This window comes from Prionailurus bengalensis, chromosome D1, assembly GCF_016509475.1.
Source record: "Prionailurus bengalensis isolate Pbe53 chromosome D1, Fcat_Pben_1.1_paternal_pri, whole genome shotgun sequence".
In the NCBI taxonomy this organism is placed as follows: Eukaryota; Metazoa; Chordata; class Mammalia; order Carnivora; family Felidae; genus Prionailurus; species Prionailurus bengalensis.
The window spans coordinates 18,341,832-18,630,189 of NC_057346.1; the positions used below are offsets into that span (position 1 = coordinate 18,341,832).

The following is a 288,358-nucleotide window of genomic DNA, read 5'->3' on the forward strand; positions in this document are numbered from 1 at the left end:
GAAAACCAGGAATAAGTAATGTCCCAGAAGCCAAAAAGAAGGAAGATCTTGAGGGAACCAAATGCTATTGTGAATTTTAAATGAAAACAGAAGCATCCATTGGTCAACCTCACAAGAATGGTCAGTGAAGAGCATGCAAAGAGAATCCAGATTGGAGTCAACCCAGGAGGGAGTGGTGAGAGAAGCAGCAGAGACAACAAATAAAGCAACTAATTTGAAGACACTTTCCTGGGACGGGAGCCGAAAAATAAGGCAGTAGATGAAAGGGTATAGAATGTGAAGTCAAGAAGATGGGAAATACTGGAGCATGGTTATGTTGTCATGGGAATGATCCAATGGACAAAGAGATTGGGGAAGCATGAAAAGAAAGGGGAAACCAGAAGGTAGAAGACTCTAGGTGGATCCAGAACACAGTGGGAAGAACTGGCCTTTGATAGGTGGAAGGATACACCTTGCATGTTAACAGAGGAGGCAACAGGGGCAAGTGCTGGTCTTTGGGGAGAGGTGTAGAAAGACAAGTAAATCCCCACTGCTGTTATTCATATTTACTAATGAAATCTGAAGTGAGGTCATCTGCTTAGCAGAAAGGAAGGCCAGGGATATAGGAGGTCTGAGGAAAGAGAAAGTCATTTTAAGGAGTGGGAAGCTAGAAAAAGTAAGATAGGTGAGCGGTAGTGAATGCCCACTTGCAGTTAGAGATGAAATTAAAGTGCATCCGGTGAGCTCAGTTGCGTGATATTCTCTTGCAGCACTCAACTCCTCTAGTCCTGGCACAGTTAGGTTCATCCTTGGGCACTGCAGTTGTGGGTATTTGCAAGGAGGTACATATTTTGATGGACCATGGAGTCTAAGCAGTATAGCACCCACTGCTGTGGCTGGTACACAGTGGACAATTATGAACTAATGAAGAATGTACATTTCCCCTTACATGGCTTTCACAATTCATTTATATATCCTCAAAAAAGTGGGAAAATTTAAGTCTTGTGAGTGGAGAGAGTTCCCTGGCAGGGACCCAAATTCTAGAAATTCTTGAGTCTTGTCCTATAGTCATGTATTTATTCTTCACTTTCCTTTCCTCATTATGGTATTTGATGTACATATATATCAAATACACACACACATACACACATACACTTACACAAGACACAAGGATTTTCTTTATTTTTGTGAGGTCTTTGCCTTAAACATTTCCCTTGAGGAATGTGGAGTCTAAGGTGGGGGGTCACATATACAATAAGTTACTTGTCAAAGTCAAAATAGAAGAATGTGAAGAGTACTGGGAAGCATAATGGAAGGAGCAATTTAGTTTTTTTCTGGTAAATGGGGATGTCTTTACAGAGGAATTGACATACGAGCTCAGACTTAAAAGACAAAAGTTTCATTTAAGCCTTAACTGTTCAATAGAAAACGCACTTAACAAGAATAGGAAGAACGTATAATAAGAGCTAACACTGAGTGTTTACTATGTATCAGGAACTAAGCACTTTATATACCATTTAGCCATTTAATCTATAAATAGGTTCTATTTTGATTCCTATTTTTCTGATAAAGGTTAGAGGGATTGATTACTCTGCTATTAAGAAGCCCAAATGGGACTTGAACCAGGTCTTAGTAGTGCTGAAGCCCAGGGAGGGGAAACAGCATTAGCAAAACCCTGGGGAAGGTGAAAGCGCGTGAGATGGCCTTGTAAAGAAGAGCAGACCGGGCAGGGGCAGAGTGAGGAGAGAATAAAAGACTATGGTACAGGTGAGGATAGGAAGAACAATGGAAGATGAGCCAGGAAAAGTAGGCGGTGCCCGGTTTCTAGTCCTCAACTATGAGTGAGTTCTACTTATCTATTGCTGTACAGCCCACTTCCCCAAACGTAGTGGCATAAAACAATCATTTTATTATAGTCACAGATTTGGCAGGTCTGGAATCCAGAGAGAACACAGTGGGATGGCTTGTGTCTGCTCCATAACGTCTGGGGCCTCTGCTAGGAATACTCAAAGCTGAGGGCTGGAAATATATGAAGGCTCACTTACTCACATGTCTGGTTGTTGATGTGAGCTGTCGGCTGAGAGCTTAACCAAGGTTGTTGGCTGGGGTTGTTGCAACACCTTCCATGACCTCTCCATGTGGCTACATTGGCTTCCTCACAACATGGTGGCTGAGTTCTAAGCACCATTGCCCCAAGAGAACGAGAGCAGTAGTACATGGCATTTTGCTCCACTGATGGAGGCGGTCCAAAGGCCCACCCAGGTTCAAGGAGAGAAGACACAGACTGCACCACTCAGTGGAAGGAGTGTCCAAGAACTTGTGACATGCTTTAAAATTACCACAGAGTCAGTAAATGAGGTCATTAAATAGAGATCTTTAATTTTATGAAAAGCTAGTCTGATCCCACCAAGGTGATGTCTATTGCTATATAACTTTTTTTATGTATAATGTATGGAAGAGTGCACACTGTTCTTCCAAAGTCCCTCCTGAACCTTTCTTTTTCTCATTTTCTTTTTTTCTCCTTTCCCCTTTCTGTAGTCTGCCATACTTCCCTCATTTACAACTTTACATGAGAAGAGACACATTTAAAAGAGTCCTATGGGAGTACCTTGAAGATTTTTAGAGAAAAATAGCTACAAAATTCTAACAAAAAATAATGAAATAACATATAACAGGAGAATTTTATGTTGGAGAGGATTATCTTCCCAATACCTCAGCAGTTGGCTGAATCTTTTGGACTAAAATTATGTATATTTTTAATTGCACACAGTGTTATTTCAAAATTGGGACAGTTTTTAAAATGACATATTCACATTGCTCCCTGGAACCTCCTGAGGTAGGTGAACAGCTAACCCTTCCAAGACAGATGGATACTTATGACCAATATTTAATCTTAATTGCAAGCCAGGTTTATGTGTGACAAGTTCCTGGCTTAGAAGCAATGCTTACTGTGACACAACTTTGCTGAGCTAAATGGTTACAGAGAATAGAGAATAAACAGCTGCATTATTGTGAGCCAGCATTTAAATCATGCCTAAGAACACCCCTGATTAGATGCTTCTATGCATCTTCAATTGTGCCTACAAATGCTTCTTTAAAGTGTAACTCAATAATAGTTCAATAGTTCAATTACATTCCAACGTTCTTTATTAATTCATTTATTCCACAAATTTTGTGGCCTAACTACCATGACCAAGTCTTGAGCTAGTTACTGAATGCGATCAACAAACTATAGATCAAGAACTGTGCCATTTTTAGAGAGATTCCCCCTTCAATGATTACTCTTTACTGGAGAAAATACCTTGGCTTTGCATAAAATTTCTCTCTAGAAGCTGAAGGCATAAGTGCATGAAAAACAAAGAATAATATCTGGTTCTAGCAAGAGCTCAATGCATGTTTAACTGCTTTTATTATTAAGCCTTAAATGCGCACTAAAATTCTCCCCAGTTCCCATATCCATTCTCACTATACTTCTTGAATAAGGTCAGAGATTAGCAACAATTGCAAAAAAAAAAAAAAATGTTGTGGTAGAAATGAATTGGCAACTTCCATTTCTAGCATGAACTAGAAACTAGTCTCCCTTTGAAAGTAAGTCTCCTTTTGAAGACAACTAGAAAAACTGGACACAAATTTTTGTTTGTAGGCATCAGATAGCTAGGAAAGAGGCAAGGAAAGAGGTCAAGATTCAAGGGAAGACAAAAACCAGAGAGGCACAGAGGCTGTTTTCTCCTGGTAGTGTCTGCTGATTCAGGAAGAGACAACTGAGAGGCTTCTAAGCTGAGCAGTGTTTTTGACAGCCTCACAAGACCAGGAATACAAAACTGAAGACAACAATTCTTCCAAGACCTGATAAGGAAGGTCTTGATAATCCACCATGTTTTGATTAGGTCTCCAAAGGACTACTTCTTATGAACTGGAAGTAGACTGACTTACAGATATTTTGAAGCCTAAATTCAACTAATGTCTGAAATTCGATTAGAGTGTTCAGAGATTACTGGGACCCTGGTTTCCTGCCCAAAGCTAGTCTAAATTCTTTCTGGAGAAATACAGTCATTTTCTGAGGCCCTAAATTATTGCTACAATGTTTAACCTACATATATATCCTGTAATTCAAATTAATCAGGCATGTGAGGAGACAAAAAAAAACGTGAAAGAAAACCAATGTGCAGTTGAATCACACCCACAAGGGCTTCAAATAATAAGCTGTGAGACACAGACTTTAAAATAGCTATGATATATTCAAAATAGATAAAAGATTGAGAATTTGTGCAGAGAACTTATAAACTATAAAACTAAAAAATTAAGAACTCAATAGACAGATTATATATCTGATTGCAGAAAACTGAAGAGAGAGTTAATGAACTAGAAGATAGGTTAGAAGAAAATATCCGTATTAGAGTGTAGAGAGATAAATGAACAGAAAATTCCTAAGTGAGCATAAAAGACATAGAAGATAGATCAAGAAAGTACAACATACATGTAACCAGAGTCTCAGATGGAAAGAACAAATGTGTCAGATGGACTATCTGAAAAAACAGTTGGTAAAGTTTTTCCAAAATAGACGACCTTTCAAAAGAAACAATGGAAGCTAGAAGAAAATGGAATGATATTTTCCAATGCTGGTTGAAAATATCTGCCAATCCTCAAGTCGAAACTAACAAAATATCTTTTTGGAATACAAATGTTAAATGAAGACCTTTACTTAAGAGAAAAGTGAGAGGGGCACCTGAGTGGATCAGTTGGTTTAAGCATCTGACTTCGGTTCAGGTCATGATCTCGCAGTGTGTGAGTTCAAGCCTCGCGTCGGGTTCTGTGCTGACAGCTCAGAGCCTGGAGCCTGCTTTGGATTCTGTGTCTCCCTCTCTCTCTGCTCCTCCCCCACTCACACTCTGTCTCAGTCTCTGTCTCTCTCTCAAAAATAAAAATAAAACGTGTAAAAAAAAAGACAAAGGTGAGAGAATTAATAACCTCTGGTCCGTTGCAGTAAGAAATACTAAAAGGCATTTGTCACACACACACACACACACACACAAAATGATTCCAGAAAGAAGGCTGTAGATCACAAGAGGAATAAAAACCAATAAAATTGGAGTTATGTCAGAAAAACAGAAGACTTGGAAGCTCCGTGATTTTGTTTCTCCACAAACCACAAAAAAAAAAAAAGCTATTTGAATAAACTTTGTAGGAGCTTTGAAAACAATTAAACCAAGCATGCCTAATCAAGAAAAAAATCTTCAAAACTATAGGAAAGCACTGTGGTACTTTTGTGGTATCTTTGTCCTACCACCTCCCTGATGCAATGATGACAGTCTGGGTTTTCAGCACTCAGAAACCTAGTTCACCATCTTGAACCAAAGGGAGCAGAACAAACCTTACCTGAAAATTATTATGTATTCAGTTCTGATATGACTGACACACTCCTTTCTGTCTTATATACTTTGGACTGTGGTTGGAGAAACTGGTGAGCCCTGCTAGTAAAGGTTATAAAGGGACTTTAAGCCCACAGACACCCCTCCCCACCCTGCCCATCCCCAACCCCAGCCTGGGCAAGCGATTCTAGGTGGAGACATACAATACAGCATCGAAAGCCCTGAGAACAAACTGAGGTGAGACCCTGGAAAATGAGGACATTCAAAAGCAACCATATATACGGAGGAATTTAGAAGTCACCTGTATGCCCAGAAAAATCCGTTCTCAGAAAAGTCTTGACAAGACTTTAAATTTTCACCATAGGCTGATCCCTCGGCTCAGAGCAAGTATAGCTCATCTGTAAAAACTGCCTCAGTACAGATCCAGTCTTCAAAGAGTGGGAAACATGGCTGTTGTCTCCCTGTCGATCTCTCTATCTCTGTCTCTGTCTCTTCTTATTTCTCTCTCTGAGTGTGTGTGTATTTGTGTGTGTATATGTGTGTGTTGTTTATTTGTTGGTACCTGGCTTTCAAGGGAACCTCCATCAAAACATTAGCCAAACATGAATTTTAAAAACAGAGACTTAAATGAACTCATCCTTCCAAAAATAGTCTGTAAAAGTCTCAAAACAAATAAGCTATTATAGCTTTCAACAATTACAAAACAACAAAATAGAATGTGAATCCTGGGGAAGTAAACAGTGAATCCTGGGAAAGGGAATCTGAAACACCATTTCCAGAGTTACCAGATTATAATAATCAAATATCCAATTTTCAACAACAAAAATTCACAAGGCACACAAAGAAACAGAGAAATATGACTCATTCAAAGGAATAAAAAAAATTGACAGAAACCATCCCCATGGAAGCCCAGACATCAGGCTTCCCAAACAAAGACTTTAAAACATCTGTTTTAAATATGCTCAAAGGCCCAGGGGAAAAAACGGACAAAGAACTAAAGGAAATCAGGAAAACAATATATGAACAAAATGAGAATATCAACAAAGAGATAGAAAATATAAAAAGGAACCAAACAGAAATTCTAGAGCTGAATAGTACAATAGCTGATATTTAAAAAAAAATTCACTACAGGGGTTCAACAGCGGATATGAATCAATAGAAGAAAACAGAAAACTTGAATTTAGAACAACTGAGACTCTTATGATGAGCAGAAAGAAAAAAAGAATGAAGAAAAATGAACAGGGCTTAAGGGACTTGTGAGGCAACATCAGTGTACCAACGTATGTATGATGAGAGTCCCAGAAAAAGAAGAAAGGAAGGAGAAGAAAGATTTTTTGAAGAAAAACCTTGGGACAAAACTCCCCTAATATGATAAAAGATATGAACTTACAAACCCAACAATCTCAACAAACTCCAAGTAAGAGAAACACAAATATGCCACCCTGAAACACATTATAATCAAACTTTTGAGATCAAAGACAAAGAGAGAATCTTGAAAGCAGAGAGAAACAACACATCACATATAAGGAATCCTCAGTAAGATTATCAACCAATTTTTCTTCAGAAACCTTGAAGGCCAGAAGGTGGTAGGAATATATTAAGGGTATGTGCTGAAAGGAAAAAAAAACATGTCAGCCAAGAATTCTATATCTGCGAAACCGTCCTTCAAAAATGAGGGAGGAAGTAGGGTGGTTGAGTGTCTGACTTAGGCTCAGGTCATGATCCAGCTCATGGTTCAAGAGCTCAAGCCCCATGTCAGGCTAGCTGCTGTCAGCACAAAGCCTGCTTCGGATCCTCTGTCTCCCTCTCTCTCTTCCCCCCGCCCCCACTTGTGGTCACTCTCTCTAAAATAAACAATTTAAGAAAATGAGGGAGGAAGTAACACATTCCCAGATAAACAAAAGCTGAGAGAGTTCATTACTACCAGATCTGGCCTAAAAGAAATGCTAAGGGGAGTTCTTCGGTATGAAATGAAATACTGTAACTTGAAGCTGTATGAATATATAAATTCATGGGCAGATATAAAAGTTAGCATTATTGTTATCTTAGTTTGTAACTTCAATTTTCATTTTGTACAAGATTTGAAAGACAAATGCATAAAATAATTATAATTCTATGTTAATTAATACACAGTATATAGAGATGTCATTTGTGACACTGATAACATCAAATGGGGAGGAAGAGCTATAAAAGAATACAGCCTTTGTATGCAATTAAAGTTGAGTATCAGTTTAAAATAGATTGTTATAACTTTAAGATGTTATATGTAAGCCCACAGTAACCACAAAGCAAATATCTATAGAATATACACAAAAGGACATGATAAGGGAATCAAAACATGTTGCTACAAAAAAAAAATCAACTAAACACAAAAGAAAGCAGTAATGGAGGAAATGACGGACAAAAATTCAAAAGGCATATAGAAAACAAAGAATATCATGGCGAACTTAAGTCCTTTCTTGTCAGGAAGTACTTTAAATATAAGTGGACTAAACTCCCCAAGAAAAGGACATAGTTTGGAAGAATGGATAAAAAAAAAAAAACAAAGCAGAATTCAAGGACAGTCTCTAAAGAGACTCTCTTTATATCTAAAGACACACTTAGGTTGAAAGTGAAATGATGGAAAAAGGTATTCTGAGCAAATAGTCAAAAAGAGAGCAGGGGTGGCTAGACTAATATCAGACAAAGTAGACTTTCAGTCAAAAACTGTTATAAGGGACAAGGGCATTATATATTGAGAAAAGGGTCAATTCACCAAGAAGATATAACAATTATAAATAAGCACAAGACAACAGAGTTCCCAAACACATGAATCAAATATTGACAGCATTGAAGGGAGAAACAGATAGCTCTACAAGAATACCAGGAGACCTTAATACCCTAGTGTCAAGACTGAACAAACAGAAAAGCAGTAAGGAAACTGTCTCCATCCATTTGGGCTGGTATAACAGAGTACCATAGACTGGATGGCTTATAAACAATAGAAATTTATTTCTCACAGTTCTAAAGGCTGAAAGTTCAAGATCAAGGTACTGACAGATTTAGTGTCTGGGGAGCATGCTTCTTGGCCATCTTCTCACAACATCCAAGGTAGAAAGAGAAGGGAGCTCTCTGAGGTTTCTTTTATAAGGATACTAATCCCATTCTTGAGGACTCCAACCTCATGACCTAATCACATCCCTAAGGCCCCACCTCCTAATACCATCACATTGGGATTAGGACTTCAATATATGAATTTGAGGGGGTCATAAATATTCTATTGCAGAAACAGAGGACTTAACACTGTGGACCTAATAGACATATAAAGAATATTCCACCCAACAATATCAGAATACACAATTTTCTCAAGCACACATGGAACATTCTCCAGGTTAGATCAATTGTTAGGCCATAAAACAATTTTTAATAAATTTTAAAAGACTGAAATTGTACAAAGTAATCTTTCCTTATCATAATGGAATGAAATGAAACCAATGACAGAAGGAAAATTTACAAATATGTAGAAATTAAACAACACACTGACACAATCAAATGGGTCAAGGAAGAAGTGACAAGGTAAATCAGAAAATATGTTGAGATAAATTAAAATGAAAATACAACAGACAAAAAATTGAAGTGTAGTCAAATAGTGCCAAGAAGAAAACATATAGCTGTAGATGCTTCCATTAAAAAGATTCCAAATCACCAACCTAACTTTATACCTTAGAGAACTAGAGAAAGAAGAATAAACTATACCTAAATCTATTAGATGGAAGGAAATGATAAAGATTAGAGCAAAGATAAATAAAAGAGAGTATCAAAAAATAATAGAGAAAATCAAGTGAAAGCAAGAGTTGTTTCTTGGAAAAGATTGACAACTTTGACAAACCTTTAGCTAGTTTGGTGAAGAAAAAAATGAGTGAAGGCTCAAAAAACTAAATTCAGAAATGAAAGTGGGGATATTTATACTGATTTTACAGAACTAAGAAGGATTATAAAAGAGTATGAGAAACTATGGTATGGCAACAGTGGATAGCCTGGGTAGAATGAACAAACTCATAGAAACAACAGCCTACAAAGACTAAACCTTCATTAAAGAAATAGAAAATCTGTATAGGCTTCTAACTAGCAAGGGGTGGAATCGGCAATCAAAAACCTGACAGCAAAGAAAAGTCCAGACAAAATAGTCTTTAAGGTAATAAGCATTACTAGAAATAAGTGGGATATTTCACAGTGAGGAAGTTTAACTTACCAGCAAGAGAATCCATTTTAAACTGGTTATTTATCCTACAACATGTTGTCAAAAGACCCAGATCAAAAATGTTCAGAACTACAAGGAAAAACAAATTCATCCATAGTCATAGTCGGAAATTTAACATACCTCTGTGGCAACTGATGAAACAAGCAATGAATCTGCTTTAACAATTGTTACAAAAATCAATTTCTAACAAAAAGTCAATAAGAATACAAGTGTGAGTAACACAATTAACAAGCTTGATCTAATTGCTTATGTAGAACACCGAACTCCACAACTGTTGTATAGCATATTTTCAGGCCCTCAAAAAAATTTCTCTCACATTTATCACATGCTTAGCCACAAAGCAAAGCTTGATAATTTCCAAAAGATTGAAATCCTGTGACATGTGTTCTCTGACCACAGTTTCATTGGACTAGAAATTGATTTAAATATCCCTTAAACATCTCCATACGTTTAGAAGTTAAGAAATATACTTCTAAATAACACAGAGGTCAAAAGAAGAAATCACAAGGGTAACGGACTGCCTATCTGTGTCCCACCAAAATTCATATGTTGAAATCCTAACCGCCAAAAGAATGGTATTAGGTGGGCCTTTGGGAGGTTTGGGAGGTAAAGTTTAAATGAGGTCTTGAGGCCGGAGACCACATGATAGGATTAATTTACTAACAAGAAGATAAAGAGACTACCTTTTGTGGGAGCGAAGTGGTAGCTGGGCTGCTCCTGGAACTGTCGCCGCTTCGGGTCCTCTGTCAGGCTTCCTAGCAGTGGCCTAACGGAAAACTAAGAAAAGATGTCTGAATGTATTCGGGGAACCAAAGATGAGAATGACAAGCCCATTGAAACACCATCAGAAGACGATGGGACAGTGCCGCTGTCCACAATTACAGCCCAGTTTCTGGGGGCCTGTGGATTGAGCTGGAGGAGTCCAGTGTCTCAGTGTATGAGAGGTGTCTGGCTGGTACAAGGAATTCTGCATGCCCCCGAAGCTGGCTGGGGAAATCTGGTATAGGTTGTCAACGATCACAAACTATCTTTTTGTCAACAGAAGAAAAATGGATGAGACGGATGCTTCTTCACCAGTGAAAGTGAAAAGAGCTGTCCAGAAAACATCGGATTTAATAGTGTTGGGTCTCCCGTGGAAAATGACTGAACAGGATCTAAGAGAATATTTTAGTACCTTTGGAGAGGTTCTGATGGTTCAGGTCAAGAAAGATCTTAAAAACTGGTCATTCAGAGGGGTTTGGTTTTGTTCGTTTTACGGAATACGAAACCCAGGTGAAGGTAATGTCGCGGCGACATATGATAGACGCACCACGGTGGGACCGTAAACTTCCTAATTCTAAGCAAAGCCCAGATGAGCCTTTGAGAGGCAGGGAGGTGTCTGTTGGGCGCTGTACGGAGGACGTGACCGCCGATGAGCGGCGGCAGGTTTTTTTTTGCCAGTACGGAGAAGTGGCAGACGTCTTCATTCCCAAACGTTCAGGGCGTTTGCCTTTGTTACATTTGCAGGTGATCAGGTGGCCCAGTCTCTTTGTGGAGAGGACTTGATCATTAAAGGAATCAGCGTCCATATAGCCAATGCTGAACCTAAGCACAATAGCAATAGACAGAAAGAAGTGGAAGATTTGGTGGTAATCCAGGTGGCTTTGGGAATCGGGGTGGATTTGGTAACAGCAGAGGGGGTGGAGCTGGTGTGGGAAACAATCAAGGTGGTAATACGGGTGGGGGGATGAACTTTGGCGCTTTTAGCATTAATCGGCAATGATGGCAGCTGCCCAGGGGGCACTGCAGAGCAGCTGGGGCATGGTGGGCATGTTAGCCAGTCAGCAGAACCAGTCAGGCCCATCGGGTAATAACCAAAGCCAAGGCAACATGCAGAGGGAGCCAAATCAGGCCTTTGGTTCTGGAAATAACTCCTATAGTGGTTCTGATTCAGGTGCGGCGACTGGTTGGGGATCCGCATCAGATGCAGGGTCAGGCAGCGGTTTTAATGGAGGCTTTGGCTCCAGCACGGATTCTAAATCTTCTGGCTGGGGAATGTAGACGGTGGGGTTGGTATAGACTGGTGGGAATTCAGATTTTTCTAAACACGTGGTAAGTATGTTGTAAAATACATACGTACCGAGAATTTTCAGAATTGGTCTGTTCAGTGTGGAGTATATTCAGCAGTATTTTTGACATTTTTCTTTAGAAAAAGAGGACAAGCTAAAGGAATTTTGTAAGTTTTGTTACATAAAGGGTTGAAATATTGAGTGTTTGAAAGTGAACTGCTGTTTGCCTGATTGGTAAAAAACCCAACACACTACAATTGATATCAAAAGGTTTCTCCTGGAATATTTTATCCCTGGACTTGTCAAGTGAATTCTTTGCACGTTCAAAATAGAAACCATTGATTAGAACTACACTGTTTTCTCCTTGTTTTAATTTGAACCCCACCATAGGAATTTTTTTCCATAGGAAAATCTCCTCTTTTGGAGATCATGGTGTCACAGTGTTTGGTTCTTTCGTTTTCATTTTTGTTTTTTGTTAACATTTGTCTCCCTTCATGTGCAAAAGTACAATACGAAGGCTTCATTTAATCTCTGTAGTTCAGCTCATTTCAAATGTTTATGGAAGAAGCAACTTCATTGAACGTAGTGCTGTAAATATTCTGCCATACGAATACTTCCGTCTACAGGCTCTCTCGTTCAAGACTTCGTCATCACGCTGCACAGGCTGCGTCTTTGATGGCGGGTGTCCCATTTTTATCCACTACTCTTTATTTCATGGAGTCGTATCAACGCTATGAACGCAAGGCTGTGATATGGAACCAGAAGGCTGTTTGAACTTTTGAAACTTTGTGTGGGATTGATGGTGGTGCCGAGGCATGAGAGGCTAGCGTGAGCGAGAAAAGGAGAGAGCGCGTGCAGAGACTTGGTGGTGCATAATGGATATTTTTTAACTTGGCGAGATGTGACTCTCAATCCTGTGGCTTTGGTGTGAGAGTGTGCAGAGAGCAGCAATAGCAGATAACGTATGAATGTGTTTCGCATTCAAAGGACATCCACATCTGTTGGAAGACTTTAAGTGAGTTTTGTTCTTAGATAACCCCGTTAGTTGGATGTGTTAAGTGAAACGATACTTGTATTTCCCCTCCCCTTTTGTCAACTGCTGTGAATGCTGTATGGTGTGTGTTCTCTTCTGTTCCTGATCTGTAAGTGTGGTCCTGTGAACGGAAGCTGGTGGGTTGAGAAGATGGACTGAGCTTGTGGTGTGCTTTGCAGGAGTACTGGGAAGCAGAGTTCACCAGTGAGCTTGGGGTGTCGCCAAGAAGGGTGGAAGTTCTAATGTCTGTCAGCTACCCATAAGAATGCTGTTTGATGCAGTTCTGTGTCCTGTGCTTGGATGCTTTTTATAAGAGTTGTCAACGTTGGAAATTCTTATATAAAACTGATTTAAATTAACAAAAGAGTGTGAGTGTACAAAAGAGTAAAAAATTGCAAAAGAGTGTAAATTAACAAAAGATAAAGAGACTATAGTTTGCTCTCTGTCATGAGGATACAGGGAAGGAAGATATCTATAAGCCAGGACGTGAGTCCTTACCAAACACCAATCTACTAGTGCCTTGATCTCTTGACTTCTTAGCCTCCAGAGCTGCAAGAAATAAATGTTTGTTGTTTACGCCCCTCAGTGCATGGTATTTTGTTACAGCAGCTTGAAGTGACTGAGACCACAAGTGAAATGTGAACTCGGTGGGAAAAAAAAATACAACGTATCAAATTTTATGGGATGCAGTAAAATAGTGCTTAGTGGGAAATTTATAGCATTGAACGCCTGTATTAGACAAAGAAGTAAGAGGTAAAATCAGTCATCCAAGCTTCCACCATAGGAAACTAGAAAAAAGAAGTACAAATCAAATCCAAACTAAGCAAAAGAAAAAAACAAATTAAAACAGAAATCAATGCAATTATTGAAAACAGAGAATTAATAGAGAAAATCAATAAAATCAAAAGATGTTTCTTTTAAAAGATCAATATAACTGATAAGCCCTTAACCAGTCTATCTAAATAGAAAAGAAAGGCAAAACAAATTACAATGATCAAAAATGAAAGAGAGGGCATCACTATGGACCCCATGGCATGAAAAGGATAATAAGAGAATGCAATGAACAACCCTACACCCAGAAATGTGATGACCCAGATGAAATGGACCAATTCAGTGAGACACAATTTGTCAAAACTCTTATAGGAAGAAAGAGTCTGAACAGCCCTATGTCTAAAAAAGAGACTGATTCAAGAATTCATAAACTTTCGGGGCACCTGTGTGGCTCAGCTGGATGAGCATCCGACTTTGGCTGAGGTCATGATCTCCAGGTTTGAGAGTTCAGGCCCCACGTGGCTCTGTGTTGACAGCTCAGAGCCTGGAGCCCGCTTTGGATTCTGTGCCCCCCTTTCTCTCTGCTCCTCCCCTGCTCACACTCTCTCTCTCCTTCAAAAATAAATAAACATTAAAAAAAAAAGAATTAATAAACTTTCAAAACATAAAACACCAGGCCCAGAATTCACTAGTTAATTCTACCAAACATTTAAGGAAGAAATTATATAAATCCTCTATAATCTTTTCCAGAAGATAGAAGCAAGAGTACTTCCTAGTCTATGAGGCCAGGATTACCCTAATACCAAAACTGAACAATGAGATTACAAAACAAGCAAACTAAAGACCAATATCTCTCATGAACATAGATGCAAAAATCCTCAAAAAAAAAAAAAAATCACAATAAATTGAATCCAACAATGTATAAAAATAATTCTACACCATGACCACTAGGGGTTTATTCCAAGTAGGCAGGGCTGGCTCACTATTCAAAAATCAATTAAGGTAATGCACGCTACCAATAGACCAAAGAAATGAGGAAATATTTAAAACTGAATGATAACAAAAATGCTATATATCAGAACTAGGAGACACAACTAAAGCTCTACTTAGAGGCAGAAATGTAGTTCCAAATGTATATTTTAGAAAAGAAGAAAGTTTGGGGCGCCTGGGTGGCTCAATCGGTTAAGCATCTGACTTCAGCTCAGGTCATGATCTCACAGCTTGTGGGTTCGAGCCCCACATTGGGCTCTGTATTGACAGCTCAGAGCCTGGAGCCTGCTTCGGATTCTGTGTCCCTCTCTTGCTCTGCCCCTCCCTCACTCATGCTCTCTCTCTCTCTCTCTCTCCCACTCTCTCAAGAATGAATAAACATTAAAAAAAATAAAAAAAAGAAGAAAGTTAGAAAAAGTATTGTAAATTATATTTAATAAGAAAGAGCAGAAGGAAGGAAGCAATAAGTAGAAAATAATGAAACAAGAAAAAATAAAATAGATTTCACAGAACTGATCATTGATTCTTTCAGAAGACCAACAAAATTTGGAGACTAATAAAGGAAAAAAACATGGAGTAATTAACCAGTATCTAAAATAAAAATGAAAAAATGAACTATTGGGACCTCATCAACATAAAAATCTTCTGCACAGCGAAGGAAATAATCAGCAAAACTAAAAGGCAACTGACAGAATGGGAGAAGATATTTGCAAATGACATATCAGATAAAGGGTTAGTATGCAAAATCTATAAAGTACTTGTCAAACTCAACACCCGAAAAACAAATAATCCAGTGAAGAAATGGGCAAAAGACATGAATAGACACTTCTCCAAAGAAGACATCCAGATGGCCAAACGACACATGAAAAAATGCTCAACATCACTCAGCATCAGGGAAATAGAAATCAAAACCACAATGAGATACCACCTCACACCTGTCAGAATGAGTAAAATTAAGAACTCAGGAAACAAGAGAAGTTGGCAAGGATGTGGAGAAAGAGGATCTCTTTTGTACTGCTGGTGGGAATGCAAACTGGTGCAGCCACTCTGGAAAACAGTATGGAGGTTCCTCAAAAAATTAAAAATAGAACTACCCTATGACCCAGCAATTGCACTACTAGGTATTTATCCAAGGGATACAGGTGTGCTGTTTCAAAGGGACACATGGACCCCAATGTTTCTAACAGCACTATCAACAATAGCCAAAGTATGGAAAGAGCCCAAATGTCCATTGATGGATGAATGGAGAAAGAAGATGTGGTATGTATGTATGTATATATATATATATATATGTGTGTGTGTGTGTGTGTGTGTGTATACACACACACACACACACACACACACACCAGAGTATTACTTGGCAACCAAAAAGAATGAAATCCTGCCATTTGCAACTATGTGGATGGAACTGAAGGTATTATGCTAAGTGAAATTAGTCAGAGAAAGACAAATATCATATGACTTCACTCATATGAGGACTTTAAGAGACAAAGCAGATGAACATAAGGGCAGGGAAGCAAAAATAATATAAAAACAGGGAGGGGACAAAACACAAGAGACTCTTTAAATATGGAGAACAAACAGAGGGTTACTGGAGGGGTTGTGGGAGCAGGGATGGGCTAAATCGGTAGGGGGCATTGGGGAATCTACTCCTGAAATCATTGTTGCACTAGATGCTAACTAACTGGTATGTAAATAAAAAAAATAAATTAAATAAAAATGAGTTATCACTGCAGACACTGCAGCTCTGATAAATATAATAGGATATATTATAAACATCTCTATACTAATACACTTGAAAATTTATATGGAGTGGACAAATTCCTAGAAAAATACAACTTACTGAAACTGATACAAGAAGAAATAGGAAAACTTGAATAGTGCTATAATTAAAAAATAAATTGACAAAAAAAGAGAAAGAAATTGAATCTATAATTTAACACGTTCCATATAGAAAAACATCTAGGTCAAACAGCTTTGTTGGAGAACTTTAACAATCAGCTAAGGAGTTAATAATGCTAATATTACACAAGATTTTCCAGAGAATAAAAAAAAGAGAATAACTTTCAATTAATCTTATGAGACCAATAAGAAAAAGACCAATTCAATAGAAAAAAGGACCCAGACTCTTCATGAAAGAGAATATCAATTTGCCAATAAACAGAGAAAAAGAGACTCAACCTCTTTGTCATTAAGGAACCACAAATTAATCCAAAATAAGATACCATTAGAGAATCATCAGAATGGCTAAAATTAAAAAGGCTTCCAGTACCAACTTTGATGAAGATGTGGAACAACTGTAACTTTCTTTTCTTTTCTTTTTTATTTTTTTTTTAACATTTATTTATTTTTGAGGGAGAGAGAGAGAGAGAGAGAGAGCATGAGCAGGGGAGGGGGAGAGAGAGAGGGAGACACAGAATCCGAAGCAGGCTCCAGGCTCTGAGGTGTCAGCACAGAGCCTGACGCGGGGCTGGAACTCACAAACCGTGAGATCACGACCTGAGCCAAAGTCGGACACTCTACCGACTGAGCCACCCAGGCACCCCCCCCTTTTTTTTTTAATGTTTATCTATTTTTGAGAGAGAGAAAGACACACACACAGAGTGTGAGCAGGGCAGGAGCAGAGAGAGAGGGAGACACAGAATCCCATGCAAGCTCCAGGCTCTGAGCTGTCAGCACAGAGCCTGATGTGGGGCTCGAACTCGGGAGCTGTGAGATCATGAGCTGAGCCAAAGTCAGAGGCCCAACTGACTGAGCCACCCAGGCACCCCAACAATTGTCTAACTTTCATAACACTGTTTGTCAGGAAGGTAACCTGGCACAACCACTTTGGAATACTGTTTGTTAGTATTACCTAGAGCTGCACTGGCCAGTGTAGCAGTTCATAACCACATTAGCTATTGGACACTTGAAATGTGGCTGGTCCAATTGCTATAAATGTAAAATACACATTGAACTTTGAAGATTTAATATGTAAAAAACAATGTAAAATATCTGATTAATAACTTTCATACTGAGGACATGCTGAAATGATAATATTTTGGATGTGCTGGATTAATAAAAGGCACGCTTAATATTAATTTAACTTTTGAAAAACCTTTTTAATGTGGCTACTAGAAAATTCTAAATTACATATATGACTTGACTTGTACTATATTTCTAGGATGGTGCTGATCTACAGCTAAGATTCATTCATTTTTTATTTCTGGGTATATTCCCAACAGAGATGTGTATATACACGCAGTGAAAGTGAAGCACAAGAATGTTTATAGCAGCATTATGCGCAATAACTAAAAACCGGAAATAACCCAAATGCCCTTCAACAGTGGAATGGATAAATAAATAAGGGGTAATTACAATAATGAAATACTATTTAGCAACAAAAATCAGTAAACTATAAGTGTATTCAACCACCTGGATGACTCTCACAGTGTGAAATATTAAATCGTCTCATTTGATTCCATGTATAAAGTTTAAATGGGAAATTAAGCTACCGTATTAGAAGTCGGGATACTAGTTTGGGGAGAATACCAGCGGTAGTGACTGGGAGGAGGCTTTGGGAAACTGGCAAAGTTCTGTGACTTGGTAGGGTGGTGTTATGTGGGTTTTTGCTTTGTGATAATTCATTGTGCTGTACATTTATGTACATTCGTATGTGCAGTAATCTGTATGTTGTTATCCCTTCATAATAAAAGAAAAAACTGGGGCGCCTGGGTGGCGCAGTCGGTTAAGCGTCCGACTTCAGCCAGGTCATGATCTCGCGGTCCGTGTGTTCGAGCCCCGCATCAGGCTCTGGGCTGATGGCTCAGAGCCTGGAGCCTGTTTCCGATTCTGTGTCTCCCTCTCTCTCTGCCCCTCCCCCGTTCATGCTCTGTCTCTCTCTGTCCCAAAATAAATAAAAAATAAATAAAAAATAAATAAATAAATAAATAAAAGAAAAGAAAAAACTAAGAGGGGTTAGTGAGGCTCATATCAATTTGTTGCAAATATTTTTAATAAATGCAAGGCCTCTTTGAAAATAAAGGTCTTCATGACTGATCCATTTATGTAAATTGCAGAAAAGCAAATTAAGAGTTGTTTTTTGAAGACCATATTTTGCCCAGTAAGGAAATCTGGATACTTTCTAAATAAATCGTTCTAGGTATGACTCTCTAGTTTAAAATAAAAATATCTCTGCCCTTTGCTTGGTCAGGAAGCTTGGCATGACAGTCCATTTCCTGACAGATATGTCAATAGTGTTGACAAAAATAAAATAAAGAATCTCAGAATTGCAGAATTTAAGGGGACATTGAAGCCTAACCTTTTTTTCTGAGTTGTGATTTCTTTGTGAAATCGATGGAATCGAGGGCACTTCCTCTTGAAAATGCATATGTGTACAATACAGGTATATATATAATATTTTACACATAATTTCAGTTGGCTCACCATGGTAGTTTGTCCAGTCCAGGTTATTTGGTAGATAAAGCTCTAAAGCAGAAAGAGATCAAGTGACATGGCTGGTTAGTGGAAAAAACCAGTACGAATATTGCAGACACTTAATTTCCAAACCAGTCATTATTCTTTCAAGTAAAGCAGTTTCCTTCTCCTGTGTACCCATATATGTATTATATGTAATATATATGTATGTAATATATATATATATGTTGTATATAACGTTGCATATAATAGATATATATGTATTATATGTAATATATATATAACATATATATGTTGTTCTCATATGATTCTCATATATGATTGAATTCTCATGTAATTCTGTCCTTATCCCTTTGCTTACTTGAGAGATGCTTTCACCTAAGAAGATGACTCCCCTTTTTAAAATAATATCCTAGGGACGCCTGGGTGGCGCAGTCGGTAAAGCGTCCGACTTCAGCCAGGTCACAATCTCGTGGTCCGTGAGTTCGAGCCCCGCGTCAGGCTCTGGGCTGATGGCTCGGAGCCTGGAGCCTATTTCAGATTCTGTGTCTCCCTCTCTCTCTGCCCCTCCCCCGTTCATGCTCTGTCTCTCTCTGTCCCAAAAATAAATTAAAAACAAATCCTATAAATTGTTCTCTATCACTGTATTTGAGGCTATGCATTGTCTTCCCGACCACACTACAGGAACCATGCCTTATCTGTCTTTGTTTTCCCCAAACCACCTAGCTAAGTGCAAGAAATATATCCATTATAAAACCAATGTGTGTTGCATTGAAAGGACATGCAAATATATGACCGAAACTTCATGATAGAATGATATCCTGTAATTACAGTGTTATTAGGAGCTTAGATTCTGGTGTCAGACTGACCTAAATATGAATTCAGCCTCTGCTATTTACTAGCTCTATGTTTTGGGTGTATTACTTGACCTGGGTCTCACTTGGTAAATCCGATGGTACCAAACTGAATTTATACGATCATTGTGAGGATTAAGGAGATAATCTACGTGAAATCTCTTGAGCAGTATCTGGTACATAGATTTTAGTTAGCTGTGATTGTTGTTATGACATACTCAACCCTTGAATTAAAGACTCAGTTGGAGCACAACAGATTTAGATTCTTAGAATTATACTGGTCAACCAGTCTACCCAATCCTGGAATTATTCACAGATGGTTCTAACAGATTCTGCTTTTGCTTAATACATTCCAGCGGCAGGGAACTCATTAGAACCAACTGAAGCAGCTCCAATTCTTCCAAAGTTCTTCCTTACTATTAGGTTGAGTCATATGAAATTGCTATTTCTGGGTCAAAACAATTAAATTATCAACAATGTATTTAAAAAGACCAGAAATTTGTCTTTCTATCCTTGCCTCTTGCTTTGACATCTTCTCTCTCCTTCTACAGGACAATCCTTTAGAGACAATGGAGAGTCAATGGGGAACAAGACAGACCTAGCTCCTGCCTTCACTGAGGTTTACATGCTTATTAAGGAGACAACAAAATAAGCAATTGTGTATCATTTTCAGATTCAAGGAGCTGGAAGAATAACGTTGCAAGCAAAGGGCTTAACTGAGCGAATTCCCACGGAATGTATCACACATGAGGAATTGAGAGTATAGAGCAGCACTGCCGGAAGACTTTTCTGTGATGATAAAAATACTCTGTATCGGCACAGTCCCTTATGATAGCCACCAGTCACCTAGGGCTACTGAGCACTTGAAATGTGGCTAGTGTCATGTCACTCAGGAAATGCAATTTTAATTTAACTTAATTTTAATTAATTTAAATTTAAATAGCCATATGTGGCTAGCGGCTACCAGGCTGAACAGAGAGTATAAAGGAAGAGGATAAAAGGACAAAAAGATGAGACTGGAGAAGTCAGCAGGGTTCCAGACCATGAAAAGCCTTGAGGAGCATGTTAATAACTATGATTTTAACCTCAGAAGGATTTTACATTCCAGGGTATAACATGATGAGATAGGAGTTTAAAAAAAATTTTTTTTTAATGTTTATTTATTTTTGAGACAGAGACAGAGCATGAACGGGGGAGGGTCAGAGAGAGGGAGACACAGAATCTGAAACAGGCTCCAGGCTCTGAGCCATCAGCCCAGAGCCCGACGCGGGGCTCGAACTCACGGACCGCAAGATCGTGACCTGAGCTGAAGTCGGCCGCTTAACCGACTGAGCCACCCAGGCGCCCCGAGATAGGAGTTTTAGAAACATAATATTGGCTGCCTTATGGAGATAGACAGGAGAAGGGTAGAGAAATGGATCTTGTCTTTAGGAGTTGGCTCTATAAGGGGAGAGATGGGAACAAAGGCAAAATGACTCAAAGATACCTCGAAGAGACAAAGACATATATAACGAACCACACCCAGTCAAAGGCATCACTCATGTATATGTTTATATACATTGTGCACTCATGATCCACATTTCTTGCCTTTTTCTAGTTGCTCACAGGACATCTACCCTCCCAAGTATTTCTGTGTGTCCCCAGTGGTACCTGAGCTCACAAGGAAGTCTATTAACAAAATATCCACGCAGCATTCACCTTGTTCTTCCTCCTCTGTGCATTTATCACTTTGTTCTTCTCTGGTCCTTGCCACTGACGGTACTTTGAGGTACTCTGAGGGCACTGCTCTGTTCTCTGCAGAAGGAGGAGGAATGTCCCCATCTCAGCAACCTAAGCCACACTGCTGGGCTCACCCTCCCCTTGATCCTCAAAGCATTTTCTTTAACCAGCTCTTTTGGGCTCCCTCCCCCAACTTCTCTAAGCTCTACATATGGGGTAAGACAAAACAAAACAAAACGAGAGAAGTACCTAATTGCTGATGGTAATAAGCCGCCATTGGGTCCTTACCCCCCACTCTAGGAACCAATATACATATATATACACATACATACATATAGACATATCACAACTCCTCCCCAGCTCCCTGACACACGCCACATAAAAGCACACACATCTTATGTGTGTAGCACATAGAACTTTGCAACTCCTAGCACGTCAGCTGACATATCCATACAAGGCTGAATTCTCTTCAAGATCAGCGAACACCATCCCTATTCCATATACGCCCTTGCAAAAGAAAGGGACAAAAAAGTACATAAGCAATCACAGTCCAACAGCCACAGATAAGGTGTATGGGGCTGGAGCAATAGCATGTCATTATGTGAAGTGCATGGACTTTTACTCTGGCACCAGACTGACCTGGATTCAAATCTCAGCCGGATCACTTTTCCTAACTGGGTGGTCTTGGGCAGATCGCTTAACCTCTGCGAACTTCAGTTCTCGGTTCTACAAAATGCCTACGTTTGCGAGTTGTGAACATTAGAAACAGCCCATGTACAGTGCCTAGAAGGTGCCCAATGAATGGAAAGCGGGGGTCTCTCCATCGGTGCTGGGAGCGTTGGAAAACTCAGGATGCCAGAGGCCCTTGCAAAGGGGACGCAGAATCCAGGCCAGAGTGAGTGCGACCACATCCTTATGCAAAAGCATCCTGGGACTTTATTAGATTACAGCCTTGAACTCGCCTAGTGAGGAAACTGAAGCCAGAGGCAGGAAGTGAGTTAATCAGGGTCACGTAGCAAACCGGTGCCAAAGCCGGGACAAAATCCCAGGTCAGTCCGGAAAGGTTCGGCCCAAGGCTCCTTTCTGCAAGGCAGCAGCCTCCCAGCTGCCCAGGTTCTGCTCTGACCCGCCCCTACCTCACTCTGATGTGACAATTCACTCTCCCTTGGCACCTGAGGTGTCTCCTCACGAGGGCCAAGAGAAAGAGCAGGTGCAGTGTGTTTGTAGAGACTACCAGGCCCTTAAAGGCCTCCCCGTCGCCATGGCAACCCGAGCTCGGTCGCGGAGGACCCGCTCCGCCGGCGCCCCCTCCCCTTCACGCAGCGGACGTGACACGTGCGGCGGGGTCACGTGTTGTTGTTGGGCCGCGAAAGCTGCTTCCGGGTCAATGCAGGACACTGGGCTCCGGCGGCCAGAGTGGGGGACGAGGTGAAGCGGAGCCGGGCCGGGGCCGGCCGGGACCAGGCCGGAGGCCGAGCGGCGGCGGCGACGGCGGTGGCCGGGAGGGGGGAGGAGAGGCGCAGCCCGAGGAGCCGCCGCAGCAGCTCCCCCGCCTCCCGGGCTGAGGGGTGAGTGGAGCCCGGGCCCGCCGGCACTGCCGGCTTCTCGAGGCCCCGGGAGCTCCCCTCCGGAGCCGAGGCGCGGAGGGCCGTTCCTGCTGGGGCTCAGTATGGGGGGGGGGGGACACCGGGAAGAACTCGGAGCGGGACGAGGCCTGCCTGGGAGGAGGGGAGGGCTGGGCCACCTGCCCGCGGCTGGAGGGAGGACGGGGCCAGGCCTGGCTGGGGAGGCGCGGGGAGGGCCCTGGGCTGGGAGGAGGCGGAGGGCTGGGTTGGGGGGGAGCCTGAGTTCCTGGGAGGCTCCGGGCTTCTTGCCGTGCCCTAGGGGCGTGGGGGTTGGAAAGATGCCCTCTGGCTGGTAGGAGATGGAGACGGGTCTGGGGCTGCTGGGGAAATAGGAAACTTTGTCTTCGAACCAGTGTATGGGGTGGGGGGTGGGAGGGAGTAGAGGACGTGTCCCCTGGGAGGTTCGGCGGGGAACGGGGCTGGCGGGCATTTCCAGGCCGCTGGGACACTAGGCCTGCTCCTTCAGGGGCTGATGAAAGGACGCGGTAGTTTAACAAGGGCTCTGGGGAGAATCGTTTTGCCCTCACATTGGGAGACTTTGAGAAGGAGGGAATTGGAGGAAGATGGGGCCTGAGAGGAGGGTACCCGGCCCTGGGATCTGGGAGGGGGCCAATGTAAGGATCTCCGTGGAGCTTCATTCTTTGTTGGGGATGGGGAGCATAGAGTTCTAGATCCTCGCCTAGGAGGACATTCTGGGAATTGGTGAAACGAGAAGATTTCATCCCGTCTTCTCTTGGCACAGTGATCCTAGAAGTTGCAGTTGAGGAAAGTTGGTTGGAAGAGTTGAACGGTTGACAGCTAGTGGAAGGAGGAGGAGCTGTCGTCTGAAGGTTGCTAAGTTACTGGGAGTTTGTAGGCAACCGCCTAGGGTTGTTGTTCGGGCAAGTTAGCAGTCCTTTCAGGTCCAGATGCTGGCTTAGCTGGGGCTGTCCCCGTTCTATGTATGCTTCCCTGGAGCTCTGAAATTGGTTTCCAAGAGTCCCTTTGGAGCGAAGAGATTATATGTAGGTGCTGAGGACTAATGAAAACACTCAGCCTTTGGGTCCTGAGGCATTAGAGCTAGATCTCTAGGGTAAGAGCTTGCAAACTTTTTTTTTTTTTTTTTTTTACACATCATGCCCCATATGAAGAAGCACTTCTTACATTATGATCTAGTACATACCTCTATAATGAGTGAAAAGTTTCGCAGAGCACTGTTTACCCTTAGGACATGTGTTACATTCTGATAAGTTCTATTCCGTTCCATTCACTTTTATTAAAAAATGCTGACTGAAATCCACCAAATTGATTTGTGGGTCACAAGCTGCTGCTTGAAAAACACTGTCCCAAGGCACAGTTCTTTGGCTTCAGTTAGGGTCCTCATGTTGTATGGTTCTACAGAGCTAGGATGATTATAAGGAGACGAGATTATAAGTAGATGCGGGTGGGGGGGGAGTCAAGCCAGCCAGGTGCAACTGACCGCTTCATTTGTTTACATATTTATAACATGTAGCATATTTGGTGTTTTGGACCATAATCTTAACCTTTGGTATCTTAATGTGGCCTGATCATTTTATAAAATTTCTGAAGTACGTGTATGTTTTAATTTTCTCCATCCTTTGCTGTGTCAAAGAAAATGAGAGGCCTAATCCCGTTGAGTTGATTTATCCCTACAACATACTTAAGGTAATGTTAATGTTATAGTGTTGTAAATATACATTGGTTTGCTTTTCTGCCATATTTAGAAAAAAATCTCAAGCTGAAACCTAAACTCTTCTTACTCCAATAATACATGGTAAAAGAGTTATACATAATTAAAGATACAGGTACATGGTTTTAGTATATACTTTAAATTTAAATCGTAAGTCTGAGTATAACTTTGAATGAGTTAACATCTTAATTCCCCCCACGAAAATGTTTTTATCTGTTTGTAAAATAGATGAGGTCTTCATATGAACAGTATTATAATGAATATTGGTGAGTATTGGTGAACAGAGAGACCTTCATGTGTTGCTATGTTTAAGTCTTTTTAAAGGTTGTCACCCAGCCTGTTGTTACATGATGTTGAGTGTCAAATAATGTTGCCTGATTTCGGGAGGTAAATGTATAGGGTTTGTATTTAAGACCAGTTTATTGGTGTTAATTTTTGTTGAGGATGCCTTCATATTATTTGGAACTTGGAATTTCAAGCCATAGCCATCAGAAAAGAATTGCCCAAATTAAACTTCATCACTGGGGCCATATTCTTGATGAGAAGCCTTATGAAAGCATTCTTAATCATCTTCAAACTTCGTGTGTTGTAAATTATATCTTTATTGATTGATTGATTGATTGATTATATCCTGGGTACTGGTGAGAGGGTCTGTGTTGGCATGTATCAGTCATCCTTTAAAAATGATCTTTTTTTTAATCAGGTAAATATTTGTTTTTGAAATCCTTGGCTTTAAAGAATGTTTAAAAGCTTTCTTTTTGTGGTAGTTGCTTGAAACATGAAGGAAGAGTCTCATTAATTTCGTTTTCCTGGGAATCATGTGCACCTGTCAATAAACAGTTGTGGAGAATTTACCCTGAGTGATTGTGTGTGCTTTTTTTTTTTATAGTTTTCATTTTTTTCTCTTGAACCTCAGACTCTTAGGTCTGTCTACCTATAGTAGGCTCTCTTCCCCTTCCCCTTTTTGCTTCCAAACTTCTCTGGGTTTGGAAATTAGATGCTTATATTTGTTAGAACTTTGTGTAAAATAAGATTGTGCAGCTCTGAATAATGTTCTTTCAATTATATATGTATGTATATTATATGTATACTAATACTAATACTTTTTTTTAGCATATGAACTATGTGACATGTATTTTGGCTAGTCAGAGGCCTATTTATTGACCTCTTAATTGTGGGCTATCTTTAAAGTAAGTGAACTCTTTATATATTTAGTCTAGTTAGGCATATAAGAAGAATTTCTAAAAAGAAACCGGAAACTGACAGTGATAAAGGACCCAAGGAGTGAAGCGATCAGCCGTGATCGTTGCCTTTGCCCTACATGCAATGAGTCATTAAGAGTTGCCATTCCTCCCTTTTTAATCTTTTTCGTTACCCTCTCTTGACTTGGATTTCTTTGCAATTAGAATGCTAACAGCCTCACTGTTCCCATTGTCTGTTACTCTCATTCTACTTGATCTCACACAGCTTCATCAGAGTACTCTTCCAAAGAACAATGCCCTAATTTATCGTTTCTCTTCTCCAAAACCATTAACTTCCTAGTGCCGGCACTGAATAAAGTCTACACTGTTGAAGTTGACATTGACGGTGTTCTGGAGCGCCTACTTTTATCCTGACCCTGTTTTTCCATTCCTAAATGCAGATCCTCTGTTCCCGCCAAGCTGTCTACTCATTGTACTTTCTTTTTTAACTTGATTCCTAAAAATCTGGGAAATGTGTTCTTCATGAATTCCTACTCATCATTTTATTACATCATTTTATCATCTTCTTCCTTGAAGTCTTTCTTGCCTGTATTGTCAATACTACTTTTCCTACATTGCTTTGTGATATTTGTGTGTGTTTTTTCTTTCTTTTTTTTTTTTTTTTTACCCCTTTTGGATTATAAATTCATAGAGCACAGGAGGCCCAAATGTCCTCGAATCTCTAGGACACCTAGCACAGGGTTTATCAGAGTTCATGGACCAAGTGAATCAGAATTGACTGAATTTATGGTTAAAATTGCAGGTCTCCAAAAATTCCACCTTAGACTTACTGAATCAGAATCTTAGAATTTGCCTAGGTGAGTCTTCTGTACAGTAAAATTTGAGAATCACTTACCTAGCATGATGCTTTAAATTACAGTAGGTACACACATAATTTTGGTGCAAATGATGTAAATGAACTGAGTAATACCAGTTCAGCAGATTGGTTTAATTTTAGGGCTTAGCAGTCAGGCAGCCTAGATTTGAATTCTGTTACCTTTACTCATTAGCCATCTGACATTAACTTTGCTTTTCTGATACATAAAGTGGCAGTAATAATAGTATCATTCATAAGGGAAAGTGACAGTTGAATGAGGTAATATGTGTAAAACAACAGAGTGCAAAGCACGTAGTAAGCTCAATAAATTTTATCTGCTGTGGTCATAATGATCAGCATGATAGCAGTGGTTATGGAAGTGATGAAAAGTGGTGAGAATAGGTTTCACGTCAGTCATTGTTAATAAGCAAATTGCTCAGGGTTTCAAGGATTCAGGCTTAACATTTATTTTCCATTTTAGACTAACAGTGGACCTGTGTGGTGCTTAAATTCAATTGGCATGTTAAAATTTCCCCCTTTAACCTCCCCTCTGCCTAAAGAAAACTGCAAACTTTTAAACGGAGGGCCTTCGCCTCATTCCATCTGGTCCTGCCCGCCCAACATCAACTTCTAGCCCTGCTTACACACACCACACCAGCGCAGTTTCTCACTTTGACTTACTTGGGCCTTTGCACGTGCTTTCCCCCTTTTTCATCTAGGGGATTCCTGTGACTCTTTTAAGACTCAGTTTCATGTGTGGCCAAGCTCGGTGAAGGGAGTCACTCCTTTGGTGTTCTCGGAGTGCTTTTCCCATCCTTACGTACTACCTGTGTGTACATTGGACTTCTTTTTGGCAGGGAACGGATTTAGTCCTGGCATGTGTTCTAGGTACATAGTTAGTCCACCTCTGCTAGAGGCAGAGGGTGTCTGGTGGTTGACTCTTCTAAGCTGTCCCATTTGTCTGGACTTTCCTCAGCATGATCTGTTGACCACTTACGACATGCCAGACACAACCAAATGCTTTAAAAAACTTCCATTTAATCTTCACGGTGACTCTAATGACTACGAAATAGCTATTAATAGTTCCATTTTACAAATGAGAAAGCAGGCGTAAAGAGGTAAGTAACTTGCTCGAATTCCAGTGCAGATTCGTGATTTCACTCAGGCTGAACTGAAGCCCCGAGCTCTTAATCACAGGGCTCTTCTAGAAACAGAGGTAAACAAGATGACACATTTCCAAAACCGGCTATGTGAAATTTTTACTAATAACTCATTCATGGTCCTTAGGAATGTGATCTATTACTAGCACTGTTAAGAAAAGATTATTTAAAGTAAAGGTCATCTGAGGTTAGTGCTTTTCTAGTGATTTTCAAAATTTCTCTTTTGATTCTGTCATGCTCATCACTGGTATACTTGATTTTCATCTCATTGCTAGAAGATATTACATCATGTTTAATCAAAGTAAAATTCACTTTTTTATTCATTCAACAAATATTTGTTGCCCTCTGCCAGATACTCCTCTCCATAACACTGAGCCGGACTGACAAATCTCAGCTTTTGTGGGACTTAGGAGAGGGACTCAAGCACTAAACATGTAGTAGTAAGTGGTTTAAAGAACGAAAGTGGCTGGAGTAATGGTGATTAATGGTGGTAATGGGGCTCTTTTTGATGGGTTGGCCAGAGGCAGCTCATCGAGAAGGTAACATCTGTGTTTGAATTTGTTTGAGGCTTGGATGCTGAGATGAAGCCAGCAAAACCAAGAGCCAGGTAAAAGGCATTCCTGGGAATGCCTTAAGAGGGAATCAGCTTGGCAGTTCTGAGAAGTAGAAAGCCAGGCTGGCTGAAATCTAGTGGGTGGGAGGAGGTTCGGTGAGCAAGGTGAGCAGAGAACAGATTCAAGGAAGCCCTAAAGACCATGATAAAGAGATTGGATTTCATTCTAAGTGTGAAGGGAAGCCTTTGGTGAATTTAAGGGACATGATTTGACTTGAATTTTGAAAAGATCACTTGGCTTCTGTTGTGGAGAAGGGATTGTATAGTCATGAGAGATCAGGAAGGAAGCTATTGGAGCAGTCCCAGTGAGCGGTTGATGAAGGCTGAAACCAGAGTAAAGTAATGGGGACAGAAAGAATTGAGTGGAATCAGGGTGTTTGGACTGTCGATAGACCTTGCTGATTAATTACATGGGACTGTGAGAGGAAGAGAGAAAGAGGGGACTGGTAGAGGAAGAGAAGGTTTGAAAGAGACACCTGAGAGTTCTGTTTTTGCCCCCTTTGTGCCCCTCGCTGATGATACATCCCCACCCTCCAAGGATGCCACAACCCTGAATTTTGTGTTTATTATTCTTTAACTTCTTTACAGTTTTTACTACATATATATATGTGACCGTAAACAATATGATTAATTCTGTTTTTGAATTTTGTAGAAGTGGAATTTACTGTAAATATTTTTACAATTATTTTATCCTTTCAACAGTGTTTTTTTTTTTATTGAATATCTTTTAATTAATTTATTTTTTTTTTAATTTACATCCAAGTTAGTTAGCATATAGTGCAACAGTGATTTCAGGGGTAGATTCCTTAATGCCACTTAACCCATTTGGCCCATCTCCCCTCCTACAACCCCTCCCATAACCCTCTGTTTGTTCTCCATATTTAAGACTCTCATATGTTTTGTCCCCCTCCCTGTTTTTATATTATTTTTGCTTCCCTTCCCTTAGGTTCATCTGTTCTGTGTCTTAAAGTCCTCATATGAGTGAAGTCATATGATATGTATCTTTCTCTGACATTTCGCTTAGCATAATACCGTCTAGTTCCATCCACGTAGTTGCAAATGGCAAGATTTCATTCTTTTTGATTGCCAAGTAATACTGCATTGTGTATATATACCACATCTTCTTTATCCATTCATCTGTTGATGGACATTTGGGCTCTTTCCATGCTTTGGCTATTGTTGATAGTATTGCTATAAACATGGGGGTGCATGTGTCCCTTCGAAATAGCACACCTGTATCCCTTGGATAAATACCTAGTGGTGTAATTGCTGGGTCGTAGGGCAGTTCTATTTTTAATTTTTTGAGGACCCTCCATACTGTTTTCCAGAGTGGCTGCACCAGTTTGCATTCCCACCAGCAGTACAAAAGAGATCCTCTTTCTCCACATCCTTGCCAGTATCTGTTGTTGCCTGGGTTGTTAATATTAGCCATTCTGACAGGTGTGAGGTGGTATCTCATTGTGGTTTTGATTTGTATTTCCCTGATGATGAATGATGTTGAGCTTGTTACCATGTGTCGGTTGGCCATCTGGATGTCTTCCTTGGAGAAGTGTCTATTCGTGTCTTTTGCCCATCTCTTCATTGGATTATTTGTTTTTTGGGTGTTGAGTTTGATAGTTCTTTATAGATTTTGGATACTAATTCTGTATCTGATATGTGGTTTGTAAATATCTTCTCCCATTCTGTCAGTTGCCTTTTAGTTTTGCTGATGGCTTCCTTTGCTGTGCAATTTTGATGAGGTCCCAATAGTTCATTTTTGCTTTTGTTTCCTTTGCCTCTGGAGGTGTGTTGAGTAAGAAGTTGCTGTGACCAAGGTCAAAGAGGTTTTTGCCTGCTTTCTCTTTGAGGATTTTGATGGCTTCCTGTCTTACATTTAGGTCTTTCATCCATTTTGAGTTTCTTTTTGTGTATGGTGTAAGAAACTGGTCCAGGCTCATTTCTCTGCATGTCGCTGTCCAGTTTTCCCAGCACCATTTGCTGAAGAGACTGTCTTGATTCCATTGAATGTTCTTTCCTGCTTTGTCAAAGATTAGCTGGCCATATGTTTGTGGGTCCATTTCTGGGTTCTCTATTCTGTTCCATTGATCTGAGTGTCTGTTTTTGTGCCAGAACCATACTGTTGATGATTACAGCTTTGTAATACAGCTTGAAATACAGTGGTTTTTTTTTTTTTTTAATATAAATTTCCGGTATACAGCTTTGTAATTCATATCTGCATACGCTACAGAGTGGTTACTACCACAGGTCTAGTTACCATCCATCACCAATCATTTGACCCCCTTCACCCATTTCCCACCCCCGTAACCACAATCCTCTATATCTATGAGTTTATTTTTGTTTTGTTTGTGCATTTGTTTTGTTTTTTAGATTCCACATTTGAGTGACATCATGCAGTGTTTGATTTATTTCACTTAGTGTAATACCCTGAAGTCTATCCATGTTGTCCCAGATGGCAAGATTTCATTCTTTTTTATGCTAAATAGTATTCCATTGTATAAATATACTACATCTTATTTATCCATTTATCTATCAGTGGACGCTTAGGTTGTTCCCATATATTGGATATTGTAAATAATGCTGCAGTGAACATAAGGGTGCATATATTTTTGAATTAGTATATTTGTATTCTTTGGATAAATATCCAAAAGTAGGATCGCTGGATCATATGGTGGTTCTTTTCTTAATATTTTGAGGAATCTCCATATTGTTTTCCATGTGGCTGCCCTAATTTACAATCCCACCAACAGCGTTATGAGGGTTCCCTCGTCTCCATATCCTCTCCAACACTTGCTGTTTCTTTTCGTTTTGATAATAGTCATTGTAACAGGTGTTAAATGATATCTCATTGTGGTTTTGAATTGTTTACATTTGTCTAATAGTAATGATGAGAATTCATGTGCCTATTGGCCATATGGTGTGTCTTTGGAGAAATGTTTATTTAGATCCTCTGCCCATTTTTTAATTGGGTTGTTTGGATTTTTTTGTTGTTGTTGTTGAATTGTGTGAGTTCTTTGTATATTTTGGGTATTAACCCCTCGTCACATACATGTTTGCAAATCTCTTCGCCCATTCCGTAGGCTGCCTTTTCGTTTTGATGATGATATCCTTGACTGTGCATAAGCTTCTTAGTTTGACATAGTCCCATTTGTTTATTTTTACTTTTGTTTCCCTTGCCTTTGGAGTCAGATCCACAAAGACATTGCTAAGACTGAGTCAAGGAGCTTACCATCTATGTTTTCTTCCAGGAATTTTGTGGTTTCAGGTCTTACATTCAAGCCTTTAATCCATTTTGAGTTGTAAAATAGTGATATAGTTTCATGCTTTTGCATGTAGCTGTCCAGTTTTCCCAGCACTATTTATTGAAGACTGTCCTCCATTGTATACTTCTTTGTCAGAGATTAATTATCCATATATTGTGTGAGTTTATTTCTGGGCTCTCAGTTCTGTCCCACTGATCTGTGTTATCTGTTTTTATACCAAATTCAAGTCACTTGTTTAAAAATTGAAGTATAATTAACATACAGTGTTATGATAGTTTCAGATGTACGATATAACGATTCTACAATTCTGTACATTTCTCAGTGCTCATTAGGATACGTGTACTCTTAATCCCCTTTGCCTATACCATACCGTTTTGATTGTTGTAGCTTTATAGTCTAGTTTGAAATCAGGTAGCATGATATTTCCAGCTTTCTTCTTCTTTCTCAAGATTGCTTTGGCTATTCCAGGTCTTTTGTAGTTTTACACAAATTTTAGAATTATTTGTTCTAGTTCTGTAAAGCATGCCTTTGGAATTTGATAGGTAGTGCATTGAATCTGTATTACTTTGCGTAGCATGAACATTTAACTATTCTTTTAATCCATGAGCATGGAATATGTTTCCATTTATTTGTGTCTTAGACTTCTTGATTTTAAAAGTCATTTATGTTGATGAGAAAACCAGAGAACTATCAATTGTTAGTTTCCATTGCTGTGTAACATTGCATTTTATGAATATAGCATAATGTATTCAAGCCTGTTCTTGGATGTAAAGGCCTTTATTTGGTCAGGATTTTCATAATTTAACACAGTATTGTTGTTGTGAACATTCTTATGCTTGTCTCCTTGTACACTTGTGCAAGTTCCTACAGAGTTTACACTGAGAAGTAGAATTGCCATATCACAGGATATGTGCATCTTCAACTTAACTAGACAGTGATAAAGTGTTTTCCAAGGTATTTGTACCAGTTTTTATTAAGGTATTTGTACTCCCAGTATCAGTGGAAGAGTTTGTGTTCTTCCACATTTTCTCCAGTACTTTGGTAGTGTCAGAGTTTTTAAGTTTTGCTAATTTATATAAAATAATATTCCATTGATATTTTAATTTTTGTTTCTGAATATTATTAAGCTTGAACATCTTTTACATGTATGTATTAGTCGTTGGAATTTTATCTTCTGTTAAATAATGTGTTCATATCTTTGGTCATTTTCTGTTGGATTGTTTTTCTTTTTCTCACTATTTTTAGGAATTCTCCATATTAGTTACATGTGTTGGAAGCATCTTTTTCCAGTTTCTGTCTTATGTGTTTTCATGTTTAATGTCTTTTGATCAAAAGTTGTTTTTTTTTTTTTATTTTACTGGCCAACCTTTCCTTTATGGTTCTTTATGTTTATGAAATATTTCCCTAAATCAAGATTTTAAAGTTCTTCTCCTATTAGAAAAAAATAACCGTTTTCTTTTCATAAGGATAAGGCTTGAGTTGAGTTTTTCTATGTTGTGAGGGAAGTATTCACTTTTCCCTTTCTCATGTTGATACTCACTTGTCCCAGGATCAGTTACTCAAGTTTCATGTTTTCCTACTGATCTCTTTGCCATTTCCTGCCATATTTACATGGGCCTGTTACTGGACGTCTTTTCTATTCCATTGATCTCCACCCCCCTCTTCCCAGCCACTCCCAACCCCCCGGGGTTGTTTTCTTTAACAAAGTGCCCGTGAACACTGAATGAGTGAATGTGTAACCATTGCTCCTGTGGGAGATAACAAGGTTAGGTTCCTGCCAGTTCTGGTCACATTTTTGTCAACTGATCAATACATAACCTTGTTTTATATGTGTGTCTGTTTAAAGACATTTTATTCAACATATATTGTTGATCTCTTAACTTTGAGTTCAGAGTGCATAGCAGTACAGTTCATGTTTGAGTAAATCGTGTCTAACAGTCTTTTCTCCATAAGGCACATCACAGGCTTCTTGTGTGTAGGAACACTAGACAGCACTTCTGCAGGACACTTCAGAGCCATCGTAATAATGAAAACAGAAGAATATGAAAAACCTGGTGCTAAATCGCAAAAAGGGTGCTTGCTTACAGTGTGAGAGCTGAAGCAGGATGGCAGAGGGCTGCCTTGTTCTATCTCAGCTGGATACGTGCGCGGTGGGCGATTCAACTTAATATCTGCACATGCCTGTGAGCTGCAAGTATGGATTTGGGGGCCACAAACAAACTTTATTGAATAGGTGAATTTGCAAATAATGAATTCTATAATAATGACACTCGACTATGCTATGAAATCTGGTGAGAGACGCAGTGTTTCAGGAAACCCTTGTCTTCAGTACTTTTTCTTTTCTCCCATGCTTGCACATGTCTTCATAACATTTTAAGAGAATAAGTTAATACCAAGGATGTCTCAGATGCTAAGTTCTGATTGTCAGATGCCATCATCTCAGTAAAAACACTTCTTATTTGAGAAGGTTTTTACTTATTATCACAGTATTGTTACTTAGTTCATAGTTAAATAGGCAAAGAATTTTAGGAAAGAATTATAACTCTTCAAATGTTGAAAACAAATGTAAATTATTAAATCCTTACTCTTGTGACTCTTGTGTGACGAACACAGTTTCTCATAGGTACTATTAGTAATTTAAGGCATGAGTTTTGTAAAGTCAAGTGCCCGTTGGAAGTTTTTTTTTTTTTTTTCTTCTTTTCCTTTTCTTCTGGAAGTTTTAAAAATGCTGACTCTGTTAGCCCCTTATCCGTTAGTGCTGTTTGTCCACATGAACATTGTTAGTAAAGGAGTCCAAGAAAGTGATTAGTGAAGATTGTATACTTTATAAATCAAACCTCTCGCAAAATGGATTTATTGAGACTTGGCTAGTTTATCCTTTACTCACTGTTTCACATTCTTAAGTGAATTGTTGGCACTAATTTGGTAAGTGTGCTGGAGGAGTAATAACCAGAAATTTGAGACTTGCTCTATGTTCATCTTATTTATATATATATATAAATACACATATATATAAATATAAATTTATAATATATAAATATAAATTTATAGTATATAAATATAAATTTATAATATATAAATATATAAAAATATATTTATACATATTATAAATATATAATACATATATAATACATATATATTAATAATATGTAATGTGTAAATATATAAAAATATATATATAAATATATATACACACTGTGTGTGTGTATGGCATATGTTCCATAATTTTTTGAAATATTTTATATTGTGGTAAAATGTAAGGTAAAATGCAGTTTTAGCCATTTAAAAAAATTTTTTAAACATTTATTTATCTTTGAGAGACAGAGCAAGACAGACCATGAGTGGGGGAGGGGCAGAGAGAGGTGGGTACACAGAATCCAAAGCAGGCTCCAGGCTCTGATCTGTCGGCACAGAGCCTGACGCGGGGCTCGAACCCACGAACCGTGAGATCATGATCTGAGCCAAAGTCGGATGCTCAACCCACTGAGCCACCCAGGCGCCCCATTAACCATTTTAAAGTATATGGTTCAGTGGCATTAAGTATATTCACATTATTCTACAACTATCAACACCATCCATCTCCAGGACTTTTTCACGTTCCTAAACTGAAACTCTGTCCCCATGAATCAGGAATCTTCATGCTTCACTCTCCCCAGTCCCTGGCGACCATCATGCTACTTTCTTTCTCTGTGAATTTGGCTACTATATAGATCCCTCATATAAGTGTAATCGTATGGTATGTGTCCTTTTATATCTGGTTTCTTTCACTTAACATTATGTCTTCAGAGTTCACCCATGTTGTAGCACGTGTCAGAATTTCCTTTCTTTTCAAAGCTGAGTAATATTTCATTATCCGTATACACACCACGTCTTGCTTATCCATTCATCCATCCACGGATATTGGGGTCATTTCCATCTTTTGGCTATTGTGAATAATGCTGCTATGAACACTGATATACAAATATCTTTTCAAGTCCAAGCTTCCAGTCCTTTTTTTATGTATCCACAAGTAGGATTGCTGGGTCATATGGTAAATTATAAGTTTAATGTTTTGAGGAACTGCCATACTGTTTTCCGCAGCAGCTATACCATTTTACATTCTCACCAGAAAGGCACATATATTCATCTTTCGTTACTAAACAGTGCCTGTTCTCAAGTATGGCATAAATCACTAGCTTTTGCATATAAAATGTGAAGTATTAATATGGATACTAAAATAATCAGTATTAAATTTGTTGTGACTATAGTTTTTGCAGAAGAATTTAACTTGTGCTAGGTAGCAAATATTTCTGACTGCTCCTGATTCATTGCTGTATCATTTCATCTCTTATTTTTGGAATCTCCATGGAGAGGTAGACATAATTATGCGTTTCAGTAGCTATGAAGCATTTTTGTTCACAAGGACTCTGGTCTCAGTTTATTAATAAAACTGCTTTTTTTTTGTTTTGTAAAATACATTTGATATCCACAATCAAAAGTGATTAGAAAACTCATTGATTAGCACATTTATAGAGTGCTGATTATGTGTAAAGGTCCGGTCCTTGATAGATACAAAGAAACATTATGATATGGTCCTTACCCTCAAGAGCTATACAATCGAAGGCCATGAGACATAAACACATGAAAATCACATTACTGGGTCAAAGTTAAATAATAATGGCATGTAGGACAAAAATGATACCATGCTAACATGTGACTGATTAATCGCCCGCTGAAAATTTTAGGCAGTAGATACCCTGAGCTCAGCTCAAAGGAAAAGGACCGTTATGGCAGGAGGTATCTGTGAAGTTTATTCTGAGCAAGATATTGAAGAATACATAAAATTTAGGGAAGAAGGGGAAAGACCTTCTAGTTAAGGAGGAATGACATTAGAAGTGTCAGACATTTTTATTGCCTGAGTCACTAATTGGCATTAATTGGCATGGTCCTGGGACCAAAAACAGTTAGATCAAATCTATTTAACAAAGTTACAAGTAAGTCCCCCCAGCTGTACATTAATGCTACCATGCTCCCTGGGTGGTGATGGGAGTAGTAATAGCGGTGGCAGTAGAAACTATAGTAAATGGATATTTATTAAGTGCTTTCTAGGTGCCAGGCACTGTGCTAAACACTTATTACCCATATTGTCTCCATTCTTTAGCAACCGTATGAGCTGGGAGCTGGGGGCTCTCTGTTACTCTTTTTTATGGATGAGGCAATGGAGACTCCGAGAACCGAAGTAACTTGCCCACAGTCACACAGAGCAGTAGAGTCAGTTCTGATTTACCTCCAGGCAGTTTGGTTTTTAGAAACAGCACATGTTACCTACCACTGGGCAAACCACCATAGCACTAAATGTGGAAGAGGCTAGTGATCTGGAAACTTTGCAACTTTTCTGTGTAGCTGCTGTTTAACATCCTGGCAATCCCTGGTTATGTGCTGGAATGGTGTATAAATTCTGCTATAAGGCTGCTTGCAGAGTGATGGACTAGTAGTTTGTTCCTAGTGAGGCCTTGCTTTAACTTAATAGTTTTTGTAGGTGTTCAGGAGGAGAGATAATGGGGGTAATCTCTTCTGTATTCAGCCGAGTAATGACCTTAAACTTGTGTATTCACAGTTGAAAGATAGCATGCATATATGATTTTCTTCTGATGAAAACTACTCTGTTCAAGAGACTAATATCCATTGCTCTTTGGTGGGAAGGAGAAGTTAAAAATAATTTTTGCCCCTTTGGTGACGAGACTAGCCCTGCTGCTTAGTTTTGTGGTTCAGTTCCCCTGATGTGCTTACAAGGCATGTTTTGGCTATGATCGTTTTCGATTATTTTATTTTATTTTATTATTTTATTTTTTTAAATTTTTTTTTCAACGTTTATTTATTTTTGGGACAGAGAGAGACAGAGCATGAACGGGGGAGGGGCAGAGAGAGAGGGAGACACAGAATCGGAAACAGGCTCCAGGCTCTGAGCCATCAGCCCAGAGCCTGACGCGGGGCTCGAACTCACGGACCGCGAGATCGTGACCTGGCTGAAGTCGGACGCTTAACCGACTGCGCCACCCAGGCGCCCCTCGATTATTTTAATAAGTTGTGTTTCTATGATTTGTGCGTGGTGTCATATACTGTTGACATGAAATACACCTTCTTTTTTTTTTTTGAGTAAAGATAGCATGACTCAACAGATTAGGGGTACCGAAAGTATGACTTAGCATGCTGGTTGGGCCGTGGAAACTCAAGCAAGTCAGCTCAGTTTCGTGTCCTGTAAACAGAGATAAGTGTCAGTTTGTCTATTTCAGAGGGTGGTTATGGAAATTACTAGCCTTTAAAAGATTGTTAATCTCGGTGTGGGGAGACTTGGCTTTTGGAGAACATTGACTCAAGAGCAAATGTATCTACCTCCTTAATTTTGAGTGAGTGAGACATTAAAGCCTTGAGATTTTCCCAAATGGAATCTTGCCATATGGAAAGGTAGGGTTGGATGCAAATTTGTTTGTGAAGGGGTTGAGACGGGGAGTAAGAGTGGAACTCGTGAATGTTGAGCGTTTTTCACTGTTCTTGTGATGGCTGAAAGTGTATGGAAAGTGATTTTTTTTTTTTTTAATTTCAGAATGCATGATTTCATAGGATATAGACAACTGGCTTAAGCCAACATTTCTGGACAGTAAGAAACTGCAAATCAAGGAAGAAGTGCTTAGAAATATTTTCACATAAAGAGGTACTTAAGTCTAAATAGCAGTGTTTTCTTTTTATGTATGTGTGTATGTATGTTTGCATTTTATTTTTTTTTAATAGCGGTATGTTCTTAATTTTTTAACTACTTTTTCATCAAAATCGTAACCTTCTTGGGCTAGAGCATTTAGATAAGACCTGTCAAGTGCTGTGTTTATGTCCAGTAGACCATGCCCAGGAGGGGCAGTCCTGTTTGCTACTGTGTGGCTGTAGATGAGAAAACGGACTTTTTGTCCAACATTAAACATGCCTCATATGCAATATAGTTCTTTCGTAGACAACATAGACAGCTCTGAAGCCATACTCACTGGTAACACGGAGTCACAGTTTTAGACATCTTTGGCGTCACTACTATAATGAAGTAAAGAATTTGGGTTAGATATTTTAAGGTCTGTCATGCTCTTAAGGTGAAGCAAAGTGATGTGGTACATGAAGGGGGAAGCAGTGCCCCTCTAAAAGCATAACCCAAGGACTGACCAGGAGTCTGAATTCACATTTCATTTGGCAGTGTTGGATTTTTTTTTTTTAATCTGCTACCAAAAAGAGTTGATATGCCACATTATTACACTTGGGTGTAGTTTAGTGTGCAGTTGAGAGACTGAGAAACAGGGTGGTTCTTAGTAGGCTGTGAAACTGTGGCATGGTGTATTATGATAATGGATTTATCAGCTGCGGTCAAGTTTTGCACTTGGAATGCTTAGAGTAAATTTATGAATTGGGGAACTATAATTCTACAGACTCATTCTGAAACTTTAATTAGCTTATTTTCCTTACTTTTCATCCCAAGAAGGCATCCACTAAGGTATAGTACATAATGGTCAGAGGAGGTTAAGTGAGATAAAATTACAGGTATGCATACTTTGTGATAAATGAAATTAGATACGTCATACAGGATGAGACTGTCTAGCTTAATTGTACTGCCTTGGACAATGTCCCTGAAGTGTTTTTATGGGCAAGATAGCTGTCATTCATGACTTCAGCGGCAAAAGATTGTTTAATGGAATACTTTACAAACCTGAAAAATGATTATTATGTAGATATGTATTTATTGGTATAGAAAGTTTTTCATGAGCTATTTAGGAAAAAGGCAGGTTATGCAACTACCTAAAAGTAATTGAATTTCGTTAAAAAGTTGTGTATCTACATAGCATGGGAAAATGGCCCAGAAAAAATACACACCATTAGGTGCATCCTCAGGCTTAACCTACTTGCTACATCTGTTGACCACAGCTTCCTGCTCTGGCTGTGGCTCTAATATGATATGATGTGCTTCTGATATCAATAGCTTTTGGTAACACCTATTTACATGCTAGCTTACCTAATAAAACAAGAAACTACATCTACATGGAAACTACATGGGATTACAGGTCTCTCACTGATTTTCAACTGGAAATTTTTAAAAATTTGGAATGTCTATCACTTACATTTTTAAATTTTTTTTTTCAACGTTTATTTATTTTGGGGACAGAGAGAGACAGAGCATAAACGGGGGAGGGGCAGAGAGAGAGGGAGACACAGAATCGGAAACAGGCTCCAGGCTCTGAGCCATCAGCCCAGAGCCTGACGCGGGGCTCGAACTCCCGGACCGTGAGATCGTGACCTGGCTGAAGTCGGACGCTTAACTGACTGCGCCACCCAGGCGCCCCTATCACTTACATTTTTAAAAAACAATTATTTAGAAAGAAGCTTATTAATAGACCTTCATCTATTCATTAATTTAATCATTCCTGGAGGGAAAAATATATCCCACAGGGTAATTATGTTTTATTGGGGTACATTTATGCTAAAGATGAGAGAGATTTAGAAAACAAAACAAACTAAAGTCCCAGGTACCTGAAATGTCTGAGAATCTGGCAAGATTTGGGTGTAGTGGGGGTTTTTCTAAAAAGGAAGCTTTCTGGTGATGGTGTTAGGAATCCACAATGCAGAAGTTAAATGGGCTTTAATAAACAAATAAACACTGGTGTCTGCGTGGCTTAGTTAAGCGTCCGACTCTTGATTTCGGCTCAGGTCATAACCTCACGGTTGTAAGATCCAGCCCTGCATCAATCTCTGAGCTGGGCGTGGAGCCTGCTTAAGATTTTCTGTCTGTCTGTCTGTCTCTGTCTGTCTCTCTCCTCCTCTGCTCCTTCTTGCTCTCTCTCTGCCCCTCCCCTGCTCTTTTTAAAAACAAACACACAAACAATAAAAAATAAACTTGTAAAAATTGAGAAAGCTAGTAATCCTAAGAGGAATGTTCACGAGCTTTTCCTCTTTAGACTTGTTTCGTTGGTATGTTGTTAACCTCCTCCACCTGCCTCACCCCCAAATTCAGCCTACACATTTCTCTTTTGTCCTTTTTAAGAAAGACCAAGATCTAAAACTGTTCTTTCTGAACACTTGGTGTTTCTTCATCACCTGTCCTATCTTTTCTGCTTTCATCTGAGCTTCTCAAAGGCATGGTCTATACTCAGTCTTCACTTATTTCCTTCATTCCCTATGCTATGGTTTCTATGCCCTCTCTGTACTGAAACTGCTTCCCTTAAGGTAACAAACTCCTAATTGCCCAGTCCTTTAAGGATTAAAAAATTCTCATCATTTTTCACCTTTTGTATTCGCAGTGATCTATCAAGTTTTCTTTTATCCATATAAGAGGAGGCTGACCTGAGCAAGGTCAGTCATGAGCTAACCATTGTCCCCCGCCTGCAGTCAAGCCTCCTGCCTCACGTGCTCTCCCCACGTCTTTTCTGTTTTAGCAGTATCACTTCATAGCCATGTTTCATGTCTCTTGTGCCTGTTCACGTTCTGTTTCCTGTGCCTGGAATGCTCTTCTCCATCCCGTTAACCTAGTCTTCATTGTCTTTCAAAATGGCTCACGATTTACCTTCAGCCTCCTTGATCATGCTTCCAAAAGTGAATCACTTCTGTTTGAATTCACTATTTCTGTGTGGCGTATTTCAGGTTTGTGTTATCTCTGTGAATTTCCTTCTAGATTGTGGATGCTCTGAGGGCAGAGTTTGGATTTTACTCATTCTCACTTTCTTTCAGCGTTTAGTCCAGCATTTGACATAGATCTGGTGTCTGGTTCATCTTTGTTTTTGTTTTCAGGATTTTTTTATTTTTTGGTTTTTGTTCATCTTTGTTGAATGAAACTAAATGAGGCTGTAAGCTTTGTGAGGGCACACATTTCATGAACGAACGGACGGGCAAATAAGCCTAATGGGAACCACTTGATAAAGTGCAAAAAAAGAGCAGAGAAAACTAAGTATATTTGTTGTCCCCAATTTTATTAAACAAGTGATAAAGAGATTCTTATTCTCAGATTGTCTTGTAAGGGAAATAGGCACCTAAGTGCAGAAAGATGAAGGGAACAAGGTGTCATCTGACCAAAGGAAACTAAAAGTGAATTGGTAGAGCCTCTCCCAAAATGTTTAGTTTAAGCTTTGTTTTCAAGTATTTGGTAACAAAATACCAGCAGGTAGCTTTTAGAGTGTGGTTTTGCTGCCTTTCTCCGATGAATAGATAAGATGGGTTAGCTGTACATAAGTCGGTCCCATGTCAGATGGCTGAAAATAATTTAAAACTACCTAGGAGTGTTTCCCTCTTCTCCATTAGTTTAATGCTATGAAAACTCTTCCTTGATATTTAGGCTCATCCTAAATTAATGCATATTTCGAATTATTATGATTTATTTTTTAGAACTGTGAATCTGGGGGCACCTGGGTGGCTCAGTCGTTAAGCATCCGATTTCGCCTCAGATCATGATCTAACGGTTCCTGAGTTCGAGCCCCACGTCGGGCTCTGGGCTGACCACTCGGAGCCCGGAGCCTGCTTTGGATTCTGTGTCTCCCTCTCTCTCTGCCCCTCCACTGCTCACACTCTGTCTCTGTCTCTGTCTCTGTCTCTCTCTCAAAAATAAGTAAACATTAAAAACAACAACTATGAATCTGTTCCCAACCATTTACCCTTGCAGTAATGTGCATCCTGCACACGAAGCACCTTCCTGCTTCAGGAAGCACCGCTCTTTTTGGTTGTCTCCACAGTGACAGGTGCCTGGGAAGCCCAGAGCTCCCGGAGCATCCCTGGGCTTACGGCTTTGTAAGCTCTGCCTCCTGGAGTCCTTGTGGTTCCAAAGTCACAGTAGTTTTGATACAGCTTGGGTAATTTGTATAAAATATTTACTTAACTTTTATTAACCCATTTAACTTGGCTAGCAAAGGAAGTGACCCTGCAGGCCTGAGGGTATTCTTCCAACCCCTCTGTACACGTCACGGTGGACTTTTGCTTCACCTTTGTTAAGGCCCTGGGGAGCCTGTGTGCTCTGGCTCTGTCTTACCCTCCCCTCGTTTAGGCTCGTTCTGCGGCTCAGGTGGGTTTCATTCTTTCTTTTTCTTTGCCAGTTGCTGTGTTACAAAAGTATTTATTTCCTTTTGGCCACCATGCTATTTCTCTTTTCTTCCTCCTTCCCTAATTCCTTTAAAAATTATTACTAATATTCTATATTCCACATGGAATTCCAAATTCCAGTTTGGAACTTTTTTCACAGGCAGTTGATAACAATGAGGAATTAAAAAGCCATTTGGTAGATTATTAGCTCATTCCCAGATAGATCACTTAAAAATGTTTATGTTTCAAAAAGATAACAGTATATGAAAGGAAAAGACGATGTATACATGCAGTGAGCTCAGGTGGTTCAAATGGGTGCGGTGAAAAAGCGACTCTCCTTTGCACCCTTATTCTTCATTTCCTCCCTCTGGATTTTTTTTTTTTTTTTTTGAAGTTGTGAGTGAGGCTAGTGGTATTGGTATTCACACTTCATGAAGTATGGTACTCCACCATAAAGTATTTTTGTGAAGTACATATTGATCTTGCGTACCGGTATGAAGATTTGTCTTGTGTATCTTCCAGTGTTAGTGGTCAGAAGTGTTCTGTTTTCAGTTGTGTTGAGTTTCATACCGACTTTGTCCTGACCCTTTGCCGGGAACATCAAGTGTGAATGGTTTGACAGTGATGAGGAGTTTTAAGTGACTGGACATTCTTTTCTTATACTAATCTATTTGGCAAAAATGTACTGAGCACTTTATCCTCCAATTTGCACTTCATCCTGACTTTCTCCAAGCACTTTTACAAGAGCACATTATGGTTCAGATTTGAGGCACAATGCAGTTGAGATTTTCACAGGCACACTCCACAACTTGGTAATGGAACCAACATCACCCAAGACTCCTGGCTCCCTGGCTTTCAGAACCAATTCAGAATACTTTTACAAATGCATTAGAACTCTGCCAACTACAGAGGTAGTGAGATGTAATTTGACACCTGTTCTTTCCAGAAAGTCATAGATTACCCCCTCCACCCCCCCCCAAACCTTTTAAAAGGCTCCAGTTAAAGATCTTTTTCCATCCTGTATTTCCTCATTTTTCAGTCTGTTTGGTTTTCAGTTTTCCTTTCCCACCTACTGTTCCTCCTAAAACTGCCCCAACAGATTTTGAGTAGATTTATGTTACTGATCCATTTTGCAATCTTAATGTTCTAATTCAAAGCCCATGTATTCTTGTGTACACTATCTACATTCCTGGAAGGCTATTCCAATAGCGTATCCTGGAAAATGACCAATGAAGGCGCCTGGCTTTGCTTTTAAGTCTTTAGGAAAAAAAGAATATGAAACAAACCTCTAGACTATTTGGAAGAGTTTTTAAAGCATGGGGCCATGAGGAATAACTTGTTAAGTTCCCGTGATGGCTGGCTTACTAGGACTTATTTTAACGTGAGTATGCCTCTAGTGTTGCCATCCCTCCGTTTGCCTGTATTTAAGTTGTGTATTAGATTATTGCCCTTGAATTGGCTTGAGTTTAAGTGGTTCTAAAGCTTCCAGTTTAAAGATGCTATTTAAACTTGGCGAACATTATTTTGACACACGGTGAGTTGAGTACCCTCCCTACACACTTTTTATTCTTTTTAAAAAAAAATGTTTATTTATTTATTTTTGAGAGAGAGAGTGTGTGCGAGCAGGGGAGGGGCAGAGAGAAAGACGGAGAGAGAGAATCCCAAGCAGGCTCCATGCTGTCAGCACAGAGCCTGATGTGGGGCTTGAACTCACTAAGGAACTCACTGACAGTGAGATAAGATCAAGACCTGAGCTGAAATTAAGAGTCAAACACCCAACTGAATCATCCTGATGCCCCATTGAACTGCCAAGTATATAAAAGATAACAATGTAACCTCTTTGACTTTTGTTAAACACTTCCAAAAATCCTGTTGGCATTCTGCTTGAGACCGGTCTTTGATAAGAACCGTGGTGTCTGTCCCTAGTGGCATAGCACCTGCCCTGTGTTGTCTGCTGTTGGTGATAAGTTTACATTGTAAAAGAACCTTCCACCTGAAGATTCCTGAAGTCTTTGATGAACACATACACTTCAGTTTTGTGACAACCATCAGCACTGAGATGGAGGACAGCAGCATTTATCACTCCGTGTGGATGGAAAGAACAAACTGCCTTGTACTAACAGGTTCTGTCTTTAAGCTCACGAATGAGGATCCTGACAGAGGGCAGTCCTGAATTTTCAAGATGTCGTGTGATATCCTCATTGTGAAATGTACTTCATAGTCTAGACCTTGATAAATGAAACTTTTGTTCAGTAGATGGCCATGTGCTTAGTGAGTATCTACTCTGTGTTCTAGGCATTTGTGAGTTGATTTTACAAAGTGCAGTAGACTTGGCCCTGGTAGTAATTTAGGGAATGGGCCAAGTTTAAAGACCACTTTTATATTCATGTTTTTTTTTTCAAATTCTTATTACAAACCTGAGAGGAACATTTTAGCCCATCTATAGGTGAGAAAATTAAAGTAGAGAGAGGTTACATAGCTAGCTTATGTTCTACCCAGCTAGTAAATGATCAAACCTGAGTTTTCTATGTTCATGTGCTTTCTACCATACTACAACTTCCTGTAATATGTAATTAATAATGTGTGTATTTTAGAGCTTTACAACAGCCCTGTAATCCCAATAATGCATTTGTGTATTTTAGAGCTCTATAGCAGCCCTGAAGCCCATTAGTCTAGATGTTCCTATGGTATCTTACAGACAAAGACATTTGAGTCCTAGAGAAATAGTGTCTTGCCTGATGACACAAAACTATTAAGTGGTAGTACTGAGTGGGGCTTACACCTACTCCCCATCCTGAATTCTCTGCTCCTCCTGCTTGGCACACTGGAAGCTAGTGGTTTTTGGACTCCACAACATTTATTGAGTTCTGTATAGTGCACTGTGCCAGATGCTGGGAATTAATATTGGAGAAATAAAATGACCCTGTGGTGTTACCCTTTATACTGTAATGGTGGAGTTAGTATCGTCACATGAGAAAATACCTACCACTCAGCATAATTAAACCATATAAGCAAAAGTAAACCAGTGTAACATAGTGAAGTAAATATGTCACTTCCAATGACGAATAGTTTGGAGCATTATCTGGCGCATATCACACAGCCTTCTGAGAAGTTTTTTAATGCTCATACCTGCTGGTTTCTTTTAGGACCATATACAAGTAGTCATTTTCAGCCTCTTCAGCTTTACTTGCTGCTTCTCTGTAATCTATAATCATATGTTCATCCCTCTTCTATTTTAAGAGGAAGAATCTTGACAGTTGCCCCCAATTCTCTACTCTGTCCTGTTCCTGCCTAATTTATCAGCCCATTTCATCCTCCCCTTCTTGTCAGCTGCCCTTCTAATTAAAACTTCTCAAAATGTCGGGGCGCCTGGGTGGCTCAGTCGGTTGAGCATCTGACTTCGGTTCAGGTCATGATCTCACAGTCTGTGGGTTTGAGACCCGCGTCGGGCTCTTTGCTGACAGCTCGGAGCCTGGAGCCTGCTTCGGATTCTGTGTCTCCCTCTTTCTCTGTCCCTCCCCTGCTTGTGCTCTGTCTCTCTCTCTGTCAAAAATAAATAAACATTAAAAATTTTTTAAAAAAAAAAAAACTTCTCAAAATGTTGACTGTACACTCTACTCTGTGGTTGTTCCATTCCTTCATGACTCTGCTCCCTCTGCCTGTCCTTTAAACAGCAGTGTCCCTGAGAGTTCGATTGTCCTGCTGTTCTTCTTAGAAATATTGCCTGTATCCTGATGATGTAGAAATCTTCATCTCTAGCTCACATTTCTCACCCAACTGCAGACTGTTTCCTTGGATAGCCCACAGATGCCTCAGACTGGAAGTGGATAAAGTGGATTTCATCATTTTCTTCTGCAAAACGAAATCTCTTCATATTTTCTTTTTACTTAATGGTATCATCAGTCACCTGGTCACTGGTGCTAGAAACCTGGGGATCAGTCTTGACTCTATCTTCTTCTCAGCCCCTATAATTCCTGAAAAGCTTGCTTTAACATACATACATATACATACATATATATATGTGTGTGTGTGTGTGTATATATATATATATATATTTTTTTTTTTAACTTGGAGACTGGACTGAAAAGCTTGCTTTTCTAAATTGACCTTGAATCTACCCCAGCTTTCTCTTTATACTAACACTGTATTAGGTCAGGCCCTTGTCATCTCTCTCCTGGTTTTGTTTTGTTTTGTTTTGTTTTTAACATTTTAAGAACATTGCACTTTATTTTTTATTGAGGTGTAACTAGCACACAATGTTATATTAGTTCCAGGTGTGCAGCATACTGATGCAACAATCCTGTACATCACTCAGTACTTGCCACAATAAATGTAGTCAGCATTGTCACCATACAACATTATTATAATATTTTGTTGAATATATACCCTATCCATGACTTTTTTTTTTTAATAACTGAAAGTTTGTATTTCTTAATCCTTTTTATATGTTTTTTTTAAATGTTTATTTTTGAGAGAGAGAATGTGAGCTGGGGAGGGGCAGAGAGAGAGGGAGACACAGAATCCGAAGCAGGCTCCAGGGTCTGAGCTGTCAGCACAGAGCCCCACGCGGGGCTCGAACTCACAAGCTGCAAGATCGTGACCTGAGCCGAAGTCGGACGCTTAACTGACTGAGCCATCCAGGCGCATCCCCATTCTTACCTATTTTGCCCATCTCCCAACCTGTCTCCCCTCTGTCAACCATCAGTTTTTCTTTGTATTTAAAGGTCTGTCTTTTTGTTTGTTTTGTTTTTTAGATTCCATATATAGGTGAAATCATATGGTATTTGTTTTTCTCTCTCTGGCTCGTTTCATTTAGCATAATGCCCTCTAGGTTCATCCATGTTGTCCCAGATGGCAAGATCTCGTTCTTTTTTATGGCTGAGTAATATTCCATTGTATGTCTGTCTGTCTGTCTGTATACATACCTACACACATGCCACATCTTTATCCATTCATCTGTCTGGGCACTTGGATTGCTTCCATATCTTGGCTATTGTAAGTAATGCTGCAGTGAACATAGGGGTGCATATACCTTTTCGAGTTAGTGTTTTCACTTTCTTTGGGTAAATACTCAGTAGTGGAAAAACTGATTATATGGTATCTCTATTTTGAACTTTGGGGGGAAGCTCAATACTGTTTTTCACAGTGGTTGCACCAATTTACATTCCCACCGGTAGTGCATGAGGGTTCCCTTTATTCCACATCCTCTTCCAACACTCGTTTCTTGTCTTTTTGATAGCAGCCATTCTGACTGATGTGAGGTGTTACCTCATTATGGTTTTGATTTGTATTTTCCTGATGATTAGTGATGCTTGAGCTTTTCATGGGCCAATTGGCGATCTGTACATCTTCTTTGGAAAAGTGTCTATTCAGGTCCTCTGCCCATATCTTAATTGGGTTTTTTTTAGTGTTGAGTTGGATAAGTTCTTTATATGTTTTGAATATTAACCCCTTATCAGATACATCATTTATAAATATCTTTTCCTGTTTAGTAGGTTGCCTTTTGTTCTGTTGATGGTTTCCTTTGCTGTGCAAAAGCTTTTTATTTTGATGTAGTCCCAATAATGTATTTTTGCTTTTATTTTCCTTGCCTGAGGTCTCTCCTATATTTTTGTGGTATCCTTCTAGCTCTTCTCCCTGCCTTTGATATGTATTTCCTCTTATTCATCAGCTACTTGATTGCCAAAAAGAGCTTCCTACAAATTTTAATTGTTGTATTCCCGTTCTTAAAACCTGTTAGTTTCTTCTTGTTTTCTACAGGATAAAGTCCAGCTTCTTAATGTAGCACATACGATCTCCTCTGAGGTTCCTGATTAGTTACTCCTTATGCTATTTTCTGTTAGGCCATTGTGCATTCTGATTGCTATACCTTTTTACATGTTATCCCTTCTTCTTAGAGTACTCTTAACTCACCTTCCTTTTTATGATTATTTTAGTAAAAAGCTTAGCATCTGATAGTTGGAACTATGGAGGTCAATTAGTTGCCTACATTTTGATTTATATTCAATATAGCTCATAGGCCAGCCCCTCAAGATAATGGGTTAGCAGGCTGTCAGAAGTTAGCATTTTACTTTGTTTTGTTTGCTTGTTTATTTATTTATTTTAGAGAGAGGGCACGAGCATGGGAGGGGGCAGAGGGAGAGAGAAAGAGACTCTCAAGCAGGCTCCATGTTCAGCACGGAGCCCAACTCAGGGCTCAATGCCACGACCCTGGGTTCATGACCAGAGCCAAAATCAAGAGTCAAACACTCAACTGAATGAGCCATCTAGGGGCCCCTAGCATATTTTTAACATTACCTGTTTTAACCTCTGCGTGAGTACTGAGAGGATGCTAGAGTTACTGTATATTTGGACCCTAAGCTGAGGTTAGACACTGAAGACGCTACCCAAACTCAAAACCAAAAGAAATGACATTCTGTGTTAGTTAGGATTAGGTCCATTTGTAAGTAATTGAAAAGCTGAACACTGGCTTAAATAAAACAGAAGGTTATATATCTTTCACAGAAATTTCCAGAGGTATGCAATCCAGCACCATTATGGCAGCCCAGTTCCATGAAGTCCTCAGGGACTTAGGTTCCTTTCAGCTCTTTGTTTTCCTTCCTCGGGGTGTGTTTTTTGGGCCCATAGTGCAAGGTGGTATTTGTTTTCTAGGCAATAGAATTGAGCCAGAGACCAGGAAGGAGGCAAAGGCATTACTCTGGCTATCTGCCATAGACCATTTCTATCCCGTCAACTAGAACCTAGTCATATACTCATCCCTAAGTCCGATGTATACAGTTAAAAATTCTCTTAGGGTGGAAGAAGAGGAGAATGGATTTTGAGGGATAAATATCAACGGATTCATCTAAGCTCTTTAATCTGATGTTGAGTCTATACCTTTCTTTTTAGTCCTTTTTCCTCTAACTTACCACATAAACCCCATGTTCCAGCCCAAAGTCTTTCTATTTCCGTTGGCTGGAAATGACTGTCTCCTCATCAACATCTTGTGGCACTGTTATTCTGGATTGCAGTTATCATATACTGGACTGCATTGCTGTCATTTGTCTACATATGTAGCCTCCCTATATCGTAAGGTCTCACCACAGTGTATATTCCTGGGAGCGTTGACTGTGTCTCATATGTCTGTACTGCCTGGGCTGGTGCATTCTAAATAATTGGTTTGCGATACAAATTTCTTCTATGCTAAATGAGTAACTTGGATGATTTCTTGGTTTCTTGTAGAATTTTAGGAAAGGAAGATGGATCAACCTAGTGGAAGGAGTTTTATGCAAGTATTATGTGAAAAATATAGTCCTGAAAACTTTCCTTACCGTCGTGGTCCTGGGATGGGAGTCCACGTCCCAGCCACACCTCAGGGCTCTCCTATGAAAGGTAAGATAGACGTGACCTAAAACATTTATTTACTGGAGCTTAGTACTTAGGACATCAAACCAGATATTGCCTTGTTTGTAAGTTATTTCCTTTATTTTGGAATTCGAGTTGCATAGTCTTTCTTTCTTGTTAGGACTTCAGTTTTTTGAAAAACCCAAAAGGATCTCTTTTCCTACAGACTGGCTGGAAGCTGGCTTACTTGCGCTCATGAGGGGCGAACAATATCTGAGTGGTGATGTTTCAAATATGTGTTCTGACGAGGAACTTCAGAGGATGTGAGATAGTCCAAGACTGGCCTGTGCCCTCAGTGACCTTACAACCTAATTGGATTACAAGATACTCACATTTACAAGCATCTAACACAGTTATGTGCAGTTCACGTTGAGCCAAGTGATTGGCACAGTGATTGGGAAAGAAACTTAGGAGAGAGTTAATAAATATGACCAGGAAAGGGTTCAAAGCTATGAGACTTGAACGGACTCTTTAAGAATGTAGAATTTGGTTAGGGAGGAGATAAAGACATAGATCTAGGAGAGGGGGTATGGTGTGAGCAGAGATCTACAGCATTTAGAAATGTGCAAGATGTGTCTCTCACTTACGTGTTAGGCTCATGCGTATTGAACAGCTCTTGGATGTAGTTCTTGGTGAGTGTGGAGATCAATATTGACAGTGTTTTAGTTCCTGTGTTCCTCAATACAACTGTCTTATCACTCCATATAAATTGGAATGGCAGAAAGAGGTGGCTTTCTTAGTCATTTTTTTTCAAGCTTCATTTCCATGCTGAAAAATTTGATACTGGAAAGTGCTGAGTTGAAAAATTATATGATTTGAGGCCTCCGTGAGTCAAATGTTTCCTTTGTGAGTCCTTATTTCATACCAGATAGGGAAAGAGTGGCTGAATTCTCATGTCTGTCCTTTTTCCTAGGGCAAGAAGCATGGTTTTATTGACACGTATTTTTGAATCAGGCAGTAGTTGGACCAAATTCATTAAATAGTTTAAGACCCTGCAATACTTTCTCCCATTACAATGATGCATTTTTAAATGTCTAATTTTCATAAAGGACACATTCTACGTGGATATGAAACAGAAATGATTGGCAGAGAAGTATGAGAGAAAGAGATGTAGATTTTTAATGAATCCACTTAAGTGAGGAGGATTTCCTCAATGATAGGAATTTGAAAATAGGAGTGATTTCACAGTAGACTAACTAACGGTTTGAAATAATTTTCAAGGGCAGCAATTGGTGGAGATACACATCAGACAGAGAGAAAAGAGCTATCCAGAATGATACTTTTGAACTAAATTTTAAAAAAGAAAGAATTGAGGCCAATTAGAAGGCAGTGGTAGTCCAGATGAATCACAGTTTCTAGTGTTCAGATGATAAGATCATAGCAAGGATGATAGCTGTGTTGTTTGTAGTTGAGACCAGCAATCCTGCCCTGGGGGGAAGCCTGCAACCTTTTTGGGTTGTACTAGTCCAGTACTTTTGTTCTCCTCCTGGTCCATATTTGACTGCTTCCCGTTAAATTCAGTACCCTTTGATCCCATCATATTCTGTATTTTCCAGGTCCTCGTGTTATTTTGTGCTGTTTGGTTTTGATTCCTGGGGGCTGAATGTATGTAGACCAGAATCAGGCTGATTTAGAAAGTGTTGTGTTCCCCACCCCACCCCCCCCCCGCCCCCGATTCAGATCGCCTCAACCTCCCAAGTGTACTGGTGTTGAACAGCTGTGGAATAACATGTGCAGGAGATGAAAAAGAAATTGCTGCCTTCTGTGCTCATGTGTCGGAACTAGATCTTTCTGACAACAAACTCGAAGACTGGCATGAGGTAAAGTTTTTATATTGCTGCATTTTGGTGAATTCTACTGAATTCTGGTTCTCACTGGAGATTCTTGGCTCTGTGTCTCAAGATAAATAACTGACTACTTCGGCTGTTCTGTTGGTTTTTTTTTTTTTTCAATTAACATTGTTACTGCTAATTTTTCATTAATGTGAAAAGCACCAAGGAACTTTATTCCAGGCATCTAGAGGTTAATAAGGCTGCAGAGGTGTAGACTGCCAACAATGCACTGGAGTTTCTACTGTTTCACTAGTTTACCCGTCCTGTGTTCATTGTACCACTCGTTCACCATTTATTACTATAAATTCACATAAAAATTGCTTGAGCTCAAAACTAAGATTGTAAAAATATTAATTTTTATTACTGAAATTTACTCCAAATTTTAAGAACTTTTCTAAAACGAATATTTTAAAACTTTTCCTTATTCTATTAAGTCTCATAGGTGATTTGACAGACCCGATGTCTTTTGACCTCAGAGTAAGTCAAACCAACTACACAAATAAAAGTATTAACAACATAACATTGCCTACCTGATGATAAAATTACCTCGTGGAAGCTACTGTTAAGAATTAGGGAAGAAGGGGTGCCTGGGTGGCTCAGTTGAGCATCTGACTCTTGATTTTGGCTCAGGTCATGGTCCCAGGGTGATGGGATTGAGCCCTATGTCAGGCTTAGTGCTGAGCATGGAGTCTGCTTAAGGTTCTCTCTCTCTCTCTCTCTCTCTCTCTCTCTCCTCCCTCCCTCCCTCCCTCCCTCCCTCTCTCCCTCTCTCCCTCTCTCCCTCTCTCCCTCTCTCCCTCTCTCCCTCTCTCTCCCTCTCTCCCTCTCTCTCCCTCTCTCTCCCTCTCCAATAAAAAAATAAAAAAGAATTAGGGAAAAATAGTTCTGCCTACTTCATTCATTCTCCTGCCTTAATTTAGGATCTTCTTTCTTGCTTAAACTGTGGAGAAAGTTTCCTGATGGATTTTCCGGCTTCCCATAAGCTGTCTTCTATAGTGCAACCAGACTCCTTTTAATAAATGGAATAAGATTATGACACTCTCCTGCTTAAAGTCCTTTAGTTGCTAAGATCTGAACTCTCTAAATGTAGCCTTCCACCATATGGCCCTTGGCTACTTTTAGAGCTTTATCTCCATCTTTAGCCATATGCTTTTTCTTGCAGCTCATGATAAACTCTTGACATGAAAAGCTTCCTTGCTTTTATTCATTCTCAGTCCACTGCTGCTTTTCCTTGTCTCCCTGGCCTCTTCCTTCCCATGTATCTTGGCCCAAGTCACTATTCCTCTATGAAACTTTCCCTGGCTCTCATTCAGGCAGAAGTACATTATCCCAGCACCTGTATCATGCTGCTATGATACATGTGATCATTTATCACAATGTAGTACAGTCACTTGTATTCTTGATAGTTTTCCTGCTGGACCCTGAGCTTATTAAAAGTCGAGATTTTTGTCTCTATTATCATCAGCACCCAGAGTGTCGTACTAGGTATTCAAATGTTTGTTGAATGCATTAATGAACAAATGATTGTATCTTAAGGATTGATCAAGACCTCTTGCTCCAACTTTTCCTGCGATCTTAAGAAGCTCACTTAATCCTTTGGTGTTTTGCTTTGCTCATCTCTAAGACGGGGCTGCAGATGAAACTAATCATTGAGGTGCTTTGTGGGTATTAAATGCCATACAGATTCGAAGACAGCTTTTTTGTTTAAAAAAAACCTGTCGGTGACCTAGTTTTCTTCAGCTTTTCTTATTATTTGTCTGTTTCATTGTCTTGTTTACTCTGATAACTGTGCTTCTGGTTACATTTCCTATTTTTATTAAGATGTTTACCAAATTCTTTGAGATGCATGTCCTTTGATTTTTAAGTGACTTGTTAATATATATGCAGATTTGTGTTCCAAGAAATAATCTCTATTTGTACATGGATTTATTTACTAATTCATTTATCTAAACAACTAGTATAGTTCACTGTTCAACAAATTACAGTCTTTGTCTTCTTGGTCCTTTGAGATGCTTAGTTGACATGCATGCTGTGTCCATGCTGCACAGAGGCAACAAGAACTGCCTGGTTCACCCCTCCCCGTCTCCCGGATTCCCACAGTGGTCGCTGCTGAACCTCCTGGGAGAGTCTTTAACCTGCACGGGTGACAAGTCAGACCACATTTTCCTCTGAATCATTTCACATCCTATGTTCGCAGGCTGATTCCCTTAAATGTGTTTCTTTGGGAGTGTAAAATTTCACCAAGGTTTTGTGCTTTGAGCACATACATAAGCTAAGCTTTTGCCAAGTGGTGAGAACAGTTTAACAGTGATCGAGCTGGTGCCTCGGAAGAACAATCTATGTCAGCGTGGATCAGAACACAGAGTTTACACTAGGCAGTTCAGCCTTTTCTCTGCTTAGAGAAAGGTCTACACGAAATATTTTCCATCCATTAACATGTGGCCAGAGGGTCATATGTTCATTTGTGCTCTGTATGTATATTCTTACATGTCCTCTATAAGTGTATATCCAGGCAGTTTTCAAATAAATCTTTGTTGCTGCTACCATTCGGGTTTCCGTTTTCCAATTTATTTTTGTTTTCATCATTCCTTTATATTTTGTCCTTTGCTTTAACTGTAGTTGATGCCAATCTTCTAGAATATCTATCAGAGAGCACAGAGAGATGGGAGAAACACTGACAGCAGAAGAATATTGATTTTTAGGATAGATTAAACTCTGCCAGGCTACAAATGCCTCATAGGTCACAGTTTTAAGACATTACATTTCGACCTCATTACAACCTGTGTGTGTACCTGATCACCGAAACGATAAATTCATCCCTGGCCATTAAGTCAGTTTATTTTGGCCAGTTTTTGATATAGCAATGTGGGACAAAATAAGATAGTTTGTTCTTTTCGTGTTTTGAATGGTCACTAATGTTATAAGTAACTTCTTTTGTAGTTTAAACTACTGGCTACTGTATGTATATTCAGGGACAAAGATAAATATGAGTGAGAAGTGTAATACTGTGAGGGGAGGCAAAGATTTGTCTCCATCCTTTGAAAATTGGGCATCTGTGTGTGAAAAAAGATGCATTTTTTAGCTTTTGACTTGAATTTCCCAAGGCATCTCCTTTTTCCTCCCTTTCTTATCAAAACCATTTTATAGGAGAAATTAACCCAAGTAGTTGAGAGGAGGGAGGAATTAGCCCCTCAGGTGAGGCAGAGAATAGCTTGGGTATAAGTTACAGATTGTTATCTTACAACCCTTTCCCCATTTTTCTTAAAACTTTAGTTTCTTCATTTTTACAAGCAGAGTAGAGGCTCCTCTATTAAATCATAGAACTGTAGAGACCTAGAAGGTCGTGTAAGTTCACTCCATGTTTCGGCACATGAACAATGCAGGTTTGAACTGTGTGGGTCCACTTACATGCAGGCTTCTTGCAGGACAGTACTGTAAATATATTTTCTCTTCCTTACGGTTTTCTTAATAACATTTTCTCTAGGTGGGTGGAGGATGGGCTAAACAAATGATGGGTACTAAGGAGGGCACTTGTGATGAGCACCGGCTGTTGTCTGAAAGTGACGAATCACTAAATTCTTCTCCCGAAACTAATATTACACTATATGTTAACTAACTAGGATTTAAATAAAAGCTTGAAACATATAGAAAAAAGAAAAAGAGAAGAAAAAAGGTCAGGTGTAAAAGAGAGGATCTCTTTTGTAAAAATTCTTAAAATATCTACAGATGTAAGTGTATATGTTGGAATATGCATGCATTTTTTTTTTCTGGGAAGAATCGCAAGAATTTGTTCTGTTCAAATTTCATAACTGTGAACATTTTGTTACTGTTCTGTTTTGACTTCATTAAGGATTACCGGGCTGTTGAATTGGGGCCTTTTTTAGTTTTCTTTATATTTCTCTATATGAAAACAAAACACATTACTAAAACAACAAGACGAAACAAAAACATATTTTCTCTAGCTCACTTTATTGTAAGAATACAGTCCATAATACATACAACATACAGATAAGTTAATTGACTGTTTACATTATCATTAAGGCTTCCTGTCAACAGTAGGCTATCAGTAAAGTTTCAGGGGAGTTAAAACTTGTAGGCAGATTTTCAACTTTGTGGGATGTTGGTGCCCCTAACCTGTGCGTTGTTCAAGGGTCAGCTGTATCACTCTAACTAAAGGAGTCTTTTCTTTTCTTTTTCTTTTTTTTTTTTTTTTAGAGTTTAAAAAAGGTAAGTCAGTATACTGCCCTAGAAACTCGCTCAATGTTTGTTTGTAGGACATTTTTAGAAGTACATTTGCCTGTGTAATTAATATATTTTCTAAAATCTTATCATTAGTGTAAGGTTACCCCCAAATCCTTTTTAGCCTTAACCTTTTAAAGAATATTTTTATTTGTAACATGTATTATTTTTTCCTGCTTGAATTATTAGACTATAGTCCAATTTTATCTTTCTAGGATATTCCATACGATATAACATACAGCCAGGGTTGACAGATTGGTTCATACTATACTTACTATGTTAGGAATAGTTACATTTATTGAATGATGTTGTGCCATTAATTTATTCAGCAGACATTAAGTACCCACTGTGCAGTAGTGAACTATCCCCTGCTTTCATGGAATTTACATCCTATTGGGGAATAGGTAAGGAAATCAGTTTCTACACTGGGTTCAGTGCTTTACACTGTATCTCATTTATTCCCACCAACAGTCCTGTGAAACAGGTGGGTCCTATTGTCTCTAAGTTACAAATGAGGAAATGGAGAGTTGGGGAGGTAAAGTAACTTGTCAGACCACACAGCTAGGAAGTGTTGGAACCTGGTTTGAACCTAGCTTTTTTTGACTCTGAAAACAGTCCTATTTCTCATAACGTTTAATCACCACATTTCCTATTTGCTGCTTACTACATTTACTGGGCTTTGAACATTTACTTCATACTTGTTTAAGCTCGTTCTTTTTTTCTGGTTGTATTTATAATCTAGTTGTGGTATGTTGGAAGAACCATGGCTCTGATTTTTAAATCCTAGGTTGGGTTCTTGTGATGCTGAGACCTTAGTCAAATTATTTAACATTCCTGAGCCTGACTTTCTTCATTTGTTAAAATGAAAATAGTTTATCTTGCAAGTTGTTTTGAGAACTGAGTGAAATAAGCTTTATCAAAAGAGACTAGGGGCGCCTGGGTGGCGCAGTCGGTTAAGCGTCCGACTTCAGCCAGGTCACGATCTCACGGTCCCGGAGTTCGAGCCCCGCGTCAGGCTCTGGGCTGATGGCTCAGAGCCTGGAGCCTGTTTCCGATTCTGTGTCTCCCTCTGTCTCTCTGCCCCTCCCCCGTTCATGCTCTGTCTCTCTCTGTCCCCAAAATAAATAAACGTTGAAAAAAAAAAAAAAAGAGACTAGTACTATGTAGAGCTAATAGTTAAGGTGAGTAATGCTGATTTCCTTTTTTTAAAAAAATCTTCTTTCCTACCAAGTTTCTAGCTAAATCGTTAAATTGATGATCATGTTTTCTCTTTTGTTATGGATGCTTTTTGTTTTTGAGTGTATATAAAGTTTGGTCATCTTATTTTATCTTATTTTTTTGAGAGAGAGCCAAGTGGGGGAGGGGCAGAGAGAGAGGGACAGAGGATCTGAAGTGGGCTCTGCCCTGACAGCAGACAGCCCCATGTGGGGCTTGAACTCACAAACCACGAGATCGTGAAACCACAGGATCATGACCTGAGCTGAAGTCAGACGCTCAACCAACTGAGCCACCCAGGTGCCCCCAATTTGGTCATCTTTGAGCCAAATTGAAACTTTCTTTTTAAAAAAAAAAAATTTTAAATGTTTTATTTATTTTTGAGACGTAGAGCATGAGTGGAGGAGGGGCAGAGAGAGAGGGAGGCACAGAGCCTGACTCGGGGCTTGATCTCACGAACCACAAGATCATGACCTCAGTGGAAGTCAGACGCCCAACTGACTGAGCTGCCCAGGCACCCCAAGTTGAAACTGTTTCTAAGTGATTGTGGTTATGTCAGTTTTGAGCACCTGAGCTGTTACCGTGTGTTCTTCAATAAATCTTTAATTAGCCTTAATATTGTACTGAGGACAAAAGGCAGGAGAAATTCAAAGAGAATTACATGACCCAGTCTCAGGTCTCTAGAAACTTGCAGCCTAAAACGTCATCAAAATTATCTTTTCTCCATTTATCAAAGAGAGTATCATCCAGAACAGAATCAAAAACCTTGCCAAAGGCAACGTGTAAAGTCTTTCTTTTGTACCATTAATTTTCAGTTATGTCACTCTTTCATAGAAAGATTAAATTCTTTGCCAAGATTTGTTGAAATTACTTACGCCCCTCTGTAGGTATCGTCACTAACACGACTCCCTAATGTGAATGGCCTTTTGCCTGGAGCCCCACTCACTTAAGCTTTATGAGCATGATTGCGATTTAAAAACTCTGATTACTGCCTGATATGCATTTCTTTTTTTCTCCCCAGGTCAGTAAAATTGTGTCAAATGTTCCCCAGTTGGAGTTTCTAAACCTGAGTTCCAACCCTCTGAATTTGTCGGTTTTAGAAAGAACATGTGCTGGGTCCTTCTCTGGGGTTCGCAAACTTGTCCTCAACAACAGCAAAGCTTCTTGGGAGACGGTCCACACGATACTGCAGGAGTTACCCGAGTAAGCTCAGAGAGCATGATGGGAGGGGGCTGTGTTGCCATCTTTGTTAGTACATAGAATCACTGCTGATCTCCCATCTCAGAAACACTAGAACAGCAGATTGGGTGGAGAACGAAGTTAGAAAAATGAAGTACTTAGAAGGAGGGTAATTTAGTAGCATTTTCTTTGGAATACTTGTTTAGTGTTGAGTAGCACCGAGACATAAGATATGTCATCCTTTGGCGAGAAAATATCCCTGAGAAGCACTTATCATTTCTAGATCAACCCACCCTTTCTCCATTTTAATCTTCTGATTACCTGATTTCAGAATTTTGCGTCAGCGCTTTTCTTTGGGACGAAAAGAAAAAATCATACGATCTATAAATATATTAACACTCAGATGATTAAGTGCCTCGCTGGCCTGATGGGAAAATGGAACTCTTTTCGATAATTTAAACAAGAAATTATGCTTTTGTTTGTCAGTTTAGAAATGCTTTCTTACATTTGTTTGTATGTAGCTTTGAATAAACACATGAGTATTCAAAGGAAGCAGCTTAAAGAAATATGTGAAACTGTAGTTTCTTTGTCTAAATATGGAACTTATCAAAGCCTTTTGAATCTGGTCTCACCCCATTTACTCCATCTGAGTTTCTCACCATCCCTCTAATGAGACTGGTTGCCACTCACTTCACACAACCCCTGGCATGGCAGAGAATGAGCTTGGAAAGCCTGCTTCCCCCTACTGGCCATATGACCGTGGAGAAGCGAATGAACTCCGTTTCCTTGTCTGTGAAATGGGTGTAACTACATCTACCTGGCAGAAATAGTACAGTCTATAAAGCACTTGGAACAGGGCCTGGCTCAGGGTAGGAATTTAGTAAATGATAGTTAATATTTCTGTTTCCACACATTGCGTTCACATTGTTTCTGGGATTTTCCTCCATCTCCTCTCAACTTTTGCAAGTCTGCCCTTCCTTCAAGGCCATGCAGTCTTCCCTGACTATTCTAACTACAATTTCAATTCCACTCCTATGTGAACTGCTATCTTAGAGTGAGTACTGCCTTATTTAGCATTTAGTTATTTAAGCACAAAATTAATTTAGTGGGTTATCATCCTGGGTTATATCGTTCTCTGCTGTTTTATGTGTTTTGGCTTCTGTGTCTCCAGCTATATTTTAAGGTTTAGAAAGACATCTTTATGTCTTGCCCGCAGTACCTACCAGAGCCTCACACACAGTAGGCACTTATTTATTTATGGAATAAATGAAAGTAGGTGCAAAGTAGAAACATAACTGCTTTCAACAATGAAATATTTCCTTTTTTCTCTGCAGTTTGGAGGAGCTCTTCCTGTGCCTTAACGACTATGAAACAGTGTCTTGTCCTTCTATTTGCTGTCATTCTCTTAAGCTCCTACATATAACAGACAATAACCTCCAAGACTGGACTGAAATACGAAAGTTAGGAGTTATGTTTCCTTCACTGGATACTCTCGTCCTGGCGAACAATCATTTGAATGCTATTGAGGAGCCTGATGATTCACTGGCCAGGTTGTTTCCGAATCTACGATCCATCAGCCTCCACAAGTCAGGTGAGGTACATGCAAATTGATCTGAGCTTACACATGAGATCAATGATAGTGTATTTCTTTCAGTCACGGCTCTGCCTCCTTGTAGGATGCGTTTTCAAGAGTGACATGCAGGTGCCAGTTGATTAGCTAAATTTAGGGCGTCCGTGTTCGTAAATGATAAATACCAAGTGGCATAGCATCTTATTAGCTGTTTATGTTTTATATGCTGAAGAGGTCATACCATGAAAGGAGTGAGACAGATTGATGAGTTGGACAGTAAAAGGCAGAGTCAGAGTACAAGGAATGACAAACTAGCCCATTTTGTCTGGATTCAGGTTAAGGAATTTCAACCTACCGTACCCTGTAAGTGTTTACTTTTCTCTTCTAGTAGCCAGTTTGCTGCCATTTGATTCTGTGTCTCCCAGAAATGAGTATTTTTAGCCTATTTTTTTTTAACTAATAAATTTTATGTTTTAGAGCAGTTTTAAATTCATAGCAGAATTGAGCAGGAAGTACCGAGTTCCCGCATACTCTGCACCCCCCCCCCCCCCCCATGCACAACCTCCCCACTCTCAACATTCCAGCACCAAAGTGATACATCTGTTAATCAAGCCTACATTTTCACATCATCACCCAAAGTCCGTATCTCACATGAGGGCTCACTCTTGGTGTTCTGTGCTTGGGACAAACGTGGAATGACATGTATCTGTCACTATAGTATCATACATAAAAGTTTCACTGCCCTAACAATCCACTGGGTTCTGCCTGTTCGTCTCTCCATACGCCCAATCCCTGGCAAACAGCAGAGACCTTTTGACTGTCTCCGTAGTTTTGCCTTTTCCATAATGTCATATAGTTGGACTCATACAGTATGTGGCCTTTTCAGATAAGCTTCTTTCACTTCATAATACGCATTTAAGTGTCCTCTATATCTTCTCATGGCTTGATAGCTCATTTCTTTTCAGCGCTGAGTAACTTTCCATTGTGTGGCTCTGCCACAGTTTGTTTATCCATTCACAAGCTGAAGGACATCTTGGTTGCCTCGAAGTTTTGGCACTTATTAATAAAGCTGCTGTAAACCTCTGTGTGCGGGGTTTTGTGTGGACAATAAGTTTTCATTTCATCTGGGTAAATGCCAAGGCACGCGGTTGCCGGATCATACAGTGAGAATATGTGTAGTTTTATGAGACACTGCCTGCTGCCTTCCAAAGTGGCCGCCCCACTTGGCGTGCCACCAGCCACGAATGAGACTTGCTGCCGCTCCTCATCTTTGTCAGCATTATGTGCTGTGGATGTGTTGGATTTCGGCCATTCTAGGTGTGTGCTGGTGGAATCTTGTTTTAATTTGCAATTCTGTAATGACCTATGACGTCAGGCATCTTTTCCCATGCTTATTTGCCATCTTGGGGAGGTGTCTGTCTGGGTCATTTGCTCATTTTTTAGTTCAGGTTGTTTATTTCCTTACTGTTGAGTTTTAAGAGTTCTTTGTGTATTTTGGACAACAATCCCTTATCAGATGTGTTTTTAACCAATCTCTTCTTCCAGTCGGTGACTTTTCTTCTCATTCTCTTGACATTGTCTTTCGGCCCATTTCTTAAAACCTATGTAGCTAAAAACAACTCTAATCTACAATTGAAAAAACGCACAGCTTAATTTGCCATGGAAGTCATAAGGGTGGGAATGAGGTTTTAAAAACCAGTGTTTTGCATAAGGAAGCTGCTTATGACACAACTGAAAGGAAGAGAACAGTGGTGGCTTGGGACAGTACACACCAGAGCCCTCATATATCACTCCTCTGCTTACCCTTGCTTCAGGTTGATGGAGAGAGGAAGGGGCTGTGTTGTTCTCTGAAATAGACTGAGCCTGTTATAAAATTGACCACGTTCATTATTACAGGCATGTTTTTCCTGGGAGTGCCAACTATTGACTTGGATGATATATTTGCTCACGGGCCATAGGAAGACTTTTCTTTTAGCACTAAGTAATCTTAATCTATTGCATGTTCTCATGACCCAGTGGTTCAGGTTGTCTGTTTTTGCTTTTGTTTGTTTGTTTTGCTTTTAAAATCTGTTTTCCCTGTCCCCAAAATGAGGGCAGTATGTAAGAAAGATATTATTTATTTTCTGGCTCTATTGAACTTGCCCCATTTTAGAATTTGTTAGGTAAAAATTTGAGTTTGACAGTATTAACTCTGATCAGTAATTATGTTCTGTGAGTCTGTATCTGGTGAAAAAGTTGACCACGTCCCCCTTTTAATGTAATCATGGCATACATCGTGCTTATAGAAACCGGCAGTGACCCTCTTTACAAGGCCATTTGGATGGACAATCAGTACCTTAGTAGGATGTTGGAGAATGAAGCTCTCTTCTCCTTGACCACTGGAATCATAGGGAGAGGAGCGGCTCTAGGGAAGTTTTTATGGTGTTTGACTGTATTCTGTTCTGTCGTTGCATGTAAGAAGATTTTCAGGATCTCTAACTAGTTTACGATCATTTTTAACATTTCAGAAATTAATTGAAGCAGTTTTTTCTATGTTAATCTTCTTTTTTGTGTGCTTTTCTGGATTTACTTAAATGATATATTTCTCAAATCAGGTTTGCAGTCCTGGGAAGACATTGACAAACTAAATTCATTCCCCAAACTTGAAGAAGTGAGATTATTAGGAATTCCTCTTCTGCAGCCCTATACCACCGAGGAGCGGAGGAAATTGGTAATAGCCAGGTCTGTTGTCTGATGACTCTCCTTGCTTCTCTCGGGCCTTGTTTCATTAAAGGGATGGTGCACTAATGAGCCGGAGTGCACCATACGTTTCCCCGTCTCTTGAACAGACAGCACTTGAAGGGGCTGCGTCTGTAGCTCCAAATCCCAGAAGAAAGAGAACACAGTGTGATGAGAAAAATGTGAAAAGTAATTGGCCTGCCAAGAGCACTGAAACATTCCCTCACAAATCTATCCTATTTTTACACTTTTTAATACTTAACAATATTTGAAGCCCTGTTTTGGATTATGGAGAAAAAGTAGGTATAATAGGGAATGAGTTCTGTTTTAGTTGTATTTATTTTCTCTGTTAACATAGTGTCATTTAAAGCGTAAATACCTAAAAATTGGACGGTGTCAGTTCTATGAAACTTAAGAGAGCAGCATCTGTGTTTTCTCCTTGAATATAGATTGACTTAAACATGACTACCACACGGCTGTGTTCTTCCTCTGGCTCCCCTGCCTCTCGTGTCTCCATCTCTGCCTCTCCCAGACTGCTGAAATGAGTGTTTATTTTTGTATAAGCCTTTAGCAGCAGTAAGATTTTGGCTGAGATGTAAAGGGCCGTGAAGCTTTCATTTGTTCTCTTTGCGTGCCATACATAGCGGTTTTGAAAGGGGCTTTAAGTTCCCTAAAGAAGAGTGGTTCTTCAAAACAGATGAACACAGGGGAAAAAAAGAGAAGAGAGGGGCCAACCAGAAAACACTCTTAACTGTAGAGAACACACTGAGGTTTGCTGGAGGTGAAGGTGATGGGTATTAAGGAGGGCACTTGCGGTGAGCACCAGGTATTGTATGTAAGTGGGGAATCACCAGATTCTCGTGCAGCTAATATTACATCCATGTTAACTAACTGGAATTTAAATAAAAACTTGAAAAACGAAAAAATTTAAAAAAGCAGAGTATTCTTTAAACAGGGTATTGCTCTTTCTACCCAGCTAACACCTAACAGATCCTTACTGCTTTGTAACATACACGTTAATATCTCACTGAAGAATTACATTTCAGCGTAGTTTCCTTCTAAAAAGAATAAGTCTTGTAGTAGGCCTTATACTTTATTTTCTTCACGTGATTCTGTTGTAAATATAGTAAATTGATTCCTGTACTGTCTACTCTGTAGACCTCTGCTGTCCACTATGGTACCATTAGCTATGTGTGACTTTTGAACACTTGAATTATGGCTAGTCTGAATCGAGATGTGCTCTAAGTGTAAAAATATACACGGGATTTCAAATACTTTATATGAAAAAGAGAACATTAAGTATCCTATTAGTTATTTGTCAGTATTGATCGCAGGTTGAAATGATTAAATCCTGGATATAGTGGGTTAAATAAAAATATATCCTTAAAATTAATTTCACCTGTTGTATTTTAATTTTTTTAAATATGGCTACTAGAGGGGCGCCCAGTGGCTCAGTCAGTTAAGTGTTCGACTCTTGATTTTGGCTCAGGTCATGATCTCACAGTTCATGGGATCAAGCCCCATGTCGAGCTCTGTGCTGACAGCACAGAGCCTACTTGGGATTCTCTCTCTCTCACACTCTGACCCTCGCCTCCTCGTGTTCTCTCTCTCTGTCTCTTTTCTCTCTTCTCTCTTTCTTGCTCTCTCTGTTTCTCCCAGAAAATAAATGAATATTTTTAAATAAATAAGGCTACTAGAAAATTTAAAATTACATACGTGGCTTGGATTATATTTAAGTTGGACAGTGCTGGCTAGAATCTTATTTTGAAAGGTAAGGTATAATTATAAAAGGTCAGTGTCACATCTAAAAATGAAACTTTAGGGGAACCTGGGTGGCTCAGTTGGTTAAGCATCCAACTCTTGGTTTCAGCTCAGGTCATGATCTCACAGTTCTCAGTTGGAGCCCTGTGTCAGTCTCTGTGCTGACAGTGCATAGCCTGCTTGGGATTCTCTCTCCCTCTCTGCCCCTTCCCTGCTCACTCTCTCTGTCTCTGTCTCTCTGTCTCTCTCTCAAAATAAATAAATAAATAAATAAATAAATAAATAAATAAATAAATAAATAAATAAATAAATTTTTAACGAGACTTTAGACATTTTGGATCCTTTTATTCTATACCACTTTAGTTCATGTAGGTAGTTGTACATAAGCAGAGTTACATCAAATGTGTCCTTTCAAGAGAATAAGACTGGGCCTCAAACCAATGATTTTATTTCGAAAGCTGAATATTCTTAGTATCTTAACATGTCTTTATTTTGGTTTTTACTTACAGATTGCCGTCCGTCTCCAAACTTAATGGCAGTGTTGTTACTGATGGTGAGCGAGAAGATTCGGAGAGATTTTTTATCCGTTACTATGTGGATGTTCCACAGGAAGAAGTGCCATTCAGGTAAAAACTACTCATCAGTTTAGCTACATTTTAGCAAGTATTGAGGCAATTTAAGAACTGTTGCTTTAGAGCAAATGTAATAATTTGTTACGCGACCCTTTTAGAGGACTTTGGTGATAGGTTAAAAAAAAAAAAAAGGAAGAAACACAAAGCAAACCCATTTTATCTCGTTTTCCACAGTGTGTTTCTTCTAACCTTGCACTTGTATTAAGAATGGTCGGGTAAGTATTTGACCACTTCCACCCCCATGCTCCATGTCATTGATTCCTGTTTGATTCTCTTCTCCAGGGACACATCTTCACCTACCCAAAAACTGGTCTCTTCTTTCACATTGACCTGCTTTCAGGATATACTAGGTTCTGCAGTTTGGAAGATTTGGCAAATAGGCATTAGGTTTCGAGAATACGGGGAAAGGACTAGAAAACAGACGCTTAAGGAGATACTAAAGGAATTAGGATGGTTGAGTATGAAGAGAAATGCGGAGGGCTGAATTAGTAATCACCTTTAAGTATACGAAGAGTTACTACACATAGTTTGAGGAGCAACTACCTTTTTTTTATGTTTGCTTATTAAATAAAAATAAATAAATATTTGAGTATAGTTGGCACACAATGTCACATTAGTTACAAGTGTGCAACAGAGAGATTCAACAAGTGTGTGTGTTGTGCTACACTCACCACCAGTGTGGCTACCGTCTGGGACCATACAACACGATCACAATACCATTCATTACATTCTACGTCCTGTACCTTTCACTCATGGCATCATTGGGAGCCTGTCTCCTCCTGTCCCCTTTGCCCGTTTTGCCCATTCCCCTTCCCCCTTCCTCCGGCAACCACCAGTTTGTTCTCTGTGTTTACAGGTCAGATTCTGCTTTTTGCTTTGTTGGTTTTGGTTTTTAGATTCCACATGCAAGTGAAATCACATGGCATTTGTCTTTATCTTATTTATTTCACTTAGTTTAATATCCTCTAGGTACATCCATGTTGTCACAAATGGCAAAAAAAATGTCATTCTTTTTTATGGCTGAGTAATATTTCAGCGCGTGTGTGTGTGTGTGTGTGTGTGTGTGTGTGTGTGCGCGCGCGCGCGCGTGTGCTTGTGCACGTGCCACATCTTTATCCACTCATCTATCGATGGACACTTGAGTTGCTTCCGTATTTTGGCTATTGTAAATAATGCTGCGGTGAACATAGAGGTGCACATATCTTTTCAAATTAATGTTTTTTTAATTCTTTGGATAAGTACCCAAAAGTGGGATAGCTGGATCATATGGTATTTCGAGTCTTAACTCTTTGAGGGACCTCCATACTGTTTTCCACAATGGCTACACCAATTTACATTCCCACCATAGTGTATGAAGGTTGGGAAGGAGCTACATTTAATACTCTGTCAATGTAAAAGGAAATGTAACAGGTATGATATAGGTAAACATACAAGGAAAAAATAGCCCCCCAAACTGGTTTTTAGGTGTTGGCAACTAGAACCACTAAGCAAAAATGTTCTATGCTTTCCTTAATGACTTTAACAAATAACACGAATCACATTAGACAAGCAGGATGCAAGTTAGGACTGAATGGGAGTCTAGTCAGTTGATCTTCTGGTTATAAATTTCTGTGATTCCAATTCATCCTTACTAAATATATCTAATTTTCCCCAGAGTTTTCTATTACTTACCGCTTTGAGGGGGTTAACATTCTATAATGCTTAACTAGTACTTATATAAAAAGATTCTGTGGTTTTGTTAGTAGTATTTTAAAGCATAAACATTTTAAAAATATGAGACAAATTAAAATTTTTGAAGATTGCCTTTTAAAATCAGCTAAGGACAGCCAAATAGGGAGAAATAAATATTACCATGCCTTTTAATACAACCTAGAAATAATAGGTTAAGCACCATGACCTTTTTTTTTTTTTTTTTTTTTTTTTGTAAAACATGACCTAACATCTATAGTTTTACTTGATTCACTCTAACTTATTAACGGGAGAAGTAAATATTTGGGCTTTGAGCATAAGCCCATCATTCTAGTTTATTTAATTTCCAGCCTGCTGCAAGAAGTAGTGCACATATAGGCAGTACGTTGTTTTCTGTCCTGACGGCATAATTTTCCTAAAGTGCGTATATACCTCTGCACTAGTCCGTGTTCTTGAATTCGGGTCACGGCCATCATCTTCAACCACAGGAGGAATTTACTGGAAGGATATTGAGAAACTGCGAGAATTGTTAGGCAAGCTGCAGAACGAGGCATAGACAGGAGCCAGGGACAGCAAGAGCAGCCAAGGTGTCGCTTGGTGTTTGGCCTCACGTGCCTCTGCTGGCACCGTCCTCCCTAGTCACCACAGTGCTGGACTTCACCGCCGAACGCTTGCGGTTGTGCATGGGCTGTGCTGGAAATAATCTCTCGCTGACCTTTGCCTCTGTGTCTGACCAATTGATTGGCTGTGTTTAGGGTACGTGCTCACATTTTTGTCTTCAGAGAGATAGGGAGAGGGATTACCTGTTCCACTTTGGCTTCTGCAGTGAGAGGTAGAATCCTGCTTTGCCTGATCTTGGGACTTTTCCCCAAACAGGAGCAATTCAGCAAAAAGAACCTCTATTACAGTCTGCCATTTTGACTATCCAACATCTATGAGGATACCTTTTCCGCATAGTTCTACATATAAAAAATTATTCTTACCTGTCCTAATGTAGTCCTTGTACAAATGAAAACACATTTCTTTCTCCCTGAAATGAGACAACCTGTTTATTCTAATCCTAAAGACTGTGACCAATTAGCTACTGTAAAAGATTCAAGCTATTTTAATTACCACTCTGGCCTTGCTGTCTGTTTATGGAATTATGCCTCCTTTCCCACTCACTAGTGGTTAAATGTCACTGCTTAGTGTCTTCCACTTTTCTTGAAATTGAAATGAGCAAACTGTCAGTGCCTTACTGGTCTGTAAAATATTTTTCACAGGTGTGAGTGTTCTACTCATGAATGTATTTTTCAAGGCCTTGGAAAAGGAAGTGTCTTCTAGGTCCTTTGGTTCATAGATGGAGAATGAGTGAAGGAATAACATGGGTGGCAATAATTTCCATCATTCCTGTGTCCTGAAGTGTTTTATTTTCTCCTTCCACATTATCCCCCAAATGGGTGGCATCTCAACTTTGTTTAGCATAGACCACCATGAGTCCAATTTCTAATCATCCAACTAGACAAAATTTTAGAACCACTTCCAGCCACTAAAGCTACCTTTTTGAACTCAGAACCTCTGGTACTGTACTTACATCAACAAAATCAGCTAGATCTAACATTGCTTCTCTTTCCTGGGTCAGCACACTCGGAATCTATTCCTGTACTTATTTCCTGCATTTTGTCCACGTAAATGACCGAATTCTTGCAATTCCTTTGATGTTTTTGTAATCAACCCCACAGAGCACACTGTGATCTGATGGTAGTGGAGCAGAGTGTGTGTGTGTGTGTGTAAGGATGAGGCAAATAGGGATTCGTTCACTCTTGCAAGGTAATTCCCTTAGGCAGGGGTTTCTCCCGCCTTCTCAAGCAAGAGAGGAACAGTCTCTTTAGGCCTGCTAGCCAGGGGCCTGAGTGAGGATTAGGGATTCAGGATGTTCCCGAGCCCTCATAGTCTTCCTATGTACCTCTACTCCGGTTCGTTCTCCTCCCCGTCCCCACTCTTTCCGGTCCGTGCTTCAGCTTTCGTAGAACAGTCCCGATATGGATACAGATTTAACTGGCCTGTAATTCAGCAACCTGGGGCATCAAACTGTGTGCATTTGTTTTTAATAGCTACCTCAGCTTTATTGTTGTAAGAGAAAAGACCCTTTTCTTTAAAGTACCTGGGTTTCAGTCTGCTTTGAGCCTAGTTCCTAGGGATTTGACCTTAATATTCTCTTGATTCAGGTTGTCTTATGCCCTTAGAGTAGCAGATGCTCTGCCTCATAGTCTTGAATTCTTCCTACCATTCACATTGTTTTATTCTTGGCAGCACTCTCTGAATCACCTAGAGCTTTCCATGGGGCCACAAGTGGTCATGAGTTACTTCACTACACCATGTCAAGGCCTTTGCACAATTCCTTCCGTGAACACTAAGACGACGTTCGCTGGGCCTGCTAGGCCAAAAACCAATTTCAAATTGCCTATAATTACCTGCGGGGCTCTTGCTGGTAATCTCCCTGGTGCCAGTTTCTGAGTGCACACAACAGAAATCAACTCTGGCCAACTTCAGTAGGGTATGAATTTAGTAAAAGAACAGTGAATACTATGTAGCTCACAGAATTGACAGGAAGATTAGAAAATCAGGCTTAGGCAGGATTGTTGGAAAGCCAGGCACAGCCAAGATTTCTACATCTCTCTCTACAGACTCTGGTCACTGGTCAGTCATCAACACGCTGCTAGACTTCATTGCCCCCACACATTTACAGTCATGCCTTTGAATTCTTGATTTTTCTGTATCTGCTATGAATAATCGCTGTTAGACCTTGTGTCTTTGCATTTCCAGTTACAGTTAGGTAAGTTTGTTACCTTCCTGTGTTTTGGCTTTCAGGGAAAGAAGAAAGAGTATTTACTCCTCTTTAGTTTTGTAGTGGAAAATAGTTCCTACTTCTGATCTGTCTGGGGTTTCCCTCCAGTCAGATGCTGGACAGCTAAAGTTGACATATATCCACTATAGTACCTGTTCCCTAATAGTTTTTTTGTTTTTGTGTTTGTTTGTTTGTTTTCATAAATCCTCCAGTAGAATGATCTGCTCCGGTAGAGCAAATATTTTTTGAGCCATTGTAATGCGCTAGGAACTGTGTTAGGCAATTGAAAAAGAACTGTAATACCATTCATCCTGATATCAAGATGGAATGATGGATAAGCATGGAGGAATTTGTATTAAAATGCATTTATTATGAATTAAGAATACTGATCTATAAAGGTGTTTACTATGGCTATCATTTTTTTAATTGTCTTCCAAATTATATGCATAATCTCTCCCTAAAATACCGATGAACAGTGAATAACACAGTGTCTAGGTAGTAAAAGGTGAAAATTTGACTCTGGATAATTCAACGTTTATTTATTTTTGGGACAGAGAGAGACAGAGCATGAACGGGGGAGGGGCAGAGAGAGAGGGAGACACAGAATCGGAAACAGGCTCCAGGCTCCGAGCCATCAGCCCAGAGCCTGACGCGGGGCTCGAACTCACGGACCGCGAGATCGTGACCTGGCTGAAGTCAGACGCTTAACCGACTGCGCCACCCAGGCGCCCCATGACTCTGGATAATTCAATAATTCATACAGAACCACATTTGAACTTTAGTTTCCAGGTAGGATGGAAGTATCCATTTATTTTGGAGAAATAAAATCCATTTGACCATGGATTTTTTAAAAACCAGTGCTTGACTTGATTTTCCCATAAATTCTGACTTCTACCAACATCTTTTTCCAATTGTTAGGTTCCCTGAGCTTTTCCTTCTCCTTCCATTAAACATGTAATACTTGTATTCAACTTAGACGTAAGAAAAGGTAGCCAGCATGTCTTTCAAGGGCATGAATAAAAAGCCATTATGATCAGTTGAATGTGCTTTATGGTAGCAAAGTTATTCTGTGAGTCAGTTGTATTACTCACACACATCTGTTTCCATGTGATTAGTCGTTTTAGCAACAGAAGACTTTATAAAGATGATCCATAAATTTACATATTCTGTTTTTCTCCCTCAGACTACAACACTAGCTCCAGTTACCTGAACGATTTCAATTTTTTTATGATGAACAGAATAAAATGTTTAGAGGACAAAAGGGAGATACGCTTAATTAAGAGTTTTGTAATTTCTTACAGATGCTCAGCTATCCTTTTTATTGTTTTCTGTTGATAGGTGGAGCTGGAAGTCTGTCGTTTACTGTAGATGTTCATGGTAATGGACTAACACAGAAAAACGAGCAGTTGCTTATATGTTTCATGTGGATTTACTTTGTGAGATAATAGAAGGCAAAAACTTTCTGTTCCTGATTCTTGACCTTCAAACATCATAGTGTTTGCTTTTCCAATCAATGGACTCTTTCTTTTGAAGCCTTCATCTGTGCCTTGTCTTTTCGTGGCTTGTGTAGCAGTGGTGTGCTATTTCCAAATAAGTTCCGTGTATGCTGCAGGTGGCTGAAAAGATGTCCTCACTGGGCTGGTTGTATTTCATTTATTGGACTCTCAGATTTTACCAGAGGAACTTCTAGGAAGTAACTCTGGATTCTAGCTGGGTTTCAAAGGGCAGTTAGTTTAACTTATTTACTGAACACTTGCTGTGAACCAAGAGGCTGTGGGCCAGAAGTGGGAGGCAAAGAGACAAAAAAGTACTGTCTGCTCTCAAGAAGCTTGCCATCTGGGCTAAGCTAAAGACGTATCTCCTTTGCTGGCTCCTGTTCATGTTCTCCACCTCTAAAAATAAAGATACCATAGGATTTGGTCCTCGGACCTCTTCTCTTTCGTACTCATCCTTAGGTACTTTTTTCCAGTCCTGCGTCTTTACGTGCCTCCTCTGTTCTGATAACTGCCAGATTCATTCCTCCAGCTCTGATCTGCCCCTGAGTTTCCGCCTAGTATCTCCAAAGGCCTACCTGACATCTCCACCTGAATGTTTAAACCTGTTGTGTCCCAAACCAAACTTCTGATACCCTCCCTTACCTTTCTCTGGCCCCTGCCTCTACTGCCACGTCTGTTCCTCTGCAAGTTTCCCATCGCTCGTTTTTCCAGTTGCCAGGGACAAAACCTCAGAGTTGTCCCTGATTTCCTTCTCCCGTACTCACATCTAGTTGATTAGGTTTTTTTCTTTCAGTGCCACTTCCAAAAATACATAGGCAATCTGTCTATTTCTTACCATTCATTTTAGGTCAAGCCTCCATCGTGTCCTACCTGTATTATTCTAGCACCCTCCTATATGGTCTCCCTCAATTCACCTTGCCCCTGTGGCTTATTCTCCACCTGGGAGCCAGTTTATCAGAGCTCAAGTTTATTTAAAAAACAAAAAACGAAAAAGCCTTCCCGTGCTGTTCCTGAAACCCATCAAGCACACTCCCACCTCAGGCCTTTGTACTTTTTCCTTCTGTGGAATGCACAAGGTTAACTGCATGGCTTTCTCTCTTTGGGATACCTTATCAGAGACTCCTCCCTGACCAGCTGATCTTAAACAGTGCGACTCTGTCTCCTGCAATTCTCTTAACCTACTTTTATTTTTCTTGTTTAGCAACACCTGACTTGCATTTTTTATACACTCCTGGCCTCCCCACACTCTACTGTAAGTTCTGTAAAGGCAGGGACTTCTGTTTTGTACTTGGCCCTACCCTCAACGCCTAGGGTGGTGCCTGACAAAACAGCCAAAATAGCTCAGTAAAATGACTGAATCTCCGCATATGCTCAGGGAGCACGAAGCAGGGTTACTCTGCTCTGCTGGAAAAGGTGGTACTTCCTAGGCAATGAATGAGTCAACCTGGTGAAGGGGAGGGGAGAATGTTCCAGACAGAAGGGCAAAAAAGGAAATAACTCCTGATGTGTAGTGATCTGCAGTGGTTTGAAATGCTTCGTGGAAAGTAGCCACCGTGGAAAGTAGCTCCACCTTGCCCTGGGCGGGAAGGTAGGAGCCAGGGCAGGCCCTTGAAGACCTTGGTATGCCATGCCAGGACACTAGGACTTTTTCTTGCATGCAGTGGAAAATCATTGAGACATTTCAAGTGGGGAAGTTCCTCGGGCAGATTGTGGTTTCTATTTCGAGGGAGAAGCTTAGAGAGAACTAGTTAATAACTGAAACTTTGGTAAAGCAAATGTGCACTGGGGGTGGCTTATGTCCTTATGCAGAGGAGCACGTGAGGACTGACTTCCATTGTGGAATTTGAAATAGTCCTTAGAAAACGCACGGGGAAGTTCTTGTTTTCTGATATGTATAGCCCTGATTTATCTAGGGGTATAAGAGTATCATTTTTAGAGAAAAAGAAACCTACACGTTTGTGAATCTGTGCAAGTTAAAGCGTACTATCGTTTTTGCCTCGCCATTTATCAAATGTCTGTCTGCATTGCCTATATTTATCAGTTTTTCCTTTATGTTGTTTGCTTTATCTCAATTTCCTCTGCGTGCATTTAAATTGCTTATTTAGTACTGAACTAATACCGGTCTTCCTCTGTTAAGTTTTAAAGAGAAACAAAAAGAAAAACCATGTAACTTTTAGAAATCAACATATCATGTGAACATAAGGGAAAGGAAGCAAAAATAATATAAAAACAAGGAGGGGGACAAAACATAAGAGATTCTTATTAAATATAGAGAACAAACTGAGGGGTGCTGGAGGGATTGTGGGTGGGCGGATGGGCTAAATGGGTAAGAGGCATTAAGGAAGACAACTTGTTGGGATGAGCACTGGGTGTTCTACGTAGGGGATGAATCACTGGAATCTACTCCTGAAATCATTATTGAACTATGTGCTAACTAACTTGGATGTAAATAATAAAAAAAAAAAAAAAAATCAACATATCATGTATCTTTTACGGTTCAACTGTTTCTTTGGGGGAGGCGGTTGGTGGTTTTTTGTCTTTTTGTTGTTTGTTACGTTTTTATTTTAATCACCTGGTGCTCATCACACATGTGCCCTCCTTAATCCCCGTCACCTCTTTCACTCATCCCCACCCCTTCCGTCTGGTAACGATCAGTTTTGTTCTCTATGGGTAAGAGTCTGTTTATTGGTTTGTGTCCCTCTTTTTTCTTCTTTGCTCCTTTGTTTTGTTTCTTAAATTCCACATTTGAATGAAATCATATAGTATTTGTCTTTCTCTGACTGACTTATTTCACTAGCATTATACTGTCTAGCTCCATCCATGTCATTGCAATTAGCAAAATTTCATTCTTTTTTATGGCTGAATAATATTCTTTTGTATGTATATACCACATCTTTTTTACCCTTCATCAGTCACTGGACATTTGGGCTGCTTCTGTATCTTGGCTATTGTAAATAATGCTGCTGTGAACATAGGAGTGTATGTGTCCCTTTGATACAGTATTTTTGATTAGTATTTTTGTATTCTTTGGGTAGATACCAGTAGTGTGATTGCTGGATCGTAGGGCACTTCTATTTTTCACTTTCTGAGGAACCTCCATATGTTTTCCAGAGTATCTGGACTAGGTTGCGTTCCCACCAGCAGTATACCCAAGGTTCCTTTTTCTCCAGATCCTTGCCCAAACCTGTTGTTTCTTCTGGTTTGGAGTTTAGCCATTCTGACAGGTGTGAGGTGTTGTCTCATTGTAGTTTTGATTTGTATTTCTCTGACAATAAGTGATGATGAGCATCTTTTCATGTGTCTGTTGGGCATCTGGATGTCTTCTTTGGAGAAATGTCTGTTCATGCCTTCTGCCCATTTTTAACCGGATGATTTGCTTTTTGGGTGATGCATTTTAGAAGTTCTTTATATATTTTGGAACTAATCCTTTGTCGGATATGTCATTTGCAAATATCTTCTCCTACTCAGTAGGTTGTCTTTTAGTTTTGTTGACTGTTTCCTTCACTGTACAGAAGCTTTTTATTTTAATGTAGTCCCAGTAGTTTATTTTTGCTTTTGTTTCCCTTGCCTCAGGGGACCTATCTACTGCTGATGTCACAGACATACTGCCTGTGCTCTCTTCAAGGATTTTTATGGTTTCAGGTCTCACATTGAGGTCTTTCATCCATTTTGAATTTATCTTTGTGTCTGGTGTAAGAAAGTGGTCCAGTTTCATTCTTTTGCATGTTGCTGTCCAGTTTTCTCAACGTCATTTGTTGAAGATGTTTCTTTTTGTTTTTGATGATAGTGGGGAGGAAGCAAATTCACTGATTTGGGGGATCTCTTTTTTTCAGGCTTTGAATTTTGTTTTTCGTGAAGAGTTAGAAGAGGCATAGCTCCAGTGAACGATTATCTGCTGGGAAGAGACACTGTTGTCAGAGAGAGCAGCAAAGCCAGAAATAGGTTTTCTTAAAGGCTTTGCTTCAGTTTTACTCTCCTTCGATACCTCACTTTCTGTTTGTCCTAAGGGGTCCCTAAACTATGCCCCGGGAAGTCCTTAATTATGATGTCAAGGATTATATTAGGCATTCCTCAAATGCTTATTGGCTTGTCATTAGTGGCATGCTTTTTAAAATATGGAGAGGATGTTTTTTTCCTCCTTAAGACTAATGGCTTTTCTAAATACAGCTGATTGTATCTTCACGTTATTGTGAGAGCAGGGCAGCAGCTTGTATTCAGACACCACCTCAGTGAAGGCTTGCTTTGTCTTGGATGCTGGAGAAATCCTAGTGTGCTGCATCTGTTACCTCATATTCCTTCCAGACAGAGGACCTGCTGTTGTGAAGGAACATTCCTACATTGGACAGGAGTCTCTTGGGCTTCTCCATAGTGCCAGGCTCCATCATCCTCTGACAAGGGCCGTGACACAGCACTCCTCCCATTCAGCTTCCAGTCTGATGAGAAACAAAAGGGGCTTTCTCCTTGGCGCACCACGGAGAGCCCCTGAAATGGTAGCTTTCCCTGTCGCTCACAGCCTTTGTCATTCCAATTACTTTGGACTTGATTTTGACTTCTTGCCACTTTCCCAGCCCAGCAGAAGATAGGCTACCTTCCTCATCTTGATTGGAGTTATATATGAGAATTTGCATATACCTGTAAAGGAAAGAGAGCATGAGAATCGGCCCGCCCACATCATGGTCTTGGGGGAAATGATCTTTGGCGTCTCGACTTTTGTTTTGGCCAGGGCAGGGGCCAGTTTTGATCTTTGTTTTGCTTCTGTTTGCTTTTTAGGATTAAAAAAAAAAAAATTCTGAGAACAATAAAATAAAATACTCATGTTCACGTTATTCAGAACTGGTGATTACTAACATTTTACTATTCACTACCAGTTTATTTTTTAAATTGAAAGTAACAGTATCACAGGTGAAATTAGAGGAGGTTTTTGCCCCTGTTCTCAGTCCTGTTTATGCCAAGAAGTAATCCCTGGCAAGAATTTGATGTGTATCCCTTCTGTCTACTTACTATATTGTATATATCCATAAAAATATAAAATGGGATTTTATAACTCTTTGTTAATATGCACTGCACTTTCTTCTCTCCGTCTATAACTTTTCAGTCTCCTCTTTTCACTTTGTATTTTGTTGAAAAGAAGTTTCAAAAGTTTACCATTAACTGTGTCAGTCTTTCACTCTGTGGTTTATTCTTACTCCCATCTTTTTTAACAAAATCTTTTCTTTTCCAGAGATCACTTAAGATAATCTCCTGGCTTTTTTTCTGAATGTGTTTTCACATTTGTGTCTTTGATCCACCTGGAATCTGTTTTTGCAGATGGTGTCAAATAGAGATCTGAGGGTTTGCTTTTTCCCCCATATGGATGATTGGTGTTCACCACTGATCTTTAATGCCGCCTCTGTCATATATCTCATTTTTTATGTGCATGCGTGGTTCTGCCTCCACCCTGGTCTTTTCCACTGGTGTATGTGTCCTTTCCTATACCGCTACAAAATCATGAAATCACATTGCAAAGTCTGAATTCCCATTAAGGGCAGGTGTCTACACCTAATTGTTTCTCAGATTACCTTTGAGATTGTAGCCTCATTTCCCTAGTAAATTTTAGGGTTGACTTACCAAGAACCACAAAAATCCTGCTGCAGTTTGGATTCTGATTGTAGTGAATTCACTGACTAATTTGGGAGAATTGACAGCTTGATACTATTTTGTCTTCTCATCTGTGAACATAGGAGATCTTCCCATTTAATTCAGAGCATCTTTTATGTCCTTCAGCATTGTTTCTAATTCTCTCTCAAAGGCCTCGTGCATGTTTGTTCAGTTCTGTTTCTAGGCGTCTTATGCATTTTGTTGCTATTTTAAATGAAATCATTTTTTCTGTTACTGCTTTCTAATTGCCTGTTGTTGGTGTAGAAGAATGCTGTGTATTTGTGTGTGCTGGTCATGTATCCATCAGTCTCGCTGTCGATGTCTGTCGATGTCGTATAAGATAGTTAATCTCTACTTCCTTCTGGGTTTCTAGGTAGACAGTCCTGCAGTGTAGTATTATCAGTAAAAGAGGGCATCATCATCTTGTTTCTCACCGTTTCTCACTTTGCTTCCAAAGTTTCGGTGTGAAGTATTTTGATGTGAAATACGACTTTTGCTGTCGGTTTTTCATAGTTGTTTTTCATATCAGGTCAAGGTACTTACTGCCTCTGTTTTTCTAAGAGTTTCTTTTAATATGAACAACTATTGTTTTTTTACAGAATGTTCTTTCTGTAGTGAGGTGAACATGTTGTTTTGATAATCTGAATTTTAGTGATACATTTTTCAGATAGTGAACCATCTTTGCATTCCTGGAATATTCAACCTGGTTGTAAAATATTAAGTGTTCTTTTACAACACTGCAGAATCTAATTTTATGATTTTATTTAGGATGTTTCCATCCATTTTCATATTTAAATATTTGGTATTGGTTTGTAATGTTGTTTTCTACTGTTCTTTTCTGGTTTTGTTATTGAAGGTTATATTATTAGCTTCATAAAATGAATTGGATTGGTAATTTTATGTTTTTCTATTAAAGTAACTTTTTCATTTAGTTTTAACTTTTTATAGTCATTCATAATATTCTTAGGATTTGGGAATAGGTGTTTATGTTTTTAAATTATTTTATTCTATTTAATTCTCATTTGGACTGGGTGATGCTTCCACATGGAACCCAACTGAAAATTTCTGAAACCGTATAGACCATAAACCAAGTCTTCCCACTTTTTTTTAAAAATGTTTATTTATTTATTTATTTTGAGAGAGAGAGAGAGAGAGAGAGAGAGAGCGCGCACGCACATGAGCAGGGGAGGGAAAGAGAGAATCCCAAGCAGGCTCCGTGCTGTTGACACAGAGCCTGATGCAGGGCTCAGTTTCACAAATTGTGAGATCATGACCTGAGGCAAAATCAAGAGTCACATGCTTAACCGACTGAGGTGCCCCTCTTCCCACTTTTATCCTTAGAAGCAGCTATTCAGATATGTGGTCCCCAGGTAACTACTGACACTGTTTTCTTATTACAATTACCATTGCTGTTTAGTGCATAATTTTTGTACATAACCTTGCTTTTTTTTACTTAACAGTAGATCTTCAACAACATTCTTTAATGCCCTTATTACATATTTGTACACACACACACACACACGCCCCCTCTATATAGTTGATCTTTTGTGATCAAAGAAAAGTGCTGCATCAATAGTCATCTCCTTTTTCATTCTGAATGTTTATTTCTGCCTTTCTCTCTCTTTTTTTAATTGGTCCTCCTAAATGATTATATTTTTAGTAGTATCCTTTTTTTAAAGTTGCATTTATTGAGGTATAACTGACAGAGTAAGTTCTACTATTTTTAAGTATACATTTCTGAGTTTTGACAAAACTACAATTATGTAACTACCAACACAATCAGAACATACAACTGTTCTATCGCCCAAAAAAGTCTTTCCCTGACCTCATCCTCTGGCATCCACTGATCTGTTTTCTGACCCTATAGTTTTCACTTTTCCAGAATGTCACACAAATAGAATCACATAGTATGTAACCTTTTCTTTCAATTGAAATTTTTATCGAGATAATTGTAGATTTACATGTAGTTGTAAGAAATAGTACAGGGGCGCCTGGGTGGCTCAGCCAATTAACCATCTGACATCAGCTCAGGTCATGATCTCACAGCCCGGGAGTTCGAGCCCAGTGGTGGGCTTTGTGCTGACAGCTCAGAGCCTGGAGCCTGCTTCAGATTCTGTGTCTACCTCGCTCTCTGCCCCTCCCCAGCTTGTGCTCTGTCTCTCTCTGTCAAAAATGAATAAACATTAAGAAAAAATTAAAAATATATATACAGCCAGGTCCCATTGTACCCTTTATCTATTTACTCCCAATGGTAAAATTTTGCAGAATTGTGGTACGGTATCACAACCAGGATTTTAGCGTTGATACAGTTCACTGATTTTATTCAGATTTCTCCAGTTTTACTTCTACATGTGTATGTGTGTCTGTGTGTATTTTAGTTCTCTACGTTTTATTGCATGTGTAAGTTTATGTATCCACTGCCATTGTCAAGATGAACAGTTCCATCACCAATGACCTTTCACATTGCCTTTTTATAACCACACTCCACTCCCTGCCAGCTCCCCTATTCCCATCTCTGTCCCTTAGCAACCACTAATCTTATCTTCATTTATAAAATTTTGCCATCTCAAAAATGTTAGAAAAATAGAATCATACAGTATATAACCTTTTGGGATTTTTTTTTTTTTCACTTAGCTTGATTCCCTGGAGAGTTATCTAAATTGTTAGATATCTAAATGTATTTGTGAGATCATGACCTGAGGCATGTTAGTTATCTAAATGTATCAGTACTTTGTGCCCTTTTTATTGCTACGTAGTACTCTTTTATTCTTTTTAATTAATACCTACTCAAAGCGTCACCGATCCGTCTATTTTTACTAACCTCTTTTTTTTTTAAGTTTATTTATTTTGAGAGAGAGAGTGTGTGTGCGAGTTGGGGAGGGGCAGAGAGAAGGGGAGACCGAGAATCCCAAGCCAGCTCTGCACTGTCAGCGCAGACCCTGTCTCCGAGCTCTGTCTCGCAAGCTGTGAGATGGTGACCTGAGCCAAAACTGAGAGTCAGACACTTAACCAACTGAGCCACCCAGGGGCCCCCGCTTTGTAGTAGTCTATGCTATATATGTACTAAAGTTTATTTAACCCTTCATTTATTGAAGAACATCTGGATTGATTCCAGTTTGGGGTTATTACAAATAATATATGAATATTCTTGTATAGGTTTTTTTTATGAACATAAGTTTTCATTCCTTGGGATAAATGCCAAGGAGTGCAATTGCCGAACAGCACGGTAGTTGCATATATAGTTGTTTTGTTTTTTTTAACTTGTTTTATTCTTTATTTTTTTTAATTTACATCCATAGTTTTATAAGGAGCTACCATACTGTTTTCTAGAATGACTGTATCATTTTACATTCCCACCTGCGATAAATGGGTGATCAAATTTCTCTGCAGCGTTTTCTTGCTAGCATTTGATGTTGTCACTTTTTTCATATTTTAGCCATTCTGGTCAGTGCATAACATCTCCTGATGGCTGATGACTTAATCCCCTGGAATTCGCTGATGGCTAAAGATCTTGAATACCTTTTCATGTGCTTATTTGCCATCTGTAAAGCCTCCAGTGACATATCTTTGTGGTTTTTGCCCAATTTTTGATTGGATTGTTTCTTACCTTACTGTTGAGTTTGAGAGCTATTTATGTACTTGAGATACTACTTCTTTGTCAGATATGTGGTTTGCAAATTTTTTCTATTAGTATGTAGCTTTGTCTTTTTGTTTTTTTCCTGTGAGCTTTCATAGCGCAAAAATTTTTAATTTTGATGCGACCCAATTTACCAGTTTTTCCTTTTATGAATTGTGCTGTTAGTGTTAATAACTCTGCCTAGGCATAGATATTGAAGTTTTTCTTGTTTTTTCCTAAAAGTTTTATCGTTTTACATTGTACATTCGAATCTGTCATCCATTTCGAGTTAATTTCAGTGTAAGGTGGGAAGTTTAAGCTGAGGCTCTTTTTTTTTTTTTTTAACCTTTAGTTGTCCAGTTTTCTAGCACTATTTGTTGAAAAGGCTGCTTGACCCAATGCATTGTTTTGCAGCTTTTTAAAAAAATCGTGAGAGTGTGTTTGTGTGGGTATATATCTGGGTTTTCTGTTCTATTCCACTGATTTATGTCTCTATTATTTCACAATTACCACACTGTCTTGTAGCTATATAATTAGCTTTCATATCATATACAATGATTCTTCCCACTTTATTCTTCAAGAGTATTTTAGTTATTCTAGGACCTTTGCCTTTCTATATAAATTTTAGACTAAGTTTGTCTCTGTCTACAAAAAATCTTGCTGAGATTTTGATGGGAATTTTATTAAACCTGTAGATCAGTTTGGGGAAGATTGACACATTTACTATATCGGATCTTCCAATGCATGAACACAGTATGTCTCTTCATTTATTTAGGCCTTTTTAATTTCTTCCATTGGCATTTTATAATTTTCAACATACAAGACTTACAAATCTTTTGTTAGATTTACACCTGAGTATTTCATGTCATTTGCAAATATAAAAATTTTATTTATGCCTTTCCAATCTGTATGACCTTTTTCTTTTTCTTGCCTTATTGCAGTGGCTAGAACTTCCAGTACTGTGTTGCATACGAGTGGTAAGAGTGGACATCCTTGCTTTGATCCCAATCTTAGGGAAAAGCATTCAGTCTTTTACCACTAAGTATAATGTTAGCCATGGGATTTTTCATAGATGCTCTTTATCAAGTTGAAGTAGTTTCCCTTTATTTCTAACATGCTGAAAGTTTTTATCATAAATGGATATCAGTTCTTTTCAAATGCTGTTTCTGTGTCAATCTGATTTCTCTCGGTCAGCTTATTGATATGAGAGCTATATTGATTGATTTTCAAATGTTGAACTGGCATTAGATACCTAGAATAAATTCCTCTTTATCATAGTGTATGTTTCTTTTTTTACATTTTTGGATTTGGTTTGCTAATACTTTGTTGAGGATTTTTGTGTTTAAGGTCATAAGAGATATTAGTATGTAGTATTCGTCTTTTAAAAAAATGTATTTTATGTGCTTTTGGTATCAGGGTAACACTGGCTTCATAAAATGAGTTGGTAAGTGTTCCCTTCCCTTCTTTTTTCTGGAAAAGTTGTCTACAATTGGTGTTAATTTTTTTTTTGTCATTTAAAAATTTTTTTAAATTTTCACTGTAGTAAAATACATATAACAAAATTTGCCATCTTAACTATTTTTTTAATTGTGGTAAAATGTACATAACATAAAATTTACTACCTTAACCACTTTAAAGTGCAGTTTGGTTGTGTTAAATACATTTCTATTGTTGTACAGCAAATCTCCAGAACATTTTTCATCTCGTAAAACTGAAACTCTATAGCCATTAAACATCATCTTCTCATTACCCACTCCTTCTAACCCCTTGCAGTCACCTGTCAATTACTGTTCTTTCTGTCCCTGTGAATTTGACTATTCTAGATACCTTCTATAAATGAAATCATACAGTATGTTTTTTGTGACTGACTTATTTCACTTAGCCTAATGTCCTCAAGGTTCATCCATGTTGTAGCATGTGACAGGATTTCCTTTTTTTTTTCTTAAGGCTGTATAATATTTTATTGTTTGTATATCCACATTTTATTTAACCATTCGTCCATCAATAGACATTTGAGTTGCTTCTACCTCATGGCTATTATGAATCATGCTGCTGTGAACATAGATGTGCAGATTTCTCTTTAAGACCCAGCTTTATAATTCTTTGAATCCCAGAAATTGGATTGCTGGATCCTATGGTAAATCTGTTTTTAAATTTTTGAAGAACCACCATACTGTTTATTTTCATAGTGATTGTATCATTTTACAGTGACACCAACAGTACACAACAGTTCCAATTTCTCCACTGACCAACACTGATTATTTTGTGTATATGTGTGTAGGTTTTTTCATTTTTGTTTTGTTTTGTTTTGTTTTTTTGGAAATAGCCATCCTCATGGGTGTGAGGTGGTATTTCACTGTTGTTTTGATTTGTATTTCTTTAATTACTAGTGATGTTGAACATCTTTTCATATGCTTGTTGGCCATTTGTATGCCATCTTTGGGAAAATGTCTATTCAAGTCCTTTGCCTATTTTTAAATCATTTTTCTTTCTTTTTTGTTATTGAGCTGAAGGAATTCTTTATATATTTTGGATATTAACCCCTTGTCAGATATATGATTTGCAAATATCTTCTCCAATTATGTAAGTTAGCTTTTTCTCTGCTCATTGTATCCCTTGATGCACACAAGTTTTTAAGTTTGAAGTAATCCCATTTGTCTATTTTTGCTTTTGTTGCCTGTACTTTTGGTATAATATCCAAGAAATCATTGCCAAATCCAATGTCAGTGAGACTTTTCCCCTATGTTTTCTTCCTAGCAGTTTTATAGTTTTGGGTTGTACATTTAGGTCTTTGATACATTTTGACTTAATTTTTGTATGTAGTTAAGATGAGGATCCACTCTAACTTTTTTGCATGTGGATATTCGATTTTCCCAGCACTGTTTGTCCTTTATATATTGAGTGGTCTTGACAGCTTTATTGGAGATCATTTGACCACATACATGTTGTTTTATTTCTGGCCTGTTTATTCTCTTGCATTGGTCTATATGTCTGTCTTTATGCCAGTAACAAACTGTTTTGATTACTGTAGCTTTGTAATATTTTGAAGTAAGGAAGTGTGAGTCCTCCAAGTTCATTCTTCCTTTTCAAAATTATTTTGGCTATTCAGGGTCCTTTGATATTCCATATGAATTTGAGGATGATTTTTTTCTTTTTCTGCAAAAAAAAAATGCTGTTGGAATTTTGATGGAGATTGCATTGAATCTGTATATTACCTTGATTAGTATAACATCTTAATAATATTAAATATTTTAATCTGTGAACATGGAATTTTTCCCATTTATTTGTATTTATTTCAGCAATGTTTTGTAGTTTTCAGTGTTATTTTCCTTTTTTTTCCTTTAAACATTTTTCTCTTTTTTTAATGTTTATTGATTTTTGAGAGAGCACAAGTGGGGGAGGGACAAAAAGAGAAGGGGGGACAGAGGATCTGAAGCAGGCTCCGCACTGACAGCAGAGAGCCTGATGTAGGGCTTGAACTCACGAACCATGAGATCGTGACCTGAGCCGAAGTCAGATGCTCAACCGACTGAGCCACCCAGGTACCCTTGTTGTTTTCCTTTTCTTAAAAATGCTATTTGGGGGTGCCTGGTGGCTCAGTTGGTGAAGTGCCTGACTTCAGCTCGGGTCATGATCTCATGGTTCATGGGTTCGAGCCCCGTGTCGGGCTCTGTGCTGATGGTTCAGAGCCTGGAGCCTGCTTTGGATTCTGTGTCTCCCTCTCTCTCTGCCCCTCCCCTGCTCATACTCTGTCTCTCTCAAAAATAAATAATAACATTTTTTATAAAGTGCCATTTTGATTTCTACTACCTTTATTATTTCCTTCCCTTTGCTTGATTTGCTCTTCTTTTTCTAGCTTTTGAGGTAGGTAGGAATGTAGATTATTGATTTGAGGTCTTTCCTAATAAACATTTAGTGCTTGAACTTACACTCACAGCACTGTTGGCATCCCATGTTTTGATGTGTTATGTTTTAATTTTCATTCAGCTCTTTGTTTTTAAAAAATTATTTGAGCCTTTCTGTCTGATCTCTAGATTATTTAAAAGTTGAATTTCCAAGTATTTAGGACTTTTCCTAAATTGTTATCTTTCTGTTATCGATTTCTACTTTGGTTCTCTTATGGTCAGAGAACATACACTAGGTAATACTAATTCTTTTAAATTTGTTAAAGTTAATTTTATGTCCTATCTTGGTGATTATTTCATGTACTTCAAAAAATGTGTATTCTGCTATTGTTGGGCATAAAATTCTATATATGTCAATTGGATACTGATGATTGATTGTTCTGTGCAAATCTCTGTTCTTGCTTATTTTCTGCCTAGTAGTTCTATCATTTCCTGAAAAGAGATGTAGGCACCCCTTTAAGTCTCCTTTCTTTTACTAAACATGATGCATTTGATATTCATCTATCTTGTGTATATCACTAATGAGATCCTTTTTACTGCCCAGTAGTAGTCTTTTATATAGATGTAACAGTTCAGTGATTCGTCAACTGAAGTACATTTGGAGCGTTTCCTTTTTTTTTTTTTTTTTTTTTTAGCAATTTATTAAGAAAGCTGTGATAAATAGCTACAGGTTTCTGTGTGTGAATACACTTCTTCTTTCTCTTGCATAAATACCCAGAAGTGGAATTGCTGAGTCACATGGAAAGTATATGTTTAACTTGCTAAGCTGTTTTCTAAAGTGGTACACCATTTTGCTTTCCCACTAACTACATGTGAGAGTTCCTATTGTTCCACATCCTTATCATCACTCAGTATTTTCAATTTCTTATTTCTGTTTTGTTTTTGTTCTGTTTTTTGTTTTATTTAATTTTAGCCATTCTAATAGATGTATAGTGGTATCTCATTGTAGTTTTAATTTGCATTTCCCTAATGAACAATGATGTTGAGCATATTCTTAGGAGCTTCTTTGCCATCCAGATACCTTCTTTGGTGAAGTGTCTGTTAAAATCTTTTGCCCATTTTCGTAGTAGGTTTTTTGTTTTCTTATTGGATTTTGAGAGTTCTTTATATACACCAGATATACATCCCTTGCCAGATGTGTGTTTGGTACATTTTTTTCTCTCAATCTGGCTTCTCATTGCATTCCTCAAATACTTTTTTCAAAAGCAGTAAAGAAAATTTTGAAGACATTCAACTCACTGTTCTTTTTTCCTTTTATTGATCATGCTTTTGGTGTGATATCTAAGAAATTTTTGACTAACCCAAGATCACAGAGATTATCATGTGTGTTTTCTAGACATGTTACAGTTTTAAGTTTTACATTTAAGCTTTTGATTCATTTGAGCTAATTTTTGTATATGGTGTAGAATATGAATTTTTTTGTTTTGTTGAAACTTTGGCATATGAGTGTCAATTGTTCTAGCAGTGTTTATTGATAAGACTATCCCTTCTCTATTGAATTGATTTTATACTTGTATTGAAAATCAGTCAACCATATAGGTAGACTCTACTCCTGGATTCTGTGTTCTTTTCTATTAATCTATGTGTCTATCCTTTTTGCTAGTATCACATTGTCTTGATTCCTGTCACTTTATAGTCTTGAAATTCAGGTCATGTTGGTCCTCCAACTTTGATCTTTTTTTTCAAAGTATTGTGGCTATGTTAGTTCCTTTGCTTTTTCATATAAATATTAGGATAAGCTTGTTGAATTCTAGGGGGAAAAAATTCTTCTGGGATTTTGATTGTGGTTGTGTGGAATCTTGCAGGACAATTTGAATAGGATTGACATCTTAATAATATTGAGTCTTCCTGTTCATGAACCAGTATATTTCTCCGTGTATGTAAGTCTTATTTGATTTCTTTTAGAAATTGGTGTTTTGTATTTTTCCACATATAGATCCTGCTCATATTTTGTTACATTTATACATAAGGATTTCATGTGTTTTAGTCCTGTTAAAAATAGTATTTTTTATGTTCAGTTTTCAATTGTTCATTGCTAGATGTAGAAATACGTGTGATTTTTGTATATTGACTTTGTATTCTACAACCTTGCTAAACTTATTAGTTCTAGTAGTTCTTTTATTTAGAATTATTGTAGTAGATTTATTGTAGACAATCATGTTATCTATGAAGTACAGTGTGTATTTTCTTTTCCAATCTATATAACTTTTTAAAATTTCCTTTTTCTATTTTTCTTATTCTTTTTCTGCATCTGCTGAAAAATGTATACAGTTTTTCTCAGTCTGTCCATATAGTGACTTATATTGGCTGATTTTTTTTAAATGTTTAGCCTTAAATTCCCAGGATAAATCTCACTTGGTTATAATGATTATCTCCTTTTTATGTTGGTGGATTTCATTTGCTAATATTTTGTTGATGATTTTTTGCATCTGTTCATGAGGGATATTGATTTTTAATTGTCTTTTCTTATCATGTCTTTGTCTCATTTAATATTGGGATAGCACTTGCCTCATAAAATGAACTTGTGAGTTATCTCTCCTCTTCTCTAAAAGAGTTTGTGTGGCATTAGTATTATTTCTTTCTTAAATATTTTGTAGAATTTTGTCAGTGAAGCCATCTGTGCCTGGTGTTCTTTGCTGGAAGCTTTAACTATGATTTAATTTATTTAAGAGATATAACTTGATTCAAGTTATGTCCTTCTTGAATGAGCTTTGGTAGTTTGTGTCTTTGAAGAAATTAACCCGTTTCATCTTAGTTATTGAATTTATGGGCATAAAGCTGTTCATAATACTCACTTATTATAAACCTTTAAGGTCTGTAGTGTCTGTAGTGATGTTCCTTTGTTCAATCCTGATACTGATACCTTCTTTTCTTGATCAATTTGGCTAGACGTTTCTCAAATTTGCTCCCCATAAGATCCAGATTTGAGTTTTATTGGTTTTCTTTTTTCCCCCCTGCATTCTATTTCACTGATTTCTGCTCATATCTTTATAATAATTCCTTTCTTCTAGCTTTGGGCTTAATTTGATCATCTTTTTCTAGCTTCGTAAGGTAAAAGCTTATGTCATTGATTTGAGACCTTTCTTTTTTCTCTTATAAACATTTAATTATATAAATTTTCTTCTAAGCACTGTGTTAACTACATTCTATACATTTTCATATATTGTATTTTCATTTTCATTGAAGTCAGATATTTTCTAATTTCTCTTGTGACTTTCCCTTTCTTACACATAGGTTATTTACTGGTGTGTTGTGTATCTTCCAAATACTTGGGGATTTTTCAGCTATCTTTCTGTTAATGATTTCTGGTTTAATTTCATTGCAGTAAGATAACATACTTTGTATTATTCTGATTCTTTTTAATTAATTGAGATATATTTTTGGCGTAGAATATGGTCTGTTTTGGTCAGTACTCCACATGTACTAGAAAAAAATGTGTGTTCTAATGTTGGGAAGTATGTTTTATAAATGTCAGGTCAAGTTTTTAGTAGTATTCATGTCTTTTATGTTTTTAATGATATTCTGTCTGCTTATTCTATCAATTATTGAGAAAGGAGTGTTGTAGTCTCCAACTGTAATTGTGGATTTGTTTTTTTGTACCTTCACTTCTATCCGTTTTTGCTTCATTATCTTGAAGCTGCATTGTTAGGTACATACACACTGAAGATTGTTATGTCTCCCTGTTTGAGTTTACCTCTCCCTGTCTAATGGTTTTGCAGTTGTCTCTAACTAGCTTCCCAGCCTCCGGTCCCACGGTAATTGTAGTTAATACCTGTCTAGTCACCTAGGCAGCAGGTGATTTGATTCAATTCCTGATGCCAGAGCTGTCTTTTTCATTCTTTTATCTAGACCCTTTGCTCTAAAGAGCATTGGATCTGTAGCAGTTTTTTGCATTCTTATTTTCTGTTCAGCCTTACATCCCTCCAACTCTACCCCTGCTTCATGCAGTGAACCTGGCTTGAGTTCCTCTCTCTCCCATAGAGTACTTTTACTCTCCTTTGACTAACAGGACTTTAGCTCCTGACCGCCACCACCTGCTTTGGGTTTGGGATCCAGTGGTTCTGTGGTTTACTTGTGTGCTTTGCATTTCTTTTCTGTGTCTGGTCCATAGAAATGTCTATTATTTCTGAGGCTAGGCTGCCTTCTTGGAATTCAACCTTTCATATTTTATCCATTTTAAATCTCTATGTTTGGGGCAGAAGTATATTAAAATGTGAATTTATGGAGTCATTTTGATCAAAGTCCTAATCATATTGATAAATGTAGATCAAAATAATTCTTTTAACTGCTGTATCATATTCTATTGTATGGATAGGCCACACTCTGTTTATCCAATCACTAGGTTATTTGACAGCACTTGAGTTTAATAGTGAGTTGAAACAAATTCTATGACTTAAGCCTTGATGAAATATACTTAGTATGAAAAATACTAAGTTCAGTTCAAGTACTTTGCCATGTGTGAGAGGTGAGGGTAAATAATCCTAGAGGTAGGTAGAATACAGAAGCTTGAAGAAGACCAGTGAGAAAACTTCTGTGGCTTACACTAAGTAAGAGAATGGGATCTGACATGGAAGATCATAAAGAGAAAAGGGAAGAGCTTCCAGGAAGGAATCTTGAGAACTACCTGAGTGTAGATGGTCGAAAGGAACGAGAACCCCTAAAAAGAGATTGAAAAGCGGCATTTGAAATATGGAAAGGAGAAGAGAATTTCCAGAGCAGTATTATCCTAGCAAACCATAAAAGTGGTGAGAATTAAGACAGAATGACAGTCCGAGAACAAGACCTGAGCGCTGTCTTCCACCCTTCCGTCAGAGCTATTAGACCTTGGGTTCACAAACTGCCCCAATTACTGTATCTGTAAAATGCATACTAGAAGATCTCTGAGATCCTTTCTGTGTCTAACATGTGATGTTTGTGTGTTTAATAAATAGAATATCAGTGACCTTGAGAAGACTGTTTTAGTGGTGTGTGAAAGCCCAGATGTAGAATTGAGATTTCTACATATGCCATGATGTGATACCATATCAAAATGAGAGACAGCATAGTATAGCAAGAGAGATTAAATGCCAGCAATCAGATGTTTGGAATTTATTTTGAGTCCATAATGCCTTAGGAAACAGAGTAAACTAAATTAATGTATTTCTTCTAGTTATTAAGTGATTTGGTTAAACCAAGCAAACCATCAGATTTTTCATGTATTATATGTCACACTTCCTTAAAGAGAGGATTACGGATTTATTTTAGAGTAAGATAGCTTTATTGAAAATAAAGATTCCAGGGGCACCTGGGTGGCTCAGTCGATTAAGCGTCTGACTCTTGATTTCGGCTCAGGTCATGATCTCACACGTTTGTAGGATCAAGCCCCGCTTTGGGCTCTCCACTGATGGCCTGGGGCCTGCTTGGGATTCTCTCTCTCCCTTTCTCTCTGACCTTCCCCAACATCTCTCTTTCTTTCTCTCTCTCTCTCTCTCTCTCTCTTTCTCTCTCTCTCTCTCTCTCAAAATAAATAAACATTTTTAAAAAAGAACTCCTGAACAGAAGTATAGTATATATTACATTTTAGCATTTGATTATTACAGTACACCCTTGTCAATAATATCTTTCAAGGTGGGTTTGTGGCATTTTGCCCACTTCAGAAGTGAGACTTATAAAGTACTGATTGATTGAGAATATTAATATAAATTGAGATTATTTGTTTTGAAGAATACTTAGTCATCAGAAACCATTTACCTTTTAAGACTATAGCTGTGGGGCCAATGCTGAGAAAAGCTCAGATAATACCAAGTTCGCAGCTGTAGGTCAGTTTGGATGGACTGTTGAATAGTGAATAAAATACCTGAACTGGAAGACTAGGAAGCAACTGGGATCTGAAATTTACTGGGCATTTTGTAAGATCACGATTTTTTTTATATTTACTGATTTTCCCTGCTTAAAGAGAATCCAAAATAAGAAAATGGGGATTAAACATATTCTCTTAAAATCATACTTGTTACATATGTAACCTTTAGGGGAGCATATTTAGGATGTGTACTGAGTCACAACTCTGATACTTTTCCTTCATTTTTATAGAATAAAGAGTGAATATGTGTTAGAGCCCATATCAAATCTTCCATCCATGTGCAAAAGTCTAAATTTTAAGAGTTAAAGAAGTGGGAAGGCAGGTGCAGAAGTGGTAACGTTGATGGCAAAAAATAAGTTTGGAAGGTTATAAAGCAACCAAATAATGAAGGGCCTTTTATAGTCACTCAGTTTTCTATTGCTGCTGTAACAATTTACCCTAAACTTAGTGGCGTGAAACAACATCTGTTTGTTATGTCACAGTGTCTGTGCGTCAGAGGTGTGGGCATGGTGTGGCCTAACCGGCTTCTCTGCTTAGCATCTCACAGGCCAAAATCAAGGGGTTAGCAGGGCTGTGTTTGTTGTTGGAAGCTCTGGAGAAGAATCCCCTTTCAGGCTCATTCAGGATGGTGGTGGAATTATGTTCCTTCTCATCCTTTCCACGTGGCCACCTTCATCTTCAAGCCAGCCGTGGTATATCAGGTTCTCTCATGCTTGGAATCTCTCTTGATTTCCTCTTCTGCTGCTGCCTGGAGAAAGTTTGCTGCTTTTAACAGCTCATATGATTAGTTTAGGTCCAGTGAGTGAATCTCTGTCTTACGGTCAACAGTGCCATATGACATAATATAATCTTGAGAATAGCACTCAAGGGGATGAAGATTGTGGGGACCAAAATTGTGCCTTACACAATCACGATAAAGAGTTCAGGCTTTTTTCTTAAGGGCTTTATGTGATTTTCAGTAGAGGAGTGATGTGGTCACGTTTGTGTTTTATAACAATCGCTTTGGCTGTAATGTAGACAAGAGTCAGTTTGGGGCCACCGTGAAGTTATGGGAAACCATTTGAAGGAGTGTCATTTAAGATTCAGTTATAGATAACAGAAATCATGCTAGCTATGTTCAGAAGAAAGGGACTTAAAACAGGGAATAAAGTGAGCTTACAAACATTTTGGAGATGGCTGTGTCCCTAGGATGACCTTTAGAATGTTGCCACAGACTGGCCCCCCAATGGCACTGCTGCCTCTGGTGGAGTCAGACCAGGAGAAGCTCACGAAACTGCTGTCCTTGGTGGTGGATCACAGCACCTTAGCTAATCTGGGGATCAGCAAACTGCTGCCAGGGATGTTGACCCTGGGAATGCAGGGAATGCAGGGAACTGCCATTTGGTAATAGGGAGCCTGTGCCCCAGCTGTTCTCATAGCATCTGCTAGATCCATGATCTGTGTCCCCAGGACTGTTGAGTGTAACTGATAGAAACTGAAGCTCACCTGCAAAGATATGTGGGAAATGTAGTTTTTAGCTTTCCAGTCTTGGCAATCCAGGAGGAAGGCATTCCAGAGGAGGTTGAAGCAGATGCTGAGAAAGCTCGTCCACAGAAAGCTCTAGCAATCCAGGTTATTAATGATAATGGCTTGAATTTACAAGGCAAGTGGGCAAGAGAGATGCAGATAGGTTCGTGAAACGTTTAGGAATAGGATTGATAGATCATGGCAATTGATGGGATGGGGTTTGGGGGGGGGGCGGGGAGGGATAGGAAGGAATCAGGATGACTGTCCAGTTACTGGCTAGGATGAATAGGTAGTTTCTGGTGCCATTTACTGACATAAGAAAGACCGAAAGAAAGATGGTTAGGAGTGACAATGGATTATTTCTGGATTTTGAGAAAACTGTAGGACCTTAGAATGTCCTAATTTATAGGTCATTTAATTTGTAGATAAGACTTGGCCTGTTGTGGCAACTGGGCTAGTTTCTGCCTGTGGGTCATACTTTTGTGTACAAATATGTTTATGGGTGAGTTTAACTCAGTTGGCTCCAGTGTCAGGTATAAATAACTCTAAGATTATATAATTATTATTTTAAGTTTTAGTTTTAATATTTAAATATGTTTAGAGCTTACTGCTAGCTATTTAATTTCATTGTTGAGCAGTGTTTTTCAGAAGAACTCATGGGTGCCCTATTCCCTGAGTTGTTCTTGTTATAGAATAATTGCCTCTTTTTTTTTAATGTTATTTATTTATTTTTCAGAGAGGGAGAGAAAGAGAGAACAGGGGAGGGGCAGAGAGAGAATCCCAAGTAGGCTCTGTGCTGTCAGCGCAGAGCCCAACATGAGGCTTGAACTCGCAAACTGTGAGATCATGACCTGAACCGAAATCAAGAGTCAGATGCTTAACTGACTGAGCCACCCAGGCGCCCCCAGAATAATTGCCTTTTAAGTGTATTTCTGAACAAAACTTGGCAAGGTATAATATCCCTGGGTCCTGCTTTCTAATACATTTATTTGGTGAGCTTTGGCATTGTTTTGCTCCTCCATTTGTGTCATTGGCTCTGCAATTTTTCTTTTCAGCTCATTCTGCTGTCCATCATTTGTCTTTGAGCTCGTGTTTTATCATATTCATGCATTTATTAAGTTCTAAGCCACTTTCCTTTGATTATGTTTTCTTTCGGATTGAGTTCTGCCTCTGCCTTTTACTTTGTGTTTCCTTCTTTTCTACCTTTTGCTATGGGATGCGTTTAGTTGCCATTTTGTGTCTTCTCACTTAGGCTTAAAAGTGGGCACCTCTCTCCAGACCATCTCTTTACTGAAACATAGTAATAAGTAAACTCTCCTTGACCCCTTCACCATTGTTCTGTCCCTCCTAGGCAGAGTTTGAGAGTGAGAGTGAGGTATTACGATTCTACTTTTCTGTAGTCTGAAGGGAAAACATCTCTGGAGTTGGGTTTACCTTTATTTGGCCTCTTGGGTTCTGCTATCTTTTCTGAGATTTTGCTCAATTATCATAGCCTTGTTTCACTTGTTTGAAGTCATATATGAAGAGATGGGGGTCGGGAAAGATAACCTTGGAGTTTGAATCATTTCACTTTTTCAGTTTGGAGCCTGGGAAAATTTCAGGTCCTGGTAGTTTCGCTTTTTGTTTGAGCTTGTTTTGTTCTGTTCTGTCCTGTTTTCCTTTGCTAGGATCTTGACATCCTGGCAGTGGGGTGTAGAGGCTTCTGGTCCCCGCGGTGTTTCCTCAGTCTTTCTCCTGGCTGGCTCCTCATCCCTTCAGCCCAATTTTCTGTAAATTGGGAAGTGTTAGCTCAGGATTTTCCTCTTTACTTTCTTTCTCTGTAATGGACTCTGAGGGTTGGGTTAGAATCTTTGCTAGCAGAACCACATAGTCCACGGCTGTGGTTCCTTTTCTAAAAGGCTATTCCGGTAAGGTTACTCCCTCTCTTCTTTTGTTAGTTGTTGCTGGCGATATTCTTACCCTTTAAAAAAAAATACCGTTTTTGACACAAGTTCTAGGAGAGAAGATTCTGTAAACTGTTTCATCATACCACCATCTTTTCCAAGAAGTTCTACCTGGATTTCAAGTATTTATTTTCTAAAGGGTGTGTATGGTTTGACACTGTAAATTCCAGAATAGGAATGTAATGTTGACATTTTTTATTTGTATATAAACTTAGGATTCACAAAGTACTCACTCATCTATTATTTTATATAATTCTCTTGACTGTTTTATAAGGTAGGAAGGGCAGACTTTTTATCCCAGCTTTACTAGTACAGAAACTGAGATCCAAAGGGATTGAGTCGATAAGTCACATAGCTAATTATAAGATGGAGTCAGGACTCTGAAGTTAGATCTTCTGACTGCAAAGCAAGTACTATTTTACCATAACCTGTTACTCCCTTTGATGAAAATGATTACCTCCATCCCTAATCACAGGCATCTGCCTCTCTCTTTAATGTTCCTACCAACCTATAACATTGATGTAACTGAGTTAAAGCCAGAAGGAGGAACGGGGAGGTGGGGGAATAATCTTACGTGACCATTGTACTCTGATCACGAATTAACGTCAGTGTCTCAGTTATAATAAAGCCGATATCAGGTTTTTCATCATTTTTTCCTTCTCTGATTTGTAGGAACTGCTCAGCTTCCTCAGTAAAATCAGACCCAGATCCTCTAAGGCTGGCAGTAGAGACAGGATCTTCCACATAGGAAACTTGACTTTGTGGGCCCTGCTCTCACCTCTGTAACTCACCTTCCTCGTAGCATCTTTTGCCATTTCTTCCCACCTTGATCAAGGAACTTCTATTCCTCATTTGCCATTTGCCACTTTTTCACGAGAATGTATTCTGGAGTCTTCCACAAGTTCCTTGTACTGCAGCCAACGAGACCAGGCTGGAACATTCAAACAAGGCATCACTGAAAAAGCTAGATTAATAGCTCACATACAACTAGACTGTTGTTGTTGTTGTTGTTTGTAAGTCATCTTCTCTGGTGGCGAGAAGCCAGCCTGCTTCCACCTTCCCATCTGTTACCAAGGAACATGTGCTTAGATGTCTGCCCTTTTTGATGATGCGTCCAAGTAAGCAAGTTTTACAGAGTGGTTAGACATCGCTCTGAAATTCCGGGAGTGTCTACTTTTCTCGGTTCTCCCTTCCTCTCTAAGTCTATCCGTAAATAATGATTAACAGCAGGCATGCTGACCATCTTTAGGACAGACTCTTCTATCCACAACAATGTGGTTTTACTGTAGCCTCAAGAGGGCAACCGTATCAGATCACAGATGACACAAATAACTTGTCAGGTAGCTCCATGGAGATCATGTTGGAATAGGGTGGTGGCAGTGCAGTTTACCCGTAGTTCTGAAAAAGTCCGTGGTCCATATGCTAGTGGCTTAAGCCGACACTGTCTTTTTATCCTTCTAGGTATCATGAACTGATTACAAAATACGGGAAGTTGGAGCCTTTGGCAGAAGTGGACCTAAGACCCCAGAGCAGCGCGAAAGTAGAAGTCCACTTCAACGATCAGGTGGAAGAAATGAGCATTCGTCTGGACCAAACAGTTGCAGAACTAAAGAAACAATTAAAAACTCTGGTGCAGTTACCCACGAGCAACATGCTTCTCTACTATTTTGACCACGAAGCACCCTTTGGCCCAGAGGAAATGAAGTACAGCTCTCGCGCATTGCATTCTTTTGGCATTAGGGATGGAGATAAAATTTATGTGGAATCCAAAACAAAATAACCTCTACCAGCCTTGTAAAAACACATACATAAGGACTTCTTGCAGGGCATTTGTTCCCAATGGTTTTCTTTAGGAGGGAGAAGGTTGTTTTCGTTTCGTTTTGTTTTGTTTCAGTTTCAGGGGGGTTTTGTATATTTTTCCCCCTAGGACGGGTAGGGGACTGTTTTTGGTATTTTCTACCACAGATTTCTTCAGCTCAGCCAGCAGAATTGGCCACATCTCCAGTCCACCCGCCCTCCCTCCCTCACGAAAGATGACCAGGAAGCCGCCGTGTCCGTACCGTGTTCACTGGGACGTGCCTGCCGCGTGGTCGTCCTGACCGCTTCAGGATACTTGTGGAAAGAGCACGAACAATGTGTCCCCCGCAGGAGGGTAACTTGACTATTTAAATCCGGAGCAGGGATCTTTCCAGGAAGGGCCAGCATTTCTCTCCCCCCGTTCTTCCGCGTTCCCTCGTTCTCCCTCCTTTCCTGTTGTGGTTCAGTTTTTCACTTTGACTAGCGTCAGCCCCTGTTTACCTAGTAGCTTCATTCTGTCTATAAGTAACTTCTCATTTCTCAGTGTGGGCGGGGTTTTTTCTTCATTTCTCCCTTTTGAAACAATTTCGTGTTTTAAGCATTTTTCAACCTGATCCTGATCTCAGGTACTCAGTTAGCACCTATAACTCTGTTAGGATCTGGAAGAGGAGCAGACGGAGAGTTAAAACTCCAGGAAAACTTCCTGTTCGGCAGCACAGGCAGAGCAGCCTGGTCTCTGTACGTAACAGTGTCCACATGGCTGTTCGCACACACTGTATCAACCCTCACGTCCATAGTATGAAATATGTCGCATTCCCGAGTTCGAATGTATTTCCTCATATCTAGCTGTCTTTTTCCTGACCTTAAACTCCTGGGACCAGAGGCCTGACTTTAGGAAGGACCCAAAAAAGTAATGGATGTCCGTGCCAGGAGAGTTGAGAATTAGCTAACAGACGGTCTGTGGCGTGTGTGAGGGAGCACATAGGAGAAAAGTCGGGTCGTACAGGAGAAAGAGAGTGTCGTGGCTTCCCTGCCTGTGTCGTCATTTGAAGTCCTTGCTCTTGCACTTCGCGTCAAAAGTGGGAAATTTTAATCGAAGGGAGTTTTGATTCCCAGTTCTTCCCTGGGATTTTGTGATGTCGTAACTGAACAGTTCTTTTTGTTTTACGTTTCCACTTAGCCGCCCCTCCTGAAGAACAACTCTGCCTAATCTATGAGTAAAGTCTAAGTGTCAAAACTCCAGAATTGCCTCCACGTCATATTTTTTGCAGAAGCATATTTAAAGCACTTTTCTTTAAAAGCTGGTTCCTCACCTGCTCTGAAATCTTCGTGTTTGTTCTTGTAGTCCTTTGTTAATCAGTGTACTCCCTTTCTTTAATGTATGTCTTTCTTGGTCCACCATGTTTACACTTGGGAGACTTGAGGAAGGCTTAGCATAACTAAGGGCAGGAGACGTGCACATAAAAAAGAAGGTATGTTCTTTTTCGAAGAATGTAATCATTATCTGATTGCATTTGACTTTTTGACCTTCGTTACAGGATTCTACCGCTCCTACAAATTGTTTAATTTCGTAAGAAATTTTTAGGTGACTCTTATAAAATCCTTCACATCTGCAGAGTTGTGATTGCTAGTTTAAATTTTTTTCCTATGCCATAACAGCAGATGTTTATTCTCTTAATGCACTTCAGGTTCAGTGTCTGTAAAGCCTCTGACCCAGGCCTACTGAGTCAAATCTACGTTCACTGTAACATTAAAGGTGGAAACCAAAGGGTTTGAGAAAGATGAATGAAGCCCATCCTCCTGCTGCAAGACTCTATCTTTCAAAATCAGAAGAATGAGCAATGGAGATCGGGGCTGGGTATAAACAAGAATAATTATTTTGCAGTCACATTTTCCTGACAGATTTTTGGAAGTGGGGAAAAAAGCGTGGCAACAGTGTCATGAAGACAAAAACCGTGGGTGCTTTGTGTACGTGTGCATGAGTGACGACGAGTTTGAAAGAGAAACCGTGTAATGGAGCCCATTGCTTTCGTCAGCCTGGGAGACAGATGCACTTATTTTTTGAGGTTATATGACCCCTGACTGTCCCGCAGCAGAAGGCAGAGCAAACACTTCTGTTATGCTTTAATCATAAGTGGAATGGTCACAACTAATGAGCTATTTTATATATGACAAAGTTTTATGAAATGCTTTTTTACTATTAGAGACCTGTTCCTTCTGTTACGACAGAACACAGCGTCCATCAACTGCAGGCATAATTCCCCTATTATACAGTTGCATGTCAGGGGAACTTCTCATCTAATGCAGTGGATGTGGGTATTTTAGGGCATTGTAATTGATGGTTTTAATAACTGCTGAATACTTTTTGATTGAGATGAAATCTATCACAATTACTGGGCTTTTAGAGCTACAGAACAGAAGTAAAAGAAAGAAGCTATTTGAGCATGTGTACCTGCAGATTTATTTGGGTGGCTGAGTAAAGATGCTGCTTTTGAAATAAAATCGGTGCTGTGTAGACACTTGTAACCAAAATTATTTTTGTAACAGGCCGGAAAGGAGACAAGAGACCGTGGACCTTTGAGCCTAAATGTTATACATAATTGATTGCTGCAGCTTATGTATTTTAATATTGACTTCCTCCATCCACATGCGGTGAGAGCATATTATTGGCATTTATGAGGCAAAATGCTGTCAGAGCCAGTGTTACAGATATTTCGCTGCCGGCGCAGTGTATAGGACATACCTGTCCTCAACTAGAAATTCTTTTCAGTTACGAAAAGGGAAAGGAATGATAGAAGAAAAAGCCAGATCAAAACCGAGGGGTCCTCCGTGCTCACAAGTAGCTGCTGAGGCCACAACAGAGATCAGTTTTCTTTTTAATTGAATTGTTGAAATATCCCAGACTGCTTTAAAGGAGAAAAAAAAAAGCTGAGCCCAGTGTCTTTCATTATTATTACATTTCCTATTGTTTCTGCCACCATATCCGTAAACACACAAGAAAGCAACGGAAATCCCACACCTTGTTTCTTTTAAGAGCTTTTGGTGGAAATAAGCCCGAAACATGAGCTACGCCTAACAGAGCCGAGTGTCACAATGCTATGTCTTAAAATGTGGTTCGCTTAACAAAATGAAACGTCACCAGATGTTTCAGCCGTGTTGCTGAGTAAGGAGTGCGCCAGCCAGAGGACCTTTGTTGCACGGGGATCTGACCCCCACTCAGGGCTCGCTGGTGATAGCTTTTACCAGTGCACGCGCGTGTGTGTGTGAGTGTGTGTGTGTGTGTGAGACTTGCCCTCTGCGAAGTGCTAGGCTCTAGGGCACATAAAACAGGAGTACAAAATAATAGATTGTTCTCAGCGATGCCACTGCTGTTTATGAATTTGATTTTTCCCTCCGTTTCATGTTAGCTTGAAGACACAAACTGCGGTCAAGTACACCCAGAAGCTGTGTGTGTTACCAGATGTGTTGTGAACACTCTCTTTCCCATAGGTGCTTCCATAATATAACATGTCCATTGTAGTGACGGAGAGGGACGGGGCTCTCCCAGGCTCCTTCCTCACTTGCCAGTTGTCTCCTGCAGCTAATGGAAATATATATTTTATTTTAGAATATAATTTAAACATGAAGGTCTATTCTTTGCACTTTTTATTAATACATATATATAGAGATAATCTTTAAAAAAATTAAAAATCCAAGTCTACTTTCTCTTTGTGTTCTGATTTTTTTTCTGGAGTTCGGGGTCAAGATACGTGTTCATTTTTATACAGCCAAAAATTGACATCACTGCTGTGGTTGAGTCCTCTGGGGGAACTGGTCGAAGCTGGGAAGAATTTGACCATTTCAACAGATTTCATTGGGATTTTGCCAGTCGTAAATGGAAACCGCAAAAGAGAGATTCATAGGAAGTGTGTTTATACTTCTAACATGTTCTTGACACTCCCTCTTTATCCTTTTAAGGATAAAGACCTCCCTTGGAGATACTTGGCATCCTCTAAGAATGAAAACCTCATTTTGGTGCCCTAAAAATTTACGACATTTTTTCAAGTGATGCTCTTTGCCTTTAGAAAATAATTTTCTGTAAGAATTAGGGTTTTGGACACTTGAACCCCTACCCACTTACCACTAACTTCTGGGTGAGCTGTAATGAGTTAACCTTATATCAAGAATGAAGGTGCAAGAAGTGTGCTATATTTCTGTATTGAGAAGACGGAGTCCATTCGCTTCTCTCTCAGTGCCCCAGAAGCATGTGAGTATCGTGATCCGTTTAAATATTTCTACCTCTTATTCAAATTTCAAAGAATATAATTTTACCTTCTTTGCTAAATGCTTTTTAAGGCAGTATTTATTGTGAGCTTCTCTGAGTACACTGGCAAAGGAGACATATTTCAAGGCATCCAGTACCCATTGGACTGAAAGATAGTGTGACTCCCACCAGTTCCCAGTTAGATGCACGTAAAACAAGAAGGTTAACCTTTGAAGTCAACGTTTCTCTTTCCAACTCTCCTCTGGAAAGGAAGTTAGTTGTCTGTGGTCTCCAACTTAGAAGTTCAGAGCCCAAATTCGTCCAGATAACTTTTGAAACCTATATATCATTTCAGCTACTTTTAACCTTTTAATGTAACCAAGATTTAGGAACTGAGCTAATCCATGAACATATCATATTGTATCTCCTCAAGATACCATGAATTTCTGATTCCTTTCCTTCAAAAATTGGAGAACAACACTGGAAATCTTTAGCATTTTTTGTTTAACACACATCTATTAAAATGCTCAAATACATGTATTTGCCTATATGTGTGAATATAATACACTTTGGGGATTCCTGTGCTAGCCTCCCACCTTGCTCTGAACTAAAGACAGCAACACAACTGAGGTTTTTCTTACTGATACTATTTAGCATTATTCTGAGTCAGTGGCATTTTTACAACTTTTTATTTCTTTATTAGGTCACTGAAGCAGTGACCTAAACAATAATTGGTCCTAACAGAGCCAACTAAAGAAAGGAAACCCATTTTTCAAATAGGTCAAACAAGAATTGCCACTAGTTGAATGTTTTGTCTTACCCTTTTCTTCAATGTGGTTTAGACACCTGCATAATTTGCTTGCACTCTATTTGAAGGCTCGGATATTACGAGGGGAGTAACAAACTCCTAACCCAGGAGGAAGGAGAGCCATACCTGGATAGAGTTGCGGGTTGTATGAATCATTGCCAGGGGTCCGGGCTTAGAATGTTTGTTTCTCACATTTCTTCTAAACACTATGAATGAGCCATGATTATCAACCAGAACCCATTCTAGATGCACTACCGTATTAAGCCCCTTTGGTCTTCATGGCATCCCTATGAGTTTAGCCCTGTTGCTGTCTCTATCTTCTCTTACTAGTGAAGAGGTTGAGGCACAGATAGGTTGAGTAACTTGCCAAAGGTCACACCGTTGGCTAATGGCAGCAAAGCCAGGATGCAAACCCGGGGAATTTGGCTGTGGAATCCAGGCATTTGACAGCTGTTATGTAGTACTTGATGTTAAAGTTCTCCATAACCCTCCCCCACTCCCCACCATGACGCACACACACACACACACACACCCCTCTTCACTGTTGTTCTTTATGTGTCATTAAAACGGTATGTTCCTCAACATCCATTTGCTAAATTGATTTGCTCTATAACAAAATCACTGATGTGGCTGATGGCTCTAAATCCAAATTGGTATTTGTCCTCATGCCATTTCCAGAATCATGAGACTGCAGTTGATGTGTATCTATTGTCCTCCCTGCTCCTCTGAAATGCCACTTGGACGCTTGTGATGGGTGCTGTTGACAAGAACAAATGAACCAAATAATATGATGCAAGAAAACAGATATTCTGGCTTTTAACCCGAGAACATTCTAGAGCCTCAGAACTTTCAGTAAACAGTCAAAGGTGAGAGAGGTCACTCAGTTCAATCTCAGACTTTTTTCAGAGTCATCAGTGTTTAAGGGAACTTAAAATGGATATTTATAGAGGAAAAAAGTTTTATAATTGCAGCCTGTTTCAAAGGTTTCGTTGCAGGAAAGGATGAGGCTGTCACTGCTGTTGTTCCTCTTTAAAATTTAAGTGAGAGCCTTGTGAAGAATATAAATATTGCTGGCAAAATAGAGGAGAAAGTTCATCTATTACGGTCTGCAAGATCTAGATGTACCAAAAAGTTACAAACTGCAATTTCAGTTTGTCAAGTCTTTCTTACACAGACTCTCCATCCTTGAATGGTTCTTAGTCACTGTAAGTAATACAATTAAGGTGTTAAGTGAGAATATAATGAGGCAGACATTAAAAAAAAATACGTATTAAAGAGGAAAAAAAATGTTTTCCGAGATATCTGATATATTTGAAGGTACATGTAAGCCTTACTCCACTGTTAAAGAGTATAAATAGGACATTACGAATTGCTTTGATTGTGTTCAACTTTGGTTCAAATTTCAATTTGTTTACAAAAAAGTCTTTTCAAAAACCATTTAGATTTACTAAATAGAAAACATTCACATGGTTTAAAAATCAAGCAATGTAGATGGTATCCATTGGAAAAACCCTACTCTAAACCCCCTGTACTTCATCATTTATCAGTTTCTTACGCATCTTTCCAGAGTTTACATAAATAATAGCCAAAAAGAAGATACTTTTTGTTCCCCTCTTATACAGCAAGTTAGCATATTACACACTGTCATGCACCTTGCTTTTTTTCACTTAAAATGTATCTTGGAGATCTCGGATCTCTATAGCAGTACATAGGGAATCACCTTGTCCTTTGTTTTCAGTTTAATAATATTTATATGGACACACTTTATCCTTGTTTGACTCATACCTTATTGATAGACATTTTTTCCTCTCTCTCTCTCTCTTTCTCTCTCTCTCTCTGTCTCTGTGTCTCTCCATCCCAATCTCTCTTTTATTTACTATTTTCAATTTGCTGCAGTAAACAGCATATGTTCTTTCACATATTTGAAATAAATCCATAGAATACATTTTTAGAAGAGGGATTGCTGGATCAAAAGGTCAAAGTGTTTGTACTTTTGGTAGATATTGCCAAATTGTTCTGCATTAGAGATACATAAAAACAACTTCCCCCCCTGGTTTTATTGTGTGTCCCAGCCCTGCAAAGTCAAAGACTTTACTGATCTTGTTCTTGATATATGATTACTGGTTTGTGCAACTAAGATAGGGTTCTTCCCAATTAGGCGTGCAAAGCTAGGCACTTGAATTCAACACATTACAGACTTGAATTTGCCATGCACCTCGCCTATTTTCTGAGCCATCTTTCCTCTGGAATCTAATGTTTAATCTTTGGTGAGATTTCACCTCTGCAGGAGAAGGTATATGTATTATTTATTCTTAACAACGTATGAGTATTTGTTTCATCTGAGTGCTCTTGAAAAGTGATGGATTAATAGCCCTAAAACCCTTTGCTTATTGTCTACAGGAAGCTTTGATTGGAACTGCTGCTTACCTGAGAAATTCTTCTAGAGGAACTACTTGGTACTATGTGGCGAATAGGGAATATAGTGTGTCCGCCCCCTACCCTTTTTCCAGCTTTATGCTAATGTGCTGGCAAGGATGTATTTAGAATAAGGCCAGTTGTGAGCTTTTTTTGGGTTCTATTGGTCTCCTTAGAATTAGCTGTTCCAAACTCCTTGGCTAGATACAGATGCTAAAGTTGCTTTCAGAAAATATCTTTGAGTCCTTATTTAAATTTCAGAGATGAACATCTTTTATTAGATCTTAGGTCTAGAAAGTCTTCCTGATTAGTTAATAAACATTAATAAGTGTCATTCAATGTGGTTTTCGAAGAGCCAATGCCATTTTTCTCGTAATTAAGCCATATTTATTAGCTTAGTTCAAGCTCAGTGTCTAGAGTGAGTAAGGCCTGCATAAAAAAGAAATGTAACTTAAAGGCAACTAATATTAATTCTTTAAAAAAACAGGTTCCAGATCATTTGTGCTACAATTTGAACTGATGGTTTCAGTTTGCCATGATACTAATACATATGAACAAATTTAGAAGTAAGTTTTACATCAGGTTTTTTTAAAAATTTTGCATTTAAGAAATAAAACTTAAGAAATAAGACAAGAAATAACAAGTGGTGATGAGGATGTGGAGAAAAGGGAACCCTCCTGTGCACGGTTGGTGGGAAAGTAACTTGATGCAGCTACTGTGGAAAATATTATGGAAGTTCCTCAGAAAACGAAATACAGAAGTACCATAGGATCCACTAATTCCACTTCTGGCTATTTACCCAAAGAAAACCAAAACACTAATTCGAAAAGATATATGAACCCCTATGTTTATTGAAGCGTGATTTACAATAGCCAAGATATGGCAGCAACCTAAATGCCCACCGATAGATGAATGAATAAAGAACATGTGGTATGTGTACACAGTGGAATATTACTGAACCCCAAAAAGGGGACACTTGCCATTTGTGACAACATGGCCTGACTTAGAGGGTGTTATGCTAAGTGAAATAAGGCAGAGAAGAGACAAATACGATAGGATTTCCCTTATATTAAGTGGAATCTAAGCAAACAAGCAACAACAGAGAGACTCATAAACACAGAGAACAAACTGGTGGTTGGTTGCCAAAGGGGAGGGGGGTGGGTGAAATGGGTGAAAGTGACTAAGAGGTACATACTTTCAATTATTTTTTTAAATGTTTATTGATTTTGAGAGAGAGAGAGAGTATGCATGAGCAGGGGGAGGAGCAGAGAGAGGGGAGAGAGAGAGAGGGAGAGAGAGAATCCCAAGCAGACTTACATGCTGACTGCACAGAGCTTGATGTGGGGCTCGATCTCACAAGCTGTGAGCTCATGACCTGAGCCGAGATCAAGAGACACTTAACAAACTGAGCCACCCAGGCGCCCCTCCCCCCACTTTCAGTTATAAAATAAATAAGTCACAGAGATTAAAAGTACAGCCTAGGGAATATAATCAAGAATATTGTAATGCACTTATGGTGAGCGTTTTGTAATGTATATGAGTTGAATCACAGTGCTGTGCACCTGAAACTAACTTAATATTGTATGTTAACTATACTTCAATTAAGTTAAAAAATTTAATTAAAAAAAAATGAGGGGCGTCTGGGTGGCTCAGTCGGTTGAGCGTCCGACTTCGGCTCAGGTCATGATCTCGTGGTCCGTGGGTTCGAGCCCTGCGTCGGGCTCTGTGCTGACCGCTCAGAGCCTGGAGCCTGTTTCCGATTCTGTGTCTCCCTCTCTCTCTGACCCTCCCCCGTTCATGCTCTGTCTCTCTCTGTCTCAAAAATAAATAAACGTTTAAAAAAAAATGAAAAAAAAAAGAAAACCAACAGACCACGAGTATCCCATCTTATAAAAGTTAATCTAGATGTCCAAGAATGAGGATCGTGAGGCAGTGAGAGAAGGAAACATCCAGATGTAATGCTCTTCAGAATCACTTCATTCTGAATGTCTTTGCTGTTTAGGAGAAGTCTTCAGGAGCATAACTGCTTCTTCTACATCATCCATTTCAAGGATTCTGCTCTGGATAACCGCCATTTTTCAGGGAGAACGTAAGTATGGCCTTAGATGCAATCACCTTATTGAACTGGATCTAGGAGGTCGAACATCGCTAAATCCGTGGCTAAGTGGTAGACACAAGTGCACTACAGATGCATCCGGAACCTCCATGGCAGATTATACAACAAGGCAGAACATTCAGTTGTAAAGGGCTCGTAAAGGTATTCAAGACCTCGGTGTCCCAGATCCAGTTATCTGGGAAGCAGACACTCATAGAAGTTCAAAAGGCTTACTGGGGAATAACCCCTGTGAAAGCAAAGGGGGAGAAGGAGGATTGGACAGGAGGGGCCACAGACCAGGCTGTAGACCTAACAGTCTGCCAGCCCAGTAAGATGCCCTGGAGCCAAGAGGAGTCCCGCCTGGGGCCTTTGACCAATGCTTTTCTCGGCCAACACAATAAGGACACAATAAGGACATAACCTCAGCTTGAACCCTGATGTGAATACTGAAGGAGCCAACAACTGGAAGATGTCAGCTAACCACACTCCTCGTAGCAGGAAAGTATTCCTTGCGGGAAGGTGGATCTGAGTGGGGCACCTTCGTATCTACCACGGAGCATCCCGTGCGATTTGTAGATCCAGTTTTCTATAACGAGGGCCAGCTCCTCTCAGGCTCCAGTGGCCCCCTCTTCCCGGAGGGGATGCTGAGAATAGGGAGGTTAGGGAATGAACTGTAGCCCCTGTCATGGCAGTTGATTTCAGGGTCACAACTGTTAGACACTGTCTCCCTCTTCCACTGTCCATCTTATCACCTTAGCTATCACGTCTGGTGGTCTCAGCGTTTATCTACTGGTTTCTCCCAAGCCCTGATTCCCAAACAGTCTGAGACCCTCGTAACCATATGCTGCTCAGACCTGGGTTGCTACACTTGCCTGTCGCAGTCACAGTTGGGCAAGGGAGCACCAAGAGCCACCAAAATGTGTCACCTGAGTTCCACGCACATTATCCCTTGAATCCATCATGTAACAGCAGCCCTACCTCGTCCCGCTCATCAGGGTCAATGACTCCTAACAGGATGGTAGCTCATCTTCTTTCCTTCTGCTCTCTGAACACAGAGCCCAAGTGCCCAGGCAACGCCACAGCCATAGTTTATGGTTCAGTGGGACTCTCGCTGTGTTCCCCCTGGTGAGAGTGTACCCTCTTGGGGACCAGGATGTCAAACTGCACGACCCAGAGATGAGGGGCTGGGAAGCCCAAAACCTCTCAGTAATCATTGGGAGTAATGGCATGTGGGGCCACCTCTGCTTCCACACGTTGGTTCCCAGATCCATGTATTCTTCCTACTGGGGACTGCCTCATACTGTCCCCTACTGGGGACTACTTCCTACTGCCTCATATACAGGTCTCTGACCCAATGCCTGTGCAGTATCCTTGAGGGTACCACCCATACCCCTTCCTCTTGGTATTATCTCCAAGGTGGTGCTTACCCTGCTCTTTCAGCAATTCATTAGGTGCTTGATCAGGCCGGCATCTTTTGTGTCATGGCATTTGTGCTCCAGCCAGTGGATCCTATAGTCATGGCCCACTCCCACATCTCCTTTTTATGAAGTGGCTTCCCTAGTCACATGTTATTTTGCATGCGATTCTAGGCCTCTGGCTCAGGCATTCTGTAAGCCCGTCATTAACGGTACTGACTGAGTACCCACAGTAGAGGTCTACTCCTGTGAGAAGGAACCACTGGCCCCTCCAACAGAGTCATCTTGCCTCCAAGTGGCCAGTTGGTCTCTCCAAGGAGCAGGGATACACTGGGGGCTTAGCTTTAGTCTCTGTTAGTAGCAGATTGAATGTTCACAGGCAATGGAAGCCTGGTCAGCCTTGCTAAAGGGGAGTTCAGGCTACTGGGTCTATTCATTACTTTCATCCCTGCTGTTGTGGCCACTTCATACATGTACCCATTGTCCCAAAACACTGACAAAATCTCTCTCACATCAATTGACGAAGTCTTTTTGTCTACTTGGTTGTTTAGTCCCTCTTCTGTAGTGGATGCTTTTTTTGTGGATGTTAACATATGATATGAAGATCTTCATACTTGGTGTACATTCCCATCTGTCTATCCACATGTCTCTACTCCAGGCCTCCTTGGGGCTGATTTTCCAAGCTTTTTTTGCTTCCAGGTCGTTGTCTAGCTGGCTATGTGATTCACTACTGCCTACAAGTTTGTACATGTTCTAACTTCAGAACGCTTTTCCTTTGACACAAGGTACATGACAAAATATATTGCCTAAAGTTCCACATGTTGGAAAGATGTCCCCTTATGATTGTATTTCAAAATCTACCCCTGAGTGAGGCAATAATAGCTACTATCTGCTTTAGGCTTGCATACACACACCAAGCTGAATCATCCACACCTCAAGCTTAGGCTTTTTTGTCTTCTTTCAGCTTATTGTAGGCACCCCCACCCCACATGTAGCCATATGTGTAATTTGGGTTAAGGGGGTGCTGGTGCAACCATAGCATGTGACACGGAGTCTGAGCTACCTGGCCAGGCAGCTCGCCATTGCCAGTCTTAGATACACTGTTTCCAACTTATGATACATTGTTACTGGGTCCACCTGACTTTCTGACTCCCAGGTCATGATGGGAGTTGTGGACACATGGTCACTTGGATCTTGGTCAAATGTGCCATCACAGGGCCCAGTAACATGCCAGGAGCTGGTTTTCAGGAGGTGTGGTTATTCTCTACTGCAGATGGTATGACCTTGCTCTAAAACTCCAGGGACCCATGTTGTGATTCTCCCACTAGGGTTTGCAACAAACTCCACATTTTATCTTTTTTCCACCACTGACACCTCCAACAAAGGGTCTACTGAATATATGACCCAAGTGTCAAGGTTCCTTGCATTTCAGCCTAGAGTTATTCCAAAGTTCTTTTGCTCTCAGCCCAAGTCAAAGATGGTTGAATTCCATATCACTTGGAATAGGGGAGCTGTTTTCCTAGGTATGGGATGTGTGGCCTCCAGAACTGAAAGAAAACAGCAAAGAAGGAAAAATTTCTTTGTAGAGACGTCGCAAAATGCAGAATTTGTCTTTTCCTTTGGAGGGGAGGTCCCGGCATGCCCCTGACTACTGGATTTCTAAAAATTTTACTGAGGTATTAGCCCTGAATCTTTGAAGGATTTAGCTCCCATCTTTTGGAGCACATGTGTCTTCCTAAGGCCTGGAGGCTTCTAGTCACCTCGTGCTCATCATGCCCAGTCAGTTTGATGTTATCGAAGTAATGAAGTAGGTCTTTGGGAGAAGGAGTGGGAGAATCATTACCATACATATTTGTCATGGTGTTTCAGGGTCCTTCTCTTTGGGGACCTGGTTACCTTTTTTAGTCTACAGGATCCAAATTTGAAAACTGACTCCGAGCCACAAACTGAGCAAGTGATCAAGAATTTGGCAGGGGGGGGGGGGGGGGGGGGGCGGCAACTGCCTTCAGCCTCTTGATCAACCAATTTTGCCCTTATAAAATTATATATAGTAAGCAATCCCCCTTGTCAGCTGCTCATCTACTTGGCCCTGTAATGCCATGCTCTGTTAATCATCTCCTTAATTCTCTATGGATCAGGCCCCCTTGGCTGCCACTCTGATCTGTTTGGTCATTATGAAGATTGTGGCTCCCTCGGCTTCAGGCAGCAGAGTGCTGCTACCCGGTCTCTATCGTTTCGGGGGCCCATCTTCTCCACCGGTATCAGGTAACCAAGTTCTATGACCCCCTCTCCTGCTCTCTGGCCTGCAGAGGGAAACCACCACCGAGTCTCTTAGTGACGCTGGTGCTTTCCTCACCAGCAGATTCCTGCTGGCTTTGGTGGAGGATGTGTCTGTCCTCTGGGCCTTCCCATGGAACATGGCCATTTAGTGGGTCTTCCAGACTCTCGTAATATATCTGATCCCGCATGTTCACTTCCCTGAGCCTTTAATCCCTTCTACCATCTGCCACAGTAATTCAGGCATTTCAGCATCACTCAGTGTGGGCTCTCACTCTTTTCCAAGCTTCCAGGAGCTGCCCTAGCAGTGAGTTTGCACCACTCCTTGGGGTCCTTGCATGTTAAGGCCTGTATCCTTAGAGAGTGCCCCCAAGTGCATGAACCTTCTCTTATTCCGTGTCGTGGCCCAGTCTCCTTGACTGAGCACTCTCGCAATCCAATCCCATGCCAGGATACACCAGGATGCCCTGCAGCTCCTTTGGGGGTGGTCCCTTTCCTCCTTCATGAGGCCCGGTGAGCTGCCACTTGACCTTGATTATAGGCCTAGCAGTCAGGAGATGGGAACAGCTTCTGAAGGGGAGGGAATCCTCTCTACTGTCTTCCTGTGCTGGGAGAAATGTTAGCTCTTAATGAGGTGGAGTGGGATGTGTCTGAGGGCTCAAAAACTTTGAGAAATCCAGAGAGTCAAAATCTTTGGGGGTATCTACCAGATAATGCCATCACACATGCATACACACACACGTATATATGTATGTACCTATCTGTATGTATGGATATAGATGTGTATGTGTATGTATGTATATATAACGTTAAATATACATATAAGCTTTTTCCAATTAGGCCCTGATTTTGGCATAATAGAGCTGTCGGCTGAGCACGTGACATAGTCTTTGTCAGCTCAACTAGGCTCTCCAGAGCAAAACTGCCCATTATAGAAGGCTTGCTTTCGGTGGAAAGTGCTGGACTCTTGTCCCACCACCTGCCCAGTCGCTGGCTGGGGGCCGCCCCAGGAAGAGCCTGCCCTTGGCTCCTACGCTGAGGCTGAGCCTGCAGGAGGTACCAGCTGGAGGCTGATGGCCAAGTATACTTCTCACTGCATCCATCCCCACTGGTTCCAATCTGACCATCTCTGTCACAGAAACGGTACAGGCAACCTGAGACAATCAAGCAGACCAAAAACAGCACGTAAAGGCCCTTCCGCTTGTTTTCAGGGAATTGCATTTTCTGGGTGTGTTGGGGGCGTCTCGCCTCCTGCCTGAAGCGCAGCACCTTCACAAAGCGCACGCGTCTTGAGTTACTGGCTCCAAGCCGCCCCCACGCCACCTTTGGTCTAAATCTTGTCAAAAATCTTTGCTCACTTCACGCCTTCAACAAAATGAGCCCTCCTGCCGACACGGCATAAAAAGGGATTTTTTTGTCCTTGCCCCATCTGTGACCACGGGGCGGACGCCCAGAGTACGCGCACACACACGGACCGGCTTCCCGGCCCAACCGGTGATAAGCCAGGGCCAGCCTCTCCTCGAGCACTGGCACTAGCTGGCACCCAGATTCCCAAAGTCATTCTGACTCATTTACGCCACCGTCTTGTATATCCGGTTATGCCCAGACGGCACATTGCCCCGGTCCTGCCTCAAGAAGGATGCATTTAATAGGGGTCGGAAGGGCTGAGATATAAATATCCTTGAGTGCGCGAAGAAAGAAAACCAAAGCAATTATTATGCCGCTGGCAGTTTTTCAAATAGAGGCAACCATTTTGCTTTAAGACATTTAGGTTGAGCATAGGAGTAAAGACTTAATAAAGACTGGGCAAGGAGAAAGCTTTTCTAGGAGGTCTTGGATTTGCGTTTAATCTTACTTTAAATCGACACCCCCAAGAGTTAGATTTTCTCTTATATAGACGTGTGCCTCTCAGACGCAAATATTCCTTTGACACCTGTAAGTAAATCGATGTGGAAGACTCATAATAGTGGTGAGAGAGTTGGTTTAACGTGCAAAATGTACTAAATTATGTCCCAGCTTTGGGGGAAAATACTGAATAAAGTAGACTAAAAACATTCCCCAAGAGCTCCCATTCATTTTAGGACAACTTGCTCAACTGGAATTATGTTTTTCTGTACAGTGGGGCATTTAAATGTCTGGTCAGAGAGAAATTGGGAGGAATTTTGAAGTATTTTGACCGACTTTATGCCTCAGGCAACTTTTCCCATTCTGCATCGAATGTAGTGTGTTTTTACTTTGCTCACCATGCCTTTTAAATTATTTGCTTTACTGCACATTTTTGTCGGGAGGGATCGGTCCCTCCCCTCTCTTCCTCCGAGGACCCTCAGCAGGCCTCAGGGGAGGTTTTCAGGACATGGTGTGGTTTTGCCCTGGTGAAAAGGGATGGTTTGCACTGCTTACCTCCTTTGGTTTTGTGAGGAAAGCACCCTGGCCCATCAAGCTGTGCAGCGGCATATCAGGGAGAAAAGGGAAGGAATAAAAACCTAGAAAAGTTTGAGAAAGTTCCTTTAAATACTTCGTGCATACCTGCAGGGGGTGGGGGGTGGGGAGAGGGGTAGAAAAACAGAGTAGAGCCTATCTGTGGCAACTGGGGTGGGGGAAAGACTTTAGTAGAAAACCAACTTCATTTAAACGTTAGAGGCAGCAGCTTTGTTTGGAGTTTTAATCCCATGCTGGTGGATGCTAATTCTGTAACATTATACAGTTGCCTTTTTTTTTGGGTACAAAGGTGGAAGGGGGGTTTTCTTTTGTGTTTTTCAGTGCAAAGTGATTCTGATCAGAAAGGACCAAGGTTTCAGCTCCTACCTGACATTTCCATCTGAATCTACTTTTTTTTTTTTTTTTTTAAGAGGGGGAAAGAAAGGTCTAGTTTTTCAGGAAAAGAACCTCTCTACGCAATCCTGAAACTGATCTTTAGATTTGCTTTTCCTTAATCAATAGAAAAAACCTTTGATTGCAACTCAACACTTATCTGACTCTAACACAGGACTAACTGAATTTTTGGTTTTACGAGGAGGGGATTCAGACATCATTTCAGGAATCAGAAATAATCGGCAGCAAGTAGGGGAGAACTGACATGAATTCTTGTCTTACCTAATTTTTGCCTGGTTTCCCAAGATCTGGCTTAATATTTCTGACAGTTCCTCCAGTCTCTACAGAACAGGTTAGTGACATTTTTCATAAATACAAATACTTAAAAACGAATCCTCCTTACTGCTCTCTGAACTGTTTCCCTAAAGGCTCAAGTCTTAAACTCGCATGGCAGCTCCCTCTGCTAAAGCCTCGTGTGATCTCTGTTAGTCTTACTACCTTTTCAGCAAACGGACTAATATTTATTGTGTGCTTGAGACTTCAATGTATATACCTGACATTGAAGATTTACAATAAAACTCTCCCAGGGTAAATTCACTGATTTTCCATGAAAATGTGGCTGAAAAATTGCAGTGGTTTCCAATAATAAGAGGAGGGGTTTTTTCAGTTTTTGAGAATTCTATCGGAGCAGACTCCAGGGTCTACCTGTGTACTTGGTTCTCAAGCAGGTATATGCGTAACTTGGATCTTTGCATTCTGTGTGCGCATCTCAGCTTTGTGGAGCGGCACAGACCATCCACGCTCCTCACGGAGGACAAAGCCGCCAGTTCAATGATTGTAACTAAGATGCAAACAAGTTCACTTTTGTGATGTTCCTGCTTTAATTAATTTGCTGGAACTAATTACTTGCTTGCTACGTACTGGATTCTATTTTTATTGTAATGCCAAGGAGCAATCCTGGCGTGGTTCCTCTCTATTACCAACGTGTCTGTCGTTCCTTTCACTAAGGAAAGTCAGTGGGCAGAGTCTTCTATTGCCTGTGAATCTGGTCCGTACTTCAAAATGATGGATTGGCTCTGTCCTAGAGGGAAGGCGATGCCAAAACTCTAAATCCTCCTCTCCTACCTGCAGAAATACATTGTGCTTTAATCAACTTTTTATTTGCCCCTGATCAAAAGCTATTTTAAAAATGAGGAGAGCCAGGTCTCACAGAGGACGGATGCTCGTTCTAGAGACACAACGCAGGACCTGCCTCTTTAGAGTCTGGTCCTATTTCTCGTCCTTGGTAGCTACAGCATAGACGCCTTTCCTTTACTCGTTGCCACCTTCATTGATTCCATAGAATTTCCTGCAATTTGAATGATCTTATTGTACTTACAAACTGGCATCTCATGGGGGAGTCTAATTTGTTCGTGAAGCGTTGAACTCGGGAGGACCTGCCAGCATTCAGGGAATTTCAACCTGATGCAGAACTGTTGATGCTGTTATGTGAATTTGTTCTATGATGGTTGTGATGTGGCTTGGGATTTGCTACCAAACACACCTGGTGTTGTATTTACTCTGGCAAGCTGGGGATTTTTTTTTTCTTTTTCTTTTTAAAATTCCAGGATGAATTATTCATCATTACTTAGAATTTGGGTCTCTTTCATCTTCGCACTTGTACAGCAGCAAGGTGAGTACTCCAGAATTCCATAAAGCTCTTGATTAGCATGCTCTTGAATTTATAAAGAGATACTTTTGTTGGAACCGTAATCGTCAGGGCAGGTGGACATGTGTCTACAGATACAGCAAGAAAAATGTAAATCACACTCCGTGGTCAAGGGCAAACTTCATTAACTTTGAATGGTGTTCACTTCGATTCTTCCTTTTTCTTATTTAACTTCAAACACAATTTATATATGCCAGGTTGCCCCATGTTAATGGAGTCGATCTTTAAAATAATGCAAATAATTTTCATTAAAAGTATATGGTATAGGTTCATGTGCACCGCATGCCTGATGATTGATTCCAATGAGGGCATTTAACCAGTGGCTCAGGTTTTAAAGGGTATTTTAAAAATATACTTGTTTTAGCCCAAATCAGGAATTCCCAATGGCATTTATGTCTTTGACTTGTATATTCGTGGCCTTGTACAATGGCAAGAAAACCTAAAACTTGCAGTGAACTGTGAAAATTATTCTCCTCAGTAATTTCATCTTCTCTGGGTAGCATCGCCCTGGGTAGGTGAGAGGCTACATACATTTCTTTCTACTGTTTTTGGATTTTAGAGAAGAAAGATGGGGAAATCTATACAGATTTGAAACTTTTATGACTAAAGTTCTAAAGCACGTTTCTTGGTTTTGTTTGTTGGGTTCAGCTGACACATGCTTACAAGTCTGAGTAAACAGATCTATACCGCGTGTATAACCCTAACATTTTTTTGCTACGGTTGGGTAACTTTAAACAGTGATAATATGCAAACTATAGTGTGAAACCCCACAGTAATGAGAGTCCTATGGACCCTAGCCTCCTACACCTGCTCTAAGAAATTTATGTTTTGTTTGGTGAGAAAAAAAAGTTCTGGGAGCATAGTTATATATTTATTGTGAAATTCTCAGCCTAAAGCCGGCATGGGTAGGCATCATCTTTTCTTTTGTTAATTCTGTTGTTAATGGTAGGCCATACTGTTCACAAGTTGTATTTTTTTAGAATAGTGATGGCTTTGAAGGTGGAAACTACTATAGTTTCAACCTACTTCCCTTTATTAAGCACCTTTCTCATTCAACAAGTATTTATCAAGCACTGACAATATTTGGTATCTTTATTATTTGTATTCTTTTTAAAAAAATTTTTTTAAATGTTTTTATTTATTTTTGAGACAGAGAGAGACAGAGCATGAATGGGGGAGGGGCAGAGAGAGAGGGAGACACAGAATCGGAAGCAGGCTCCAGGCTCTGAGCCATCAGCCCAGAGCCCGATGCGGGGCTCAAACTCACGGACCGCAAGATCGTGACCTGAGCTAAAGTCGGACGCTTAACCGACTGAGCCACCCAGGTGCCCCTGATTTGTATTCTTAAAATGGAAAAATTTGAACGATTCATTCTCTCCTGTTTAAAATCATGAACTGGTTAGGTTCACTCATGAAGAGAAGAATCTTGCAAATTTGCCTCACCTTTAGAGCAAGGAAAGAAGTTAGAGATAGCTTCCATGACCACTCTTTCCTGTGTCCTCCCTGAGAGGTATGGACTTTCCTTTTCCTAGACAGACTGGCCAAGGCTTCCCAGAATCTGAATTAATCCTTTCATTAAAATGATTACAATTCAGCATGAATTTCAGCCCTTACTCATACTCGGGCACGACTCCTAAAATGTCCCCTATGAAAGATAAATCCATGACATGGTTTGATTTGTTGTTATTAATTTAAGAAAGTGCATCACCCTTCAAATTTAATAAGTGTCTATGTATAACGCTATGATAGGGATTATAAAGAGACTTTTTTTAAAAAAAAAGGCCCTACCTTCTAGGAATTTGGAATTTGTTACGTGTGTGTGAAGATGAATTTTAAAGAGCCCTTGTTTGCCTGCTGACTGTGGCATTAAATAAAGAACGTCGGCTGCGCTCCTGATTACACCAGCTACAGCCCTCCTTAACGGTCCGATTTGGTTGGCTTCCTGGAGACTTCCGGGACTCGGGGAATAATGCTCGTGCACTAATGACTGGGCTGGTTTCCCTGTTCTCCTCTGATGTTAGCCATTGGAAACAGATTAGCTCTCTGACCAGACAGATCTCTCATTCCCTGCTCCAGGAAGAGAGAAGCTGGCACTTGGCCAGGCCCTGCTGTAGTCCTTTCTGGTCCCTGTGCGTTCTCCCTTACATGAGCTGTCGTATCCTCACTAAAAAGCTCCTGAAGGAGCAGGACGGTCCTTGGCCAGCTGCTCGCCAGCCTATCAGCACCATCAGCACAGAGCAGGGACTTTCTCAAGGAGAGGACCTCGCCTGAGATTGGGCTGTTGCAAGCAGGTAGTTCAAGATCCATGGCCAGAAGCCCCAAATGGATTTGCCACTGGCCGTGAAAGTTAACACTTAAAAAAAGGAAGAAAAGGTGATACTCTATGGTTCTATTTTCATTCAAGACAAGAAAGGATGGAGGCAGAGAAAAGATACACCCCCAAACGTAGATTATTTCATAGAAGCCATTGGACCTGATCATCGGTAACACAGACCTTGGGGCAATGGTCTAATTTCTCGTGCTGAACCAGGCCACCTTTGCAAGAGTTTGGAAGAGACACTTCTGAGACATAAGCCGGGTTGCCAGGATGGGTGGTGATGTGGTTTACCAGAGGCGAGCTGTGTGTGTTCGTGCGATGACCCTCACCTTTGACGGGGCTGATGAGTAAGAGCCCCGTGCCTCCTCTCCAAAGAGTTCTCGGGGCCCAGCCTCCCTCGTCCCAGAGGCTCCCGTGTCTGTCTTTCGTCAATAGGAACTGGGCAGAGAGCCCTCTCGCAGGGCCTGGGCTCAATGGAGTTCATTTGCGGGCCAGTTACTACAAACCTTCTCCTCCCACTTTTGTCCTGGCTCCAACTGTTGCTTATTTCCTTCTGGGATCTGGTATCTTCTACTGTGCAGGAGGAGGAGGGGACTCCTTTCAGGAAAAGACATGACAGTGGAATTCTTAAGCCAGGAGGGAGGTTCATAGCCATAGGCCACCGTCTCTCAGCTTGCCTTCCAATCAAGGATGAAGCTATCCTATGCCCTGCCAGACGGAGAAACCCCATCTCAGTGCTCTGAGAGCTCCAGGCAGGGGTGATTTCACAGCCCTCCAGACAGTTTTAACCGTTGCTCTCTCCAGAACGTATGGAAGCACAGAAACAAAGCATGAAGTGATTTCTCCTAAGGAGAAATGGCATTGCTCCCATACTTTGCTTTCCAGAGGCAGAAGATAACGCATTGTGTACAGCTTAGGTTTAGGATAAACGAAAAGGCAGTCTGACTTGCATTTAGTTTGTAAGGCTCACTGAAAGAAGCTGGCTTTAGTGGGTGGGAGGGAAGCAGCTTGCCAAGCGAAGAGGGCCCTGCCATCTAGCTTACCACCGTCTCTCTCGACAGCTCAGCCCAGGGAGCTCATGTATCCATTCTGGCAGAATGACACAAAAACCCCGAAAGTAGACGACGGAAGCTCATCTGAGATTAAGCTGGCCATCCCCGTTTTCTTCTTTGGCGTTCCTTACCGCACCGTCTACGTAAGTGGAGGAGAGCCGGGCTCTGCTCTTTGTTTATCATTAAGGAAAACATTTTAAACACCTTCGTCCAGGGTTCCAGGAATGGAAGATTTATTGCCAGCCGGAACGACAAGTTCTGCGATTTCATGAGCTGATAGGTTTTATGATTAAGAAAGTCAAAGGTATATTTAATGGCTAATGTTCATAGTAGAGGAGTATACAGGGCAATAAATTGCTTTTGTGGGTGATTAAACACAGAAGTGAAGCAGAGGCCCCGATGCCATGAACATTATTTCTGCTACGCGACAAGATAAAAAGATACAATGAACCACAATAGGAGCAATATCATTTTTCTTTCCCTTCTGGGGGTGTGAAAAGTTTAGGCATCTGCTGTTCTTTAGCTTCCTACCAATTTGGAACAGAGCCAGAGCATCGTAGAGGGCTAATCAACTATTATATGTAAGTTGTTTGCAGAACTGGCCGTCTTTGTTGGGTCTGAGCTATGCCATGGGGTCCCATTTTCAAACCTGCATGAAGAAATGGTACCATTTGTGTCAGAGTTCTCCTGGGCACCTGTGTTCTCAGGTTATTTATTTATTTTTTTAGGTCTTTGAGTTTGTTGCTAGTGAATGGTGGCACACTGAGAAGGTTCAGAGAAACTGAACCTGTCTCTATCTTTGGCCTTAAAGCATGGGGTGAGGTGTATGTAGATTCTATCACATTCTATTCTATTCTATTCTATTCTATTCTATTCTATTCTATTCTATTCTGTTCTGTTCCGTTCCGTTCCATTCCATTCCATTCCATTCCATTCTGTGTCTTGCCCTGAAGGAAGAACTGAAACTCAATGCCTCTCTCTCTGGCCATCTCTGCACCTGGGACCTCTGTATTGCCCACACTTTGACGTATCTCTAAGGACTGACACCTATCAGAAAGTGGCTCCCTCCTCCACTGTTGAACCAGTGGTCCTTGAACCTGCAGCATCCACATCACTTTGGCGCTTGTTAGAAACGCCACATCTCAGGGCACCCCCCCCCCACACACAAACTGCTGAATCAGAAGCTGGGAAGGGAGCCTGGTAATCTGAGTTTTAATGAGCCCTCCAGGTGATTCTGAGGCCCACAAAAGTCTGAGAACCTCTGATCTTCACTACAGAATATAAGCAAAACACATGTGAGTCAATACCACCTCCCTCCACTAGTCTGTGAGTCTTAATGACAGCTGTTATTTCCTAGCCAATACCTTGCTCTGGCATCCTGAGATGCCTTTTGGGGTCCACTTACAGCAGCGCCTCCTTAGTCTGTAACAGCCGATTGTAAATTTCAGAATGCGTTGAGCTGGTTTTGGAGATGAGAGATGTGTACAGGACTTCCATTCTGGAAGCCTTAGTCTCCCAGACCTCTAGAAAACATGCGTTTCATCGAGCTCCTCTTTCTCCTCTATTGTATCATGGAGTCTGAACAATTCTTGCCCTTGCAAAAGGAGCGTCCTTAATTTGGGGTAGACTTATTTGGGGGCAAAATGTTCCCTGGGTTTCCAGTACTTTGAGTCATGCAATCTTTTTCGAGCTTCTCCTCTGGGTTGTTGGCTCTCTCGCGCACCCAAGAGGCTCTTAACATCCTTGTAGCTGGATCTCCGCTTCCCTTCCAAACCATACACCGTGGCTCCCCAAACAGATTGATGCACCCTTGGCCCAGGCACTGATAACTTACCGCTGGGATCGGGGTCACTGTTAATGTCCATAATATTACTGATTAAGAGGATGCAACCAACAATTAAATGTATAGGCAAATGATCTCCAGGTTTTCTGGAGGTGTTGCAAGTGTTCCCATCCCAGACATTTCTGCTGTCGAAGCCGTTGTACAAGCCACAGGTTAAATCAATCTCACGGAGCTGCAGGCACAGGCAGAGGCTGAATTGTGTACAGGTCCTGCATCAATGGAGTGTGCATATTGGCTCTGATTTGCAGTAGGCTCAGTAATTTAATAAGCTTACTAAGCCTTTTGCAAGTCATGAAGAAATCACCATAGGATAGTCATTTACATAGACAACGTATAGATTTCACATCTCCATTTTTATGCAGTGATTATACAAAGAAGCCATCAGACTACAAGAGCTATCATGGAATTGGGCATCTGTAGGTTGTAACCTCGTCCTTGATGTGGGTACAGAGTGGTTGTGAAGTCAGTTGAATCAATAGCAGTCCTTTAAATGCCTCATTCAGAACAGGGTATGGTTGATCCTGAGATCTGAGTTCAATAATGGAGTATTTGATTTAGCTTTTACTGACTCTCTTCTACTAGGAATCAAGGTGTAATATACAGCTCAACAATTTTTTAATTTAACTTGTTGCTTCCATGGTTTTGTTGTTGTTGTTGTTGTTTTTCTAACTATTTTGCATCTGTCATGCTGGATCTTCTTTATGGTCCACATTACCTCTTGCCTGGCCCAATGCGCGTGCGCAAACACACACACACACACACACACACACACACACACACCCCGGTAGCATTTTATAAGTGTAAACAGAGATAGGATAAAGAACATGAAAACAAGACTGATTATTAATAAGAAATGAGGCTGACCACAAATTGGAAGTGAAAGAAAACCAATGAGTTTGTCTGGGAGTAAATGAACCTCCTCGTTGAGTGCTGGAAGCTGGTGTTTGGGGGTTCCAACTCAGTGGTTTAAAAGTTGTTTTCATTCATATGATTAGGCCAATGTCTCTACTGGTTTGTGACTCTGACGTCACATTTGCAGATCCATTCTGGCCAACCTGTCTTATTTTTTCAGGTCAATAACAACGGAGTAGTTTCCTTCAATGTGCTAGTGAGCCAGTTCACGCCAGAATCCTTTCCCCTGACGGATGGGAGGGCCTTCATTGCTCCCTTTTGGGCAGATGTGCACAATGGAATCCGGGGAGAGATCTATTACAGAGAGACCATGGACCCTGTCATCTTGAAAAGAGCCACCAAGGACATCAGGAAGTACTTCAAAGACATGGCAACCTTCTCTGCCACTTGGGTTTTCATTGTGACATGGGAGGAAGTCACGTTTTATGGAGGGAGCAGTACCACACCTGTAATAATTCAAATTTTCTGTTTTCCACTTCCTATCCTGACATCTAATTCTTGTCCGTCTTCACTGCTGTGACGGAGTCTAATTGTTAGAGCTGAGGAGTGTCAGTTTCCTGAGTTAAACTAATGAGTCTTGCCACCCACTTTCCAGGAAACAGAGGGAGATATCATACCTGAGCAGTCCAGTCAGCTGTAATGATATCTCGCATGTGTCATCTCTATCACTTATCATTACGAATATCTAAAAAGAGCCTCTCCATAATTTTCTGGCAGGAGGTAGCATTCCTATTTTGCAGGAGAGTGATTGAGGTCCTGTGACCCTATCTAGGCCACATGCTTAGGGGCCTGCCAGGAACCAAAGGTCTTTTTTTCTTGCCAGGGGCACAAATGCCTCTCTCTATCAGCTGATTTCCTTCCCCCTCCTTTTTTATTTTATTTTATTTTATTATTTATTTATTTATTTATTGCCTTTTTTTTTTTTTTTTTTTTTTTTTTTTTTTTTTTTTTACAAAGCCTGGTAGGAAGTGGAAAATAGGGGCTGGATTTGGGTACAAATGACCTACCTGGTTCATTTTATTATGTTATGACCTTTTTTTTTTTATTGTGACCAGGTCTGGAATTATTCATATTTGATGCTAATTGAAGTGGGCAGTTAAAGCGTTTCATGAATAAAGTTTCAACATCTGCTCTGAAATCCCAAATGAGCAGTCAAATAAAAGTCAAATAAGGAAGATTATCACTGGCATTATCGTAGAGATAATCAACTTTCTATATAAAGGGACAGAACACAGTTTTCACAAAAGTCTGCAGCTCATTTGGGTGACTTTGGCAGTGGAGATTTTTGAAGTAGCAGACGTATCTCCAACCGTATAATTTCCAGTAAGCAAAGACATTCAAAACTCTGCCCTCTGCTTTCTTAGCATTATTTCCAATTCCATCTGTTTTCCAATTTCCTTGGCAATGAGTCAGTTGTTTAGGGATGGAATAGAAACTACTGAGTTAGAGGCAGAGGTGGAAAAGTGCTGGGCCAGCCATTTACGGCTGCCCGCATTGAGCACATTGTGTTTTAGAACCTTCTGACCCCAGAGCATGAGAATGCACTTTACCGCTAAGAGGTTCTGGAGAACAGAAAGACGCAAGTTTAAACAGTGGATGCGTTGGCTAGAAATAACCTCTCAAGCAGCATACATTTCCCTCTGTCATGTTATGGATTGCTAACAACTCCTGGAGTGATGTTTTATGTCCTTCAAGCCTCATACCTTACAACGTTAAAATGCAGGATGCTAGTGATCGATAAATTTTAGTGTCAGTGGGGGGGAGAAAGGAGAAGAAATGCCCATCAAATGCTGACCACCATTTTTTCCAAAAAAACTTCCATTGGCCATAAAAACGGCAAGATAATTTAGATACTTTCTGGTTTGTACTTTGGAGGAAATTTGGGGGCTAGGTAAGAACTCTTTCAATGAGGATGAATGAGGCAACAGCTAAGTGCTTTGGGCTCCTTGGAGAAAAGATTGGTACAAGCCTTCCAAGCTGCTGATGTGTCCATCCATCTCTATCTTTTAAGTTGACTCCTCTTCCATCTGTCATCACCCCAGGTTTCCCCTCCTCTGTAGGAACACACATCACTGGGCCAAATAAGCAAATGGCATGAGAAGTCTCTTAGAGGTGGAAGTTGCCATTCGTTGGAAGCCTGATAGCAAGGAAGAGAGAAGAGGACATCTCTACTTTCAGGAGGGAAAACTAATGTTTATTAAGAGCTTACTGTGAGCCCAGTGCTGTGATAGGCTAGTTGTGCATTTCACTTAGCCCCCCAGGGCTGTTGTGTAGTAAGCAAAGCTCATTCCACCTGAAAGGTGGGGGCATAGGCCCAAGAAGTTCAGTGAGCTGCCCTAGTGACAAGCGAGGAGATTTGAACCTCACAGGAGGCCAAGCGAGGTCCACGTTAACATCCCTTCACTCCAATTCCTGGACTCTCCCCTCCAGCTGCCTCCTCCTCCAGGCATCACTGAAAGTCCTCTGCAAAATAAAAGGGCTTTTCAAGAATGGAAAAAAACACACGGTTTCACCAAAAACAGATCGGGGGGAGCCCAAGAGCAAATGTTGAGGAGATACGTACGTGTAGGGTGTGTGAGAGCGAGGCAGAACGTGCACGAGGGTGAGCCAGCCCTTGTGGGGTGGTTAGGGTGCTTGGTTGGCTTTGGGGTGACTTCTTGGTTGTTCTCAAGACCTGCTTGCACCAGAGATATTTCCAACTTGATTTCAGGAGAAGGGATATCCTCCTTGAAGGAGAATCCCAGTCTGGAGGAGGGTTGCTCTTCAGACCTCCTGTGACCTTGACTTGATGCCTGTCTCCAGAACCTGACCCTGCAGTGATCTTAGAGCAAAATCTCGAGCTGACTGCTCAGGCATCTCGGTGCCCCACTTCACTCTTTTGTTGAGCTGGGCCAAAGAGTAGAGGCATATACCGGCCCGACCCTATCATGAACGCCATCGGCTATGGCAGGCACAGAGCTCGAGGAGAGAATTCGCATTTACAAAAAGGGCTTTTCTTTACTTGCACCTTGTCTCCCTCCCCGAGACTGTCTAGGATGGGAGATTTGGGGCTTCCAAGATCCTCCACCCCAGTCTGATTACACAGGATAAGAATTTGGGTCTTCCTCTGTGTCTGACGGAACGTTAGCCACGATGGTATCAGGCAGCTGGGGAAAGTGTGAGGCTTGAATGGAAAAGGTCAGCCTCCTCTCTTTTAGCCCTCCTTTTATTTGCATTTCCTGAAAACCTGTGTCGAGGGGTAGGGATTAACCAAGGGAAACAGTAAAGGACAGAGTTGGCTACGGCTTTTTCTGGCAACTGTTTGCGAGGCTTGTTTGAATTTATATAACATCTCTATCCTAAAAAGGTGAAAATGAAGACCGCGTGTAATGACAGGGCACTAAGAGAGAGACTGGGGGCTCCGGCTCGATTCCCATCTTCTGTCACTAGATCCTTGCAAAATGTCCAGCAATTCATCTCCCTTAGCCCTCGGTTTTTAAGCTCTCAGATGAGAAAGGGCCAAAAAATTGCCCCCCTTAACATTGGTCCGAGGTACAGGCGGGTGTTGAGATTTCTGCAGATATAAAGTGATACATAAATGCTCAATTAGAAGAGCAGTTTCTCCCCAAAAAGTGCTTTTTAAAAACCCCATTCCAACTTCCATTTTAAAGAGGGGAGACAGCTCACCAAGATTAGCGGGTGTTTTCCAGGACGCAAGAGAGCACAGTGCAGACCTTGGCCCTTAGTCAACACTGATGGGCATTTGATGGCCCTCCTCCCCGCCTGCCGACGCCCCATCCAACCTGCTCAGGGAACAGGTGCTTGTGGCCCTTCCCCTGCCTGGACCACTTCCTATAGTTTATTCTCATGCTGCCATCTATAGGTGCTCACGCATTATCACAAGCCGAGCGGGGCCTCTGACTTCTCTGGTTTGAACCAGAGCTATAAAAGGGGTGCTGAGTCAGCCCCTAGGTTCTCCTCAGGCAATTTCTCTTTTCAGGTGCATGCTCCCACATGTCTTGCTTTCCCGACTGGGGGCGAGAACAAATTCAGAGAGGAGGCAGAGTGTGAGGGCTGGCGTTGGAGAAGCTCTGAGCTGCTGGGGGGGCAGGGAAGGTGCAGGGTAGAGGGGGGCTGGGGAGAGGAGCTTCTGGGAAGGGAAGTCATGAGACCACCCACTGCCATCCTGTAGGTGAACACCTTCCAGGCTGTCCTGGTGTCTGATGGATCCTATACATTCACGCTCTTCAATTATTATGAAATCAATTGGACCACTGGGACAGCGAGCGGCGGTGACCCCCTGACTGGCCTTGGGGGAGTGATGGCACAGGTATGTGGCTCTCCATCTCATGTCCACCCTGTTTCCGAAGTACTCTTCTCCTTGCTTAGGCTGCTCAGCATGCTGGAGGGAACCCTGCCAACCGTTTTGAGCTAGAGAAGCGTGTCTGATTTTGCAGGTGGACCGAGAGGCTAATCTTGCCCATCTGTGGTACCTTGATGTGGGTGTGGCATGAACTAGGCAGGCCTTTCTCACCTGCAGTGGTGGCCCCGGGAACTCCAGGAAAAGGGGTCTCCTGATTTCAATGTGTCGGAATCTGAAAATAAGGTATGAGGGCCAGTTAACCCACAAGGCTGGTGTTTGTGTTCAAGTCTCGCCTTCCTTTTGTGCTCTAGGCAGGATTTAATGGTGGAAACCTCACCAATTTCTTCAGCCTCCCGGGGTCAAGAACCCCTGATATTGTGAATATCCAAGAGACCACGAACGTCAATGTTCCAGGCCGCTGGGCATTCAAAGTTGACGGGAAGGAAATTGACCCAGCCAATGGCTGCACCTCCAGAGGTAAAGGCTTTTCCTCTTCCCCATATGGCAAAGCAGGGTTTGCTTGGTGTGGATTGACAGGCAGGCTTTTAAGCCACGGGGGCGGGCTCGTTCCCGATGCCTTACTCTTGACATCTCTCAGCTGGGTAATGGAGATCAAGGTAATTTTAGCATGCACATTCATCACACCGGGAGCTGAAACCCTGCATTTGCTCCACAGCGGTTTTCGAAGTCCTTGCCTGGGGTGTGAACACAGCTTCCCCTTCGAAATAACTCCGCAGAAGTGGACGTGGCTCTTGAGCGATTGCTCAGCCAGAGGGACAGAAGGGAGCCCTCCTGCTTAACATTATTCTTGTTGTTGTTGCTGCCATCCCCCCCTTTCCATTTTTCTTCTCCTCTTCGCTCCTGCTTTGCCATCTGCACCCTGTAGATCTGCAGAAGTGGGAGAGATCAGAGCGTTGCCACGTCTCCACGGGAGTAAATCAGCACTCCCTAGTGTGATTAGAAAGAAAGGGGGGGGAAGTGTCATCGTCTTCAGGGTAGCGTCTCCTAAACTCCTGTCTGCAGCGGCAAAACATACAGGAGTTTGGGGAGAATCAAAGCTTGCTTTAGGTCTGTGTTGAACAAGCTGTAGCTGAGCCTCTCTTCCTTTACGGTGGCATCCAAAGTTTGGGGCCTTTTCTAAACTATCCAAAACCTCTTTGGATGTGCAAAACAGCCCGGGACTCTCACAAGAACATCCTGGCTTATAGATTCCTGCCTCTTATGTGTGTGAAAGGATTCAGAAAGCCGTGTTTCTGTTCGTATTTCTGCTTCTGGAGTGGAGACTCCTGCAACTAGAATCAGGACATCATCCACCTGTCTATCTGTCCGTCCACCCAACCATCTGCCCATCTATCCGTTTAGCCAGCCAGCCAGCCAGCCAGCCATTCATTGCTTCTTTCCAAAGAACGTTAGAAAGCCCCAACAGGGGGGCTCCACTCCATCAGGTGCTGGGCATGAAGGAACTCTGGCTTTCATGACACTGCTGTGATAGAGGAGACAGCCAGGGAGACAGTGGTGACACAGTCTAGGCCACATTGTAATGGACGAGAGGGTAGGGGGGCTGTGGAAGCACAGAGGAAGACCCTGGGGGGAAATGCAGATGTTTAAGAAAGTTTTGGCTTGGGATGAAGGTTTCAGGAGGTCTCTTGTCCTCCTCCGATAGGAAGCATGGTCTGGGGACCTACATGTCTCAGCAGCCCTGGGAGGCCTCCGAGTTCTCTCTTGACTCAGCTTCCATTTGTGTGATAGACAGAAAAACCATATCCACCTGGTCTGAGATGCCCACGCCGCCTTCCCCATTCCCTGCACTGCGGCCAGGCTTATCAAACCTCCTGACTTGGCTCTAACGAAAGGTCGTTTGTAAAGATGGGCATTTACATGCCTGGGCATCCTTGTCTCCGTAGACTCTATGAAGTCCTCCACATTCCAAAGTTAGCAAATAAATGATTTGGAGCTAAGCCGGTATGAAAGCGGCTGGGAAAGAATCTAGCTCTTGAGCTCACCAGTCTTGCAGAGATCGTGCCCTGCTCCCATACAGAGTGTAAATACAGCCCCACTTAAGGTCTTGTGAGAGATACAAGACCAATGCCATGTTCTCTATCTCCCCTTGACGGCCCGGACTAGACGTACCCAGTGCCTCTGCCCCTGTGTCCAAGCATCACAGAGCCGACTGGCTGTGGCCGTGCAACCTGAGTGCCCAGTGACAGCCTCTCGCCTGAGCCCTGGGAATGAAATGCCGTGATAATGGAAAACATTGGCTTGCAGAGCTGTGGAGTTGGTCGGATGCCAGCCGTGTACAAAGTCTCCACTTTGACTTCATTCTTTTCCTCCTGAGTTATGGGTTTGGGTTTCACATACAGGGCAAATTCAATATCCTTATACAGACTGCTGTGCATTTTTATGTGCCACTAGGCATATATCAATCTAATGAGAATCGGGTTTGGCCTGGGTGATAGCAGGGGGAGATTTGCATAGAGCTGGTTTATTATATCATCGCTTTGCAAACAGAATTATCTCAGAGAGTCTACCTTTTGGTCCAATCCTCCTCTATTCAAAGGCATTTTCCTCTCATTTATTGGAAGCCTGAAAGCAGAGACTGGAAATCATACTTAGCGGAGGCTGTTAAAATATATGCAGCCTGGACTGGTGCCAAAGAGCATTGAGGTTCGGGGCCTGTCTTCGGGGCTGATGCATATGACCTGCTGGGAATGTGAATAAATCTATTATCCCACATTTGGGTTCTATTCTCAGCAGGTATGAAACATAATTGCCTGTGGAGACATCGTCGTTCCTGTTGCACGGATACAGAAAAGACTGTTCCGGATGCGCCCATGCTCTCTGCTTGGGGTCGTCTTGCAGCCTATGCTGTTCACTGAGTACTCAGTTCTAGAGACGAACCTGACCAATCTTTCCAAACTACAGTTTCAAACAGTCAACTCCTGATGTAGGACATCATTTACATTTCTTCATGTTGTGCCTCTGATGCTTTCCTTTTCAGACATGTTTCAGTTTACAAATGCTTCCGCCTCTATCAACTTGTGTATGTGGACTGGTTGTGGCATCGCTGTTCCCCATGGGACAGGGATGAGAAAATAGCACTGCCCCCCACCCTTTACAGGTTAGAACACTGAGGCAGATAGAAGTAAGCCGGTGGTCTTGGAAGTTGGCTGCGGGGTTTGTGACCATTTTCTCGGTCTCTTGGCTCTGACCCAGCCGAGGACAAGATCGCAGGCCCCAGTCCAGAGACGCTTCCTTTTCAGTTGAGGGTTGATATTAATTACTGGCAAAGTTTGAGTTTTTGGTGGGGGGAGATCTTTGATTTAGGAAACTGGTTTTATTTTTTTATTATTTTTTTGATTTTTTAAATGTTTGTTTATTTTTGAGAGAGACACAGAGCGTGAGCAGGGGAGGGGCAGAGAGAGAGAGGGAGACAAAGAATCCGAAGCAGGCTCCAGGCTCCGAGCTGTCAGCACAGAGTCTGACGCGGGACTCAAACCCACAAACCGTGAGATCATGACCTGAGCCGAAGTCGGGCGCTTAACCGACTGAGCCCCCCGGGCACCCCTGGGAATTGTTTCAAAGCCTGATTGTCTGCCAAATAAACAGTAGCACATATTAAAATCAGTACATCCCATAAAGGACATCCTCCCCCAACCTCACTCTCCTCCTAACCTGGATTCTGTCTAGAAGTTCTGCTGGTGGATAAGGACAGGGCCTACCTAGGGTGAGAGAGAAGGCAACTTGTATCATGTACGTTCTGCCTAAGCAGTGTTGGCACGATTTATGAGCCCTTGAAGCTAGAGATCAGCCCTTTCCAGAACCCTCCCAGGGAGCCTGGGATTTAAACTTGTGTGTCTGCCTCCTGATTCATGCTTATTGATCTCTTCCGGCACATACTGGGCCCTCAGCAAATGTTTGCTGAATGAACGGATGAGTGAACAAGTTAGCACGGGAGGAATCTGTGTTGCTAAGTTTCCAGGGAAAGCTGGGCCTGTTTCTGGAGTACCCTTCTTCTTCTTCCTGGAAGGAAGGGTATGACTCCCGTGCGTCACAGCCTTTGCCATGGATTAAGATGACGTGTCTTCCCTTGAATGAGAGTGTGCTCTCTAGCCGTGGAGACGATGATGCCAAGAGGTAGACTGGATTCCCACAGCCTCGGCTTAGAACCCTGGCTTCGCTCCTGAGGGGCTGAGCGCTCTGGGCTGAATTGGTGACTCAACCTCCCCTTAGCCTCAGTTTCCTCTTTCATCCAGTGAGGTGGATAATACCTGCCAAACAGGGCTCTTGTGTGGATTCCATGGTAGAATGCAGGAAAAGCATTCAGCCCAGCGCCTGGCCTGGAGGGTAAATGCTCAATAAATGTTGGCTCTAATGTCATTCTTCCCCAGGACAGTTCCTTCGGCGAGGGGAGGTGTTTTGGGATGACCTGAACTGTACCATCAAATGCCGCTGTCTAGATTTCAACAATGAGATCTACTGCCAGGAGGCCTCCTGTAGCCCCTACGAAGTGTGCGAACCCAAAGGCAAATTCTTCTACTGCAGCCCCGTGGAGACCAGCACGTGTGTGGTGTTTGGGGAGCCACACTACCACACTTTTGATGGCTTCCTCTTCCACTTCCAAGGCTCCTGTGCCTACCTGTTGGCCCGACAGTGTTTGCAGACTTCCAGCCTCCCCTTCTTCAGCGTGGAGGCCAAAAACGAACACCGCGGGGGCTCAGCCGTCTCCTGGGTGAAGGAGCTCTCTGTGGAGGTGAATGGCTACAAGATTCTCATCCCCAAAGGAAGCTATGGAAAAGTCAAGGTGAGACCCTCTCCAGCCCTCCTGGGAAGCTGGAGAATCTTGAGCCGGGGGAAGACTTCCTCAGATCTGCTGGTTCTGCTGTGTGATGTTTGTACGGAAGAGATTCAGGGCTCTGCTTTCCTTGCAAATAGCTTGTAACATTTTTTTAACTAGGCTAAATTTTATTTGTACAAGAGCCAACCTCAGCTCTCTCCTTGATATTTCTTTCTACTATATAGCTTAAAGTACACTGAAATTGCTGGTTACCTCATAAATACGCACACACACACACACACACACACACACACACACACTGTCACATACATGCATACATGCCCACATGTCCAAGCTCAGAAGTAACTGGGAAGAGAGGTAGGCTGAGTTTCTCAGGGACCTGGCTTGCAATAGCAGCAGCCACATGGTCATGCCCTGGAGATGGTGTGCCAACACACAGTATACATCCATAACTCAGTACGGCCTTTCATTAACAACCCTCCCCCACCCCCCACCCCACCCCCCATCCTGTTTGCCCAAAATCTACTGCTGCATTGTTGGAAAAAGCTCCAAATTGATTGGTGTTTCCAGAGGCACCGCTGGTGAGGGCCCCCCCCTGGGAGCAGGCTTGCTGAGCTCTTTCACGACGCCGGTGGGAAGGTTCTGAGAAGGCTTTGCCCAAACACCCTCCAACAGGTTCCCACTCCTGCCTGGAATAAGAGAGGGGAAAGTGGATATCTGCCGGTCCGTTTAGCGTATGCAAATGATTCCTGTCACTGCCCACCTGGATTTCAGGCAGGCACATCCGCAAAGGAGGGAGAGCAAGAAGCCACTGGCAATTACTCAATTTGTGGAGGCCCCAATTTTCATAATGTTAATGAAAACCTTGTTGCAACCGTGTATTTATTCAAGCAATAATAACCAAGACCACGAGGGGTTGATTGCGCAACCCCGTGCGATCCTTAATCCCCATGCATGGAGGTCATTACGGAGATTACAAACCAGAACTGATGCCAATGCGGGGATTTCTTTCTTTCTTTCTTTCTTTCTTTTTAAAAATATGTGTTGTAGTTTTAACTGACACAGCATGTCCAACAAAAGGCAGGACCGAGGAACTAATTCCACTTTTTCTGGCTCTGCCTGGCCTAGGTCTGTGCAGCTTATCATGGTCATAATTAGAAAAGTGAGGTTTTACTGTGGCCGAAATGCCAATTTGCCTGTTATTTGGTTAGTCTCTCTAGGGACAGTTCTGCATATGAAATCAAGGTCAGAGTTGGGGGTACGGAAGTTTGACGTTTTTCCCTTTTAAATTTCTATTGTGCTGTTGAGCACAATACTTATTCTTGTAGATAGATGCTACTATTTCAAGCCAGAAAAATGTTCCCCAGCTTTCTCCTGCTTGCCTGTATTGTGGGGATGGATGTGTATGATATCTGTAGTTGAGGAAGAAAGCTTTATGCTTTATTTCTATTTTCCATTTTGATTAAAAATCTTTTTCACTCACAGTCAGACTTTTTTTTTTTTTCAGAAGGAAAGGAGCATTGCCATTTCTTTCAGGCCCAGCAGCTCTGCTAATTTTGTGTGGCTCTTTTCCATCGTCCAGGCATAGGGCACGGATTCCTCAATTTTCTGTAGCGACAGGGAGATGTGGACGTGAATGTAAATGTTTCAGAAAGAAAAGGTTATGTGACTCCAACTGTGAGCTAACAATGGCTTCCTTTTCCTTTGGCCAAACGGCTTCCCAGTGTCTCTGGATACACCTGCTCTGCTGGGTGGGGGGGGTGACTCCACGGACAGTGGAGCCCCCACCCAGGGTCAAATGGGGACAGGCAGGGAGAGGGATAGGAAGCAAGAAGGAGGCTTTGAAATGCCTGTGAGGCAGCTGACTTCTCCAGACACACTCGGCCTGGCCGGAATGGCCAGCAAGATCTGTTCTTGCAACATATAGATCCCCTTTCTCCATATGCTGGGGACTGGTTCCTGTATATGGATTTCCCCCCTTTGGATTGTTTGCAAATAACAAAGCAAACAATTTAGGATTGCATATGCTAATGGGGGCTAAAGACAGCCAACTAACATCCATAATATAATAAATGTCTCCTTCTAGCTAATACTTATCAGTTTTCATATTTCTCCCCCAAATAAACTCAGGTAGTTTAGGGTGCCCCATTGAAAAGGGCTTCAAGGCCAAATAGCATATGGGGAGGAAGAACTCAGACTCTGGGGTCAGATCCGCACAATCCCTGTGTGACCACTGCCGGCTGAGTGTGCTTTGGGCTTCTTTTTTTCCATCTGTAAAATGGGGTGATAGTGTCTAGGAGGCAGGGCTCTATGGCCGCAGTATGGCTACCTCTCCTTAGCACTGGGATAAAGGCAGCAGAAAGCAGTGGCTTTGGAGCCCAGCTCATGAGAGTCAGGCCCTGTCACCTCCCAGCCGTGTAAGCTCTGAACCTCAATTTCCTCATCTGCAAAAGGGGAAGATGATAAGGTCCTGCTGAGTTTGTCCTGGGGATGAAATAGAACAGCCGCGTGTGACATCTAGTACACAGCCTGGCACACAGTGGGCACCTAATACATGCTGTTTCCCACATTTCCACTGCCACCCAAATCCCTTTTAGTTCTAAGACCTATGCTTCTACAATTCTAGTTCTCTCTCCTCACCCCGCCCTCCCACCCAGTACCCACATCCTAGGAGAGACAGTATCAGGAAAGTGGCTAGAATACAGGGAGAAGAAGGGAAGTGATGAGAAGAGGTCCAGTTACCCTTGGCTCGTCAAGAGTTGAGGCCGGCGGGATGAAAGAAGAAATCACCCAAGAGCTCCTTCTCAGAGCACTGTAGGGGACAAACGCAGTATCTCTCTAATCGGTGGTTTAAACGGAGACATGTTTTCTGTTGGGAATGAGTGGGGTTGCAATGAACACTTACACCAGGGAGAAGGGTAGAAACTGGGAAATGGTGGTGCCTGTGGTCAGCCTAGGGCTTATGTCAGTCTAAGTGGAACAAGATCTGATGCAGAGGAACCGGGGGGACTGTTGTAATATCCAGAGATGGTTCACCCCATGGCTTTTGCTTCGAGACACAGAAGACTGCCCTTTGTTAGCAGGAGCTTGAGAGAGAGTGGAGGAGGCCATTGAAGAAATTGAGGCTCAGAGCTTATATGGCTGGCAGGTGACATTGGCCATTGCCAGCATTGGTCAGTGGGCATACCTGGAAGTTACAGTTATACTAACCTTGGGGAAGAGTTCATTCTCCGTCTCAGCATGGACAGTACATGATGGTCATCCAGGGCTCTTGCTAGCTGACCTTCCTTATAACATGGCTTTTCTCACCCTTGTCGGCTAAACTGCTACATAGGAGATAAGGATAGATCGATCAATTCCTAGGTTTTTCTCTCTACTTGTAGCTCTCTGTAGGATAGCTTATTTCTCAAGCCTATTTTTTTAGTCCCCCCCGCCCCCATTAGAGGCAGGCCATGGCACAAGACATCTGCGATGGTAAATCTTGGAGAGATGCTTAGATAGGCTACTGCCTCACTTCCTAGAAGACTGAGGAAGTAGCTACAATGGTGGCCGTAAAGACCCTTTTCCTTCCCGTGTGCCCGAAATCGATATAGTTCCAATGTATTGACTGTGCACTCACAGTGTGTCCCATCTAGGACTGACGTAGGATAACCTTCCCATCCCAGACTATAAACGTGATGTCTACAGGTGCTGGGCGTGTTAAATGTGAAAAAGAAGAAAATGAGCTCTCTTTGTTGGAGGCTTCTCAAGCCACCCACTCACGTGAGCCAGATGCTTGAGACTCGCCCTTGACTGTTCCCCATTTCTTGCTCCCCGCTGCAAAAAAACCCACGAGGTCCTACCGAGCAGACTCCACGAGCTGGTCCCACTCTCTCACGTCTGTATGTAGTTTAGGCCCTCATGCTCCATCGCCCCTGGATTTTTGCATCAGTTTCCTGTCTGGTTTCTCTGCTTCTAATCTTGACCTGCTGGCCAGAGTGGGCTTTCTGAAATGCAAATCTGACTATGTCATTCCCTTACTTAAAACATTTTGGGGCTTTCTCTGCAGCATAGAAATCCAAGTTGTTTTTGCTGTTATGGAATTTGTTTTGTTTAAAACATGGCTTAAAAGGCCCTCCAGGGTGTGCACCCAACACGAAAGCCAGAGGAATTCTTTTAAGATGGAAGTCAGATCACGTCCCTCCTTTGCCCTAGACACACTCTTGGCTCTCCATCTTGCTCGGAGTCAAGGCCAAAGGCTTTACAATAGCCGACAAAGGTCTACCTGTTCTGGCTGCCCTTATCTCTCTGGCATCATCTGCCACTGCCCTCTCCTTGCTGTCTCTGCTCCAGTCGTGCTGGGAGCACCCAGGCACACGCCACCTTTGGGCCTGGCTGTCACCTCTGCGTGATCCACTGTCACCCCAGATAAGCTCCTGGCTTGCTTCCTCATCTCAAATATCCCCTTCCCTGACCATCCTATTTCAAGTTAAAAACCCTCTTCCCCGGCACTTGTGATCCCCATTCCCTGCTCTATTTTTCTGCATAATTGCTCAACCTGGCATACCTATATATTTTACTTGTTTATTTTGTTTGGTTTCGGTCTCCTCAACTAAAATATAAGTTCCGTGGGGCAGAGATTTGTGTCCATTTCACTCAAAGCGAATCCCCAACTCTTAGAACAGTGCATGGCACACAGAGAGGCCTAAATTGCTATGTGTTGACTAAATGGACCGTGGACTTTGCTCGTGTCTCCAGCTTTGTTTCTGGCCGCCCCACCCAATGGGCAACCCCGTATTCACGTAGCTGTTCCTAACCACCCGCCTTTACTCTCTTGTCCTAGAAATCCCTGAGCCCAGTCTTCCTTTGTCTACTTCTGTTCATCTTCAAAGACCCAGGGTAGACTTACTGCCTGCAAAAAGTCTTGTGTGACCCCCCCTAGGCTGGATATAGTGGTCACTTGCTATCCTCCCATTGTATGATCCATTAATGCGTATTTAAAACAGCGTATTATAAATATCTATTTGTGTCTCTCTTCCTCAGTAGACCGGGACCTCCATGAGGGGTGGGGACAATTATTTTCTTTATTCTTTATTCCTTAGCACCTAACATAGTGCTTGGTACACAGTAGGCATTCACGTTTGTTTGTGTTGCTGAATGATTACATGACATAGTCCTGGTATCAGGACGTGACGGGGTGATGCACTCAGAGAATAATACCAGGGCAGCATGGCACACATTTCAGCTGGGAGGAGGGATCAGGGAGTGCTATAGGCAGTGACGAGGTCATGGAAAAGATGTGACTTCAGTGGAGACTTAAAGAATGAATTTAGATGAGTGAAAAGGAAAACAGCATCACTAGTCTTTCACCAAGAGACTTGAAGCCAGCCCCAGAGCCAGCCAGGAAGGGTTGACAACCATCTGTTCCCCAGAGGAGTCTAGGGCAGTAGTGGTAATGCCTGTCATGTCTCAAATGCACAGTGCTTGGCTGGCCCACGCCACCCTGCTTCTGTGGCTTCCCCCAGGCCTCTGCCTTAACAGAAGTCAAGCTTACCAGAGCCTAGGCCATCCGGGGGGGGGGGGGGGGACCATTCTCTCTGGAGAGTGCTTTGGCTTCCCTTTCCCGACCTCCGCGGGACCCATTGCCCTGGCACCTGCTCACCTGCCTTTTATTGTTACTGTTGTTGGCAGGTTAATGACCTAGTGACTTCTTTGCCGGTCACCTTAGACTTGGGGGCGGTGAAAATCTACCAGAGTGGCATGTCAACTGCCGTGGAAACGGATTTTGGGCTCTTAGTGACGTTTGATGGCCAGCACTACGCCTCCATTGCCATCCCAGGCTCCTACCTAAACTCCACGTGTGGGCTCTGTGGGAACTACAATAAAAACCCGCTGGACGACTTCCTCCGCCCTGACGGCAGGCCGGCCATGTCTGTCCTGGATCTCGGAGAGAGCTGGCGGGTCTACCATGCCGACTGGAAGTGTGACTCGGGCTGCGTGGACAACTGCACTCTGTGTGACCCAGCCACGGAAGCCCTCTTCTTTGGTTCGGACTACTGCGGCTTCCTCAACAAGACGGACGGCCCCCTGTGGGAGTGTGGCACCGTCGTGGACCCCACAGCCTTTGTGCACAGCTGTGTGTATGACCTGTGCAGCGTGAGGGACAATGGGACACTCCTCTGTCAAGCCATCCAGGCCTACGCGCTCGTGTGCCAGGCCCTCGGCATTCCAATCGGAGACTGGCGGGTCCAGACTGGGTGTGGTAAGCTGGCATCCCATCCAAATGGAAGGGCGTGCTCGCGCAGGGGGCCAGGGAGAGGGTTTCCGGGCTCCTCAAAACTCTCCTTGTTAAGACAAATTGCCCAAGAGTGAGGGTGAGGTTAACATAGCCACACGTTATGAAGAATGAACAGCAAAAAGGATCTTTCCTTTTCCTGCCCACCCAATACCATAGCCAGAAAACAAGAAAACCATCTGAGCGCAAATGGTCCAGACACAGGGAGTGAGTGGCCGGAAATGCTTGACGCGAGGAAGGCCCTGTCCCAGGGATGGCCATCCCTGAGTTAAGAAGGGAGGTGGGTGTTCAGAGGGAAGGTGGCTGTATTTGTGGCCATTGAGCAAACACAGACACTGGTCTGAGTAATCATAACCAGCTCTGGGGGAAATTCACCTCCCAAGTGGAACCAACAGCAACTGTTCTTTGACTCTTCTCCGCCTTCCGTCCCTCTAGGTTCTGTGTCTCTTGCTCTGCCGTGTTTTCGCTGACCCACTGGTGCCAGTGGGAAAAGGGCTGCAGCCAGGGAGCACAGAACATCAGGAAAGAAGGCCCTTTTTCAGAAGCGCTGGGTGGTTAGGAGAAAGCCCTAACAGCGTGGGGAAATTCAGCTTCTTTTGAATTACCTTTTCGCATGAAGCATTTTGTACGACTTGGTTGTCTCGTTTTTCCCCTTCTATCCCACTTAAACCTCTCTTTTCGTAATTATATAAACTTTTAAAGCAAGCAAGCAAGCAAACGAGTAAAAACAACTCCGCTTCTTGGAATGCTGTTTCTCTCCTGGCCCTCGGTTTTTCCACGTGGGTATACAGAACATTATGTCCGTGCATTTTAGATTGCCACGCAGATGAGCAGGTTTCAAAGTTTCTTTCCGTTCCGAGACCAAAGGGAGATTTTTCTTCCCCCTCAGTACATGTTGGATTCACAAAATCGTGTATCAGGTTCAATTCTCAGAGAATTGATCCAACTACGAAGAGACCGTGTTTTCTTATTGCTTGTTGTGTGACTGACCAGCCTCTAAGTAGGCCAGGAGCATACTCAAGTTGAGATTGATTATGGATTTTTTTTTTTTTTTTGATCCTTGTATAATCTAAGAACATCCAAATTACCTAAGCAAATTGCCTGTAATGGCTACTTTTTCCCCTAGTGGTCCTATCTTCCACATTGCCCACCCCCTCTCTCTCATGTTTGCGCTGTGAATTCCAGTTAATTCAGACAGCTAGTTTAGCAGTCCCTTGAGCCCCTGCCTCTTGGATTCGACCCGACGCAAGCCTTTATGTAGACTCCCACGTTCTTAAAATGAGAACCAGAGGCTTCTGAGGCAAGAAGGGCCTTGAGGAGACCTCTAGCTCCAACCCAGTCTCCTGGCAGTGCAGACACACAAATTCTTTCCCATAACCAAGGTTCTTTCCTATTTTTAAGATCCTAGAGTACTCATTTTCATAGTCTTCGCTCATCGTCTTTTATAGTCTTCACTTAGGTATTTTGAGTGCCTCCCTGTAAGAAATTTCATGTTTTCAAATGGCCCCAACCACCTTTTCATCTTTTCTTTTCTCCTGCAAGTTGGATTTATTTCCTCTTAAGAATAGGTTATGCTGTTTAAGGTCAGATTGACTTCTGTGTCCATCAGCCGAAGATCTTAGAGCATCTGAGTGGTTGTAGATCATCCAGTAATAAATCGATGCTGAGTAATCAGTGTAGTCCAGTTAGGATCGCCACTTGAAGTGTAATTCAGTCAAGATGATCGCCCGAGAGTCAAAAGTTCACGATTCGATCACGTTGCCCCATAGCTGTCACAAAGCAGCGAGCTGATTTCTACGGGTGCAATCGCAGAGTCTCTCGCCCGATGAGCGCCCTTCCCCGTGGGGCTCCCGTGTGTGGTGGCTCCCCACGGTCACCACCCCGGGGCCTTCATCTGTTGTCACGCTCTCTCCTCTCCCCTACGTCAGTATCCACGGTGCAGTGCCCGAGCTTCAGCCACTACTCCGTGTGCACCAGCAGCTGCCCGGACACCTGCTCTGACCTGACGGCCTCCCAGAACTGCGCCACGCCCTGCACCGAGGGCTGCCAGTGCAACGAAGGCTTTGTCCTCAGCACCAGCCAGTGCGTCCCGCTGCACAAGTGCGGCTGTGACTTCGACGGTCACTACTACACCATGGGGGAGTTCTTCTGGGCCACGGCCAACTGCACGGTGCAGTGCCTGTGCGAGGAGGGCGGGGACGTCTACTGCTTCAACAAGACGTGCCGCAGCGGGGAGGTGTGCGCCGTGGAGGACGGCTACCAGGGCTGCTTCCCCAAGCGGGAGACCGTGTGCCTGCTCAGCCAGAACCAGGTGCTGCACACCTTCGACGGCGCGGCCTACGCCTTCCCCACCGAATTCTCCTACACCCTCCTCAAGACCTGCCCCGAGCGGCCCGAGTATCTGGAAATTGACATCAACAAGAAGAAGCCCGATGCGGGGCCTGCTTGGCTGCGAGGCGTTCGCATCCTGGTGGCTGACCAGGAGGTCAAGATCGGAGGAGTTGGGGCTTCGGAAGTCAAGGTAAGACTCCGGCTGCCCTTGGGGCTTTTCTGATGCGTCTCACCAAGCGAAGGAACTCTTCGGGTATGCCTTTCTGGCTCTGACCATGAGTGGATTCCAGGAAGGCAACGGCTCCGAAGTGGGAGCGCTGCCTAACGTTCGGCACCGAATCAGTCTCCCCGGGGGTGAAATGGAGTGAGGCTGGAGGCTCTCAAATTAGATACAGCTAAAGCAGGACTAGGTCTCCGTAACAGCCGATGCTTACCGGACGCTTACCGTGTGCCAAGCGCTAGTCTAAGCAGTTGTCACACCTAACCTATGGGGGATATGTTTTCATCCTCATTTACCTTTTACATACGAGAAAAACGAGGCGCAGAGAGGCTAAGTAACTTCCTCAGGGACACACAGCCATAGAGTGATATGTGAGCCCAGGCAGGCTGGCTTCCAAGTCTGTGCTTCTTACCTTGTACTATACCGACTCTCCTCCCTGTAGATGGGAACCCACTGAGGTCAGGCAAAGGGTACCTGCCATCGCACCTCCTGCCCCTCTGACCCGGTCTAAAATATTCGTCGTTAGGCATCCACATCATTAGTTGAAGAAAGACCGTTAGGAATCATCTAGTACAACTGTTTGTTTGCACATGAAGACCCCAGGGGCTAAGCGAGGGATGGGGAGCTCACAGCTGAGCGGTGGCAGAGCTGGCATGACGGGAGGGCAGGCCTCCCTGCTCCTAGCCCAACATGAAGCCTCATTTGGAAGACAGAAGTCAGCGTGGTGCTGTGCTGTGCAAGAAGAGGAAACACACCTCCGCAGACTGAAAAAGCTGTTTTCATTCCCATTGACACACTGGCAGAGATTAATTTATTAAAAGAATAGTAAAAGGTAGATAAGGTAGATGGACAGCCAGATAACTATATGCCTCCGAGGGGCTAGGGCACAAGAACAAACCTGAAGGAAAGGAAGGGGCCAGAACGGTGGGGAAGAAGGGGCGCCACCAGTGAAAAGGAGCCATCACGCAGAAGGAGAAAGCCACGTGTATATCAAGACCACGTCTACTCACATTTCACTGTTGTTTGGGGCTAGCCTAGGGTCGTATGTATACGCAGAGAAACAGCAAATGTGTTGAATCGGAGGGGTAGAAAGAAAGAAACAGAGGTGCCCATGAGAAAACAGTTTGCGTCTGTCTGTGTGGTGTCCATAGACTGTCAGCTTCTTGACATTTTCTCAAAGGGTGAGTCGCCGGGCAGAACCGTGTCTCTATTTCATAGCCTAGGAAACGGTGGGTACTCTGAGCGCATCTGGAAGTGATGAGAGTGATTTGATTTTTTTCAGCTGAATGGCCAGGAGGTAGAATTACCATTTTTCCATCCTTCGGGGAAGCTGGAAATTTATCGCAACAAAAACAGCACGACAGTAGAGTCGAGGGGTGTTGTGACGGTCCAATACACAGACATCGGACTGCTGTACATCCGGCTCTCCACCACCTACTTCAATTGCACCGGCGGGTTGTGTGGCTTCTTCAATGCAAACGCCAGCGATGAGTTCTGTCTCCCCAACGGCAAGTGCACGGACAATCTGGCGGTGTTCCTGGAAAGCTGGACGACCTTCGAGGAGATCTGCAACGGGGAGTGTGGGGACCTGCTGAAGGCCTGCAACAATGATTCGGAGCTGCTCAAATTTTATCGGAGCCGCTCCAGGTGTGGCATCATCAATGACCCCTCCAACAGCTCCTTCCTCGAGTGCCATGGAGTGGTCAACGTCACCGCCTACTACCGCACCTGCCTCTTCCGTCTGTGCCAGAGCGGAGGCAATGAGTCGGAGCTCTGTGACTCCGTGGCCCGGTACGCAAGCGCGTGCAAGAACGCCGACGTGGAGGTGGGCCCCTGGCGGACCTATGACTTCTGCCGTAAGTCGGGGCTACCTGATGCGGGAGGCCCCCGGGCAGGTGGGGGAATTGAGCTCCGGGGCAGTCTGACTCTGGTGTGTAGCCTCCTCATCTGATGTGTCCTTTGGAAGGCCCATCACCCCCAACCAAACTGTTCCTCACCTTTATTTCTGTTTCTAATCACACAGTATCTCTTCACTGTAGAAGGATTAGCCATCCCATTGACTCCTGCTTTTATCTAGTGGAGGATACACGTCATATCAAAGACTGGGAGTCTTTGTGATGGCTCCATCGGTGTCTTCTTTCTTGGCAAAGGAGGGCTCCGTTCTTTCAACAGAAAGTGATCGGTCAGGGTGCCTTTCGCGGAGTAGAGATTAGCGCCGCTCCCTGGGGCAAGCCTGACAATGGCTATGAAGAGTCCCACGTTGGTTTTTTCACTTTGTGCCCAGAGTATCTGACCCCTCTCAGCAGGGCAGTGCCAGTATTAGCAGTAATTAGAATAATTGCTGAGAAGACCTGACATATAGCCCCTTAGGCGATGGGGGAGGCTGGTGGGAACAGTGATGTAGAAAGGCAGGAGAAGGAGTGGCTGGGAGGGCAGGACCCATGCCTGGAGCAACAACTAACCCCACCTGGACTTCAGCACCCATGCCTTTCCCACCAAAAAGATCAGCCCTAAACCCAAACCGATGCCACCATTAAGATTCCATCGTCTACATCTGTTTCTCTCATTTCCACTATATCTCTTTCTAAGTTTGTTTATTTCTCAAAACTTTTTGTTTTGAAATAATTTCACAGTTGCAGAAAAGTTGCAAGAATATCTGTGTGCCCATTACCCAGATTAACCTACAGTTAGCATTTTGCCCCATTGCCTTATCATTCTCTCTCACACGCTCTCTCTGCATTTGCAAGTAAGTTACATACATCATACCCCTTGGCCCCCCTAAATACTTCAGTGTGTATTTCCTTAGAATACTGACTGTCATTTACAGAACCACAGTATACTCACTGACCTTAGGACATTTAACACTGATATAATCATTTAATATCTATATTTCAATTTTGTCAATTGACTCATAATGTCCTTTATGGCATCCCCCTCCCTCCAATATGGATCTAGGCTAGGATACATGTTGTGTTTAGAGCTGTCACGTCTCTTTGGTTGCCCTCAATCTGGAACAGTTCCTTGACTTTCTTTTTTCTCTTCTATTGTCATTTTTAAAGACGACAACCTCCCACCTTTGAAAATAGAATGGCTCTCCGTTTGGGTCTGATGTTTCCTCATGATTAGGTTCTGCTGTGCATCCCCTCTCACACTCCAGCAGAGGTGATGTGTGTTTTTCTCACGGTATCACATCACATGTGGGGGCCGTGTCCATCCAGCCTCCTCTCAGTGGTGATGGGCACATTGATCCCCTGGTCAGGTGTCAAATGTCTCCACTCTGCAGGCACAGTGTTTTTTTCTCTTGCAACTAATGAGCAACCCATGGGAAGATACTTTAATAAGATGGTGCAAGCATCCTGCAGAGAGAGAGAGAGAGAGAGAGAGAGAGAGAATGAGCGTGAGAGATTGATAAAGCAAATGGGGCAAAATGCTAACTGTAGGCTGATATCAAAATCCCCTTCCTCCATTTAGTGCCCATTGATGACCTTTGCTTGTATCAATCTTTAGCGTGATGATTACAAGCTGATGGTTTCCAGCTCCAGCACTCTGTCCACTTTGACCAAACAATAGATGTCAGTCTACTATAAATAACAGTCTTCCATCTCTTCTATGTGTCTGCCTGCCATCTATTTGTATCCATCCATCCATCCATTCATTTATCTATCTCAGTCACCTTTTTTTTTAATCAAAGTATAATTAACATTCACTCTTATACGTTTCAGGTGTACAGTACGATTCAACAACTCTGTACAATTCTCAGTGCTCATCACTATAAGAATATTTCTAATTCCCTTGATCTATTTCACCCCTCCCTCCACCCATCCTTTGGCAACCACCAATTTGTTCTCTATATTCAATAGTCTGTTTCTTTTTGGTTTGTCTTTTTTTCTTTGTTCATTTGTTTTCTTTCTTTTTTTAAGTTTTTATTTATTTATTTTGAGAGAGAGAGAGAGAGAGCACAAATGGGGGAAAGGCAGAGAGAGGGAGAAAGAGAGAATCCCAAGAAGGCTCCACACTGTTAGCCTGGAGCTTGACGCAGGGCTCGAACTCATGAACTGTAAGATCATGACCTGAGCCAAAATCAAGAGTCAGACACTTAGCCAACTGAACTACCCAGGTGCCCGTATTTGTTTTGTTTCTTAAACTCTACAAATGAATGAGATCATATGGTATTTGCTTTTCTCTGACTGACTTATTTCACTCAGTATTACACCCTGTAGACCCATCCATGTCATTGCAAATGGTAAGATTTCATTATTTTTTATGGTTGAATAATATTCCATTGTGTGTATCTATCTATCATCTATCTATCTATGCTTATATATATACGGATATATATCGAAAGAGATGTAGATATAGATACAGATATAGATATAGATGTAGATACTGATATAGATATATACACACCACTTCTTTATCCATTCAGCTATGGATGGACACAGCAGCCTAAATCTTATCAGTATGGACACATAGATTCCTATTTTTTCAATTATTTATATTTCCTATTACACTTGTTAATGATCTTGGTGTTAAACTTATTCCAGGTTTGGGCTGTGGGAGCCCTTCGAGTTGCCTCCTATGTCCTTTTGGCACGCCTCTGTCATGTTCTTACTTTCTGCCGAGCTGGAGGAAGTTCTTTTAAATGCCTTTTTTAGAGAGAGACATGTGGACAGAAGCAGCCCAGGAGAACATGCTTTCCTCGGGTGGAGGGTCAGGGCTCATGCTTGAGACATCCCCCAGCGTGCCTCAGCCAGACCTTGCGTACGTGGGTCTGGCAAGAAGGATGGGAGTATGCACGTTTGATTAACGAAGACTTGGGTACTAAGGGGTTAATCTGGTCAGGATCTTGTAGGGTCATTAATCCTGGGGATTGGACCAGGCAACAGCTGCAAATCAGGAACACGATCTTCTTTGGACCTAGGAAGAGACAACCACTGCTTCTGTGTTCAGATATTTTTAACCAGCCTTCTTGTCGGCGGAGCCAGGCTGCCCAATTAAATAATTTCACAGAGGCATTTCAGGGGCCAGGGGAAGTTTTATTACTTCACGTCTGTATGTTCCAGACTTTCAGACAAATTCAGACAACACAATAAGTCATAAAGTGAGAGCCATTTAAATAAGTCATGTTATTTGCTATCACCATAAACCTGCAGTCAGTGTTATAACATTCATAATTTAGAGACAAATGTGAAAACCCCTCCATACAGACATATTTAATCGGTGCTGAACTAGCCTTCAACTCCAAAACCGTATGGTATCGCAGTCAACGGGAGTGGAGATGGTCCTTTAGCCCAGAGGAAAAGGATTGGCTTTCAGTACATAGTGCAGAACTGTGGAGTCGGTACTTGTGGGCAGAGATTTCATTGCCGTGCAATTTATTTCTCTGTGGTGTCCCCTCTGTCCTTGGATTGTAAAACACGATTAAGGAGGGATAGCATGCATAAAAGCTAAAGAACGTTTTAAAAAGGCAAGATCCTATTCTTCCAGGTGGTGATGGGGACCTCCACAGATCTTTAGACTACACAGCCGTGTAAGGTAGATTTCTTCTGGCTCTGGATTCATCCATGCCCGGGCCAGGTCGAATTCTGACAGACTAAAATAATAAAAAGACATGGAGGGGCGCCTGGGTGGCTCAGTCGGTTAAGCCTCCGACTTTGGCTCAGGTCATGATCTCATAGCTCGTGGGTTCGAGCCCCACGTCGGGCTCTGTACTGACAGCTCAGAGCCTGGAGCCTGCTTTGGACTCTGTATCTCCCTCTCTCTCTTCCCCTCCCCTGATCACACTCTGTCTCTCTTTCAAAAATAAATAAACATCAAAAAAAAATTCTTAAAAAATAAAATTAAAAAATAAAAAAAAATAAAAAGACGTGGAAAGGTTGCCCAGAACTCCATGATGGTAAGCAGCACGTGCTGTTAGCATTTCGTGTGCTGTACTTTGTGACTCAGAGACTTGATCTATCAGGGAAGGCTTCCGGACAGAGGTGCAGTTTGAAACGAATCTTGACAGATGGGTAGGATTTGGCTTTGTGAGGTCCATCCAGGCAAGGGAGAGAATGTGAGCACAAAAGGAGGGGGTGACCAAGGGCAGAGGAGGTAGAAGAGGCCAGAGGGCATGAGGAGCAGAGAAATGACAGACAAAGACAGAGTCAATCTGTAGAGTAAAAACGCCTACATAAAGTGTATCCTAATAGAAGGAAGTGTGAAGAGGGGAAAGGCATACTATTTAATGAGACTGTACTATAGACTTCATATATTAGGTCATTAATCCTCAGAATGACTGTACTAGGTAAGTATTGTCCCCAGAGATGGTATCCACAGGTCTCTATGGTCCCCAAAGTGCTGATTCTTTCCAGGATGCCGTCTCTGAGTCTCCAGAGTCCTTGAGTCAGGGGACTTGGCATTGGGAGATCTGGATTCAAATCTCTCTGCTACTTACGGGCTGGATTAAGTTAAGTCACTGAACTTGAGTTTGTTGTCTGTAAGATAGGGATGATGAGGCTTTGCTTACCCTCCCAGGTTGTTGAGCAAAGTCACACCAGACAGTCGACAACGGTGCCTGGCATGTAGTGACTGCTCGCTAAGGCTCAACGTCTCAGAATCTTCTACGTGGAGCGCTGAGCGCACCGGGAGCATAGGCGCACGAGGCGTTCACTGAGCCTTTGGTCACCCCAAATGAGGATGACAGTAGTCCAGAGCACACAGCACTCATCGAGCTCACTGTGCTGTGCAAGTAAGAGTGCACGTGCAGCGTGCACACACTCACATGCATCCAGTGAGCGCGCACACACTCTCCCTGACCTCTGTCCCTTTCCTGTCTCCTCCTTGGCCACCCTCAGCTCTGGAATGCCCGGAGAACAGCCATTTCGAGGAGTGCGTGACATGTACAGAGACGTGTGAGACCCTGGCGCTGGGCCCCATCTGTGTGGACACCTGCTCTGAGGCGTGTCAGTGTGACGAGGGCTATGCCCTGCGAGGCAGCCAGTGCGTCACCCGGAGCGAGTGCGGCTGCAACTTCGAGGGGCACCAGCTTGCCACCAACGAGACCTTCTGGGTGGACCTGGACTGCCAGATCTTCTGCTATTGCAACGGCTCGGACAACAGCGTCCACTGTGAGAACGTCCCATGCAGGGATGATGAGTTCTGCATGGAGGAGGGCGGCCTGTACTACTGCCAGCCCCGCACCGACGCCTCCTGCATTGTCTCGGGCTACGGCCACTACTTGACCTTCGACGGCTACCCCTTTGACTTCCAGACCAGCTGCCCACTCATCCTGTGCACCACGGGAAACAGGCCGAGCTCAGACACCTTCCCCACGTTCGTCGTCACGGCCAAGAATGAGGACCGGGACCCGTCGCTGGCCCTGTGGGTCAAGCAGGTGGACGTGACCGTGTTTGGCTACAGCATTGTGATTCACAGGGCCTACAAGCACACCGTGCTGGTGAGTAGTCACAGGCCGGACACCAGGAAAGGGGATGTGAGAATGGGGGTCCTGGGTCCGTGGGCCAGGCCGCATGGCTGAAATCAGGCTGGCCTAGAATCCGAGAAGCATAGGATGTTCGAGCAGAGAGGGGCCCTGGAGATTTTCTGTCGTTTTATCTCGCAGATGAGGGCACTGAGCCTCAGAGCGAAAAATATTCTGCCCAAGTCACAGGCACCAAGTTAGGAACAGAAATGGTATCCTTCATAATGTAGCACAGTGTACTGGAGACAGCACAGACCTCGATTTGAATCCCAGCTTGGCTAGGGCTGTGTGTCCTTGGGCAGTCACTCCATCTGCAAAGGAGGACACATGCCTAGCACCGGTTAGGCGTCTGTAAGTGCTACTCCTGCCCAATCTACCTCCTCCCCTTTGTTGAGATCAGGATGATATTTCCCTGCTCTGGCCTCCTTCCACCTCTTCCAGTCTCCCCGTTGCCTGCCCCCCCCCCACCCCCATAGGATCCGGGAATTCAGGAGTCTGGCACACGGTCGGAGCCCATCAGGGGCTCTCTTACAATCTCCCTGTTCACTTGGGTGTCCGTTCCCTCTCTCTGGCCTCCACTCCCTTGATGAGGACGGGGCAGGTGGGGGTTGAGGAGCTCCGAGTGCTCATCATCCAGCCTGAGGACACCACCCGGCGACATACCCAGCCACTCCTCCTCCCAGCTCCTGCTCTGGGCACAACTGGGAGCACTAACAAGCCACCAGCAGCGTCACTTTAGCATTTCGGAGGAGCTGATACGGAGTGTGCACCTTTTACCATCATCCTCACTGATCTGTGCCATCATTTACCTCTAAGGGGACTCCTTTCCATCTTGTATACATTCTCTTTTAAAATTCTGAGCTGTTACTGGAGAGTTCCCTGAGCAACGTTCCAGATCTCGTTCCTTCCTTAGAATCGCCCTAACCTCCTTCTCTGACGAAGAGAGGCTTCTGAGCTTCCTAATTGCCTGCCCTTTCACATTTATCTGAAAATGTGCCTTCTTAGCATCTAAGGCAGAGGTCTCACTGCGCCCATGTTTCTTCCCTTCCTTGGATATTATACCCAAACCCCCGATTGCTTTCCTCTGTGCTTCCCGGAACAGTTGGCTCCTGTATCCATGATGGCATGAATCATATTGTGATTTGGGGGGATGTTCATGTCTAACTCGCTCAGTACTAGTCGTGGGCCCTTCTCGGAGGGCAGGAGCCCTACCGAATCCATATTTATGTTAAATGAACACACAGCACCCAGTCACGGCTCCACACGTTCGTCAAGTGGATAAACGAGATGGCGTAACCCTTCTCTTCTAAGGATCCTAGGACTTTTATTTTGCTGCCGGTCACTTCTTCATCAATCTGTGAGATTAAATGGCCACGGAGGTGAGGTAGGAGTACATCAGATGCCTCGCCTTTAGCCACGTGAGGTTTCCAGCGGATGTCCGGGTAGATGAAGCCATCCGGTGGAGTAATAGCCCTCTCCTCCGTGTCGTCATCATATGTCATCAAAACAAGCCTATCAGTCATTCTGTCCACGTGGTTTGCATCCTAGTTGTCCTTTTCTCCTCATCTGATCAACTTCTACCCTTAGATTTGTACACTTTCAGGCGGTTCCTTATCTCCTTGACGTTCGACATTCTTCTACCGTTCTACCTCGTAGGGTTATTTTCTTCTTTTAAAATAGAACTTGCTCGTAGGTTGTCCCAACCAGTGTATTATGAAATTGCATTTTTCTGCCTTGTGTCACATGCTCTTCAGCATTTAGGTATATGGACTCCCGAGACTTGCATGCTGTTTTCTGACCCAGTTATTTTCACACGTACACCATTGGAGCCTCATGAACACTTACTCTCTCTCTTTTTTTTTTTTTTTTATTTGTGCCGCCCCTTCTCGTTCATGGTAGCTGATTCCTTGCTCTCACTGGGAGTCTCTCTCCCTTGCTTCCTGGTCTAGAACCAAGGCCCTAATGGGGCAGCTCACCTTCCAGGCCCATGTCCTGCCCTGGTCTCATGGGATATGGTTATGGCTAAAGGCAAGAGCCATGGGAACCACACAGCTCGTTTCTTCCCCCATAAAGAGATAGAGAGGGGAGGGAATACTCATTTCCTGGGGCTGCCATCACAAAGTATCACAGACTAGGTGGCTCTAAGCAACAGAAAGTTATCCTCTCACAGTTTTGGAGGCTAAGAACCCAAAATCAGCTCCTAGCTACTGGCAGTTATAGGCGATCCTTGGCCTGTGGCACCATAACTGCCCTCTCTGCCTCGTCTTTACGTGGCCTTCTCTCTCTGCACCTTCTGTTTCTCTGTGCCAAGTCTCTCTCCCTCTTTGAGGACACCACTCATTGGGTTTAGATCCCACCCTGATCTAAAGGTGTACGACCTTTAGTACTACCGCATCTTGACATGATTACATCTGCAAAGACCCTATTTCCAAATAAGGTCACATTCACAGGCACCGGGGATTAGGACTTCAGCCTATCTTTTGAAAGGGGAGGTGGGGGGGAGGGGGACACAATTCAGCCCACAACCAGGGGTAATTAGTAATGGGCATCAAGGAGGAATCGATTAAAGGGGTGGAGGGGCAGGATAGGAGGAGCCCAGCAGGGCCCGTCTTTCTAAGTCACCCAGATATCCCGAATGTCCAAGCTGTGAACTCAGAGTATGTAGTTTTCACATCTCTGACATGAAGATCAAGTTCAGGATGCTTGAAGGTTCTTTTCTTTGGGGGCCTGAGGGATAGATTTAGTATTTACTTTGAATTATTAATATGCATTACGGGATCTGCTTGTTCAATGATTTGCATTTGTTTTTCCCATGATGTTATTATTAGTCACCATCTCTCCCTGAGAAAAGAATAATGGCCATCACAATGACAGTGTGCAGTGAAGTGTTGGGCAAAACACAGCATAGAGCCCCGGGTCACTGCTGGTGCTCTCAGAGATGGAGGTGACATGGAAGTGATTCCTTGGGACACAGGGTCCCTCTATGACTCTGACCTTTCCTTGCAAAAAACGGTATCAAAGGATGCAAGGAAATCCACTAAGATAAGAGACGCTAGAAATAAATATGCTCTCTGTATCCCAGCTGGGGTTATGGGGGTGGGCAACAGAAGGTGAGCCACTCCTGGGGGCAATACAGCAGCCCACGTCTCAGCCATCCACAGCTAGAGCTCAACAGAGACGGCCTCTCCCCTGCCGTGTGCCCCCAGGCTTCAGCACAGCCAGGTTCTTCATGGTCCAGGACAAGGACCCTCACAGCCAGTGTCTTTATCTCTTACTGGCAATCCTGTGGCCACCAGTGAAGGGTGAGGTTTTGAGCATCCCCCTGGCTCAGTTTAGTTTGGTGGACTTTTATCGATGCCTATTCTGTGCCAAACTCTAGGGGTAGAGAATGAATCAAATTCTGAGTTCTGTCCCAAGAGAACTCAGAGTCTAGTAGCAAAGAAAGATGCACTAGCAGGTTATGTCGATGTAAGGTGAAGTGCTCCAAAAATGTGTTGTGTGGAGAGTCGTGAGCACACGGGTTGCCTACGCCAGCCTGGGAGGCTTCAGGGAAGGCTTTCTGGATGAGGTAACCCAGAGCTGAGCCTTGAAGGAGTATGTTAACCAGGCTGAGAATGAGATAGAAGTATTCTAGGAAAGGAAAACATCAGTGAAGATCCAAGGGGTAGCAAAGCGCGCAGTAGGAGGGGACCTCAGGACAGCCGAAGAGGCCATAGAAACAAATTGGGGCCAGTTGTGTAAAAGAAAGTTCTCTGCCAAAGATCTGGTATGTGGTCTTATTCCTGATGCTTGACTGTTTGAAACACATGTCCTGACCTCACCCCCAAGCCCTGTTCTTTTTTTCCTCTGCGTCTCCCTGCCCACCCATCAGGCTCTGCTTCCATCCCAACCTCTCCCTTCCTGTGTCTCCTCTCCGTCTGCTTCCTCTCTCCCTCCATTAGTCACCCAGAGAGAGAGAGGGGACAGTGCAGTTGGCAATGGGGGTGGCATTCATGGGGCTTGGGAGGCAGACAGAAGCCGTGCCTGCCCGGCTGAGTTGAAGGGGGTTCCTTTCTCTGGGTGCTCCTGGGCAGTGACGGAATTTGCAGGCCTTTGGTTTGAATCTGATTACATTGCCTCCCCCAAAGTATCGCCTCCTGCTTGGCACCCTGTGGCCAAGAATACAGAACGCAAGGAAACTCAGGAGGGAAAGCAAGTGGGCACAGGTGAGCCTTTGGGAGGGCACAGCTTTGTTTACCAGTGTGGGCCTTCAAGGCACGTGGGAGTCCCATCGGCCTCCGCTTCCCTCAGTGACCTTCCACACCTGTGTTCTGTGTTTACACCGAGCCCACATCACCACCTCTGGGCCTCCTGGTTCAGACAGTTGTGTTCCCCAGGCACCACTCCCTCCTGCACTCGGCCTCTGAAATGACCTGTCGTGCCGTGCTATTCACCCCCTCTCTTCCAGGTTCAGAGAAGGAGGCATCCTCTCCCCTCCCCCTCCCCTGTCCCTCTCTGTCTTGCCTCTCAGGGGTCTACCTGTCTGTCATCACCTCCCCCTCCTGTGCTAGGTCCTTCTCTTCAACCCATACACATGTTCATTCTAGAGCAAACCTTGACCCTGATCGCCCCCAGCTTCTACTCAGTCTCTCTCCTCCCTCCCTCTCCAGTTTCCTGGAGAGAGCCACCTCTGCTTCCATATCTCCCATTTGCTGTTGAACTGTGCCTTCTGACTTCTGGCCTCCTCGTTCTGCTGAAGGTCTCTTATTAGGGTCACTGAATGGGAAGAGAAGACAGAATGACTCCTCTCCTGCAAAATGAATGGGTCTTTGTCAGGCGTGATCTCATGGCCTCTGCCATGTGTGACATTGTACCCAAGGCCTTCCATGATCCAGGCCCAGCACCCCCACCTCCCTGTCTTCATTTCCCACCACACCTGGTATTCATCTCATTCCTCCCTGACTGTCCTCCTTTAGGACCAGGTGTGCACATCATCGTCTTCTGCAGGCATGCCCGATTCTGTGCCCAGGCTGAGTTTGGTGCCTATGCATCTATTTATCTTTATCATTGCTTTTATTGGATGATGTTATTAGTATCTGTTTAGGTACTTATCTCTGCCACGTGCCTGTGAGCAACCAGGGGAAGGGCCCTGGGCTTTATTCCAGCATCTAGCACAGTGCCTGAAACACAGCAGTGACAAATGAATGAATGAATTCTGCCTGGACAAATATTCGTAGAAGAGGAGACAGTTGGGTTACAAGGTGAAGGGTGAACATCGCCCCACAGAGAGGGAGGACAAGAGGAAGGATGTCATTTCTGGGCTGGGTCAGGTTCCTTAGAGGCAGAGTCTGACATGGGGATTCTTAAGAAAGTGAGGTAAGCACCAGGGGAAGAGAGCTCAGCAAGGACGTGGTCTGAGGTGGAGACCAGCTTCACCCCGTGCCGCCAGGAGCTCTGGCACATGACCTGCATACAGGGCTGGCCCCCTGTGTTGGTTTGTCATTGGAGTGGGATCCTAATCTCCTGGGCTTCCATTGGCCAAGACCAGCTGTGAATTATCATTAGTCCACAGTCACGGTGGCTGAGGGGGAGGGCCCCAGGCAGGACCCAGAAAGCACCACCACGCTTGCAGCAAAGGAAATGGCATGGTGGAATGATACAACCTGGTCCACTTGGGAAGCGTTGCGTTTTGCTGGAATGGGGGAAGTGAGTGGATTGGGTCTGAGAGACATGGGAGCAGCTCCTGGAGAGCCCTCTGTGACATGTTGAGTGTATTCGACATTTTACTCAAGCCACGGAAAGGGTTTAAAGTGTTGGATTAATGGCTTTTGACGGCATTAAAAAATGGTGGAGTGTGGCAGTAATGAGTGAATGGAGGAAAGGGGCAATACCAGAGCAGGGGGACCAGTAAGGGGAGTATTCAGTAGTCAAGGTGAAGGTGGTGAGGGTCTGAACCAAAGCAGTAGCAATGGGAATGGGGGAGTGTCAGATAGGGGAGAGATTAAGGTCAGAATCTGGTCAGAGAGCCATCTTAGAACACTCCCAGAGGAATGGCCACCTGCGTCTCTCAAGAAGAAGACCAGCTCTCCTCTTGGCCCTGACAGTAGTCTCTATTTTTCATCACGCACCCAGCCAGCCAAGGGCTACAGGATTCAGCTCATCTGAATCCAGAAAGGGCCAGCGCAAAGGCAGTGCAGTGTATGTTAAGGGATTTCCTTTTGCGAATTAAAAATATAAGGGAGGAAACATGTGTCAAGGGCCCTCTCAGCATGAGGCATTGCGCGGGGCACCCGGCAGGTAACTAGGGGAAGATGGATATAAAGATCAATAAAGTGTGGTTCCTGCCCTCAAGTTGCTCATGATCTTGTAGGCGAGACAGGAACGTAGACAACTAACCAGAATATAAGGCCGACTGTGTTGTGTGCTGCCTCAACAGCAGCATACATGTGCTTGATCTTGGCCAAAGGTGAAGAAGAATACAAATATAAATAACCTTCTGGTCGCCCAGATGAGAGAGTGATTAATTCTCGCCACAGGCTCAGACAGCCTTGCTTTATAGAACAGGCGACATCTGAGCAGGGTCTGGGAGGAGAGAGGGAGGCTGACGGGTGAAGAATGGCATCCTAGGTAGAGAGACCAGCAAAGTCAAGTCATTCTTCAGGGGGAAAAAAAAATCTCAAAGGGATTAATAAACTGGGGCTTCCCTAAAACAAATTCACAGCAGAGCTGGAAATAGAGACACTGGCGTTCTAGATTTTGGTGTTTTCGTCTAAACTTTAATTGAATTCTTATTACCCTCTCATTACCTTGAGAAAACAGTTTGAACTCCTGGGGGAAATAATGCTATGTAAACAGAAGGCACCGAAATAAATAGGTGTATTAGTGTACAAAGGATAGTCATTTAAGTCTGTTCAAATCCTAATAATAATAGTTGACTGATATAAACGACACTGCACGCCAAGATTGCATTCACCCGGCTCAGACCCCCCCTCTGGGGCTGCCGCTCTAAAGACTGATCGTTAGGAGAGGTGGGTGTTCCCGGGGCCGACTGTATTTCTCCACTGCGACCCTCTCTCTCCTGTAGGTCAACAATGAACGCTTATACCTGCCCCTGAAGCTGGGACAAGGGAAAATAAATATCTTTTCCTTTGGCTTCCACGTGGTGGTGGAAACCGAGTTTGGCCTGAAGGTGGTATACGACTGGAAGACCTTCCTGTCCGTCACGGTCCCCCGGAGCATGCAGAACGCCACGTACGGCCTGTGCGGCCGCTATAACAGCAACCCCGACGACGATCTGGAGATGCCCATGGGTCTGCTTGCTTCCAGTGTCAACGAGTTTGGGCAGAGCTGGGTGAAGCGGGACACTTTCTGCCAGGTTGGCTGTGGGGACCGCTGCCCTTCGTGTGCCAAAGTGGAAGCGTTCTCCAAGGTGCAACAGCTCTGCAGCCTGATCCCCAACCAGAACGCCGGCTTCACCAAGTGCCACAGCAAAGTCAACCCCACCTTCTTCTATAAGAACTGCCTGTTTGACTCCTGCATCGATGGCGGCGCGGTACAGACGGCCTGCAGCTGGCTGCAGAACTACGCCAGCACCTGCCAGACGCAGGGGATCGCCGTGACCGGCTGGAGGAATTACACGTCCTGCTGTGAGTCCTTCCCTCTCCCTCTCCCCTTGTGTCTCGGTGGCATGTGGGCAGGCCAGGATCCCAGCCCCCGTAGAAATCCACTGAGCAATCTAAGGATAGGCACGTGGAACTGAGTTTGACATCTGAAACGAGATATGTAACCTCCCAGAGCCTCCATTTCCTTATCCATAAAATGGGGATAATACCACCTACTTCATGCGTGGCTCTGAGGTTGGAATAAGATCACGTACGTATCGCACAGAGCACCATGTATGGCCTTTGGGCTCAGCGAGGGCACAGTAAAATTTTAAGAAAGGACTGATGGGGGAAGAGTTAGTAGGTTAGTTAGTTTGTCCTAGAACCTCATAGGCCCCTCCCTGTGCTGGTAATTTACATGCTTTCTCTGTGCCATTCGGTTTGGCTCATATATGTCACCTATCAGTCTTTGTGTTCATGAAACAGCAGAAGGTTAAAAGCGCGAGAAAAAGAATTAGAGCCCCTTGCTCTTTCCTCAAGGGTTGGTGTGACCTTGGAGCAAGTTGCTTTTCCTCCCCGGTTCTTAGTGTCCCCCTGATAATGCTGTGATAACGCCTGCTGCCTACACCCTTTATGCTACAGAAATATCCAGAGGATCAAATTAGGTAATTGTAAGCATAACACACTTCATGCATGCCAAGTGGTGGTGGTGTTATACTAATGGCTTGCTCTGAGCCAAGCCCAGTGCTAAACACTTTATCAACATTATCTCTTTTATTCTCCTCAATAACCCAATTAGTCAGGGAGAAACAGAGACTCAGAGGAGTTAAATAACTTGCCTAAGGTCATATGGTCTGCGTGGCAAAGTCAGGATTTGACCTTCTAACACCAAAGCTCTTGCTCTCAACTCATATCCACGAGGCTGGTGTGCTATGTACCGGAATAATTTGCCCGCGTTTAGCACATCATAATAGGAAAAGATTGGGAGGAGAAACCGCTAGTGGTTTGGCCAGTCTGCCTTGGTTCATTTTCCCATCTCTATCTCATTAGCTATAGCAAATTTCTTTTAGGCCCGACCGTATGAAAAGGCTACAAATGGATACTGAACGCTCAGCTCTCTAAATAAGTGATCCAGTGGGGATCCCAGAGAATAAACCCCCTTTCCATCCTGAAAAAGGGGAGAGTTGGATGAAAACCCAGAAGCAATGCTGTAGTGTGATGCTCACACGGCTAGTTTATATTCCCCAGGATTGGATGTTGAACTTGGGGGAAGGAAGGGAGGAAGTAGGGAGAGGGAGGGAAAAGATGCCAGTACCATTTCATCTAGGCTCAGTCCCTGAGAGGGAGATTGTGGGGAGGATGTCAGCAGGAGTGACTGTCCAGGCTAATTGGCCTCTGGTGACTTCAGTGAAATAAATGCGCCTATAAAAAAGTCAGGGTCTGGATAAGTCCCCAGAGCTGCCCTGGATTCATTGGGGTCAGCATGGGGGAGCTCGAGAGCTTGCCCTCACCTAAATCAGAAAACCAGGCTTTGGCCTCAGGGGCCCAGAAATGGTGTAGGATCAGGAAACTCCTTTGGGAAAGAGACTGCCTGCTTCCTCTTGAGACCTGCTATAGGGAGTTTCCCCTTTTCCTGTGGCCATGCCATGGTGACCGTACCACTCACTAGGGTGGCTGGGACGGGCGTCCAGGGCATAGTATTTGCCACAAAGCGTTGCTTCTGGCTGCAGTATGCAGGGAAATCCTAGGCAAGAACTGTTTTTGGAGGAGGCTGATGTCAGAGACTCTCACCTTAAATTACGGGTCTCGATTTCCTCCATGGGAAGGAAAAGGAATTTAGCAAGCCCTTTCCTTATCCATGAGGAAGAAAGTACCCCCCCCCCGCCCCCCACCTGCGACCCCATGTCTATCAAGCTTGAACCCATAGGGCTAAAAATGTGCAGGATGTAGGATAGGGAAATGGTTTTGAAAAGGTAGACTCTTTAGGATATAAAGACCATTTCTTCTTGTTCTTCTCCCTCTCCACCAGCAACCCTTTCCTCTCCCCTCCTCAAAGTTCTGCATAGACTTTGATTGCCTCCTTCATATATAGTAATGGGGAGCTCTATCCAAGGCACTCAGAACAGAGTCTGTCCTGCTTCACCCCTGTCCTTGGGCCCCATCCCTGCCCAGACCAGTTGCCTGCCAGCAGGGCTTAGGCTGGATACATTATGGCCAACCCTCATTAAGAGGGTTTGACTTTCCCCTACCTTGGCACTTCAGAACAGGGGCAAAGATCCGAAAGACAGCTTCTGTTAAGATGGATGGTGGTAGCAACTAGGAAAAAGAAATGCTAAAATAAGAGAAAAAAATTATGCTTTAAAGGAGGTATGTGGGTGGGGATGGGGGGCAGGCACAGTTGGAGGCAGCTGAGTTTTCCATTTTGAATTTCAGAAGCAGAGAAAAGCTGCAGGAGACAGAGTCTTAACTCAGCCATTCAATCTGAGATTGGTGAACACAGAAAGCCTGTCATGAATAGGGTTGTTAGTAACCATATCTGACTTGATGTTAACCTCTGAGCAGTGAGGGCAGGATTCACGGTCCCCTGTCCCCCACCCCCAAGAATTAATCCAATTCAACCCTCGCATATTGAGATATGAGAACTCGTGTTTTCGGGAGAAAAAGGGTTAAACCGGAATTGTCTGTTAAACTTACCCCTTGATGGTGACAAGGTAGAATGCTGTTGTTTTTCAATGATTTTGGCTATCCCTATCAATGGGATAATTTATTACTCAATTACCACATCTGTAAATGAAGTGGAAAACTTCATGCAAGTTGAACAAATAGGTTTAGAGGGGGGAGAGGGAGGTCAGTTGTCTTAATTACTAACCCCTCCTTAACATTCACTCAGCTGAGTCCATCATTCCTTCAGCCCCTTAATGGGAGACTTAAATTAGCTGTGTAGTTGGTGAGTCTACAGTAAGCAGGAGGAGAAGAAAATTATATGCATAACAGTGACTTGGCTCTGACTGGGTGCCAGGCACTATTCTAGGTGCCATATGAGTCCTCACTCATCTTCTCCTCCCAGCAACCCTGTAAAGCAGGTGCTATTAATAGTCCCATTTTCTGGAGGAGGAAAGTGAAGCTCAGAGAAACGCAGGAACTTTCCCAAGGAAAGTGGCTGCAGGCAGTGGTCTTTCCTCTGGGCAGTGCCGCCCCTCCAACCCTGGGCAGACCAGGGGCCCCAGGGACTGGAGCCCCCCCTGGTGCTGCAGCAGGTGTACAGGAGGACCTCTGTACAGGATCAGGTCTGCGGGGGCCGCTGAGAATCAAGTGTGATGATGTCTTGTGATCCGTGTGCCACCCCCTGCTTGACACCTGGTGAACGCTCAGTCAAGCTGAGTGTCATTTTCATTTTCCCTTTTATTCAGAGTCCTGGGTCCAAAGTCTGGTAATGAAGGGTTCTCTCCCACATTTTTCTGCAGATCCAATAAATTCTTGTTGAATAAATTCTCCTCCTACAACTGTCCCCACTGTTAATAGCAGAAGCTGTCACCGATGTACCAGGCACTGAACTAGGAGCTTTGTAAATTACGCCTCGTTTTATCTTAACAACTAGTCGATGAGGGAGATGCTATCTGCATTTTTACAGAGGAGGAAACAGAGGTTTAGACAGTGTAGGTAACCTGCCCAGGTGACCCTGCTAGTTAGTGCCAGAACCGGGGCTCAAACCAGTCAGTCCAATCCCCCCGCCCTTGTCCACTGTATTCTACTACATTGCTTTTACGGGGGATCCATATATCCTGCCCACCTGGGACACAAAGGCTAAATAAATCAGTCCCCTGCCCACAACAAGAGTCACGTTCACGACCACAGGAGAAATCCAGGGGCAGAGACATCATCCCCCACAGCTCTCGGTACGTCGTTTGGGTGGAGACGATCCACATGAGGAACTTTTAAAGGTTGCTTTCAAGAATCAAATGTTTTATTAACCACCTACCCTGATCTCAGCACTGTTTTGGACCTCATGGAAGACTCAGAAGGACAAAATAGTTCATAGTCTAGTCGGGAAAATAGGATCAGCATCCTTGGAACCACAGTAGGCTATATCAGTAGTGGATCTTCTCGGATATTAAAATGTATTGTAGAGCTTCGGTAACAAAACCAAGTTAACACTGGCACATGAACAGCCAGATCAACCAGTGGGAAGATGAGAAAATCCGGAAATAGGCCCAAACTCTAAAGAGAAATTAGCATTCAGCAAAACTGGCATTTCAAATTACTGGGCGGGGGGGTGGTATTTATTCTTCAATAGACAGGAAAAGGACAAAGGACAAAATAGAAGAGGGGAAATAGCGAAAGCCTCCTTTCACTCCTCACTCCAAAATAAGATCCAGACAGAACCAAGATCAGACATAAAAACGTAAGTTATAAACGTACTCGGAGAAGACAAAGGCGTTCTCGTTGTTGCTTTTGTTAGTCTTGCAGTAGAGAGGGCCTTCCTCAGCAAAACACTCAAAGCCGTAAGAAAACCCTGGTAGATTTGACAACTTTAACATTTTATTTATTTTTTTTTATTTTTTTTTCAACGTTTATTTATTTTTGGGACAGAGAGAGACAGAGCATGAACGGGGGAGGGGCAGAGAGAGAGGGAGACACAGAATCGGAAACAGGCTCCAGGCTCTGAGCCATCAGCCCAGAGCCCGACGCGGGGCTCGAACTCACGGACCGCGAGATCGTGACCTGGCTGAAGTCGGACGCTTAACCGACTGCGCCACCCAGGCGCCCCGACAACTTTAACATTTTAAATTTCTCCATGGCAAGAGCATAATCAAATACAGGTCCAAAAAGAAAAAAAGAGAAAGAAGAAGAAGAAGCAATTTAAAACACAAACGGTAAACATTTTGGAACACATGACAGACAAAAGTCTATTTTTAATTTTTTTTTTCAGATTTTATTTTTGATTGTGTTCATTGCCTCAGACTTTAAGGGCATTACGTACGTAGGCATAGTGACCTCAGGATATGTTACAACCTCTTGTCTCCCTCTTGGTTTTTAGTTATTTATTTCATTTTCATTTCATTTATTTATTTTTTAAAATTTACATCCAAATTAGTTAGCATATAGTGCAACAGTGATTTCAGGAGTAGATTCCTTACTGCCCTTAACCCATTTAGCCCATCCCCCCTCCCACAACCCCTCCCATAACCCTCAGTTTGTTCTCCATATTTATGAGCCTCTTCTGTTTTGTCCCCCTCCCTGTTTTTATATTATTTTTTTCCCTTCCCTTATGTTCATCTGTTTTGTCTCTTAAAGTCCTCATATGAGTGAAGTCATAGGATTTTTGTCTTTCTCCGACTAATTTCACTTCGCATAATACCCTCCAGTTCCATCCACGTAGTTGCAAATGGCAAGATTTCATTCTTTTGGATTGCCGAGTAATACTCCATTGTGTGTATATCCCACATCTTCTTTATCCATTCATCCATCGATGGACATTTGGGCTCTTTCCATCCTTTGGCTATTGTCGATAGTGCTGCTATAAACATGGGGGTGCACGTGTCCCTTTGAAACAGCACACCTGTATCCCGTGAAGAAATGCCTAGCAGTGCAATTGCTGGGTCATAGGGTAGTTCAATTTTTAGTTTTTTGAGGAACTTCATACTGTTTTCCAGAGTGGCTGCACCAGCTTACATGCCCATATTTTTAATTTTTAAAAAGCTCTTACAATTTAATAAGAAAAAAAAGTTCAACAACACAAAATGTGCAGAAGACACGAAAAGGCAGTTCACAGAAGAAGACATACGAATGGATTATAAGCAAATGTAAAGATAATCAGCCTCATAAAGAATGCAAACTAAGTAAGGGCGTAGTCATTTTTTTTCAAGTTTTTTACTGCTGTAGCATACACAGAACATAAAATTTACTATGCTAACCATTTTTAAGCATACAGTTCAATGGCATTAAGTACTCACATTGTTGTATTCACATTACTGTGAAACTACCACCACCATCCCTCTCCAGAACTCTTTTTATCTCGCAAAACTGAACCTTTATACCCATGAAACACTAACTCTCCAGTTCCCCACCCACCCCAGCCCCTGGCAACCAACTGTTCTGTTTTCTGTCACTATGAACTTGAAGACCTTGGATAGCTCCTGTAAGTGGAATCATACAGCATCTGCCTTCTTGTGGACGGCTTCTTTCCCTTAGCATAATGTCCTCAGGATTCATTCGTGTTGTGGTATACTGCAGAGTTTCCTTCCTTTTCAAGGGTGAATAATATTCCATTGCGTGCATACACCACATTTTGCTTATCCATTAATCCAACCAGGGACTCTGGGATTACTTGCATGTTTTAGCTATTGTGAAAAATGCCGCTGTGAACATACGTGTATAAAGAGCTCTTGGAGAATCTTCTTTCAAAATTTGTGAGCATGTGTCTAGAAGTGGCATTGCTGGGTCATATGATAATTCTATTTTTAATTTTGTGAAGAACTGCCATATTGCTTCCCACGGCAATTTTACACTCCTGCCGTGTAAAATGGTTTTACACTCCTGCCAAATTGCACGTGTTATCTTTTCGCATCTTTGCCAACAATGGGTTTTCTGGGTTTTTAAAATAGTAGTCATCCCTAATGGGTGTGAGATGGTAGGTATACCTTTCACTATAGTTTTAGTATTTATTTCCCTGGTGATTAGTGATGTTGAGCGTATATTGGCCATTCATATGTCGTCCTCTTTGGAAAAATGTCTATTCAAGCCCTTCGTCCATTTTTGAATTGGGTTTTTGTTGTTGTTGTGTTGAGCTTTAAGAGTTCTCCACATATTCCTGTCAGTAATTCCATTTATACATGGGATGGAAATATGTATATATCATATTTATATATGACATTTAACCTTTGGTATTTCCAAGGATCAGAAGGCTTGGTGCTAAACAATCAGTGAGGTTGTGAGAAAATAAACCCCCTCATGTAGCCTCGGTAGCAGGGTAAATCGGCACAGGCTCTTTAGAGGGCAATTCGAATGCATCTATCAAAAATTTAAATGTACATACCCCTTGACCCAGTAATTCCGCTTCCAGGAATTTACTGTACAGATTCATTTACTCAGGAGGTCAAAGATAAATGTCCAAGGATGTTCACTGCAGCAGCATCATAAACGGAAAATACATACCATGTAGCAGGGCAAAACCAATAATTCAAGGGTAATGGAAGGAAAGTCGCCATGAAAAAGCAATGAGCAGGAAAATATGGATACTATGCTCCCATTCGTGTGAAGACAGTGGAGATGGAATACACGCATGCACGTGCGTGCACACACCCACACGCACACACGTGTGTTTGTACATGCTTAGAAGATTTCTGGAAGATTCAGCTACAATTTGTTACCAGAGGTTGCTTTTCTGTTGCATTTTTACATGCATGGCTTGCATTGTCTACCACATGTAGGTACTATCTTTTAAATTTAATGTTTTTATTAAAAAAAATTTTTTTAATATTTATTTTTGAGAGAGACAGAGCATGAGCGGGGGAGGGGCAGAGAGAGAGAAGGAGACACAGAATCTGAAGCAGGCAGCAGGCTCCGAGGCATCAGCACAGAGCCTGACGCGGGGCTTGAACCCACGAGCTGGAAGATCAAGACCTGAGCCGAAGTCAGACACTTAACCAACTGAGCCACCCAGGCGCCCCTAAATTTAATGTTTTTAAAACCACAGTAGATAGTGGTTTTGGACACATGAAGTATACATCTGTTAAAATCCACTGAACAGTGCACCAAAAAGTCTATTTTTACCATTTGATAATTTAAAATTGTTTTTTTTTAAATTTTATTTTTGAGAGAGAGGGAGAGAGAAGGGCAGAGAGAGAAAGAAAGAATCTTAAGCAGACTCCATGCTCAGCATGGAGCCCAGGGCGGGCCTCAATCCCACAATCCTGGGATCATGACGTGGGCCAAAATCAAGAGTCGGATGCTCAACCGACTGAGCCACCCAGGTGCCCCTTTACCGTTAGACAATTTAAAAAACAAAATGTGCCCTAAAGATATACTGTATATGGTATAGAGAAGAAGTTCTGACATAATAGTCCTTGTGCTTTTCATATGCATTGATTAAAATAATAGCCTCTACAAAACTTTTAAGCGAACCTATCTTGATTGATTGGCTAACATCGAACACGAACGTGCTCAGCACTGTTCCAGGCACACAGACCCACATAATTCCTCCCACCCAGCCATGAAGTAGGTGCTCTAAGTACCTCCATTTTACAGGTAAGGAGCTGGGGCCCAGAGAGGCTATGTGACTGGCTCCGGTCTCCTACGGCTGGCTCCAGAGTCCCACTGGTCACCAGGACCTGACTGTCTTCCATAAGAGCAGCCACATGCATTTGAAAACTGTAGAACATAGTTCACACACCCACGCATGTGCACACACTTGCCTCCTCAGAAATCTGGGTGGGGGGGTGGGGGTCCGGGGAGGCTTAGAAAAGATTCTGTGGAAGTTCTGGGGTGAAGGTGGGTTGCTATTGGCTTTACCAGTAAGAGGGGGCTCCACGGAGGGCTGGAAGAGTGGGGGGTCTGGGTAGGCCGAGAGGATGAGGAGGGCATGAATACGGGAGCCCAACATGAGCGAGGTCTAAAAGCAGGCATGAGTGCCAGGTGCCCCGGGAGGCCAGCAGGGGTGCCTGACGGAAGTCGAGGTGCACGATGGGAGGCGGGGTTAAGGTGGCAGGGTTACAGCGGCCCTCAAGAAGCCAGGCCGAGCAGGGGACAAAGATGTGAGGAAACCCCAGTAACCTCATCTGCCCTGCGGTCCATGACGGAAGGAAGCCGCGAGGAGTCGGAGGGAGGCTTTCCAGAAGCAGAGGGGGTTCACGGCGAGGAAAGGGTGGCAGGGCTCCCTCCGGGCCAGGCCTCCGCCTCCCTGAGGGCCTAACCGGCGGCCGCGGAAGGAAACTCTGAGTGCCGTCCCCGTGGGCGTGCGAGGCCTGACGCGCGTCTTCCGTTCCAGCCGTCACCTGCCCCCCCAACAGCCATTACGAGAGCTGCGTGAGCGTCTGCCAGCCGCGCTGCGCCGCCATCCGCCTCAAAAGCGACTGCAACCACTACTGCGTGGAGGGCTGCCAGTGCGACGCCGGCTACGTCCTCAACGGCAAGAGCTGCATCCTGCCCCACAGCTGCGGCTGCTACGCGGACGGCAAGTACTACGAGGTAGGCGGCCCCGCCCTGCGCGGGCCTGGGCCTCCGGGCCCTGCTGTCGGACTGCCCTCCGACGCCCGGTTGCCCAGCGTCCCCACTTCATTATGAGGAGGGGGAGGCGGCGCAGGGCAGAGAGGTCAAGGAGGGGTCAGGCGAGGCTCTTGCTCGCCGAGAACCTGATGAGGAAACGCCCATCTGGGCCTCACCCCGCTTCCGGCCTCCGGCCTTGGCATCGGCAAGGCCTCCCGCGCCGCTCACCCACGCCCTTCGCTAGCCTGGGCGTCTCTCCCCCCACCTTGCCCGTCGTTAGGCTCTTCTGATTGCCTCTCCTGTAAATCTCGGTTTGAGAGCTTCTGACGCGGCTATGGTTTGGAAATATGGTGGCTATGAATCTGACATTTGTAGCTGTCTTGGCTAAGGACATTTTTAACTGGAAAATATGGCGCTCGAGGCCAAGAGGAACGGCCTTCCTTCTCCGGGCTCTTGAAGCTCCATGAAAGCGCCTGAAGGCTACCATCTCCTCGTGTGCCATTCGTCACTCGGTGCCATCTCCAGAGAGTTCTGTCTGGACTGCTTAATGCTCTGCCCCCCCACGTGCTGCCCTCTGCGCCCCTCTCCGTGGGGGCTTCCGCATAGAGCCGATGAACATGCCCTTTGTAGAGGCCGCTCAGTAAAACATTATACGATAGATCACAGAATCGCTTTCTTTTTGTGCTTTCCAATCCTTCTTTATGTGCCACGACACAAAGCTAGAAAAGGCCCTTCCTGGGGAAAGTATTTGGTCTGTGGTTCCGCCTCAAGCCCAGTCTCTTTAAACGACGTGAACATCTTGTATTGGTGAGTTGACAGGGAACAAGTTCAAGTATCGAGTATCTGCTATTTGGAGATCATTGTTATGGAGGTGCTGCTGGGGATGAGAAAGCATGTTCCCTGCCTTACGGATCTTACAAGTCTTTTAAGGAGAGAAAAACATGCACTTAAAAAAAAAAAAAAAAGAGGCGCTTGGGTGGCTCAGTCATTTAAGCATCTGACTTGATTTCAGGTCAGGTCATGAAGGGTCGTGGGATCAAGCCCTTCGTCAGGCTCCACACTGAGCGTGGAACCTGCTTAAGATTCTCTCTCCCCCCCCCCTCTGCTGCTCTCCCCCACATGCTCTGTCTCTCTCTCTTTCTAAGAATAAAATACATTTTTTTAGGGGCACCTGGGTGTCTCAGTCGGTTAAGCATCTGACTTCAGCTCAGGTCACGATCTCATAATCCATGAGTCGGAGCCCGCTTCGGATTCTGTGTCTCCCTCTCTCTCTGACCCTCCCCCGCTCGCGCTCTGTCTCTCAAAAATGAATAAACATTAAAAAAATAATTAAAAAAGAAAAAGAACACGAGAACAGTTACAGAATAACTATCAACAAGTGAAAAATAATACCCTACAGAACTAATCAATTTTAAATGAAAAAGAATCGCAGCATTAGAAAAAAATCTAATTGAAATGTCTGGACTGGAAATAAATTAGGCAAAAAACAAAGAAAGTCTCCCTCTTTGTAAAAATGCATTGGCTTGTTCGAGAACAGCCAAGCTGATTTTATTTTGAGGGTCAATAAAAGAGAATGAATGCAGAAGTTACTTCAGTTGCGCGTTGGGTGGGAGGTCTGCTTCACTGTTCTAGTCGGAAGACAGAAGTGGAGTAGAGGATTAGAACGAATCCAAGAAGACTTCTCGGGGGAGGTGGGTTTAGAAACACCAATTATTTGAGAGGAAAAGGCAGAACACATGAGACAAAAGTAACAGAATATTCATTTTCCTGACAGTCTCAGAGGAGAGATAACCAGGCTCAAAGGTGAAAAAGCACCCTTACAGTCTCTGCTCCCGGATCCAGAGACTTACTGAAATGTTTCCATCCACCAGGGGCATCAGGTGCTCCTCAGCAGGGATCCCGAGGGTCTGTGGCACTATGGAACGGGACCTGGGTTTGAGCCTCGCTGAGCCACCCCTGAGAAAATGCATCATTTCCCTGAGCATCAGGAGCCCTATCTATGAAACGTGGCTAATGACACCAGCTCACTAGCTTGTTGTATAAACCATCTACACCACACGCCTCGCCTAGTGTTTGGCACCTAGTAGTTCAGTAATTGGTAGCTGCTATTGTTTTTGTTGTTTTTATTCCCTCGAGTAGCATTTTGTAAATAAAAAAATCCAGGCGTGTTAATGAAATGATGCATATAAAAGCCCTTGGAACTCTCAGGAAAGGCAGGTACGGCTCTCAGCAGCTATTAGTACCATAAACATTATTATCTGATTTTCATCAGACAGTCAGTGGGTTTTGACAACTGCTTATATCTGGGAAGCAGCAAACTCACCGAACAAATAACCCACATCTACTTGCCACAATTCAGACAAGCTCAGGGGCTTGTTTATACAACAAATTTCTTTGGAAATAAAGGGATAACACATCTAGCCATTAGCATGTAGAGTAATCACCCAGCTGTCATTGCCAGGTCTAATTAAGGTAAAGAAAGCCGCTCGGGGCCCAGTGACTTCACTGTGAAGCTAGTTTCGTGATCAAGTTCTCCTGTGGGATGAGTTATTTACCCTTTATCATATCCACAGATGCCAGGTTATTTTTCTCTTTCCACCCATGTAATGTCTGACTTCTTATCAGAGAGAGGCCAGACCATCCACTCAATTATTCTGCAAATCTGATAAGAGGAATGAAGCCAATTTGCAAGGCTGCTGGCACCCAGAATATTTTACAGGTCTGGGAGGAGGAAAGAGTTGGTTCCGGGAACGACTTCACTTTGAGAATGAAAGGACCAGCAATGGCATCTTGAAGTGCACTGCACTGAGGAAGCTTGTCCTGCAAGATCTTGTTCTCCGTTTGCCTTTGAATCTGAGTCATATCTGCACGGGACAGCCGGGATTTTGATAAGTCTGCAGATAAAGCGGAAAGCGGTGACCAGACGGGAGCAGAGGCCTTCTTGTGCCATTAAAACAGCGTTTCCAGATAGCACTGTTCCGTTCTGGTAAATTGAATCAGTGCTTCCATCTGGATGACACAGTCTGCTTGTTGAGACTACGCCCCACCTGGACAATCATGGCCAAATTACCAACCGAACTCCTTGGAGTTCTCAATCTAGAACAAGTGCATGTTCAAGAGCACAGGCTCCGAGTGGAATTGTGTCTACAGATTATTGCTTGTTTGGGGAAAAATAGGAAAGAATAGCCACCACCATTGAGGATGTACTTTGTTAGAGGTATTTGCTATAACTGTATAATTTCTCACCTTCTCAAAAGAGAATGAGTGACTCTTTTCCAGGAATAACAGCGGCTACTATTTATTAACAGTGCCTCCTCTATGCCAGGAAACGTGCTTTACACGTCTTATTTAATTTAATCTTCACAGCTGCCCTGCAAGACTTTATTATCTCCAATTTAAAGCCGAGCAAAGGGACCCTCTGGGAGGTTGGTAATGCTCCTCAGGGTGGCCCCTGTAGGGTGGCAGGGCTGGGATGGAAACCAGAAACCTCTGTTCTCTACATCTCTCCCTTCGGGGGCAGCTGCAAACAGAAGTAATTTAGAAGTAGGTAGGTATCAGGAAAAAGTTTGGAGTGGTGACTTCAGCGAAATATTGAAATGATTCATCCTAGGAATTGGTTATAACTTTCTTTTAACCTGTTTAAGATATGAAAGGCCGGTTTTATCATTCTTGAGCAAATTTTTACATTTCATCCTCAAAGTGGAGCCGGTACTTGCCGGGATAATTTTCTACCAAATATCCTTCCTCTTCACCTACTTGCTTTAACAGCTGCACACTCCCAGGTTGGCTGTGATTAACACTACAGTCCAGCCGTAAAGATTCCCGAGTTCTTGATCGAAACCAATACAGACCCGATTGCATATTGTCTGGCATCTGAGTTCCGTGGAACGGATGTCCTATTTGCACGGCAACAGCCCGCCGCCTGCTCCCTCCTGGGAATGCCAGCCCCGTTAGAGGTAGGCTAGCCCCGCCCGGAAAAAGGGTCCGGACGGAGAGGCCTTGGGGTCCCCAGCCCTGCCCACGGCCGGGATTAATGCCCGCGGCTCCTCTCTTCCAGCCCAAGCAGCTGTTCTGGAACAGCGACTGCACGCGGCGCTGCCGCTGCTTCCGGCGCAACCTGATCCAGTGCGACCCGCGCCAGTGCAAGTCGGACGAGGAGTGCGCCCTGCGCAACGGCGTGCGCGGCTGCTTCAGCACCAAGACGTCCTACTGCCTGGCGGCCGGAGGCGGCGTCTTCCGCACCTTCGACGGCGCCTTCCTGCGCTTCCCCGCCAACTGCGCCTTCGTGCTGTCCACCATCTGCCAGAAGCTGCCCGACATCTCCTTCCAGCTCATCATCAACTTCGACAAGTGGTCGGCGCCCAACCTCACCATCATCTCGCCCGTCTACTTCTACATCAACGAAGAGCAGATTCTCATCAACGACCGGAACACTGTCAAGGTGACGAGGCTGACGTTGATTCTTGAGAAACGTGCCCCGGAACAAGGCCGTGGCTAAGGGACCTGCAGGTTTTCCCAGATAACCAAGTTTGGGGATGATGGGTTGTTGCCCCCTAGGTGCCAAACACAGATGGTCAGATTTTAAGGAATGAAAGTAGAAAGGTTCTGCAGGCATTAAGAACGGGCCTGGTGTAGCCCTTTGCTCACCATTCCGAGGGCCTCGCAGAAAATATACAAGGTCTCAGGGCAGTAATGACAGCGTGGGTGCTAATAGAGGCTCGGGTGATAAAATGGTAGATAAGTGCTCTTACTCTGGATTAATTTCCCAAAAAAGCATCTTGTTTGTTTTCGAGAGCCTTTAAAAGTGTTCTTGGCTCTGATCAACTGTACCAAGACAAGCTCTTTCAACTCTGCTATCCTTTCTATAAGACTGGAGAAGGCGAGCATTTTCCTGTAAAAATACCTGTCGCACTAGAAACCTGATGGAGCATCCCCCTCTATCAGCGGGCTCCATGATGACAAAGCAAAGTGAAAGAAAACGGGAGGCTGGGTGTGGTGGGTTTCTCTTAGCCTGGCTGGCTGGTTTCGAGTGAATCTTAGGCTTGCATATAAACAAAGCACCCACCCCCATAACTGATATGGCTCCTGGGCTTGGATTCCTCCTGCCCCTTCCATTTCAGAAATAATCTACTCTGATGAACGATTGACAGCGACCCCCAGTCTCTCAGCTAAACCAGGCTGGTTACCAGCAGGCAGACCTGAAAGATGGAACCAGTCCCCAGTGCTGTGATTCCAGCTAGAGAGGGGCAGGTGGAAAGCCAGGACGTGCACATTAACATTTTTCAGAATCGAGTGTTGTTGTACGTATTCTGCTTTCTGCCGTTGGCTCTGGTAATTGTGCATTGAGTGTATCTTTAGTTGAAGAGTCATCAAATAGCTTGGTGTCCAGCATTAGGCAAAAGACGGGTGGTATTTTGCGAGCTTAAAAGGAAGAGTCTGGATTTTAATAGTGGGTTTTAACTTCAGTGAAAGCTGCTACTGTTTTTGACACTCCCAATTCCTCTTGCAAATTGGCCCACGTAGACACAACTGCATTGCTCCGGAATACGGGAGCTAGAAAGTAAAAGTGACCACCTGAGAGAGCAAAGCTGACATTATTGCTGAATAAAATACTCCAAGCTGGCCAGAATAGTAAAGAATCATATTTTTGAAACTTTTTTTTTTTTTTTAAGAAACGAAAGGTACTAATAACCTGGGGGAAAAAAAAACTCGATTGATTTTGTAAGTACAGGAAAAGCATATTATGTTCTGTCCTAAGGGCCAAGAAAAGAAACTGTTAGAAAGTAGGAAAATGATGAATGCAGAAAATATCTTGCCTCTAGGACCTTTGGGGAGGGAGGGGGGACCTCCAGTCTGGACATTATACGCAAGAAAATAATAAACATGGCAGTGATCCCCAAATTCATTTTTAACCATTTTAGACACCCCTTAGCACAGGATTGGGATTTCATTTCCGTAATTGGTTTATGCTGGGAAAAGTTTTATACAAAATCCAGCCATTTGTAGAGAACTATACCCTTCTAATGTTTTTTCATCTTTCTGCCTCTGTATTTTGCTTCTTCGGGGGGAACTGTGGACAGTAAGATAAGCAAATGCACTTACACTCTAGGGCAGTGGTCAGCAAACTACAGAATTCGACCAAATCCACTTGCTGCCTATTGTTGTTTTTTTAAATAAAGCGTTACTGGAACATAGCCTCCTTCATTTAATTATATATCATCTGCGGCTGTTTTCATGCCGTGAGGGCAGAGTTGAGAAGCAGTAGAAATCATATAGCCCACAAAGCCTAAAACATTTGCAGTGGCCCTTTATAGTAACAGTTTGCCAACCCCTGCTGTAAAGGTAATTTCTTTTTCCCCCCAATAGGTGAATGGCACACAAGTGAATGTTCCATTTGTAACTGGACTGGCAACCAAAATCTACAGCAGCGAGGGGTTCCTGGTGATTGACACCAGCCCCGACATCCAGATCTACTACAATGGTTTCAATGTCATAAAAATCAGCATCAGCGACAGGCTGCAGAACAAAGTATGTGGCCTCTGTGGCAACTTCAACGGGGACTTAACCGACGATTATGTGACCTTGAGGGGGAAGCCAGTGGTGAGCAGCGTGGTGCTGGCCCAGAGCTGGAAAACCAATGGCATGCAGAAGAGGTGAGAGGTCTAGTTGCTAGGCTCAGTGGCCCAAATCCTCCCGCACCCGTGACAGGTATTGATGAGGAATGCACTTTCCATAGCATCACCACTCCCCTCCTGCAAAGGGTTGAGCCCCAGGTCTTTGGAGTTTCCAGAAGACAAATAGGTACATCAGAGGCCTCGGTCATTTCTTGAACAGCAGAGGAAGGAATTGGGCTTGGATGATCTGATTCTGAATTGGCATGGCATCCAGCCCCTGGCCAAAGAGAAGAGAGTGCCCAGGATTAGAACACTAAGGCCTTGGCCAGCGCCCACCTGCTGGGAATTGGGCCAGAAGAAGGGCCACCTACCCCTTGCTCCCCAGGGCTGGGCCTAATTGTGTACCTGTGATTCTCACCGGGAGGCTGGGTTGAGGTAGTGCAGGTAGAGGTTGGTGGAGATCAGGAAAGCCTTTTTAAAAACAGAAGTCGCCAAGGTTCTTATGAGACGCCTCTCTTGCCAGCTGAGACAGAATGAACTAAACAGGCTATTCCAAAGGTGCGTAATTCAGGTCACCTCTGAGCTGCTGCATCATGTTAATACATTGCTGGATCTATAGATATGCTTCTTTTTCATGGTATTTCTTTCCTTGTATAATGGCTCAATGTCTTATACTTCAACCTACCGAACATCAGCTAAATACCAAGATGGGGAAATGATGCAGATGTAAACTCGATACTACCTCATAAATAAGACTATCCTGAATTATGGGACCGGGAGCTGGAAGAAAACCCCAGGGATACCTAGTCCAATCTCCTCCTTTTCTAGGCGAAATGGAAGCTAGAGCAGAATAAGTTATGTGAGGGGCCCTGTAAGTGGCGAAGTCCAGAATCTCCTCCTGAGGAACTGTGATTCTGTTTGAGTTCCTCCCTCCCTCCTCCCCTTCCTTCCTTTTCTTCCTTCCTCCCTCCCTCCCTCCCTTCCTTCCTCTTCTTCCTTTATAAACTATTTCAGCTGGATACCAATTTTCTTGTCAAGGTTTGCTTTTGGTCTCTGCTAGCTATACTGGAAGTGGTCTCCAAGGCTTCTAGACAACTGTTCTACCAACTATCATTATTATTATTGATTAATAATAATGGTAACTCTCATTCTTATTATAGTTATAAGTGGTTATTTTATCAATGCCTCTTCACAGTTATTGTATCAATTGTATCAAAGGTTAACAGTTATATGAGTATCTGCCTTTCGACTGACACTCTGGCTCACCCACCCACTACTTTAGTTTACTCTCACTTCTGCCAGTGATACCAACAGGAGAAACTACTGGGGCACCCGGGTGGCTCAGTCGGTTAAGCATCCGACTTCGGTTCAGATCATTCTCTCGCGGTCCGTGAGTTCGAGCCTCACGTCGGGCTCTGTGCTGACAGCTCAGAGCCTGGAATCTGCTTCAGATTCTGTGTCTCCCTCTCTCTCTGCCCCTCTCCCATTCGTAATCTGTTTCTCTCTCTCTCTCTCTCTCTCTCTCTCTCTCTCTCAAAAAAAAAAAAAAAAAAAAAACCAAAACAGTAGAAACTGCTGTGTCGTTTTCTGGGCTGGAGAGACTGAGACCAGTCCTACCTGACTTATGTGAGATTACATAGCCAATTAGCATTGGAATCCGTGCGCTTGCCTCACTTCTGGGTTAGCAGAAGAGGTAACAGATGGGGTCTTCCCTTCCACCGGGGGTCTCGGGCGGTGGTTTTGGCATCACGTTATCTGACGAGACTTGTCGCCCCCAGCTGTAATGAGCTGCAGTTCTCGCAGTATGCGGCCATGTGTGACAACGTGCACATCCAGATGATGCAGGGCGACGGCTACTGCCTGAAGCTCACGGACATGAAGGGCTTCTTCCAGCCGTGCTACGGGCTCCTCGACCCCCTCCCCTTCTACGAGTCCTGCTACCTGGACGGCTGCTACAACCACAAGAAGTTCCAGCTGTGTGGCTCCCTGGCCGCCTACGGGGAGTCCTGTCGCTCCTTCGGGATCCTCAGCACTGAGTGGATTGAGAAGGAGAATTGCTGTAAGAGAATTATTTTATTCCTGCGGATTCTTTCCCGAGTTAAAAGCACAGCTTTGCTGGCCGACACCACCGGCCCCACCTTTAGCCACAGGGCTGCCCCCAGGGTCGAGGAGTGGAGAGCTACTGCAGAGATTGTATGGGGGGCATTTCGGGGGAGCCTCACTCGCCTGCGGTTCCTGTCCAGCTCTGGAATTTGGGACACCGGCTTGGGCAGATGAGGTTCTCTGGGTTGGAGGAGCACCAGTTTAGTGACGTATGAGGTACAGGGACACAGTATGGCATCTTGATTGATGTCAGGCCTCAAATTCAGCTCTTCCCCGGCTCCTTTACCATGGGTCAGAGCCTAGCTCAGAAAGGGAAGGCTTGTGGCAATCGGTGAGCTGAGTTGGGATCGAGCTGACTGTGCCTGGCTTGAAAGGAAGCTGCGGTTGGATTTATAAAAGGATTGTACATATATTAAATTAGGTGACAAAAAAAGATCTATAAAATTGTTTTAATGTTTATTTTTGAGAGGGAGTATATGCAGAGGGGAAGAGAGAGAGAAGGAGACAGAGGATCCCAAGCCCTATGTGGGGCTCGAATCCACGAGCCATGAGATCATGACCTAAAACCGAAGTCGGACACTTCACCGACTGAGCCACCCGGGTGCCCCAGTAAGAAATACTGTAATAGTAAGAAATACTGTAATAGTAAGAAAACTATTTTGAGATTTACGTCCATTATACTGTTTGTCCATCTTCTTACTATGTGAATCAAATAGATGGAGCAAATCTGCATATAAATACCTATAAATGTGTCATATATGTGTATGTGTCCATATACATAATGGTCACCTGTCCCATTAATGCAGGACGATATGGTGGCCAACAGGATGTGTGCATGTTCCTTGACACGCACCATTAACCTGGACCACCGTGAAAACGGGCACATTGCAAGACCGCGCGCATTTCAGTAAATTTGCAGACGACGCCCGACCCAGTGTAGGGATGTGCTTAATTCAGAACCTAAGCACAGTGAGGTAGATTCAAATATGTATCCAGTGACTTAAGAAACTCTTAACAGGCAAACTACTAGTCTCTGTTGGAAACCAACATAAGTTGTTTTTGATGACTTTAATATTTTGCCCTGTTGTGTTAATAAGCAACACTTTAAATGAAATGAACTGTTTTAAAACTTGAAAAACTTCTCTCTGTGTAAGGGCGTGTCTTATTTGCCAGCTGGTGTAAGGGCCACCGTATTTGTAGGCTATCACCTCCACACTTTCCATTATTCTCTGGGGTTGTTTTCAGGTTGTGTTAATCACCCATAACATTTGTTGACCGGCTGCTGTGGGCTTAGCCCTGTCTAGGTCCACGCACTCGTCACATGAAGGGATCTTTATAAAAGGAAGCCATTAAAAAAGAAATGTATTTACGTTATGCTGATGGTTCCCCTTTAGTCATGCTTCTGGGGATTAAGACGGGGTGATACTAAGCCATTAGCAGAGGTGAACGTCAGCTGGGTCAGGGGAGGCATCTGAGACACACGGGGGCTTTGCTTTGTTTTTAAATTCTTGAAGCTAACTTGGCTCACGCTGGGATTGAACAGGTGTTTCTTTAAGTACTCACCATTCTGTGCCATGACGAATAGGAGGATTTCTATATCTGACAGGGGGAGAGCTTCTTTAAATAAAGAAATGAGCGTCCAAAAGAAGATGCTCTCAATTAGTGTTTCTCAAACTGAGGAGTTGACGGTCTTACAGGTGGTCTGTGGACTCATCTGCTATGGAAATAATTATTTACAATATGATGATGATGGCACTCCACATACGTTTGTTTCTTCCTTACAGTTTTACTGTTGTTGGCAAAATAGTAGAATTAATCTAAGTCATTGCTGGCGAGTTGCATGTAGGTTTTGGTTTGTCTATTTTTATAAAATTAAGTACATAGACATTTATGGGAAAAGGAGAACGTGAATCAGAACAGACCAGGAAGTCCTATCTGAAGGACCTCTCTGGGATTTTACTGGCCCTAAGATTTTCGTTCTTTCTTTTTTTTTTAATGTTTATTTATATTTGACAGAGAGAGAGAGAGAGAGAGAGAGAGAGAGAGAGAGAGAGAGAATGAGCGGGGGAGGGGTAGAGAGAGAGGGAGACAGAATCCGAAGCAGGCTCCAGGCTCCCAGCCATCGGCACGGAGCCCGACGCAGGACTCGAACCCACAGACCGCGAGATCATGACCTGAGCCGAAGTCGGACGCTCAACTGACTGAGCCACCCAGGCACCCCTAAAATTTTCATTCCTGACGGATATTTATTGAACACTCAACCGTGAGGCGTCTGGGTGCGGGGAATATGGAGATAAATGATTGGACCCTACTCTGTATAAGTACAAAGAGACAAATGTGTGTAATGGTAGAACAGTGTGGTGGGAACATTAATCGTGCTGTATCTTGGCAGTTCTCAGTGTCTCTGCCCTCCATCCTCGCCACTTACCTTCCAGTGTGCGGACCTTGGGCAAGTTTCAGCTGTGAAACGGGGGCTACTCGGGTCGCAGAGCATGTGTGAGGGTCGGAGGAGACAATGCAACCAAAGCGTGAAGCCCAGTGCCGAGCCCAGAGCAGGGGCCCCGCCGCTAGCTGTTGTCATCGTTTTCTGGAAGCTGGCTCTGTCTGTTGATTCCCAGCTGCCCTCTGACCACCACCAATTCCGTGACAATGGCAAGTCCAGAGTATAGCCACATGCTAGCAAGCGTGGGTGTGAAAATCAAGTCGTGCGTGTTTCTGTTTGTTTTCCTTTTTAGCAGGAGTGGTTGAAGATCCCTGTGTGGGGGCAGACTGTCCCAACCGGACCTGTGAGCTGGAAAATGGAGGAGAGCTGTGTGGCTGCATCGAGCCGCCCCCCTATGGAAACAGTGAGTGACACCTGCCCCCTCCCTGTGCGGACAGACCCCCACGGGGGAGGCCTGGTGGCTGCACCGCAGGGCAGCTGGGGTGGAGCCCACGCGTCCCGTACTAGCTAGAGACCCACATAGCGGAGGTTTCACGAGGAGCATCGATCGAAGCAGGACGAGGAAGCCATCTGACATCTTCAAAGCAGGCTAATGTTCATCTCCTCATAGTGACATCCTTTTCTTCGATAAATGATAACATCTAGATGTGTACATGAATAGAATCAGCCACTTCCACCTGTGGCCGTGTTCAACATCACAGAGATCCGAATTGATCCTCTAGACTCGCGGCAAAGTAGTGTAGTTTGGCGAAAACATGTGAGCCTCAGAGCGAGAGCGCCAGGGGCCCTAAAGGCAGATTAATTGGTTCTGAAGACACAAGGGCAGTCTCTGATGCTGACAGTACATAACCAGGACCCCAGGCCCTGCTCCGAGCCGCAGTCCCCCGGAAGGTAGGAAAGGCCTTGTCCCCGCCGGGCGCACCCGTGAGGTCGGCCTGAGGGGGGGCTGCGTTGCACCCCCGCCTCCCCGCCCCGGCCCGAACCGGGTCACTCGGGAGGCACGCGCTGACCATAACATCGTCATTGACCAGAAGACTCCCTCGGAGGGTGCCGTTCAAGGGCTTCACCCGAGCAGATCAAACGTGACCCTGTGTTTCTATAGTGCTCATTAGCCCGTGTTTATGTACTCAGAGAAAATGTCAGTTGGTGCCTTATCGTGTCAGAAAGCAAGAGCTCCTGACACTCGCCTGGGAACCCGCGGGGGTCCTCGGGGTGGGCTGCCCAGGGCTGCTCCCACCTGGGGGCGCACCCGTTAGCCTTAGCCGGGCTCCACAGTGAGCTCCCTGGGGAAAGTAGCTCCCGCCAGAGTGGGGCGGAGCCCTGGGTCTGGGAAGAAAAGACAAAACACAATCTGTTAGCGTTTCCATCTTAAAAAAAATAAAAATAAAATAAAATAAAATAAAATAAAATAAAATAAAAGCTTAACAACGCCCCGGTTTTTGCCTTGAATGCATGCAAACGTGCATTTGGTTGGATCAAAGCTTAATTAGAAGTGTCCCAGCATTTGCGTGAGGATATTAGCCTCTTCCAAAGCAAACGGTGATGGGATGCCTCGCCCCCACCCTGCAGCACCACCGGCCCCCACTGACTGGCCTTTTGTGATAACTGTCCCCACAGACTCACATGACATTATTGATGCAGAGGTAACCTGCAAGGCGGCCCAGATGGAAGTGTCCATATCTAAGTGCAAACTCTTCCAGCTCGGCTTTGAGAGGGAGGGTGTGAGGATCAATGACAGACGGTGCTCCCACATCGAGGGGGAAGACTTCATCTCCTTTCAGATCAACAACACCAAAGGGAACTGTGGCAACATTGTACAGGTGAGAAACCTGGGGCCGGAAAGAACATCGGGCCGAGGTGGGGACAGCTCTGGGTGTTTTGCACGTGGGTTGTCCTCAAAGCCAACCTCCCGGGGGGTCTGCTTAGAAAGATCCTCCCCGGAAAACAGCACAAGGCATATGTGAAATGAAAGACATCAAGGAGAATAGGGGCACCCGGGTGGCTCCGTCAGTCAAGCACTGATTCTTGGTTTCAGCTCAAGCTGTGATCTTGTGGTTTGTGAGTTCGAGCCCCACGTCGGGGTCTGCGCTCACAGTAGGGAGCCTGCTTGAGAGTCTCTCTCTCTCTCTCTCTCTCTCTCTCTCAAAATAAATAAACAAACGTTAAAAAATTGAAAAAAAAAAGACATCAAGGAGAATAATTGGTGCTAAGTAGTTTGTTGAACTGAAAGATCATGATAAGTGACAGACTCCTGTCCTTGATTTACACTGTCTGCTGTTGTCCTTTGCCTAGCACATCGACAAATTTTTGTTACCTTGCTCCTGCTTCTCTTGTTCTTCTGGGTAAATACAGCTGGGTTCAGCTGTTTTGGGGGGTAAGGGTGTCCCAGACATCATTTAACAATTGGCTGCACACTCTCAACAATAGCCACATTATGGAAAGAGCCTAAATGTCCATCAACTGATGAATGGATAAAGAAATTGTGGTTTATATACACAATGGAGTACTACGTGGCAGTGAGAAAGAATGAAATATGGCCCTTTGTAGCAACGTGGACGGAACTGGAGAGTGTTAGGCTAAGTGAAATAAGCCATACAGAGAAAGACAAATACCATATGTTTTCACTCTTATGTGGATCCTGAGAAACTTAACAGGAACCCATGGGAGAGGGAAAGGAAAAAAAAAAAAGGTTAGAGTGGGAGAGAGCCAAAGCATAAGAGACTCTTAAAAAATGAGAACAAACTGAGGACTGATGGGGGTGGGAGATGGGTATTGAAGAGGGCATCTTTTGGGATGAGCACTGGGTGTTGTATGGAAACCAATTTGACAATAAATTTCATATATTTAAAAAAAACAGTTGGCCGCAGAAATACAGCAAGGTCCCACCTTTAGTGTCAGATTGTCCTACTTATATTTGGCAAACCATCTTGATTCTCTTCCTCCTGTTCCTTCCTGCTGTCTTTAAAAAAAAAAAAAATATATATATATATATATATATATATATATATATATATATATGCATTCATTAACTCAAAAGGAGTGAGCAGGTGAAACTTAAATTTGTTCCTCTTGGTCCTTGTGGGAAGGTCCGGTAGAAGATCTGGTGGAGGAGAGATTTTGAATTAGGACTTGAAGAAGATTTATGACCCTGGGATAGCAATACTTCATGCTGTCCCGAGCTTGGGTTCCCACAGATAACTGGGGCCGGTTGTAGTTAGAATTCAGGGTACATGAATTCACCCTCGGTGGACACTCAAGGTTATCAGCCTGAAGGGTGCCATTGGCATCTAATGCGACATTTTTTGTTGTTGTTGTTGTTAGTAAATGCTGAAGCTAGCTCAATAGTGACTTATACCAGCCTCTGGATTATGTATGGAATGAAGCCATTTCTCTACTTTCGGGGCTGTGGATTTGAAATGCAAGCCACTTATTCACTCCCCCCTTTAATGATTTCTGACCTTCCTTTGCAGTCCAATGGCACTCATATCATGTATAAAAACACAATCTGGATCGAAAGTGCCAACAACACTGGCAACATCATCACTAGGGACCGGACGATCAATGTGGAATTTTCGTGTGCTTACGAGCTGGATATCAAGATCTCTTTAGATTCTGTTATAAAGCCTATGCTAAGGTAAAGAATCTCACGGGCTGTGCACATTGCTTTGTCTTTTCCTTGACAGTTGAGGTTAGCATAATCAAAATTGCTAGCATTTGTCTTTGAAGCACTGGGGAAGAAATAGTTCCTATTTTCTTCACCTAAATGCCTTGGACCAGCACTGTGTAACAGAACTTTCTACAGTGATGGAAATGTACTGTATCTGTACTATCCAATAAAATAGCTGTATATGGAAATTGAGCAATTGAAATGTGGCTAGGGGTGCTGAGGAATTGAATTTTTAATTTAATTTTATTTTAATTGCCACACGTGGCTTACGGGTACCATTTTGGACTTAGACTTTTCTGTCGTCTGCTTTGCCTTCCCTCTGCATTTTCAGCTTGAAACTGGTAGTAACTGCATAAATATGATTGTTTGGCATTCCTCCTCACTGCATGCTTATTTCCCTTTCAGTGTCATTAACCTCACAGTTCCAACCCAAGAAGGCAGCTTCACCACCAAGATGGCGCTCTACAAAAACGCCTCCTACAAACATCCTTACCGCCAGGGTGAAGTGGTGTTGACGACTCGAGATGTGCTGTACGTCGGGGTCTTTGTGGTCGGCGCTGACGCCACACATTTGATCCTGACGCTGAACAAGTGCTATGCCACCCCGTCCCGAGACAGCAATGACAAACTCCGATACTTCATCATTGAAGGGGGGTGAGTGGCCTCCTCTCAGAGGACCGTCTGAGAGCTTTTAGGGTAATATTCACCAGTACCAGTTTGTAGAGAAGGTTTTAGAGAAGAGAATGGGAAGGGGTATTTGTGCTGTGCATCCAGGAACTCTAATTCTCTGAACATACCTGTGAGGTAGACATTGTAAGCCTCACTTTCTACCCTAGCAGGCTGAGGCTTCGGGAGACCAAGCCACTTGCTTCAAGTCACACAGCAACGTAGTGGTGGGTCCCCAAGTCCTGTGGCAGTCACTACAGAATGCTTTATTCTCACGGTGATCAGAGAGGGGATCGTGTCCTGCCTATTTGAATTGCAGTCTGAGAGAAATGGGGATCACCTGCCAAAGAAGGAATGCCACAACTACAGTCTGGCGAACAGGACATCCATCAGAATATAAAAAGAGCTAGAACCGTAGAAGAGAAGAAACAGAAGCACAGAATACACTACAATCGTTTATAAAATCGATGACTTTTGTTTTATTCACTGCTATATGCCCAGCACCTACTGTGTGCCCTGACACATATGGAACAAAATTTATTGAATGAATAAAGAAGAAGAAAAGACTACAGACCAATAATAATTATTTTTCCTTTTTATTTATTCATTAAAATTTTTTTTATATTTTATTTTTGAGAGGGAAAGAGAAAGAGTGAAAACAGTGGTTGGGTGGGGGGGGGGGGGGGGGAACAGAGAGAGAGGGAGACACAGAATCCAAAGCAGGCTCCAGGCTCCCATCTGTCAGCACAGGGCCTGACACGGGACTCCGACCCACGAACTGAGAGATCATGACCTGAGCCGAAGTAGGACATTTAACCAACTGAGCCACCCAGGCACCCCAATTTTTCTTTTTTAAAAACACATACGGGTTATGTCAAGCAACGGTAATTCTAGCTGGGTATGAAAATCTACTAGTGAAAAGACTAACAGGAGAAAAGCATACAATATATTGAATACCAGTTCTCTGTGATACTGAAAGCCTTCATGAGGAAATGAGGATCTCAAGAAGTGGTTGAACCTGAGTATTTTTTGCTAGGTTAGGTGAAGAGTAGACAGTCACGGACAAGTATGAGAGGTCAAAGGGTATGAGGTCAGTATGGTAAACGGGAGGAGCTTAGCAAAGCCTGTTAGGATTCTTCTTGCTGTCCCTTTGTCTTTGGAGATAAGGATGTTCCTTTCCTGCAGGTGTTGGGTGGGGGGCACCTCTCACATGAGGGCCCTGTGACCTGTTTCAGGGACAAAGAGTCAGGGAAAGGTCAGAGTGACCTTTCTGCTTCTGCTTTTCTCAAACTCCTTCACCTTAAAATATTAAGTATGCCAAGGTGCCAGATTTGAGGGGTAGCATGTCCTGAATCCTATCCCCAGCCTGGGCCGACACCTACCCTGGCGTGTCAGGGAGCATTATAGATACTATAATTAGTTTTAGGGTTGAAAAGGAAGAGTTTTCCCAAAAGAAGGTGTGGTTCTGGGCAAACCATGGATAACCACTATTTTTACAGATTAAACAGGTTCAGAGATGTTAGGTACACAGCTCACCCAAGGCCACTCAACTTACCAGGGGCAGAAGAAGAATCTTTCCAAGTATCAGGACACACCGCCACCCTAAGTGGTCAGACGGGGCTTGTGGCAGGGGTCGCTGAGGGATTTGTCTTCCTGAGCTGGTTCTTAGCCTCCTTGGAGGCAAAGGGAGGGACTTGGTGACTACTGGATAACTCACAGTGTGGATTTCTCTCCTTCCCATCATAGTCCTTTCCCTAAGGGATAGAGCTCAGATATGAGCCCCTGTAGTGTTGCAAGCCTGGTTGTAGGGTCTGTGCCTCCTTTGAAGGACACAGTGGTTGGCAGTTTTATTTTATTTTATTTTTTAAGTTTTTAAAATTTATTTTCAGACAGAGAGCATGAGTGGGGGATGGGCAGAGAGGGGGTGGGGGGAGAGAGAATCCCAAGTAGGCTCTGCACCATCAGCACAGGGCTCAACGAGGAGCTGGAACTCATGAACTATGAGATCATGATCTGAGCCAAAATCCAACACTTGACCAACTGAGCCACCCAGGCACCCCAGTGTTTGGCAGTTTTCAGATAGTGTTTAATACACTTGACCCAGAGAGGAGAGAGAATGAGCGAGTGAGCATGTTCATAAAACTGGGCCTGCCCCAGGGTCTGAGCAAAGGCCTTCAGATGAAACTGTTGTTTGATTTTGTCCTGTGAGGGAATTTTAACTCATGAGTCCTTCTGACCTTTCTTGAACGGATGTGGTTAATTGTTTTTCCAGTGAACTCATCTGGGCAAAAGTATGAGCAGCAAAATGGGTTCACTTCAGAATTTTGGGGGGTCAGCTCTTCCTCCGTGGCTCTGCAGAGGGTGGCAATGGCACCCCCAGTGACTCACGAGTCCCAGGTCTGGCTAAGACGGAAGGCCTGGGTGAAGGTTGGAGTGCTGTGAACATTTTAGAAACTTTGAACCAATTTAGATTATTCAAATGAATAACAGTGACAAGGAAAAGTATGGCAAGTAAGTTTTCATTTCAAAGCATTTAAGAGATTATTGCCTTGAAGACTAATTATAAAACCTAATAGGGGTGGGGGTGCTGAAGGATAACTTCAGTTTTTCATTTTCCTTATCACTAAACTGTTTAATCCTGTGGGCTCGGGGAAGGAGCGATTAAAAAAAAAAAAGAGTCACCCTTTTTATCTTTATCATTTTTAGATAACTTCTTGGCTCCTATAGGCCAGCATTAGTGATGGCGGCACAATCCATTCATTCCCTCGTTTGTCCCTTTACAGAGATGTTTAGATACTTCCCACGTGCCCTGCAGTGTGTTAGAGACACAGTGAGGATCACAGCCTGATTTTTTGCGCTCCAGGAATCCAGGAAAAGCCACCTGTTCTTGCCTGGTCAGGGCAGTGCGAGGGGTTATTTGTAGAGAAGGGGAGAGCTGTAGACTGGTGTTGGGGAAAGAGCGGGAGTAGGCATGGGAAGACTTTCCACTCATGTGGAAAGACCGTGGGGCCTAAGAGGCTGTGATGCATTTGGGGAGCTCTTAGGTAGCGGAGGCAGGTCTGTGTGCCTGAGGGAGGCCGGTGGCCCAATACCACAAGGGGTGGAGGCAGAGGGAGAGAAGAGGTGCACCTGCAGCCAAGGGAGCTTTAGGTCATCCTGGACTGGTCTTCCCTCTTCTCCAGCTCCCACCGATTTGAATATGTGGGAAGATGACCCCAGAGGGTTTTGATCAGGGGACCCTCCCCAGATGGATAACCAGAGAAAGTACAGCTGTAGCAAGGACTAATCGTGTGTGTGTGTTGAGTTGATATCACGACACTCTGTCGGTCGGGCAGTAAAGCACGACACTATGAGGGGCAGAATAGAAACTGAGGTGTAGGAAAGTCGGGGGCAGTTCCTGCAGTCATGTGGCTTTTATGCGCTTAGGATACTAGTTTGAGGTGTTATCTGATGCCTTTAAAGCCAACCGTGAAAATAAAGTGGGAGTAAATGTGACACCCACACGGTCCAGAGGTCACTCTCAAAGGCAAAGACGTTTTTACCTATTATGATGGTTTTATATGAAATAGAAGCAAACGTGTGAAGCGAAGATCCCATTTTCCTCTGAACAGGTGTCAGAACATTAAAGATAACACCATCGGCATCGAGGAGAACGGTGTCTCCCTAACCTGTCGCTTTCACGTCACCGTCTTCAAGTTCATCGGGGATTATGATGAAGTTCACCTTCACTGTGCAGTGTCACTGTGCGATTCAGAAAAGTACTCCTGTAAGATAGTAAGTGAGAGCGTGAAAATGAACTGCCTGGCCCTATTTCTCGCTGCCCCGCTTTTCCCAGCGTGGGGATCATGGACGCCAGGATCTGTGTGGCTCCTGAGAGTTCTTTGGGACTCACAGCACCTGGAAGTGGCTGAATTGGAAGCGTCCCCAGATGGGAAGCATCCCCAATGGCTCGTCTTTGGTGAGACCGTAAGAGAGAGGATGCGGTAGAATGGTGTCCATTTACTCTCCTTCTCTGTCTCTGAAATCTCTGTCGTGTGCATAGAGCACAAGACCAGGGTTTCTCAGACCTCGGCATTATTGACCTTTTGGACCAAATTGTTCTTGGTCATAGGGACGGTTCTGTGCACTGTAGGATGTTCAGCAGCGCCCCTGGCCTCTGCCCACTAGACGCAAATAGCACCTCCTCCCCAGCTGCCACACCCCAAAAATGCCCCCCAACACTGCCAAACATCCCTGGGGGAAGGAGGGGGCAAAATTGGCCCTGTTCAAGAACCACCACACCAGAGTCTCAAGGAGCCAGGCCACCTGAATCTGACAGGAACAGTGGGACCCAGCTCCACTACACTGTAGAGGCAGACCCCTGGGCTCAGGAATTTTCTGCCAGATGTTCTTCAGACAGTGACTTTCCTGCAATTCATCCAGATCCACGCCAGCCAGTGGCTCTGGAGAGGCTTCTGGAGGGGCTGTTGGAAGGTGGTGACAAACCAGTCATCTCTCCCATGTCAGGCTTACATCCACACCTGAGATCTTATTGCGCTGATATCAGCTCCCTAACTTTTAATATTCCAGCTTCACGTTCTCCCCAATGTTTGCAGAATCACACCATGAATTATGGTCAGAGCTACTTACAGATGCCGCTGCATACCTTATTGCCCGATGTGATCCAACAATCCCCGTTCCTGGGAAGGGAGCATCTTTGAATCTAATTCTTGTGCGAGGAATATATTTAATTCTGCTCAACATAAAGCCCAGAGTCCCAGTGGGCTCCATGATCAAGAATGCATTGGTTCTAATTAATCTGAGCAGCGATAGTGCTCGAGGCTGGGACCACTGCCTCTTTCGGAGGTGGAAACATGGTGAAGAATAAGTTATCAGCTTAATTGTGTGAAATTTTCCCTCTGGTGTTCTGTCTTTCAGAATTGCCCACAGAATTCCAGGATTGCCACAGATTATACCAAGGAACGTAAAGAGCAGATCATTTCAGTGGGACCTATTAGGAGAAAAAGTATGTATGTCCCCTCAAAACACGTTATAAATGATTAAAACAATGGGATTTGAAGGCCTGGACCAACTCTTGGGTGTGTTTCAACTACAATGTGAATCTGGCGAATGAGGAAGTTGAGGACACCAGGTGGAGAAGATGGGCCGCTTCCGTAATGAAGTCTTCTCACGGACTCCTAAAATCCCACGACAGCGTTGGGCTTTTCTTCTTCCTCTGCTTAAAGTCTCACCTTGAGATAGGAGTTCAAGACTTGACCTGTCTGAAGTTGACTTAACCAGCTGTTCTTTTTCAGGGCTGGACTGGTGTGAGGACAATGGAGGGTGTGAGCAGATTTGCACGAGCCGGGTAGACGGGCCGCTGTGCAGCTGTGTGACAGGAACCCTTCAGGAGGATGGCAAGAGCTGCCGAGGTAAATGCAACCTCCCGTTCAGGGCAGGTGGCTGGGAGCACAGGGAGCTCTTTCCCCTGAGTAGGAGACATTCATCTGTGAGGTCCCCCCAGCAAGTGACCTAAATTCCAGAAATTAAGATGGGAAGATGGAGACAGCACCGAGGAATTGTAGCACCATCTTGGAGAGAGAGAGAGAGAGAGAGAGAGAGAGAGAGAGAGAGAGAGATTTAACCTTTGAGTCTTGTTCTTTCATCTAAAAGATGAAGGTGATTTTTTTTTAAATAAGATATCCAACTGTTTAAGGACCAAATATTGGTGCTCAATCGGGTCACCAAGTGTACCTGGGCTGTGGTTGGGACTGGGGTGCTTGATCCAACAAACCTTAGCCCATGGTCTCCCTGAGGTTAGCAGGACTCTTCTAAAGGTTGAGTTAATTCTGCTGCTTTCCTGCCTCAGTCAGCACCATTTGGATAAAGTGAGTCCTTGGCCATGAAGAAAGTGGGTTCGTTTGTTTGGTTGAGTACCACAAAGTGTTTCTGATTCCTGTCCAACAGGTATTTTCCTTCACAGGACTTACTATGTTCCTCTCTGTTCACAGCATCCAATTCTTCCACTGAACTTCAAGTTTGGACGCTGCTTCTCATCATGACCCAGATTTCACTATGGCATTTTGTCTATAAATCAGGCATGACCTCATAATTAACTCAAGGTTGCTATATAACGTACTGTAATTTACTGCAACTCCCTGTAGGATAAAAGGTGTGTACCCTTAAGTCAAAACCTATTTGAAAATGTCCAGCAATTCTCAAAGTGTAACCACCTGCCTCAAACAGTCTGAGTCCCAGAAATGAGTGAAATTCCAAGCTCCACTTGCAAAGCCCACAACGGGGCTTCTAAAAGCCAGTTGTGGAAAAAGCACGTAACTTGCCTAAAATTTCCAAACAGTTGTCACTAGAAACTTCGGTTCACGTGAAAAACCAGTAAAGGAAAAAAAAAAAAAATCCTGGTTAGAGAAGTCTGACCAGAAATCTAACCAGAGAAATCTGTCAAGCCAGTGCTATTTCTGGATCACAGTTTTTCACAGAGAAAGGGCCTGTTGGAACAATATTGAGAAGCAATGACTGGAAGGTTTGGGTCTAAGGAATCTTTCTGATGTTTGGAAGTGTCTGATCTCTGATACGTACGTGTTGCTCACTTCTGTTTATGATGAGCTCCTCCTTCCCTCCCCCCGTGTCCCTCAATCTTGCCATGGCAGCTCGGCAGATTGTTTGCAGACCCGGGGAACCCTGTCTCCATCCCCCACCCGGACCCTTCTCTTTTACAAATCAACCAAATAATTTTTAATGTATTTTATGCTTAAATAAACTTTGTGTTCAAGTATTCTCATCACTCAGTGACTGAAGGAATTTTTGCTGATATTAGGCTTTGCACACCAAATAGCACGCTCTGATTTCAAAAATCAGCAGCGATTGGACCGGGTAGATAACTGCTGGCTAGAGCTTTAATGGGATTTTGTTACATGGCCATTCGTGTGGACTTTACAGAGCATCAGCAGGACGTTACCGGGCAGCGTGGAAGAGAAGCAGGTAGTGTTCTCTTTTGTATGTGGTACACAAACTCGCATTTGCTGTAATTATCTGCCAAATGGGGGACTGCTAAATATATCCGTGGGCCGCCTCTCTTTTTTAAGGTTAAAAACAAAGTAAAACCCACTTCAAGTTTATTTTGAAGTTGTTTTGGATTGAAGCTGATGGTATTTTTATATTTTTCTGGGAACTCTGAGAAGCTGAGCATAAATCCTAGTGTCCTTGACCATGGGTGTGGATATGATTAGCGTTGTCTTGCATGCAACAGGCACCTGTCCCTGGGCTGAGGAAGCTGGGGTGTAGACGCAGTCTGTGCTGAGGGGCTTTGACCTCCCAGCCCTCTGGGAGGGTCCACAAATTCTAGCTTGTCTTGCCAGTTACACATGCCATGTGGCTAAGAGGACAGCTGGTATTGCTGGGGGAAAATGTGCACCTGCTTCGACTTGGACGTCTTGAGATCTTCCGGGAAAACGCTGAGCATCGAGGTGGGTTGAGGGACCCAGTCGCCTGTCGTAAGTGAGACACAATGCCCCTTCCTCACCAAGAGAGAAACTGATGTTACATGCGTGTTCTGTCTTCACATGAAAAACCTTGTCATTTACACAGTTGAAGGTTTGGATGTTCACAATCAGATCCCAAGTTGAACGCAAGAATGTCTCATTCATTCTTTTACTTGATTTCCTGAGATAAATCTTAACCAAAAAAAAAAAAACATGAGGAAGTGTTTCAATATTTAATAACTTCCCTTTATTGATTTTCTTATGGAAGTTATGAGAAATTTCCAAATGTCCAAATTGAAGACTATAGTTTGTTGGGTTTGGGTTGTTTTTTTGTTTGTTTGTTTAGGTTTCTTTTTAGTTCTTTAAACCTGTTCTTCCTACACTTTTATTCTGGCCTTTGGTTTTCTCACTTGGTTGACGTCCTTAGCTTGTCTCATCATTAGGATAAGTTAGGTCGTGGTACCATCACAGAACACCGCAGAATCTCAGTGGCTTACACACCAAGGTTTCTTTCTTGTCTGTGCCTGTGGGCTCCAGTCCTCACTCTCACCCTGGGACAGGTTGATGGAGACTTCACTATTTCTTTTTTTTCCTCAACAGAAGCTATTGAACAATTTATCCTTTCCCCATAGAACTGTGGTACTGCCTTTACTGTATAGCAAGTTTCAGTCTCTGTGGTTCTGTTTATGAGCTCTTGATTTTCTTCGATTGATTTATTTTTCTGTTCCTGCTTCAGAACCATACTTCAAAAAATTGGGGGATATAATTGACACATAACATTATATGAGTTTCAGGTATACAGTAGGAGTTGCTATTTGTATATACTGTGAAATGATCACCACAGGAAGACTCGTTAACATCTATTACCTTCCACAGTTACCAATATTTTTTCTTGTGATGAGACCTTTTAAGTTCTTGTAAGTAACTCTTACTGACTTTCAAATACACAATGCAGTATTATGAACTATGGTCCATTGCATGCCCAGGACTTATTTGATAACTGGAAATTTGTACATCCTGACCACCTTCACTCATTTTGCCACTGACACCCTCCCCCCCACCACCACCTCTGGCAATTCTGTGTATCTGTGAGCTCTTTTTTCTTTCTTTCTTTCTTTGCTTTTATTTATTTATTTATTTTTTTTTTTTTAAGAATTCTAGGTGGTCCAGTTGGTTGTCTGACTCTTGATTTCGGCTCGGGTCATGGTCTCACAGTTTGTGGGTTCAAGCCCCACGTCCGGCTCTGTGCTGACAGCTCAGAGCCTGGAGCCTGCTTGGGATTCTCTGTCTCCCTCTCTCTCTGCCCCTCCCCAACTCACATGTGCGTGCTCTCTCTCTCTCTCTCAAAATAATGAATCTATGTATAAGTGAGATTATGCGGTATTTGACTTTGATTTATTTCACTTAGCATAATGCCCTCCAGGTCCATCCATGTTGTTGCAAATGACAGGATTTCCCTCTTTATTTTGTGGCTAAAAAATACTGTGTGTGTGTGTGTGTGTGTGTGTGTGTGTGTGTGTATCACTCATTCTTTATCCATCTGTCCACTGATGGACTCAAGTTTTTTCCATATGTTGGCTATTGTAAGGAATGCTGCGACGAACGTAGGGGTGCAGATATCTTTCCCAACTGGTGTTGCTGTTTCCTCTGCGTAAGTACCCAGAAGTGGCATTGCTGGATTGTATGCTCGTTCTAGTATTCGTTTTTTTGAGGAACCGCCATACTGTTTTCCACAGTGGCTGCCCTGATCTCATTCCCACCAAGGCTCTCTTTTCTCCACGTTCTCGCCAACACTTGTTGTTTCTTGAGATTTCATTATCTTTTGGTGCTTTTGTTTTCATTATCAACGCAAAGCTTTGGGGTTCACCGAGGCAAGTGGGGGGGAGAATGTGGAGACTCACACCCTGGAAAGGACACCAGATCACTTCTGTTCCCATTTCGTCGTCCGCAGTGGAATGTCCAGCGTGTTGCATGGCTGTAAACTAACTGAGAGCAGGGAAGGATGAGCTTCCGGTGAGCCTGGAGGACAGAAGAACTGGAAATCCAGGGTGACAGCTGTCATGTTATCTTTGAGTCAATCATTCCTGTCTGTGTTAAAGGGAAATAGTTTTACAGAACTAAAACCCAAGACCGTCAGGAAGGCAGAACTGGACGGTGATCCTGATGCTTCTACTAATTCTCCGCTTGAAACGAATCATTCGACAGGGTGATGCCTCAACTTTCCTCTCTGTAAAAGGAGAATATGAAGCTTCTTTTCAAATATTCTTGTGTTAGAAAATGACACCATACAAATGTAAATCATACGGCAGTATATAGTTAGATTAACTCCAGAACATTGCCTTTTCCTGCCACTCAAAAAGATTTGCCTCAAGGAAGGGGAGGAAAAAAGAGCACTTGCTTAGCAAAGGTTAAAAAGGAAGTTAATTGGGAATCTTATTAACCTGGTATTTGTCTGATATCAAAAAGAACAACATCGTGGGGTCTGGCATTTCTGACAATTGGGAATTCTATAATTAGTTTCTTAACCAGTAGTAGATGTGTGCGCTACTCAAAATCCTGGTGGCAAAACTTGAGAGCATTAATTGTTTTACATTGTCTAATATTCTATTTTTAGAACCATTTGACATTTAGTGAGAGCTTGAAATCTAATAAAATTTCTTTTTAAAAAAATTTTTTTTAACATTTATTCATTATGAGAGAAAGCGCGAGCAGGGGAGGGGCAGAGAGAGAGGGAGACACAGAACCCGAAGCAGGCTCCGGTCTGCGAGCTGTCAGCACAGAGCCCCACGCGGGGCTCGAACTCACGAGCTGTGAGATCATGACCTGAGCCGAAGTCGGACACTTAACCAACTGAGCTACCCAGGTGCCCCCTAATAAAATTTCTTTTAACCAAAGGAATTATCAAAAGGTGATAATCATGTAGGTTTGAGGTAATAAAGAATTACTTATTTACTAATTCTGAATTTAGCCTCTACCCCATTGTGAAGCTCCTAGCCTCTCTCCTGGAACTCAGCTACTTCTTTACCCTATATTTCATTGCAATTTGGCCCTGGTTAGGAGAACAGGGCATTTTTCAGCGCCCCGATGCACTGGCAGTGCGGCACAACACAGTGAAAAAGAAAATCAAATAGCGCCCTCTAGTGTCTTTTTATTTTTTGCATGAAACCCAAATGTATATTGAACCACACCAATCAAAACATGATTTCTCCCCCTGCTCGGAACCTTAGATGCAGAACATTACCAGAATATAGCTTTAGAGAACACATCAAATGCCAAGGACATTTTCTGGAGAACAGTGTGAGATTTATTTTAATGCACACAGTAAGCATCATTCCAGGAAAATACCAGCTTTTGTCATCCCATGCAAATTTTGCCCTTAATATCTATTTCTCTAACGCATTGACAAAAATAGCTGTCGGGAAAAATTAAGTATCTCTTTAAAATGTTGAGAAATAAACAATCTGATCAGGAAAAACCCATGAAATATTTAGTGGTCTTTCTTTTCCCCCAGCAGAATGTGAAATACTTTCATATGCGTCTGAGGCACAACAGCAATAACTCTGGTCTGACTAATGGAAGGCTCTGTTTGTGATGGTTTAATTATGTTTGCTGAAATACGATCCTCCTATAAGACAACATCTCCATGGCAGAGGGACAGATCTCTGTGTCTATAGATAGAAATAAAACACAAAAGACTCATCGTTCTGTGAAGAACTTGGCAATCAAATTCTATTTGCTAAGGAAGCAAATGAAGGAAGAACGTTCACTGTACATTTTGTTGTTTCTGTTTGCATGTAGCCTCTGGGTTAGCTACTGTTTTATCTGCTGTTGTATTGCATTGACTGCGAAAGAGTTTTGAAACTAAGATATTCTCCCATCAGATGAAATCTCAGTACCTTACGCTCATATAGCATCTTCCATACCTTTCGATGCTTTCCTACGTATATTTAATAGCGTTCGGTCCTAAATCATGCTGTGTTTTGACAGAGAAATCGGAGGAAGAGTGTTAACTCCAAGTTGTATGGCACAAATTATCAGCCTAAAGTACTAACTGAAGAAAAAACCCTCCCCACCCACACATGTGTTCTCATGCCTGTAGGTTTAGCTCATCATTTCCAACTTGTAAGGAGACGATTAGAATGATAACAGCCTTTTATGTCTTTGAAGCCCTTTAGAAACAAAGAACCTGGACACAGAAGTCTTGAAATTTCCCCTCTAACTCTTGAATTTCTTCAGGGGATAGTTTAGGGTACAAAATTCCACAGATAGTACCCTATTCCAGTTGGGCAGATATCTGTTTTTATCAAAAAGGAGACCATATTTCTTTACTCAAGGACTTGAAAAAAAAAATCTTTCCATTGGATCTGTCCAGAACTGTGGACGTTTTTGATGGAAAGACTATACTCACATAGAAATATGCTATTAATTATATGTTAACCAAAGGCAGACAATGCGTGGTTCCCAGTATTTTTGTCTTACCTGCCATAACATGCTTACTGCAACTGGCTGACCTGGTTCATATCTACGTGGACCATTCAAATCAAGGCGTTACAAGTGGATATTCAATCACCCTCTCCATGCGTCTCTGTATTGATGAGAGCAAAATGCTATTAAGGAATACCTGCGTGCACACCAAAGAGGGAGTCTGCTCTCCTGAAGAGTCCCGATCAGAAAGCAATTTGGCAAACTAATTCGACAAGGACCAAATGATTGAGCACATAATGTGAAAGCACCTAGGTGTTGTATCAGAATATTCAAGGCATAAAATGAAGCAGAGAAGAGCTGTAAGAGTATTCTGAATAGTAATTCAAGATTAGCAGAGTCTAGAGATGTTCGGCCACTGGGAATTTGTTCACATCTCCCACATGTTAGCATTTTCAAATCGCACTTTTATCCGGGTCCTCCTCATAAGCAATTAATTTCAGTAGTTAAGTGGAATCCAAGAACCAAGTCAACAGAGGGAGGGAAATCCTACCTGTGGACCACAGTGAACCATTTACTCAACGATTGTGATCAGTTTAAATGCACGCTATTTAGGCAAATTGTCCGGAAAGCCCAGGCTGCCTAAGTCATAGGGAAACACATCATCATACAAGTCTAAATATTTCTGTTTTGTTTTTAAAATTTTTTTTTAATTTTATTTAAATCCAAGTTAGTTAACATATAGTGTAATAATTGTTTCAGAAGTAGAATTGCGTGATTCATCACTTACGTAGAACACCCAGTGTTCATCCCAACAAGTGCCCTCCTTAATGCCCATCACCCATGTAGCCCATCCCCCTCACCCAGCAGCCTGCTGGCGACCCTCAGTTTGTTCTCTGTATTTAAGAGTCTCTTATAGTTTTGCCTCCCTCTCTGTTTTTGTCTTATTTTTCCTTCCTTTCTCGAGAACTATGTTCATCTGTTTTGTTTCTTAAATTCCACATGTGACTGAAATCACATGGTATTTATTTTTCTCTGATTGACTTAGTTCGCTTAGCATAATACATTCTAGTTCCATCCACATTGTTACAAATGGCAAGTTTTCATTCTTTTTGATCACCAATATTCCACTGTGTGTGTGTGTGTGTGTGTGTGCGTGTGTATATACACACCACATCTTCTTTATCCATTCATCAGTTGATATGGAAAGATTTGGGCTCTTTCCATAGTTTGGCTATTGTTGGTAGTGCTATAAACATTGGTGTGCATGTGCCCCTTCGAATCAGCACTCTTGTATCCTTTGGATAAACACCTAGTAGTGCAATTTCTGGATCGTAGGGTAGTTCTATTTTTAATTTTTTGAGGAACCTCCATGCTGTTTTCCAGAGTGGCTGCACCAGTTTGCATTCCCACCAGCAGTGCAAAAGGGATCCTTTTTCTCTGCATCCCTGCCAACATCTCTTGTTTCCTGAGTTGGTTAATTTTAGCCTAAATACTTTTTATTTTAGGAAAAGCAGTTTCCAACAGTCATAACATGTGAAGACCTCGTTGTATTTCTAGGCATTATACTCGAGAAACACAAATTCATCAAAACTCAACTTTCCTGGTAGCCCTCCAAAGAGGCACCCACGACTCATAGAAACCGAAGGACCTCGCAGCTACATCAGTGTGTCACAGCCATATCAGTGCTATTTCTATTTCCTCTGCTTTTGAGTTTTCTATATTTTGATGGGAGGATGCAACTATCGAGCTTAAAATTGGATGGTGATTTTTTTAAATTTTATAATAAAATGTCACAAGATGTGTGGGTGTAAATTCTAAGTCTTCTACCAAAAAGTATCATTCTGAGGTGCTCTGTTACAGAAAGAACAAAAACAACAAAATTCCTTCTCTTCGAGGCTAATCTTAGAAGTGGGTTCTTTAAATGCCACCCCAAAACCTGAACCGGAGTCACTGATCACTGACAAAGTCCTCCTGGGGCTGTTTTATTGGTGCAAACAATTGTCAATGGATGCATTTTCACCGGTCCCTGCATTGTTTATTCCAATCCCATTCTGGGGTTTTCCCTCTCACCAGAAGGGTGTAAAGGCACCCAGGTTGGAAAAACGAGACTAGCAGAACCTTTTCAGCCTTGTGAAGTCAAGACAGGAACCGTTTCCTTCTGGTGCGTTAACAAAGCGCCAGTGAAGGAGGCAGTGAGCACATGGGGGCCGGGGCTGGCCCTGACTTCTCCTGGGAGCCGGAGGGAGCCAGACTGAGCAGATGGCATCGAAAGTATTTCTTCCCTTTCCAAAAACGTCAAAAAAGGAACGTTCACTTTTACTAAAACCCCTCAGTGGATTTTATTAAAAGGTAGGAGAAAATGATCTTGTCTTTCTGAGATACTTAGAAACACTATAAAAAGCAGAACGATGACTCCCTCAGATTTAATTCTGTGAATAAAAATCGAATGGAGCCCAGAACCAAAAAATGAAATGTAAAAGACAGGATTGCCCTGAAGAAGAGAGTTTGAATGTAATAAAATGTTCCTCGCGGACACTGATGTGAAGAAAAGTACAAAGTGTCTCGATACAATTACCCTTGGAATAAACTTACCTGATTTCAGAAATTAAAAAATGGAACGGATTACCTTGAACAATAAGTAAACAAATCGTAAAGCCAATCCATAAGAGACATCAGAAGCACCAATAATTTTGCCCTAGGATGTTATAAAACTATTTCCTTGGCCATTCCCTTTGACCAAGTTCCAGTCAACAAAGGCAGGTAAGGCTTCATTAATTTTACAGTGGGCGTGTATGTCCAGCAGGCTAAAGCCTCAGAGTGACTTGTAAGGAAATAGTATCTTTATGATAAATCTTAAAATTTGTAGTACTTAGCTCTAAGTTTTTCTCCTCCAAAAAGAGTATTTAGCAAGTGGTCGATTTAATTGTCCTGGAGTCAGAAGGCACTAGGAATCTATTGTGCCACTGTGGAAAGCAGTATAAAATGTCCTCAAAAAAACTATAAATAGAAGTACCATACGATTAGGTCATTTCAGTTCTAGGTATGTACCTGAGGAAAATGAAAGCGCCAATTTGGAAAGATATGTTGCACCCCTATCTTTATGGCAGCATTATTTACAACAGCCAAGATATGGAGGCAGCCCAAGCGTCCATCCATAGATGAATGGATAAAGAAGAGTGATATATATGTGGTGGAATATTACTCAGCCATTGAAAGAACGAGACCCTGCCATTTGCAACAACATGGATGGACCCAGAGGATATTATGCTAAGTGAAATCGGTCAGACAGAAAAAGACAGGTATCATACGATCTCCCTTGTGTGTGGAATCTGAAAAACAAAACACAGGACCAAACAGCAACAATTACAACAGAGAAACAGACTCATAAATATAGAGAACAAACTGGTGGTTGCCAAGGCGGGGGAGGTGGGGGGGGATGGGCAAAATAGGTGAAGGGGGTTAAGAGGTACAAACTTGCAGTTATAAAATAAATACGTTGCGAGGATGAAAAGTACAGCATAGGGAAGGTAGCCAATGATACAGTAATATACTACCTGTAGGGAGCATTTCATGAGATGTAGAATTGTTGAGTCACTATGTCGTACACCCGAAACTAATTTAATAGTACATGTCAACTATACTTCAATTACAAATTAAAAATTTTTAAATCCATTCAATTCCATTTTTTACATTTCCAGATTCTCTAAAAATTCTGTGGCTTCCTCCGCCAGCTTGTCCAGTTTTGTCACGATAACATCCAAAACCTGAGAGACAGAAAAGAAATTCTGACATTTTTGTTAGGAAAGCATTATGATCCTCTCAAATCGATCTCAAGAGAAGTGGGACCCAAGACTTTCATTAAGCACATGAAATAGAGGACTTGGCAAATCCTGGAGAGCAAAGTCCTGTGAGACAATAGAAAAAAAAAGAAAGAAAGAAAATCTCCCATCCCTAAATACCAGTGTTTGTCTCACTTTGTGGTGTTGTTGTTCAAGGCAGAATCAATGAACCGAATCAAACTTCTCTTGAAAAGTTAACTTAGAAAAGAACAGGTAAGTTTCCCTAGTTTTCTCGTACATTCCTCAAAGCTGTGCCTTGGGAAATGTACATGGCGGGGAAATGTAAACTCAGGAACCAAACACAAATTCTTGGAATGGAATGGACTTCCAACTGGGGCTGTAGCTGCCGGTGACATAAACTCTGAGCTCAGTATGGATTCAGAATGCGGTCTGTCCGGACCTGGAACCTGCCTGCAGATATCAAAGGTCCCCTGCGTGGGCAAGCCTCCTTCCTACTTCTCCCTGCATCATTAGTTTCTGAGGACTTGGCATGTTACTCCAGCAACACTGAACCATGTTGGAACTTAGAAATAGTTTTAAAAAGGATCCCTGGGGGGCGCCTGGGTGACGCAGTCGGTTAAGCGTCCGACTTCAGCCAGGTCACGATCTCGCGGTCCGGGAGTTCGAGCCCCGCGTCAGGCTCTGGGCTGATGGCTCGGAGCCTGGAGCCTGTTTCCGAGTCTGTGTCTCCCTCTCTCTCTGCCCCTCCCCTGTTCATGCTCTGTCTCTCTCTGTCCCAAAAATAAATAAACGTTGAAAAAAAATTTTTTTTTTTTAAATAAAAAGGATCCCTGGTTAGTTAGCCCTAATGATTAGAGTTTTTCAGTCAACTGAAGAATTAAGACTTTAAAAAAGAGAGAGAGAGAGACCTACATTTACTATCTGCCTGCCGTAGACTAACCCCACTGCGAGGACTTTTCATCTCTGATTTCCTTCAGTCCACCTAAATGATCCCATGAAATAGCTCTTCTTAGGTGAAGAACTAACGGTCGAAACAGGTTAAGTAACTTTCCCAAAGTCATTTGATGTGATTTCACAGAAAACTTAATAGAGTTGATAGAATCATTGCAGGGGACCCTGTCTGGGCATCTCAGTAATAAGCAAAACGCCAAATATGGCCTTGATGTTATCCAGCATCGCTGTTTATTTGCAGGACACAGGCCAATCAAGCATGACTCTCTTGTCACGGAAGGGTTAGCATATGGATTATTGCATTTTAAAAGAATTTTAGATTTTATACCAAAATTAACTGCACACTACAATTCCACCAAAGACGAATTACTTTCACTCATAGCATTAGAGGTCACAACACAGATTCCAGAGTCAGATCCTGGGTTTGAATCCTGCCTGCACCGCTTACTAGCCAGAGGTACATTCATGCGTTCGTTCGTTCGTCAAATATTTACCGCTTGCCTACTTCGTACAAGATCTCAGGTCTACAGTGGTAACCGAAAACAGATCTAGTCCCTGCCCTCAATGGAATTTACAGTTCAGTGGGACAGAGCAATAATAAACAGGCAAACGGATGAAGATAGAATTTGCAATGGAGGAAAGTCCTGTGAAGAAAACGGATAGGAGATTACAAGAAAACATGGGGGCGGAGCTCTCATTTCGATCCAGTGGTCCGGAAAGCCCTCTGAGACGGCATCAATCTTCAGTTGAGATTGGAGAAAAAAGGAGGAAACAAGTAAGGGTGAAGGAGGGGATGTCCCAAGAGGCACTGCAGAGAGAGGCTGGAGGAAAGGCGAACTCCAAGACACGAGAGGGGTTTGTTCACAGAGAGGAGACGCCAGCGTGGGTGGAAAGTTCGAGGCTGGCATAGCTGGGGTTGGAGAGAAAGGTAGGGGTCTTGGCAGCCACAAAAAGGCATCTGGATTTTATTTCGGAGGCAAGTTGTAAGCCACTAGAAGATTGTAAGCAGGGAGAGTGGTATCATCCAATTTATCCTTTAAAAAATATTTTTAGAGCGGTTTTAGGTTCACAGCAAAACTGAGTGGCAGGTGCACAGATTTCCCAAATACCCCCTGCCCACACACTTGCTCAGCCTCCCCACTATCAGTGTCCCCCACCAGAGTGGTGCGTTTGTTACAATCCATGACCCTACGGTAACACGTCACCCGGAATCCATAGTTCACATTAGGGCTCGATCTTGGTGCTGTACATCCGATGGGCTTTGACAAGGGGCAGATTTGAAGCACGTATCCACCGCTAGAGTATCGTATAGAAAATCCTCTAATTCTTGGGGTGCCTGGGTGGTGCAGTCGGTTAAGCGTCCGACTTCAGCCAGCTCAGGATCTCACGGTCCGTGAGTTCGAGCCCCGTGTCGGGCTCTGGGCTGATGGCTCAGAGCCTGGAGCCTGTTTCCGATTCTGTGTCTCCCTCTCTCTCTCTGCCCCTCCCCCATTCATGCTCTGTTTCTCTCTGTCCCAAAAATAAATAAACGTTGAAAAAAAATTTTTTTAATAAAAAAAAAGAAAAAAAGAAAAAAAGAAAATCCTCTAATCCTAAAAATCCTCCAGGCTCTGCCTATTTATCACCCCCACCCCCCTTTACATTTTAAAAATAATTCCAAAGACTGTGCCTGGGTGGCTCAGTCGAGTGTTCGACTCTTGATTTTGGCTTAGGTCTCACATTCGTAAGCCTGCATCAGTCTTGGCGTTGGGTGTGGAGCCTGCTTGAGATTCTCTCTCTCTCTCTCTCTCTCTCTCTCTCTCCCTGTGCCCCTCCCTGCCTTAAAAAAATTCCAAATACTATATGGAGAATGGATTTGGAGAGAGGAGGGAGCGGGACGTATAAGAGTATTAGTGCGGGGCTGGAGTGTTGGCAAAAGCCTAAGGACCAAGGATGTGAAAAGAAATGGGGGGCGTTGAGCTCCATTTTAGAGGCACAGGCCATGACACGAGGTCATATGTTGGATTTGAAGTCGGGAGGAAGATAGAAATAAAAAAGGCTTCTGGTGTGTACAACTGGGTGGATGATGATGTCATTCACCGAGACGGAGAAACTTAGTGAGAAATAGTCTCAGGGAGAAATCAAGTGTTCAGTTTTGTACATGATGCGCGTGAGCTGTCTGTAAGAGATCCAAGTAAAGGTGTCGAGTAGGCAGTAAGATATATGACAGGAACTCGTCAGACTAGTCTGGGGTGGTGATGAAACAGATACAGGAATCATATACATTTAGATGGCATTTTTAATTTAAGACAGAATGGAGAGAGAATAAAAGAGACTCAATCTCGAGGGGCCTGAGAATCTACAGGATCAACATTTCGAGGGGAGGAAGGGAGGGAGGAAATTACCAGAGGAAACTGAGGAATAGCCCAGAAGACGCCGAGGAAAAGTCAAGAGGAAGTATGACTGTAGCCAGGAAAGAGGGTATTTGAAGTGGGACCGAGTGGCCAGCTGTGTCGAGTACGAGAAGATCTTAGACAACTCATTTAATCTTTCTGAGAACCTAGAGATTCTAGAAAATAGGGATAATACGGGGCGCCTGGGTGGCGCAGTCGGTTAAGCGTCCGACTTCAGCCAGGTCACGATCTCGCGGTTTGTGAGTTCGAGCCCCGCGTCAGGCTCTGGGCTGATGGCTCAGAGCCTGGAGCCTGTTTCCGATTCTGTGTCTCCCTCTCTCTCTGCCCCTCCCCCGTTCATGCTCTGTCTCTCTCTGTCCCAAAAATAAATAAACGTTGAAAAAAAAAAATTAAAAAAAAAAAAAGAAAATAGGGATAATACAATTATCCCCTGTGGTTGTTCAGAGTGTTTAGTGAAGTGACCAGTCTGAGTCACTTCACGTGCGGCTTTGTATACAGTGAGCACACAGTAGGGTTTTTTCTAATCTTTACCATCAAGGTCATCAATTAACCTTGTATGGTGGACATGCCTGAGAGAAGCTGGTAGAGAATTGCCTTTATGTGAACGCCAGTAAAACTGGCTTTTACTAGTTCTCTTTCCTTCCTGACCTTACCGATTATTAAAAGGGTATAAGAATAAACTTCTTCTTGTAGCATAACACTCCTTTTCATTGTCAGGGACAGCTCATACCATTAATGACCTCAAAACCCGTTTTACTCGTCCACCATTCTCCAATACTATTCGCCTGCCCTGTAAAGTGTAGGAGTCATTTTTTCCCCCAGCTAATTTTAGCTGCAACCTGAGGAGGGACCAAATCAGTGAAGTTGTTAACATCCTAAAAATACTAGGCCACTTACTGTAAAAGCACTCATACAGATATCTCTTTGGGGAATATTCTCCCAAAAAGCTTGCTGGTGTTTCTGAATGCTGAAGTACTATTTAAAAAGGAAAATGATTGGGGCGCCTGGGGGACTCAATCAGTTGGGGGTCTGACTCTTGGATTTTGGTTCCGGTCATGGTCCCAGGGTCATGGGATCAAGCCCCCGTGATGGGTTCTGTGCCGCGCATGAAGCCTGCTTGGGATTCTCTCACCCTGTGCCCCTGCTCCACTCACAGGCACGCTCTCTCTAAAATTAAAAAAAAAAAAAAAATTTAAAAAGGAAAATGATTAAGCATGCAAGCTTTCCAAAAAAGCATGAGAAATTAAAAGCTATTAAAAACAGTGAAGCATTGATAAAAGGAAAATGGGTAGCTTTCATTTATTAAAAATTAGGTAAACACAGTCATTTCAGACCCATTATTACTGTTCTTGGATATTTTTGGCTAAATGTTACCAGCAGGTAGAAATACAAGATGACAATGTGCTCTGAACTAGCATTTAAAAATAGAAACTTCTTTTCAAAACCGTGATCCTCACCAAGTTCTCTTAAGACTAGTTGGAATGATAACAATTAGTTTAGCCTACAATAATTCAAGCAGTGAAAATTTAAAGATTAATTAAAATTAGTTTTTCTACGTTCGCAAAAAAAAAAAAAAAGTTGTTCTAAGTTCGCATTACCCCAAGAGAAATGGGGTAAGGACTGCTCCCCTTTGAACACCCGGACATTTTCCCCAATTGAAAAGATGCATCTTGAAAGCTTTTATGAAGCAATGGAGACCACTTTATAAGCAAAAATAACAGGTAATTCTCCACAACAGTGGTTATTAATTTGGTAACATTTATGTGATGAATAGAGAATTTGCGGATAAATATCCATCAGAGAGTGAAACACCCGTGAAGGACTATAACAGGGATGGGATATCTGACCCCGATTTCTGATTATCGCAACAGGGGCATGTACAGGCTGGAGTTTGACTGAGACACTTCGGTCCCTCCTGTCTGCTCATGTCTGCTCTCAGCCACGTTCCCCCTCATGCTCTCTTTCCTCTCTTCCTCTTCCAACGAAATAACCCAAAAGCAGCATTCTTTAGAAGTTGGTGAGGGGCACCTGGGTGGCTCAGTAGATTGAGCATCCAGCTTCGGCTCAGGTCATAATCTCACTGCTCATGGGTTCAAGTCCCGAGTTGGGCTCTGTGGTGACAGTGTGGAGCCTGCTTGGGATCCTCTCTTTCTCCCTCTCTCTCTGCCCCTCCCCTGCTCATGCTCACACGCTCTCTCGCTCTCTCTCTCTCTGAAAATAAGTAAACTTTAAAAAAAGAAGTAGGTGAGAAAAAAAGGGTTAGAATATAAAACAGTATGAAAAATGAGATGCTTTTTTGCACACGATGCAAGTCTACCTAGGTGATACGAGTCACTAATTTGGTTCCAAGCTCCCTAGAAAACAATGCAAAAGTCACTTAATTGAGTGTCTATTTTAAAAAAAGAAAAACCAAACTGCTTAGAATAACTGGTAAATGAGGCAGAAAAAATAGGTATAATCATTAAGTCCAACCAATGATTCACTTCCTCTGTTGAGATCTACATATCTGCGGGAGGTACATTTTGTCAGCTCTGACAGCCATTTAAACCGAGTATCAAAATAAATTGAACTAAGAACCACACTGCCAAATTGCTGTGTTATAAAGAATAGCGTAATTCTTCTAGACTAAAAGAAAGAACTTGCCCCTCAGTGCTCTCATCAGAAGAATTAATACATAAAACAGAATTATAACAAGAAGCAGCCACCATTTATTGAAAACACACTCTGCACTCGGCTCCGTGATCTCCCTCTACACGCCTTATCCCGTCAATTACGGCTTCATTCCAGGTACTGGCACGAGGTGAAAAGGGCCATTTCTTGCTTACGGAGCCCCTCCGTGCAAGTCAGTGGCATCACGCCGAGGTTCAGTTCGGTAAAAGCAGTTCTGCACAGTCTGGGGACACAGCTCTCTAAAGATGTGGCTTACCTGTCGTGTCAACGTACAGCAGAATTGTGGCGGGCGAGCCGCTTCCATTAGAAGAGCCCGCAGTGCGGATTCAAACTACGTGTCCCGGGGTCTCTCTTCATACTAAATCAGAATCCTGGAGGTTATGTCCAGGAGGTGGCATTTGAAACAGGTGCGCAGGAGACCCTTAGGTGCCTCCAGTGAGAGAAACACTGCCTGTTTCCCGAGCCGTGGTCTCTAAATGTTTAAATTGCCCAACCAGTGAGGCGTTTGGGGGGCATGCCTCCTCAATTTAGTGTTTTGGTGGACAAGTGAGATCTCAGTGCTAGTTTACGCGTACACATACTATAAAGCACACATAAATTTTTAAAGGATGAGGCTTTCTATCATTATTACGTAGTAATATCTGACTAGAAGCAAAGTGATAGAATAAGCTTCATTATTTTTGAAAATTTTAGATACTTATCCAGGAATTCTAGAATCATCAGGCAAATACCAGCAAATGAAGATTCTCTACAGTTAATGTTATTCTTGCTTTTGAAGGTGGCTTCTGATTTATGAAAAAGCTTTGAGATGCATGTTTGTAAATAATGCCCAAATATGCACTTTGCAGAATTGTAAATGTTTAAATTTTTTGTTGTGAAATATATTGTATATATATTTGTTGTGAAGTATATATATAATATGTGTAATAATCATATATTATTATATATGATATATCATGATATATGTGATATATATCATATATCTCATCATATATATATATATATATATATGAGTGAATAAAGATAAAGAGTTATAATAGGGGCTCCTGGGTGGCTCAGTCGGTTAAGTGTCTGCCCCTTGATTTTGGCTCAGGTCACTATCTTGCGGTTCATGCATCGGGCTCTGTGCTGACAGCATAGAGCCTGCTTGGGATCTCTCTCTCCCTCTCTCTCTGCCCCTCCCATGCTTGCTCTCTATCTCTCAAAATTAAAATAATAACTTTTAAAAATTTAAACATTTTAAAAATTAAAAACAAAAGAATTCTAATAAACCAGAGGCTCGTATACTAATCATGCGGGTCACAAAATGAATGTTGCTAATAGCTGGAAACCTCTTTGCATGGCCCTCCCCAACCAAACCTATGCACTTGGGGCACCTGGGTGGCTCAGTTGAGCCTCCGACTTCAGCTCAGGTCATGATCTCAGTTTGTGGGTTCAAGCCCTGCATCAGGCTCTGTGCTGACCGCTTGCTCAGAGCCTGGAGGCTGCTTCAGATTCGGTGTCTCCTTCTCTCTCTGCCCCTCCTCCGCTCATGCTTTGTCTCACTCTGTTTCTCAAAAATAAGTAAGTGTAAACCTATGCACTTAACCCTCCTCTGCATTAACTATTATCTTTTTAATCATTCATTCTCCCATCCTTATATTTTTACCACTATGTAGTGGTGGTTCGTATCCCCAAATAACGTAGTACTTCCTTTTTCTTGAGTTCACATTATGTATACAATGGATCATACTGTACGTGTTTACTGACTTGCCTTTTCCCTCAACATCATCATTGTGAGAACAGTCCATGCTAACAGGTGTCACTCCCGTTCGTTCTTCTGCACACCGTTCATTAGAGGAATAACCCACAACTTACGTACCTTTCTATTATAAAAGGACAATTTCATGGCATTCAGGTTTCTATTAGTACTATTATGGTTATGATTATTATTACTACCACTACAAACGGTGCTACCATGTACTTGTTTGTTTCTCAAGGTATATATCCGGGAGTGGATGTGCCGGCTCATAGGGGATGTTCGGCTTTCCAACATGATGCCAACAGTTTCCCACAGTGATTGTATCCACCTGTTCCCTTAACGACAACGCGTTGGAGTTGCCATTGATTGGACTCCTCGCCCAGGAGGTCTTGTAAAGCCTTCTTTAATTTTGCCAATCTGTTGAGTGTGAAACAATGTCTTGTGTCTTTAATTCAAATTTTCTTGATTACTGTTAAGGTGAAGTATCTTCACATAAGTTTATGACTCAGTTGTGTTTCCTCTTCTGCGCCATCTGTTGGTGTCTTTTGCTCATTTTTCCGACACATTGTCGTTTTATTAATTCATACATTTCTTTTATATTCTGGACTGTAATCTGTATGATTACATAGGTTGAAAGTATCTTCTCCCAGTTTGTGAACTGTTTTTACCCTATATTTACTTGACATATTTTTGCAGGGAATATACATTCTTAATTTTAATATAATTGATTTGTCAATCAATGGTTAGAGGCATCTGTATTTTAAGAAATCTGCATTTGGGGCACCTGAGTGGCTCAGGCAGTTAAGTGCCCTACTCTTGATTTTGGCTCAGGCCATGATCTCACAGTTGGTGGGATCAGCGAACAGCACAAAGCCTGCTTGGGGTTCTCTCTCTCACTCTCTCTGCCCCTCCTCTCCCCCCACCCACTCTCAAAATAAATAAACTTTAAAATAAATCTTTCTTACCTCCATTTCATAAAGCTCTTCTAAAAGTTTCAAAATTTCAAGTTGTATATTTAAGGCTTTAATCTACTAGGGTTTATTTTTTGTGTGAGATTGGGAGAAGTTCACTTTTTTCTTTCCATTTGGTGACAAATAGCCCGAGCACCATTTATAGAATTATCCTTTCTCCAACTATAGGGGGGCTGACAACACTCCATCCTTGGCCCTCCATCTTGTTCACATCCCTGAGATGACCCCCCTTGAGACTACATGTCCCAGGCCCCAAGAAGGTTAATGAGTGCCCTGATTGGAATGGGAGAAGGCTTGTTCTGACCTTCCCCGCCATGGCACACAGAAGGCCCCACTTTAGGTAATGAGCATAGACCCTCTGGTGCACAGGTGGTGCCCATTTGGATAACCACCCTGTGACCTCACCACCATTCGCCTGCGCAGTAAAGCTGGGATTAAGGAAGGTCAGGGCAGAGGAGAGCTGTGGAGGATGGCTGCCTATCATCTGGGCCATTGCCCTTCTGACTCCCCTGACAGTAAGTTGCCCTGCATAATACTGCAGAAGTGGTATGGAGTTGCTTGCTCCGTTCTTCGGTCTTAAAGTGCCTTCTCAAGCTAGAGGATATTTTCCTGGTCCTCTTCCACCTTCTAGAAGTTGGTGGGTCAGGAAAGAGAGTCAAATGGGAACAAGCACAGGTAGAGGGGCCAACTGGAGGAGAGGCCACAGTCTGGTTGAGTCCCACGCTGGCTGGCCACTGCTACGTGGGGAGACAGCCAGGTCCCTGGAGTGTTTGAAACCAGGGTGTAAGTAGAGGATGCCCCCAGAACACCTAGGGCACCCGGGGGACTGTTACTTTCTCCTAAAGAGTAGGGGAAAGGAAATGGAGAAGGGGACTGAACAAAGCTCTCCCGGGTGTAGTCTGGCCTTGATCTGTGTGTTGTGAGTCCCCGCTGCCTGGGAGTTGTAAGGAGAGCACTTGGACAGACGAGGGAAGCATTGCCTTTAGACAGGGAAGGTTCTGCCGCGAGTTGGTGAAGCTAACCAGCTGCTTTTAGTGGGGGTGGGGGCCCAGGTGGGGGTGGCAGCTTGGTTGTTGAGACTGGGGCAGATGGGATTGTGTTGGATAGGTTTGGGATGTCGGGGATGGCCTCAGTCGCTATTCTACCTGCCTCGTGGTGGAGACAGTGTGATGCAGGCATGGGTGAGAATCGCTGGTGCTTAGCTAATCTGATTGATTAGATAAATGCTGGCATGAAGATAACCTGACCCAAGGAAGGGATGTTCCCTCCCCTCCGTTATGCTGGACGTCTGTGGAAGAACTACACAATATTGTGCATGAACCGGGGCTGAAACCTGCCATTTACACCCAACGTTGTACAAGCCCAAAGAATTGTTTTCCTCTGGTAGGAAAGACCCAATCTCAGTCAGCCCTGGGGGCATGGTTCAGGACTTGAGTATCTGTCCTTGCCCCTATGGCTAACTGGCCCCTTGGTACAGTGGCCCCTATGGTGGCTGGCCTAAGTGGAACTGAAGGAATCCATCATAAGGGAAATAGGTTGGAGAACAGGGAAAAAGAAAGAATCCTGCCAACAATAAAATGGTGGAAAGGAGGCCCCATCAAGGTGTCATGTAAGCATTGTGGCAAGCCTTAATGTCCTCTGGGGCCCCAAGGAAAATCTAGACCAACGACCCAGGTCAGCCTTGCTAAGACTGGAAGACCTGGCCCAAAGGAAAACCTTTTTCTCTATTGAAAGAAGGCTCAAAAAAGCCTGGTGTGTCATTGAGTGCCCCTCCTCTAACAGAGGATTTCGGGGGTGGATACCCCTACCCCTAGAAGCTAGGGATTAGGCCAACTTTGCCCTCTAGGGTGTCCAATAAGGGGCCTCCTGAGGCTCTATGTGGAATTAAACATTTATTGGTCTCACAATAACAAATGAACTGTACTGGCTCTATTAGACCCCAGAGCTGAACGTGCACTTATCTATGGAGACCACTCAACATTTCAGGGAGAAACAAAGGCTATTGTTGGTATAGGGGGACAAACTATCAAGGTCAGACCAACTAGTCTCTACCTACAGATTGGCACGCATAACAAGATTACCACCATGAGAGAATTAGAAAAGGCAGGGGTAATCAGGCCTGTTGAAAGCTCTTCAGTAGTCTGGTTCATTCTATAAAGAAATCTACTGGGGCCTGGTGAATGACAACAGATTATAGGAAATGCCACAAATTTACTCCACCCGTCCAAGCCAACTAATATGGCCTTATTGTTAGAAAAACACCACAGCATCCACTAAGACTGGGTCATTTTGTACTGGATCTATCTATGTAATGCCTTTTTCAGCATTCCATTAGGACTTCAATCCCAAGACCAATTCACCTTTATGTGGAATGGGAAAAAATGGACCTTCCAGGCTCTGCCCCATGGTATCTCCATAGTCCCACAATTTGTTACAGGATGGTATAGGTGATGTTATGTTAACTTGTAACTTCTCCTCCCTGTCTCAAGCAGCTGTATCATTACAGGCATGCTTAGCCATGAGGATGGGAGGTATATACAACACTGTCCAAGGATTGGGTCAATAGGTAAAGATCCTGGGTGTCATATGGGTGGGTAAGATAAAAGTGATGCCAGGGGCAGTCACTGATAAAATATAAGCCTTCCCAATCCCTAAAATGGTAAAGGATTTACAAGCTTTTGTTTATTGGGCTACTGTAGATCTTTTATTCACCACCTAGCACAGACGGCAAGATCTTTATAAACCTTGGTTAAGAGGGGTGCCTGGGTGGCTCAGTCAGTTAAGCATCCCACTCTTGGTTTCAGCTCAGGTTATAATCTTGCAGATTGTGAATTCGAGCCCCACATCGGGCTCTGTGTTGGTGATGCAGAGCCTACTTGGGATTCTCTTTCTCTCTCAAATGAATAAACATTAAAAAAAAAATACTTGGTTAAGAAAGGAAGCCAATGGGATTGGGGTGCTAGCCAGAAAAAGCTCTCTTAAAGGCAAAATGGTAGTAAATCGAGCATAGGCCTTGGGGGTATTAATGCCAGATATGAGTTGTGAACTGGATATAAGTTCATATCCAGGAGGGTTTGGCTGGGGTTTGTGGCAATGGCTAAATGGGAAATAAATTCTGGTTATTTGCATAAGTTCGATAAGAACATGTTCTTATAATAGGACACCATTGGAAACATTGGTTATATTACCCAGGTTTGACTGGAATGTCCTATTTGAGAGAGATGCATCAGCTATGACCAGATGGCTTGAAGGAACTAAGGTTGATTTTTATGGAGACAATGAAGCCCCTTGGGAAAAAAAAATCACCCTAGTACCTTGTTTACAGAGTTCCCAGGAGCATTTCCGGATAAGTAAGGAAGGCCAGGTCCTGGCAGGCTCAGGGACCTCAGAATATCTTAGGGAGAGGAAGTAACCCGTATCTATAGGTATTGAAGGCATGTCTGATGGCAGGTGTTTGGCTTGGCTCTTGGCCTTGAAAGGCTGTCAGAGGCTCGATTTGAAATTTCTTATGAATTTTTTAAATATAATTTATTGTCAAATTGGCTTCCATACAACACCTAGTGCTCATCCCAACAAGTGCCCTCCTTAATGTTCATCACCCACTTTCCCCTGTCCCCCACCCCCCCGCATCAACCCTCAGTTTGTTCTCTGTATTTAAGAGTCTCTTATGGTTTGCCTCCCTCCCTCTTGGTTTGTAACTTTTCTTTTTTCTCTTCCCTTCCCCCACAGTCTTCTGTTAAGTTTCTCAAGATCCACATGTGAGTGAAAACATATGATATCTGTCTTTCTCTGACTTATTTCACTTAGCATAATACCCTCCAGTTCCATCCGCCTTGCTGCAAATGGCAGGATTTCATTCTGTCTCATTGCCAAGTAGTATTCCATTGTATATATAAACCACATCTTCTTTATCCATTCATCACTTGATGGACATTTAGGCTCTTTCCATCATTTGGCTATTGTTGAGAGTGCTGCTATGAACATTGGGGTACAAGTGCCCCTATGCATCAGCACTCCCGTATCCCTTGGGTAAATTCCTAGCAGTGCTACTGCTGGGTCATAGGGTAGATCTAGTTTTAATTTTTTGAGGAACCTCCACACTGTTTTCCAGAGCGGCTGCACCAGTTTGCATTCCCACCAACAGTGCAAGAGGGTTCCCGTTTCTCCACATCCTCTCCAGCATCTATAGTCTCCTGATTTGTTCATTTTAGCCACTCTGACCGGTGTGAGGTGGTATCTCGGTGTGGCTTGGCTTTGTATTTCCCAAATTTCTTATGAGATTTAGAAGAACCTGAACCACCAGTCAATGTTCTTGCTGCCCTTATATACATAGGCCAAGTATGTTAAAACTGGACTTGTTTTACAAACAACTAGAAGTGAGGGTGATTATAGAGTGAAAAAATTATTTCAGTAACACACCTTTATAGTTAGATTCTAAATCTGAGTAATTATCCTTGTATGTTTATTGTTTACCCATAAAACCAGGCTGGATCCTGAGTTCTTCTGGTTTCCTTGCATAGCTAGCTAACTTTTTACCTGATTGCTTGCACACAATAGGCCTGACTTTGACAGCTCACTGGCAGGACCACCTCCTGAAACGAGGCCACTGTTTAACTGAAACGACCTAATCAAGCTCATGATGAAATGTGGAATAAGATGCTAAGACTATACATGGGAGTGCCAGAATAATGGGTCTATGAAGGATGGGGTCTCAACTTTGCACTAGGGACTATCTGTAATGGGATACAAGGCAGTTTCATTCCTCAAATCCTGATCTACGTCCCTTTTTAGCAAGAAGTAGCTAGAGTGAATGTTGCCCTTATTTCTCAAGAATGATGAATGGTGAAAAACCAGGGGTGCTACTGGTTAATCTGTTGCTGTTTCTATTGCTGCTGTGGCATAAGGATGCGAGTGACCTCCCAGTATTTGGCTCACGGAAGGACGGTACGCAAAAGATTGCATGGCCATAAAGATGTCATGAGTGGGGTGTGGGAGTGCCGATAACACCGACCCCATCGTTGGCCCTCCATCTTGTTCATGCCAATGAGAGAATTTCCCTTGGGGTTACGTGTTCCAGGCCCCGTGGAGGTTCATGAATGCCGTAATCAGAATGGGAGAAGGCTTGTTCTGATCTTCCCTAAAGTGGTGCACAGAAGGCTTCACTTTTGGTAACTGGTAGAGCTGACTGGTGCACAGACCACCGTGCCCCTCGCTCCATAAATGCTGGGGATTCAGGTCTGGGCTGGGCAGAGAATATTTGGGTACCACCTGGATTGTCCATCTGCCTGAACCCACCTGTCAGTAACTTACCCTGAATAAAACTCTGTAAATGGTATGGAGTAGCTTGCTTGGTTTTTCAGTCTTAAGGTGACTTCTCAGGTTGGGGGATACTTCACTGATGCACCTCCACCTTCTAAAACAATTTTTTGATGATGTTTGCTTTCTATGAGCTCCATTTGATCTATTGGTCTATTTCTTTATCCCTGCCTTAAAACCACATAGTCTTAATTACTGTGGCTTTGTAATCTTGATACTTAGAAGGAAAGCTTCTTCTATTTTGTAGGGGCTGAAGGCAGGCCACCCCAAGAGGAACCACTTTGGCATGAAGGTTATTTCGAGCTGAAGGCAATTGAGACCTTCTAGGCTCAAGAGAAACTTTTGCCTTTAACCACACAGAAGAATCTAAATTGGCAGGTTTTCTCTAAATAAGTGTTAATAGCAGAGATAAATTTTATCTGAGTGACCCATCTGAATGGCAGAGCAGTGGCTCTTTTTAACACCCTGAGAATTAGATTCCTTTCCCCTGAGGTCCCATGCCCCTACCTCCTCCTCCTTAGTTCAGGATGACCTAACTTTGCTTGACTGTCTTTGGAATTTTCATGTCTGTGTGAATTCACCCTATGTATGCTATTTACTTTGGCTTTCCCCTGTGAATCTGTTTCGTGTCAATTGCTTAGTCCAGCTAGAAGGACCTCTGAGGGAGGCAGGAATTCTTGCCCCCTGACAGCTGGCATAGTCAGCAGAACACTTGAACTTGCTGGATGCCACTCACCCAACACTGTTGCAGCTGAGAGGTCCTTGGGAAATCGGACCCACAGCCAGCAGAAGCTAAGGTTTTTTTTTTTTTTACCACGTTATCCTCCCACCGTCTCTGTCTGCAGAGTCTGATAGAGCACGAGTGTTGAGAGTCCTTTTTCTCTTTCCATGTTTAGATTAGCAGGAGAAAATATTTGTGGAACTAGTTCCTTGGGCTTAGTAACTCTTTGGTTAAATTTGGTAGAGTGCCCTTTGGTTGCCGATTCATTTCTTCCTGGAGATGGTCTTGTTTCCTCTGTGTCTCAGGTTGTTTGCATCTGTTGCTAAGGGGACATCTTGGTAGGCACGGGTCAAACACTTAAGAACTGTAAGAGTCCTCACCACCTCAAGAAGACCCCAGTGATGGAGAAAGTTGGTCACAAAAGGGGTTAGAGTGACTCTAGGTCGCCTGCCAACATGAAAAAAAACATGTGTGCAATGGGATACGTTGTGAAAGAACACACAGTCCTCAACCCTGCTGCACATCCCTGCTGTGGCTCCGAGAGCCCCACAGTTTAAATAAAGCTGTTAGAACAAGATGAAAGCAAAAGATCTATGACCTGAGAGCTTGGCTTTTTGACAATGACAACATTCTCTTTGGTCTCCACCACTGCAATTACTGGGGAGCACCTTGGTGCTCATATAGACTATGGATCAGAGTCTGTCTCCCTGTCTGGTTGTGCCAACTCTCAGGGATGCTTACCATGAGAGGTGTCAGCCTATAGGAACCTTTGTCATCTCAGCCTTCATTGCTTGTTAGTGCAAGGAAAATTCCACTGCAGAAGCATCTGCCTGAGTCACAAGTTAGTGGGTCTGAATAAAACTGAATACCCTCCAGTCTGTGACTGGAGGTGTCTTACATTTTCAAGGGAGACAAGAGACCTCATTTTTACTATGTCATCCTTATAGCTGGTGCAACAAAGGTCTTGGCTTTCTTAGGCTAATTTCAGGAGTAAACTTTTGGATCACAGGGCTGCATCATTTATGCCTTGTCTGGATGCCTCTTGCTTCTTTGGTTAAGCCATTAAAAGGCTTATTGGCTTGAGTTGCTATTAACAGATCCTACTTATCAATGATCAGATGATGAATCCTTTAATTTGGCTTTATTTTTTATTTTAGAGCATGAGAGTGCACGAAAAGGGTGAGAGAGAGAGAGAGAGAGAGAGAGAGAGAGAGAGAGAGAGAGAATCTTAAACAGGCTCCACGTTCAGTATGGAGCTGGATATGGGGCTTGATCCCACGACCCTGGGATCATGACCTGAGCTAAAATCAAGAGTCGATGCTCAACTGACTGAGCCACCCAGGCACCCCTAAACTGGCTAGATTTAAAATAAAGAGTTCTCATGGGGCGCCTGGGTGTCTCAGTCGGTTGAGCGGCCGACTTCGGCTCAGGTCATGATCTTGCGGTCCGTGAGTTCGAGCCCCGCGTCGGGCTCTGTGCTGACAGCTCGGAGCCTGGAGCCTGTTTCAGATTCTGTGTCTCCCTCTCTCTGACCCTCCCCTGTTCATGCTCTGTCTCTCTCTGTCCCAAAAATAAATAAACGTTGAAAAAAAAATTTTTAAAATAAAGAGTTCTCCATTGTCTTAGTGTAACAGCTAGCCTTGGGGACTCCCTTGGCCAGATAAAAGAACAAATTAGATCTAAGACAGAAAGAAATGTCTCCATCCAATGTAAATTCCCCTTAAAATCTGGTCTCATCTGCTGTTTTAACGTCCCTTTCCCTACTAGATTAACGGAGATCATTCTGGCCTAATATCTAGGTTCAAAGTACCAGGTTGCACGTGTAACTGCTGAAAGCCAGAAAATGAAGTTAACAAAAGTGCTGGACCTTCCGGGGCTCTGTTATCAGGCTCCGTCAACCTTAGGCATTTCTATACAACATTCCTTACAAGAATGGGTGGGAATGTATCCTACCCACCCCACCCCACCCCCACACACTGCAAAAGAATTTGCATCCCTAGACAGCAGCAGAGCTTTTAAATTCTATAAAGCCTCTACTTTCAAAAGATCCTACCGAATTTAGAGAGTAACTAGAAAGAGTATTTGATTATATTTACCACCTTCCCTTTGCAGAGGAAATAAATGACCAAAATTCCTCTGAAGCCCTCCTATAGATGATGTGCAAAAGACCAATATTCAGCAGCTAATAGAAGCCAAAATTAAGTTATGTACCCAGAAAAAAAAAAGGCTTTTGTTAAAATGCTTTATACAGACTTCATAAAGGCATAAATCACTTGGCTCCTATTTTAAATTTCTTCCCGATAATAAAAGAGGCAAGTTTAGTTTAAAAGATGGACCAATCCTTTCATATTCAGGCTATAATCCAGTCACTGGGGAGTTAGGAACAGCTGTCTTTATTTTACAAATATCTATAAAACTAAAACTACAGCTCTAGAAACAAGTTAGAGCCCACCGATCTCTACCAACCTCCAAACCCTGAATATTCCTCTCAGAATGTTTATAAATGTTGTAAAGGATCAGGATATGGGAACAAAATTGTACTTAAGAGTAAATTTCAGAGTCCAAAGTGCTAACCATTACACTATGGCTTTTGAAAATTCTGAAAAGTAAATTTCAAATAACAATTACCCTGAAACTCTAGAAATTCTTTTTTTTTTTTTTTACCTTCTTTGTCCATTGAAATGATAAATCTTATGTCTTTGGAATGCAAACACAGCCCACAGTCTCCTGAGGCTGAAGAAAAAGAGGGAAGTATTTAAAAATTGCACCTGTAATGTCCTCTTCATAAATATCAGTAAAAACAAAATTAAGGTTTTGTTTGCATCTTATATTTTTGTGTGTCCGTGGATGTTATAAATGAGATTTTCTCTACCTCCAGATGGTATTGCTAAAATTTGTAAACGAGCTTTATTTAGTTGGTTTAAAGGCAAGCACTTGTAAGGACTGCACATTCTAAAACCCCGAGGGATAGAAACTCACCCAAATGTTTCTCAGTTTTATGTGATTTGGGAAAATATTTGGTATTAAAGCTAAAAACTTCAGGAATAGAACCCAGTGATTCATTTCTTACATATGACCCCTTACTCCTGAAGCCAAGACAACACTGTATGTTAACTAACTTCAATTTTAAAAAATTTAAAAAACCAAGAGAATTAAATAGATGTAAATCAAATAAAAAGCTTTGTATAAACTTTTAGATAGCCTTTGGTAACCTTAGATTTTAAAGTTTTGCTAAGTTAAATGATGAGTAAATTTCATAGATCATGGAGGTCCTTTCTAAATAAGGAATCATGTTCAGTACTTAACATTGCATTATTGTATCTACTTTTCTCTTACTATAGAGAATCTAAAGCTATAGAGAATCTAAATTGGGTCTGTTAGTAAACATACACTTTACTGAAAGATGAAAAAAATATTTCAAAAAACTGTGAAATATATTCATAAATTTGCCAGTGTAAAGAGTTCTGGTGTAACCATTCACAATTGCTTACTATTTAGTTTCCACTAGAGATTAAAGTTTCTAAGCATTAAGAATTCTAAAAAATTGGGGTGCCTGGGTGGCTTAGTCAGTTGAGTGTCCAACTTCAGCTCAGGTCATGATCTCACCATTTGTGAGTTCGAGCCCCACATCGGGCTCTGTGCTGACAGCTCAGAGCCTGGAGCCTGCTTCTAATTCTGTTTCCCTCTCTCTCTCTGCCCTTCCACAGCTCGTACTCTCTCTCTCAAAAATTAATAAATAAACATTAAAAAAAAGAATTCTAAAAAATGTAATTGAGACTACTACAAATAATAAGGGAAACAATTCTGGAAAGTAAGATGTTCTTTGTTTGCTTTTTGAGAGCAAGTCTGAAGAATAAAAATATGCATTTGTTAGGAAAAGAAAATTTTGTCCTAAAGGGAGACTGGTTATTGAAAGAGGGGAACTTTAGGACAAAATCTGAATATTAAAAAAAAAATTGAGATGATTTATATAGCATGAATCTTTGGGAAGAAATTTTGTGTGTGGTCAGTATTGGCTAAGATTAGAGTAAATTTAAGTAAATGTATTTTAATATCTAAAGCACACTGATGCAAAGTTTTGGTTTTCTCTTTGTTAAAATACAAAGTTTTCTTGAACTACTGTCTGTCTGCTCTTAAGAAACCATAAACAAGTTTTTCTTTACCTTTTTATTTGCCTAAAAGACAATGATTCTGTTTGCCATAATAATTTGCTATATTTATCAGAACTTTGATTACATAAGAAAACTGAGTCTTAAGAGTAAAATAGCTAGGGGTCCCTGGTTGGCTCAGTTGGTTGAACGTCAGACTTTGGTTCAGGTTATAATCTCACAGTTCATGGGTTTGAGCCTGCTTCAGATTCTCTGTCTCCCTGTGTCTCTGCCCCTCCCCTGTTCACACTCTCGCTGTCTCTCAAACATTTCTTCCTGTTTGAGTACTGGTAGTGTGTGAGTGCCTAGGAATTTGTCCATTTCTTCTAGATTATCCTGTTTGTTGGCATGTAATTATTCATAGTATTCTCTTATAACTGTTTTTATTTCTGTGCTGTTGGCTGTGATCTCTATTCTTTCATTTGTGGGGTTTTTTTTATTTTTATTTTTATTTTATTTTTCAATATATGAAATTTATTGTCAAAATGGTTTCCAGACAACACCCAGTGCTCATCCCAAAAGGTGCCCTCCTCAATACCCATCACCCACCCTCTCCTCCCTCCCACCCCCCATCAACCCTCAGTTTGTTCTCAGTTTTTAACAGTCTCTTATGCTTTGGCTCTCTCCCACTCTAACCTCTTTTTTTTTTTTTTCCTTCCCCTCCCCCATGGGTTCCTGTTAAGTTTCTCAGGATCCACATAAGAGTGAAAACATATGGTATCTGTCTTTCTCTGTATGGCTTATTTCACTTAGCATCACACTCTCCAGTTCCATCCACGTTGCTACAAAGGGCCATATTTCATTCTTTCTCATTGCCCTGTAGTACTCCATTGTGTATATAAACCACAATTTCTTTATCCATTCATCAGTTGATAGACATTTAGGCTCTTTCCATCATTTGGCTATTATTGAGAGTGCTGCTATAAACATTGGGGTACAAGTGTCCCTATGCATCAGTACTCCTGTATCCCTTGGGTAAATTCCTAGCAGTGCTATTGCTGGGTCATAGGGTAGGTCTATTTTTAATTTTCTGAGAAACCTCCACACTGTTTTCCAGAGCGGCTGCACCAATTTGCATTCCCACCAACAGTGCAAGAGGGTTCCCGTTTCTCCACATCCTCTCCAGCATCTATAGTCTCCTGATTTGTTCATTTTGGCGACTCTGACTGGTGTGAGGTGATATCTGAGTGTGGTTTTGATTTGTATTTCCCTGGTAAGAAGCGACGTTGAGCATCTTTTCATGTACCTGTTGGCCATCCGGATGTCTTCTTTAGAGAAGTGTCTATTCATGTTTTCTGCCCATTTCTTCACTGGGTTATTTGTTTTTCGGGTGTGGAGTTTGGTGAGCTCTTTATAGATTTTGGATACTAGCCCTTTGTCCGATATGTCACTTACAAATATCTTTTCCCATTCCGTTGGTTGCCTTTTAGTTTTGTTGGTTGTTTCCTTTGCAGTGCAGAAGCTTTTTATCTTCATAAGGTCCCAGTAATTCATTTTTGCTTTTAATTCCCTTGCCTTTGGGGATGTGTCGAGTAGGAGATTGCTCCGGCTGAGGTCAGAGAGGTCTTTTCCTGCTTTCTCCTCTAGGGTTTTGATGGTTTCCTGTCTCACATTCAGGTCCTTTATCCATTTTGAGTTTATTTTTGTGAATGGTGTGAGAAAGTGGTCTAGTTTCAACCTTCTGCATGTTGCTGTCCAGTTCTCCCAGCACCATTTGTTAAAGAGACTGTCTTTTTTCCATTGGATGTTCTTTCCTGCTTTGTCAAAGATGAGTTGGCCATACGTTTGTGGGTCTAGTTCTGGGGTTTCTATTCTATTCCATTGGTCTATGTGTCTGTTTTTGTGCCATTCATTTGTGGTTTTATCCATTTGGGTCCTCTATGTTTTCTTTTTGAGAAGTCTACACATTCAATGCAATCCCTATCAAAATAACACCAGCTTTCTTCACAGAGCTGGAACAAACAATCCTAAAATTTGTGTAGAACCAGAAAAGACCCCAAATAGCCAAAGTAATGTTGAAAAAGAAAACCAAAGCTGAACACATCACAATTCCAGATTTTAAGCTGTATTGTAAAGCTATAATCAAGACAGTATGGTACCGGCACAAAAAAGGACACATAGATAAATGGAACAGAATAGGGAACCCAGAAATGGACCCACAAATATATGGCCAACTAATTTTCGACAAAGCAGGAAAGAGTATCCAATGGAAAAAAGAGTCTTTTCAGGAAATAGTACTAGGAAAACTGGACAGCAACATGCAAGAGAATGAAAGTGGACAACTTTCTTATACACTACACAAAAATAAACTCAAAATGTGAGACAGGAAATCATCAAAATCCTAGAGAAGATAGGCAATGACCTCTTTGACCTCAGCTGCAGCGACTTCTTACTAGACATGTCTCAGGAGACAAGGGAAACAAAAGTAAAAATGAACTATTGGGATCTTATCAAGATAAATAGCTTCTGCCCAGTGAAGTAAACAATCGACAAAACTAAAGGCAACTGACAGAATGGGAGAACATATTTGCAAATGATATATTGGATAAAGGGTTAGCATCTAAAATCTATAAAGAACTTATCTATATCAACACCCAAAAAAACAAATAATCTGATTAAAAATGGGCAGAAGACACAAAGAGACATTTCTCCAAAGAAGACATCCTGATGGCTAACAAACACATGAAAAGACATCACTCCTCATCAGGGAAATGCAAGTCAAAACCACAATGACTGGGTGGCTCAGTCAGTTAAGTGTCCGACATGGGCTCAGGTCATGATCTTGCAGTTTGTGGGTTCGAGCCCTGCATCGGGCTCTGTGCTGACAGCTTAGAGCCCAGAGCCTGCTTCAGATTCTGTGTCCCCCCACCACTCCTCCCCCACTCACACTCTGTCTCTGAAAAATAAACCTTAAAAAAATTTTTAAAAACTGCAATGAAATACTACCTCACACCTGTCAGAATGGCTAAAATTAACAACTCAGGAAACAACAGATGTTGGTGAGGATTTGGAGGAAGAGGAAACCTTTTGCACTGTTGGTGGGAATGCAAACTAGTGCAGCTTCTCTGGAAAACAGTATGGAGGTTCCTCAAAAAATTAAAAATAGAACTGCCCTACGACCCAGCAATTGCAGTAGTAGGTATTTATCCAAAGATACAAAGATGCTGATTCAAAGGGGCAGCACTATCAACAATCGCCAAATTACAGAAAGAGCCCAAATCTTTCCATATTGACTGATGAACAGATAAGGAAGACGTGGCATATATATACAATGGAATACTATTCAGCAGTCAAAAAGAATGAAATCTTGCTATTTGCAACAAGGATGGAACTAGAGTGTCTTATGCCAAGCAAAATAAGTCAGGCAGAGAAAGACCAATATCATATGATTTCACTCATGTGGAATTTAAGAAACAAAACAGATGAACATAGGGGAAGAAAAGGAAAAATAAGATAAAATCAGGGAGGGAAACCATATGAGATAAATACAAAAAACAAACTGGGGGTTGCTAGAGGGGAGGTGGGTGCGACAATGGGCTAAATGGGTAATGGGCATTGGAGGGCACTTGTTGGGATGAGCACTGGGTGTTCTATGTAAGTGATGAATCATTAGGTTCTACTCCTGAGAACAATACTATGTTGTATGTTAATAAATTTAAATTTAAAAAAAAAGTAATATTTTATTTATTTTTTAATGTCTATTTATTATTGAGAGAGAGAGAAATAGAGCATAAGCAGGGAGGGGCAGAAAGAAAAGGAGACACAGAATCCGAAGCATGCTCCAGGCTCTGAGCTGTCAGCACAGAGCCCAACGCGGGTCTCAAACTCACGAACTGCGAAATCATGACCTGAGCCAAAGTTGGACACTTAACCTGCTGAGACACCCAGGTGCCCCTAATATATATATATTTTTTAGGTTTTTTGGTTTGTGTTTTTTTCCCATTTGTTCATTTGTTTGTCAAGTTCCACATATGAGTGATCATACGGTATTTCTCTTTCTCTGACTTATTTTACTTATTTGCTTATTTTGGTTATTTACTTATTTTGACCTATTTGCTTATTTTGCTTTAGATACTCTCCAGATCCATCCATGCAAGTGGCAGGATTTCATTCTTTTGGCTGAATAATATTCCATTGTTTATATATTCCACATCTTCTTTATCCATTCAGCTATTGATGGACACCAGGGCTGCCTCCATAACTGGGCTATTGCAAAGCTGCAATAAACATAAAGGTGCACATATCCCTTGGAATTAGTGTTTTTGTATTCTTTGGGTAAATATCCAGTAATGCAATGTACTGGATCATAAGGTAGCTCTATTTTTAACTTTTTGAGGTACCATCCTACTGTTTTCCACAGTGGCTGCACCAGTTTGCATTACCACCAACGATGCACAAGAGTTCCTTTTTCACCACATCCTTACCGATACTTGTTTCTTGTGTTTATTTTGCCATTCTTACAGGTGTGAGGTAATAGATCATTGTACTTCTGGTTTGCATTTCCCTGTTGATGAGTGATATTGAGCATCTTTTCGTATGTCTGTAGGCCATCTGTAGGCCGTCTTTGGAAAAATGTCTGTTCGTGTCTTCTGCCCATTTTTAATTGGATATTTGTTTTTTGGGTGTTGTATGAATGAATTCCCTATATATTTTGGAATATAGGCTTATATCCAAGCCTTTATCAGATATGTTAAGGCTAAGCCTTTATCAGATATGTTAAGGCTAAGCCTTAGCATAGCCTTTATCAGATATGTTATTGCAAATAACAGTAGGTTGCATCAGTAGGTTGCATCAGTAGATTGCCTTTCAGTTTTGTTCTCTTTGCTGTGCAGGTTTTTACTTTGATGTAGTCCCGATAGTTTATTTTTGCTCTTGTTTCCTTTGCCTCAGGAAACATATCTAGGAAAGTGTTGCTAAGACCAATATCAGAGAAATTACTGCCTGTACTCTCTTCTAGAACTTTCATTTTTTCAGGTCTAACATTGAGGTCCTTAATCCATTTTGTTTAGTTTGTGTATGGTGTAAGAAATTGGTCCAGTTTCATTCCTTTGCATGTTGCTGTCCAGTTTTTCCAACACCATATGCTGAAGAGACTTTTTCCCATTGCATATTCTTACCTCTTTGGTCGAAGACTGACTATATAATGAGTTTATTTCTGGGCTTTCTATTCTGTTCTATATTTTTGTGCCAACACCATACTGTTTTGATTACTACAACTTTGTAATATAGCTTGAAGTCTTGAATGGTGATACCTCCAGTTTTGTTTTAATTTTTCAAGATCACTTTGACTATTCAGGTCTTTTCTGGCTCCATATAAGTTTTAGGATTATTTGTTCCAGGTTTGTGATTATTTGTTCCAGGTCTGTGAAAAATGGTGTTGGTATTTTGACAGGAATTGCATCAAGTCTGTAGATCGCTTTGACTAGTACAGACACCTTAACAATATTTGTTTTCCCAATTCATGAGCATGGGATCTGTTTCCATTTGTTTGTATTGTCTTCGATTTGTTTCATAAATGTTTATATTTTTCAGAGTACAGGTCTTTCACCTCTTTAAGTTTATTCCTAGGCATTTCTTTGTTTTGGGAACAATTGCAAATGGGACTGTTTTCTTAATTTTGGCTGCTTCATTATTAGCGTATAGAAATGCAACAGATTTCTCTATACATTGATTTTTGTATCCTGCAACTTTACTGAATTCATTTATCAATTCTAATAGTTTTTTATGGGGTCTTAGGGTTTTCTATATATATAGTATCATATCATCTGCAAGTAGTGAAAGTTTTACTTCTTCCTTCCTTACCAATTTGAATGCCTTTGTTTTTTGTTGCATCATTGCTATGGCTAGGACTTCCAGTACCATGCTGAATAAAAGTAGGGAGAGTGGACATCCCTGTCTTGTTCCTAACCTTAGAGGAAAAGCTATCAGTTTTTCCTCATTGAGTATGATGCTTGTTACGGGTCTTTCATATAAGGCCTTTATTATGTTGAAGTATGTTGCTTCTAGACCTACTTTGTTGAGGGTATTTTTTATGAATGAATGCTGTTCTTTGTCAAATGCTTTTTCTACATCTACTAAAAGGATCATATGGTTTTTATCCTCCTATTGACGTGATATATATTGATTGACTTGTAAATACTGAACCACTCTTACATACAGGAAATAAAATCCCATGTGATTGTGGTGATTTTTTTTTTTTTAAATGTATTCTTGGATTCAGTTTGCTGGTATTTTGTTGAGGATTTTTGCATCTACGTTCATCAGAGATATTGGCCTGTAGCTGTCTTTGTGTGTGGGTGTAGGTATGGTGTAGGTTTTGGTATCTGGTTTTGGTTATCAGGGTGTTACTGGACTGATAGAATGAATTTGGAAGTGTTCCTTCCCCTTCTATTTTTTTTTTTTTTTTTTGGAATAGTTTGAGAATAAGTATTAACTCTTCTTTAATGTTTGGTTGAATTTGCCTGTGAAACCATCTGGTCCTAAACTTTTGTTTGTTGAGAGTTGTTTTTTGTTTATTTGTTTGTTTTTGTTTTTTACAGATTCAGCTTCATTGCTGATAATCAGTCTGGTCAAATTTTCTATTTCTGATTCAGTTTTGGTAGGTTGTATATTTCTAGGAATTTATCCATTTCTTCTAGGTTGTCCAGTTTGTTGGCATATAATTTTCATAATATTCTCTAATAATTGTTTTTATTTCTGTGGTGTTAATCCTGGTTTCATGAATCTGTTGTTATTGTTTTTTTTTTTTTAGCTTCTATATCATTTATTTCTGCTCCAATCTTTATTATTTCCTTCCTTCTGCTGGTCTTGGGTTTTGTTTGTTCTTTTTCTAGCTCCTTTAGATGTAAGGTTAGGTGGTTTGAGATTTTTCTTGCTTCTTGTGAGAAGAAAAGCTAATAAAAACAAGATAAAAGGGGCCAGCCAGATGCCCTGAGGCTGGATACTCCCCTTGCATACTTTTGGCTTCGGTAAACTTGTTTGCCTCCTGCATCCACCAACTGCCCAGAGCGCCACTGATAAGGGGCCCCTCCCCTTTTTCTTTTGTCTCTCAACTCCCTTCCATCCCAGCCATAAAAGGAAGCTGATGCCACAGTTTGGTGTTCAGCCTTTGGAGGTGACTCTGCTGGGCCAGCACCAGTGCACAATAAACAGTCTTTTCTGATTCCCTGAGTGCTTGTGGCTTGTCTTTCCTGGGCACCGAGTATTTGCTGTAACACTTGAGGTAGGCCTATATTACTATAAATGTCCTTCTTAGAACCACCTTTGCAGCATCCCAAAGATTTTGGACTATTGTGTTTCGTTTTCATTTTCATTTGCATGTAACTTTTTATTTCTTCTTTGATTTCTTGGTTGACCCATTCATTGTTTCACAACATGTTACTTAACTTCCCTGTATTTGTGCTCTTTCCAGATTTTTTCTTGTGGTTAATTTCTAGTTTCATACGACTGTGGTTGGAAAAATTGCATGGCAGGACTTCAGTGTTCTTGAATTTGTTGAGATTTGTTTTGTGGCCTAACATGTGCTCAATTCTGGAGAATATTCCGTGTGTTCTTGAGAAGAATGTGTATGCCACTCTTTTAGTATGAAAATTCTGAATGTACCCATTAAGTCCATCTGACCCAGTGTGTCATTCAAAGCCTCTGTTTCCTTGTTGATTTTTCTGCTTGGATATCTGTACATGGGGTGTTCAAGTTCCCTTCCATTATCATGTTACTATTGATTAGCTCCTTTATGTTACTGGTTTATGTATTTGGGTGCTTCCAGGTCTGACTGAATAAATATTTACAACTGTTAGATCTTGTTCAATTGTCCCCTTTATTATTACACAGTGTCCTTCTTTATCTCTTGTTATAGTCTTGGTGTTAGTCTATTTTGTTCAATACAAGTACTGCTGCCTCAGCTTTCTTTTGACATTCATTTGCATGATAAATGTTTCTCTATCCCCTCACTTTCAGTCTCCAGGGGTCTTCGGTCTGAAATGAGTCTCTTGGTGGCAGAATATATATGGAACTTGTTTTTTTAATCCATTCCATCACTGGATGTCTTTTGATGCATTTAGTGGATTTATATTCACGGTAATTATATATGCCAATACATACATATATTACATATATCATATGTATGTATGTATTGCCATTTTCTTGTTTTGTGGTTTTTATAGTTTTCCTACGGTCCTTTCTTTTCTTGCTCTCCTCTCTCATGGTGTGTTGGCTGTCCTTAGTGATGTATTTGGAAATCTTTGTCTTTATTCTTGACATATCTATTATTGGTTTTTTAATTTTTTTTTGGCCACCATTAGGCTTGTCTGTAACATCTGCATATAGCAGTCTATATTTAGTTGATTGCTTAAGTCTGAATCCATTCTTTCTCTCCACTGCCAACCCCACATTTTAGGTATATGGTACCATACTTTACATCCTTTTATTTTGTGAGTCCCTTGACTGGTTTCTATACATATACTTATTTTTACTGCTTTTGTGTTTCCTACTTTTCTTGTTTTCATTTGTGGTCTTTCCTGTCCATTCCACGAGTCCCCTTTAACCTTTCTTGTAGGGCTGGTTTAGTGGTCATGAACGCCTTTATTTTTTATTTGAGTAACTCTTTATTTCTCCTTCCATTCTGAATGATAGCGTTATTGGGTAGAGTATTCTTGTCTAAAGGTTTTTTTTGTTTTTTTTTTTATTTCAACAATTTGAATATATCATGCCACTCCCTTCTGGCCTGCAAATGTTCTGCTGAAAAGTCTGCTCACAGCCTTAGGGCTGTGACTACACATACCCTTATATGTAACAGTCATCTTTTCTCTTGCTGCTTTTAAGATTCTCTCTTTATATCAGGGAGCCGGGGTGGCTTAGTTAAGTGTCCAAATTTGGCTCAAGTCATGATCTTACAGTTTGTGAGTTCCAGACCTGCATCAGGCTCTGTGCTGCTGACAGATCAGAGCCTGGAGCCTACTTCATATTCTGTGTCTCTTTCTCTCTGCCCCTCCCCCACTTGTACTGTTTCTCTCAAACATAAACATTAAAAAAATTTCTTTTAATTATCTCTATCACTACTTTTTGCCATTTTAATTACTATGTGTGTTGGTGTAGACCTCTTTAGGTTGATTTTGTTGGGCGATCTCTGTGCCTCCTGGATCTCGTTTGCCTCCCTGGATTAAGGAAGATTTCAGCTATCATTTCAATTAAATTTTCTGACCCCTTTCCCTTTTCTCTCTCCTCCTTCTGGGATCCCTATAATGTGAATGTCATTACACTTGATGGAGTCACAGAGTTCCCTAAATCTGTTCTCAATTTGCATAATTTTTTCCCCTCTCACCTGCTCAGCTTTATTACTTTCCATTACTCTGTCCTCCAGGGTGCTAATTCATTCCCCTGCTTCCTCTACCCTGCTGTTTATTCAATCTATTGTGTTTTAATTTATTGTGTTCTTCACCTCTGATTGATTTAAAAAAAAAATTTTTTTTTCAACGTTTATTTTATTTTTGGGACAGAGAGAGACAAAGCATGAACGGGGGAGGGACAGAGAGAGAGAGAGGGAGACACAGAATCGGAAACAGGCTCCAGGCTCTGAGCCATCAGCCCAGAGCCTGACGCGGGGCTCGAACTCACGGACCACGAGATCGTGACCTGGCTGAAGTCGGACGCTTAACCGACTGCGCCACCCAGGCGCCCCTAAAAAAAAATTTTTTTAATGTTTATTTTTGAGAGAGAGAGAGGACAAACGGGAGGGGCAGAGAGAGAGGGAGACACCGAATATGAAGCAGGCTCTAGGCTCTGTCAGCACATAGCCCAACTCAGGGCTCAAAGTCATAAACTGCAAGATCATGACCCAAGCAGAAGTCACTTAAGTGACTGAGCCGGCAAGGCTCCCTGGTACTTTTTTTTTTTTTTTTTTTAAATCTCTTTTAAGAGTTCCTGATATCCTATATTCTCAAGTCCAGTGAGTATCGTTATGATCATTACTTTAAATTCCCTATCAGGCCTATTACTTATGTCCATTTTGCCTCTGGTGATTTGGTTGTGTTCTTTCATTTGGGACATAGTCCTCTGTCTCCTCCTCTTGTCTAACTCTGTGTGTTTCTCTTAGGAAAGTCTGCTACTTTTCCTGCTCTTGAAATAAAGGCTTTATGAAGAAGAGGTCCTGCAGTGCCCTGCAGTGCAGTGCCTCTGTCCCTGAGAATTTGGCACTTCAGAGGTTGTCTGCTATTTGTGTTTGTGCCCTGCTATGTCCTGGCCTTTTCCCTTCAGTCTGCTAATTTGCAGAAGTGCTCTTTGCCTGTTGTGGGCTATGGTTGGTCCCCAGCCAGGGTGTAGTATACAATTTTATCAAGGTGTGTGCCAGTCCTACTTGTGAAATGAGGCCTATTACCACAGCCAGGGCTAGGGCCAGCCTGGGCAAATCTACAGAGCGTGCATGGGTGTGGCATGCAATTTTAACAAGGTATACCTCCAACTTCTGCAGGGCCTGCTGTCAGGTCAGGATCAAGGCCCCACACAATGCATGAGGTATTGGCAAGGATTGTACCAGTATCCTGGGGGAGGGGACCCACAGTGCTGGAACTGAGGCAAATGTGACTGGAAAGGGCAGATCTGCCAAATTGCAGGGTGCAGGCCTTGGTGTAACAGGTATAGTAACTGTCAACACTGCTCTGGTTCCCATAGTTGGCAGCATGTTTATGCTGGTGGTCAAGGGAGAGAGTCTACCAGCTCCTTTGTTCCTGGTGAATTCTCTAAGGAATCTCTGCTCCTCTGGGACATGCTCCAAAATGAGTGCACTCCCTCCTGAATACCCTAGGCATTTTCAAAACTGCTTCTATGCTATATCTCCAAGCTTGTTTGTTGTATTATCTTTTCAAGGGTGGGGACTCAGGTTCCTATCACCCTCTGGGCTCCTCCAGAACACCCTGCTTATTTTTAAAATCCCAGGTCTTAAGTCATGTTGGTTGTAAGAATTGAGGAAATTCAGCCTCCCTGGTTTTCAAAAGCCAAATGTTATGGCAACTTGTCTTCTCGTTGTGGGCTCCCCCAGTGTAACAGTTTCTCTCCACTCTCTGCACCCATGAGTCCCTCCCTCCCATAGATGGCCCATGGTCCTTTTAGCTTTCTACCATGACTCTGCCCTTTGTTCCTGCTTAAATATGGTGTCTCTATATTTAGTGGTGGAGTTTGTTCTAGTATTCATGTCATTTTCTGCGTTATATACACTAATGTGGGTGTTATGTACTTGTATCCATGGAACAAGGTGAGCTTCAGGTCCTCCTACTCTGCCATCTTCCCAGCAATCTTTTTCTCCAGATTTAAGTGAACTGTTTCTCTAAGCTATCTGCTGACTTATAGTAATAACTGGTAAACACCTTTGAACACTCATCTTTTCTCCCTAACTGAACTCTCAAAACTTCAGACTCTCAAGTACTCCTATATTTTTATAGCAATATATGTATCTGCATAAATTCAGTAAGAGTATATTCTTCTTATGACAGGACATTGTTGGAAAGAAGGCTTTGACTGGCATATTTTTTTTTAATTTTTTTTAACGTTTATTTATTTTTGAGACAGAGACAGAGCATGAAGGGGGGAGGGTCAGAGAGAGAGGGAGACACAGAATCCGAAACAGGCTCCAGGCTCTGAGCAGTCAGCACAGAGCCCGACGCGGGGCTCGAACTCACGGACCGCGAGATCATGACCCGAGCCGAAGTCGGACGCTTAAGCGAGCCACCCAGGCACCCCTGGCATATCATATTTAAGAGAGACATGCATAGATTTATATATCACCAGACAGCTTTAAAAAACTAAGATTTATGGAGCCAATGGGCCCCTTGGACATATTAACCTGGCACCTTTCGTTACAGGGTCTCTAGCAGTTTAACTGGTTGAATAAAGTTCCCCCCCGGCAGGTGCAAAAACCTGAAGATATTTGAGGGACCTCTAAGACATGAATTCACCCAAATCCACAGGTACTGTAGGCAAATTCTGACGGGAAGTATTTGGCTTGGTTTCCAGCAATGAGATGCTTTTAAAAGTTCAGTCTAGAGATTCCTTATGAAAAGTTCCAAAGCAGGTTTAAAAAGTCTGTATGGCCAACCACTATTCTTGCTACATTTACGTTGACATTCAGACCAAGGTTGTTGTTAAGATTTTATTTTTAAGTAATCTGAGCCCCATATTTGGCATAGAAACACATAACCTTGAGATCAAGAGTCGTACGCTCAGGGTGTCTGGATGGCTCAGTTTAAGCATCTGACTCTTGATACTGGCTCAGGTCATGATCTTGCAGTAGTGAGATCAGCTGCCGCATCAGGCTCTGTACCAAGCATGGAGCCTGCTTGGGATTCTCCCTCTTCCTCTCCCTGCCCCTCAAATAAATACACTTACCCCAAAAAAGAAAAAAGTCATTGTGTCTACTGACTGAGCCAAGTGCCCTTGTTTGTTTGTTTTAAACCAGACTTATTTTGCAAACAAACTAGTGTTAACTTGGCTGTCTTTTGTGTAAAAGAAAAGGGAGGGGGCAGTTAGAGAAAAGAAATACTTCAATAAGACATCTTTGTAGATATTAGATTTTAATGCTACTCATTGTAAACTGGACTAGATCCTGGTTTTTTCTAATATCCTCCAATGTCTGGCTACAGCTCTCCAAGTTACCATTTTTTTCTCCCACCTGACTTCAAATCATTTGAGAACTAAAGCCGCCCTTTGTCCTGAAGCCCTGTGAATTAAGTATAAATGACTTGATGCAAACTTCAGAGAAATCACCACAGTACCTCATATATAGAAAATAGAAATGCCTTGTATTTAATACCTAATTACTTGAAGCAGAATATACTTGCTTTACTGCCTCATGAAATGGGTTTGGCTTATTGTCAGGACCAAGAGACTAACTCAATGAGATGAAACCGCTTACCAGCTCATTTTTTTAAGTTGTATCTTTAATTTTTTATTTTTAATCTAAATGCAATTAACATAATATTTCGTGTGTACAATACGATTCAAAAATTCTACACATTACTCAGTGCTCGTCATGAGAAGTGTACTCTTAATCCCCATCACCTATTTCACTCCCTCATCTCCCCTCTGGTAACCATCCATTTGTTCTCCACAGTTAAGAGTATACTTTTTGTTTTTTTTTTTCCCTTCTGTTTCTGAAATTCCACATATCAGTGAAATCATAGGATCTTTCTCTGACTTCACTTAGAATTATACCCTCTAGATCCATCCATGTTGCAAATGGCAAGGTCTCATTCTTTTTTATGGCAGAGTAATATTCCACTGTATATATACCACATCTTCTTTATCCACTCATCTATGGATGGACCCTTGGATTGCTTCTATATCTTGGCTCTTGTAAATAATGTTGCATTAAACATAGAGATGCATATATCTTTTCAATTTAGTGTTTTAGTTTTCTGTGGGTACTCAGAATTATCATATAATCCAGTAATTCTGCTACTATTTTTTTTTTTTAATTTTTTTTTCAACGTTTATTTATTTTTGGGACAGAGAGAGACAGAGCATGAATGGGGGAGGGGCAGAGAGAGAGGGAGACACAGAATCGGAAACAGGTTCCAGGCTCTGAGCCATCAGCCCAGAGCCCGACGCGGGGCTCGAACTCACGCACCGCGAGATCGTGACCTGGCTGAAGTCGGACGCTTAACCGACTGCGCCACCCAGGCGCCCCATTCTGCTACTATTTTTAATTGTTTTGAATAATCTTCATCCTGTTATCCACAGTGGCTGCACCAGTTGTATTCCCACCAATAGTACAAGAGGGTTATTTTTTCTCCATATCCTTGCCAACACTTGGTGTTTCTTGTATTGTTGATTTTAGCCATTTTTACAGGTGGGAGGTGAGATCTCATTGTGGTTTTGATTTGTATTTCCCTGATGATTGATTTTGAGCATCTTTTCATATGTCTGTGGGCATCTGGATGTCTTCTTTGGAGAAATGTCTCTTCATGTCTTCTGCCCATTTTTGACATTTTTGAATTGGATTAGTTGTTTTTTGGGTGTTGAGTTGTATCAGCTCTTTTATATATTTTGGATACCAACTCTTTAAGGGATAGGTCACTTGCAAGTATCTTCTGCCTTTCAATGGGTTGCCTTTTAGTTTTGTTGATTATTTCCTTTGCAGGAAATAATCCTGTGCAGAAGTTTTTGGTTTTTTTTTTTTTAATGTAATCCCAATAATTTATTTTTTGCTTTGGTTTCCCTTGCCTCAGGAGACCTATCTAGAAAAATGTTGTTACAGACTACAGCAGAGAAATTACTGCCTATGCTCTCTTCTAGGATATTTATGGTTTCAGGTCTCACATTTAGATCCTTAATTCATCTTGGGTTTTTGTGTATGGTTATAATAAAGAGGTCCAGTTCCATTCTTCCATATGTAGCTGTCCAGTTTTCCCAATATCATTTGTTGAAGAGACTTCTCCCATTATATATTCTTGTCTTTGTTGTAGATTAATTGACCATATAATTGTGGATTTAGGGGCTATTCTGTTCCATTGATCTATGTATCTATTTTTGTGTAAGTACCATACTGTTTCGAGTACTGTAGCTTTGTAGTGTATCTTGAAATTTGAAATTGTGATACCTCCAGTTTTGTTTCTCTTTTTCAAGATTGCTTTGGCTATTCAGGGTCTTTTGTGGTTCTGTACAAATTTTAGGATTATTTGTTCTAGTTCTATGGAAAATGCTTTTGGTATTTTGATAGGGATTGTATTAAATCTGTACATTGCTATGGGTATCATGGACATTTAAACAAGATTCTCATTCATGAGCACTGAACATATTTCCTTTTGTTTGTATTGTCTTCAATTTGTTTCATAAATATTTTATAGTTTTCAGAGTACAGGTCTTTCACCTCTTTGGTTAAGTTTACTATGTATTCTACTTTTGGTGCAACAGTAAATAGGACCATTTTCTTAATTTTTCTTCTGCTTATTAGTGTACAGAAATGCAACAGATTTCTGTATATTGATTTTTGTATCCTGTGACCTGGCTGAATTATCAGTTCTAGCAGGTTGTTGGTGAATTCTTTAGAATTTTCTATATATAGTATAATGTCTTCTGCAACTAGTGAAAGTTTTACTTCTATACTGATTTTGATTCCTTTTATTTTCTTGTCTGATTGCTGTGGCTAGGACTTCCAGTACTATGTTGAATAAAAGTGGTGAGTGGACATCCTTTTTTGTTAGAGGGAAAACTCACACCAGTGAGTAGGATGTTAGCTTTGGGTTTTTCCACAAATGGCCTTTATTATGTTGAGGTATATTCCCTCTAAACCTTTGAATTTCTTAATGGATGTTGTACTTTGTCAAATGCTTCTTCTACATATATTGAAACAATCACATGGCTTTTATCTTTTGTCTTGTTGATGTGATATATCACATTGATTTGTGAATGGACCACATTCCATCTCTGGAATAAATCCCACTTGATCGTGGTGAATTTTTTAAATCCCACTTGATCGCGGTTTAATTTTTTGCTGTGGGATTTGGTTTGCTAATGGTTGAGAGTTTTTGTATCTATGTTCATCAGAGATATTGGCCTATAGTTCTTTTCTTGTGGTGTCTTTATCTGGTTTTGGAATCAGAATAATGCTGGCCTTATAGAATGAATTTAGAAGTTATCCTTCCTCTTCTATTTTTTGGAATAGTTTAAGAAGAATAGATATTAACTCTTCTTTAAATGTTTGGTAGAATTCACCTGAGAAGATATATGGTGCCAAACTTTTGGGAGCTTTTTGTTTACTGATTCAATCATTGTCAGTAACTAGTAAATTTCCTATGCCTGATTTAGTTTTGAGAGGCTATGTTTCTAGGAATTTATCCATTTCTTCTAGGTTGTCCAATTTGGCATACACTTTTTCATAATAACTAAAATCCTTTGTATTTCTGTGGTGATAGTTCTTTCATTTCTGAATTTGAGTCCTTTTTGGGTTTTTTTAAATGAAACTGTCTAAATGTTTATCAATTTTGTTGATCTTTTCAAAGAAAAAGCTCCTGGTTTTGTTGATCTGTTCTATTGTTTAAGTCTATTTCATTTCTGCTCTAATCTTTATTTCCTTATTTCCACTGGCCTTAGACTTTGTTCTTCTAGCTCCTTTTAGGTCTGAGGTTAGGTTGCTTGAGATTTTTCTTGCCTCTTGAGGGTAGGCCTGAATTGCTATAATCTTCCCTCTTTCTGCTGCATCCCAAAGATTTTGGACTGTTGTGTTTTCATTTTCACTTGTCTCCATGCATTTTTGATTTCTTAGTAACATATATTTGTGTTCTTTCCAGGTTTTCTCTTGTGATGATTTCTGGTTTGATACCACTGTGGCTGGAAAAGACGCACTGTATGACTTTAGTCTTCCTAAATTTGGGGAGACTTATGGCCTAACATGTGATCTATTCTGGAGAATGTCCCATGTGCACTTGAAAAGAATGTGTATTCCACTGTTTTAGGATGGAATGTTCTGAATATATCTGTTAGATCCACCTGGTCCAATCATTAAGAGCTACTGATTCCTTGTTGATTTTCCTGTCTGATCTGTCCATTGATGTAAGTAGGGTGTTAGAGTCCCCTAATATTATTGTATTACTATTTTGTTAATAGTTGCCTTATGTATTTGGGTACTCTCATGTTGGGTGCATAAATATTTACAATTGTTACATTTTCTTGTTGGATTGTTCCTCTTATATAGTGTCCTTCTTTGTCTCTTGTTACAGTCTTTGTTTTAAAGTCTATTTTATCTAAGTACTGCTACCCCAGTTTTCTTTTCACTTCCATCTGCATCATAAATTCTTTTCCATCTCTTTCAATCTGTGTGTTTAGATCTGAAAGGAGTCTCATAGACAGCATATAGATGGGCCTTTTTTATCCATTCAGTCACCCTATGTCTTTTGATTAATTAGTCCATTTACAGTCAAAGTAATCATTGATAGGTATGTACTTATTGCCATTTTGTTACTTGTTTTATGGTTGTTTTGCAGTTCTCTGTTCTTTCCTCCTCTTGCTGTCTGGCGGTGGTTTGATGCCTTTCTTTGATGCCTTTGATCTGCAAAAAAACAAAAGAATCCAAGCACATCTATTATAGGTTTTTTTTTTTTTTATGAAATTTATTGACAAATTGGTTTCCATACAACACCCAGTGCTCATCCCAAAAGGTGCCCTCCTCAATACCCATCACCCACCCTCTCCTCCCTCCCACCCCCCATCAACCCTCAGTTTGTTCTCAGTTTTTAACAGTCTCTTATGCTTTGGCTCTCTCCCATTCTAACCTTTTTTTTTTTTTCCTTCCCCTCCCCCATGGGTTCCTGTTAAGTTTCTCAGGATCCACATAAGAGTGAAACCATATGGTATCTGTCTTTCTCTGTATGGCTTATTTCACTTAGCATCACACTCTCCAGTTCCATCCACGTTGCTACAAAAGGCCATATTTCATTTCTTCTCATTGCCACGTAATATTCCATTGTGTATATAAACCACAATTTCTTTATCCATTCATCAGTTGATGGACATTTAGGCTCTTTCCATAATTTGGCTATTGTTGAGAGTGCTGCTATGAACATTGGGGTACAAGTGGCCCTATGCATCAGTACTCCTGTATCCCTTGGATAAATTCCTAGCAGTGCTATTCCTGGGTCATAGGGTAGGTCTATTTTTAATTTTCTGAGGAACCTCCACCCTGCTTTCCAGAGCGGCTGCACCAATTTGCATTCCCATATTATAGGTTTTTGAACTGTGGCTACCATTAGGTTTGTATATAACATCCTATGCATGTTAGGTTGATGGTTGTTTAAGTTTGAACCCATTCTAAAAGCACTACATTTTTACTCCCCTTATCCCCTGCATGCTTTAGGTATGTCATACTTCACATTCTTTGTGAATCCCTTTATTGACTTTTTAAACAGATATAATTGATTTTACTGCTTTTGTGCTTTAACCCCAGTACTGGTTTTATAAGGGATTGATCTACTTCTATTATGTTTGCATGTACCTGAGAAATCTTTTCCTTTCCTAAGAAAAGGATTATGGCCTGCCTTTCCACTCAAAGAATTCCCTTTAGTGTTTCCTGTAGGGCTGATTTAGCAGTCAAGAACTCCTTTTAGCTTTTACTTGAGAAACTCTTTATCTCTTCCTTCTATTCTGAATGATAGTCTTGCTAGCTAGAGTATTCTTGGCTGCAGGTTTTTTTCTTTCAGCACTTTGAATATATCCTGCCACTCCCTTCTGACCTGCAAAGTTTCTGCTGAAAAATCTGACAGCTTTATGGAGTTTCCTGTGTGTGTGTAAGTAGGCTCCACGCTCAATGAGGGGCTTGAACTAACAACCCTGAGATGAAGAGTCGGATGCTCCACCAACTGAGCCACGCAGGTACCCCGATGTTTCCCTTGTATGTAATTGTTTTTTCTCTTGCTGCTTTTAAAATTATCACTACTTCTTTGCCATTTTAATTGTCTTGAGGAGGATCTCCTTGGGTTGGTATTTGGTGGCTCTCTGTGCCTCCTGAATCTAGATTTCCAATTCCTTCCCCAGATTAGGGAAGTTTTCGGATACTTATTCAAAGTTATTGCCCCCCTTTTCCTCTCTTCTCCTTCTGGGATCCCTAAATGTGAATGTTGTTACACTTGATGGTGTTGCTCAGTTCTCTTGGCCTAGTCTCATTTTTTTTTTTCTTTTTCCTGTTCAGGTTGGTTGCTCTCCATTACTGTCTTCTAGCTTGCTTCTCTGTTCTTCTGCTTCCTCCAGTCTACTATTTATTTACTCTAGTGTATTTTTCATTTCAAGATTCTTCTCTCTGGGTTTTTGGTCTTCTCTTCACTAGAACCTGGTGCTTCAGAGGTGTCTCCTACGTGTGTTGCATGTGCCCCACTGTTGCGGTTGAGCCACATGTGCCTTCAGTCCAGTTGGCTGCAATGGCCCTCTTTGCCCATGGTCATCAGGGTTTGGTCCCTGTGCTGTTAAGGAGCCAGTGTGGGCTTGAGTTGGGTCAGCTGGATCCTTGCCTTAGCCCATTTGCTGGAACCGTGGTGATACTGAACTACAGGGCTCTCCCTATGTTGGCCCCAAGAGGCTTTCGTTGGTGGGCAGGGTCAGCAGTGAGAGATGTCTACTCCAGCCTTCTGCTGGGGCTGCAGTGACCCTGAACTACTGGACTCTCTTTGTGCTGCCCCTATGAGGTTTCTGTTGGTTGGTGGGGCAGTCAGATTGGATGTCTGCCCACAGCACCCTGCTGGGGCTGCCCTTGAACTGCTGTGTGTGGTTATCTTCTCCTTTCCCCAGGGCAAGAGTCACTTTGGAGTGGTATTGGCCCCTGTTGAGGCTGTTTGTGCAATGAGACCCTTGTGGATCCACTTTGGAGGAACTCCTGTGGAGTGAGGCAGAATGCAGGGGCAAGGCAAGTTGTTAGCAAGGTAGGTGCTGAGCATTCCACACTGGCTCCTATAGGTGTCAATGTATCTAGACTGGGGGGCAGGGGAGAGAAAAGACCCTGTCAGCTCTTTTGTTCTTGAAGAAGTCTCCTAAAGATCCCCCCACTTCCACCACAAGTTCTGAGATTAGTGAATATACCTCCTTCTCATACGCCTCAGGCTCCTTTCAAACTGCTGCTTGTATGCAGTACTCGGGCAGGGTTATTATGCAGTCTCTCTAAGGGTGGAGACTCAGTTTCCTATTGCTCTCCAGCTCTCTGAGTCGAGCCCATGGATTTTTTTAAAGTTCCTGATATTAAGCCCCACTTATGTTAAACATTCATGAAGTTAAGTCCCTCTGGTTTTTAAAGCCAAGGGAGGACTTGTCTTCCCAGTGCAGGCACCCCTGTGGCTGCGGTGCCTGGTGTGGGGGCTGCTCCATGCTCGTGGTGTCCCTTCCATTTGTGGTTAGTCTCACAGACTGGTTTGGTTCCTGCACCTCCACCCTTTCTACCATTTCCAGTGTAGCCTCTTTATGATTTTCTGGGTGGGTTACACTGATGTGGCTTTTACCTAGGTGTATCTGCTACCGGCTCAAATTTTAAAGTGTGAAACTTCAGGGAAGTTTCAGAGGAGGTAACAGGCCCAAGGCAGGCTGTCCGGAGATGAACCACTTTGCCTTTCCCTCAGAATAACCTTTCAGGCCAATCGAGACCCTGTGGGCTCAAGAGAAATCTTTGCTCCTCCCTTGACTACATGAGTCTAAATTGGCAGTCTTCTCCAGAACAAGGGTGATTAGCAGAGATGAATTTTATCTGAGTGAGCCACCTATATGGCAGGGCAAACATTTAATTACCAAACTGCTCTATCTTGTGAAGTGCAATCCTTTCCTCGGAAATCCCAGACCCCTACCCTTTTCTCCTTAGTTCAGGATGACCTATATACCTCCTTTTGCCTGTCTCTGGAATTTCCAGGTCTGGGTAGGTTCCTCACGTGTTGCTATTAAATTAGATTTTCTCTGGTTAATCTTTTTTTTTTTTTTTTTTTTTGTCAGTTTGATTCTTAGTCCACCTAGGACCGTCAAGGGGACAGGCCTTCTTGCTCCCTGATAGCTTCTATCAGGATGTCTTGGCTCTCCTTTGGCATTTGCTGTTCCATATCAATTATGGCATATATAATTTTCTTTCCTCAAAATACTCAGCTTCAATAGATCACAGGTAAGTGTTTGACTTACAAATCAAGTAGGAGTTATCAGTGTCACCTAATTTTCCTTACTAGTAAAGTCTAACTTGTTTCCCTTGTTAGCTAAAAATATTAAGATAAATACAAGTTTAACATTTTCTGCCCACCCCCAGTGAATTTGGGGACCACTCATTTGCAGCAGGTAATTCTCATCCATGGATGATAATAGTAGGACATCATCCCCCAAGAGGGAAATATGTCCTTTCATTTAAATGTATTTAACTTGTGTAAGTATTCACTTTTCTAATTCAGTTCTCATCATCAAAAATGATGCTTGAATGATTCATTCCAGAAAAGTCTCATGCATTTTCATCACTCTTATCATTTCAGAAGGAACATAGGAAGAAGTTGTTTACCAGCAAATACTGTAACCTACATGATAGACCAGTCATTCTAATTACGCTTTAAAAGGAACAGAAATGAAAACCATCGACAGGAACTTCTATTACTGTTCTTGCTGCTCAAGCATGGAAAACAAGAATTCCCCCTTCCACATCTGCTTATACAAAGGGTCATGCTTCACCAGAAACTTGTCTCAGTTCTTGAATAGTAAATACAAAACCAAATTTTAGTCTCAATAACAAGACTATATTTGCTGTGGCTTTCATATATCAAAATAAGCTAAAACCTACCAAGTATTTCCAGATTGTCTTCTAGGTGAGAGTGTGTTTTTCAGTAGATGTCTTCTTCTTGAAGTCTTCTGAGCCCAATGTGCTGAAATTATAAATATATACATGGCTATGAATTCTGGGACATAACAGAATGGCATTATAGCCAGAATGCTGAGAACTGTCCTGCCCTACAGCCCAAGTTCATCTCTGCAATATATCACAAAGAGCCACCATTACAGATGGGCAGTTAAACTGTTCTGATGATGACAAATTATCACAGTGCATGACTTCCAAATTTGGGAGATGTTTGTCAAAATATGAATGTGCCCTTCAGAGTGTTTCCCACCTGAGAGAATCATTTATCAAGCATGTCATGGCAGCCAAAGGCTCAGAACTGATTGTTGCTTTAGAGGGTAGACACTGCAGTTCTGTGTTTCATTGTCTACTAGCCAGATGATGGTATGACCCAGTACACATTTTTTTAAGACTACGCTTTTGGGAATTTAATGTTAAAGAGACAAGGTATGAGAGCTTTTGTTCTGACTTGTGAAGTGATTTGTTGGAAAATAAAAGGAAGCTAGGGAGGTTGAATTTTCCAGAGCAACATATTCTTCCATGTTTAACATAGCCAGAGGCCACCTTAATTCCTAATAACATTCCCAATTTTTTCCTAATGAATCGTGAAGAATATGGCTATTTATTTCTACTTTATTTAATACATTAGCCTCTTCCAAGCTGATATTTACACACACCTCCTAGTCAGAGCACTTATAGAATTAGGATATAAATTAAATTCATCATTCCCTCATTGCCTTTTTTTTTCTCAACATCTCATTACACAATAAAATATTTGGCTATTAGAAGATCTACATCAATGTTGTTTATAAATAGGCCTCTTAAAATGCACTTGACAATATATTTTCAGTTTAAAAATCTAAGTTTAAGAAGAAATGGGTGGGGCGCCTGGGTGGCGCAGTCGGTTAAGCGTCCGACTTCAGCCAGGTCACGATCTCGCGGTCCGTGAGTTCGAGCCCCGCGTCAGGCTCTGGGCTGATGGCTCAGAGCCTGGAGCCTGTTTCCGATTCTGTGTCTCCCTCTCTCTCTGCCCCTCCCCCGTTCATGCTCTGTCTCTCTCTGTCCCAAAAATAAATAAACGTTGAAAAAAAAATTTTTTAAAAAAGAAGAAATGGGTGATATCAGTGAAAATGACAGAGTAAGGACCTCTGAAAACTCTCTACTTGTCATCAACTCTGAAAAACAATCAAAGATTTAAGCAATTCAGAAACATTTTCAAGAGGAAATGGCAAGAACAATGAGACTTTTGATATTTTAACTTGCCCTATTCCCATCCAACACCTATGCTGGCCACGAAAACCAACAGCCCACAATCATAGCTAAAATCAAGTAGCCTGGCAACCACTGGAAGTAGCAGAAAGGAGCCGGTTGTTAAAAAAACAAAAAAACAACAACAAAAAAAACCCAACAAAACACAATAGGATAACCAAAAAGTTCTGGGTTAAAAGAAAAAACTGAGGAATACGATATCTCTATGGAGCTTTGACATGCTTTGACTTATTCCTGGGAATGTAGAAGTCCATGCAGATGCATAAGGTTGTATGCAAGGCCAGTGCCATGCACGTGCTCAGGAAAGAGCTAAAAAGGTCCTAAGTCCCCACTTCTGGCTACATTCTGCTTGAGTAGAGCCTCAAGGTTAAAGGCAAAACAGAGTTGTAAATGCCTGGCTGAATGTTGAAGGCATGGCCAACACACACACACGGCCCTTTTGCAAAGACTGGAAGACTTAATGATTCTAGACACCTAAGAAAATCTGTGTCCAATCATTGGCTCACCACTAAGCTAATCAAGCAGAGACTTCAGCCACACAAGACACTACCGACTACATATTTAGTTCAGAAAAACCCTAGGCAAAGAGCAACAACAAATCCTGAGAGTGAAGAGAATCTGCTTTCCAGAATAGCAACATTATGTTATTTAACATGCCCATTTTTCTGTAAATGGACTAAATGCTCTAATCAAGACATATGATGATGGAATGGATAAACAAGCAAGACCCATCTATAATTTCAGACCTAAAGACACAGGCAGGTTGAGAGTGAAGATGGATGGGGGCACCTGGGTGGCTCAGTTGGTTAAGGGTCCCACTTTGGCTCAGGCCATGATCTCATGGCCCCCACGTTGGGCTCTCTGCTATTAGCACAGAGTCCACTTCAGATCCTCTGTCTCCCTCTCTCTCTGCCCTTCCCCAACACGCACGCACACTCTCTCTCCCTCTCAAAAATAGACATTATAAAAATTTAGGGGCACCTGTGTGGCTCAGTCAGGTAAGCATCCTACTCTTGGTTTCAGCTCAGGTCATGAGCTCATGACTTTGTGGGTTTGAGCCCGGCACCGGGCTCTGCACTGGCAGCGTGGGGATTGGGATTGGGATTCTGTCTCCTTCTCTCTCTGCCCCTCCTGTGCACTCGCTCTCTCAAAAATAAACATTAAAAAAAAAAAAAAGCCCAACCCACACTCTCCAGAAGAGCTCACAGGTCAGACCACAAAACAAGTCTCCACCAATTTGAAAAGACTGAAGTCATACCATGCATCTTTTCTGATCACAATGGTATAAAACTAGAAATCAACCACAAGAAAAAATCTGCAAAGAGCACAAATACATGTATGTTAAATAATATGCTACTAAACAATGAATGGGCCAACTGAGAAATCAGAGTGGAATCAAAAAATATAGAGAGACAAATGAAAAGACAATAGTCCAAAATCTCTGGGAGGCAGAAAAAGCTGTTCTATAGGAATTTTATAGTAACATAGGCCTACCTCAAGAAGAAAAATCTCCAATAACCTAACCTTACACCAAAAGGAGGTAGAAAAATAACAAAGCCCAAAACCAGTAGAAGGAAGGAAATAATAAAAGATTAGATCTGAAATAAAGGATATAGAAAATAAAAATACAACAGATCCATGAAACCAGGAGCTGGTTCTTTGAAAAGATCAACAAAATGGATAAATCTCTAGCCAGATGCATCAAAATAAAAAAGACCCAAATAATATCACAAATGAGAAAGAAGTAATAATTAATAAAGAAATACAAATAATTGTAAGAGAATCTTATAAAAAACTATATGCCAACAAACTGGACAACCTAGAAGAAATGGGTAAACTCCTAGAACACAGCCTACTAAAACAGGAAGAAATAGAAAATTTGAACAGACAAATTACAAGCAATAAAATTGAATCAGTAATCAAAAAACTCCCAACAAACAAAAGTCCAGGACCGGGTGGCTTCATAGGCAAATTCTACCAAATACTTAAAGAATCAACATCTATTCTTCTCAAACTATTCCAAAAAGTAGAAGAGGAAAAAAACACTTCCAAATACATTCTATGAGGCCAATACCCTGCTACCAAAACCAGATAAAGACACCACACTCACACCCACAAAGACAACTACAAGCCAGTATCTCTGATGAACATAGATGCGAAAACCCTCAACAAAATACTAAAAAACTGAATCCGACAATACATTTAAAAAAGTCACTCACCACAATCAAGTGGGATTTATTTCCAGCATGCAAGGGTGGTTCAATATTCACAAATCCATCAACGTCATACATCACATCAATAAGAGAAAGGATAAAAACCATATGATCCTTTTGGTAGTTGCAGAAAAAGGATTCGACAAAATACAACATCCATTCATGATAAAAACCCTCAACAAAGTAGGTCTAGAGGGAACATACCTCAACATAATAAAGGCCTTAAATGAAAAACTCACATCTAACCATGGGGAAAAACTGAGAGCTTTTCCTCTAAGGTTAGGAACAAGACAGGGATGTGCACTCTCCCTACTTTTATTCAACATAGCACTGGAAGTGCTAGCCACTGCAATAAGACAACAAAAAGAGATAAAAGGCATCCAAGTTGATAAGGAAGAAGTAAAACTTTCACATGATACCATATATAAAAAACCCTAAAGACTCCACCCAAAAACTATTGAATTTACTTGTCAGTTCCAGTAAAGTTGCAAGATACAAAATCAATGTATAGAAATCTACTGCATTCCTGTAACTAATAATGAAGCAGGGGAAAGTGAAATTAAGAAAACAATCCCATTTGCAATTGTTCCAAAAGCAGTAAAATACTTAGGACTAAGCTTAAGAGGTGAAAGGCCTGTACTCTGACAACTATAAAGATGAAAGAAATTGAGACAACACAAAAAAATGGAAAGATATTCCATGCTCATGGTTGAGAGAAAAAACACTGTTAAAATGTCCATACTACCCAAAATAATCTACAGGATTAATGCAATCTCTATCAAAATACCAATAGCATTTTTCACAGAACTGGAACAAATAATCCTAAAATTTTATGGAACCACAAAAGACCTTGAATGGTCAAAGCAATCTTGAAAAATTAAAACCAAATTGGAGGTATCACAATCCCAGACTTCAAATTATATTACAAAGCTATTGTAATCAAAACAGTATGGTACTGGCATAAAAATAGACACCTAGATCAATAGAACAGAATAGAAAGACCAGAAATAAACCCACAATTATGTGGTCAATTAATCTACAACAAAGGAGGCAAGAATATGCAATGTGAATAAGTCTCTTCAGCCAATGGTGTTGGGAAAACTGGACAGCGACATGCAAAGGAATGAAACTGGACCACTTTCTTACACCAAACCCAAAAATAAACTCAAAATGGATTAATGTGAAACCTGAAACTACAAAAATCCTGGAAAAGAACATAAGCAGTAATTTCTCTGCCATCAGCTTTAGCAACATTTTTCTATCTATGTCTCTGAGGCAAGAAAAATAAAAGCAAAAACAAACTATTGGGATTACATCAAAGTAAAAAGCTTCTGCACAGCAAAGGAAACAAAACTGAAAGGCAACCTAATGAAAGGGAGAAGATATTTGCAAATGACATGTCTGATAAAGGCTTAGTATCCAAAATATATAGGGAATTTATGCAACACTCAAAAAACAAATAATCCAATTAAAAATGGTCAGAAGACATGAACAGACATTTCTCCAAAGAAGACCTACAGATGGCCAACAGACACATTAAAAGATGCTCAACCATCAGGGAATTTAAAATCAAAAGTACAATGAGATCAGGGCACCTGGGTGGCTCAATTGGTTGAGCATACAACTTCAGCTCAGGTCATGGTCTTGCGGTTGGTGAGTTTGAGCCCCACATTGGGCTCACTGCTGTCAGCACAGAGCCTGCTTTGGATCCTCTGTACCAACCTCTGCCCCTCCCCACTTGCGTGCGCTCTCTCTCAAAATAAACATTAAAAAAAGAAAGTACAATGAGATATCACCTCACACCTGTCAGAATGGCAATATAAACACAAGAAATAAGTGCTGGTAAGGATGTGGAGAAAAAGGAACTCTTGTGCATTGTTGGTTGTAATTCAAACTGGTGCAGCCACTCTAGAAAACTGTATGGAGTTTCCTCAAAAAGTTAAAAACAGAACTACCCTACAATCTAGTAATTGCACTACTGCATATTTACCCAAAGAATACCAAAAAACTATTTCAAAGGGATACGTGCACCCCTATGTTTATGGCAGCATTATTTAGAATAGCTGAATTATGGCAGCAGTCCAAGTGTCCATTGACAGATGAATGGATAAAGAAGATGTGGTACATATATACAATGGAATATTACTCAGTCATAAAAAAGAATGAAGTTTTGCTATTTGAAACAACATGGAGCTGGAGAGTATAATGTTAAGTGAAATAAGTCAATCAGGAAAGACAAATACCATATGATTTCATGCACATGTGGAATGTAAGAAACAAAACAAGCAAAGGAGAAAAAAGAGACAAACCAAGAAACAGACTTAACTATAGAGAACAAACTGATGGTTACCAGCGGGGGGGGGGGGGGGGGATGGGTGAACTAGGTGATGGGATTAAATAGTACATTTATCATGAGGAGCACTGAGAAATGTACAGTTGTTGAATGACTATATTGTACACCTGAAACCAATATAACACTGTATGTTAACTATACTTAAAAGCTTAATAAAAAGAAACAATATTAAAATAAATCCATTTCAATCAGGTTTTGGTCTTCACCCCTCCATAATTGAAAGTATTCTGAATGCAGTCACCCATGACTTCTAATATTGCCATTTCCAAAGTCCCTTCTCTGTTCTTGACTTACCTAAAGTCTCAGTAGCAATTGAAACCATTTTTGAAAATCAAGTTTGCTGATGTATAATTTCCAATAAAATGTACACATATTAAGTGTATTATCTGATAGACATCTCTGTACCCATCACTACCACAACATCTAGAACCTCTCCATCACCCCAAAAGGTACCTTTATTCCCCTTCCAATCTAACCCCACAATCATCCTGACCCTAGACAACAACGGACATGCTGTTACTATATATTTAGATTTTTCTTACAGTTTCATATTAATGGAATCATATATGATGTATTCTTCTTTTGACTTATTTTGCTCGGCAGTTTTTGAGATTTATCTGTTATTGCATCTATCAGTGATTCATTCCTTTTTATTAGTGAGTAGTATGGAAATTGTATAGACAAGCTACAATTTGTTTATCCATCTACCTGTTGATAGACATTTGGGATATTTCTGGTCTGGAGCTTTTACAAATAAAGCTGCTATAAACATTCATCTTGGTGTGGACATATATTTTCGTTTCACTTAGATCAATGCTTAGAATGGAACTGCTGGATCATAGAGTTAAGTATATGTTTAAATTTATAAGAAATATCAACCTGTTTCCAAAGTGGATGTACCATTTTACATTCTTAGTAGCAATGATGAGAGTTCTAGTTAGTCCACACCTCACCCATGCTTGTCATTGTCAGTCTTTTTAATTTTAGTCTAATAGATGTTTTCTGACATCTTGTGGTTATAGCTTGCATTTCCCTGATGACTAATGATACTGAATATCTTGTGTTCTCATTAACAAACTGCATATCTTTTTAATAAAGGGTTCAAATCTTTTGCTTATTTTTTATGGGCTGGTTGTCTTATTGAGATGCAAGCGTTCTCTACATTCCAGATAAATCCTGGGTTGCATATATGTATCATATGTTTTTTTCCCCACTTTATGTGGGTTTGTGTTTTCATTTTCTTTTTTTTTAAATTTTTAAAATATTTGTTTATTTTTGAGAGAGAGAGAGAGAGAGAGAGCGGGGAAGGGGCAGAGAGAAAGGGAGACACAGAATCCAAAGCAGGCTCCAGGCTGCAAGCTGGCAGCACAGAGCCCAATGCGGGGCTCGAAGTCACAAACCATGAGATCATGATCTGAGCTGAAATCAGATGCTTAACAGACTGAGCTACCCAGGTGGCCCACTGTCTTTTCATTTTCTTAATGGAGTTCAAGAAGGTTTAATTTTGATGAAGCTCATTTTATGAAATGTTTTCTTATGATTCATGCTTTTGTGTCCTAAGAATTATTTGCCCACTCCAAAATCTCAAAAGATTATATTCCATGTTTTCATCTAGAAGTTTTGTAGTTTAATGCTTACATTTTGGTCCACGATTTATTTTAATATTTATATGTGGTGTGAGGTCAAAGTTAAAGTTCTTCCTTTCTAATGGATATGTGGTTGTTCCAGCCCCCTTTGTTGAAAAGAGGTTTTTTTTTTTCCTTCAGTTACCTTTTTCTTTTATCAAAATCAACTGACAGTATACGCATGGGTCTATTTATGGACTCTGTTCTGTTGGTCTCTAAATTTTGACATTTCCTTGCTTACTTTCTGTGATGCTATATTCTCCTGGGTTTCCTCTTTGGCCAGTTCTCTCTTTTTTTTTTTTTTAAACATCCTTCTCCTGGTTTTCTGCTTTTATAAATGAGGTATCCAGGACTTCATCCTAGGCCTCCCTCTATTTTTCTATCTACACACCCTCCCTTCATCAAAGATTAGTAGGTGTTAATTAGAAAAAAAGAGTAGGAGAAGTGGAGAGAGGGAATGGAGAAGAAAAAGCATAAAAATGTGTTAGAATGATGAGCAGGGGCAGAGCCCAGGAGATGAGAGAATATGATGCATGGAAAGTACGTATAGCTGAAGTCTAAAATGTGAAGGAGAAAAGCATGAGGTCGGACTGCAAGCTGTATTACAAAGCTGTAATCATCAAGACAGTATGGTACTGGCACAAGAACAGACACTCAGATCAATGGAACAGAATAGAGAACCCAGAAATGGACCCACAAACATATGGCCAACAATCTTTGAAGAGCAGGAAAGAATATCCAATGGATTAAAGACAGTCTTTTCAGCAAGTGGTGCTGGGAAAACTGGACAGTGAAATACAGAAAAATGAATCTGGACCATTCTTCTTACACCATACACAAAAATAAGCTCAAAATGGATGAAAGACAGGAAGCCATCAAAATCCTCGAGGAGAAAGCAGGCAAAAGCCTCTTTGACCACGGCCACAGCAACTTCTTACTCAACACATCTCCAGAGGCAAGGGAAACAAAAGCAAAAATGAACTATTGGGACCTCATCAAAATAAAAAGCTTCTGCACAGCAAAGGGAACAATCAGCAAAACAAAAAGGCAACCGATGGAATGGGAGAAGATATTTGCAAATGACATATCAGATAAAGGGTTAGTACCCAGAATCTATAAAGAACTTATCAAACTCAACACCCAAAAAACAAATAATCCAGTGAAGAAATGGGCGATAGACATGAATAGACACTTCTCCAAAGACAACATCCAGATGGCCAGCCAACACATGAAAAAATGCTCCACATCACTCATCATCAGGGAAATACAAATCAAAACCACAATGAGATACCACCTCACACCTGTCAGAATGGCTAACATTAACAACTCAGGCAACAAAAGTCATTGGCCAGGATGTGGAGAAAGAGGATCTCTTTTGCACTGCTGGTGGGAACGCAGACTGGTGCAGCCACTCTGGAAAACAGATGGAGGTGCCTCAAAAAATTAAAAATAGAACTGCCCTACGACCCAGCAATTGCACCACTAGGTATTTATCCAAGGGATACAGGTGTGCTGTTTTGAAGGGACACATGGACCCCAATGTTTATAGCAGCACTATCAACAACAGCCAAAGTATGGGAAGAGCCCAATGTCCACCAATGGATGAATGGATGAATGGATAAAGATGTGGGGTGTGTGTGTGTATGTGTGTGTGTGTGTGTGTGTGTGTGTGTGTGTATACACACACACAATGGAGTATTACTTGGCAATCAAAAAGAATGAAATCTTGCCATTCGCAACTATGTGGATAGAACTAGAGGGTATTATGCTAAGTGAAATTAGTCAAAGAAAGACAAATATCATGATTTCACTCATATGAGGACTTTAAGATACAAAAGAATGAACATAAGGGAAGGGAAGGGAAGGAAAAATAATATAAAAACAAGGAGGGGGACAAAAACATAAGAGACTCAAATATAGAGAACAAACAGAAGGTTGCTGGAGGGGTTGTGGGAGTGGGGATGTGCTAAATGGTAAGGGGCATTAAGGAATCTACTCCTGAAATCACTGTTGCACTATATGCTAACTTGGATTTAAATTTTAAAAAAAAATTAAAAAAAAAAAAAAAGCATGATGTGAGGCAAGGCAAAGTTTAAGAATAGTCCTGGAAGCCATGCCAAGTTTGTACCTAAACTTGCGAGCAATTAGAAACTGACATAAGATGTGTAAGAAGTATTTAATGGCTGTGTAAATAAATAACCACACAGTTGTTAAAATGGAGTTTGTGGAGGCGCCTGGGTGGCTCAGTTGAGCGTCTGACTTCAGCTCAGATTATGATTTCACAGTTTGTGGGTTCAAGCCCCGTGCTGGGCTCTGTGCTGACAGCTCACAGCCTGGAGTCTCCTTTGGATTCTGTGTCTCCTCCTCTCTCTGCCCTTCCCCTGCTTGTGCTCTGTCTCCATCTCTCTCCCAAAAATAGACAAACATTAAAAAATGTTTTTAATAGAGTTTGTGAAGGATATTTTGCCCCTTTTAAAAATCCACATTATGTTTCATCTGGGAAACAAGATCTGTATGAGCTACATAAAATTTATATTTTAACAGGAGCACTTACAAAGAATAAAAGAAAAATGTACCACATGTTTAACAGCAGCTATTCCCAAATGTTAGATTGCAGACAGCTTCATTTTCTTCCTTTTGCTTTTCTATACATTCCATTTTTTTTCTAATTAGTCTGTGTTAATTCTATAATGAGATGCTTTTAAAAGCATGCTAGAAAACAAATGACTCATTTTTAGAAGAGGTGCCAAGTTACTGTTAAGAATAATTAAGCTGGGCTTGAGTCTGTGGGGCTGCGGTTTAGGCAGCGTGGGGAGCCCAGAAAGTTGCCACTTGGAGCTCCAATCCTAAACTTCCTATCCTGCCCTCTGTATGTTCTGGATTGGGGCCACCCCACACCTAAGGCAGGAATATGGCGGCCACAAAGAAGACAAAAATGTCACTGGAGTCCATAAATTCTAGGCTCCAGATCATTATGAAAGGTGGAAAGTAGGGGCGCCTGGGTGGCTCAGTCGGTTACACGGCCGACTTCAGCTCAGGTCATGATCTCGCGGTCCGTGGGTTCGAGCCCCGCATCGGGCTCTGGGCTGACAGCTCAGAGCCTGGAGCCTGTTTCAGATTCTGTGTCTCCCTCTCTCTCTCTGACCTTCCCACGTTCATGCTCTGTCTCTCTGTGTCTCAAAAGTAAATAAACATGAAAAAAAATTTTAAAAAAAAGTGGAAAGTACATGCTGGGGTACAAGCAGAGTCTGAAAATGATCAGACATGGCAAAGCGAAACTCTGGTCATCCTCACCAGCAACTGCCCAGCTTTGAGAAGATCTGAAATAGAACACTCTGCCATGTTGGCCAAAACTGGTGTCCATCACTACAGTGGCAATCATACTGGACTGGGCACAGCATGCGGGAAATACTGTCAATGTGCACACTGGCTACCATTGATCCAAGTGATTCTGATAACATTGGAAACATGCCAGAACAGACTGGTGAAAAGTAAATCGTGCAAAATTTCTCTTTAATAAAACTAGCCAGAGCTTGTTTTAAAAAGAAAATAAAAAACTAAGCTGAGTGTCATCACCACCACGGCAGAGTAGGAGACCCCACCCTCCATCCACCCATAAAGATCAACAGCTGGCTATCCACAAACAAAAATGGCTCTGATCAAGTTCAGGGTCCACTTGAACTTCAGCAAGCAACACAGTGGAACAAAACCTGAGAACAACCACACAAAAAAGAAAGAATAGGACTGCTTTGCCTGCATCATCCCATCCCCCAGGCCAATACTGCACAGCACTGAGTGTTCCCTCAAAGGCAAAGGGAGAGCAGGGAGAGCGACCGGCTCCCCCAGTCTTTTGGGGCACTTCACAAAGAACCCACTTTGGTCTCATCCCACCCAGAGACTGAAAAGGCCGAGACATAATGGAGGTAGCTAGGAACAAAAAAGAGCAGAGCTGCCTGCAGTGGCCACACAGCAGGAGTGACTGTGCTTCCCAGTGACCTGCTCCGCAGAGGACAGCAGTAGCTTTTGCCACTGAAGAAACCAATGACCGACACAGCCATCGCGGACCCCTACAGATTTCACCACTGAGGGTTTCCCCGGAAGGTTCTCCTAATCACGGATGCCAGCTACCTGATACCCCCGTAACTCTGTCCCCAGTCCCACTCCCTTCCAGAACTGCTATCCATGCTGGCAGCCAGCCCTGGCCTCTGTGGCTGTGCAAGTACACGACACAGCCTAGGTGCTAGAGGCTGACCCCTCGCCGCTGTGTGCACATTTGGAGCTAGCTAGCCCCTCCAGCTGTGCACTTACATGCTGCCGGCCTGATTTCCACCGCCAGCCTCTGCCAGCACAGGCTGGCACCCACGGAGAGATCTTACGGTCACTAGAGTGAACACCAACAGCCAGGGCCCTGACGGCTGCTGATGGGCCTGGATCCAGCCCCGTCGCCCGGCACTGGCCTGCACCAGGGGGCTCCCCCGCAACTAGCCCCTCTAACGACACGTGTGTGTGCCTCCAGGCTAACTCCCATCACTGGCTTATATACTGCTCTGCTCTGCCCACAGGGAGACGCTGCAGCTACGGAGTGCATGCTGACAGCCAGAGCCCCTGCAGCTGCAAATGTACTCGCACTTGGCCATGGTACCTTGCTGCTGGCCCTGGCCACCACCACCACGTCTGATCCAACCGCTGCCACTACAGGGCGTTTGTAGCTGGTCCCCACAACTGAGTACCTGTGCATCACCAGCTCTGGTCGCCACCGAGGCCCACCCTGGTCCCTGGCCACTGGACCTGAAGGCACCGCCGAGGACTCCAACAGGCCTTGTGGCCATGCCATCCCTCTGCAGTCCTTGTCTAGAATCATGTAGTTATCGTCATGGACCCCAGCAGGCTGAGAAGATGAGACATCACAACCGCTGCACCTGGACAAGGCCCTACATGTGGTGCTCTGTGCTGCTAGAGCCAGGTTCCAACATGCTCCCGCTTGTCCCCACCCACAGGGGTAGAGGTCTTTCCTAACCAAAGACAGTCCATAAAGTCTGGAAGAGGTGACTGTGCCTTCCAATGTGCAGATATCTGTATAAGGCTAGAGGGATGGTGAAGAATCAGGGAAACATGCCACCACCAAAGGAACATAATAAATTATATATATATATATATATATATATATATATATATATATATATTATATATATACACACATACACAGTTATATATATATATGTATATAGTGATATATAAAGTTATATACGTAAGTGTATTAATCATATATCAATAGCTATAAAGGGAGAAACAGACAGAAATACAGCAAAGGTAGGGAACTCAATACCCCATTTTCAACAATGCACAGAGCATCCAGACAGAAAATTAATAAGGAAATACTGGACTTGAACTATATTTCAAAACAAATGTTTCTAACAGAAATATATAAAACATCCTATCCAAGAGCAGCAGAATACAGATTCTTCTCAAGTGCACATGGTACATTCTCCAGGGTAGATTATACGCTAGACCACAAAACAAGTCTTAGCAATTTAAAAAATAGTGAAAATCTACCAAGTAACTTTTCCAACTTCAGTGGTATGAAACTAGAAATCAATTTTTTTTTAAAGTTAAACTAGGAAATTCACAAATGTGGAAATTAACACGCTTCTAAATAACCAATGGGTCAAAGAAGAAATCAAAAGGGAAATAAAAAAATATCTTCAAACAAACAAAAATAGAAGCAACAAAACTTACTGGGATGTAGCAAAAATAGTTCTAAGAGGAAAGCTTACTGATAAATGCCTAAATTAAGAAAAAAAAAGAGATCTCAAATAAACAACCTAACTTTATACCTCAAGGAACCAGAAATAGAACAAACTAATCCCACAGTTCAAAATTAACAGAAAGAAGGAAATAGCAAATATCTGAGCCAGAAATAAAAAATAGAAAAATAAAAAAGATCACCAAAATTAGGAGCTGGTGTTATGAAACGATAAATAAAATCCATAAACCTTCAGCTAGACTTACCAAGGAAAAAGAAAAGACTCAAATAAATAATACTATAAATGAAAGAAGGGACATTACAACTGATATACAGAAAGATAAAGGATCATAAGAGACAATTAGGAACAATTATGCCAACAAACTGGACAACCTCAAAGAAATGAATAAATTCCTAGAAACATACAACCCACCAAGACTGAATCAGAAGAAACAGAACGTCTGAATACACCAATCCTGAGCAAGGAGATTGAAATAGTAATCAGAAACCTCCCATCAAAGAAAAGCCCATGACCAGATGCCTTCATGGATAAATTCTACCAAACATTTAAAGAAGAATTAACATCAATCCCTATCAAACTCTTCCAAAAATTTGATGAGGTGGGAACACTTCCAAATTCATTTGAGAAGGCCAGCATTACCTTGATACCAAGACCAGACAAGGACATGACAAGAGAACTACAGGCCCAAATCCCCAATGAATACAGATGCAAAATTCTCAACAAAATACTAGCAAACTGAATTCAACAGCACATTATAAGGATTATGCATCATGTCAGGTGGGATTTATCCCTGGGATGCAAGGATGGCTTATTTATCCTATAAATACATAAACGTGATATACCACAATAGAATAGAATATAAAAATCATAAGGTCATCTTAAAAATGATGCACAGATTATGCAGATCATCATCTACAGAAAAATCATTTGACAAAATTCAACATTCATTCATGATAAAAATTCTCAATAAAATGAATATAGAAGGAATGTACCTCAACATAATAAAGGCCATATATACAAGCCCACAGCTAATATCACACTCAACAGTGAAAAGCTGGGGCGCCTGGGTGGCTCAATCGGTTAAGCGTCCGACTTTGGCTCAGGTCATGATCTCACAGTTCGTGGATTCGAGCCCCGCGTTGGGCCCTGTGCTGACAGCTCAGAGCCCGGAGACTGCTTCAGATTCTGTGTGTGTCTCTCTCTCTCTGCCCCTCCCCTACTCACACTCTGTCTCTGTCTCTCAAAAATGAATAAACGTTAAAAAAATTTTTTTAAAAAACAGTGAAAGGCTGAAAGCTTTCCCTCTAAGATCAGGAACAAGATAAGACTCCTATTTAACATAGTATTGGAAGTCCTAACAGAGTAGTTAGGCAAGAAAAACAAATAAAAGGCGTCATCAGAAAAGAAGTAAAATGGTCTCTGTTTGCTGATGACATGATCTTGTAAATAGATAATCCTAAAAACCTCACCAAAAATACTGTTACAATGAAAAAATTAGTTCAATAAAGTTGTAGGATAAAAAATCAAAGTGCAGAAGTCAAATGCATTGCTGCACACTAACAACAAACTATCTGAAAAAGAAAGAAAACAATCCCATTTATAATAATATCAAAAATAATGAAATACTTAGGAATAAACTTGACCAAAGAAGTGAAAACTATGGAGACACTGATCACAGCAACTGAAGAAGACACAAATAAGTAAAAAGACATTTCAATTCATAGATTGGAAACATTAATATTGTTAAAGTGTTCATAATATCCAAAGCAAAACCCAAAGGTATTTTTATAGAAATAGAAAAACAATCCTAAAATTTGAAATGTAATCCTGAAACTGTAAAAATCCTAGAGGAAAACATAGAGAAAAATCTTGATATTGGTCTTGACAAGACTTTTTCAACAGGACACCAAAAATACAAGCAACAGCAACAACAAACCAGTAAATGGGAATACATCAAACTAAAAAGCCCTGCACGAAGGCAACCTACTGAATAGGAGAAGATATTTGCAAATGACATTCAACAAAGGGTTAGTATCCAAAATATATAAATAACTGATACAACTAACTACCCCCCAAATAAATAAACCAATTAAAAGATGGGCAGGACGAGCAGAAGGCACGGACAGACATTTCTCCAAAGATGACATACAGATGGTCAAAAGACACATGAAAGGATGCTCCACATCACTCATAATCAGGGAAATGTAAATGAAAACTACAATGAGATATCACCTCATGCCTGTAAGAATGGCTAACAGTAAAAAACAAAAACAAAAACAAAAAACACAGGAAACAACAAGTGTTGGCAAGGATATGGAGAAAAAGGAACCCTCTTGCACTGTTGGTGGAAATGCAAACTGGTGCAGCCACTGTGGAAGACATTACGGAAGCTCCTCAAAAAATTTAAAATAGAACTAGCCTATGATCCAGGAATTGTACTACTGGGTATTTACCCAAAAAATACAAAAACACTAATTCAAAGGAATACATGCACACTTATGTTTGTTGTAGCACTATTTACAATAGCCAAACTATGGAAGCAGCCAACTCTCCATCAATGCATGACTGGATAAAGAAGATGCGGCATATATATACAATGGAATATTACTTGGCCATAAAAAAGAATGAAATCTTGCCATCTGCAACCACATGGATGGAGCTAGGGAATTTGATGCTAAGTGAAATAAGTCAGAGAAAGACAAGTACCATATGATTTCACTCACCTGTGGAATTTAAGAAACAAAACAAATGAGCAAAGAAAAAAAGAGACACAAACCAAGAAACAGACTCTTAACTATAGAGAACAACTAATGGCTACCAGACGGGAGGTGGATGGGGGGGTGGGGATTACAGATTACACATGATGAAATAAAATTAAAAAAATAAAAAGCTCTGCACAGGAAAAGAAATAAGGAACAAAATGAACAGGCAATCTATGGAATGGGAGAAAATATTTGCAAACCACCTCTCTGACAAGGAATATCTGAAATATAAAAGGCGCTCATACAAGAGCAAAACACACACACACACACACACAATCCGATTTAAAAATGGGCAAAGACCTGAATAGACATTTTTCCACGTAAGACATACAAATGGCCAGCAGGTACATGGAAAGGTGCTCAGCATTACTCATCATCAGGGAAACGCGGATCAAAACTGCAGCGAGGTATCACCTCACACCTGATAGGATGGCTAGTATCAAAAAGACAAGAGATAACAATTGTCAGCAAGAATGTGAAGAAAAGGAAACGCTTGGCACGTTGTTGATGGGAATGTAACCTGGGGCAAACCGCTACGGAAAACAGGATGGAGGTTACTCAAAAAATTAAAACTGGGAAAAATGTAAAAATGGAACTCTCATTCGATCTGGCAGTTCCATTGCTGAGTGTATATTCAAAGGAAATGAAATCACTATCTCAAAGAGGCATCCACACGCTTGTGCTCACTGCTGCATTACTCACAATAGCCATGGCATGAAAACCACCAAGGCGTCTGTCGATGGATTAATAAATAACACACACACACAACGGAATGTTTAGCCAGTCTTTAAAAAGAGGGAAATCCTGCCATTGCAACAATACGGATGGACCTGGAGGGTTACTAGGCTGAGTGAATTAAGTCGGACAGAAAAGACAAATATTATATGATCCCTCTTAAGTGTAGAATTTGAAACAGGTAAACTCACAGAAGCAAAGAGTAGAACCATGGTTGCCAGGGACTGGAGATGGGGAACTGAGGCGATGTCGATCAAAGAGTACAAACTTCAAGTTATAAGCGGAGTAAGCTCCAGGAATCTAATGCACAGCACAGTGACCATGGTTAACAATACTGTATATTACAAGTGGCTATCAGAGTAGATTTTGAACGTTCTCATATTAACACCAATGAATGATGCTATGTGATAAAGAGGGTGTGTTAACTAAACTCTTTGTGGTAAACATTTCACAAAAGATATGTGTACCAAATCATCACAATTGTACATCTTAAACTTACACATACCTTATATGTGATTATATCTCAGTAAAGCTTAGGGAAGACGAGTATAGCTAAGCTATAAGTTTTATATGTTCCAAAGTTTGAGTCTTACGATTTTATTTCTACTTCTGAGCTCAGTGTTTGGTAGATCTTAGGCGTAATAGATGAAGAAATAAAACCTTATGGGACTTCAAACAATCAGCTGGTGAGAAATAAAATGTCTGGATTGGACCATGTCCTAAGGAACATTCCCTAAAGGACATACAAATCACAACACCCATGTCTGGTTCAAACTAATGCAGACTGCTGCAAATACTTACTTCGAATCACTTTCAAATATTTATTTAAGCCTTCTCGGCTTTTGATAATGTGGTGTAAATGAATGAGAGCATATTTTGAAATGATCTGATCGTTTGGGACAGATACTCTACTTACATAAATACAAATTGCTGCTATTACGTTTCTGCCTCACACTAGAGTCCTGAGCCAGCTTTTTAAATTTTATATATAAATTTGCTCACAAACTGGTAAGCCAAAGAGATACAGCAAAGGCAGCGAGCCAGGCAAATTTGCATCTGGATTCTCTGTAGGACTCTGGGTAAGTGTTGTCTTGCAGTTGCAGAGGCAAATTTATTTGCGTAGCACAGATGGTTGCCTCAAGAACAGTTTGTAGCACAAATTGCTATTACAGTGTGTCATTCTCATTAATGTAGAGCCAGATCAGTTTTGCCCCAGTTACAAATGGATAAAAAGTCTATCTGTTTCAGGCTTTCAAATACACACATACATATATATTGAAGTATATTTTATACACATATATGTGTATATGTCTATATATATGTAGATATATACTATATATCTACTTTGACTCAGGAAGTGGAAGAAGGATGGGTGAGCAATTACAACTCATGCGCCTGCCTCTCTCTTGAGGAAACACTTTTAGGAGCTGGCATTCTGTTGTTTCCTCAGTCACTCCCTGCGACAGCTGGTACTCAATCCTCTCTTTTGTCTCCTGTTTATTTCACATCTGATCACGACTCAAACTAACTTCTCCTGAGGTAAAGCTATGACAGCCAAGAGGGTCTCCACGGACTTGTGCTCAGGTGGCTTTAGTGTGATCGAGACGATGACGGAAAGCTTTTCAGAGGAAGTTTCTCTTGAACCAAGTCTTGGAAGATGCAAGGGAATAAGGTAGACGAACGAAAATGCATTCTATGGAGAGGAAGGCATGGTATACTGGTTAATTCAGGCACAGGATAAATCTGGAGCTGAGAAGCAATAAACCGATAACCAGCTTAGTGTACTTACAGACACACGAGTTTTCTGACTTAGCTGGAGTTAAGAGATGAGCCTGGAGAAGTGACAAGATCATGAAGGGACCAGATTATGTAATGAGCATGATTTTACAGACGTAGGCATTATTTACAGAAGTTAGTGTGATCGACACCCATTTCGCCTTACTTCATATTTTGATTTTTCCTGTCTGATTTGAACCCACCCCCGTCTTTCTGGCGTGGGTGATCTAGCAGTTGACCTCTGTCTCACCCGGTTAGCAGTGCTCTCGAGAGCATTGTGAAACGCCCTCCAAGCTTGTCTCACATTCTCCCAGTTCAGTTCCCAACAACTGCCTGATTTGCTCATTCTGCCTAAAACTAGAGAAATAAGAGTAAGAAAGGAGATAATCCCTCTCTTCTCTAGCAGAGCGTTCCATGACAGACCGTATCAGAAGCTGCTAGCCTGAGCTTGGATTGGCTGCCCTGGGGTGAGACCCCGGCCCCGACAGCAACGGGAAAGGTGGCTGTGGTAAAAGTGCAGAAATCACACAGTACAGAATGTGGCTGCCACAGGCCACTCCTTCAGCAGAGGTTGTGAGTAGGGCCTTTCCACTCTCACCGGGCCACCCGTGCGGCAGGCACAGCACCGGCACGGGATGAACACTCCACTCCACCACTTTGCCAGCTGCGCTGCCCTGAGCAAGTGACTTAATTTCATAAAGCACCAGACCTGGAAGCTTTACACTGAGAAGGAAAAGGACTTAATTTGCAGACTGACTGTGAGATTTAGAGGTAATATATATACAGTATCTGTTTCATAGTAAGTGCTCAGTAAATGGTGATACGCATATCAAACGCTACATTTTTAATTTTTCAGAAGCACGTAATGTTTAACCCAGTTTACAGATGATGCTGTTCCTGACCACTCCCTCTATTGTCGAGCATTTAAAGTTTTTCCAATTTTCAATTTTATAATTAGTGCTGCATTAATCATCATGAATATAGTTTTATCTTTTGAATTATTTTAAAATAAATCCTTATGACATTCCTCATTAGAACAATGGATGTGAGTATTATTTCTATGCATTTAATGCATATTGTCCAAAAGGGATCCAAAGTGAATTAAGGAATAATTCTTACAAATGTTGGGTTAACCAGTTATCTTGAACACATACCTAAATTAACTATTACACTTACTTACTTTTTCTTTTATAAGATGTAAATGATATTTTATTACCATTTGGATTTGTGTTATTATGATTAACACTATTAGATTTAAAACGCTTATTTTTTAAAAAATATTTTTAATGTTTATTTACTTTTGAAGGAGAGAGAGTGGGGGTGCAGAGAGAGAGGGAGACACAGAATCTGAAGCAGGCTCCAGGCTCTGAGCTGTCAGCACAGAGCCCGACGCGGGGCTCGAACCCACAAACCAAAAGATCATGACCTGAGCCGAAGTCAGATGCTCAACCGACTGAGCCACCCAGGCGCCCCTAGATTTAAAATGTTTATTAGCTGATATTCCTTCTCTGTGACTCAATGTACCTTACTGATGAGGTTTACGAAGTATATGATATGCATATACATATATAAACACATATATACACACATATTAATCTCATTTATGACACTCATTATATATTTTATGTGTAATTTCATACATTAATAGATTTTCTACTTTGCCATACTCTTTGTAGCATTTGTTTTGGATCAGTTCTAGATTTAAAATGCATTCTAACATGTGGAAGAAATATTCCCTTTACTCTTTTTTTTTTCTTAAAAATTATTTATCACCAAGCTGGTTGCTTAGAAAGACCAGTGAATGAGAGAAAATAAAAGATGACTGGAAAAGAAAAAGACAAGGAAAAAATCAAAAATTGTTGGAATAAAAAAGGGTATGAACAAACACATGCTGCAGGGATTTTAAAAAGAATATTGTGAACAACTTTCTGCCAAATGGAAAATGTAGACAAAATAGACAATTTCCTACAAATATAAATTGAATTTATTAAAACTGACTCAAAAAAAATAGAAAACTTGAAACATGGGGGGAAAAAAACCACCCTGAATTAGAGGAGTTTATAATGAATGTACAATCAGTAGCGTAGCTAAATACATGGATAAAAAGCCAACCAACTTATATGTAGCTTCTGAATCATAGGGTTAGTTTCTATATTAAGCACCAGGACGTACTGAATTCCTAAAACTTGATCTAAAACTGATTTTATTACAATTTGAAAAAGCCCCATGATGCCCCTCTTTCTCTAGTGCCCTAACGCTACAGACTGAATATATCCTTCCAAAATTCACATGCTGATCCCCAATGTGATGATGTTAAAAGGAGGGGTCTTTGGGAGGTGATTAGGAGTGAAGCTCTTGTGAATGGAATTCGTGCCCTTATAAAAGAGGCCCCAGAGGGGAGATTCCTTATCTCTTTCTCCACGTGAGAACACAGGGAGGTGAAAAACAAAACAAACAAACAAAAACCAAAACAACAACAAAAAAACACAAAAACCAAACCAGAAACAATGGCCATCTAAGAACCAGGAAGAGGGTGCTTGCTAGATACTGAATCTGCTGGTAAATTGATCTTGGACTTCCTAGCCTCCAGAATTGTCAGAAATAAATATTTGTTGTGTTTAAGCCAACCAGTTTATAGTATTTTCGTTATAGCATAATAATATGCTATTATGTTACAGGTGTTTTGTGTAGAACACCTAAGTATGTGCTGATTTTGCTTAATGGTTAATCTAGGGTTATCTCTCTCTCACAGTAGAGATATAGTTTACCTGGATTACCATTTAATACTATCCATGTTATACTCTATGGTATGCACTGAAAGTCTATGTCTCCCCAAAATTCATATGTTGAAGCCCTAACCCCAAATGTAATGATATTGGGAGGTTGGACCTTTGGGAAGTAATAAGGTCATGACAGTAGAGCCCTCATCAGTGAGATTAGTGCTTTTATAAAGAGTCATGAAAGAAATCGTCTCTCTCTGCCATGTGAGCATGCAAGAAAAAGGTGGCCATTGTTAACCAGGAAGAGGTCTTCACCAAGAACTTGACCTGCTGGTACCCTGATCTCCACCTTCCAGCCTCCAGAACCAGAAGAAATAAATATCTGATGTTTCAGCCACCCAGTGTGTGGTATTCTGTTAGAGCAGTCTGAACAGACTAAGACACTACACCATACTAGTAGGAGAACCAGTAGGAGGGTATATGAATATCCATGCTCTGAAATATATTTGCACTTTTACAATTAAAATATTCAAGTGATCCAATAGGAGAAGGGTACCCAAAATCTAGCCTTGATATTGTGTCATTTACTTACTGAGGGTTTTTCTTACTGTTCTATTGAAATATGCATCAGGATGCTTTCAACTGAAAGTAATAGAAAAACCAAGCAAAGCAATTTGACTCAAACAATAAAAAACCGACCAGCTGGCATTTACATGAGGTCCAGGGATGGGGCACGCTCCAGGGTTGGCTGGTTGAGCGACTCACTTGTGTCATCAAGAACACAGCTTCTTTCCCTTTCTTTGCTCTATAACCACAGCATCTGTATCAATCCATGTCTGGTTTCCCCTCCAGGTTGGAGGACAGCTACCAACTATAATAAAGCTTGCTAACTCCTTTATTTACATCCAGCAGATGAGAGAAATTGCCTCTCCCTAAGCCACCAAAAGAGGAAGTCTTTATCTTCAGTTTTTGGGGACGAATTTACATTTCCCCAAAAACAATGGTAGGGCTAGGTCCTTGAAACAATCACTGGCTCCCATCCAAGTACTAACCAGGCCCTACCCTGCTTAGCTTCCGAGATCAGATGAGATCGGGCGTGTTCAGGGTGGTGTGGCCATAGACATGGAAAGCCCACAGCTAATATCATCCTCCATGGGGAAAAGCTGAGAGCTTTCTCCCTGAGATCAGGAACACGACAGGGATGTCCACTCTCACTGCTGTTGTTTAACATAATGTTGGAAGTGCTAGCATCAGCAACCAGACAACAAAAGGAAATCAAAGGCATCAAAACTGGCAAAGATGAGGTCAAGCTTTCACTTTTTGCAGATGACATGATATTATACATGGCAAGCCCGATAGACTCCACCAAAAGTCTGCTAGAACTGATACATGAATTCAGCAAAGTTGCAGGATACAAAGTCAATGTACAGAAATCAGTTGCATTCTTATACACTAATAATGAAGCAACAGAAAGACAAATCAAGAAACTGATCCCATTCACAATTGCACCAAGAAGCATAAAATACCTAGGAATAAACCTAACCAAAGATGTAAAAGATCTGTATGCTGAAAACCATAGAAAGCTTATGAAGGAAATTGAAGAAGATATAAAGAAATGGAAAAAACGTTCTGTGCTCATGGATTGGAAGAATAAATATTGTTAAAATGTCAATACTACCCAAAGCTATCTACACATTCAATGCAATCCCAATCAAAATTGCACCAGCATTCTTCTCAAAGCTAGAACAAGGAATCCTAAAATTTGTACGGAACCACAAAAGGCCCCGAATAGCCAAAGTAATTTTGAAGAAGAAGACCAAAGCGGGAGGCCTCACAATCCCAGACTTTAGCCTCTACTACAAAGCTGTAGTCATCAAGACAGCATGGTATTGGCACAAAAACAGACACATAGACCAATGGAATAGAATAGAAACCCCAGAATAGACCCACAAAAGTATGGTCAACTAATCTTTGACAAAGCAGGAAAGAATATCCAACGGAAAAAAGTCTCTTTAACAAATGGTGCTGGGAGAACTGGACAGCAACATTCAGAAGGATGAAACTAGACCACTTTCTTACACCATTCACAAAAATAAACTCTAAATGGATAAAGGACCTGAATATGAGACAGGAAACCATCAAAACCCTAGAGGAGAAAGCAGGAAAAAACCTCTCTGACCTCAGCCGCAGCAATTTCTTACTTGACACATCCCCAAAGGCAAGGGAATTAAAAGCAAAAATGAACTATTGGGACCTCATGAAGAGAAAAAGCTTCTGCACTGCAAAGGAAACAATCAACAAAACTAAAAGGCAACCGGGGCGCCTGGGTGGCGCAGTCGGTTAAGCGTCCGACTTCAGCCAGGTCACGATCTCGCGGTCCGTGAGTTCGAGCCCCGCGTCGGGCTCTGGGCTGATGGCCCAGAGCCTGGAGCCTGTTTCCGATTCTGGGTCTCCCTCTCTCTCTGCCCCTCCCCCGTTCATGCTCTGTCTCTCTCTCTCCCAAACGTTGAAAAAAAAGAAAAAAAAAACTAAAAGGCAACCAATGGAATGGGAAAAGATATTCGCAAATGACATATCGGACAAAGGGCTAGTATCCAAAATCTATAAAGAGCTCACCAAACTCCACACCCAAAAAACAAATAATCCAGTGAAATGGGTAGAAGACATGAATAGACACTTCTCTAAAGAAGACATCCGGAGGGCCAATAGGCACATGAAAAGATGCTCAATGTCGCTCCTCATCAGGGAAATACAAATCAAAACCACACTCAGATATCACCTCACACCAGAGTGGCCAAAATGAACACATCAGGAGACTATAGATGCTGGCGAGGATGTGGAGAAACGGGAACCCTCTTGCACTGTTGGTGGGAATGCAAATTGGTGCAGCCGCTCTGGAAAACAGTGCGGAGGTTCCTCAAAAAATTAAAACTAGATCTACCCTATGACCCAGCAGTAGCACTGCTAGGAATTTACCCAAAGGATACAGGAGTACTGATGCATAGGGGCACTTGTACCCCAATGTTTATAGCAGCACTTTCAACAATAGCCAAATGATGGAAAGAGCCTAAATGTCCATCAACTGATGAATGGATAAAGAAATTGTGGTTTATTTACACTATGGAATACTACGTGGCAATGAGAAAGAATGAAATATGGCCTTTTGTAGCAATGTGGATGGAACTGGAGAGTGTTATGCTAAGTGAAATAAGTCATACAGAGAAGGACAGATTCCCTATGTTTTCACTCCTATGTGGATCCTAAGAAACTTAACAGAAGACCATGGGGGAGGGGAAGGAAAAAAAAAAAAAGAGATTAGAGAGGGAAAGAGCCAAAGCATAAGAGACTCTTAAAAACTGAGAACAAACTGTGGGTTGATGGGGGGTGGAAGGGAGGGGTGGTGGGTGGGTGATGGGTATTGAGGAGGGCACCTGTTGGGATGAGCACTGGGTGTTGTATGGAAATCAATTTGACAATAAATTTCATATATAAAAAATTTTTTTTAATTATAAAGAAACAATCAATCAATCCATCAATCACTGGCTTCCTAACCAGGGCACATCAATGGAGCTCAAGTCAGTTCCTGGAAGCTCACTGCTGCCTTACAATGGGAAGGGGGAGCAAATGTTGAGGAGTCAAGCACTCTCCATCCACTACAAAAGATTTGCTCAGAAAACACTCACGTTTTCACTGGTGATACTTGATTGCACATTCATTTTGGAGTTTGCTAAGACAAAAGGAATTATAGTGTTTCTTCCAGTTAGTGTCTGAAGTAGATCTTTGCAAAGGTTATGTGTCAGTTTGAGATTGCTGTTACATTTCACTGGGTTTATAAAGAAACAAGACTCAAACATAAACAAAAAGGGTAAACTGATTTTTCTCAACTTAATCGGGAAAAAAAGTCAGTTGTTAAGATAAATCATTTTAAGCTAAAAGTTATAGCCAAATATTAAGGGCAATGAGCATGTCCAAAGACACACAGGAGAGAGCCTTTGGATCCAAGCAAGACCCTTCTCCTGACAATCTAAGTTTGTCCTATGCCACAGCGCATACACATATACATGTTTATACACATATATCCAGTTTTATAACTGGATATAAAATCTGTTAGATATAAGATATAAAATCTGTTAGAAAGCATCAATGTGCTTTATCTGTAGGAAGTTTATCAGTGTGATGGCATCTACATGTATAGAATACATAGCATTTTCTCTCTGTAAAATTTGTATGAGGGAGTAATATATGCACATTGCAACAAAACTCAATGAGCATCAATAAGTAGACAGTGAAAGAAAAAACAAAGTCTCCTTCTCAATTTCTCCAAGAGTCCTCCCCCCTCCAAAGGCCTAGGTTATCGCTTTCTTCTTTGTCCTTCCCCAGATAGTCTAGATATATGAAAACACACATATATCCTTTTTAATAATACAAATGGGGGCACCTGGGTGGCTATGTTGGTTAAGCACTCGGCTCCTGATTTCAGCTCAGATCATGATCTCACGCTTCATGGAATCGAACCCCCATCAGGACTCACTAACCTGCTCGTGAACAGCGTGGAGCCTGCTTGGGATTCCCCTCTCCTCTCTCCCCCTCTCTCTGCCCCTCCCCTGCTCGTGTGCATGTGCACACTCTCTTTCTCTCAAAATAAACTTTAAAAAGAGACAAATGGGAACATATGCCACCAACAGTTCCGTACCCTGCACATTTTCATTCAACAATTTATTCACACGTCTAGAGTGATCTATATCTTGAATAGTGGCATGAATTCATCTTATGACCTTAGAGGTGAAGTGAGGGCAGCATTTGAGCTTAGGCAAAAAAAAAAAAAAAAAAAAAAAAAAAAGCAGGAAGGAGTTCTCCAATACTCAGGCAGGGACGATGCAATAAATAGGAGGTCTGGAGGAAAATGCCACAGCACTGGAAGTAAGGGGAAAAATCTGCCTCTGCCTGCGACAGGTATGCTGTTTTGTTTCTGAAATTCCACATCTGAGTGAAATCGTATTTTTTGTCTTTCTCTGACTTACTTCACTTAGCATAATACTCTCTAGCTCCATCCAGGTCATTGCAAATGGCAAGGTTTCATGCGTTTTTATGGCTAACATTCCATTTTATGTATACACCACATCGTCTTCATCCATTCATCAGTCAATGGACATTTGGGCTCTTTCCATACTTTGGCTGCTGTTGATAATGCTATCATTAAACATCGAGGTGCATGTATCCCTTCAAATCAGTATTTTTGTATCCTTTGGGTAACTACCTAGTAGTGCAATTGCTGGATTGTAGAGTAGTTTTGTTTTTAACTTTTTGAGGAGGCTCCATACTGTTTTCCAGGGTGGGTGCGCTAGTTTGCATTCCCACCAGTAGTGCAAGAAGGTTTCCCTTTCTCCACATCCTCCCAAACACCCATTGCTTCCTGTGTTGTGAATTTTAGCCATTCTGACAGGTGTGAGGTGGTATCTCATTGCGGTTTTGATGTGTAGTTCCCTGATGATAAGTGATGTTAAGCATCTTTTTCATGTGTCTCTTTGGAGAAATATCTACTCATGTCTTCTGCCCATTGTTTAACTGGATTATTGGTTGAATGGGCTATTTTTGAACAAAAAGCCTTACATCCTCATGTATTATTCGTTTATTCCTTGTTTGAGATTCTCTAATCCACCACTAGATGGACCTGTTTGATATTCTGTCTTTGGAGAAAAAAAAACCGCTGCAGATTCAGGGAGGTCTTCCTAACAAGGATTTAGATCACTGATCTTAAAACAAGATTTGAGTTTAAAAAAAATAATTCATTCATATGAAATAGTGAATGACACATATTCCTATACTTAAATAATGGTAATGAAAACAAACACCTGTCTGTTAAGCCTCCTGGTTTAAGTAATAAAACACAACCCAATAAATCTGTTAAGCCAACTATACTCCCTCTCTGATCTTCTTCAATTTCTTACCATTCACATGAAACCAACATTCTGAATTATAAACTATTAGCTAATTTTTAAATGTTTATTTAGTTTTGAGAGAGAGAGAGAGGCAGAGAGAGAGAGGGGGACAGAGGCTCCGAGGCAGGCTCTGCACTGACAGCAGAGAGCCTGACGTGGGGCTCGAACTTACCAACCGCAAGATCATGACCTAAACTGAAGTTGGACGCTTAACTGGCAGAGCCACCCAGGCGCCCCAATTATCAGCTACTTTTCAAAATTCTCTCTCAAAAATAAATGTTAAAAAAATTTTTTTAATTAGTTTTACAATCCATGATGTATCACTTAACAGCATAATGTTTGATTTTTCCAGGTCTTGAAACTTATATAAAAGAACTTCCATTATATGTATTTCAAATGCTTTTCTCACTCTTCATTCTATTTCTGGGATTCATCCGTGTTGGTACGAATAGGTCTAGTGCTTTTTCAAACTGCTCTATGATATGCTGCTGTACAAGTAGACTAAAATTTGTTTATCCGTGTTAAGGATTTTAGACTTGCTTTTTTTCATTCAACACTATGATTTTAAGATTCTCATTTTCATTATGCAGACAAAATTTAGACACACTAAACACTGTTGATATGTAACCTGTATATAGTAATTCCAATATCAATGTTGGGAGTCTGATCCTTCAATTTATTATTTTTGTTCCTGTTGACTTTCATTTACTTGGGCTTGTTTCTTCATGGGCTTTAGTAATTAAGAAGAAACTGTGAGTATATGTTCCTTGGTGGAAATTCCTTTTTAAAAAAATTTTTTAATGTGTATTTATTTTTGAGAGAAAGAGAGACAGAGTACGAGTGGGGGAGGGGCAGAGAGAGAGGGAGACACAGAATCGGAAGCAGGCTCCAGGCTCTCAGCTGTCAGCACAGCCCCAAGCGGGGCCCAAACTCACAAACCCCAAGATTGTGACATGAGCCAAAGTCGGGCACTTAACCAACTAAGCCACCTAGGCGCCCTGGAAATTCTCTCTTTTTAAAAAAAATTTTTTAACGTTTATTTATTTTTGGGACAGAGAGAGACAGAGCATGAACGGGGGAGGGGCAGAGAGAGAGGGAGACACAGAATCGGAAACAGGCTCCAGGCTCCAAGCCATCAGCCCAGAGCCTGACGCGGGGCTCGAACTCACGGACCGCGAGATCGTGACCTGGCTGAAGTCGGACGCTTAACCGACTGCGCCACCCAGGCGCCCCATGGAAATTCTCTTAAAATAGTGTTTTGTTTTTGTTTTCTCCCCCGCGCTAATATATCCTTAATTAACTGCAAGGAGCTCTCCATTTTTCTTACTGGAAATTATTTCACCCATTGCTCTGTTTGGATAATAGTCTCTGTCTTTAGCAATGATGAGGCAAGTATTCTTTCTTTTGGGCAAGGAAATCCATGATTATCATCTTCTCCAAAGATGAATATTTTAGAAAGCCTGGTGGCAAAGCTACTGCCATCTTTCACATGAGTCACATCAAGAGCAGCTTGTCTCTCTCTATTGGTGTCCCAGGTTAGCACGTTCAGTCAACACACATAGGCTGGCGGAACTTGATGAAATGCCTAATTGATTTGGTGAAGCTCCAAATCAATCAAGAAGATGTCAATCTGGGTGGTACCTACAAAGATTTTTCTCATTTCATAGAACTTATACGTGGCCTCCTCCGGCATAGTTTGATGAACAGCGACATGACCCTTGGGTCATAGATTCGATGGAAATTCTCACCACTATTGTCAATATTGAAGACATCCATAAAACTAGTAGGGTATCCTACATCAGTATACAGTCTGCCATCAATCTTAAGGAACACTGCAGGTAGATCTCCTTTTTCTCCTTTCAGAGCACACTTGAGTCTGTTCTTCAGTAAAATAAGGAGAGTGCCCAGTGGATGCACAAAGGACATAAACCTCAGTTAGTATGTCTAGCATCCAAGGTTTTGGAGGCACTCCATGCTTCAGGACCATGAGTCATGACTGTTCTGGGTACAGAAAGAGCTGAAATCCATGTTTTATATCAATTATACAGGGAAGATTTGCTTTGCTCCTGCCAGGCACATAGGGACAATACCAACCTATGGTTACTTTAAAGTGCAATCTGGCTTGGTGGTATTCAGACCACACAGGTAGAGTGAATTCTGTCCCCAAAAGCAAGAGTGTATGCTTGTGGTTCAAATTTCTCAAGTAGATTCTTTTTCTCTTTTCCTACTCATCATACAGCCAACCTAAACAAGTAAGTTCCCCTTTGAGTGGTCAGTTTCTACATCAACCCTTTTTAGAGTTCCAACTTATGTTAGAATCTTGGATTCTACCTCCTACCCTTCCTTAGATCCTGACTTTGCCTCCTGTCTACTAGAGGTCATTAAAATCCAAGTTCCAGGCCTTCCAACTTTGACTCACAAAAGATTGTTACTGCTATCCTAACAATACCAACCAATCAGATAAGCTACAAAATCAGTTTTTAAACCTACCAGAGACCTGAGGACAGAAAATAAACCTAACTACACTAAAATCTAGAGGGTAAAGAGTCCTTCCCTTAACAGTCAAGACCTATAGATGTTTCATCCTAGCAGAGAAGCTGAAAGATGAAAGGAATGCATCATAGCAGGTGATAGGGTGAAGCCAGCCACATTTTAATGAATTTTTAATGACTGCAAGTGAACTAGCATGATGAACTAGAATCCCAAGGAGCCCCAGCCACAGAGTATGCACCTACCTGCTATTTACCATAGGCCCTCACCAAGGGCACATGGATCATATGCTAAAGGCTGAGACAGTGCAGAAGGGCTTAGAGAGATCCCGTATAAGGTGCTCAGATCTTTCCTAAGTAAACAGAATGCTCAATGAAGTATACGAGCAAGGCAGAAAGAGGAGAGAACTCTTTCTCAGTCACTTTTGAGTGCAGAGCAGCAACTGCCAAAGACTGAAAGAAGAGTAGAGCAGAGAGAGCTCTCCTTGAGTATATAAAGATAGGGATGGAACTAAATAGCAAACAGAAATTTCTAGTGACTCAAAAAGCTAGAATACAGGCTGTGAAGCAGAGAGAAATCTCTCATGGTTCACAAAGCTGGTATCTAGGCTGTAAATTAACAATGAAATTTCTGAGGTCTTACAGGTACTTACTTGGTGTCTCTGCAGGGCTAGGGATTCTAGGCATTCTGACAGAAGGGCTGAGCAATTTTCTGGGGAAGAGACCATTTCCTTTAGCCTCTACTATTCTTTTATACACTGTGCAATGTACAATTAAAACTATGACATCTACAGGGGCGCCTGGGTGGCTGAGTCGGTTAAGCGGCCAACTTCAGCTCAGGTCATGATCTCGTGGCCCGTGAGTTCGAACCCCGCGTCGGGCTCTGTGCTGACACCTCAGAGCCTGGAGCCTGTTTCAGATTCTGTGTCTCCCTCTCTCTGACCCTCCCCTGTTCATGCTCTGTCTCTCCCTGTTTCAAAAATAAATAAAACGTTAAAAAAAAAAAAACTGTGACACCTACAAAGAAACAAGCAAATGAAACTTACAATCATGAGAGGAAAGAAGCAGACCAAGAGATGAATCAGATACTGGAATTATGAGACAAGGACTCTAAAATAACCATGAAAACATGTTAAAGGATCTAATAGGAAAGCTGGACAACATTCATAAACATACGGGGAATCTCAGCAGAGAGAATGAAACAATAAAAATGATCAAATGGAAGTGCTAGAAATGGGAAACATAATATCCTAGTGAAGAATCCATTCGAAGGGATCAGAAGCAGCCTGGACACATGGAAGAAAATGACCTATGACTTAAAGATAGTAGAAATTATATAAACCAAAATACAGAAATTGGACAGAAAATGCAATGAGTATCTGCAATCTCTGAAACATACATGAACTGGAGTACCAGAGAAAAAGAAGAGAGAATGGGGCAGAAGAAATTGCCCCATTGGCAATGGGGCTTAGAGTTTAACAGAATTGTTGAAAGACGTCAATTAGCCACAATGGCTTACAGTTTAACAGAATTGTTGAAAGATGTCAATTAGCAAACCCTAAGCGTGTATGCACGCGTGCGCGCACACACACACACACGCACACACACACACACAGTACCCGGCACATCTAGGCACATCAGACTCAAGCTGCTGAAAACCAAGATAAAACTTCAAACCAGCCACATGTATTACACATGGGCAAACAACAGTGAGAAATACTGCTGACTTCTCATTGGAAACCAGGTGGGCCAGAAGACAATAGAAAGGCAACTTTTAAGTACTTGAAAGGAAAAAAAAGTTAACAAAGAATTCTATATATAGCAAAATACATCCTCCAAAAGCAACTGAAAAGTATGTTTTCAGACAGACAAAAGTGGAGAGATTTCATCCCCAGAAGAGCTGCATTGCAATAAATACTAAAATAAATAATCCTAAAATTTGTATGGCAATAACCAAAGTAATCATGAAAAAGAAAAACAAAGCTGAAGGTATCACAACTCCAGATTTCAAGACATACTACAAAGCTGTAATAATCGAAACAGTGTGGTACTGGCAAAAAACAGACACAGATCAGTGGAACAGAATAGAAAGCCCAGAAATAAACCCATGATTATATGGTTAATTAATCTTCGACCAAGGAGGCAATAATATGCAATGGAAAAAAAACCAGTCTCTTCCACAAATGGCGCTGGGAACACTGGACAGCTACATGCAAAAGAACGAAACTGGACCACTTTCCTAACCACACACAAAAGTAAATTTTAAATGTACTAAAGACCTAAATGTGAATCCCGAAACCATAAAAATCCTAGAGGAGAGTAGTACAGGTAGTGATTTCTCTGACATCGGCCACAGCAACATTTTTCAGGATATGTCTCCTGAGGCAAGGAAAGCAAAAGCAAAAATAAGCTATTGGGACTACATCACAAGGAAAAAGCTTCTGCACAGCAAAGCAAACAACCAACAAAACTAAAGACAATCTACTGAATGGGAGAGATATTTGCCAAGGACATATCTGATAAAGGGTTGAGTATCTAAAATATATACAGAACTGATAAAATTCAACACCAAAAATCAAATGATTCAATTAAAAGATGGGCAGAAGACATGAACAAACATTTTTCCAGAGAAGACATACAAAATGGCCAACAGACACATGAAAAGATGCTCAGCACCATTAATCATCAGGGGAATGCAAATCAAAACTACAATGAGATATATTACACCTGTTGAATGGCTAAAATAAAAAGCACAAGAAACAACAAGTGTTGATGAGGATCTAGAGAAGAAAGAACCCTCTTGAACTGTTGGTGGGAATGTAAACTGGTGCGGCGATTGTAGAAAATAGTATGGAGGCTCCTCAAAAAATTAAAATTACCATATGATCCAGTAATTACACTACTGGGAATCTGCCCAAAGAATACTAAAACACTAATTCAAAAGGATATAAACACCCCTATGTTTATTGCAGTATTACTTACAATAGCCAAACTAGGGAAGTAGACCAAGATAAAGAAGATGTGAGGTATCTGTATATATAAATGGAATATTATTCAGCCATAAAAATAATGAAATCTTGCCTTTTCAACAACATGGATGGAGTTAGAGAATATAATGCTAAGCAAGATAATTCAAAGAAAGACAGATGCCATTATAATTTCACTCATATGTGGAATTTAAGAAACAAATGAGCAAAGGGGAAAAAAGGAGACAGATCAAAACGCTGACTCTTAACTACAGAGAACAAACAGATGATTACTGGAGGGAAGGTGAGTGAGGGGGATGGGTGAAATAGGAGAAAGAGATTAAGAATACACTTTATCTTTTTTTTAATGAAATGTTTACTTGTTTGAGAGAACGAGCGTGAACGAGTACACACACACCCACATGAGCAGGGGAGGGGCAGAGAGAGAGGGAGACAGAATCCCAAGTAGGCTCCACGTCGACAGCAGAGAGCCCAAAGCAGGGCTCCATCTCACTAACAGTGAAATCATGACCTGAGCCGAAACCAAGAGTCAGACACTTAACTGTCTGAGCCACCCAGGCACCCCTACACTTATCTTGATGAGCACTGAGCAATGTATGGAATTGTTGAATCACTACATTGTACACCCGAAACTAAGACAACATTGTATGTCAACTACACTAGAAATAAAATTTTTTAAATTAAAAACCAAAAGACCCTGGACTACTTAAAGCAAAACATAGCATTTTGTACCGTTCACAGCACACGTAGAAGTAACACACACAAAAAGTGCAATGTTGTCTAAGAAGCGATAAATAATACTGTAAGGTTCTTATAGTACTTAAAAATAGTACAAGACTACTTGAAAATAAACTATAATAAGTTCAAGATGTATATTTTAATCTTTAAAACACCACTAAAAATGTCCCCAAACAGATATAAAAAATACTCCGTTCAAGTCCGCTACCAGCTGCGTAGCAATGAGTGCATCGGGGTATGATGGGTGGGGGCTGGGTGCAGTGGGCAGGGGGGTCCAGGGGCTGTGGGTACACAGCAGCAACAGATCACTAATACACATGGAGATCCCCTTTCCAGTCTACTAATATCCCAGAGTTCACTAATAATCACCATGCTAATTTTAGGGTGTTACAATTTGGCTGCTGAAATTCAACAAGATACTCGTTTTCCTGACTCGCAGCTAGCAACCTGAGATCAATCGCTGTGAACAGAAATGCCTTTCCTCATCGAAGTTACATACTTGTGTTGCTGCAACTTTCTCAACGTTATCAATTACTCCTCTCTCTCTGGCTCGCTCTTGGATTTTCCTATAGTCTGAAAGAGCGAGCTGGCATTCCGGCACCATGTTATTTTACTGTCACATCGCCAATTGCTCCAGCTTGGTGGATACTTTCTAGAACAACCAAGAAAAGATGACAATGTCTTAACCAACTTCTTTTCTGGGCACAGAACGAGCTCTGCTAGCTTTCCCACCTTGGATGGAGGGTTCTTCCTTGAAGTCCTCTCATCCACTTTGACTTAATCAGTTTTATATATATATTTTAATGTATTTATTCTTGAGAGACAGAGAGAGAGAAACAGAGCGTGAGCAGGGGAGGGGCAGAGAGACAGGGAGACAAAGAATCCCAAGCAGACTCCAGGCTCTGAGCTGTCAGCACAGAGCCCGATGCGGGCCTTGAACTCGCGAACCATGAGAGATCATGACCTGAGCTGAAGCTGGATGCCTGACTGAGCCATCCAGATACCCCCATATTTTCTTTTTAAAAAATCGGCATAAAATTCATATAAGATTAATCATTTTAGGGGCGCCTGGGTGGCTCAGTTGGTTGAGTGGCCGACTTCGGCTCAGGTCATGGTCTCGCACTCCATGAGTTCGAGCCCCGCGTCGGGCTGTGTGCTGACAGCTCAGAGCCTGGAGCCCGTTTCGGATTCTGTGTCTCCCTCTCTCTGACCCTCCCCTGTTCATGCTCTGTCTCTCCCTGTCTCCAAAAAAAAAAAAAAAAAAAAAAGATTAATCATTTTAAAGCGTACAATTCGGTGGCATTTAGTACATTCACAGTGTTGTGCAACCATCACTTTTATCTAGTTCAAAAACATTTCCATCACCCCAAAAGGAACCTCATATCCATTAAGCAGCCACTCTTTCGTTTTCTCCTTCTTCCAGCCCCTTGCAACCGCTCATCTGCTTTCTCTCTGTGGACTTACCTACCCTTTTATTTTATATAAACTTTACTTATACATTGCATATAAATTAAATCTATGTGATCTCTTGTGTCTGGCTTCTCTCACTTAGATTCAGTTCCATATTTTATGGTCATTTTCAACAGACCATCTCAAGTATTGATTTTGCATTAGCTATTACTTTTTGGAAGCAAGTAATGAAACACATTTGAACCCATCCCTAGATCAGCAGAACAAAGTCTCATTATGGTGGACTCAGAGTTCCAGGAGGAACACTTTTCAGATATTCCCATTATTTTGTACAACACGCTTCGTCTACAAAATGCTGATGCAACGTGCTACAGTGCTTCTTACGCCTCAGAGAACGTGAAGAGCTCCTTCAACTTTTGCTTGCAGACAGGCACACACCCTGTATTACTTGGTGTATACAAACTGTTGCAATGTGAATGATGTCTTTCCACAAGATGTTCTCAATATTGCTTCGGTCTATTTCAAGTGTGGTGGCTTGGGATTTCTAGATTTGCAATTTCCTATTTCACCCTTTCTAACATTCCTTGTCAATGGTGACCTAACACAAGCCCACAAAACTAACCCAAGAAATGGTTCATTGTTAGCCTTTCCCTAAGGGTGTTTTTCAGAATGTTCTTCAGACACTAAGGGGAAAACCAGAGTAGTTAACACTGTTGATAATGCTGGCCTAAGTTAAAGGATGGTGTCTTTATTGAAGGTTTTCTCAGACTCCTTAATATAAGTATACGTACTGTAATTCTCTAAGAATGAGTCAGAGTTTTGGGGAGACTTGGTGGCTCAGTCAGTTGAGCGTCCGACATGACCTGATCATGATCAGGTCATGATCTCAGGGTTCATGAGTTTGAGCCCTGCCTGCATCAGGCTCTGCTGTCAGCACAGAACCTACTTTTGGATCCTCTGTCCACGCACCACCCCCCCCTGCCCCGCTCTCTCTGCCCCTCCTCTGCTTGTGTTCTCTCTCAAAAATAAATATATTTTTTAAAAAGAACAAGTTAGAGTTTTAAGATTTTCTCAAATGTATCTGGCTGTAAAATCCTTTACTGACCAACTGCATCACAGCACCAACATCCCACAGAACATTTGGGGAAATATTCAGGCGACGCGGTGGATTGTCTGCTGTCAACTGAGGACCTTTTCCTTCAACTTTTTATGTTGTCAGCCGAAAGGTCTCTTCCAGCATGTTTTAGAAGCTTCCTTCTTATTGTTAATTCTAATATCCCCTAGCAGTTGGATGTGCCTTATTGATGGAGGAATCATCACTCTTCCTGCCAAATTTGGAAGCATATTCGTTACATTCCTGAGGCTCTCTTTCTGGGGGCGGGGCGGGGGTAGATTTGGCCCATACAAGGCACCCGTAGGACACCTGAAGAACAGGTGAGGAAGCCCATTATTTACACCAGAACTGGCACGTGGACTTGTGGGCAGAGGGCAGATAAAAGGTTTGCAGTAGCTTCCAGGAGCCCTTTTGTGAATTTCCTGTGTCAGTACTGTAGGTAGCTAACATTATCTATGGCAGCTTCCCGTGATTCTATGGTCTCTACCTTTCTGGAACCCTGACCTTACTCCATCCAGATCTTCCTGTAATTTTTCAGGTATCTAAATACATGTATTAAATCCCTTCTTGTCAAATATCTGTTTTCTGATTTCCTGTCTGAATCCTAACTAATAACTAGTTTGATGTCGGTATTGGTTCCAAGAAACAGATCCTTAAGAATTGACCATATAGAATTAGTTTTCTTTCCTGATTATACATGTAATCAGGGATGACCTTCCTAGTAGAAATGACACTAGTAATCCATGGAATTCAGTGAGAAGTAACTGTTAAAAATCATTACTGGGGCACCTGGGTGGCTCAGTCGGTTAAGTATCCAACTTCAGCTCAGGTCATGATCTCACGGTTTATGGGTTTGGGTCCTGCATTGGGCTCTGTACTAACAGCTCAGAGCCTGGAGCCTGCCTCAGATTCTCCCTCTCTCTCTGCCCCTCCACTACTCGTGTTTTCTCTCTCTCTCTCTCTCTCTCTCTCTCTCCCTCCCTCCCTCCCTCCCTCTCCCTCTCTCCTTCTCTCTCTCAAAAGTAAATACACATTAAAAAAATCATCACTTATAGTTGAAACAACAGGACCTTCAGGTGGAAATGAGGACGGTAATAACTACACGGGTGGGCTAGATGCTTCGGACTAAACATCCCACAGAAGCAAAAGGACACGCTCACTTCTTTAAAATCTTGGGTCAAAGCACTCTTAGAGCACCAAAGAACATCCAAGAGCCCCTTGGAAAAGTCTCCTATCCCTTGTAGTCTTGGGGGTTGATATTTCCACAAAAAAAAAAAACCAAAAAAAAAAAAAAACCCAAACAAAACATAACCAGATTTAAATTGATACTTATTGCAAAATTACAATACAGACTGTGCTCACAGCCTTGTCATGTCTCTTACATCAAATTTTGGGTGTTAATTGAACAAAATGGGATCTTGAATGAAATGATGACATTTGTATGCCCTTCAATGACTGAGACACTTGAATATCTGTATACTTCCCTTCCAGTAGAATTAGCCCATTTTCCCATCAAAGGTTAGCCTCTCAGGCTTGAAGATCCCATAATTTTCTCACTTAAAGCAGATTCGGGCTCTCCTCAAATGCACCCCACCATCTCTCATTGCATTTAGACATATAATTAGAGTCATAGCCCATCACAATCTAGGACAGGGGTTGGCTTTTTTTTTTTTTTTTTCCTTAAAAAGCCACATTGTATTTTTTAAATTTTTTTAATGTTTATTTATTTTTGAGAGAGACAGAGCATGAGTGGGGGAGGGGGAGAGAAAGAGGGAGACACAGAATCTGAGGCAGGCTCCAGGTTCCAAGCTGTCAGCACAGAGCCTGGCGTGGGGCTCAAACCCACAAGCAGTGAGATCATGACCTGAGCTGAAATCTGATGCTCAAACAACTGAGCCACCCAGGCACCCCTTAAAAAGTCACATTGTAAATATTTTAGGCTTGCAGGCCACATAGTCTGTGTCACCACTATTCAACATTGCTGTTGTAGGGCAAAAGCAGATATAAACAATATGTTAAAAAAAAAATGGGCATGGTTGTACCCTGATAAAACTTTATTTACAGTAACAAGTAATTCACAAAGCAGAATTTACTAATTCCCCGTCCTACAGGGATATGTACAAGGATGGACCTAGGAAGAGAGAACTTCTACTTATTTGCAGGTTTTTACCTGTACATACGCTATATGTTAATAACAGTTTACTTAAAACAATGATAAGTATGCTGGGCTTTCAAGGAAGATGGCACAGTAGGAAGACCCAAGGCTCACCTTGTCCCATGAGTACACCCAGATAACATCCACATCAGTGTAAATGACCCAGAAAACAACCCAAAGACTGGCAGAACAGACTCTCTGCAGCCAAATGTAGAGAAGAGACCACATCAAAGAAGGTGGAAAGGGCGGACACTTGCTCCAGAGCCAAACTAACCCATCGAACTGTCTGCAGGAGGGAGGGAAGCCAAGAGTATGGAAAGGGGAGAGGAACAGGCCCCCACCAGGTACCCCAGGCACGGGGGACCTACACTGGAAAGACAAATCCCCGTAGCATTTGGCTTTCCAAACCAGAGGGCCCTACCTTCGTGACTTCTTACAACTAGTGGGGCTTAACACCTAGAACGTTAAAAATCACCACGCTTGGGTCTGGGAGAGCTGAGAGGGTGACAGGAAATGGAGTCCCTGACCCTAAAGAGACAGCACAACAAACAGCCCACTGAGATACAGCATAGAAAGAGTAATTTGAAAAATGCCTAGGGTTCATAGGAGGGAGATTTATTTGCTAATCTCAGAGCATATGCAAGAGAGGCAGGATCTTTGGGAGACTTCTCCAAGAACAAAAGAGCTGGTGGGCACCATTTCCCTCCTGTGCCCTCCAGCCTAGATACATGGATACCTGTGGGAACCAGCTCAGAGTGAACATTCTCCACCCAACTTGCCAACAGTGCACCTGCGCCCATGCTTTCCTGCAGACCCACCCTCTCCATCCTGGCCTGGGCAGGAATTTCCCAAGGTGGCTGCAGTTTCCTTCCCAGAGTAGACTGGCACACCACGCCCCAGCCTTCTTCTACAGACACACCAGCTCCAACACATCCTTGGCAGGAGTCCACCCAAAGTGCCGCAACAAGCCTGCCAGCTTGCCGACAGCCCCACCAGCGACCAGCACCATCCCAAAGCGACTCCTGCTCCAGAGAGGGCAAGATAACCACACACATCAGTCTGACTGTGGTGCTAGCAATGGGCTAGGGGCAAATATCTGGTCTGACTGCAGCCCTCCCCGCCTCCCGCCAACAAAAGCTTCTCAGGAGACAACACAGGGAAAGTGCCCTGTGGTTCAGTGCTACCATAGCTCTGGCAAATGCCTGGTCTGACTCAATTCAAGCCCAGGGTGGTGCCACGCTGGCCCACTAACAACACAGGGACCAGACCCTCCCCACAACAAAGAGAGCCACTGCAGCTGACTAGACTATAGGCAAAAGCAGCTCAGCCACAAGAGTAGTGCCCATGCAACGCACATAGGAAATGCCCCTGAAGTGGCAGATTTGGGGAAAGGGGGTACTGCACTACAGGACACTAGAGGACCTCTTTTTCGTAGACCACCACTTTCAATGTTTTATTTATTTTTGAGACAGAGAGAGACACAGCATGAGCAGGGGAGGGGCAGAGAGAGAGGGAGACACAGAATCCGAAGCAGGCTCCAGGCTCTGAGCTGTCAGCACAGAGCCCGACGCGGGGCTCGAACTCACGGACCGTGAGATCATGACCTGAGCCGAAGTTGGACGCTCAACCGACTGAGCCACCCAGGCGCCCCATAAGACCACCACTTTCAAGAGCAGAAGACGTTCGTGAGTTTCATAACCCATAGAAACAGACGCAGAGAGTTAGACAAAATGAGGGGACAAAAGAATATATCCCAAGTGAAAGAAGAGGTCAAAATCACAGCAAGAGATAAACAAATGGAGATAAGCAATATGCCTAATAGAGAATTTAAAGTAATGGTCAAGGGAGCCTGGATGGCTCAGTCGGATAAGGTCCAACTCTTGATTTCAGCCCAGGTCATGATCTCACAGTTCACGGAATCAAGCCCCATGCTATTAGCACGGAGCCTACTTGGGATTCTCTTCGCTCTCTCTCTGCCCCTCCCCCTGCTCATACTCTCCCTCTCTCTAAATAAATAAACATTTAAAAAAAATTAAGTAATGGTCATAAAGATACTCATTGTGCTTGACAAAAGAGTGGAGGACCTCAGTGAAACCCTCAACAAAGATACAGAAAGTAAAGAAGAAAAAAAAAAAAACAATCACAGATGAAGAACTCAATAACTGAAATTAAAAATACACTAGATGGACAGGTGCCTGGGTGGCTGAATCTGTTAAGCGTCTGACTTCAGCTCAGGTCATGCTCTTGCAGTCCGTGCGTTTAAGCCCGTGTCAGGCTCTGTGCTAACAGTTCAGAGCCTGGAGCCTGCTTCGGATTCTGTGTCGCCCTCTCTCTCTCTGCCCCTTTCCCGCTCACATTCTGTCTCTGTCTCCCTCTCTCAAAAATAGATAAACATTAAAAATATATATACTAGATGGAATAAATAATAGACTAGAAGAAGCAGGAAAATGGGTCAGCAACCTCAAGGACACAGCAATGGAAAGCAATCAAGCTGAATGCGAGAGAGAAACAAGAACAACAACAACACCAAATACACTTAGGGAACTCAATGACACAATCAAGCACAGTAACATTTGCAATATATTGCAAATCCTAGAAAGAGGAGAGAGAGAGAGAGAGAGAGAGAGAGAAAATGGGGGGTAGAAAATTTATTTGAACAAAAAATAGCTGAAAACTACCCAAACCTGGGAAAGGAAACAGAAATCCAGATCCAAGAGGCACAAAGAACTCCCAACAAAATCAAACCAAGGAGGTATACACCAATACACACAGCAAAAAGTAGTAGTAAAAAGAGAATTTTTAAGCAGCACAGAGAAAACAGTTACATACAAGAGAAACCCCTTAGGGCTATCAGCTGATTTTTCATCAGAAACTATGCAAGCCGGAAGGGAGTTGCAAGATATATTCAAAGTGATGAATGAAAAGAAAAAAAAAAAAAAACTCCAACCAAGAGTACTCTATCTGGCAAGGCTACCATTCAGAATGGAAGGAGAGAGAAAGTTTCCCAGACAAAAAGGTTAAAGGACTTCATCACCACTAAACCAGACTTCAGGATATGTTAAAGGGAACTCTTGGAGCTGAAAGGAAAGACTGTAAGTAAGGGTAAGTAAGGAAAACACAAAAGAAGTAAAATTAAGTATATCTATAAAAAAACCAGTCAAGGGATTAACAAAATAAAAGGATGTAAAGTATGACACCACATACCTAAAATGTGGGCAGGAGAGGGCAGGAGGAGTAAAAATGTAGTGCTTCTAGAACAGGTTCAAACTTAAGTGACCATCAACTTAATATAGACCGCTATATGCAGAGGTGTTAAATATAAACCTAACGTTAAGCACATACCAAAAACTGCTAATAGATATGCAAAAAAAGAAAGAGAAAGGAATCCAAGTATTCCAAGTAAAGAAAGCCAACTAACTGTGAGACAAAGGAGCAAGAAAGGAAAAGAGAACTACAAAAACAACCATGAAATGAGTAGCAACATGGCAATAAATACATACCTATCGATAATTACTTTGAATGTATTCTGAATGAGTATTCAGAATATTCCAACCTAAAAGAGTAAAATTCACACTGTTTTTCAGGCATCCATGGAATATTCTCCAGAACAGATCACAAAACAAGTCTCAACAAATTCAAAAAAACTGAACTCATACTATGCATCTTCTCTGACCACGAGGCTATGAAACTAGAAATCAACCACAAGAAAAAATCTGGAATAACACAAATTCATGGAGGTTAAATAACATGTTACTAAACAACAAATGGTTCAACCAAGAAATCAAAGAGGAACTTTAAAAAATACATGGAGGGGAGTCAACAAGGGAGAAAAATAGGGGGACCCAAAGTTCCTTCGTCCCTCAAACATAGCAGTATTAAGGCCAGAAGTTTTGGAATTCCAGGAATCAAGGCTACAGAGTGACAGAAACATCTCCAGGGGCCCAAGGGGACAACCTGGAGGGCCACAGGTGCGTGCTTGCAAACTTGGAGAGATAAAACAGGTGGTGTAGGCACGGAGGGGAAGGATCCCTTTCTGTGGAGAGATGAAAGGAAGAGAAAGAGAGGCTGTCGACGTGTAGGGTTGTATCTGGACAAGAGGAAAACCTCCCCAGACCACGGACTGGACCAGGGAATGGAAAAAAATGGATAAAGAACCAATTTCTAACTTGCAAATACCCTTAAGAGTGAGGATCCGGGATTGTGGGTCTTCCTCCGGACTGGGGCCAGCTGCCCTGCGCACAAACCTAGAGGGGAAAGGAGCCATCCCAGGGTTCGGAAGTGAGCTCAGAGGCGCAGTTGGAGAGAGCAGGCCCCTCCCTTGAGTGCTTGGGAAGAAGGTATATATACCTGTTCCAAGGACAAAAGACCTTGCAGGCACCCGCCAGCCAAAGGCTCTTTGTCAGCTGGGTGGAGTGGCACTACTCCAGAATCAGGGCGTGTGGAGTGGGATCCTTTAAGACGCTGGGGTTTGAATCCCAGGCGAACACGTGGGAAGCGCTCGAAACTGTGCAGCAGGAGAAACCAGCTCACTCATGCCCGTGCAGCTCTGTGAGGACAGCCTGAACAGAGTGGTCTGGGACACCCGGTCCGGGGAGGAAAGACTGGGGTGTCACCATTGGTCTCCCCATCACCGAGGTGGGGCTTCAGGGAACAAGACATCAGGCCCACAGCGGAGGGGGGACCTGCTCACACCAAACCCCACCCCTCTGTGCTTGGTAACTGTGGATCTACTGGAGCAAGACTGACACTGATCAAACCAGACAGTCCCTCCTCCAGACCAGCACAGCCACCAGTCCCAAGGCACTGTCAGGTATCGGTCCAGTGGCTTTGCATTTTTGGATCTGATTCTTGGTCAATTCTTATTATATATATATATTCTTGATCAATTAATTATATATTGGTCAATTGTATCTTGGTCAATTATATACATATATATATATATATACACACACACACACACACACATATGTATATTTATTCTTGGTCAATTCTTATATATATATATGTGTGTGTGTGTGTGTATATATTTCTTTCTTTTCCTCCTCTTATTTCTTCCCTTCTCTATTCTGGTTGTTGATTTGTTTAGGCAGACATTTTTAATCTATTCTTTTCACACCTCTTCTATATCTCCTTTATTTTCCTCTCTCTCTCTCTCTCTCTCTCTCTCTCTCTCTCTCTGGATTAAGCCATATAGTTTCTCTGATTCTCTACCTGGTCAATTTTTTTTTTCTTTTCTTTTTTCTGCACTGCTGTCATTTCTCTCTTTGTATGAGAGATAAGGCTTCTTCCACCACCACCCCTTTTTAAATTTTTTTCAGGGTTACTTCAATGAACAAATCAAAGCACGTCTGGTAGAAGGTCCAAACCACCTCTACGAGAAGGGAGATAAAAGCAACCAGAGTCACAACAACAGACAGCATGCAACACACTCCAAAAACACCTCCTGAAGGGCGAGGCCCTGGACAGTGTATGACCTCTTTTTAATATAGTAGTGCTCACAGGTGCAGGACACATAACAAGCTATTAAAACACATAAAGGACAGAAAAGTAGACAAAATGACAAAACGGAAGAATTTTCCTCAAAATAAATTACAGGAAGAAATGAGAGCTAGAGAACTGCTCAAAACAGATATAAACAATGTATCTGATCAAGAATTTAGAATAATAATCATAAGATTAATGGCTGGGATTGAAAAAAGCATAGAAGACAGCAGAGAATCTATTGCTGCAGAGATCAAGGAACTAATAGCCATGACGAATTAAGAAATGCTGTAGGGGCGCCTGGATGGCGCAGTCAGTTAAGCGTCCGACTTCAGCCAGGTCACGATCTTACGGTCCGTGAGTTCGAGCCCCGCGTCGGGCTCTGGGCTGATGGCTCAGAGCCTGGAGCCTGTTTCCGATTCTGTGTCTCCCTCTCTCTCTGCCCCTCCCCCGTTCATGCTCTGTCTCTCTCTGTCCCAAAAATAAATAAGAGTTGAAAAAAAAAATTTAAAAAAAAAAAAAAAGAAAGAAATGCTGTAAATGGGGTGCAAAATAAAGCAGATATATTGACAGCAAGGATGGAGGAAGCAGGCAGGAGATTAAGTGAAATAGAAGATAAAATTATGGAAAATGATGAAGCTGAGAAAAAGAAAAGAAAATACTAGACATGAGGGGAGAATTAGAGAAATAGGTGACTCAATGAAACATAATAATATCCATATCATGGGCGTTCCAGAAGAAGAGAGACAGAAGGGGTCAGAAGGTTTACTTGAACAATTTATAGCTGAGGACTTCCCTAATCTGGGGAAGGAAGCCGACATCCAAATCCAACAGGCACACAGAAATCCCTTCAGATTCAACAAGAATAGGCCTTCTACACAGCATATCATAGTGAAACTGGCAAAATACAAGGATAAAGAGAGAATTCTGAAAGCAGCTAGGGACAAATGGTCCTAAGCCTACAAGGGGAGACACATAAGGGCAGTAGCAGACCTGTCCACTGAAACTTGGCAGGCCAGAAGGGCCTTTAGTTTAAAATCTAGTGTGTCTGATATAAGTATTCAATGTGCTAAGTAGGAAAAATATGCAGCCAAGAATCCAGCAAGGCTGTCATTCAGAATAGAAGGAGACAGAAAGGCTTTCCCAGACAAACAAAAACTGAAGGAGTTCATGACCACCAAACCAGGCCTGCAAGAGATCCTAAGGGGGACTCTGTGAGTGGAATGCTGCAAAGACTACAAAGGACCAGAAACATCACCACAAGCATGAAACTTACAGATAACACAATGACACTAAATCCTTATCTTTCAATAATAACTCTGAATGTAAATGGACTAAGTGCCCCAATCAAAAAACATGGAGAACCATCTATCATGCTACTGGAAGTCAAAAGAAAGCTGGGGTAGCCATGCTTATATCAGACAAACTAGATTTTAAACTAAAGGCTGTAGGGGCGCCTCAGTGGCTCAGTTGGTTAAGCTTCCAACTTCGGCTCAGGTCATGATCTCATAGCTCATGGGTTCAAGCCCCGCATCAGGCTCTGTGCTGACAGCTCAGAGCCTGAGGCCTGCTTCAGATTCTGTCTGTCTGTCTGACTCTCTCTCTCTGTCCCTCTCCCACTCACGCCGTCTCTCTCAAAAAATAAACATTAAAAAAGATGTTAAACTAAAGGCTGTAACAAGATGAAGAAGGGCATTATATCATAATTATGGGGTCTATCCATCAAGAAGAGCTAACAATTGTAAATGTATATGCCCCCAACTTGAAGCACCCAAATAAATAAATCACAAACATAAGCAATCTTGCAGGGGACTTTAATCTCCACTAACAACAATGGACAGATCATCTAGACAGAAAATCAGTAAAGAAACAATGGCCTTGAATGATATACACTGGACCAGATGGACTTGACAGATATATTCAGAACTTTTCATCCAAAAGCAGAACACACATTCTTCTCGAGTGTACATGGAACATTCTCCAAGATAGATAACATACTGAGTCACAAAACAGCCCCCAATAAATATAAAAGAATTGAAATCATAACATGCATACTTTCAGATCACAATGCTATGAAACTTGAAATCAACCATAAGGAAAAATTTGGAAAGCCTCCAAATGCACGGAGGTTAAAGAACATCCTACTAAAGAATAAGTTAACCAGACAATGAAAAAAGAAATTAAAAATATATGGAAACAAATGAAAACATGACAGTCCAAACCCTTTGGGATGCAACAAAGCAGTCATAAGAGGAAAATCCACTGCAATCCAGGCCTAGATCAAGAAACAAGAAAAATCCCAAATACAAAACCTAGCCACACACCTAAAGGAAGAACTGGATGCAGAACAGCAAAGAAACCTCAAGTCCAGCAGAAGAAAAATAATAAAGATTAGATCAGAAATAAACAATACAGAATTTTTTAAAAAGTAGAAAAGATCAATGAATCTAAGAGCAGGTATTTTGAAAAAATAAACAAAATTGATAACCCCCTAGCCAGACTCCTCAAAAAGAAACGAGAGAGGACCCAAAGATAAAATCACAAACGAAAGAGGAGAGATCACAACCAACACCACAGAAATACAATTATTAGAGAATACTATGAAAAATTATATGTCAACAAACTGGACAATCTGCAAGAAATGGACAAATTTCTACACATCCACACACTACCAAAACTCAAATGAGAAGAAATAGAAAATTTGAACAGACCCATAACCAGCAAAGAAACTCAATCAGTTATCAAAAATCTCCCAGCAAGCAAGAGTCCTGGGCCACATGGCTTCCCAGGGGAATTCTACCAAGCATTTTAAGCACAGTCAATACCTATGCTTCTCAAGATGTTCCAAAAAACAGAAACAGAAGGAAAGCTTCCAGACTCATTCTATGAAGCTAGCATTACCTTGATTCCCAAACCATACAGAGACCTCACTAAAAAAGCGTTACAGGCCAATATCCCTGATGAACATGGATACAAAAATTCTCAAAAGATACTTGCAAATAGAATTCAACAGTGTATTAAAAGAATTATTCATCATGATCAAGTGAGATTCATTCCTGGACTGCAGGGCTCGTTCAGCATTTGCAAATCAGTCAATGTGGTATACCACATTAATAGAAGAAAGGGTAAGAACGGTATAATCCTGTCAATAGATGTGTGGGGAAATAGGTACTGCTTACATAAATGGGTTAGAAAAAAGCTTAGGGCGGAAAGCCACCACCATGGGGAGAAAGCATCCGATATTAGCTAGTGAGATATTGTAAGGGGATCATTAGGAACTTGTTATATCACCTGCAGGAAATTACTTTCCATCTAACACCAATATACTATTGTACTTTGATCACAAACTCCACTTGCCCCCCAGACCCTTTGCTTCATACACACATAAGTTAATGATTACTATCTAATTGCTTTCTTCATGTTCAACCCGTGTATAAGATCTTGTTTTCTTCATGTTCACACATGTATAAGATCTTGAGTGCTCAATAAATATGGAGACAAAACCCCTGCTCGGGGCTCTTGTCTCCTTCCAGACATTAACCTCTCTTGCATTCAATTCTGGGTCCTCTCTCTTGCTGGACAAGAGACTCCTAGTCTGGGACATAGATGCAGAAAAAGCATTTGACAAACTACAGCACCCATTCTTAATAAAAACCCTCAAGAAAGTTGGGCTGGAAGGAACACACCTTACCATCATAAAAACCACATATGAAAAGCCCACAGCTAATATCATCCTCAATGGGGAGAAACTGAGAGCTTTCCCCCTGAGATCAGGAACACGACAGGGATGTCCACTCTCACCACTGTTGTTTAACATAATATTGGAAGTCCTAGTCTCAGCAATCAGACAACAAAAGGAAATCAAAGGCATCAAAATTGGCAAAGAAGTCAAACCTTCACTTCTCACAGATGACACGGTACCCTATATGGAAAACCATAAAGACTCCACCAAAAAGCTACTAGAACTGATACATGAATTCAGCAAAGTTGCAGGATACAAAATCAATGTACAGAAATTGGTTGCATTTCTATACACCAATAATGAAACAACAGAAAGAGAAATCAAGAAATCGATCCCATTTACAATCGCACCAAGAACCATAAAATACATAGGAATAAACCTAACCAAAGATGTAAAATATCTGTATGCTGAAAACTATAGAAAACTTATGAAAGAAATTGAAGAATACACAAAGAAATGTTAAAACATTCCATGCTCATGGACTGGAAGAATAAATATTGCTAAAATGTTAATACTACCCAAAGCAATCTACACATTCAATGCAATCTCAATCAAAATTGCACTGGCATTCTTCTCAGAGCTAGAACAAACAATCCTAAAATTTGTATGGAACCACAAAAAAACTCCGAATAGCCAATGTAATGTTGAAAAAGAGAACCAAAGCGGGAGGCACCACAATCCCAGACTTTAGCCTCCACTACAAAGGTGTAACCATCAAGACAGTGTGGTATTGGCACAAAAACAGACACTCAGATCAAAGGAATAGAGAACCCAGAATTGGACCCACAAATGTACGGCCAACTAATCTTTGACAAATCAGGAAAGAGTATCCAATGGAAAAAAGACAGTCTCTTTAGCAAATGGGACTGGGAAAACTGGAGAGCAAAATGCAGAAGAATGAAACTGGACCACTTTCTTACATCGAATACAAAAATAAACTCAAAAGGGATGAAAGACCCAAATGTGAGACAGGAAACCATCAAAACTCTGGAGGAGAAAACAAGCAACAACCTCTTTGACTTGGGCCACAGCAACTTCTTACTTGACACATCTCTGAAGGCAAGGGAAATAAAAGCAAAAATGAACTACTGGGACCTCATCAAGATAAAAAGCTTCTGCAGTGTAAAGGATAACATCAACAAAACTAAAAGACAACTGACGGGATGGGAGAAGATATTTGCAAATGATATACCAGATAAAGAGTTAGTATCCAAAATCTATAAAGAACTTACCAAACTCAACACCCCAAAAACAAATAATCCAGTGAAGAAATGGGCAGAAAACGTGAATAGACACTTTTCCTAAGAAGACATCCAGATGGCCAAAAGACACATCAAAAGATGCTCAACATCACTTATCATCAGGGGAATAGAAATCAAAACCACACTGAGATACCACTTCACACCTGGTAGGATGGCTAGTATAAAAAAGACAAGAAATAACAAGTGTCAGCAAGAATGTGAAGAAAAGAGAATACACCAATAATAAAGCAACAGAAAGAGAAATCAAGGAATCAATTCCATTTACAATTGCACCAAAATCCATAAAATACCTAGGAATAAACCTCATGAGAGAGATGAAAAATGTATACAATGAAAACTATAGAGAGTTTATGAAAGAAATTGAAGAAGACACACAAAAAAATAGAAAAATATTCCATGCTCATGGATTGGAAGAACAAATATTGTTAAAATGTCAATACTACCCGGGGCGCCTGGGTGGCGCAGTCGGTTAAGCGTCCGACTTCAGCCAGGTCACGATCTTACGGTCCGTGAGTTCGAGCCCCGCGTCGGGCTCTGGGCTGATGGCTCAGAGCCTGGAGCCTGTTTCCGATTCTGTGTCTCCCTTTCTCTCTGTCCCTCCCCCGTTCATGCTCTGTCTCTCTGTCCCAAAAATAAATAAACGTTGAAAAAAAAAAATTAAAAAAAAAAAAAGTCAAGACTACCCAAAGCAATCTACATATTCAACGCAATCCATGTCAAATAACACCAGCATTCTTCACAGAACTAGAACATTCCTAAAATTTGCATGGAACCAGAAAAGACCCCAAATAGCCAAAGCAATCCTGAAAAAGAAAACCAAAGCAGAAGGCATCACAATCCCAGACTTCAAGATGTATGACAAAGCTGTAACCATCAGGACCGTATGGTATTGGCACAAAAACAGACACTCAGATCAATGGAACAGAATAGAGAACCCAGAAATGAACCAACAAACATATGGCCAACTAATCTTTGACAAAGCAGGAAAGAATATCCAATGGAATAAAAACAGTCTCTTCAGCAAACGGTGCTGGGAAAACTGGACAGCAACATGCAGAAGAATGAACCTGGACCACTTTCTTACACCATACATAAAAAACAAACTCAAAATGGATGAAAGACCCAAACATAAGACAGGACGCCATCAAAAATCCTAGAGGAGAAAGCAGGCAAAAACCTCTTGGCCACAGCAACTTCTTACTTGACACGTCTCCGAAGGCAAGGGAAACAAAAGCAAAAATGAACTATTGAGACCTCAACAAGATGAAAAGCTTCTGCACAGCGAAGGAAACAATCAGCAAAACTAAAAGGCAACCAATGGGATGGGAGAAGATATTTGCAAATGACATACCAGGTAAAGGGTTAGTATCCAAAACCTATAAAGAACTTACCAAACTTACCCCAAAAACAAATAATCCAGTGAAGAAATGGGCAGAAGACATGAATAGACACTTCTCCAAAGAAGACATCCAGATGGCCTGTAACAGACACCTGAAAAGATACTCAATGTCACGCATCATCAGGGAAACACAAATCAAAACCATATTGAGATACCACCTCACACCAAACAGAGTGGCTAAAATTAACAACTAAGGAAACAACAGACGTTGGTGAGGATGTGGAAAAACAGAACCCTCTTGCACTGTTGGAAGGGAATGCAAACTGGTGCAGCCATTCTAGAAAACAGTGTGGAGGCTCCTTAAAAAATTAAAAATAGAATTACCCTATGACCCAGCAATAACACTATTACGAATTTATCCAAAGGATACAGGAGTGCTGATTCATAGGGGCACATGTACCCCAAAGTTTATAGCAGCTCTTTCAACAATAGCCAAATTATGGAAAGAGTCCAAATGTCCATCAACTGATGAATGAATAAAGATGTGGTTTATCTATACAATGGAATACTACTTGACAATGAGAAAGAATGAAATCTTGTCACTTCCAACAACTGGAGGGCATTATGCTAAGTGAAATAAGTCAGTCAGAGAAAGAATGGTGTCATATGTTTTCACTCATGAGTGGAATTTGAGAAACTTAACAGAAGACCATGGGGAAGGGAAGGGGGAAAAATAGTTTCAAACATAGAGGGAGGCAAACCACAAGAGACTCTTAAACACAGAGAACAGACTGAGGGTTGATGGAGGGGGCAGAAGGAGAGGGGAAAATGGGTGATGGGCATTGAGGAGGGCATTTGTTGGGATGAGCACTGAGTGCTGTATGTAAGCGATGAATCATGGGAATCTACTCCCGAAGCCAAGAGCACACTGTACACACTGTATGTTAGCTAACTGGACAACAAATTATATTTAAAACAATAATAATACACGGAGATAAATGAAAATGAAAACATAATGGCCCCAAATCTTTGGTATGCAGCAAAAGCTATTCTAAGAGGGAAGTTTTAGCAATACAGGCCTACTTCAAGAAGCAAAAAAAAAAAACAACCTCAAACAACCCAAACTTATACCTAAAGGAGTTAGAAAAAGAAGAATAAACAAGCCCCAAACCAGTAGAAGGAAATATTGAGATTAGAGCAGAAATAAACAAAATATAAACTAAGAAAATATAGAATAAATCAATGAAGCCATAAGATGGTTCTTTGAAAAGGTCAACAAAATTGATAAACCTCCAGTCAGTCTCATCAAAAAAAGAAAAAGAAAGAGGACCTACATAAACAAAATCAGAAATGAAAGAAGAAAAATCACAACATCACAGAAATACAAAGAAACATAAGAGAGTACTGTATTATGAACAATTACATCCCAACAAATTGAACAACCTAAAAGAAATGGATTTCCCGACACACATAACCTCCCAAACTGAATCAGTAAGAAAGAGAAAATTTGAACAGATCAATTGCTAGCAATGAAATTGATTCAGTAATCAAAAAACTCCTAACAAACAAAAGTCCAGGACCAGATGGCTTCATAGGTGAATTCTATCAAACATTTAAAGAAGAGTTAATACCTATTCTCCTCTAATTACTCCAAAAAATAGAAAAGGAAGGAAACCTTCCAAATTCATCTTATGAGGCCAGTGTTACCCTGATACCAAAGCCAGATAAAGACACTACAAAAAAAAAAGAGAACTACAGTCCAGTATCTCTGATGAACATAGATGCAAAATCCACAGCCAAATATTAACAAACCAAATCCAACAACACATTTAAAAAAATCACTCACCATAATCAAGTGGCACTTATTCCAGGGATGCAAGGGTGGATCAATACTTACATATCAATCAACATGATACATCACATCAACAAGAAAAAGGATAAAAACCATATGATCATTTCAGTAGATGTAGAAATGCATCAGAAGTACAGCATCCATTCCTGGTAAAACAAAACAAAACAAAACAAAAAACTTAAAGTAGGTTTAGAGGGAACATACCTCAACATCATAAAGGCCATATATGAAAAACTCACAGCTAACATCATACTCAATTGGGGAAAACTGAGAGCTTTCCCCTCAAGGTCAGGAACAAGACAAGGATGTCCACTTCTTACTACTTCTAGTTGACACAGTACTGGAAGTCCAAGTCACAGCAATTAGACAACATAAAGAAAGAAAAGTCATCCAAATTTGTAAGGAAAAAGTAAACATTTCACTCTTTGCAGATGACATGATACCGTATGTAGAAAATTCTGAAGACTCCACCAAAAAAACTACTAACACTGATCAATGAATTCAGTATGTTTGCAGGATACAAATCAATATACAGAAATATGTTGCATTTCTATACATTAATGATGACGTAGAAGAAGAAAACAACCTCATTCACAACTGCACCAAAAATAATAAAATAGCTAGAATTAAACTTAAACAAGAAGGTGAAAGACCTGTACTATGAAAACTATAAAACACTGATCAAAGAAATTGAACATGACACAAATAAATGGTAAGATATTACATGGTCATGGATTGGGAGAATATTGTTAAAATGTCCATACTACCCAAAGCAATCTATAGGCTTAATGCAATCCTTATCAAAATACTTAACATCATTTTTTACAGAATTACAATAAATAATCCTAAGATTTGTACAGAAGCACAAAAGACCCCCAAATAGCCAAAGCAATCTTGAAAAAGAAGAACAAAACTGAAGTTATCACAATCCCAGATTTCAAGATATAATCCAAAACTGTAGTAACCAAAACAGTATGGTACTGACACAAAAACAGACATATAAATTAAAAGAACAGAGAACCCATAACTATATAGTCAATTAATCTTTGACAAAGGAGGCAAGAATACACAATGGGGAAAACATGAGCTCTTCAACATTGCTGGCAAAACTGGACAGCTACATGCAAAGAATGAACCCGGACCACTTTCTCACACCAAACACAAAAATAAACTCAAGATGGGGCACCTGGGTGGCTCAGTCGGTTAGGCGTCTGACTTTGGCTCAGGTCATGATCTCGCGGTTTGTGAGTTCGAGCCCCGCGTCGGGCTCTGTGCTTACAGCTCAGAGCCTGGAGACTGCTTCAGATTCTGTGTGTGTGTGTGTGTGTGTGTGTGTGTGTGTGTGTGCCCCTCCCCTGCTCGCGCTCTGTCTCTTTCAATAATAAATGTTATAAAATTAAAAAAAATAAAGATGGATTAAAGACCTAAACATAAGGTCTGAAACCATAAAAAGCCTGGAAGAGAACACAGAGAGTAATTTCTCTGACAGTGGCCGCAGCAACTTCTTTCTAGATATATCTCTTGAGGCAAGGGAAATAGCAGAAGTTATCTGTGATAACTTCAAGCAGAAATAAAGTACTGGGGCTACATCAAAACAAAAAGCTTCTGAGCAGCAAAGGAAACAATCAAAAAACCAAAAGGACAACCTACTAATGGCAGAAGATATTTGCCAATGACATAGCTAGCTGATAAACGGTCAGTATTCAAAATATACAAAGAACTGATACAACCCAACACTAAAAAATGATCTAGTTAAAAAAACAAGAAGATATGAACAGACACTTCTCCAAAGAAGACATCCAGATGGCCAACAGACACATGAGAAGATGCTCAACATCCCTCATCCTCAGGGAAATACAAATCAGAAATACAACGAGGTGTTGACTCACACCTGTCAGAATGGTTAAAATCAAAAACATAAGAAACAACAAGGATTGGCAAGGACGTAGAAAAAAGGGAACCCCCGTGTATTATTGGTGGGAATGCAAAATGGTGCAGCCACTGTTGGGAGACCGTATGGAGGAGGTTCCTCAAAAAAAATGAAAAACAGAATTACCATACGATCCAGTAGTTCCACTACTGGCTATTTACCCAAAGAATATGAATACACCAAATCAAAAAGATATAGGCATACCTATGTTTACTGCATCATTTACTATAGGCAAACTATAGAAGCAGCCCAAGTATCCACTGATAGAGTGGATACAGAAGATGTGGTACACACAGACACCCAGACACACACACACACACACACACACACACACACACACACACAGGACTATTATTCAGCCATAAAACAAAGAATGAAATCTTGTCACTTGCAACAACATGGATGGATGTAGAGGGCATAATGCTAAGTGGAGTAAGTCAGAGAGAGACAAATGCCATGTAATTTCACTCATATGTGAAACTTAACAAAACAACAAACAAATGAAAAAAGAGACAAACCAAAAAACAGTGTCTTAACTATAGAGAACAAACAGACGGTTACCAGAAGGAAGGTGCATGGGGGAATGGGTGAAATAGGAAAAGTGGATTAGGAGTACACTTACATTGATGAGCACGGTGTAATGTTTAGAATTGTTGTTTTTTGTTTTCTTTTAAATTTTTTAAATGTTTATTTATTTTTGAGAGAGACAGAGTGTGAGCGGGGGAGGGGCAGAGGGAGGAAGACACAGAAGCTGAAGCAGGCTCCAGTGCTGTCGGGCTCTGTGCTGACACATGTGGGGCCTGAACCCACAAACCGGGAGATCATGACCTGAGCAGAAGTTGGACACTTAACCAAATGAGTCACCCAGGTGCCCCTACATTTAGAATTGTTGAATCACTGTACTGTACACATGAAACCAGCATAACACTGTATGTTAATTATACCGGTATTTTTTTTAAAAAGGTCAGCAGCCTTAAAAAAAAAACGAGAAGTGTTTAACTAAGGTATATACAATACCTATGATGTGTTGTGAGGAACAGAGGAGGGAGTGACCTAGAAGATAGTTGTTATGAGTTGGGTTGAATTCCACAAAAAGCAACATTGGAGTCCTAGCTCCCAGTGTTTCCGGAGGTGATCTTATTTGCAAATAGAATTGTTACAGAAAGAATCAGTTAATGAAAATGAGGTCCTACCGGAGTAGTGCGAACCCTTAATAACTGATGTCCTTACTAAGAACGGAAATTTGGATATACATACAGGGAGAACACCATGTAACTGACAGAGGCAGAGGTTGAGGTGAGGTCACTGCAAGCCAAGGAACTGAGGAAGGAACCTCAAATCAGGAAGAGGCAAGGAAGGATTCTTTCGTAAATTTTTCAGAGACAGCATGTCCCTGCTGGCACCTTGACTTCGGACTTTCAGCCTCCGGAGCCGTCAGACAATAAATTTCTGTTGTTTTAAGCCACCCAGATTGTGGCATTTTGTTATGGTAG

At 41.9% G+C, this 288,358-nt stretch overlaps 1 protein-coding gene and 1 pseudogene across 3 annotated transcripts; both read left to right on the top strand.

The window, feature by feature from the left end:
- The first annotated feature begins 10,179 nt into the window (after nucleotides 1-10,179).
- Nucleotides 10,180-13,025, top strand: LOC122483079 (annotated as a pseudogene).
- A 9,766-nt stretch (nucleotides 13,026-22,791) lies between these two features.
- Nucleotides 22,792-184,057, top strand: LOC122483080 (tubulin-specific chaperone cofactor E-like protein). Of its 3 annotated transcripts, XM_043579646.1 has the most exons (31): nucleotides 22,792-22,987; nucleotides 38,409-38,516; nucleotides 50,117-50,266; nucleotides 51,959-52,098; nucleotides 58,586-58,767; nucleotides 60,078-60,334; nucleotides 62,908-63,034; nucleotides 65,302-65,418; nucleotides 113,351-113,415; nucleotides 116,830-116,963; nucleotides 119,736-120,023; nucleotides 123,747-123,884; nucleotides 124,229-124,394; nucleotides 128,306-128,718; nucleotides 134,383-134,953; nucleotides 136,915-137,507; nucleotides 138,820-139,393; nucleotides 144,374-144,975; nucleotides 152,063-152,624; nucleotides 161,566-161,765; nucleotides 165,841-166,224; nucleotides 168,150-168,436; nucleotides 170,176-170,456; nucleotides 173,236-173,346; nucleotides 174,561-174,763; nucleotides 176,414-176,577; nucleotides 177,016-177,264; nucleotides 180,888-181,050; nucleotides 182,194-182,281; nucleotides 182,571-182,687; nucleotides 183,267-184,057. In XM_043579646.1, the coding sequence occupies exons 3-31, from the start codon at nucleotides 50,134-50,136 to the stop codon at nucleotides 183,365-183,367; spliced, it is 7,410 nt and encodes a 2,469-aa protein (XP_043435581.1). In that variant the 5' UTR covers nucleotides 22,792-22,987; nucleotides 38,409-38,516; nucleotides 50,117-50,133; the 3' UTR covers nucleotides 183,368-184,057. The 3 variants fall into 3 exon arrangements, with proteins under 3 accessions (XP_043435581.1, XP_043435579.1, XP_043435580.1); XM_043579644.1 differs by lacking the exons at nucleotides 113,351-113,415; nucleotides 116,830-116,963; nucleotides 119,736-120,023; ... (18 more) ...; nucleotides 182,571-182,687; nucleotides 183,267-184,057 and adding an exon at nucleotides 95,344-99,384 and having other exon boundaries at nucleotides 22,798-22,987; XM_043579645.1 differs by lacking the exons at nucleotides 38,409-38,516; nucleotides 113,351-113,415; nucleotides 116,830-116,963; ... (19 more) ...; nucleotides 182,571-182,687; nucleotides 183,267-184,057 and adding an exon at nucleotides 95,344-99,384 and having other exon boundaries at nucleotides 22,798-22,987.
- The last annotated feature ends 104,301 nt before the right edge of the window (nucleotides 184,058-288,358 follow it).

Bases quoted from the DNA above. Each gene is read 5' to 3' on its own strand.
- LOC122483080 (XM_043579646.1), top strand. From the start codon at position 50,134: ATGGATCAACCTAGTGGAAGGAGTTTTATGCAAGTATTATGTGAAAAA. The intron at 139,394-144,373 runs GTAAGTCGGGGC...GGCCACCCTCAG, and splicing joins GCGGACCTATGACTTCTGCC to CTCTGGAATGCCCGGAGAAC. The intron at 174,764-176,413 runs GTGAGAAACCTG...CTTCCTTTGCAG, and splicing joins ACTGTGGCAACATTGTACAG to TCCAATGGCACTCATATCAT.